Source organism: Schistocerca americana, chromosome 8 (assembly GCF_021461395.2).
Source record: "Schistocerca americana isolate TAMUIC-IGC-003095 chromosome 8, iqSchAmer2.1, whole genome shotgun sequence".
In the NCBI taxonomy this organism is placed as follows: Eukaryota; Metazoa; Arthropoda; class Insecta; order Orthoptera; family Acrididae; genus Schistocerca; species Schistocerca americana.
In genome coordinates this window covers 179,914,299-180,202,656 of record NC_060126.1, presented here as the reverse complement: position 1 = coordinate 180,202,656, position 288,358 = coordinate 179,914,299, and positions in this window count along the sequence as shown.

Below are 288,358 nucleotides of genomic sequence, written 5' to 3'. Positions count from 1 at the left end.
TTCTGACCCACGATTTTTCTGGCACACCCATGTGCCAAAAATATTTCACAGGTATTTAACATATTTGGCACTAAAGTTTCATTCTCATGCAGCTCAATGTTTACAACGTGCTATGTTTTGAACTATGAGTTGTAAAATGATATCATTTGGCAGCTATATCCAGTGTTGCATCTGGCTACCGTCTGTGAACGGTGCTGGGAATAGAGTTAGAAGTAAAAAAAGTAATAAAGTAAAGTGTTATGCAACATGCGGTAGCTTTCCACGCAACTCAGTGTTTATGGCTTCACATCTTTTGTACCATCTGCCGAACAGTGATATATTTTCCTTGGTACATTAAGCAGCACATGTCGATAGCGTCTGTGATATGTGTCACGAATATCTTTAGTAGTAATGAAGTAATACATTAAAATGACATCGTTCATGCCGTAGTTTTACCGCATGAACAGCAGAAATGTAGTAAGCGATAAACTCTTTTCCTTTCATGATTTTGTGGGATTCGTCAGCTAGAAAATTTTCATGAAGGTTTGAAATTATGTGTAAGGTTGGTTGCAAGTCTCTTAAGTGCTGTCATGGTGCAGTACTCCAGTACTGATGGTTCAAATGGCTCTGAGCACTATGGGACTTTAACTTCTGAGGTCATGAGTCCCCTAGAACATAGAACTACTTAAACCTAACTAACCTAAGGACATCACACACATCCATGCACAAGACAGGATTCGAACCTGCGACCGTAGCGGTCGCGCGGTGCCAGACTGTAGCGTGTAGAACAGCTCGGCCACTCCGGCCGGCCAGCAGTACTGAGCTACGGCTATTCGCGCGCTCTGGACTCCTCTGCTTTTTTATCCCCACCCCTCTAACAGACACGTATTTCTTGCCCCCACAGTTATGATTTCCAAATGTTAAGTGATACGTGTATGACGTGTACCCACAGAATATCTGAGCTGTAATTGAGAACGTTTCATGATGATCTCTCCATTGGAAACAGATTCCGGAATAATTCCGATTTCGGATCTTCGAGAGGGGACTGCCAAAAAAGGGAGGTGACCATGAGAAAAATATTGAATAACCAATGAAACAATAACATTCTACGAGTCGAGGCGTTGACTGTCAGAAGCTTGAACGTGGTAGGGAAGCTAGAAGATCTTAAAAGGGAAATGCAAACGCTCAGTCCAAACACAGTGGGTGTCAGTGAGTGAAGTGGAAAGAAGACAAGGATTTATGGTTAGATGAGGATGGTGTAATATCAAGAGTAGCAGAAAATCGTATAACGGGAGTAGGATTCATTATGAATAGGATGGTAGGGTAGATTGTGCGTTACTGTGAACAGTTCAGTGGTAGGGTTGTTCTTGTTAGAATCGACACCAAACCAACACCAACATCGATAGTTCGGGTATATGTGCCGACGTCGCAAGCTGAATATGAAGAGATACAGGCAATATATAAGGATATTGAAAGGGTAATACAGAATGTTGAGGGAGATGAAAATATGATCGTTATGTGGGGCTCGAATGCAGTGGTAGCGGAGGGAGTAGAAGAAAAGATTACAGGAGAATATGGGCTTGGGATAACGAATGGGGGTGGAGAACGACTAATTGAGTTCTGCAGTAAATCTGAAGTAGGAAAAGTGAATATTCTGTTCAAGAATCACGAGATGAGGAGGTATATTTGGAAAAGACAGGGTGATACAGGAAGATTTCAGATATATTATATCATGGTCAGACAGAGATTCAGAAATCAGATACTGGATTGTGAGGCGTACCCAGGAGCAGATATAGACTCAGATCACAATATAGTAGTGATGAAGAGAAGGTTGAAGATTTCAGCCAGGAAGGATCAATATACACTCCTGGAAATGGAAAAAAGAACACATTGACACCGGTGTGTCAGACCCACCATACTTACTCCGGACACTGCGAGAGGGCTGTACAAGCAATGATCACACGCACGGCACAGCGGACACACCAGGAACCGCTGTGTTGGCCGTCGAATGGCGCTAGCTGCGCAGCATTTGTGCACAGCCGCCGTCAGTGTCAGCCAGTTTGCCGTGGCATACGGAGCTCCATCGCAGTCTTTAACACTGGTAGCATGCCGCGACAGCGTGGACGTGAACCGTATGTGCAGTTGACGGACTTTGAGTGAGGGCGTATAGTGGGCATGCGGGAGGCCGGGTGGACGTACCGCCGAATTGCTCAACACGTGGGGCGTGAGGTCTCCACAGTACATCGATGTTGTCGCCAGTGGTCGGCGGAAGGTGCACGTGCCCGTCGACCTGGGACCGGACCGCAGCGACGCACGGATGCACGCCAAGACCGTAGGATCCTACGCAGTGCCGTAGGGGACCGCACCGCCACTTCCCAGCAAATTAGGGACACTGTTGCTCCTGGGGTATCGGCGAGGACCATTCGCAACCGTCTCCATGAAGCTGGGCTTCGGTCCCGCACACCGTTAGGCCATCTTCCGCTCACGCCCCAACATCGTGCAGCCCACCTCCAGTGGTGTCGCGACAGGCGTGAATGGAGGGACGAATGGAGACGTGTCGTCTTCAGCGATGAGAGTCGCTTCTGCCTTGGTGCCAATGATGGTCGTATGCGTGTTTGGCGCCGTGCAGGTGAGCCCCACAATCAGGACTGCATACGACCGAGGCACACAGGGCCAACACCCGGCATCATGGTGTGGGGAGCGATCTCCTACACTGGCCGTACACCACTGGTGATCGTCGAGGGGACACTGAATAGTGCACGGTACATCAAAACCGTCATCGAACACATTGTTCTACCATTCCTAGACCGGCAAGGGAACTTGCTGTTCCAACAGGACAATGCACGTCCGCATGTATCCCGTGCCACCCAACGTGCTCTAGAAGGTGTAAGTCAACTACCCTGGCCAGCAAGATCTCCGGATCTGTCCCCCATTGAGCATGTTTGGGACTGGATGAAGCGTCGTCTCACGCGGTCTGCACGTCCAGCACGAACGCTGGTCCAACTGAGGCGCCAGGTGGAAATGGCATGGCAAGCCGTTCCACAGGACTACATCCAGCATCTCTACGATCGTCTCCATGGGAGAATAGCAGCCTGCATTGCTGCGAAAGGTGGATATACACTGTACTAGTGCCGACATTGTGCATGCTCTGTTGCCTGTGTCTGTGTGCCTGTGGTTCTGTCAGTGTGATCATGTGATGTATCTGACCCCAGGAATGTGTCAATAAAGTTTCCCCTTCCTGGGACAATGAATTCACGGTGTTCTTATTTCAATTTCCAGGAGTGTACAAAGAAGTGGGATATGGAAGTAATAACGTATGACGGGATACGCTTGAAGTTCTTTAACGCTATAGGTATAGCAACAAGGAACAGCTCGGTAATCAGTACAGCTGGAGAGGAATGGATGTTTCTATAAAGGGCAATCGCAGAAGTTGGAAAGAAAAACATACGTACAGTAAAGGTAACTGCGAAGAAAGCATGGGTAACGGAAGAAATACTTCAGTTGATCGATGAAAAAAAGGAAGTACAAAAGTATTCAGGGAAATTCAGGAATACAGAAATACAAGTCGCTGAGAAATGAAACAAATAGGAAGCGCAGGGAAGTTAAGACGAAATGGCTGCATGAAAGATGTGAAGAAATCAAAAAAGAAATTATAGTCGGAAGGACTGACTTAGCATATAAGAAAGTCAAAGCAACCTTCGGAGAAATGAAAACAAGGGTGGTAAAATTAGAGCGTAATGGGAAACCCACTGCTAAATGCAGAGGAGAAAGCGTATAGGTGGAAAGAGTGAGCCGAGGGTCTCTATTAGGGGGATGATTTGTCTTATGTGATAGGCGAAGAAACAGGAGTCGATTTAGGGGATCCACTATTGAAATCAAAATTTATGGGAGCTTTGAAGGACTTAAGAGCAAACAAGGCAGAATGTGTAGTATACACAACACTCCCTCAGAGTTTCTGTAATCATTGGGGAAGTAGCAACAAAACGGCTATGGTGCGTAGAATGTATGAGTTTAGCAACGTATCATGTGACTTTAGAAAAAATAGCCACACAATTCCGAAGACTGCGAGACCTGACAAGTCCGAAAGTTATCGTAGAATCAGTTTAACAGCTCATGCATTCAAGTTGATGACAAGAATATTACACAGAAGAATGGAGAAGAGAATTGATGAGGTGTTAGATGGCGATGAGTTTGTCTTAAGGAAAGGTAAAGGCACAAGAGGGGTAATCATAACGTTGCGTTTGATAACGGAACCAAGACCAAATAAAAATCAAGACACGCTCCTAGGATTTGTCGATTCGGAAAAAAGTTCGACAATGTAAAATGGTGCAAGATGTTCGAAATACTGAGAAAAGTAGGGGTCAGCTATAGGGAGAATGAGTAATATATAACATGTACAGAGTCAAGAGACAATAATAAGAGTGGACGATCAAGAACGATGAGCTCGGATTAATAAAGGTGTAACACAGGGATGTAGTCTTTCGCCCCTACTGTTAAATCTGTATATCGAAGAAGCAATGATTGAGATGAAAGAAGGATTCAGGAATGGATTTAAAATTCAAGGTGAAAAAGATATCAGTGATACAATTCGCTATCCTGAGCGAAAGTGAAAAATAATTACATGATCTGCTGAACGGAATGAATAGTCTAATGAGTAAATGATATAGACTGTGTAAATCGAAGAAAGAGGAAGGTAATGAGAAGTACTAGAAATAGCGAGGAACTTAACGTCAGAATTGATGGTCACGAAATGGATGATGTTAAGGAATTCCGCTACGTAGGCAGCAAAAGAACCAGTGACGAACGTGGCAAGGAGGACATCAAATGCAGGCTAGTAGTGGCATAAAGGGCATTCTTGGTTGAGAGAAGTCTACTAGTGTCAAATTTAGTCCCTAATTTGAGGAGGAAACTTCTGATTTTGTGCGTTTGGAGCACAGCGTTATATGGTAGTGAAGCAGGGACGGTAGGAAAACAGGAACAGAAGAAAATCGAAGCATTTGAGATGTGTAAATGTAGGCTTCCGCTGCCGTTGTCACAGTTAGAAATACCCCCTGAGGAAGGCGCTTTGCAACATTCGCCGAAACGTCGGAATTTTACAGATGACAATGCGGCCTCAAACCCCGGAAAATGTTATTGACATTTGAGTTGTGGCTCTACAGACGATTGTTGAAAATTAGATGGACTGATAGGGTAAGGGATGAGGAGGTTCTACGCAGAATCGCAGAGGAAAATAATATGTGGAAGACAAAGATGAAATGGTTCAAATGGCTCTAAGCACTATGGGACTTAACATCTGTGTCCCTTAGACTTGTAACTACCAATGGCAACACACATCCATGCCCGACGCAGGATTCGAAACTGCCACCGTAGCAGCAGCGCGGTTCCGGAGTGAAGCGCCGAGAACCGCTAGCCCACAGCGGCCTGCTAGACAAATAGGGGACGGAATCGTAGGACATCAGTGACGGTATCAGGGAAGGACTTCCACGGTACTAGAGGGAACTTTAGAGGGCAAAAACTGTAGAGGAAGACAGAGACGGAATACATCCAGCTGACGACTCAACAAAAGAACAAGTATGTATGGATATGGCAGTATGAGCCCATCTGTCAATATGACGATGTCATGTTGCTTGTACTGATTCTGTTACGAAGAGTATCATCGAGCTATTGTATTCTCCCTTGAAACAAGCTGGCACAACTTTTTTTAAATGGTGCTTGATATCGTGGATACTGGCACAGAGCTGGTTCCATACATATTCTCTCGGGACCAGGTCGTGGGAACCTGCGGGCCGCGGGAGTACCTCAACATCACGCATAGTTCGAATAGACGTTCCCATTGGAAAATGGCACCACAGGACTACTGCCTGAGATGTAAAACTTAAGGCCGCAGGATATCACTGTGCCAAGAGAGTTCCTTCCCTCAATCTCAAATCCAGCCTTTAGCTGATGTCATACGCGATGTCTCCCCCCGCCATGATATCAGGGGTAAAATCGCTGTGTTTTAGACGACATTGGAAGAATGTGACCTCTCTCAAGGTAGACGACATATTCGTGGACGATACTCATCGTGCATAGTACAGAACTGCGAGTATTGTCACTGGGCACTATACCAAGGCATTCATCAGCATTGCAATCATTCCGGTCACTACACCATTCCAAACGAAGTTGTTTCCGTTGTGTTGTGTTCGTTCTCGGCCAGGAAATTCACTGACTGGAATAGAACTTGAGACCCGCTTCGAATTGTGCCGCGATGACCAACGAAGACGTGTCTTGAGACGCCCCAGACAGCAGTGGGATACCAAACAAATTGTCGCAGGCTGTTCTGCCGGACACAAGATGTGACGTTCTGTGATGCCATTTCATATCACACGAAAACCCATTTCGTTGTCATCTACAGCACCCTTAAAGACTAGCGGGACGTCGACTATATTCTACACCCCGTTTTGTTACTCTTCAAGGAAAACCACCCTCACCTTACGTTTCAGCAGATAATGCCCGGCCGCGCATGGTAAGAGTTTCTACTGCTAGTCTTCATGCTTGCAAAACCCTACCTTGACCAGCCTCCCTCCCAAAATTGAGAACTTTCGTGCCAAGGATGGAAGCTTTTCGGAAACGGCAATGTATGCAAAATATTCGCATATTACCCCGATTAAAGTATATCGCTCATGGAAATTGGCTCTATCGAAAGCCGGGTCCGAGACAACTCGGTGACAGATGCGAGCGACGGTTGCGGAGTAGGGTACCGTAAAAAGCCATGCAACTGTTTAGCAACTGAAAATGTTCAAATGTGTGTGAATTCCTAAGGAACCAAACTGCTTAGATCATCGGTCCCTAGACTTAAACACAACTTAAACTAACTTAAAGTAACTTAAAGTAACTTATACTACGAACAACACACACACCAATGCCCGAGGGAGCCGGCCGCGGTGGTCTCGCGGTTCTAGGCGCGCAGTCCGGAACCGTGCGACTGCTACGGTCGCAGGTTCGAATCCTGCCTCGGGCATGGATGTGTGTGATGTCCTTAGGTTAGTTAGGTTTAAGTAGTTCTAAGTTCTAGGGGACTGATGACCACAGCTGTTAAGTCCCATAGTGCTCAGAGGCATTTTTTTGCCCGAGGGAAGACTCGAACCTACGGCGGGAGGGGCCGCGCAGTCCGTGACAGGACTCCTCAAACCGCGTGGCCACTCTGCGCGGCGTTTAGCACCTGTTGCTAATCTTTCTGTAGCTCGGTGCCACAGTTATATTGCCTGTAAAGATTGTTTATCCTGTTGTACAATCATGATTTGGCCTTTGGCCATTTTAAGGTACCATACTATTAATCATGGTCAGGCATCTGTAGACTAAGCCATTGTCGATGTATACCAAACTTGGTTGCATAACGCAGGTGGCACAGCGTATATCTGAGAACACAACTAAAAAGTATCTAGCGGAAATGGAACAAACATATCTGACATAAATTCAGTAAGACTGGCTTACAATGATCATCAAAAACAGTAATTACATGCCCAGGTGCCATTACGTGAAACCGCACCACGTATCCGATTGCAGGCAAATATTCTTTTGCCGACGCTGCTGACGAATGTACGAAGTCTCAACCAAAGTCGCTTTGGCAATATGCATCAGTGGGTAATCAGATCGTTCACACAGTGTCATTGCTGGTAAAGGGATCTGAGCCGCGAGTGGCTCGTCTTCGTGCCATCTCTTATTTAATATCCTGCTTTTACCGTTCTGTCACCTAGTTATGCTAATTTCAGTTACTGGTGTCACTGAGTTGATGCCTTGCTTGCCCGTGAGCGGCAGCAGTAGCGCTTATCGATATAGGCCCTGCCGTATTATCTTTTCTGGACTGCTGTTACTTCCTGGTCGACATGCGTCATCCAACGAGTTGGAACGCGCCAGCAGTGGAGGTCGGACCTGGCAGTCGGACAGTTGGGACGCGACAGAAGTTCGGTCGTGTTGGAGCGGCAGTGACGTTCGGATAGCCATGACTCGCCCGACCGTTGCCGGTACACATGGTCGTCTTACCGGACGACGTGTATTTGCTCGCTGATCGTTTATGGGTTGGCGGTGTGTGTTTCAACTTGTGGTTCGTCCTTGTGATGCACAGTCACTTCTTTCAGCATTGGCCACGTCCTTTGTCCAAGTGTTTGTGAAATTGTGTGTAGCCTGTGATGTCGACTGCCCAGTCATTGTAATGTTGTCTCCGCGCTGATGTGTAGCAGTTGGTCAGTTGGCGCAGTCGCGTCGTATTACCAGTGTGCTATGCAGATCCAGGGAGGCGCGGATAGCCATCACTCGCCCGATGATTGCCGACACACGTGATTTGAGTGGGGACGACTTTGGTTGATCGTCGGTAGATCGTCTTGTGGGACGACGTGTATTAGGCCGGCGATCGCTTATGGGTTAGATGTGTGTGCCGATTCTTGATTCGTCCTTGTTAGAACATAGTCACTGCCTTTAGCATCGTCTTGTTCTTCGTGCAAGTGTTCGTGTAACTGTGCGTAGTCTATGTGATTTGACTGACAAGTTAATCTAAAGGTTGTCGGCGTATTGGCTCTGAGTTGGTCGGTTGGCGTGGAGTAGCGAGGAAGGACAGGATAGCCATCACTCGCCCGACGATTGCCGACGCACACGTTTGAGTGGCAACGATCTTGCTTGGCCGTTTGACCTGATTAGACGACGTGTTTTGGGGTCGTCCACAGCTTATGGCTTGTCTGTGATCCGTTATTGTTGTTGTCCCACAGTCTCTGCAGTTAGCATCGTTTGAGTTTTGGTGCAAGTATGGAGCGGACTGATTTTGATCATTTGTCTGTTGACTGTCCGTCGGTTGGGTTGCCGTCGGATTGAAAATGGTTGGCCCGACTACCTCTCTCACCTAAGCTAGCGTTAGCGTTTGAATTCCAGGCCGACCATCGAACATCTGAGGGCCCTTGGGTGTACTGCTTTTTTTATTTCTTCTCGTTGTTTGTACTTGTATGGCTGCTAGCTGATTTTTAAATTAAGGTTGTCTGGCCCGTAAAGCGTAGGATGATTTAGGCTTTCAGCCTAATTTAAAGAACTGTTTTACGCAAGGCCTTTGGTATTTTAAAAAAATATTTAATGTTATGGAGTTTCAAGTGTTGGGCCTTCAGCCAATTTTGAATTTAAGTTGTTTGCTCTTAAAGTGTCTGATTCTTTGGGGCTTCAGCCTAACTAAAGAACTGTTTTAAGATAAGACTTTGCCTTTTAAATTTCGAGTTATGCTTGATTTTAAGGTATTGGCCTTCAGCCGTTTTTAAATTAAAGTGGTCTTGCCCTTAAGGCATTAGATTGTACGGCGCTTTCAGCAGGTTATTAAATTCAAAGATGAGAGCTGTTTATTAAAAAAAAATTTTTTTTGTTGTTGTAATGTTTGATCAAGTAAATAAAGTTGAATGTTCACGTGTAATTGACAGCCACTTATTTTGGCCGCTTTCCACAATTTATACTGTATGTCCTGTCGTGCGGGTTTAGCAGGGCGTTTCAGGGTCCCTGTTCCGAAGCGTTTGTGATGATGTTTTTAGTGAAACCGGAAATTTGTTAAAGTTGTGTCGCTACTTCCACGAACTGTAAATGAGTGTGGGTGATGGATCCCACATTAATTTGCAATGTTGTTTATGATATCAGTGTCCTGACTGTAGCCAATAAATAATTACACAGTAGCAGTGAGTTAGTAATGATTCATATTTACATAGGCAAATGAAGAGTCCTTTATTCTGTTCCAGGATATACAGCTACTTAATTATATGACAGGGGATGTTAAACATTGCAGTTAGCCGAATCAAATTCGATGGTACCATCGGGATGCGATAATGTCGCTGTACAAGGAAAGCTTTGCGAGCCTTAGCGTTATATTAGCGAACGTCAGGACTCGCCAAATAGCACCAACGAAAATACAAAATGCTCTTTACCTTTGGACATACGTTTTCGGCTTTCTTACCACATGAGACAAGTTTCTATACAGACTTGACACTTCGAGAAAACCCAGAACAACGTTTTATTCAAGAACGTCGCCGCCAAAATCTCAGCTGTCATACCTTATTATTCAAACCAAAGTTATGGTAACAGATTCAATGAACGTAGGAAGATTTGTATTGAGTAATTGTTTTGAAATACGAGGGACAGTAAATTCGTAATGCAACACATAGTTTTCTCGGTCAGTATTGGTGGAAAAAAGGCGGAATTTGTTACGGGAGATAGTGAAAAATTCCCGTTTCAACCCATATAGTTTCATGAAGTCCCGGTGAGAGCCGGCGCAAGAGACTGCAAAATTGTATCGATAACGGAGATCCATACCAAGCAGAAAGCTCTCTTTGATTTTCTTTTGGCGGCAAACCAGAGCATCGCAGATATTCATAGGAGCTTGCAGAATGTCTACGGAGGTCTGGCAGTGAACAAAAGCACCGTGAGTCGTTGTCAAAATCGCGTAAACCTGTCCGATGTCCCGCTTGCCGGCCGTCCGAACATAGCTGTGACTAATGCAATGTGCCGACACTCTCATTCGAGATAAACGACGATCTGAATCAAACACCATGCTGCTCAACAGGACGTCTTGGTACTACAAAAACAGACGTCCACCAGTTGGGGTACTCAAAAGTGTGTGGCCGCTAGATTCCTCGCCGCATAATAGAAGGCCATAAACAGCCACGAAGGACCATCTGTGCAGAAATGATTCCGCGTTACGAGGCTAATAGAGAGAGATTTTTTGTCGAAAATCGTCACAGGCAAAGAAATATGGGTCCATCATTTCGAACTGAAAGCGGAAATCCATGGAGTGGTGTGACACCACCGAAGAAAAGGTTCTCAGCCACATTCTCAGACGGCGGAGTCACGGCTAAGACCTTCTGGGACACTGAGAACGCGTTATTTGTGTGACGTCCTCCATCGCGGTGCAACAATTAATTCCGAAGTGCATTGTGCTGCCCTCAAGAACTTGAAAAAGTGAGTTAGTCACCAAAAAAATGCAAACGAACATCTTCTTTTCCATGACAACGCAAGGCAACATTTGAGTAAATGCATCCGAGAGGATCTCACAAAACATATGTAGACTGTTCTTTCTCATTCACCCTATTGCCCGGATCTCGCACCTTCCAACTTCCATCTGTTTGGCCAAATGGAGATGCATTCCGGAGGAAGCGGCAGGTGGATGACGGGAAGATCGCTGATGCAGAAAGACGTTGGCCCCAACGTCGACTGCTACGGTCGCAGGTTCGAATCCTGCCTAGGGCATGTATGTGTGTGATGTCCTTAGGTTAGTTAGGTTTAAGTAGTTCAACGTTCTAGGGGACTGATGACCTCAGATGTTAAGTCCTATACTGCTCAGAGCCATATGAACCAACGTCGACCAGTAGAGTGGTAAGAAGCGGGCATACAGGTTTTCCTAGTAAGGTGGCGTAAGGCCCTCGCATTGGACGTAGATTGTGCTGAAAAATAAGGTTTTTAGCCGAAAGAATGGGGAAGAATAAGATGGGCTGGAATCTTGAACGAAACTAACCTGCTTTCATAAGAAAATGTGTGGCATTACTTACTGAAAGCTCCTCGTTCGTGAGGAATTTCAACACTGGTACAGAAAGCTTATGTGTGTGATCATATTTGTTGTCGATAAAACGCCTATTCCATTTTGATACGGTGTGTACATTGTGACAGATTCACTCAAATTATTTATTGCTTTTTCCTATGATAAATGCGGAAACAACCATCTTTGTAGTCGATGGCGTTGAAGCACATTCCAACATTGGTGTTGAACTTGAAAATGACGTTAAATTCCTAACTGAGTGTTGCCAATGTTTGATCTGAAAAGAGAAGTTTATCCATTAACGCATTCATTCATTGATTTACACATCGTGTTCCGTAAATTACTTAGGGAATGAGATCCATTGCTGATATTGAACGAGTTACGTCACATATTAAGAAACATAAGCAAAGACTCCTGAGATACCTCTGCAGAACACTCTGACAACAAGTTGTGACTATCACCGATCTACTCAAACCAATAATTGTGTTTGGGATCTTGAACGAGTTGCGTTACGTATAAACAGAGAGAAGGAAAGATTGCTGACAGACTTTCGTAAAACACTCTAACAACAAATTGTGACTACCGCTGATCTACTCAAACTAATAATGGTGTCGACTATGTTGAGAAAAAGAAACAGCTACTTTGAATGCAACAGCTGTTCCTCATATACTGCTCAGCTGCCGATTTTATCTAATAGTTCAAACGAAGCTTCTGCGTGACTTTAAATTTAACACTATCATTTGTCTGTACAATTGAAAAATCGGAATGAAAAACTGGTAGCAGAGGCACATGCGCTCTTGTGACAGAGTCCAAATATTGTGACTGAATGCCTAACAAAAACCGTGAAGCACGAGAAAACATGGTTGGTTGTCAATGCAGCACCGTACAGGTACACACGATCGGCAGGTATGGAAATGAGAGTGAGGCTATGGAAAATAGAGTGGCCAGTCTTTTTGGCAGATAGAGCGTCCACCACTGGACATTGGTATAGTCTATGCACAGTTTTGTTACCATTGCTGGTAGATACATAAAGGACGTGAACAGCGTGACATCGCTGTGAAGGATACTATGATGCCACGTACAAGTGCGTGGCTGTGTTATCAGCACCTGAAAGAGTTTGAAAGGGGCCTCTTGGTGGTTGTCCATTTCACCGGCTAGTCATGCACTATCCAGAATTACATGGCAATCGTATGATAGAGTGGCCAGGTAGTGGGTTGCATGGGAACGTGAGGTGAGCTCACTAATCGTCAAAGTTCCGGTCGACCATCTCTGATCACTTGAAGAGAGGGATGCAATTTTGTGCACCAAGGACATCGTGAACACATCACGCCTGCGCCTGCCATCTGAGAGCAAGAAATGGACTCACTGCAACCGTCTGTTATTCCGTATCATTTCTCGGAGACTGTCAACAGTCTGAGTAGGGAATTACTGTTCAACGGGTAGGCTGCCGTTAATGCTACAATAAAAACGCTTGCGTTTGAAGTGGTTCCCTTACCGGAAGCACGGGATGCAGATGGATGGTATCACATTGTGTTCAGTGATGGATTGTGTTCCCTTACAATGTTTTGGAGGAACACAGCAGCTTTACTTCTGGCGTCACAGTGTTTGAAACTATAGTGTTCGACTTCCTATCACGGGCGGTAGTGATAGAGGAAACTCTCACGGCACAATGGTGCGTCACGTGTGACCTCTCATTCGGCAGTGTCGTGGTGCAATTTTCAACAAGACAAAGCACATTACACATGGCGCGTGTTAGGAACTGTCTGTGTGGTGTTGACGTACTGCTGTGGACAGGAATATTCAGAGAGATGTCCTCTCTACAAAATGCGTAGGACCAACTTGGACGTCGACTGAATCCCAGCGCCAGTATCGAGAATATCAAGGGCCAGTTATAACAGTTGTTGGATAGCTTGCCTCTGGAGAGGATATAACATCCTTGCGACACTCTTCATAAGTGCGGCCGCGAGGGATTAGCCGAGCGGTCTGGGCGCTGCAGTCACGGACTGTGCGGCTGGTCCCGGTGGAGGTTTGAGTCCTCCCCCGGGCACGGGTGAGTGTGTTTGTCCTTAGGATAATTTAGGTTAAGTAGTGTGTAAGCTTAGGGACTGAGGACCTTAGCAGATAAGCCCCACAAGATTTCACACACATCTGAAGGTTATTCATAAGGGCATCAGTGCATATATCCTGGCCAGACAGGGTGCGACCCGATATTGATAAGTGGATTCTACTACTTAGTTCTTCGAAAATTTGACTCGGTTATTTGTCACTGCAATCAGATCCCATCCTCTCCCAGTCCGTGGAGTTTCATTTAGTCCCCTCTTTCCCCTCCCTGTGCTTCGAGTCTTTTGTAGACAGTTTAAAAAAACGGTTCAAATGGCTCTGAGCACTATGGGACTTAACATATGAGGTCATCAGTCCCATAGAACTATTTAAACCTGACTAACCTAAGGACATCACACACATCCATGCCCGAGGCAGGATTCGAACCTGCGATCGCAGCAGTCGCGCGGTTTCGTACTGAAACGCCTAGAACCGGTCGGCCACCGTGGCCAGCGACAATTTACATTATAGAAAGAGTTAGTAATGACGAATTCTCCGCCTTTTGTTTTTTTATGTTCCCGAAATTTTCAATATTTAGTCCAATATCGCTTGAGTACCTATTACTAACTTTACCGCTAGAATATAAACCACCATTTATAGTCCAAAAATAGATGCAGAGTGTGTATAGAAATTACTTCAAAATCTATTATTGTGGTTGTGAATTGCTGAGATCGTCACAAATTCACTCTCATTGTTAACAAAAATACCGTTGGGTAGTATATGTGCTGGCATAAAAGCGTAAGAGATGATGGCGTGAAACTCTTGATCGCAAAACGTTGCACGAAAGTCCTGGTTTAAATGCTGACACCCCCTTCTGTGTTTCACTGCGAGAGGAAATGTGGCGTCTGTTCGTCGGATATAATATCTTTACGGTACCCTTCATAAGTAGTGTGAGGAGGGCTATACGAGAGGCGTTCAATGAATTCGAAAGTAAAGTTCTGACTTGGCAGAAAATCGTAAGAAATTTTGGTCTTATGTCAAGGTGGTAGGTGGATCGAAACAAAATGTCTAGACACTCTGTGACCAAAATGGTACTGAAATAGAGGATGACAGACTAAAGGCCGAAATACTAAATGCTTTTTTCCAAAGCTATTTCACAGAGGAAGACTGCACTGTAGTTCCTTCTCTAGATTATCGCACAGATGACAAAATGCTAGATATCGAAATAGACGACAGAGGGATAGAGAAACAATTAAAATCGCTCTAAAGACGAAAGGACATTGGACCTGATGGGATACCAGTTCCATTTTACACAGAGTAAGCGAAGAAACTTGCCCCCATTCTTGCAGCGGTATACCGTAGGTCTCTAGACGTGCGTAGAGTTCCAAAGGATAAGAAAAGGGCACAGGTCATCCCCGTTTTCAAGAAGGGACGTCGAACAGACCTGCAGAACTATAGACCTATATCTCTAACGTCGATCAGTTGTAGAATTTTGGAACACGTATTATGCTCGAGTATAATGACTTTTCTGGAGACTATAAATCTACTCTGTAGGAATCAGCATGGGTTTCGAAAAAGACGATCGTTTGAAACCCAGCTCGGGTTATTCGTCCACGAGACTCAGAGGGCCATAGACACAGGTTCCCAGGTAGATGCCATGTTTCTTGAGGATAAAATCAGAAGCATTAGAGCGCACACAGAGGCATACCGACAATCTTTATTTCCACAAACAATAAGAGACTGCATTACAAGGGAGAACCGATAGAGGTACTGAAGGTACCATCCGCCACATACCGTCAGGTGGCTTGCGCAGTATGGATGTAGATGTAGATGTGGACGTTTAACTTGGTGGCCCCTTACGTGTTATACGAGAAGCAGTCATCGCCTTCTCCCGCCTAACCATCTACGAACACACTGAAAACTAAACGCCATTCGCATTTACCAGAGTTACCTAACAACGACTGATAAATTTGATACACATCAACCACAGTTCGAGACTGAGGATGCCGTAGCACATGAAGATAGAAACATTTACCAGTAGATTATAGACCCTGTCCCTTGGGTCATTAGCCTGCCAGTGACAGACGACTAGTGAAACGTGTAAGACCTGTCGATCTGAAGAGGTAGTACAATAATCGTTAAAACTGATACTTTTATTTGCGAAATTGGTATCCCTACTTCTCATTTATATTCGTATTTTTTAATTATATTATTCCTGTGACCTATAGCGTCCACTACAGTGGACAGCAGTTTTAATGGGCGTGTCTTTGGCGTTCCAAATCATCCCTGAGTGCACGCAATCCACTCCCTGCCGGTGTTATTCTTACATATTTTTTCAGCCTCATTACTGATTAAAAACACCCTATAGCCATTAAAAGATGCCTTTGCAGTGAAAATCATGCGCCACAGGATTAATAAAGGGGACACCACTTTCGCCATATGCCGTGGATTTCTGAAGAGTTTTATAACTCGTATAAGAGAAGGATACGTAACTCCGTTACCATAGTCCTACTGTGTTCTCCGAAGAACCTATGAAAATTTATTTTACTGGACCCGTAAATTAACTGAACGCGCAACGGGAATTAATCTGGAGGCCTCAACACGAGGATGAATTGAACACATTTCATTACACGTCTTTCACACATTCCCTGCGGAGAATCATAGGGGAGATAGGAATTCGGCAGTATATGTAGTGGGGGAGAGGAAAAGTAAATCATTTTCTCTGAAACAGACCTCTTTCGGTGAATACTTATAGGGTCGTTCGCTACTTATATGAACTGGATTCCGGTTGTGATACTGGTTATTATACGCACTCTGTACATTGTGTTAGTAGTTCACGAATGAGGAATCAGAAGTTGTCTTACTTTGCGATATTAATGCCTCGTAGTTTAAATAACGGCCTGGAAGTTTTATTTCCCAAACAGTCACGGACCAGCAACCGTGATGCTAAGGAAACCATTTTTCCCCCAGTTAATTAAAATACCAAATATTACTGTATTTCCCGATTTACGAACCAACACAATCTGGTAGGGTCCAGGCAGCGGCATCTGTCGTCGAATGCTGTCCACGTTAGGAGTAGCGTCATACATCGTGCCTATTGACATCGTAACGGCACTGAACTGATATAAAGTGTGAGTCGCAAGAAGAACAGGTGGCGTCAGACGCCCGAGTGCATGTACACTCCTGGAAATTGAAATAAGAACACCGTGAATTCATTGTCCCAGGAAGGGGAAACTTTATTGACACATTCCTGGGGTCAGATACATCACATGATCACACTGACAGAACCACAGGCACATAGACACAGGCAACAGAGCATGCACAATGTTGGCACTAGTACAGTGTATATCCACCTTTCGCAGCAATGCAGGCTGCTATTCTCCCATGGAGACGATCGTAGAGATGCTGGATGTAGTCCTGTGGAACGGCTTGCCATGCTATTTCCACCTGGCGCCTCAGTTGGACCAGCGTTCGCGCTGGACGTGCAGACCGCGTGAGACGACGCTTCATCCAGTCCCAAACATGCTCAATGGGGGACAGATCCGGAGATCTTGCTGGCCAGGGTAGTTGACTTACACCTTCTAGAGCACGTTGGGTGGCACGGGATACATGCGGACGTGCATTGTCCTGTTGGAACAGCAAGTTCCTTTGCCGGTCTAGGAATGGTAGAACGATGGGTTCGATGACGGTTTGGATGTACCGTGCACTATTCAGTGTCCCCTCGACGATCACCAGTGGTGTACGGCCAGTGTAGGAGATCGCTCCCCACATCATGATGCCGGGTGTTGGCCCTGTGTGCCTCGGTCGTATGCAGTCCTGATTATGGCGCTCACCTGCACGGCGCCAAACACGCATACGACCATCATTGGCACCAAGGCAGAAACGACTCTCATCGCTGAAGACGACACGTCTCCATTCGTCCCTCCATTCACGCCTGTCGCGACACCACTGGAGGCGGGCTGCACGATGTTGGGGCGTGAGCAGAATACGGCCTAACGGTGTGCGGGACCGTAGCCCAGCTTCATGGAGACGGTTGCGAATGGTCCTCGCCGATACCCCAGGAGCAACAGTGTCCCTAATTTGCTGGGAAGTGGCGGTGCGGTCCCCTACGGCACTGCGTAGGATCCTACGGTCTTGGCGTGCATCCGTGCGTCGCTGCGGTCCGGTCCCAGGTCGACGGGCACGTGCACCTTCCGCCGACCACTGGCGACAACATCGATGTACTGTGGAGACCTCACGCCCCACGTGTTGAGCAATTCGGCGGTACGTCCACCCGGCCTCCCGCATGCCCATTATACGCCCTCGCTCAAAGTCCGTCAACTGCACATACGGTTCACGTGCACGCTGTCGCGGCATGCTACCAGTGTTAAAGACTGCGATGGAGCTCCGTATGCCACGGCAAACTGGCTGACACTGACGGCGGCGTTGCACAAATGCTGCGCAGCTAGCGCCATTCGACGGCCGACACCGCGGTTCCTGGTGTGTCCGCTGTGCCGTGCGTGTGATCATTGCTTGTACAGCCCTCTCGCAGTGTCCGGAGCAAGTACGGTGGGTCTGACACACCGGTGTCAATGTGTTCTTTTTTCCATTTCCAGGAGTGTAGTTTCTATGCAATCTGATGGAGGTCACTAGATGACGGATACAGTTTCAGTTGCAGTCAAAATAGTGTAATTTTTATATGCAGATCTCTTTCTTGAATTTTCTATTTGTTTGTTAATTACTACTATAATTGTGCTTTGTTATGAGAATGAATGGAGGTATGAAAGTGAAACAAAGTTTTATGTAAGTTTTTATACTATACTCTTAAGCAACTGGTCTCTTGAGAATTGTTCGAAAGAGAAGTGTGTGTAAGCCATTCGTAGAGGGAAATTCTTAATTGAGCGGGTTTGATGCTGCTCTTTGTTTGGCTGCGATATTTCTCTGTCAATCAGAAATTAGCACATTGACGCGTATTTTGGGGACTAAAAGCTTCTTTTGTGTAAAGAGATGAGTAGAGTTAAGGTTGGAAGAACATAATGATCAGACCTGCGATGAAAATTATTACTATTATCATTTTTGGTACTAAAATGTTTGAGAAGTGCCGTAAAGTGTTAAAGAGATTTCGGTTTGGACGCTATATACTTCAGAACTTTTGGTGACACTTTAAATAGCTAAATTACGGGCGGCGAGTTGCTTACTCTTGAACGTGGACGCTTTGTTACGTGAGACTGAATATAGTAACGTTTAAGCGAGCTATTCTAAAAGAGATAATCCGTTTGTACACTTCCTGTGAAAGATAACTAGTAATTAACGAAAACTGGCTATGGTTATGAATGGCGAGTACATGTGGACGTTTCAGACTTCGTACAGCTTAAAGTAAGACTTCATAGTAACTGGTGTGTGCAAGATTACCGCAATAGAGTGAATTCTTACGCGCATAAATATTTTTATTTAACCATCATTAACCTTCTACCGCCAAAACAATTTTTAGTGCGACTTGTTGTTACGAGGAGTACGGCTGCTTTTTCTACAGATTTTCGCTGCTGAGAACTACATTTCAGTAACCTCAAGGAGGTGTGCGTGTGGGAAGGGATTCACCACAAATCGAATGGAACTTTATTAGCAGCAATAACGCATCGATGCAGATGGTGTATAACGGTTCGGGAAGGATAAAAAGCTGTAGAGAATGATCCGCAGTCGACAAGAAATGTGAAAATGAACACTGTCGAACAGTGAACCAAGGCAGGATATAACAGTACGTGCCAAAGTGGAAAAGGAGATCACTGCACAGAGAGCAATAATTCAACGGTAGGAAGAAGCAGAAGAAGATACTACAGAGGAAGCAGCGTGGAATACGAGACGAAACGACGGATGCAGCGGCAGCCGCTATCTCTACAACTGTAAGGACGGTGTTGGCAGAAGATGGGAGCCTATGAACTGATGTAGCGGGAGGCGGAGGACGGACCCGAAGTTTCAGCGCCAAGACTACAGTAGACAAATCTGTAAGCTTAGTTCATCTGATGTTTTCTTGTATAAAAATGGAAGGGAATGATAATTCTGTAGTTGTGATGGAAGAGAATGTGATCCAGTTTGATGGAAGCGACAGTCAGGCAAGCACTTCAGGCAGAGAAATGATGGGGAAATAGAAATTAATGATGTTTCAGTTCCTAATTTACAACAATCATCTACACTTGTAGGAGAGAAACAGGGGCAAAATGTTTTAACAGACGTAACTATGGAAGAGTGTACCTGGTCTTTCGATAATAGATGGGTGATTTTAGTGATTCGGATTTATTTGACATGACCAGCGTGACGTAAATGAATATGAGACAAGAATGTCAGATGCCAAACTTGATACGTTGTAAGAAAGCAAACTGAACGGGAAAGTGAAAAGAAGTTGTTAGCAGCATTAATGCATAGCATCGATGGAAAAAATAAATATTTAGCTAGGAATCTTAAGCAAGATATTCATTGGAAAACGACCAGCCGTCTGTTATTATTAATGGTTTGGCTGGTGAGCCTCAGCAGCTCAAAGCTGACATTGATACGAATTTAAAAAAAGAAAAAATAGACAGGCTTCTCATCTAATGGAAATGTGGCAAAAATTATTAAAGGCCTTTGACGAAAAGGTGGAAGTCAAAGTTTCTCACGCTGAGGAAAGTTGTAAGAAATCCTCAGAGAGCGTAAGAAAGGAATTAACAGAGACTATACAAAGGGTAGCTAATGCAACCAAGCAAAGAATGGGTCTGATCTAGAAAATGTTCTGAAAGCAGAGCATAAAGTAACTACAGTTCTAGGTGTGTGTAAACGTGAGTACAGAATTTTGAATAGTAAAATCAATGAGGAAAGTGAAAATTGTTTAAAAGCTGTAACAGTTGTGCGTGACCGTATGGAAGAAATAGCAACTGACGCGCATCATTTGGCTAATGAGGAGGGGATGGTAGCAGATGAATAGATGAATTTCATGATCATAACAATGGACTAAGTAAAGTAGAATATAATATACAAGATGGCACTGTGTGGGTCGTAGTCTGACAACTGCTGAAGTAGATCACATCACTAATTAAGTCAAGCAGTATATTGCTCCCTCCAACGTACATCTCGCAAAGAGGCCATGAGGATAAAATCAGAGAGATTAGAGCCCGCGCAGAGGCATACCGACAGTCTTTCTTTCCACGAACAATACGAGACTGGAATATAAGGGAGAACCGATATAGGTACTCAAGGTATCCTCCGCCACACACCGTCAGGTGGCTTGCGGAGTATGGATGTAGATGTAGATGTAGATGTAGGCAGTTCGTACGTTCGTACGTTTTGATCCTGCTGGACATGTGAATTCAAAGAAATTTTGGAATGTGTTACCAAGATTGTGGACCGATAGGCAAATGATCGATTTGATTTCATCGAAATTTACAGGGGAAGCTAGGAAGTGGAGTGTGAACAGTGTGAATGCTGCTGAACGATACAGTACTTTGGAAAAGTTTAAAGATGTATTTTTCAAAGAATATAGGGGTAAACAAAAAGAAGATGCAACTGCAAAACATTTTCCGGGAAAAATTTAATCCCAGAAAGGAGAAACTGAAATGATTTGCTTTGAAGGGGGTTGTTAATTTACCGTATCTCACTAAGAAACTATAGCCAGAGCGGATTATAATATGGGTGAGTTGTTTGGGAGAAGAGACCAAACTGCGAGGTCATCGGTCTCATCGGATTAAGGAAGAAAGGGGAATGAGGTCGGCCGTACCGTTTCAAAGGAACCATTCCGGCATTTGCCTGGAGCGGTTTAGTGAAATCACGGAAAACCTAAATCAGGAGACTGGACGCGGGTTTGAACCTTCGTCCTCCTCAATGCGAGTCCAGTGTGCTAACCACTGCGCCACCTCGCTCGGTCGCAGATCAGTCCTGCAATGCCGTTTGGATGAGGTGTCGATCTCATCGGGTGGTCTTGGTGGTGTGACCTGGCCCACCTTCTCGTGTTCTGTTGCCTTCTGTGAACCATTCAGCACACGCCGTTAGCGCTGCCGAAACACTTCATTCCACAGGAGCAGCAGTTTCCCCGTTGCATGCATCACATTCACTCATGCCAATAATGCGCCCTCTTTCAAATTCACTGATTTGACGGTACGGTTCGCGTATACGTCTCCGACGCATCCTGCACATCTACTGAAGTCACACTGACCCATTAGCTTCGGCATATAGTGACAAGAAGAATAATATACAGAAGAATGGAGAAGAAAATTGAGAATGCGCTAAGTGACGATCAGTTTGGCTTTAGGAAAAGTGCCGGCCGCGGTGGTCTCGCGGTTCTAGGCGCGCAGTCCGGAACCGCGCGACTGGTACGGTCGCAGGTTCGAATCCTGCCTCGGGCATGGATGTGTGTGATGTCCTTAGGTTAGTTAGGTTTAAGTAGTTCTAAGTTCTAGGGGACTGATGACCACAGCTGTTAAGTCCCATAGTGCTCAGAGCCATTTTTTTTTAGGAAAAGTAAAGGGACGAGAGAGGCAATTCTGACGTTACGGCTAATAATGGAAGCAAGGCTAAAGAAAAATCAAGACACTTTCATAGGATTTGTCGACCTGGAAAAAGCGTTCGACAATATAAAGTGGTGCAAGCTGTTCGAGATTCTGAAAAAAGTAGGGGTAAGGTATAGGGAGAGACGGGTCATATACAATATGTACAACAACCAAGAGGGAATAATAAGAGTGGACGATCAAGAACGAAGTGCTCGTATTAAGAAGGGTGTAAGACAAGGCTGTAGCCTTTCGCCCCTGCTCTTCAATCTGTACATCGAGGAAGCAATGATGGAAATAAAAGAAAGGTTCAGGAGTGGAATTAAAATACAAGGTGAAACGATATCAGAGATACGATTCGCTGATGACATTGCTATCCTGAGTGAAAGTGAAGAAGAATTAAATGATCTGCTGAACTAAATGAACAGTCTAATGTGTACACAGTATGGTTTGAGAGTAAATCGGAGAAAGGCGAAGGTAATGAGAAGTAGTAGAAATGAGAACAGCGAGAAACTTAACATCAGGATTCATGGTCACGAAGTCAATGAAGTTAAGGAATTCTGCTACCTAGGCAGTAAAATAACCAATGACGGACGGAGCAAGGAGGACATCAAAAGCAGACTCGCTATGGCAAAAAAGGCATTTCTGGCCAAGAGAAGTCTACTAATATCAAATACCGGTCTTAATTTGAGGAAGAAATTTCTAAGGATGTACGTCTGGAGTGCAGCATTGTATGGTAGTGAAACATGGACTGTGGGAAAACCGGAACAGAAGAGAATCGAAGCATTTGAGATGTGGTGCTATAGACGAATGTTGAAAATTAGGTGGACTGATAAGGTAAGGAATGAGGAGGTTCTACGCAGAATCGGAGAGGAAAGGAATGTGTGGAAAACACTGATAAGGAGAAGGGACAGGATGATAGGACATCTGCTAAGACATGAGGGAATGACTTACATGGTGCTAAAGGGCGCTGTAGAGGGCAAAAACTGTAGAGGAAGACAGAGATTGGAATACGTCAAGCAAATATAATTGAGGACGTAGGTTGCAAGTGCTACTCTGAGATGAAGAGGTTAGCACAGGAAAGGAATTCGTGGCGGGCCGCATCAAACCAGTCAGTAGACTGATGACCAAAAAAAATAGCGACAACTGGAGCCACAGGCACATTTTACCGGTGGGTGGTGTTTCACCGTGATGCCGATGTTCACCTAGAAACCAATGGTCGAAATGGTTCAAATGCTAATCATATCTGCAGAATATATACTGTACATGTCATGCGAATATAAAAGTCCCATCTCCAGTCTTTGAAGGTGTTCTGTTTTTCCTGAGCTTTAGTGTATATTCATTAGAAAAAAAAATGCAGGCACTGAGACGTGCGTGGCTTTCGGCCACTTAAAACTTAAAGATTTAAGCTATTTTTTGAATTTTAGAAAAAATCAACTGTATGCCTTCAGCTTAAAGCCTTATTCTTACAATTTCCCTTTAAGCGAAAACATTGTGGCCTTCTGACATAAAAGATTATGGTAATATATTTTAAAATTTTGAAACTTAATTCTGGCCTTCAGTCGTTGGTATTGCACCTTGTTTCTGTTTGTTCTATCCACTTTTGCCTTGAGGCTTTCAGCCTAGCTGTGATATATATATATATATATATATATATATATATATATATATATATATATATATATATATATATAATTTGCAATTTTAGCTGCGTACCTTCAGTCACTTGAAATTTATCTTTTTGATTTTTAAGATTTCTTGTTTGGAAACCTTCATCTGTGAAAGAATTGGATTTTGAAATTCGTAGTTGTAAAGGTTCGCCTATGTGCCGTTTTCGTTTAAATGTGTTATTAAATTACAATAAATAACAATTTTCAAGTGAAACTGACCGCCACCTAATGTAGCCCTTTCCACAAACCTTATCACCTGTTCTGCCTTGCGGGTTTAGTACGCGTATCAGGCACAATTAGTGATGGTAGATTTGGCTTCATTGTTTTAAACCTCATACACTCAGAATTTTTTTTTTACTTTTTTTTAAAGTCGAACCGTGTCGTGGTTCCTGCCCTAATGCTTGCTGCCTGCACTGCCCTGCAGCTTGATGTAAACCGACCATTATCAGTACGCACTTCCCAGATACACTTCCTAAAAAACTTCACCATCCCTACGAGGTGGGTGACCCTCCTCTTATTTTTAGTAAGTCGAATCATAAGGATAACCTTGGTCTGCCAGTCTAATCTAAAAATCAATCCAATGCCTTGAATAAAGTCATATTCTAGAAACAGTTCCGTACATAATCCCTGAGACACGAATAACCTGACCGAGCGAGGTGGCGAAGTGGTTAGCACACTGGACTCGCATTCGGGAGGACGACGGTTCAAACCCGCGTCCGGCCATGCTGATTTAGGTTTTCCATGATTTCCCTAAATCGCTCCAGGCAAATACTGGGATGGTTCCTTCGAAAGGGCACGGCCATCTTACTTTCCCATCCTTCCCTAATCCGATGGGACCGATGACCTAGCTGTTTGGTCACCTGCTTGAAACAACCCAACCCAATGAATGTCCTCACCGCCCACAAGACCTCAGTTTTATAGTAGGCTCGTATTCAAGTCACACACATGTTCTAGGTTGAGCACCGCATACACATCGAGTAGTGTACGCCTTGTCACCACCTTCTCCTTACTACCAACTCTCGGTAGGACTAGAAATCTTTTTCACATTGCGCCAGCTACCCGCCAGTTTGTTTCTTTCCGAACCGAAATGACGTATCAAATGCCCAGACCGATTGCAGCTGCAACGAACTACTCTGGCTAAAGTATCCCATTTATTAGGTTCAGCATATCTTGCGTTGTGCTCTCAGCCGTGCCGGAGGGATCACTATGAACAGGTCTTCCATTAGTGAATCTGATGCTTTCTACGCTGGTGACTACCTTATCCAAGTCAGCAAAGGTTGGAGTTGTGTCAGAAAATGGTAATCGTGAACAGTTATACGGCGGCATCACTTTTGGGGTGTTGTTTACAACTTTGCCATCCATCGCTTAAGCGTTCTGAGCCAAACTGGTTGTTCGAATTTGTTGTATGTATTCAGCCAATGTCTCATTACGCCCCTACACACAAAATAAATCTTTATCCCTAATTGATAGTCTCACCTATGCAACCATCTCTTGTAATTCTCCCAACGAGCAATGACCATACACGATGGCACTAATCATTTAGCTCAAACAACCCCTAGAATAGGGATACAGAATTCATAAAATTACTGAAAGCTTCATCTTCGGATTATTGCACTGGGTTTCCAAGGTAACAGACAATTTGCCGTTTTCTTGAATATCAGCCAAACTGGTTTGGGTAACTTAGCAATGTGATGCCCTATAACCTCACAAACACTCCCTCTCATCACACTGTTGACCTTACCCGTATTTTCATGTGTGTGTGTGTGTATGTGTGTGTGTGTGTGTGTGTGAGAGAGAGAGAGAGAGAGAGAGAGAGAGAGAGAGAGAGTCCTCTTATTTACTGCCAAACGAAGTAACTCCCCCAAACGAAGTAACTCCCCATTCTAACGCACTCAACAGCATATGTACTTACAAAACATTACTGTGCAATTCATTAATCATGGCGACCTGTTCCTCATTAGTATTAACTACTTTCAGGTCTTGAATACGTTTATTGTAACGGCTCATTTGCACCTGTTGTCGATATATTTGTGTTCGAGATAGATTATAACATTAAGAGAAATGAATATTATGAATATTTCCCTCTACACTCCAGAGAGAGGCAGCGCAATAAACCTGATCACAGATTTTATTGCATATTCGGATTTTGCGCCAAAAATTACTACCTTTTTACTGCAATAATTGTTCTCCATCCGTGTTAGAGGGCACCGTAATAGACAAATAACAGGAGTATCCGTTTTTATAACTATGAGCTGCATTAGATTCCATACTTGATTCACAAATTAAATTTCTTTGTGTTATAATGGTTGATATTTATGTTAGAAATTCACTTTAGCGTTGCATATTTGCTTGTACAGTGCAATATGGTTAGCCGTTTCAATGTTGGGATCATGCCCAACATAGTTTCTAACCAGATAGTGTAACGCTAACCATATTGTACCGTCCAGTAAATTTCTATGATAAACACCTTTAGAATACACAGGTTTACATTTACACTGTAAATGAAATGTAGAATCAAATGCGTCGGTTCTTAACTGAAGAAACAGGCACATTTGATATCCGTCGATTACAGTGCCATCTGCCACGAACAAGAAATAATCTTTTCAGTAAACTGTAAGCATTTTTGGAAGTTTTCATTTGAAAATACAAAGCTGATCCCATCCACACATAAGTGACCTGTTGTAGCGGATACAGATGTCGCCTATACCAATATTAAGTTTTCAGCTAGAACATTTTTTTTTTCGTACGGTGCGTCATTTTCGAGATATTTTGTTATGTCAAGTTAAAAAAAACTGCATACATATGGGTACCATTTATGTTCGACTTCTAACTACTGTACATTAACGGAGTTTATGTCCCAATGTCTGCTATGTCTGTACCGTCTTCCTTCAGACGTCTAATGGAAATGTAAAGTTTACTATCATACCATATTTGTGTCTTACGAACTATTAGTTCCTGTCGGGCGGAGGGGGTTTGCATAATCTGTGGCTAATGAAGAGCGTAGCAGAGAAATTCTCTCACATTCCTGATTCCCGCTATCCATCTGTTTAGTAGAGATGGGTTGGCGAGGCACGACAACTCGAGCGCAGTGAGAATTCCTCGAGGTTCTAGCTTTCAAGCACTTCTCGTGAAGCTCACCAGAAACGGCGCGCTGGCGTGTGTGGGTGCTCGCATGTTGACTGCGAAAACATGCGCGGGAGTTGTTATTTGCGTTACATGCTGACACTAGGTAAATACGCTCGCTGGTCGCAGTGCTTGTAACCCGTGTATTTCAGGTTTCATTAGAATAAAGTTCTGAATCAAATCAATGTGGATACACTAAATCGAAATTCGGGGAGCTGGCAAACTTTACGGACGATAGAGATAACGTTTATTCAACGCTTGCTTTAAAAGTCTCCGTAATGTTTCAAAAAATGCAACTGGCGTGATCAAACATCTGAAATAAAACAATTTATCGAGCAATGAAACACACGTCGACGGATATGGAGACTCACTTTTCTAATAAGGGAGTCAAACGAAATACACAGGTATGTGTATAATACATTCAAATCGTATAATAGATATTTCTGGCCCAAAGACCGAATAGTGCTTGAAGCAGTTCACGACTGGAGGAAAGGTTTGATTTTTAAATCGAACTCTGTGAACATACAATATACCACATACTCAAAACTATCCAATAGCCCGAACAGTATGATATGCAATTTTATTGGCTTAGTTTTCGAGCAAAACTTATGTCCATACAGAAGCACTAATTTAAATGTTATATGTCTCTACTTAGAGAGAAGTAAACGGCACTGTGACGTTGATGCAACACTAGTGGGCATGATATCAGACAATTTTCAGCCGCTTTCAATAGTAGAAGCCACTTGATTTAGATATTTTATTGCACGTTAGGACCCAGAACAATCGACACCAAATGGCGAGAAAGTATTGCGCCACATGACTGGAGAAAATTACGATGAAGAAAAGGACACTGTAAAGTTGGAAGTGATAGACAGACTATCTGTGTTTCTTTAAGGACCGATATTTGGACTTCGCTGAATTGTGAGGCATCTGTGGCTCTAACAGGTCGTTTCAGTAACAGTAACTGGTGCGTGAAAGCTTTAGCTTTCGAGAACTTCCATTTCCTAGAGAAATATAAAGCGCTAAATATTGGTGAGGCGCTACATTATATAGTTTCAAAATGTAAAGTCGAAAACAATGTTGTAACCACCACAACTGATAATGCCAGTAACTTGACGGTAGCCGTACAGCTTATTCACAGTGGCGTCTTTGAAATGTACCAGGTGTGTTGTTTAGCACAACCATCAATTTACCTACGAAATGTTCCTTAAACAGTATCAGTGAGGTATCTACACTACGGGGAACGGCCACAGAAATGATCGGTTATTTTAAAACTAGTAATGTTAATGAAAGACTCCATACCATCCACGACCTACTGAAAAAACGACTGAACTCCTTCTTCTCCCTGAAGGCACACGGGACACTGAGAAATGCGGTGTTTAAAATGAGGCATTGGGGGGGGGGGGGGGAGGGGGGCGGTACCTACTATAAATTTCTATACCGGAATATACGTCGGCACAGAAAAACACACTCCAAACAATGACTTACAATCTGTGGACAACAGAATTAAATGAAAATTCTTCTATGGCACTCTCACTGATCTGAGTTCTTCACATATCGTTCTCTAATTAGCAAATTAATCAAATGACATCCCCAATGACATGACATCTCAAAAACAATGGTATCAGGTTAATATCTACTTGAATTACAGGCCGTACTAAGGGTCATGTTTATTTTCAATCAAAGAGAAGTCTGGATAACCATAAGTACATTGACTCATAGAGTTAACTTGCATACACAGAGTAAAATTAATTATAGTTGGCAATGTGGATGAAGTGGAGAAAAGATTTCCGTGACTTCCCTCTTGATGACGCGAACAGATAACTTAATGTAACAAATTAATACAAAGGTAAATTTGTTGAACCTCATTGGTTGGTGCCCCCCTGAACTTGCAGGTGCAGCTGCTCTCGCTGTTAAAATCTGCTCAACTTTACGCCTGAACGAACTCGTGTGTGAAATCACTCTGCCTCAGCTGCGAGTGTCTCACCTGCACAAGGTACAAGGTAACTGATACAATATGCAGTACACTGTCTCAGAAGTAATCTCGAACGAAATACTGAATGCTCCAGAACCTGCCGAAGCAGGTTCCCGTAGCCTGCGTCTACACTCGATGGCTCTGCTGGCTGAAGTTTCCTTTCTCTACCACGCCCAAGCGCGAAGTCCTTATTGTCTAGCTACCACGTCCATAGTGTCCTCTCCGGACGGCACCCGCAGGCGAAGTGTCCTTCTTCTACATTCGATCCACAAAATTTCGACATTACACCACGTCGAGCAGCCAGAAGAGTATGTTTGGACGCTATTACGGGTGTGGTTCTTCAGCTCTGCGCCGATCACAATTCTGAAGCATCGCTTCTAACATGGCATGGTACGTACCCAATTGCAGGTCGTACCATCCTTAGTTTTTCAGGGCGACGCTGCCCACATCCGACGCTATCCTAAAAATTCTTCTGGCCGACCGTTCATATGGCGGGCGCCACAGGGCTTCCCACACCACTCACTTTTAACAGAATTTTTTCTCGTGAGCCGTCACCAGGCTGAGGGGATAGGACGTGGTGTCGCCGATTCGCTTCAGGAATGCTTGCCCTGCACTCAGATCGTAAAATTTCGCTGGCGACGCCCTGCCGGCGTCCCAGGCCCCATTTGACAAAGTGGCACAACAAAACAGAAAAGCTTCGCATTTTACTGGTCGCCCGAAAATAACCATGCTAATGCAGACCTTCTATTGTGCCAGACGCAACACCTGCTCGTACCCGTCCATCCAGCGAGCTTCTGGTCGTTTTAGCATATCCGGCCGGCGACGTTCCAGTACCTGGGTGCAGTAACGCCGACGCCTTCCACTAGGGGTTTTAAGGCTTTTCTCTCCCTGATGGGGCAAAATACCCCTGTTCGTATCAGGGATCTGCCCAGCAAGCAGTATTATGCTCAGCAAAATGCCTTCATCCATAAGCCACATCAAGAAATCAACATCTGTCAATAACGTTGAAAGTATGCTCCTAATCGTGCAGCACAATTAATTACCAAAATAAATGTTCCCACGATAGTGTCTGATAACCCAATTATGATCTTAAAGTAAAGCGAAAGCAAGTCTAAATGGCATGCAATGTTTCAGTCTCTCACCAGCGATAAATGTTTACGCAGGGAATGTTGCACATAATTCACGAAATGTGACACTGATGTAGCTAACCCACTCTCATTCGACAAGCCCGTTCAGGAATATGCAGGCACGCAAGTACATACACACACACACACACACATCTTCACAGAAATGCTGGAAGCATATAATAAAGAATAATGGTGGGTGCTGTTCATAGAATAATCTGCGAAGAGTTCAGATCCAACAGTAACCATGTAGCCGACTGCTGTGGCCGAGCGGTTCTAGGCGCTTCAATCTGGAACCGCGCTGCTGCTACGGTCGCAGGTTCGAATCCTACCTCGGGCACAGACGAGTGTGATGTCCTTAGGTTAGTTAGGTTTAAGTAGTTCTAAGTCTAGGGGACTGATGACCTCAGATGTTAAGTCCCTTAGTGCTTAGAGCCATTTGAACAATTTAAAGCAGCTACTGAATGCAACGAGTTCATATTCATATTCACGCGACTAACGAGCACAGATTACAAATACTTTTGTACTTGTTTGAGTCCCTGAAGTTGCCTATTCACAAAATAACAAGTAGGTGAACGCATTCAGTTCCCTAACTTTGTAAGTGACAGAGTTGAATCTGCCCACATTCACCGGCATTCATACTCAACAGAACATACTCGTATAACCAAGTATGTCTATCTGACATAATGTGTAAGTGTAAATCTCATTGTCTGAATACAGACAAATCGTATTCACTGGCAAATTTGGTGTGTAGTTAACACATATAACTAGAAAACATGTGTTCGTGAAAAATATTGCAACACGTGACATCATATACAGTATTTCACAGTATTTATGTGATTAATTGTGGTAACGACAACAAGTGTGAAAGAATTACAATCAAATAAATCTAACTATTCCTATCAAGACAAGAAACATGATCATTGTAAACTATTTGGCTTGTGTCAAGACATTCACCTAATCTCAATGCGCTCACAACACTTCTGGACCTTTTTTGATTGACTTGTGAGTCTGAAGTTGTAGTGCAGCTCTGGTGTGGCGTGGTTAGGAGAAGGTGTAAGGGCCTCCTTTCAGGAGTGGCAAGAGCGTAGTGCGCAGGTAATGTTCACCCTAGGTCATGGTGTGGCGGTGTTGGACTGGATGGTCCACACCTTCTTCACTGTATCGACCTAATGTCAGAGCTCCATTGTATGACTCTCGAGATGGGTGAGCTTCATCGGAGGTAAGGATCAATAAGTGTGGCTCCGTGTCGAGCAAGGGAGGAGTGAGTCAGTAGAGTAGCAAAAGTGGTTTGTTGTTGCTATCTTATGTCCAAATAAATGTATTTGGTGTCTTGATCATATCCGTATGTACTGGTAACAGGAAGTGACATTTCTGTAACCAGAAAACAATGGGCCAAATAACCTGTCTGTCCTCAGCTCAGAACCCGTTTCGATAACTCATCAGCCATGACTTAATTCATAGTTGATCCCTATTTGACAGAAAAAGATATTACTATGAACCAAGGAGTGATCATGGCAAGGCGTCATGGTGCTACAGACACCTACTGAGGTCCCAATTCATGAGAAGTGACTACCATTAGCTGCCCTCCAGCCGTAAAGTCGACTCTTTCGGTTCATGCTGTGAACACATGTCTTACTCCAGGAACTCTTCCTTTCTGCTACCGTCAGTTGTCGCCTTCCTTGTTAGGTGAGGCATGTGGCAGCTGTGCACAACCTGCTGCAACAGCTGCTACGCCGCCGCCTGCTGAGAACTGGGGCACCTCTTGGCTGGCCATCGGTTCGCCTCTGCAAGTGTCTGCAGCTGACGTCACTGGGCGTTGCTCTCGTTCGAGGCCACAGTCCTCTTGCACGGACGGGGCCCCCAGTGCCTCGCATAGTGTTGCACTCCTCACGTACCGTGTATGGAAAAATCTGCACCTAACTCAAAAGGGCTATGTTACAACTACGGATTTCCAGTATTCTTTCAGCACTGATGCCCCATGCAAAAGTATTTTTCAAAAGTAATATATTTGCAAATACTACACTATGACCTATGAACATTTAGTAAGATTTTTTCTTCCATTATATTACACCTACGTTGATGTCAGTGGAGTCACGAATGGCGTCGAGCATATTTGTTGCACTAGAGCTCATAAGTCATGCGTCTTGTCCCTCTTCCTCCAGCAGTCAGAGTGCGTGCCACAGACGTACTACCTCTCTATTGACGATCTGTCTCTATTACGCATTTATGATTACCCTTCAACAACTTATAAAACCTTTTAATATTTTTAATATCAAAAACAGTCTTGATCACAATTTATTTATTATGGTGACCGGTTTCGACAACTACTGTGGTCATCTTTACACCAAGGAGTAAGAACCTCCTTCTGGTGGTAAATCATTAGTAGTGACTAGTGGTGATTTACCACCAGAAGGAGGTTCTTACTCATTGGTCTGAAGATGACAATAGTAGTGGCCGAAAACGGGCACCGTAATAAATAAATTGTGATCAAGACTGTATTTGACAGTAAATACATGTAACACATTGACCACGTTCACTCCAACAATGTGTTCGAAAGTGATTCTTTAATATTTAATCATGCTCTTGCAATGGATTAGAGTGTTAAGATAGGTTGGGGGGTTGGGTTGTTTGGGGGAAGAGACCAAACAGCGAGGTCATCGGTCTCATCGGATAAGGGAAGGATGGGGAAGGAAGTCGGCCGTGCCCTTTCAAAGGAACCATCCCAGCATTTGCCTGGACCGATTTAGGGAAATCACGGAAAACCTAAATCAGGATGGCCGGACGCGGGATTGAACCGTCGTCCTCCCGAATGCGAGTCCAGTGTGCTACCACTGCGCCACCTCGCTCGGTAAAGATAGGTACAGGGATGACTAAGCTAAACTCGTTTGTCTGCGGTCGTGTCGAATATACCTGGGCATAATTTTTTTTTAATAAACCACTCTCGTAACAATGTACATTCTGGAGGAATGGACTGGCTATCACTGCTAAATACGTTAAAAAAAGAAAGCAAACAGAAAACCAAATACACCATTAAATAATGGCCCAGCTCTCGGCACTTTTCAAATATTTTTTTTAATCATAATGTTGCTGCTGTTGTAGCACACCTACCCATTCTTGCAGACCCTGTATCTTCGGTTAACGTGCGTTGCCGGTCGCAACATTGTCTGGCTCTCTGCTTTGTCTCTGGAAATTTCAGTCGTCTGTACCGATCGTATTCCTTACGTTTGCTCCTTGCTGAAACTTACGGGTAAACTTTAAAATAATTGTACACGCTCTTCACAACACTGTTTAAGATACTATACACTTTAGTTCCTTGTGATGATCAGCGCGATGTTAGAAAGTTTCCACCTCAGCAAAGTATGTGGTTATTTTTAAATCTGCTGCTTGGCCAATTCCCTCCTTCGCTGTATCTAATCATCATGTGATTGTGACGTTCACACCACGACTAAAGTACGTGAGCCTTTTCACATAATCTGAAATCTAAAGCCTCTTGCAGGTCTGATGACGTGGGAGCTACACAAACGAAAACATGTCACACAAGCGAACAATGACGTCAGGGCTACAGCTACGAAATCTCTAATCGAATGACACATGATCGTACTATGAAGTCGGGGCTACTCCAAGAAAAACGGGATCCGCAGCTGACACAATGTGGTCCATACTCATTCGAGAAGACGCATCTGTCGCGTGGAAGCTAGCGAACTCTAACGAAAAACTCAGAACACGCAGACACACAAACCGGTATTACACATACTACAAACAGAGTATACGCCCTACCCCAGTGAAATAGATGACCAAACCTTTAAATTCATCCACAATTTTTCTTCCAAACTAAAACAAGTTGTTTTCGCAGACGAGATTTACGGCAGTACAGTGATTTCAGTCCAAATAAAGACATACCGATTACAGTAGTTCCTCATTTGTAAATTTCGTTTATCTACTTTCGAACACCAGGATAACATTCACAGAAATACTATTCACTCTGTCAAGTCACATGACTCCTATTATTACCTCAGGGATCCTCAATTAGAAGACCAAAATTTATTACCTACCTAATATTCACTATTACAACTCTACACACTTAATTACTGCAAATCTCAGTTATAATTATTCCATGCAGGATTTTATGTGGCAAATATGGTGAACATCCATTGATTTCTTTGTTCAATCGAATTCAAGAACAAAGGCATTCGGATGGACCGCCCTCCATGCCCATTATAAACGGAGAAAAATTGATTGCATAACTGTTTTTGGTTGTATGATAGACTAAAAGATTTCACCAAAGCTTTTTGTCTCAGACAGAAATTCTGAACGATCACCTTTTTATCGAACCCTTTCTTGCGCTTACTTGAAGCTTCTTGAAATCCGTTTAGAGCCTTCTCGACCATGTTGCGGTGCTGTTGTCACGTTCTCGAATGAGGTCCTTCTGCTGCCGGTTTCACAGTAGAGTCACAGGAGCCTGAGCGATAACTCCGACTCAAATTTCCAATATCCATCACACGTTTCACCGGATTCGACAAGGGATGCGGAGATGATATACATATCGGCTGGATTCTGCGCCTCTGCAGTGTGGCTTTTCACCTGCCGTAACGAAACTGCGGTCCGTTGTTTTGAAATGACCTTGTCCACAGGGCGTGGAGAAAATCTTTGCACAATGCTCGTGAAACTGTCAAACCTGTCGCCTTCTTCTGTGGCTTGAACGTGGTGAACTTAGAGGTGAGTTCTGTGACCACCAGAATGTTGCAGAAGTGTGGAAGGGGGGCGGAGGGCATTAGACCCATAGCCGCTAATTGTTTTAATTTCTCTGGAGCGATCGGAGATAACGGTGCCTGCATGAGTAGTGTGGTGCGTTCGTTCTTCTGGCACTCCTTGCAGATGGACTACATTTGTCTTATTCTTTGTGTTATGATGACGACGAACGAGTTGACTGGTGGCCAATGCTAAATAGAAACATATAAATCACAGCAGGTTTGTCAGTAACGTCGATATGCTGCTGGCTGCATGGTCTAGATCTGCAACGACTAAAATAGTTAGAAGTCGTTGGTAAAAAATAATATATATTGTACTTAACTGGTTATACAGGATTCTTCTTGGCTGCATGCATGTAATTATAAACAGATAGCTATTGAGGCCTCAATTAGGCCATACGTTACTAAGCACCTTGTTAGAAGTTGCTTCCTATTAGCTGAAGGCTATGCTACTTTACTACTTGACGTCCCGAGAAAGAGTGGGCGAGTGCTCGCTAGAAACTCGATACAAGCCGCGGAGCGGCGCTGGTCACGACTCGCGGGTCCAACGATACTAAAGTGCGCGTCATTTATGTTGGCGGCCGAGTTTAGGTTCGTTCTGCGCATCTGACGTCACAAAACACAGTCAGCCAATGAACAGAGAACGACGTTGCCAGATCTCGACTGCAGTGCAGAGCATGGACGTTCAGTCATAAATAAAGTAATAGAACAAAAGCAATGTCTTGATAGCAGACTGTCTTTTATACTGCTTTTTCGCAATAAAGAACAGCGGTAATTGTTTATTTCCTATTGTACTTCGACGAAGCGTGAGTAATTTATAGTTATACCAGCAGTGTTTGTCAGTATTTTGCGTGATGTGTTAAAGACACCTTACGGCACAATGTAGGAAGCCAAGCTGCGATAGCGTAACGGTTAAGGTGTTAGGCTTCTATGCGAAAGGTTCTGAGTTGAAACCTTGTACGAGGTCTAGTATTTTCATTGTTTAAAAACAATATCGAAGTGCCTTACTTCACGAATTATATTCGCTTGAATGCAATTTTTTTTGAAATTTCTAGTGCTTTGTCTCTTCATTAACCCTTTCGCTGCTGCAGACACGTGCTCCCTGTATTCCGTGCTGTGGGCGATTTTGTCATCACTGCACTGCTCGCCTGTGCAGACACATGGTGTTCCCACTGCCTTGACACGCTTATCATTCGATTTCACAAAAACTATTTGGCCCAAAAATTTGATTTTTACACATCTTCCTGACTGATACCTTCCCCCCATAAATGACTTAATTTTGTTTCGATGTTCAACGCAGTTATTACGCAGCATTAAATGCAGTAAACCATTGCACTATATTTTGAAGAGTTTGCAGAGATAGAAGTCCATAGCTTATACTTTCCGTATGGTCGATTTTAGTTGCCACAATGTTGAGAATGAAATGTGGACAAGATATCTAAATTTCATATAAAATTTACTGTATAACAATATCTCATGTAATTTAAGTACCACATAGGTGTCATAGGTAGTATTGAGAAATATTCCATCTTTCGCGACTGTAATAAAAGTTTTATTTACACCGGACGCGTTTGGCTTTATCTTAAAGCACTTCAATCAGTGAAAGGTACGGCACATACACAATGGTACTCATGTTCTCTTTCTTGTTTTTGTTCCACAGTCGCAGTTTTACCAATGGTACTGAAATATATTCCTCTTCTGCAACTGTAATAAGCGACTTATTTAGACCAGACGCGTTTTTCTCTTTTGAAGCATCTTCAGTGAACAGTATTTTGTCTCCTCCATTGCCAAGTCACCTTTCGTAGTTTTGTGCTGCAGTAACACAATATTCAACGTTTGTGTTGGCTGATCAGTGTTTTAGCAAATAAATGATGTTTGTGTGTGCCACACACAAAAATTATATTTGACACAGCTCAGAGCACTTCACTGATAGACGTTATATTCAAGTCCCAATGTTTTTGTAAGTCCAAAGTTTTGTTTAACGTATTTTGTCTACTTCCTTTTGATTGATTGAAGTGCTTTAAAATAAAGCCAAACGTGCTCAGTGTAAATAAAACTTTTGTTACAGTCGCGAAAGACGGAATATTTCTCAATATTACATACGACACCTATGAGGTACTTAAATTAAATGAGATATTGTTATACAGTAAATTTTATATGAAATTTAGGTACCTTGTCTACATTTCATTCTCAACATTGTGGCAACTAAAATCGACCATACGGAAAGTATACTCTATGGACTTTTACCTCTGCAAATTATTTAAAGCTGCATAATAACTGGGTTGAACATTGAAGCAAAATTAAGTCATTTATGGGGGGAAGGTATCAGTCAAGAAGATGTGTAAAAATCTAATTTTTGGGCCAAATAATTTTTGTGGAATCGAATGATAAGAGTGTCAAAGCAGTCGGAACACGATGTGTCTGCACAGGCAAGCAGTGCAGTGACAAAATCGCGCACAACGCGGAATGCAGGGAGCACGTCTTTGTAGCAGCGAAAGGGTTAATGCGGCCGTGGTGGCTTTACTTCATGAACTGCGCGCTTCCCCCTAAACGTAAGCTTGCGAACTATGCTATACTATGGCGCTGCTTCTATTGGCGCGTGTGTCGTGTGCAACTGGCAACGCAGCAATCTCCCGAGTCTGGGCGGGCATGGGCGAGCCGCCAAGATAAAAGAATTGAACTATAATACGGACCGCAGTCGATAGCTGCAACCCCTAACAAGTGTGGTATCGAACGTTGATACCACACTTTTCTCCACGTTACTGAAATGGCACAGCGTGCGTAACTAGAGGTAACATTTCCTACCGCCGAAATGCCGGTAGCAGAGATGTGTGTTCCAGATGACATTGTTTATACATAGTTTCCTCAGAGATACACAAATACTATAGCAAATTACCCGCTTTGCGTTGATGGAAAAGGGTTCCCTCTCAAACAAGTTGTCTAACAGCAGTTTGCATGCGATCTCAAGTTTCATTTGACCTCGAGAAGGATAGGGTCACAATCATGTTCTCGAGTAATATCTTTCATGGTGGACATGATACACCGTACTTCTCAAATGCGACTTTATGCATGCAGAACAAATAGAAGTGGTTTGTTCTGTCTCTTCACTCACCTGTTCCTCCAATCCTAAGGGCGGCTCGGATAATGCATCAGCTACTACATTCGATTTTCTGGGTACATACGCGATGGTGAATCTCTACTCCTGGAAATAGAGGGCCCATCTTGTCAACCTGTTGTTCTTGTTTTTGGTCGTGAGAAGGAACTCGAGTGATTTGTGGTCAGTGAAGAGACATGTTCTTCTCCAAAACAGAAAAACACCTCAACTTCTCGAATCCTTAAACTACCGCCAAGGCCTCTAACTCAGTGACTTAGTAATTGTATTCACATCTGGACAACACTCAAATACTGATTGCAATTGCTTTATATCCCATGTTCTCAGCCTACTCGTAAGGCTGAAAAATCACAACCCCCAGGCCACAGAAATCTTGGCCGCCCACAGTGGCCGAGCGGTTCTAGGCGTTTCAGTCCAGAACCGCGTGACTGCTACGGTCGCAGGTTCGAATCCCGCCTCAGGCATGGATGTGTGTAATGTCCTTAGGTTAGTTAGGTTTAAGTAGTTCTAAGTTAGAGGGGACTGATGACCCCAGATGTTAAGTCCTATAGTGCTCAGAGCCATTTGAATCATTTTGAACAGAAATCTTGTCACAGATTGGGTGTGAAATTATGGGTGCATTTAATAATATGGATTTTAGCGACCAGAATTTCTTCTCAGCAGATTCGCCAAAGACGCAGGGTATTGGTTTTCCAGTCAGCTGCCACAGTCGTGGTGATGCCAAAGTACGGATATTTATAAATTATTCGAAAAAATTATAACTCCAAGGAACTGAGTCGTCCCTTCATTGTTGGTGTTGCAAACTTATCAATACCTTCGAATATCTCAGGATTAGGGTGTATCCCCTCTGCCGAAATCACGAGTATCACTGTTAATATCAGTAAAACACGGTTTGTGGGTTGTAGTGTCAAATTTAAGGAATTGTGATTTACTGATACTAACAGTAACACCATGTTTCTTAAAAGATGGTAGGACGTGACCGAGAACTCTACTGTGATCACTCGAAGAGGCTTTCTCTATCAGGAGGTCGTCCACATATGTTGTGACGTGTGTCCATCCCCTTATTATATGCAACTGACGAAACGTTTAAACCAAACTGAAGACCCAGAAACTGATAGTATCTTCCAAATGCCAGAAGGCAGAAGGGCCATAATTTTCGGCGATCTGGGAAGAGCATGATTTGGCAGAAACTGGAACGCAAAACCGCTGTCGAAAATACTGAGATACCATGAAAATTCTGCAGCACTTCTTCCAGTTTTTTCGGTCTATCCACCTCTTTGTCAACAACAGTATTTATTTGACAAGGGTCCAGTACAAGACGAATGGAGACATCAGCACTTTCGACAACATGGAGTGGACTGTTATAGGTTGATACTGCCAATTCTGTAATCTGCCAGTGTACAAGGATACTTTGTGCCAATAAGTGTGTGGAATAGTATACGGTGATACGAAGAAACTTTTGTGTGGTTGTACTTTGAATGATTAGACAAAGTTTGTAATGGCTCCTGTCATCTGCGAGAACACCTTTGCATTATCAATTAGGATGATTCGCAGTTCTCCTTTTTGTAAGTCCAGGATGTCCCGAATTTCTGGAATTTTCTCTTCTATAACTTCCAACATGCCCATCTGCATTTCTTCCTTTTCCAGTTCGCATGGTTCCCGCCTGTAGTGTCGTTGTGTAATGTCTTCATCTTTTCGGCCGACAAAACTTAACCTCAGACATACCGCCGGATTTTTACGCGAATGGCATGAGCTTCCAATTATTGTGTTTTCCTTATTCTTCTTTAACGTAACTACTCCTAACGTCTAAGATAAATAGTTGTTTGCTTAAAAAGTCAACACTGAAAACCGATTCGATTCCCACATTTGGCACAATTAGGAAGTTTGTTCCCATAGTGTTTCCCTGACACATAAATTGAAGACAGGTCTATAGGTGCACTGCCGTACGTTTTTCAATAACTGCGTATTCCGTTCGTGTCTTATTCATCGAGAGAACCGGCCAAATTTTATTTTCTTTGAATTTCTCATAAGCTCTTTCTGAAAATGGCAGTTATGTGGCTAGCTCTATCCAAAATGTCAGTCGGTTTATCTCCAACCGTCACTTTTAGAATCGGGTGCAAATCCTCAGCTGTGTTGGAGACCGTTTCTTCTAATAACGTCTGACCTGTATCCTCGTATTCTGAAATATTGACTTGGCTCCTTCAGAATGACGTCCGGATGAATTATGAGCTGGATTCGCAGTGACAGCTAGTGAGTAACCTGTCGAGTTACCGTTGCGGTGTTCCACCGTGCGGTTTGGAGGTCATACTTCTGCAATCTCGACCGGCTGTCGACTCACATCCGGTACGCACCAGTCTCTTTCGAGACGCTTCTGGTTGTAGTTTTCCGCAACATTGTTTCACTTGAGCCTCCTATCAGCTGGTCGTCCATCTGCCTTAATTGTGGCCACCTGAATTCTCATTCAGAGAATTGTTTCTTTCATTCCTTCATCTCCTTTTCCGTGGATTATGTGCTTCATACGCGGAATTAAGGTCCATGAGAATACTCTCAAGCGCTTCAGTGTTACCCTCTAATATTTTCTGATAGTGAAATGATTGTTTAACGTAATAGAAACGTATCAGTTCACTGGCACTACGACGTGCATCGAGAAATTGTTTTTTCTCAATGAGTGATTGAAATAATTTCACAGGGCTCATCAAATTCGATGATTTCAAGATTTCACAAGACATTATCTCCTGCTTCATCACTTCCTGTGTCTCTTTAGACTAATAATTACCGAGAAAAACCTTTCCAAATTTCTGGTACATGCAACAATTTGTTGCGATTCAGCGCTTCTCCTCTGCGAGCGAACATTCCTGGAGATAAAGTCTAGTTTGTACTCTACTTGCCAAGACGGTGGCACAGATCGGTCAAACTGATCTATCCAAGTTCTATTTTGTAATGAGTTCCCCGTGTCTAGGTGCGTCTGGAAATATTTAACCGACAAACAATGTTTGTTGAGAGAACCCAACTCTTGTATCGCATTTATTCTTTCACGATTTTCTGAGACACACACTTCTTCTCTACTATGAGAATTCGTATTTTGCACCATGCTGTCGTCACTCATGCCATCACTGTTGTCTCCATAACTGTGAGAACTACATGTCCTCTGTGGGACGCAATTACGCACAAGTGCGGCCTCCATGTTGTTAGTGACCATACGTGGAGCACTGTTACGTATTGAACTGACGTCAGCTGACCCATAAGCCGTCACATCCGAATATACTCCTCTCATTCGTACTTCCTCTTCCGTACGTCCCGGTCGTGCTTTCTCTCCCTCTCGACGTCCACCGCATTGGATTCCAACACTCTTGACACGTCCCTGTTTATCTGATATCTTTGAGAATCTCAGAGTGTTGAGCACTAACGCTCGTTTGCTCTTCCTTTAATTGGGCCATGTTTTCCCGTTCCTGTTCCAACTACTCTATCCTTTTTGAATTATGCTAATTTTGCTTTCCTTCATTTTTCCATTTCTTCATTTTCATGTACAATCTTCTTCCCAAACTCATGGTGAGTCGCTGAATTATTTTCATTTATCACGGCCCACCTGCCTATTTTAGCCTTTCTTTTCGCTATAAGCGCCACCTTTCCTGCGCCATTTCTTGTATTCTAGCTAATCATGCTTCTTTCTTCGCTCCGTTCTCTACAAGTTTCTTGTCGCACGAAATACTCTTTATTTTGGCGATCTCAAACGTGAACTTGTCAATATTTTCTGTCATCGACTCTTTTTCACACTTAGCATTTCTTTTTCCCTCTTCCTGCCTCTTTTCCTCCCCAGCTAACAACAGTTTCAAAACTGTATCTACCTTTCTATAACTGTCTTTATTCACGACCTATGTCGCAGGAAGAGAACTTCGCCCACCGCATCTTTGCTGTGCCGAAACTGATCCATCACTGTCTTCATCGGAAAAATGCCTGATGCGAACTACAGTATCTGCATGCTTCAGAGTCACTACTCCGTCATCGATACTCGAATCCATCTCCCTCACTCTGAATCAGAGTATTCATTACGCCACCCTGATTACTTGACCGTTCCGGTCGTAAATTAATTTCGTCGCCAACCATGTATAAGTTGCTAACAAAAACTTGACCCCTCTCGAGAAAGTCTTTATTTTCACGCCTTTCCCGCTCTGAACGCGTCTGACACCTGGTTGACATTATTTCAGATACATGCAGTAACTAAAATCGTACAGTAACCGCTTGCTAAAGCGCAGAAAATGTCCTAACGTTTCACTAACGCAACAGTCCGCCCCAGTAGCTGAGTGGTCAGCGTGACGGATTGCCGTCCTCTGGGCCCGGGTTCGATTCCCGGCTGGGTCGGAGATTTTCTCCGCTCAGGGACTGGGTGTTGTGTTGTGTTCATCATCATTTCATCCCCATCCGGCGTGCAGGTCGCCCAATGTGGCGCCGCATGTAATAAGACCTGCGATATGGCGGCCGGACCTGCCCCGCGAGGGGCCTCCCGGCCAATGACGCCAAACGCTCATTTCCATTTTCCACTAACGCAACATAAAATATCAGTAACCCATTCAAAATGATCCTAGTTGTTTGCAACGAAGTGAAGACATCAATCAAGGAGTGTCCCAGAAACAACTGACCCAAAATCTTATCAATTAAAACAGAGAAAAAAATCCGCACGTTAATAAATTTCACAGCAATAACTACAATTGACTACAAAATAAATCCCGACGTCTCAAAAGATTTTAAAGCTATAACTCCTGGGCAAGGACCGACATTTTATGAAAAGTGCGGGGTTCGGAACGAGGCACGGAGGACCTACTACAAATTTATATTACAGAATTCACGTGCCCATAGAAAACTATCATCCAGTGGCCTGTAATCTGTGCACAGCGGAATTAAATGCAGACTGTTATATGGCCATGCTCACTGATTGGAGTACTTCACATTCTCTTTTTGTCAAATCAATCAAATGATTTTCCCTAATAACATATCTCAAAAATAATGATATCAGGATACTATCTACTTGAGTTACAAGCTGTACTAAGGATCACGAAAATGTTTACTGCCAATGAAAGAGAAGTCTGGATAGTAGTAAATACATCGATTGAAAAACTATACTAGTACACTGAGCCGTGCTAAAAATTGCTGTTTTGAAGAGCGCGCCGCAGCGCGTAGTGTGAAGCAGTCGCCCTTCGTTTCTGGCGGTGGCGCCGCTGTGGAAATCGCACCTTTGATGTCTCCCTCTGGTGGGAAAGGGGAAAGGTAGCCTGTTCACGTGCATTTAAGGAGCGCTATGAACTCGCCAGTCAGGCTGTCTGGGTCAGTCTCTTGTCCCCAGCTTGCTAGTCTGTTTCTCGTACGCATATGTCAGGCAGTTAGTGTCTGTCTGTCGTTCGGATCAACCTTAAAAGCCGGCAAAATGAGAGTCTTTCCACTTCGCCAATAGCAGAACTCAGCGAGTGGTCGCCCGGTCGGGACTTAGTTCTTGCATCTGGCGCTAGGCCGCCAGCCTGCTCGAGTTTACTCAGGCAATGGTCATTGGCGGTTGGATCGATCGGTTGGTCGGTCGCGCACTGAGACACAAGATGACTTGTTCGTCTTGAGCGGCCGTGCATGTGAGGTCGCCACTTGAGTCCAGTGGGCCGCGGCGTATAGCGAGGGGTAATGAATTCGCGGTCGACACGTGAGCAACAGGAGTCAACCAACGACATCAGTCTGGCGGGTGCGAACTACGACGCCTTGAGACGGGAGATCTGCTCGCCTTCCTGCGTCCGTTGAATCGGCTGGCAGCGGACGGCTCGGGAGAGCGATTTGGGGGTGATACGCCAGGTCTTCTCGAGAAATCGCAGTTTATTAGAAGATAAGTGACTGGTGATATCTTGTTTGATTTACTCTTGTTAAATTCTACTTTTTTTCTTGGTGAGGTCACCAACCGTTTTGCTTTGGGGTTGTCCCACCATTCTTCTCCGTTTACCCACCCGCGGGAAGGTGGTTGTTTATAAATTGGGTGGTCCGTTTTTCGCTTGTGCAGTAGGGGCGGGTTAAAGCAACCTGCGGTTCGGGTTGTTCTGTAATCTTCCTGTCGATCTACCGGACGTTAGTAGCTGTCTCTGTCATGTTTGTCGGATTTGATGTGTTAACGAATTTATTGCTTGGAGTGTAACGGCCTAATACCTTAAATATGTTTTGATCTTTGGAAACTTTGATATTATTGCCTATGATCTTGAGAGGCTGTATCTGTGTACTGTAGAGCATCTTAACTATTGTTTGGCCACCCATGTAAAATTTTATATAAGACTGAACTTCATGGGCTTTTATTTAAATGATACTTTTAGTATATAAAGTTGCCACCCTTCCACCGTAAGACTTTTCTTAGAAGTTAAAATCAAGTTGCACCTTCGGTGGAAAGGTTAATATTTTAATTGTCAGTGTTTTGTACCATTTCCATCCCTCCTACGGGGGGTTGAATAGTTTGTGTGCTTGTATAAATTGTTAAAACTCTTACTTTAAAGTTATCTGGTGTGTTGCAGATTTGCCCCAGTGTAGTCTTTCAGAGGCTGTTGTGAGCGATCGTAACTACGGCCATGTCAAAAGGGAACGGCAAGGTTCTCTGCCCGAAAGCTCATACAGTCAAAACTTGTTTCTTTCTATCTCTGAATAAGTTGTAACTTTGGTATTTAGAGGGTGCTTTCTGATTATAATTTTAAATCTGTTTCTTTTAAAAAAATTCTTTTAGGCACTATTAAAGTGAATAAAATTCCCATATGTTAAAAGGAATTTGGTTATGATTTCATCAGTTACTCCCTGGCAACTACTTCCATGCTTACATAGTGTGATTAAATGTGTTAATGTTCTTGATAAGTCACTACTAAATAAAATATATTCTTAAGAATATTCTTCGAAAATAAATCACGGTTCATACACACCGAGTAAAATTAATTATGGCTAGGACCGAGCGGGGTGGCGCAATGGTTTGCACACTGGATGCGCATTCGTCGGGACAACGGTTCAAACCCGTCTCTGGCCATCCTCATTTAGGTTTTCCGTGATTTCCCTAAATCGTTTCAGGCAAATTCCTGGATGGTTCATTTGAAAGGGCACGGCCAATTTCCTTCACTTCCCTTTCCCAATCATAGCTTGTGCTCCGTCTCTAATACGTTGACGACGGGACGTTAAACACTAACCTCCTCCTCCTCCTAATGATGGCTGGAAAAATAGAGGAAGTGGATAAAGTATATTTGCGACTTCCTCCTTAATGAAACGAATCGATAATGGAGACTAAGAAATTAATACAAAAATGAAAATGGCTGTGCTTCACTAGATAGTGTCCCCTTAAACTTGCAAGTACAATGGCTCTCGCTGTTAAAAACGGCTCAACTTTACGCTGAACGAACTCCTGTGTGAAATTACTTTAAGAGGCAAGGCCTCACTAACAACCAAAATAAGATGCGAGATCGCTAATACAACGCGCAGTGTTTTGTCTCAGAAGTAACGTCGAACAGACAGCTGCCTGTTGCGGAACCTTCCCACGTAGGCTTCCGTAGCCTGCGTCTTTACTGGAGGACTCTGCCGGCCGTGGTCTCCTTTTTATACGATGCCTGCGGGAGTAGTCATTCCTCTCTGGCTACCACGGCCATACTGTCTTCACTGCACTCCACCGATAGGCAAAGTGTCCTTATTCTACGTTCGTTACATAAAATTTCGCCGTTACTCCACGTGGAGCAGAAAAAAATATATTAGAATACGAATGCGAGCTTTGTTGTGGATCCCTTCGCGTATCGAACGCGTTCTAGCATCATAAAAACCTCTTCTGTGCAATTTTGAATCACCTAACGTGGCATAACGCGTATTGATTGTAGGCCGTCCCGTCTGTATTTTTTCTGTGCGACGCTGGCTGGTCGACGCTACGCTAAAAATTTTCCTTGCCGATAGTTCCCACGACGGATGTCACACAGCTCTCCACACCACTCTAACCTGGACTCACTTCTAACAGATTTTTTTCTCGTGAACCGTCGCTCAGCTGAGGAGATGGGATGCGGCCTTGCTGATTCGCCTCAGGAGTAGTCGCCATTTCTCCACACCATAAAGTTTCGCTTGCGATGCTCCGTCGGCGTCCCAGTCTCCGTTTGACAATATCCTTCCAACACAATAGCTTCGCATTGTACTAGCTGCCCGAAAGGCGCCATGCAAATGCAGACCTGCTGTGGCAGACGCAATGCCTGCTCGCACCCCTCCGTAGGCGTGCCCCCTGTAGTGCTAGCTTGTTCGGCCGATGCGTTTCAGTACCTGGTTGCAGAATAGGGGGGTAGCCGCGTTGTCTTAGGCGTCTTGCACGGTTCGCGCCGCTCCCCCCGTCGGAGTTTCGAGTCCTCCGTCGGGCATGGCTGTGTGTGTTGTCCTTGGCGTAAGTTAGTCTAAGATTGAGTAGTGTGTAAGCCTGGGGATCGATGACTTCAGCAGTTTGGTCCCATAGGAACTTACCACAAATTTCCAAATAGCCGCCACCACTAGGTGTTGTAAGTATTTTTCTCCACCTGGTGAGGCAAAATATCTCTGTTAGCCCTACGGTCCTTCCCAGCAAGCGATATTAACTCAGGAAAATGCCTTCATCCCCTAACCAACTCCAGAAAAGAACCATTGTCAGTAACGTTTAAGGTATGTGCCTAACCGTATAGCCGGCCGAAGTGGCCGTGCGGTTAAAGGCGCTGCAGTCTGGAACCGCAAGACCGCTACGGTCGCAGGTTCGAATCCTGCCTCGGGCATGGATATTTGTGATGTCCTTAGGTTAGTTAGGTTTAACTAGTTCTAAGTTCTAGGGGACTAATGACCTCAGCAGTTGAGTCCCATAGTGCTCAGAGCCATTTGAACCTAACCGTATAGCCCAATTAACTGCCAAATTAACTGGTCCAATATTAGCGTCTGTTAACCTGATTACGTTCTTACAGTGAAACGAAAGCAAGTCTAAATGTCGTGCTACGTATCAATTTATACCTGTCATAGCGTCATCGTCTGCCCTGAGGGCTCATGCAAAGCGGTATGGAGATGCGTGTGGTCAGCATATAACTTTCCCAGCTGTTTTACAAGCTTTACAGACCGTGGGGCCGCTACTATTCAGTTAACCAGCTCCTCAGTAGGCATCACGAGGATCAGTGCTCCCTTACCAGTCCCGCCACTGAGGAAAGTTCCTTGGCAGCGCCAAAAATCGAGTCCAGGTCCTTCGTATGGCATCCATCTGACCACGGAGGAAGACAGCTAATGAAAAACCTATGCATAAATTAAATCAGGAAACTCAAATCCGATAGAACAGGAGGCTTTGTTTGCTACAACACCTTTGGAGCAAAAGCAGTGAATGCAGCCGGTTATTTCAGCTTTGTATATAGATGGACAAAACCTCATAGCTGATGGGTAGCGCATTTTGAATGAATGGCTAAGTGCATTCGAGACATCTGAGTTGGTAATACGTGAAATCTCAACGGAAAACTATACCTTTCTTTAAAAATGTGTTCCACTATTCCAGTAATTAGACATATAATCTCAACCGAATGCAAAGTGGGCTACCATCATGACAGTGCACGAGTTGCAGCAACATCTGCATATCTCATTATTAGCTATGCTAGGATAAATAGAAACTGACAGAGTACATGCATCAAGACACAAAGGAGTTAATGATGTTGTCTGCTAGTGGACACTGACTTACACCAATGGGGAAAGTTGAAAATTTGTGACGGTCCGGGAGTTGAAATCGGGGCCTCTGCTTATTTCTCAGATACACTGATCACTGCGCCATCCAGACACAGTAACCATCAAAACTGCATGGACGTGACGCACTCAGGTAGTTCAAATGTGAAAGCGTAACGTTGCGAAGCTGTATGAAATGCAACGAGCGTGTGAGGGCTGTGGAAGGGAAGCCGAATGTTCGACTTTGGTTACTGGAAGAATTATAGGAAAGGGTGTTTCATCTGTAAAGACCGCTTATAGAATGCTAGTGTGACATACTCTTGAGTGTTTCTCGAGTGTTCTGGGATCCACAGAAGGTACTAGAAGTAAAAGGCAGCCTGGGTGGCTGACTAGTGGGATAAGGATATCATGTAGAACAAAGGTGCTTAAAATGTTATTAGGAAGGCAAAGAGTATGTGGTGCGTAAATGGAATAGCTAATTCACAGCATAAAATTAAAACCGTATGGTCAGTTGTGAAGGAAGTGTCTGGGCAGCAGCACAAGGTCGACGATATAAAGTCAGTTCGTAGTAAAAATATTCGCGCACGGCTTTCCGGGCGGGAAGGAGCGCCTGGTCCCCGGCACGAATCCGCCCGGAAGGTCTGTGTCAAGGTTCGGTGAACCGGCCAGTCTGTGGATGGTTTTTAGGCGGATTTCCACCTGCCTCGGCGAATGCGGGCTGGTTCCCCCTTATTCCGCCTCAGTTACACTATGTCGGCGATTGCTGCCCGAACAAGTTCTCCACGTGGGTGTACACCACCATTACTCTACCACGCAAACATAGGGGCTACACTATCTGGTGTTAGACGTTCCCTGGGGGGTCCACCGGGGGCCGAACTGCACAATAACCCTGGGTTCGGTGTGCGGCTGCGGAGGGGTGAAGTGGACTGCCGTAGTCGTCGTGGGGTTTTGGACCACTGCGGCTGCAGCGGGGACAGAGCCTCTCCGTCGTTTCTAGGTCCCCGTTAACATACAATACAATACAATACAAAAATATTTCTGTTACTGATAAAGTATCCGGACACCTGGCTAAAAATGGCTTACAAGTTCGTGGCGCCCTCCATAGGCAATGCTGGATTCAATATGGTGTTGGCCCATCTTTAGCCTTTATGACAGCTTGTCAGCCGATGTGGCCGAGCGGTTGTAGGCTCTTCAGTCTGGAACTATAGGCTCAGGTTCGAACTCTGTCTCGGTACTGGATGTGTGTGATGTCCTTAGGTTAGTTAGGTTTAAGTAGTTCGAAGTTCTGGGGGACTAATGACCTCTGATGTTAAGTCCCATAATGCCCAGAGCCATTTGAACCAATTGATGACAGCTTTCACTTTCGCAGGCATACAGTCAGGCAGGTGCTGGAAAGTTTCTTTGGGAGTTGTAGCCCATTCTTCACGGGGCGCTGTACTGAGGAGAGGTATCGATGTCGGTCGGCGGTTGAAAACATTCCAAACGTGTTCTGTAGGATTCAAGTCAGGACTCTGTGCAGGCAATTATAGAGATGTTATTGTTATGTAACCACTCCGCCACAGGCTGTGTATTATGAACAGGTGCTCGATCGTGTTGAAAGACGCGGTCGCCATCTCCGAATTGCTCTTCAGCAGTGGGAAGCAAGAAGCTGCTTAAAACATCAATGTAGGCCCGTGCTGTGACAGTGCCACGCAAAACCACAAGGGGTGCAAGCCTCCTCCATGAAAAACACGACCACACCATAACGTCACCGCCTCTGAATTTTACTGTTGACACTACAAACGCTGGCAGATGACGTTCACCGGGCATTCGCCATACCCACATCCTACCATCGGCTCGCCACAGTGTACCGTGATTTCTGACTCCATACAACGTTTCTCCACTGTTCAACCGTCCAATGCTTATGCTCCTTACACCAAGCGAGGCTTCGCTTGGCTTTTACCGGCGTAATGTGTTGATTATGAGGAGCTGCTCGACCATGAAATCCAAGTTTTATCGCCTCCCGCCTAACTGTCATAGTACATGCAGTGGATCCTGATTCAGTTTGGAATTCCTGTGTGATGGTCTGGATAGATGTCTGCCTATTACACATTACGACTCTCTTCAACTGTCGGTGGTCTCCGTCAGTTAACAGACGAGGTAGGCCTGAACGCTTTTATGCTGTACGTGTCCCTTCACGTTTCCACTTCACTATCACATCGGAAACTATAGATCTAGGGCTGTTTACGAGTGAGGAGATCTCGCGTACAGGCGTATGGCATAAGTAACACTAAATCACCCGACCACGTTCGAAGTCCGTGAGTTGCGCGGAGAGTCCATTCTGCTCTCTCACGATGTCTAATGCCTACTGAGGTCGCTGATTTGGAGTACCTGGCAGTAGGTGGCAGCACAATGCACCTAATAAGAAAAACGTATGTTTTCAGATGTCCAGCTACTTTTGATCACGTAGTGTATGTACAGTATTTAACAGTCATTTTCTAAGCATTGCTGCTGAGTTAAATAAAAATTTAGTTTCTACACGGAATCATATAACTCTCTTCGTAAGTGCCTTTCCGAGACTGATGTCTGAAACTCTCCTCTGTGATACGGGTAAGAGGGAGATTGAGTCAATAATTAAATCACTGATGACTAAAGGATTCCCATGGATGTGATGGAGTGCATAGCAGAACATTAAAGTACTGTGCTCCTCACGTTAGCCGTTCACATATATTTGTAATTTTTCCTTTAGGAATGGTCAGTTTCCTGAACGATAAAATACTCAGTAGTAAAGACGCTTTATAAAAAAGGCGGAAGAGAAAATGTGAACAATTTTAAAACTGTTCCTATGCCATTTGTGTTTGCTAATGTTATTGAAGAGGCTGTGTATGTAAGGATAATTGATCATTTTATATTGCATAGTTTGCTATCAAATGTACAGTTCATCTTTATAAGTCATTTAACAACTGAAAATGCTATATTCTCTATTCTCTGAGGGTTACTGGATGGGTTAACGCTAGGCAAATTTTTTGATTTAACAAAAGGCATTTCATTGTGTTGAACACAAAATATTGCTCCAGAAGTTGGACCATTACAGATTACGGGGAGTGGCTCATAATTGGTTGACCTCTTAATTTAACAACAGACAGCAGAAGGTCATCATTCAATGTGTTGAGAATAACTATGATGAGGGGTCCGAGTGGGGTACGGTCAAATGGGGGAACCCCTTCGATGAGTGTTGTGGCCACTCCTGTTCCTTATTTATGTAAATGGTATGCCCTATAGTGTATGGGTAAGTCTAAAGTATTTCTCTTTGCTGATGCAACTAGCTTGGTAGTAAAGCAAGCTGTGTGCAACATTGGCTCGGCTTCAAATAGTGCAGTTCATAAGTTCATGGGTTGTAGAAAATAAACAAACGCTAAATCAGAGTAAGACTCAGCTTTTACAGTTTCTAACACACAATTCAACAAAACCCTACATTTTATCTATCTGATAGATAGTAAACTGTCGTGGAAAGTCCACGGTCAAGATCTTGTTCAAAGACTTAGTGCTGCCGTTTTTACTATTCGAACGGTATCTGAAGTGAGTGATCGTTCGACACGAAAATTAGTCTACTTTGCTTATGTCGTATGGTATTATTTTTTAGTGTAACTGTTCCAATTGTAAAAGGATATTTTTGGCTCAGAAACTGGCGGTTCCGGGAATAAGGGGTGTAAGTTCACGAACCTCTTGTCGACCTCTCTTCACACGTCTGGTTATTTTGACATTGGCCTCTCAATGTCAATATACCCTATTGTCATTTCTTGTTAACAATATTAGCTTATTCCCAAGAATAAGCAGCTTTCACTCAATTAATACTCTGCATAAATCCAACCTCCACTCTTACGCAGAAAGATGCGCTGTATACTGCTGCATCTATTTTCAATAAACCTCCACCAGAATTTAAAAATCTTACCAGTAATCCACGCGCTTTGAAACCGAAACTGAAGAGTTTCCTCCAGGTTCACTCCTTCTATTCTGTCAAGGACATTCTTGAAAGATTAAGCTGATTCTTGCAGAGTTGTTGATAATGTTAAGTTAAATTTATGGCTTGACTTTTTTTCAGGTTCACAAACATTTTATTATTATCTGTTATTACTTTTATGTAGTAATTTCGTGTACTGACACATTCCTTGTTCCTCAATTTGGTCCTACGGAACTAGACGTATAAATAAATAAATAAAGTTTGACTGAAAGAAGACATCGAAGCAGTTCAGAGGCGGACTGCTAGATTTGTTATCAGTGGTTCGATCATGGCCCGCAGCAGTGGCCGAGCGGTTCTAGACGCTTCACTTTGGAACTGTGCGAATGCTACGGTCTCAGGTTCGAATCCTGCCTCGGGCATAGATGTGTGTCATGTCCTTACGTTAGTTAGGTTTAAGTAGCTCTAAGTTCCAGGGGACTGATTGTTCAGAGCTATTTGAACCATTATTGAAGTTCTATCATCACGCAAGTGTTGCCCATATCCTTCGGGATCTCACGTGGGAAAACCTGGGGGAATGAAAACTGTGGTGTCACCGCCAGACACCACACTTGCTAGGTGGTAGCTTAAATCGGCCGCGGTCCATTTAGTACATGTCGGACCCGCGTGTCGCCACTGTGTGATCGCAGACCGAGCGCCACCACAAGGCAGGTCTCGAGATACGATATAGCACTCGCCCCAGTTGTACGACGACTTTGCTAGCGACTACACGGACGAAGCCTTTCGCTCATTAGCCGAGAGACAGTTAGAATAGCCTTCAGCTAAGTCCATGGCTACGACCTAGCAAGGCGCCATTAGCCTTACATAGTTTGATAATTATCGTATGAAATGTCTCATCAAGAATGCTGTATTCACAACAAGGATAAATACAAGTTAAGTATTCGAGGAGCTGCATACTTTTCTTATTAGCATTCAATACTTATCCTGTTCCAGAATTCACGCCCATCTGCGTTAGATAGCGTGCATTTCGGCCTCCTCTATCTACAAGGTGTTGGCACATTTGCCAACACATCAAAAACATTCATTTCGAAGAACGCTACTGAGAAAGTTTAGAGAAGCGGTATTTAAAGCTGACTGCAGGGCAGTTCTACTGCCGCCAATACACATTTAGGGTAGTGACCACGAAGATAATATACGATAGACTAGGGTTCATACGGAGTCATATAGGCAATCGTTTTTCCCTCGCTTCGTCTGCGAGTGGAGCAGGAAAAGGAAGGATTAGTTGTGGTAGAGGGTACTCTCCGCCATTCAATGTACGGTGGCTTTCAGAGTGTGTATGTAGATGTAGACTAACACTATTTGGAAGAAACTTACCTAGAACGTATGGAGAATCCTTTAAAGTTCTGGAAGAAAAATTAGAACATTCACCTAGATCTAGCTGGCACGGAAAAGAAATCTCGCAGTACCAGCAGCTTCTGATTCCAGTGAGAGAATATTTTCCAAACCAGGACTTGGAAACAAAAAAAGAAGCGCAACAAATGGCCCATTGGTGGTTAAAATTATTTTCCTAAACAAAATTAGACGGCAGAGCAGTAACTGGAAGTACGAGGGTTGCCAGAAAGTAATGCACCGCATTAATATTTCTTCAACAGTTCTTTATTGAACATAATGAGGATTACACACACGAAAGAATAGTGTTTTGTCTACGCACCCTGTGTTTTTCCCCGTAATCTCTATTCCGTTGTATGGCCTTCCTACAGCGCGATAAAGGGCATGTTTGTCCTGTCGGTACCATTCCTTGTCCTTGTAGTGGAGCCAGTGATTCACTGTGTGAATCACCTCCTCATAGTCCTCAAAGTGTCTTGCACAAATGGCATCCCTTAATGGCCCAAACAAGTGAAATTCGCTGCAACATGTTAGGTGTGACAGCCGACCGCCGCAAATTGTGGAGCTCCGCAGAACAGCCTACTGATGACGTCATTCTCCATGCCCAGCGACTAAATGTACTTCTGTGGACAGCAGATGCTCCAATGACTTTGAACAAGCATTTGTGAATATTCCCCACAGTTTCGTTCTCTGCTGTGAGAAATTCAATGACGGCACGTTGCCTCTAAAGCACATCACCTACAGACGTCTTTTTGAAGCTGTCCAGCAGCTACTCTTTGGGAAGTGACGGAAACTTGGCGAGCTCACTCAGGAGACTTCCAATAATACATACGTAAAGTTTCGCATTCGTATCATTGCTCCCGGCTGAGAGAAAAAATGCGGTGCGTTACTTTCTCGGCAATCCTCGTAAAAAAAAAAAAAAAAAAAAAAATGTTCAAGTGGCTCTGAGCACTATGGGACTTAACATCTGAGGTCATCAGTCCCCTAGAACTTAGAACCACTTAAACCTAACTAACCTAACGACACCACACACATCCATGCACGAGGCAGGATTCGAATCTGCGACCGCAGTGGTCTCGCGGTTCCAGACTGTAGTGCCTAGAACCGCACGGCCACTCCGTCCGGCCACCCTCGTAAAAATGCCTTCTGATCCATCATACTTTTTTTTTCTTCTACAGCACAATGTGGTTATAAAAGTCGTATTACAGCCATATCTACTTGCACAGATGGCGATAGTATCTCGTTCACAAAATATAAAAGGATACTACATTGGCAGACCTGTCATTTGTGTTCAGATGTTTCATGTAAATAGTTTTCCGACGTGATTATGGCCGCACGACGGGAAGTAACAGAGTTTCAATGTGGCCTGGAATTGGAGATAGATGCATGGGACATTTCATTTCGGATATCATAAGGGAAGTCAGTATTCCATGATCCACAGCGTCAAGAGTGTGCTGAGAATACTACATTTCAAGCATTACTTCTCACCACTGAAAACGCAGTGGCTAACGCCCTTTACATAACGACTTAGAGCAGATATGATTAACTCCTCATGGAGCTCCCCCTCCCTGATGATGTCCTCCTCCCCTCCATCTACCCTTCCTACCAACTTTGATCCTCCCTCCCTCTTCCTGTGTCTGTTCCTTTGGGCACCCTCCCTCCCTCCTCCCTTACTCACCACTCCTCCCCCAGGCGACCCCTTCCCTGTCCCTCTACTCCTCCTCCCATCTCCTCAGCCATTGGCATCTTTGTTCTCCCCTCTAAACCCTTTCAACCCCCCCTCACCCTTCTTCCCCTCTTGGCAGGTCCCCGGACTCGCACACGCTACGTGGACTTTCGCACGCTGGAGATCATCGCCATCAGTGTCTCGTGTGTGTGAGGTCGTTTTGTGTTTTTAGTGTCTGCCGTCACGCTTCTATGTTCACTTGTGCTGTCGGATTCATCAGTGTTATGTGCGACGTGTCAACGTGTTTTCAGTGTCGTTATCGTTGAGTGTGAACGGCTCTGTGTTTTTTGTGCATCTGTGACCATTATTTTTTGCCTATGTTCATTCTAATTCTCCATTCTGTGTACTGTTACTGTCAACACTATGGCTGAAGAGCGGCGTAGCATGCCGCTGACACCCTACCTGATTGTTCAGGTATTAAAATAACAATAAAGGAAAAAAAAAAAGATCTCCGAGCGAGGTCTACTCAAGAGGACGTCCTTATCAGGAGAAAGAAAACTGGCATTCTACGGATCGGAGCGTGGAATGTCAGATCCCTTAATCGGACAGGTAGGTTAGAAAATTTAAAAAGGGAAACGGATAGGTTAACGTTAGATATAGTGGGAATTAGTGAAGATCGGTGGCAGGAGGAACAAGACTTTTGGTCAGGCGAATACAGGGTTATAAATACAAATAGGGGTAATGCAGGAGTAGGTTTAGTAATGAATAAAAAATAGGAATGCGGGTAAGCTACTACAAACAGCATAGTGAACGCATTATTGTGACCAAGACAGACACGGCGCCCATGCCTACTACAGTTGTACAAGTTTATATGCCAACTAGCTCTGCAGATGACGAAGAAATTGAAGAAATGTATGATGAAATAAAAGAAATTATTAGGATAGTGAAGGGAGACCAAAATTTATTAGGCATGAGTGACTGGAATTCGGTAGTAGGAAAAGGGAGAGAAGGAAACATAGTAGTTGAATATGGATTGGGGCTAAGAAATGAAAGAGGAAGCCGCCTCGTCGAATTTTGCACAGAGCACAACTTAATCATAGCTAACACTTGGTTCAAGAATCATAAAAGAAGGTTGTATACATGGAAGAAGCCTGGAGATACTGACAGGTTTCAGATAGATTATAAAATAGTAAGACAGAGATTTAGAATTCAGGTATTAAGTTGTAAGACATTTCCAGGGGCAGATGTGGACTCTGACATCAATCTATTGTTTATGAACTGTAGATTAAAACTGAAGAAACTGCAAAAAGGTGGGAACTTAAGGAGATGGGACCTGGATAAACTGACTTAACCAGAGGTTGTACAGAGTTTCAGGGAGAGCATAAGGGAACAATTGATAGCAATGGGGGAAAGAAATACAGTAGAAGAAAAATGGGTAGCTTTGAGGGATGAAGTAGTGAAGGCAGCAGAGGATCAAGTAGGTAAAAAGACGAGGGCTAGTAGAAATCCTTGGGTAACAGATAAAATATTGAATTTAATTAATGAAAGAAGGAAATATAAAAATGCAGTAAACGAAGCAGGCAAAAAGGAATACAAACGTCTCAAAAATGAGATCGACAGGAAGTGTAAAATGGGTAAGCAGGGATGACTAGAGGACAAATGTAAGGATGTAGAGGGTTATATCACTAGGGGTAAGATAGGTATTGCCTACAGGAAAATTAAAGAGACCTTTGGAGAAAATAGGACCACCTTTATGAATATCAAAAGCTCAGATGGAAACCCAGTTCTAAGCAAAGAAGGGAAAGCAGAAAGGTGGAAGGAATTTATAGAGGGCGATGTACTTGAGGACAATATTATGGAAATGGAAGAGGATGTAGACGAAGATGAAATGGGAGATATGATACGGCGTGAAGAGTTTGACAGAGCACTGAAAGACCTGAGTCGAAACAAGTCCCCGGGAGTAGATAACTTTCCATTAGAACCACTGACAACCTTGGGAGAGCCACTCCTGGCAAAACTCTACCATCTGTTGAGCAAGATGAATGAGACAGGCCAAATACCCTCAGACTTCAAGAAGAACATAATAATCCCAATTCCAACGAAAGCAGGTGCTGACAGATGTGAAAATTACCGAACAATCAGTTTAATAAGTCACGGATGCAAAATACTAACGCGAATTCTTTACAGGCGAATGGAAAAACTGGTAGAAACCGACCTCTGGGAAGATCATTTTGGATTCCGTAGACATACTGGAACACGTGAGACAATACTGACCCTACGACGTATCTTAGAAGCTAGATTAAGGAAAGGCAAATCTATGTTTCTATCATTTGTAGACTTAGAGAAAGCTCTTGACAATGTTGACTGGAATACTCTCTTTCAAATTAATGAAATTAATAAAAGTGGCACGGGTAAAATACAGGGAGCGAAAGGCTATTTACTGTTTGTGCAGATACCAGCTGGCAGTTATAAGAGTCGAGGGCATGAAAGGGAAGCAGTGGTTGGGAAGGGATTGAGACAGGGCTGTAGCCTCTCCCCGAAGTTATTCAATCAGTATATTGAGCAAGCAGTAAAGGAAACAAAAGAAAAATTCGGAGTCGGTATTAAAATCCATGGGGAAGAAATAAAAACTTTGAGGTTCGCCGATGACATTGTAATTCTGTCAGAGACAGCAAAAGACATAGAAGAGCAGTTGAACGGAATGGATAGTGTCTTGAATGGAGGATATAAGATGAACATCAACAAAAGCAAAACGAGCATAATGGAATGTAGTCGAACTAAGTCGGGAGATGCTGAGGGTATTAGATTAGGAAATGAGACACTTAAAGTAGTAAAGGAGTTTTGCTATTTCCGGAGCAAAATAACTGATGATGGTCGAAGTAGAGAGGTTATAAAATGTAGACTGGCAATGGCAAGGAAAGCGTTTCTGAAGATGAGAAATTTGTTAACATCGAGTATAGATTTAAGTGTCAGGAAGTCGTTTCTGAAAGTATCTGAATGGAGTGTAGCCATGTATGGAAGTGAAACATGGACGATAAATAGTTTCGACAAGAAGAGAATAGAAGCTTTCGAAATGTGGTGATACAGAAGAATGATGAAGGTTAGATGGGTAGATCACTTAACTAATGAGGAGGTATTGAATAGAATTGGGGAGAAGAGGAATTTGTGGCACAACTTGACTAGAAGAAGGGATCGATTTGTAGGACACGTTCTGAGGCATCAAGGGATCACCAATTTAGCGTCGGAGGGCAGCGTGTGGGGTAAAAATCGTAGAGAGAGACTAAGAGATGAATACACCAAGCAGATTCAGAAGGATGTAGGTTGCAATAGGTACTGGGAGATGGAGAAGTTTGCACAGGATAGAGTAGCATGGAGAGCTGCATCATACCAGTCTCAGGACATCACACATACTAGTTCAGGTGCACTGACAACATGTGGAGCTAAGTCAGTTGGCGCGAAAATACATTTACTAGAGATACTGCCTGTCCACGTAGCAAAGATACTGCACACCAAGAATACAATTTATAAGCTTTATATCGTAAAGTCTTTTCATCTGTCGACATCAAATAGCTTACTAAATAGTGATACGATTGTAATGGGCAGTAGGATAGGATGGGAATATTTATGTATACCATAATAGAAGATAATACACTACTGGTCATTAAAATTGCTACACCAAGAAGAAATGCACATGATAAACGGGTGTTCATTGGACAAAGGTATTATACAAGAACTGACATAAGATACCATTTTCACGGAATTTGAGTGCATAGATCCTGAGAAATCAGTATCCAGAACAACTACCTCTGGCCGTAATTACGGCCCTAATGCGCCAGGCATTGAGTCAAACAGAAGTTGGATGGCGTGTACAGGTACAGCTGCCCATGCAGCTTCAACACGATACCACAGTTCATCAAGAGTAGTGACTGGCATATTGTGACGAGCTAGTTGCTCGGCCACCATTGACTAGATCTGGAGAATTTGCTGGCCAGGGCAGGAGTCGAACATTTTCTGTATCCAGAAAGGCCCCGTACAGGACCTGCAACATGCGGTCGTGCATTATCCTGCTGAAATGTAAGGTTTTGCGGGGTTGGAATGAAGGGTAGAGCCGCGGTTCGTAACGTTCAGTGTTCAAACTGCCGTCAATGCGAACAAGAGGTGACCGAGACGTGTAAGCAATAGCACCCAATACCATCACGTTGGCTGATACGCCAGTATGGAGATGACGAATACATGCTTCCAATGTGCGTTCACCGCGATGTCACCAAACATGGATGCGACCATCATGATGCTGTAAACAGAACCCGGATTCATCCGAAAAAATGAAGTTTTGCCATTCGTGCACCCAGGTTCGTCTTTGAGTACACCATCGCAGGTGCTCCTATCTGTAGGGCAGCGTCAAGGGTAACCACAGCCATGGTCTCCGAGCTGATAGTCCATGCTGCTGCAAACGTCGTCGAACTATTCGTGCAGATTGGTTGTTGTCTTGCAAACGTGCCCATCTGTTGACTCAGGGATCGAGACGTGACTGCACGATCCGTTACAACCATGCGGAAAAGATGCCTTTCATCTCGACTGCTAGTGAAATGAGGCTGTTGGGATCCAGCACGGCGTTCCGTATTACCCTCCTGAACCCATTGATTCCATATCCTGCTAACAGACATTGGATCTCGACCAACGCGAGCAGCAACGTCGCGATAGGCTACAATCCGACCTTCATCAAAGTCGGAAACGTGATGGTACGCATTTCTCCTCCTTACACCAGGCATCACAACAACGTTTCACCAGGCAAAGCCGGCCAACTGCTGTTTGTGTATGAGAAATCGGCTGGATACTTTCCTCACGTCAGCACGTTGTGGGTGTCGCCATCGGCGTCAGCCTCGTGTGAATGCTCTTAAAAGTTAATCATTTGCATATCACAGCATCTTCTTCCTGTCGGTTAAATTTAGCGTCTGTAGCGCGCCATCTTCGTGGTGTAGCAATTTCAATGACCATTACTGTACATGTATTATCTGTTAATAAGCTCTCACATTGACCTGAGTGCTCGTAAATGAGATGAAGGCAGAGCTCCGATATATAAAACTTCGTATGCGTATAGACGTTACGAATATGAATGGCGTAAAACGCTCGCCAACAATCCAATTCACTGTGCAGCACCACAAATTCTGACAAAATATCACAATGCATCCTTCAGCCAGGCTCTATTATAGCAAACAGGACTAAGTAAATACGTATACTATTTCATCGAAATTGTTTAAAAATTTTTCGGTCAGTGTCTAAAATAACTGTACAGTTCTATCAATTAGTGTTGGAGTAGATTGATACAATAAATAACATTCTTAGGATACAATGAAATGTCGAGGCTATATTTCAGTTATAAAACATACAAAAGTAAAATATATTGGAGTATGCTTTTCTTCCCTCGTTATAGTCCATGAACTTTTCTTTACAGTCAAATACACCAGGATTACTGATAAAATTTGTTGCTTATGATTTAAGACAAAACTGGTCAGATACATCACATAGAAATTGGCGATTTTAAAATACATAAAATAAGAGAATAGATACATTGCAAGTGGTAGCGGATATGATATTGCACAGTTACAAATATAATTTTGAAGTACTTACGGTTTCTTTTTTTGGTGTGCACTATCTTTGCTACGTGGACAGGCAGTATCTTTAGTAAATGTGTTTTCGCGCCAAGTGACTTAGCTCCACATATTGTCAGTGCACCTGAACTTGTATGTGTGATGGATTATTAGAACGATGGTAACATCGACATCGACAGTTCAGTATATATTTAACAACATATTACGATGTAATAAGTGTCGTACTCATCAGATCTTGTGGGATTCTCGCAGCCAAAAGGCTGCATTTTGACGACGACGACGTGCTCATGTCAGATAGTTATGTACATTTATCTCCAATTTTTATAATTGAGCTACTTTCTTAATGAAATATTTGCTTAATTATGTATATACATCCTGTGCTTCACTTTTGTATGATGGTGACTTTTGCAGTGTTACCTGAAAATGGCCATAAGGCCAAAATTCCAATAGTAACAATAAATATTTTATTCATTCAACGGCGACTACGATGTCTTTTAAGAAATAGAGCAGATATGTTTGCGCAGAGTTGTCAGTGCTATCAGACAAGCAACACTCTGTGAAATTACAACAGAAATCAATGTGAGACGTACGATGAATGTATCTGTTAGCACAACGTGGCGAAATTTGGTGTTAGTGTGGTATGGCGACGGATACAGGTGTCCTTTTTAACAGTTCGACGTCGTCTGCATATCGGTTGGGCCATAGATGATAGGAAAACTGTGGCCTGGTCGGCCAGGCCCTGATTTCAGTTAGTAAGAGTTGATCGTAGTGAATGTGGTGCAGATTCCATGAATTCATTTATCCTATTTGTCAACAAGGCATCGTGCAAGCTGGTGGTGGCTGCAGCATGGTTTCAGCTGTGTTTACGCAGAATGAACAAATCAAAGACTGGAAGTAGTTACCATCGGGGAATTACAGACCATTTGCTGCCATTCATGTACTTACGGTTCTGAAACGGTGATGGAACTTTTATGGATGAAAATGTGCTATGTAACTGGGCCACGATTGTTAGTGAGTGGTTTGATGAACGTTCTGGAGAATTGGAGCTAATGATTTGGCCTCCCATCGAACATTTATTGGATATAATCGGAGGTCAGTTCGTGCGCAAAGTCTTGCACAGGTACCACTTTTGCTATAGGAGGACGGGAGGAGATTACTGTTTAACGTCCCGTCGACAACGAGGTTATTAGAGACGGAGCACAAGCTCGGATTAGGGAAGGATGGGAAGGAAATCGGCCGTGCCCTTTCTAAGGAACCATCCCGGCATTGGCCTGAACCGATTTAGGGAAATCACGGAAAACCTATATCAGGACGGCCGGACGCGGGATTGAACCGTCGTCCTCCCGAATGCGAGTCCATTGTGCGAACCACTGCGCCACCTCGCTCGGTATTCTTTTGCTATAGAGGCAGCTTGGCTCACTTTTGGCCCTTCCAGTTACTGTACAACGTCAAGCAAAAGGAGGTCCAAACAAGGAGGTCCTACACGATATTACTTTTGTCACCTCAGTGTAAGTAAGTGTATGTACGCAGTTTCTGAGGATAATAGGTTATAGCATATCTCTTTTATTTAAGTATGCATGCACTGATCAGCCAGAACACTATGACGATCTACCTAATAGCCTGTATATCCACCTTTGGTACGGGTAACAGCGACAACCCGTCGTGGCATGGAACAGTAAGGCCTTGGCAGGTCGCTGGAGGGAGTTGGTGAAACACTTGCACACGCAAGTTACCTAATTCTGATGAATTCCGGGCAGGTGGGCGATGAACTATGACGCCAAGTTCAATCACACCCCAGATCGATCGGATTCAGATCTGGCGAGTTGGGGGGCCAGCACATCAGTTGCAGCTTGCCTCTACACTCCTGGAAATGGAAAAAAGAGCACATTGACACCGGTGTGTCAGACCCACCATACTTGCTCCGGACACTGCGAGAGGGCTGTACAAGCAATGATCACACGCACGGCACAGCGGACACACCAGGAACCGCGGTGTTGGCCGTCGAATGGCGCTAGCTGCGCAGCATTTGTGCACCGCCACCGTCAGTGTCAGCCAGTTTGCCGTGGCATAAGGAGCTCCATCGCAGTCTTTAACACTGGTAGCATGCCGCGACAGCGTGGACGTGAACCGTATGTGCAGTTGACGGACTTTGAGCGAGGGCGTATAGTGGGCATGCGGGAGACCGGGTGGACGTACCGCCGAATTGCTCAACACGTGGGGCGTGAGGTCTCCACAGTACATCGATGTTGTCGCCAGTGTTCGGCAGAAGGTGCACGTGCCCGTCGACCTGGGACCGGACCGCAGCGACGCACGTATGCACGCCAAGACCGTAGGATCCTACGCAGTGCCGTAGGGGACCGCACCGCCACTTCCCAGCAAATTAGGGACACTGTTGCTCCTGGGGTATCGGCGAGGACCATTCGCAACCGTCTCCATGAAGCTGGGCTACGTTCCCGCACACCGTTAGGCCGTCTTCCGCTCACGCCCCAACATCGTGCAGCCCGCCTCCAGTGGTGTCGCGACAGGCGTGAATGGAGGGACGAATGGAGACGTGTCGTCTTCAGCGATGAGAGTCGCTTCTGCCTTGGTGCCAATGATGGTCGTATGCGTGTTTGGCGCCGTGCAGGTGAGCGCCACAATGAGGACTGCATACGACCGAGGCACACAGAGCCAACACCCGGCATCATGGTGTGGGGAGCGATCTCCTACACTGGCCGTACACCACTGGTGATCGTCGAGGGGACACTGAATAGTGCACGGTACATCCAAACCGTCATCGAACCCATCGTTCTACCATTCCTAGACCGGCAAGGGAACTTGCTGTTCCAACAGGACAGTGCACGTCCGCATGTATCCCGTGCCACCCAACGTGCTCTAGAAGGTGTAAGTCAACTACCCTGGCCAGCAAGATCTAGGGATCTGTCCCCCATTGAGCATGTTTGGGACTGGATGAAGCGTCGTCTCACGCGGTCTGCACGTCCAGCACGAACGCTGGTCCAACTGAGGCGCCAGGTGGAAATGGCATGGCAAGCCGTTCCACAGGACTACATCCAGCATCTCTACGATCGTCTCCATGGGAGAATAGCAGCCTGCATTGCTGCGAAAGGTGGATATACACTGTACTAGTGCCGACATTGTGCATGCTCCGTTGCCTGTGTCTACGTGCCTGTGGTTCTGTCAGTGTGATCATGTGATGTATCTGACCACAGGAATGTGTCAATAAAGTTTCTCCTTCCTGGGACAATGAATTCACGGTTTTCTTATTTCAATTTCCAGGAGTGTATTTTCCTCGACCAACTCGGTGACATTTTTGGCCTTGTGATATGGCGCATTATCTTATTGAAGAACGCACTACCGTCGTGAAACATGATAGTCATGAAGGATGTGCGTGGTCTGCAACCAGTGTACGATAATCCACGATACTCCTTGGCCATCGTGGTGCCTTGTACAAGCTCCACTGGACAGCATAATGGAGGCGCCTCCAGCTTGTCTCACACTTGCACTCTGTCCAACATTAAAATCTTATGTTAGATCCGCCACAGTTCGCAGCGTGTCCTGTTTCGCCAGTCTGCCCAGCCTACGACGTCCGACGCCACCCAACTAGTCTGGACGTGGTTTCTTTCTTGTTTCGCTACGTGATGAAGACACTCACCACAGCACTCTTCGAACGCCTGACAAATCGTGCAGTTTCCGACATGCTCGTGCCGAGCCCCCGGTCCATCACAATCTCTCAGATAGGCGACACACTTTCCCCATTCTGCACACGGACAGCACGCTCACTGATACTTCTCGCCAGGTGACGCTGCTATCGCTTGGACTGGTTTGTATCGATATTAGGTCGGTGGTCATAATTTCCTAGATGATCAGTGCAATTGGAGATTGTATAAGATTTTTATTGTTCTAAAGTTCTGTTCTAACGTTTCGGATTCCTCTGTGTTTTTAAATAACATTTTTGCAATAATCGTCTTCTGGGAAATAAACTACTACTTAAATAATAATTAACGAAGATTGTACACTTTATACTGAGCCGTGGTAAAATTTACTGTTTTGAAGAGCGCGTAGTGTAAAGCAGTCGCCCTCGGTTTCTAGCGGTGGAGCCGCTGTGGCTATCGCAGCTTTGGTGTCTCCCTCTGGTAAAAATGGGGAAAAGGTAGCCAGTTCACGTGCATTTAAGGGGCGCTATGAGCTCGGCAGTCGGTCATTCGAAGGCAGTTGGTCAGCCAGGGTAGTCTGTCAGTCCCGGAGGGTCTGGTCGGTTGGTCAGGTGGAGTGAGTCTGTCACTCGTCACCGGTTACTGCTATGACTCTCGTTCGCATTTGTGCAACAGTCAGTGTCTGTTTGTCGTCCGCAGTGCTAGTATGTGTCAGGCCGCCAGTCTGCTCGAGTTTGCTCAGGCAGTGGGCATTGGCGGTTGGATCGATCGGTTGGTCGGTCGCGCACTGGGACACAAGATGAATTGTCCGTCTTGAGCGTCGGCGCATGTGAGGTCGCCACGTGAGTCCAGTGGGCCGCGGTGTATAGCGAGGGGTAGTGACTTCGCGGTCGACACGAGAGCAGCAGGAGTCAACCTACCACATCGGTCTGTCCGGTGCGAGCTGCGACGCCGTGAGAGGGGAGATCGGCGCGTTCCTGCGTCGAAGCGGCTGGCAGCGGACGGTTTGGGAGAGCGTTTTGGGGTTCCTGCGCCAGGTCCTCGAAAGATATCGCAGTTTTTAGAAGATAAGTGATTTGTCAGATGTTGTTTCATTTACTTGTGGAATTCTACTTGTTTTCTTGGTCACCCTCTCGTCCCCAGTTTGCTCGTCTGCTCCCCTCCGCATTTGTTGGGCAGTTAGTGTCTGTATGTCTGTCGGTTTGCCATACGTTAATAGCTCGCTCTGTCATGTTTGTCGGATTCGGTGCAAACGAATTTATAGAATTAAGGTAAAGGCCGAATTCCTGAAACACGTTTTTAACTTGCATATCATCTTGAGAGGCGGTATATGTGTAATGTAGAGCATGTTGTACAATTTATGTAAGTCTGAATTTCATGGATTTGATTTAAATAGTCATTTTTATAAAGATGTTACCCATCCATCGTAAGAGCCCTTTTAAAAACAAATTGTACTTTTGGTGGCAAATAATTTCTTAGTGTGAGTGTTTGTACCATTTCCATTCCTATTACGGGGTGCATAATTAATGTGTTTGTGTGAGTTGTTAAAATTTTTAGTTTAAAGTAATCAGGTGTGTTGCAGATTTCACCAGTGTAGTTTTGAGAGGTCGTTGTGAGCGGTTGTGACTACGGCCGTGTTGAAAGGGGGCGGAAGCTTCTCAGCCCGAGGGCTCCTACTGTGAAAAAAGAAAAAAATTTGTTATTCTGGCTCTGAATAATTGTAAATTGATATTAGAGGGTGCTTTCTGATGGTAATCTTAAATCTGTTTTTGAAAAGGCTTTTAGGAATAAAATTCACATTTGTTAAAGGTAATTTTATTTTCGATCAGTTACTTCCTGGCAACTATTTCCACGCTCACCTCGTGTGATTAAATGTGTTAATGTTCTTGGTGAATCGCCAGTAAATAAAGTAAATTCTTTAAGAAAAGATTTTGAAAGTAAAATTTACGGTTCAGATACCATTATGGAAATTAAAATTTGAAATTCCATTTTGTACGTACGGAAACATCGCTTACGCATGTTTCACGCACATTCTGAGACAAATTCTTGAGAGTGGCCGAAAAATTCTTGAGAATTTCTCGTAGTGCCAAGCTTTCCTTCACCGCAATCAAAGCCCATCTCTACTATTTAGGCGGTACACGGACACTCTTATCCTCTTTAAATATCCAACATTGGTTGATTTACTCCATTTATCCTGACAGACCTTACAGGACCAGTATCTTACGGCTGGCCCAACTGCCATATATTCGCTGCGTCTAGTTTCTTGACACGGCAGTAATTTTGGTGATGAATGGCCGTCATGGCCACCCGGTACGCGAAATTACTTCCCGTGAAGCCGCGGCTGGGCGTCTGTGGAGGTCCGGAGGGGCAGTCGCACTCCCACTGCGCTCCTGATTGGGGTCAGCGCCTCTCGCTGCGTGAGGCGCCGCTGTACGTCACTTGAGGGAACGGCGCCGCAGCAGGTAATGTTTTCTATACGTCCGCTACTGCAGTTTCTCGAAAGGTTAGAGGCGGAGACGTACTAAGTCCTTGTAATTTGCTGACACCAACAGAACAAATGCAGTGTAATATGCCATCGATAATAGTAATATTTGAGATGACGTATTGTTTACGTCAGAAAACATTTTTGAAAAAAATTCTCGAAGGACTGATCTTTATATAATACATAAAACTCTTTATGAAGAACGTAATGTACCGGGTGACAATTATTGAATTATATTAATAAAACGTAAATTTGGTACAAACTACGGCTTACACAAATTTTATTCAACATATGAACTACATCTACATCTACATCCATACTCCGCATGCCACCTGACGTTGTGTGGCGGAGGGTCTTTTGAGTACCTCTATCGGTTCTCCCTTCTATTCCAGTCTATTCCAGTCCAGTTTACGTCACTACAGATATTAGGATTTAGGTTATGACACGTTCGATATGCCTTCCATCATTGGCGATGATGTGTCGCAGACGAATAGCGAAATTCTGCGTGACCCGATGAAGTGTCGGAACATCGGTTCTGTCGATGACCTCCTGAATTGCTGTTTTTAGCTCAACAATAGTTTTGGGGTCATTACTGTACACCTTGCCTTCAATATAGCCCACAAAAAGGAGTTGCGAGTCTACAGATCCGGAGAACACGGTGACCAAGCGAAGCCCATGCCAGTGGCCTCTGGGTACCCCAGAGCCAGAATGCCTTCCCCGAAATGCTCCTCCAGGACGGCAAACACTCTCCCTCTTCGGTGGGGTCGAGTTCCATCTTATCTCAACCACATCTTGTCGAAATCAGGGTCACTTTGGACAGTGGGTCTGAAATCATCTTCCAAAACTTTCACGTACCGTTCGGTATTCACCGTGCCATCAAGGAATATCGCACCGATTATTCCGTGACAGGAAATTAAAACTGTAAATGTCTTGTGACTAGGGCCTCCCGTCGGGTAGACCGTTCGCCGGGTGCAAGTCTCTCGATATGATGCCACCTCGGCGTCTTGCGCATCGACGGGGATGAAATGATGATGATTAGGAACAACACCAGTCCCTTAGCGGAAAAAAATCTCCTATCCAGCCGGGAATCGAACCCGGACCTTAAGAATTGATATTCTGTCTTTTTTTTTCATTTTGTTCGATGCGTTTGGTCTGGGCAGACGTCACGAGACATCCGTTCAAGTTAATCGTTGATTCTTTGACTCAGTTTTTTTTTATTACAGAGATCACGCAGCCTTCTGACCGAACACGCTTAGCTACCGAGCCGGCTATCACTGAGTTACCGGGGGCGTATGACTGGAAATTGCCCACCAAAAAATCACCTAGTGAAGGTGAAGAGACTTCTACATCGCGAAATGCGGATTCTCAGTCCCCCAAATACGCCAATTTCGTTTGTTGACGAACATATCCAAATGAAAGTGGGCTCCGTCGCTAAACCTAATCATATGCAGATAAAAATCCGGTTCGTCAATTCAGTGGACAATACGACTGGCGAAATACAACCGCTGTTCCATGGGCCAGGTGACTTAATGGCTGATGGATTTGAATTTTATGTGAGAAGAGGTGCAGGTCTTAACAACAATTGGTCGCAGTATCGCCCGGTTGATTTACACCTGTAGGCAGTTCATGCAATGGATTTATGGCTGGATTTAACGCGTGTCTTCTCGATATTTTCAGGCGTATTCATCCTTTTTCGATGACCGACATTACCAATACCGTCATAACCACCCTCTCTCTCAAATATGCGAATCAAATTCTCGATTGTTAGCAGACTTGGGCCTGTTGACGTTAGCTTGAACTCGGTCCGACCTTCCTTTGAGCCCCAGGCAGGCTGTTATTGTTGGCATAATAAGCCCTCAAAAGCGCTACACGCTTAGACACGCTGTACCGTGACATTTTCATGTGCATATGGCTGACACCAACAAGGCGCGTGCTCGTACTAATTTCCATCATGCATCGTGGCCAGCTGTGCAGTTTCAACGTCCTAACGAAAACCGTTCGGATTTTAGTTCAATAATTGTCATCCTTTATATAGGATGCATGAAACAAAGTATTACATTTCCGCAGAGAACGTAAAACGCCACAATCATCACACTATCAACATACAATACGAGACCAAATACATCAGGATAAAGAACCGCAATAAATACTTTATCGCATTGCTGAGAAGTTATTCGGATGACTAACAGGTGATAAACGACCAAACCTATACAGAGTGAGTCAGGAAATGTACGTGTCTGGAGGGGTGACAGCATTAGTGATCCTGAACATAAAACGTCGGACTAGCATATGTCTTGTTTTTAAGTGTTTTCGAGGAAATTAATGAAATTTATGGGGATCAGAATAAAGAGAAGTTGTGGTAAATGAGACGTGCCACCTAACGTCTACTGCAATGCATTTCGCGGTACTTGTGGACTGTACACTGGTGTAACCGCTGCAATAATGACACGTGAGGTAAACAACGTGCACGCTTGCAAGATTCGTCGCCCCACAATCCGCAAGTAGAGTGCCTGTTGACATGGTCACCAAATACAACACTGCGTAGCCTAATGTCTCTTCGGTTGTATTCGCAGAAGGACATGTGACTGACTCCCATGATTTTCAAACAGCTGTATATCGGATGCCGTTAAGTAAGGAGTATTTATTCATTTGAAGGTTTTTGTTGAGAATCACCAGTACCCTCAAAGAATGTACCTTTCCTCTCTAACTCAACCTGTAAAAACAGCGATCTGCCGAAACTTGATGGAACAAATAACACATTTTAATGACAGTAATAATGGTTCAAATGGCTCTGAACACTATGGGACTTAACATATGAGGTCATCAGTCTCCAAGAACTTAGAACTAGTTACACCTAAGTAACCTAAGGACACCACAAACATCCATGCCCGAGGCAGAATTCGAACCTGCGACCGTAGCGGTTTCACGGTTCCAGACTGATGCGCCTAGAACCGCTCGGCCACCCCAGCAGGCGACAATAATAATAATTAGAGGTGTACGCACACTGTGTAGGAGAGTATCGCACCTTAAGAATAGTGTACCTAGGAACACATGAACTTTCATGGTCTTTGTTTCAATGTACAGGACAATTTTAGAATAACGTGAAGGTATACGCACTAGAGATGGCCATAAGCAGTTTCCAACAATTCATATTGTTTTCGTAGTTGTGAGACGGTTTTTTTTGTGCAGCATTATTAAATATTTCGACGTTTCACATATTTAAGTCGTGTATAACGTATTAAATCTGTTTGGAATATAATGTTAATTCTTCTCTTACAAAATTTCACGGAGTTTAATATTATACATATTTTAGAACTATGTATGTAACCTGTGGACACTTAAGCTGTATTTCGTCGTTTGGCCACTATCTTGAATGCTGAAACGATATAAGGAACTTTACCATGAAACGTGTGATATTTGCAAATGAGATGACTTCCTTTAATCGCTAAAATTTCACCTTCCTTGAAAATGACAATTTGTTTCGTTTGCAATAATTTCTAGTTCAAAATGTATTTAATTAGTAATTGATTTTTAATACTTCTATGTATTTTACTGCCGGTTAATGATTCTTTGTTTGTGGCAGAGTAATATTGCAACAGAACTGACAGAATTTTATCTATTGCTGTGGTTTTAAATTGCAATGTGATATTCGAATTCCTACGTGCAAGGCCATATTATGGTTTGGAACATTTTCTCACATTTGTGAAATATCAGTCAGTTCCTAGATAATGCGAAGTAGAAAATCAAAGATAGTATAACAGTCTATATTAAACTGCGTGAATGTCAAAATCGGCCATAGGTATTTATTGTGTTTTTCCCTGTACGACCTCCACTTTTATACCCTTGAGGCATATATTCAGGTCATATAAAACTAATACTTCATGTGCCACTACGTCCAAAGTGCAAGTGTGCATAAAAACTTCACTCCTCGGTAAAACCATGCGCCAAAAAGTCTAATCTTGCTTGATCAGTAAAGCATCACCAAAATTCGGTCACATAAAAATGTATTGCGGATTTGGACTTTCACTCAGTTTCATAAGATTCAATTATTTGATTGACCTTCACATTATCTGCAAATTCCTTAGCTGCGGTTGCCCGATCTACAGACATCAAAAAAAGTTTTGCATCACCCCGGTTCCCAGAACTTCTGAAGATAGAAGTTGACTGCGGATATTGTGTCACAGACACAGTCCCTTTGACTGTTCAGAGTTGTCACTAAAAACGCCCAAAGATGTAAACAATCACGCGTGGTCAGCGCCTATTAGACGGGGTGGGACAATCTGGACCAACAGCCCCTTGATGGACTTATGGATATTATACCACGAAGAATACAGGCATGCGCAAATGTAAGAGGACGTGCTACTGGGTATTAGAGGTACTGGTGTGTACAGCAACGCTACGGCAGCAGGTTCGAATCCTGGCTCGGTCATGGATGTGTATGATATGCTTAAGTTAGTTAGGTTTAAGTAGTTCTAAGTAATAGGGGACTGATGACCTCAGATGTTAAGTCCCATAGTGCTCAGAGCCATTTGAACCATTTTGTACACCAATCTGGACCACCAATTCTGCAGGACTCGCTGATGGAGGTACAACATCCAATGTGTAATTTTCATTAGCAATAAAAAGGGTGGAGATAATATTTATGTTATCCAAAATTTCTGTACAGGTTCCGGAACTCTCGGAACCGAAGTGATGCAAAATATTTTTTATGTGTCTATGAGTTTATCTGCAATCAATTTCTGTTGTTCGTGGAACAATTCTGCTCACATGCCCGGATAGCCGAGAGTGTCAATGCGCCAGTTCGGAGAGGAGGGGTTACAACAGTTCCAGATTGAATTCGTTCGGGGTATTAAAACCAAAGGTCAGCATGTCTGTCAGGGTTGATGGATTTGTAACTGGTTTTCCATATCGTACTAGGCTAACACTGGGCTGCTGCACAGGTCCAGCATCAGTTCCACAATTCGCCAACATTTAGAAAACTTTCGCACACTCTCACATCAACAACACTACATTCAGACAACTGGGAATGCGTATTCCGTCCTGCGAGGTAACGGGGCAACTTCAAAAATGTGGTCTGGTCACCCCTTAAAACTAACCACGCCATTTCCGTAAATAACCATGCCGACCTCCACAGATTTAGGACAGGCATAAGAAGAAGGTGAAAGTGCTCTGCTCGTCGAGTGAAGGGTAGGTTGGTATCTCGGGGGAGGAGGCGGAGATCCGATTCCTAGTGTTATCGGTGGCGGTGGGAAAGGTGTGCATTTGACAGTTGAAGAATTACTGCTTCCCTTTACCTTCGTGGTAGCGGGTTTGCGTCTTCGTAGTTCTTTTGCCTCGGCTGTGGGCGCTGTACTGCCGATATTTACTTACAGCCAAACACAGGCAAGAAAACGTTGAGCACCCTTGGTCCGGTATGTAAAGGCCAAAAACGGCCATTGGCTTTCCCAAAATCACTTATTCCTTCAGCGAAAATCTGTTTGGCATCTCGCGTATAATTCTGCTTAGTTTTGGACGGTGACGATTGTAACAGGCCTAGAATTCCCTCTGGAATAGAATTCTGTATTAATAAGACTAGCTTGAGCTTTTTAACCTTACTGGCAAGATGAAAACAGAAATTATATTTTTGTGCTCATTGTTAGCAAGGATTGCGCTGTATTCATTCATTTCAAATATTTTTGTTTCTTTTTTTAATTGTGCGCTTTCGTGTAACGTTCAATGTGTTGAAATTTGCAATCGTTTGGCATGGCCTTTTACATTTTAATTTGGAATAATAATAATTTACATTCAAGATTATTGCACCAATGTATGCTAACTTGTATTGTTTAGTTAAATTCGTAATGACCTTGTCTGATACTCTGGGATGCAGTTCGAAGGGACCAAGCCATGCCTGATCTAATCAAGCTGGTAACCTGACGTTAACTGTCTGGTCCCAGTCACAACACTACAACACTGTGGGCTGAAGTCTGCTAACTTCCCTTTAACAGAGTGATTTAGCAGAGGTGATGTTTTAACGGAGAAGAGAAATTTCAGAGGAAGAGAATAAGAGTGCGAACACTTCCAGTTACAATTAAAAAATATTTTTCTCAGGAATTCAGCTATATTCGGAGAGATGTCTTAAAGTGAAGTTTTGTCCGTCGCTGCTTACATTCTATCATTCTAGTATCTCCCGCTTCTGAGTAATACCTTATACTGTGGGAGATAAGTGCTTTGCTAGCGATTCGTTCCGATGATACCATCAAATGTCTGTATCAGCAGAAGAGAAGTGTGTGAAACAATGGTCGTTCCTTCCCATAGACAGAAAACTACTACTTATTCCTCTTTGCGTCTCACGCAACTAAATACTAGGAGACAAGTGAAAAGTGACGCTTGTTCCTATGTGTATTCTGACACACAGACAATCACTTCGCTACTTCTAGAGACAAATTCGATAGAGCTAGTTCTTCGCTAACAAGTAGAAAATTCTATGTATGTGCCGTGGCTGAATGCTTATCGGAAAGTCAGTGCTCCCCGAGAATGTACACAGTTTCTCGTGTTTTACTGCAGCATCGCTGAACTGTCACTTCACAATGACAGTTCCTGACGATTCACCTACTCCATGGTAATGACTGTGGCTCAAACTGTGTGCCAGACTCGCTACTCTTGTACTCTCTTACTCTCTGCTCTAACTTCTTGCTGATAAGACTGTATTGGTCTCTTGTTTAGTAGTCAATTGATTGCTCTCCCAGGATTCTGAAGAAGTATCCCCTACCAGTGTTTCTTTTCTTCGCCTGAAGGTCCTTTTACTGAGGCAAATATTTCCAGAAGCTTCTCGCACTTCCTCGAACAGTCTAGAAGGTCCCTAACTGTTCATACATTTCCCAGTTTTGGCATTGAACAGCTGGGCATGGCTACTTCCATCGCTTACAACATGCTGTCGCCATGTTAGTGACCGTCATTCATGTAGGCATGTAGCCATTAACATGGTCTGTTATTTTAAGAGTTTGGTTTTACTAATGAGAAAATCCCTTGATTCTAGTGGTCTTAACTTTTACGAATGGACATACAGACCGTTGGCGACTTATGTTATGTGGAGAGAGCTTCACTGACTGCTTGCTAACATGAAGATTTTTCGTACTTCTACGGAAGACGGGTTTAATTATATCGAAACCATGGTAAACGTTATTTGAAAACCATTATTTATTGCAACTAGTTGGCTGTCTATTACACCTACTGTTCTGTAACCGTTTCTGTAATGCAGCCATGTTCAAATTATTGACTTTATGAAAGCTATTGTAACGTCTCTTATGATTTTTTGGCAATGTTAACATGCCATTGAGGCAAATAAATATTATTAAAGCCGTTTAATGATTGCTCTGCACCTTCCACTCCCAGATTCAAGCTCTCTACCGTTTCAGTTTGCTAGAACCCTCCCTTCTTTGCAGCAACTACTGTTATTTCAGAAGAAGGCGACGAGGGAGCAAGGAGAGAGGAGGAGGAACTATTGATGAGAGTCGAGGAGCGAGGGACGGGGGAGGAGTGTCGAGGGATGAAGCACAATGGAGGACGGAGCAAGAATGAAGAACGAAGGCTGAAGTGCGAAGAGCAAGATGCGAGGAGCGAGGAATGAGGGGCAAGAAGTGAGAGGATTTTTAGGGATGAGGAAAAAGGGACTATTTTAGGGGAGGACAGACAAAGGAGAATGTAGTAGGGTCGACAAATGAGACATGAGGAACAATGGACGAGAGAGGTGTCGAGGTGTCACAGTTGAGAAGCGAGTGGGACACGGTTGTAGTCCGTCTGCGATGTTATTCAGTCTGTACAATGACCAAGCCTAGAAACAAAGGAGAAATTTGGAGAAGGAAAATTCAGGGAGAAAAAACAAAAAAAAGTGTGGTTTGTCTATTATGTGGCAATTCTGTCACATGCGGGTAAGGATTTGGAAGAGCAGTTGAACGGAACTGATAGTCTTGAAAAGAGATTTCAAGGGAAAAAAACAAGAAAAATAAAACAAGGATTATGCTACGTAGTCTTATTACATCGGGAGATGCTTAGAGGAATTAGACTAGAAAATGACTATAAATAGGTGACGAATTTTCTATTTGGCCAACAAAATAACAGGGTACGGACAATGTAGGGAAGATATGAAATGAAAACTGATAAGAGCAGGAAAGCATTGCCGAAAATGGAGAATTTGTTAACGTTTAATGTTAATTGATATGTTACGAATTCCTTTCTGAAGTTCTTCTCTGGAGTGCAATCATTTACGGGAGTAAAACGCGCATTTAATGGAAGAAGGGAATAGAAAATTCTGTTGTATGGTGCCATAGAAGAGTGCTATATATTATATGGATAAGTCGAATAACAAATGAGGACATATTCAGTTGAATTTTGGTACTAAGAAATTTATGACATAAGTTGACTCGAAAAATTAATCGTTCCATAGCACACATCCTAAGATATAAAGAAGTCATCAGTTTGGTGTTGGAGTGAAATGTGTGGGAGACCAAGAGACGAGTACGGTAAGCTGACCCAAATCGATGTGGGTTCCAGTAGTTACTGGCACGTGAAGAGGCTTGCACAGGATAGAGTAACGTATGGGGCTGCATCAAACAGTCTTCGACGTGAAGAGCATACCAACAACAAGAACGACTAGAACGCATGGAGAAAAAAATCTGGTGTCACACATATGTAAATACGTTACACTCTATTAAAATATCATAGATTATTGCAACTTTCATCAAAGGCATCAAAGTTCATTCTTTCAACCGAAGCCCTCTGTGGACTGTGATGTTGGATACTTGGTCGCAAACAAAAATACTTTTTCAGACCAGTGTGGTTAAAAGTGCTAAAGCGCTAAGTAATAAACATGAATTACAATACTAAAACGCCCAAAAATCAATGCTGCCTGCATAACAACGTGAATTACAATACTAAAACACGTTGAAATCTGTGCTACATTGATACACAACACACACAATCTCCCGCACGCACACACACACACACACACACACACACACACACACACACACACACACACACAGAGAGAGAGAGAGAGAGAGAGAGAGAGAGAGAGAGAGAGAGAGAGAGGGAGACCCACGCAAACATCCACATAAACACTCACAGCGGGCGTGAGGCCGGGGCGTGAGTCGTGCTTGGGTGCTCAGATGGTAAATCACTTGCCCGCGAAAGGCGAAGGTCTCGAGTTGGAGTCTCGGTCCGTCACACAGTTTTAATCTGCCAGGAAGTTTCATATCAGCGCACACTCCGCTGCAGAGGGAAAATCTCATTCTGGAATTACCACGATTCCTAGCGATCACAGTGAGATTGTCGTAATGATGGCTAAACAAACATCATGCAAGCTGACTAGTGGCCTTCAGAAAATGAAACTAAACCACATTTCCACAGCAAAGCCTATCAATGATATACCAGGGTTATTAGTGTTGCAAGATAAAATAATATGACACAAGTTGTAAGTAAAAATGCATATTGTTTTCAGTTAAAGAAACTTACATTGCTACATGCGTCTTAACAGATCTTATCCAGTAGGAGGAAAGGTGAACAGGCAAATAAGGAGTGAAGTGCGTCACACAAACGATGGATATTGCTTTACAACGATAACATTTTCCAAAGTGATTACTTCAGACTTAACGCACTGTTACTGCAAGTCACCTATACAAACGTTTTCCTTCATCACAAATAACATATTTATACTCAGACAATTGTACATGCTCTAAAATAGAATAGTTTTTTTAAAACAAGAATTGAAGGGAGAAAATTACTAACATGCCGTTATATCTGCTACAGCTACTTCCTTACCTAGTAGGTCATGCTGGCATTGTGTGCCGGCAAGCGCTTGCGCGCGTGTGTATGTTGTGTGTGTGTGTGTGTGTGTGTGTGTGTGTGTGTGTGTGTGTGTGTGTGTGTTTGTTTGAGCAAGCGCTCACGCGTGCGCCCGCGTGCAGGTATTCTCTTGAGCCGTCCGCGGTGGCCGAGTGGTTCTAGGCGCTTCAGTCCGGAACCGCGCGACCCGCGGCGGTCGCAGATTCGAATCCTGCCTCGGGCATGGATATGTGTGTTGTCTTTTGGTTAGGTAGGTTCTAAGGGACAGATGGCCTCAGATGTTAAGTCCCATAGAGCTCAGAGCCATTTGACCATTTGAATACTTTGCTGAATTGTCTATTCATTCATTTTCTATTCATTCATTTTCTGTATGCACTTCGTCACTGCATCACTACTTCTGCAGTCGTAGTTAAGTACGTCTAGAGCTACCTGCATCAGAGTATCACAGTAACCTTAACCCAAAATAACAAAGCATAGCTTACAAAGATCCAGAGATAATGTGAAATAGCCACCTCTTTTTAAATTCAATGTATATTCTCTAGATAAATCAAGAAGGTGTATTGAATAGTAGAATGGTTAATTCATACTTCTCGAACAGTCGGCAGTAACACAACCAACATGTGTACCTGGAGTAACCGCAATGTTTAGCTTGTGTGAAACTCCCATGTTGCCTTATTTCGTGACCTATAGGCCCGTATATTTTTCACCTCATCCCCTTTTCTTTGCCGGCCGCGGTGGTCTCGCGGTTCTAGGCGCTCAGTCCGGAACCGCGTGACTGCTACGGTCGCAGGTTCGAATCTTCCCTCGGGCATGGATGTGTGTGGTGTCATTAGGTTAGTTAGGTTTAAGTTGTTCTAAGTTCTATGGGACTGAAGACCATATATGTTAAGTCCCATAGTGCTCAGAGCCAACCCCTTTTCTTTTGCGAGAGTTAGGCTCAATTACAGTTGATGAGGCTAGAGAACTGGTCGGTTCGGAAATGTAATTGACGAACAGAGTGCTGTCCACACAGGCTCACAGCTGCCTTGCGAAATGTCGATCGGCATCATATGGCCCCTCCGAACCGCACCATTGATAGTTTGGCAGGGATATATCCTGTTGACGCCAACCCGTAGCGTTGCTTGCCAAGTTTTTCCAGTGACTATGTTTTCCACGGAGAATCATTTGACGGGGAGCTTGCAGATCGTTCCCAACTGTTCCACATGGAACGTCGTATGCGGCATACTGCCGAAATGCTGGCCTCGTTTATTTATGTGGTTCAATAAACTTACGGTCCGCCGTCTAGATACTACTGCAGATTGCTCGTTATATTAATGACACAATTAACAGTCATTGTTGAAATAACGAAATCATATAAAATTACGACAATCACCAAAAATTCGTAGTTCAAAATTTGATTTGAAAACACAATTAGAGTACGAAGCCACCATTAATTTTCTGTTAATGTTGTCAGCAGCCTGTCATTGCTTAATATAAAAGGCCTCAACTGTAGAGGACAGTGTAGAAATATGACGAAAGACAAGAGAAATGGGGAGAAATATGGGCACGCCCCGTCTGCTACCACCAGGGTTTGTGACCTTGGAAGATGAACCACTTACAGTCAGTGGCTACTTGTCTGTTATTATTTGTAGTTTGCTGCGGCTCTCAGGAACAACTGATACATCTGTATGTTCCATTTAAAATGTGGCTACTAGCTAATACCTTACGTTGTGTATTTGTATAGTGTGTTACTATAAGCTACAATAATCTGAGGATGTTGTGCTTGAACTATCTTCTTCTCATTCGCAGAGAGTCTTCTTACAGATGATGCAGCTTCCAGTCCTTCACAGTAGAATCCGACAGCAAACATTCAACAGTCCATACATTTTGTCAAAATAACCCCTTTATCCTGATATGTTGAATACTCAAAATATCCCCTTTCGTTTTTAACTAGCTCTTGCTCTGAATAAATGGAGTAAGAGCTGGGAGATCTGTTCTCTCAAATAGTTCCTGTTCCTTCACAACCCTTCTCTCTTCAGAAAGACAGAACATTAGATGCTGTAAATAGGTTGTAAGAAAGAAATGGCATGGTAGCTGCTATACTTCCAGTGTTAGATCATCTATCACCTAAATGAATGAGGCAGTAGCCTTACCAAACTGTTCTTCAAAGGCTCTGTTTGCATTTGGTGACTTTGACTGATAAAAGGAAAAACTTGCAAGATATCCAGAAGGGGCTGAACAAACACCATGCTTTATATCTAAATTATATTGATTTCCCCCAGATAAATTGCTTGTAGGAATTTTACCTCCTTCTCCATCATCCTCATCCATGAGAACTTCAGTATCAGGAAGCACTATGAAAATTTCTTTAGTCCGAAGACCATTCGTTGCCTCAAAAATGATGTGTAAGTCATTTGGCACAGTAGGACTAGATTCTGAAGACACCACATAGCCTGGGTGATGAAATGAAAGAGAGAAACAAACGAAATCAGTTGTAGTCTAACAATGAAGAAAGAACTAAATTATTCAACATTTGTGTCAACATGGAGCCACAGGCAGATGAAGGGGTACAAACCTGTTACGTGTCTGTTTTTCGAGCAAATCCTTTACTTTTTTATGTAACACATCACTAAAATCCGGCATGTTATGCAACTGGTAAGTAATAATTATAGGTTAGATCGATGTGATGGACAGCCACGGGTATTTTATGATTGCACGCTGACGTTTATAGTACTTTTTGTTCCAGATAGTCGATTCTTTTTTCCGCGGCCAATTCCACATTGTATCAACAGCATTATTTGTATGATTAAATAATGCACTGCGACAACACACGCCAAGTAAAAATTCTTCTTATATTGCTCACACATACACTGTAAACAATTTCCCTTACAAATAGTATAGCATAGAAAATGGTAGACAAACACGCTCTGTTTAGAAAGTAAATTGTGTATAGTCATACACACACACTCCTACAGCTTAGTTGCCTGGAACAAACTGCCAGCAACTACGTCAAGAGCTTGTGTGAGACACAGAATATCTCTGTGGCACTTGCTCAACCACAGTTACACAGTGACAAGTGGTCAGTGACCTCAGTCTAATCGGTGGAGAATACAGACACAGCGTCGATATAAAGTAGAACACCACAAAAACCTTAGGTATTGGTGAATGGGTGATTTCACAGACACAGTAAACATAAATAATAAAACATGTTTCCTACCTTCGTTCTATAGGAAGAATACATACTCTAGTAATGAGGTTGACGAACTGATTTGCTGTTAGCCCATCATCCACTCACTTCTGCCATTAGCTAATGTTATGTTAAGACTCCGTTCTTATAATGCGTATACATCCCATAGTGATTTAGAAATTTAATTTGCTTGTCACAGACAGAGAAGCATCCAACAGAACAAGACAAAATTTCATCAAGAGATGGTCCGTAGTATTACTGTGAGCACCCCCGTTTAACAGTTTGTGTAATCGATTTCCACGTTAAATCACTAAAATTATAGGCATCCATACCATAGTGTTATAATCCATTTTCACTATTCAAGTCTGGAATCTGTGTACTTTGCCGGAAATCAACCGTACATACATTAATTGTCTATAAGTACCTGATTTAGAACAAGCATCAACTTATCTTAGTATATGCACACATGCGGGGCGAAAACAGGGACACGTTTTAGCGCAGCAATATGATTACATGTACCAGCGGAAAATGGTCTTTGGGGTGATGGTTATTCGTAGCAGTTTCGAGAGCCGCTGGGTACAGACTCAGCATGACGACACGTCTTGTTACACCTCCTAAATACGACTGTACTTTAAACCTATTACACTATTTTGTGTGTGCTACGATGTGGACTCCCCATGGCCTGTGGTAGAGTGCAATCCGTTTTTGCATACGTAGTGTTACCCTACACACCCTAAAACCTAGTATAGGCGGAGATTTACGAAAATATAACCCAAGAGTCTATGAAAATGCGATATTTCACGTAACGTGGAAGACTTCGGCCGTCGATACTTACGTAATCCATGTTTACACTATTAGAAATATACTATAAACAGAAATGGTTAAGCGAGGATACTTCAAAAACCCATCCACGTTATCAATAGCGTATCTGAAGTACATATGAAGCCGCATTTTGCAATGTACTGGAAACCAGTTTCATTTATAAATATTCATTTTCAAGGCTTAAGTATCGGTTGTCTACTTGCTGCCATATCCTTATAATAATAAATCAACTTGCTCGACAGAGATGTAGTATGTTAGCAGCTATGTTTATCATGTAGAGGTGTATTGAGAACTTCAGAAAAAACCGGAATAACGAAGTTCTTTAATGAAGACAGCTGAAATGCAACCATCTAAATGCAGTACTGTATGTAAATTATACAAATGTACTGCAAAATACAGAGGCAGACATACAATGCTCTTTTGGGATGAAATCACTACAATCTAAAAATATCTCCTCCTAAAAAAAAGTTATGGCCCAGTACTGAAAATTCTCAGTTTCATCTAACATTACTATCGGAAACAAGATACCTGAGCAAGTCAGCAGTTTCAGTTACTTAGGCAGTGACGAAAATCTGGACAGCGACAAAGACAAAAATAGAAAACCAACGAATTTCGACATAAATATGGAACTGTAAACATAAACTTAAAGATCAAAGTTATAAAAGCAGAAACGAGATTTTTAAGAACTGTCAAATGTCGCTCAAGAAGGAACCACATATAAATAATGAAATCCGGGTAGAATTGTCAATTTATAATATAAACGAGATCAAAGAATACGGGAAATAATGGAGACACCTGACGCAAATGGAAGAATACAGAATTCCACCCGTTTCAAACAAATACAAACTATCAGGAAGAAGAGATGCACGACGACGGAGACAGAATGGAGTCAGTTATATCAAGTCAGAACAGGCGTCATACCTAAGACTTGAAGGATAGATGAACGAGAAGCGTAAGAAGAAGAATTTGTGTCACTTGGTTGCTATAAGGTATAGCAATGTGGAACATGGAAATGTGGTAAACCAATGTATTTGTTGCCATGCTCTAACTTGTAGTTACCATTGTTTACCACTCTGCATGGAAATAGAAACTATTTAAAAACCATATCCGTGCAGAGACTTAGCTTGCCCGGTACAGTTAAGTGATTCCCAACACTGTGATGAACAGGGAGCTCGGCATTCGCACTTTCATGAAAAGCTATTTTATGAATACATTTTGATTTGCATTGCTAAATTTCTCCAATCTACTAGCTGCTACCTACTTTATGTGTCTCGTAATCCTAGGTTACTGGGGTAAGGTATTATCAAAGTGAATCTTAATGCGTAATTACTTGCATCAAAAGAGTTTTGCATCACCCTGGTCCCCAGAACACCTGAAGACAGACGTTGGCTGTGCATATTGTATCACTGACACGGACTCTTTGACTGTTCAGAGATGTCACTAAACCCGCCCACGGATGTAAACAACCATGCATGAGCAGTGCCTATTAGATGAAGGGGGTCCGACAGCCGATCACTTGCAGTCATTTCACCAGGAAGGAGGTACAGAGCTCGTGTTATCTGTAGATGCCCAGATGGTCAATAGCACGGTTCGATAGCGTCCGCATTGTTACTTTGTACCAGGGAGGGCTCTCAACAATTGTCCAGCCGTCTCGGAGTGAACCAAAGCGATGTTGTTCGGACATTCAGGAGATACAGAGAGACAGGAGCTATATGTGACATGCCTCGCTCAGAGCGCCCAAGGGTTACTACTACAGTGGGAGACCGCTACCTACGGAGGAACTCTGACAGCAACACTACCATCTTGAATAATGCGTTTTGTGCAGCCACAGGTAGTCGTGTTACGACTCAAACTGAGCGCGGTAGGCTGTATGACGGGCAAATTCACTCCCGACGTCCATGGCAAGTTTCATCTTTGCAACCACGACACCACGCAGCGCGGTAAAGATGGTCCCCTACAATATGCCGATTGGACTGCTTAGGATTGGCATCACGTTCTCTTCACCGATGAGTGTCGCATATGTCTCCAACCGTACAATCGTCGTTGACGAGTTTGGAGGCAACATGGTCCGGCTGAAAGTCTAGTTTTTAACTGGATTTTGGGGAAATGTTTTTAATGTGTCAACAGGGTGGCTGGCTCACCCAAGTTTTTTTGTTAGTGGTCAGCCAGACACATTTCCCTGTGCTGTTCTTTTAGGTCTTCTGTGTTTTGTTTTCTCTCTGTTTTAATTTCTTGATTAGCTATCTTGCCTCCGCAATGGTTTTAGTGCATGTGGGAGTGCCAGTGCGATAGAATATTTTGTGTGGTCATTTCGTGTGCATGGAATTGAATCATCCTGGTGTTATATTGAACAACGGTTGTAAGAGTTCTTCTTGTCACTGTGGTGCAACTGTAGCTCAATTTTCTGCTACAGACGCAGTACGATGCGACAGAGCCGTATGCCGAACACGACTGTCTTTCATCTCGGTAGTGTCACGTGGCCGTCCGGGGCTTCCTCTTCCTGTGACCCTACATTCTTGTCACTATCGCTGCCAGCAATCATGTGCAGTTTGCTACACTGCTGCCAAGCTTTTTGCAGTTTCGGGAAGAAACATCCATATTGTCGTAACCCCATTATAGGACCCCTAAAGACATTCTTGACTATGATCAACTCATGGCGTCTAATCTACATCTACAACTACATACATATTCCGCAATCCACCATACGGTGCGTGGCAGAGGGTACCTCGTACCACAACTAGCATCTTCTCTCCCTGTTCCACTCCCAAAAAGAACGAGGGAAAAATGACTTCCTATATGCCTCTGTACGAGTCCTAATCTCTCTTATCTTTTCTTTGTGGTCTTTCCGCGAAATGTAAGTTGGAGGCAGTAAAACTGTACTGCAGTCAGCCTCAAATGCTGGTTTTCTAAATTTCCTCAGTAGCGATTCACGGAAAGAACGCCTCCTTTCCTCTAGAGACTCCCACCCGAGTTCCTGAAGCATTTCCGTAACAATCGCGTCATGATCAAACCTAGCAGTAACAAATCTAGCTGCCCGCCTCTGAATTGCTTCTATGTCCTCCCTCAATCCGACCTGATAGGGATCCCAAACGCTCGAGCAGTACTCCAGAATAGGTCGTATTAGTGTTTTATAAGCGGTCTCCTTTACAGATGAACAACATCTTCCCAAAATTCTACGAATGAACCGAAGACAACTATCCGCCTTCCCCACAACTGCCATTACATGCTTGTCCCACTTCATATCGCTCTGCAATGTTACGCATAAATATTTAATCGACGTGACGGTGTCAAGCGCTACACTACTAATGGAGTATTCAAACATTACGGGATACGTTTTCCAATTTATCTGCATTAATTCATATTTATATACATATTTAGAGTTATCTGCCATTCTTTACACCAATCACAAATCCTGTCAAAGTCATCTTGTATCCTCCTACAGTCACTCAACGACGACACGTTCCCGAACACCACAGCATCATAAGTAACTAACGCTCACGACGGTTAAAGCATGTATTTAAAGCAATACTGATTTGCATCCTCATAGATGCGCTACTAGCGCCACGCTTACGCGACTCGTGATAAATTTGAATAGACATCATCTTTGAGAAATAGAAACACGCTCACCAACTTTTGTTTATGTAGCACCACATCTTCCTGGTGTTGCGATTTTTTTTCGTTCAGCGTAATTTATTAACACATTGTGTACTTCAAAATGCCTTCGATAGCGTAAGATTTCTTCCGCTCTCGTTATTTTGTCCTTTGTGCCTGAAGGGCCGTAATCAGCGGTGTCGCACTAGCGGCGTGGCCAATGGTAGAGGTAGGCGCGCGTCTCCGGCTCGGCAGTAGAGAATCACGAGCCTCGCCCCACACATCCAAAGTGAGTGACTGCGCTTGCGCCGTGTGGCGGGCTGTCCGGCAGATAGCCACGCCGCCGGACATTCATTGAATTACCTGCGATGAATAATGAGCAGCGCGATTTATTGAATCAGCAGCTGATCGGATCGGCTCCATGCGCACTGGCGCGGCCGTGGGAAAGGATAGGAGGGAAAGGCCGGTAGGAGGGGAGCTGTGGGGGCGGGGGGAGGTTTGGGAGGGTGGGAGGGGGGGAAGCCTGCCTGCCGGTGATTTACGATGCGTCGGCCGGTATCGACGCCACCTCGGCGGCGTGTGGGGTGGGCGTGCAAAGTGTTGGCCAGGCCCACGGCCTACGCAATGACGTAGGCGGGAGGCGCCCGTCGGCTGAGAAAGATGGATGTACCCCGTGTGTACGTGCGCGCGGGCTGATTGCGCTTCATCTTGTTTTGAACTGTCGTGTATGTGTGTCACTGCGGGATCGATATTCGCTTTCCCACCCTCCCCATCCTCCAACCCTCACCTACTCCTCCTTGTCATCACTCGCTCCCTACGTACCCCTTTCCATTCATCGCGAGAACCCGTGTGTGGTCACGTATAGCTGGTGTGTGTGTGTGGGTATGCGTGTGTGTGTCCTCTGGGGACAGGGGCTGTGGTCGGATGTGAAGTTATGCAATGCAACTCGGTGCCGCCTGCTGATTTACGATGCAGGCTGGAATGTGGCGGAGGGTGTGAGGCGTGCCGGCTACCCGCCTCGGGTGTCAATAGCTCGCGGCTGACCTGCCCCCAGCGCACACACGCGTGGCACAGTATTCGCCGCCGCTTTCAACGCGTGGCCGGCCTGTGCCCTCCTGCAGCGCAGACAGCAATCGCTTCCAAATCATCGACATCGGGTCGCCATTAAAACGGCATCAGCATGACAAACAGACTGGCTGCCGTTACCTTTCTCTGTCCCTCTCCCTCCATCGATGCGTAAGTGACAAATGACAAAATCTCCATCCAAACGGCACCGTCGCTCTTACATGTAAAAAAGGTTTCTTTACTCGTAACACAGCAAAAATTTGTGTTCTCACGAGTGTATGTAACTATATCCGCGTCTTATTTACGTACCAGACTTATCTAAGAGTGATACAGTTTTCCGTCCATATATTGTATTAAGCTTTTCATCTCTAGTTTGATACGGTCCATAACTACGCTCTCCATATCGACATTCTGAATAGCTACATCTTAACTCTATACATACTTCGCAAGCCACCGTACGTTTAAAGGCAGAGGCTACCTTATACCACTGCTACTCATTTCCGTTCCGGTTCTGCTCCCTAATAGGGAGAGCGCTCAAAAAAATAAAAAGCACTCCGTCGTCAGGCACGAGTGGCCTACCGGGACCATCCGACCGGCGTGTCATCCTCAAGGAGGATGCGGATAGGAGGGGCGTGGTATCAGCACACCGCTCTCCCGGTCGTAATATGGTATTCTTGAGCGAAGCCCCAACTATTCGGTCGAGTAGCTCCTCAATTGGCATCACGAGGCTGAGTACATCCCGAAAAATGGCAACAGCGCATGGCGGCTGGATGGTCACCCATCCAAGCGCCGGCCACGCCCAACAGCGCTTAACTTCGGTGACCTCACGGGAACCGGTGTATCCACAGAGGCAAGGCTCTTGCCGCAATAGGGAGAGGGAAAAGACAATTGCTTAAAAGCCTCCGTGCGAGCCTTAATTGCTCTCGTGTTTTCTTCGTGGTCCTTAAGCTAAATTAACGTTGGGATCGTTCTGCAGTTGGTCTCAGATGTGGCTATTCTAAATTTCTCTCGTGCTGCTCGAACTAACCGGTTAACGAATATAGCTGTACGCCTCTGAACTGATGGAAACTCAAACACTCGAACACTCCTCAAGAATGGGTCGCACTAGCGTTATATACGCCTTCTCCTTTATAGATGAGTTACACTTTCCCAAAATGCTCCCAATATATCAAGGTTGATCATTCGTCTTCCCCACTACCAACCTGACGCGTTCATTAATTTCATACAGTTTTACAACGTTACGCTAAGATGCGAGGGTAATCCCAAAAGTAAGGTCTCCTATTTTTTTATAAGTACATACGTTTATTTCTACAATGGTTTACATCAGTTTACAGCTTGAACATTGAGCTACTTTTCGACAAAATCACTATTTCTGTCGATGCATTTTTGTAGACGCTGTGGCAGTTTTTGTATGCCCATGTCATACCAAGTTGCCACCATGCTGCGAAGAAGGATGTGACTGTGATTGTTCCTTGGTCTCAGGTGTAAAGTGGTATGCCCAGGTTTCGTCAACAGTGACAATTGAGTCCAGAGAGTTGTCCTGTTCGGCTGCAAGGCGGTGAAGAAATGCGCGGGAAGCATCAACTCGTTGCCGCATGTGGTCTCCAGTCAGCATACGTTGCACGCTTCTTGCGCACACCTTCCGGTAGTTCAATGTTTCAGTTAAAATTCTGTGAGTGGTGCTTCGGGAAACCTCAGGAACCAACGCGCAGAGATCATCCAGGGTGATCTGTCGATCTTCACGCCTGCTTTGCTCAATCTTCAACACTGTCTCCTCAGAAATTGACGGTCTCCCGCTCCTTTGCTCGTCGGAAATTTCGGTCCGACCAGCTGCAAACTCTCTACACCACTTACGAACACTTTTGACATCCATGAACGACTCACCATACACTCCCCTCAATTGCCAATGGATTTCAATCGGCACAGTGCCCTTTGCGCGCAAAAACCGAATTACTGCGCGCATTTCGCTTGCCGGTGACATCCAAGGGGAGCTCCATTCTCAACGGCTGCCAAACCAAGACTGAGCGCCTCAGCGCGGCGTGCGCATGTTCACACACAGCGCGCGAAGCACTCTTCATAACAGTGTGACCAACTGCCAAACAAACAGAGTTCAGTACTTATAAAAAAATAGGAAACCTTACTTTTTGGATTATCCTCGTATTTAATCGATGGGACTGTGGCAAGTAGCGCCGTGGTAATGCTGAAATTGAATGTTTTATGAGTGTTTTTCCTACTCATCTCCACTAACATACATTTTCCTACATTTAGAGCAATCTCTCATTCACCACACCAACTAGAAATTATAAGTACTACACCACAGCGAAATTCTCAATCAGCAGTAAACTGCACCTCACTCTGTCAGTCACATCATTTCTGTATAAAGAAAGTAAGGGCGGTCCTACCACACTACCCTGGGGCACTCCCGTGATGCCCTTGTCTCTTATGAATAAAGGACAACGTACCGGGTTCTGTTACTAAAAGGCATACGAGCCACTCACACTTCTTGGAGCTTGCTCCGTACCTTGCACCTTCGTGAGCAATCTGCAGTGGAACACCGTTTGAAACGCTTTCGGAAAATCTAAGGATATGATTTTGTCTGTTACCCTCCATCCATGGTTTGTAGCATATCATGTGACAAAAGGACAAGCTGAGTTTCACACGATCAGTGCTTTCGAAATCCGTGCTGATTTTTAGAAAGACGCTCTTCTGTCTCAAGGAAATTTACTATATTCGAATCCAGAATGTGTTCAGGATTTCAGTAGCAGACCGATGTTAAGTATCACAGGTCCTTTCCTTTACATGAGTCAACTGAGCTTTCTTTCACTCGCTTGGATCTTAACGCTGAGTAAGGGACTAATATCGCAGAGTACTCTACGTAGAACCTACTGGGATTCCATCTGTACTTGGTGACTTACTTGTTTTCAACTGCCTCTCTGTAGCGGGAATGTATATTTCTTTGTGCAGAACGCGGGAGGATAAGCGAAAGTCAAACGACAGTAAGTTTTTACTGGCCCTGCTGCGTGAATGATTTCTTAAAAGTGAAATTTAAAGCTTCAGTTTTCTTTTGCTGGCTTCTGTTACCACCTCAGACTGGCCGACGAGTAGTCGGACAGAGGTGTTCAACATTACTACGTACACGGTTTTACAGACCTGTTTTTAAAACTGCACCCAGGCTGCACACTACTTCCTACTCATAGAAAATGTCTTCTTAACTACACCGCAATAATGAAATCAGTCCTCATCTGTGTAGCAACAAATAATCATGTTTAGAAAGAAAACATCTTGAACGAATAGAGATAGACAGGATCTCCATATTCACGAGACCTGCTCATTAGTAAGTTCTGCAGAAATGATTAGCATTTCAGTCACCTCGGTTCAGCATGTGACCTGCTGCATAATATACGCAGGGTCCACCATGGGCCCTGATGTCTTGTTCCATGCGTGAAGATCTTGACACATATAAGGCGTGAATGCCGCCCTGGGTGTAGCCATCCATGTTGCATCCACCTGGTTCCAAAGTTCATCTATGATGGTTGGCACCGTGTTACAGCGCCGCACCTATCGTTTCACTATATCTCACAAATTTTATTTTGGCGACAAACGTTGTGATTTGGCAGGCCTGCGCAAACGGCTGATATCGTGCGACGCCAAGAAGGCACGTGTTCGTTCAGAAACATATGGTCGTTCATTGTCCTGCCGAAAAATGGCGTCCGGGGTGTTGTACAGCAAGGGTATGGCTACGGGTCGCAGGATGTCATTCTCGTAGGTCACACTCTTCGCAGTGACCTGGGCATGCATCAACTCTGATTTGTGATCGTACACAATGGCCTTGAGTTGGCGCTGTATACCTTGAGCGAATGCAGTCACTGTGATGCCGCTCCCCCTGTCCGCACCGAACCAAAATGCGGCCATCGTTCTCAAAGAAATAGAACCTGAATTCGTCCGAAAACACTATCTGGTTCCATTCCCATTTACAGTCACGTCGTTCCTTACACCATCGCCGTCTAGCATGTTTCTGCACACACGTCAAAAGTAGGTGGAGAAGTGGACGACGTGCACACAACCCATGCCGTAATAAGCGGCGACGAACTGTCACCCCTGGTAGTGAATTATGTGTCCCACTTTTACGCCAGAGCCGAGGAGGACGCAGATCTGTCCTTCAATGCCATTCGGATGAGGCGTCGATTTTCTCGGTGGGTGGTCTGCAGAACATGCAGAACTTACTAATGTACATATTCCATGAATATGAACGTCCTGTCTCTAGTCGATCGACGCGTTCTTTCTTTTCTGGACGTGAATGGTATTCTGCTTTCTCTCTCGACGAACCACAGAGGTACACAACTAGCGTTAGTTGCTCGTCTGTTGTTAATTAGTATTTCACTAACGATAATACAGTCTAAGATGACGAAAACTCGCCACAAGGGTATCTTACGAATGGGACGGAAATCAGTAAACGTCATGTGTGTGTACAGACGAGCAAGTGATTAAAATTTCCCAAAGTTGGATGTTTGTTTCAAGAGAAACGGCTTCCCAAATTGATCAAGTCAATCACGAATTGGTCCACTACTGTCCCTTAGGTAGGAAATTATTGGCATTGATTGATAGAGTTTTCTTATCTCCTACTCAGGGCATCACGCCAAATTCTGTTCAGTTGGCGCATGAGATGGTCAAAATCCGGAGACGGTTGGCGTTCCCTGTTGTAATGCTCCGAACTGTCTTAATTGGGGAGCGATTCGGTGACATAGTAGGCTAGGATCTGGTTTGGCAAGCGTGTAGAAAAGCAGTAAAAACTCTCAATGTGTGTGGAGGGCATTATTTTGATGAAATGAGAGCCCAGAATAGCTTGTCTCTGAGGGCAATCAAACGGGGCGCAGAATATCGTCAACGTACCGGTGTTCTGTAAGACTGGCGTGGATGGCAACCATAAGCGTCCTACCGTGAAAAGTAATGGTAACCCCGACCATCACTTATGTTTATCGGGCCGTATGGCAGTTTGACTTCTTCGAGCACTTTGGTAGTGACGAAGCGATGCAAGCAAAAGTGAGGTTGTGCCTCCATAGAAAACGTCAGACAAACACTCTACAGTGACTGTGTCTATAGAATGGTTCCTCATTGGGAAACATTAGTTGCCAAGTGACAATGCTGAGAAATAAATACGTAGGTATTAAGAAGAAAGGTCTAGGTCGTGAATAACATTTTGTTAATTTGCAAGTTTCTACTTAAAAAACTCAAAGGCACTATTTTTCAGCATTCCCTCAAAGTTGGGATAGCAGGTCCGACAGTCACCGTAAACAGTATTCCACTATTTAATCAGTTTACTTCTTTATCGTCATTTTATTGGGACTAATGGCCCTGCCATTGCCAGCTGAACTACAAAATGTGTGACATCACATAACGATACCACCCCATGGTCGTCTTATGCTGGCAATGGAACTGCAAGTTTTCTTCAGACACCAACAGCAGTCAATCAGGATCTGGTGATTTACTGCAGTGAGTCTCATACTTGTTGACACTCTGCCCGCAGGACTCTTTTTCTTGTTGTATTACAAATTAAGTAAACCTTCTGTATGCTGTGTTAGCCTATTGGCTAATCATTTCTCCTCCTCTCCAGCTTTTAAACAGAAAAACTTGAATAATATTTTACATTTTTATTCTTTATGACTGTATATTTATTTCTCAATGCAGAGGCTCAGGCAAAGAAGATATTTCTCTCAACAAGACCAATTTGTTGGTACCGTCTGTGTTAAACGTTTAATGGTTTTGACGGAATCACAACATCACCTCAGCCTGCGATACTTCATCCCTGTCAAAACGAAGCTCTCGAAGGTACTCTGTGTGTTTAGGAAAGAAATGAAAAATGGATGGAGCTAAGCCACAATGGTACGGAGTATGATCGATGGCTGTAAACCTAAGGCGTCGGATTGTTGCAGATGTCATGGCGCTCGTGTGTGATCTGAGCGTGTTCCACATGTGAACGAACTGCTCTAAATCGACGATTAGACCACGCTGTTACTCAAGCATAGACATAGTTACGTTACGTATTGCCATGTTACAAATTACAACTTAGAGCCCTCTACCGCCAGAGGACTGAAAATGTGTGGACACCAAGAATAAGGCATAATGTTAACGACGATTGTTTTATTTAAAATATTTACCAGTTTTCTCATATAAAATTCGGAGGCATTACGTTTCAGGAAGACCTGGTGTACTCTGTAGCTTTCTTAAACAGACAACAAAGAATCTTTTGCTCTCGAATTTTATCACAAGCTACTTCTGCGCGGTTGTGTTCATCTTGACCCTCGAGCGTATGTGTGCCTGAAATGCAGTCAGTTTAAGTAACGCTTTTGGTATTCTTAATGTTGCACGTCCATCGTGTTATACCATTTTTGGAGTCTGGGAGCGTAACCTTTGTAACGTAGCATTTTCTTCATCATTCTACTCACAGTATCTGAAACAGCGAAGGACATGTTCACTGTGAACTGATTGAAATCAGCCGCTCCGCGGAGGCATGGAGAGGCTACTGTCTGTTAACATTCAGGCTTGTTTGAGAGGCATGGGTCCTGTTACCTGCTAAGCGTACCCTCTTACGGAAGGCATGTGTCCTACGCCCGAACGTAGAGCCAAAGATCGTCAAAAATGGTTCAAATGGTTCTGAGCACTATGGGACTTAACATTTATGGTCATCAGTCCCCTAGAACTTAGAACTACTTAAACCTAAGTAATCTAAGGACAACACACAACACCCAGTCATCACGAGGCAGAGAAAATCCCTGACCCCGCCGGGAATCGAACCCGGGAATATTAGGAATACGTCATTAGAATTCTCAATAAGCCAACTGAAGCCATCAAGCAAGATGTATTAACACTCACCCCTCCAATGTTTGCTGTTTTAAATTAGAACTGTCAAAACTACTGTTCCAAGCTTCTGAACATTGCCTATTGAATGCAAATATCACATAACACTTGAATGGTCATGTTTCATCATATATGACTGTTCTCGAAGCTTCCCGAATGTGAAAAATCATTTATACCAGAACATGTTTCTTGAAGTAAAAAGGTTTCATTCTGGCGTGGTTTGTCCGAAAGCACTCGCTCCACACACAATACAAAGGTTTAGAGCTGTCTCCGAGGTCTTCACTCCTTTATTAAACACAAAGCCAACAACACGCTGCAAATGTTAGACCTTTTTTCTCGTGCAACTATATTTATCATACCTGAACAACGTTCATAAGATTCAGACAAGGTAAAATGAAATCGTAACTGCCTGATAAATAGGAGAACTTCAATTAAGAAAATGACCGCTTATAAATATACCCATAATGTCACATCCCGTTCACGTAGTCGGAGGCATCTGACGTTGCCGGCTGGCAGGTATGAACGACAGCCGCTAGCTCTTGTGGGGCGAGGAAACACTCGAGCTTAAACTGTTATGATCTTACACAGCCACAAGCAATTTGGCGGAAATGTTTCTGGAACATTTTGCTACTGCATGTGTAGTAGACAATAGTCGAATTGTATTTGAAAGTCCATCAGACTGATAACCTTTGCAGATAAGTGATATGCGATTTGAAGGAACGAGGGAATAGTGTGGAGCCGACCCTGCAGCTTCGCGGAACTCAAGGCATACTACCACGCACCACTAGCAGATACATTCATCTCGGGAAGACTGGCAGAATTTTTTCCATACACTTCCGCATCGTACAGTGTTGCTAGATACTGCATATGGACGGACTTAGAATTCTGCGGGGCTGCAGGCCTATGCTGGCAGCCTTGAGTCAACGACTTGGATTTCTTCTATTAGGCAGCCGGCCAGCAGCCAGAATTTATGTCTAATACTATACTTCCTTCACATCACTATGAAATATTCTAAATACCTCCCATTTAAGATGTGACACTGAGTAAGCAAACTACATTGTTTGAACCCAGATTTGACGTTTCGCACATAAACTAGGATTACTCTCTAGCGTCACGTTCCGAGTAATCTTCATTATGAAACATGGACGTAACGAGAAAAGATATACCGCAGCAGTGACATGTTGCCTTAGTGGTAACACTTTCTATTATCTCTGTACTGGTTGACGTATAAGTCGGTTCTGATCTCGCTGGAGAGCCACTGCGGTTTGTATTTGCCTAGTTTTATATAAAATGCATATTTGAACCATCAGCTGTTCTTATTTTAAACGCAAATTCTACCTATTTCGATCTTGGGCCATCTTCACAGATATAGGGTTAAAATAATTTAATCCACCGTATTGAGTTAGTCGTTACTTAAAAAGTGTAGTGCATTCCATGAATTTAAATATATGACACAGGACTTTAAAAGTAAACATCCGAATACTGTACGACTCTGTATACAATTAGTATTCGGATGTTTGCTTTTAAAGTCCTGTGTCATATATTTAAATTCATGGCATGCACTACACATTTTATGTAACGACTAATCCAATATGGTGGCTTCAGTCATTTTAACCCTTCATCCGCGAACATGGTCCAAGACCGAAACCGGTAGAATTTCGGTTTAAAATAAAAGCAGTTGATGATTCGAATATGTATTTTATACATTTCTTAACGGCTGTTGGCAGTTACCTTCAATAAATGTTATTTAGTTTTCTTTATTCGATCTGCAAACGGCCACAACAAAATTCAGTGACTAAATCATACGAGAAGTTCTGCTACATAAGCCATCTCACAACCTGCATTTAACTCGTTGTAGGACTGCGCAGTTGTGTCTGTTTTTACCTTGCAAGCAAGGCTCATAAAAGGCTCCAAGGTAGCGTTATTAACTGCTGTTTATGTGTTGTTTGTCATTTAGGCACCCATCACTCGAGACAAACGTTACGGACGCAATGAGCATACTAAGGTAAATCTGGAGGTGAGAAACGTATTGAATAGCAGAACTACACGCTTTTTCATATCTCTCTTTTCGTATCTGCTTCAGAACAGATACATTTTCTTTGTAAATATACATTTTATTTACTATGTGATATACTTGAATCATTTCGCTGTTGCGATTAAAACAAAGCGGTTTGTTTCATTACATCAAATTTTCGTCATGAAGTAGGTACGAAAAGCTTACGATAAGCTACGTCGTCACTGTGCCGAAATTTTATGGCACTTGAGTTAGAAGCAAACACTCTGCTACACACGGCACCTCCAAAACAGGTACTGATAAAATCTAACAGAAAACTTGTTGCACCACTTTTAGTGAGCTTATGTTCTTCATAACTCCTTCATGGTTTTCAAAATTTGACGGATTACCTGAATTTATATCGCAATGTGTTCCTTTCATTCTGTATATGATTTCTTTTTCATGGAAAACGTATGACATTACAGACCAGAACATACCTCTTCGCAATCGTAGTGTACGTAATTGGTAGAACTGGATAGTGGTTAAGGCGGTAAGTTTCATATCTGCAGGTAGGGGTTCCGAATCCTGTCACTTTCATGAATTTTAGTTGCTGGTAAGACTTATTAGTTCAGGAGGACAACGAGAATTATTTTGTATTCATTATTTGTAAGTCTTACACCTATCTTGCATAACTTTCTTCCTTTATGCACTGTGAATGCTGCCTGGGATTAAAATGAATTACTATCTCTTTTGTGCTTTTGTCGGTACTGGTTTCCTGTCTGCCTGTAATACAAATTAATATGATGCGTTTTTTCGACGTAAAAAAAATTACTTTCTTTTTGATGCCTTCATCGGCATTGACGTCATCTGTCAGTCAGAAAAAAGTTAGCTTCATGTTTTTTTCTGTCTTTTTGATCAAAGCCGTAAAGTAATTCAAAATCAAGAGTTTACTGAGCGACTCAAAAGAGTGAAGTACACAACCTTGTTTTTATGAATAATCTGTTCCACATTTCTAAAAAAATAAAGATACGAAAAAGATAAGAAAACTAAAACGTTCATTTGCATAAAAAAGTCGTCCTTAATAATTTCAGTACTGTGTATGGACACGATACTGAAATGTTTGAGTTGTTAAGGAAAAACTCTTCTACAACTACGTGCGGCCGCCGGGGGATACGAGCAACTAGTTTCCGGATTTTGTTATTCTGTGCCAACTCTTCCGTTGCATCGTGATCTGTTTCGGCCAGCGCTATTTTGGCTACCGGTGCTGATCCTCGCCATCTGATAATATTCTCCACCTCGCGCCATACTTGCTCTATGGGACTGAGGTCAGCACCTTTGGGAGATCCGTCCAGCAGCTCATCATCTCCGGCCATTTGAAGCCAATGGTTTACATAGATCGCTGTGTGGACAGGGGAACTGTCTTATTTGAAGATTATCCACCTCTATAAAATCTCTGGCGAACAGAAGGAAGCAATATTTTCTCCATTATTTCCCAATAGTAACGACTATTTACCAGTTTCCATAGAACGCCACAACCATTTGCTGGCCCTGTATTTTTTCCGGTGTTACTAAAACTTAACGAGAACCATTAAACGTTTCCTTCAAGCACGTGTCTAGCAACAGCAGCAGGATGAAGAATTAATAGTTAGAATGACATTAATAACCGAAGTGTTAGTTAACTTCATACCCCTGAATGGTAGTTCACGAGATAAGAAATTACTTTACATAGCGAAAATTCCAAACAGGCTTCAAATCGAGGTCATGATAGATAAAAGCTTCTTCCCATCGCGCTGATAAGACACTAGCGTAATTTACGAGCAACTAACATTTATAGAGGACGAAATTTTCACACCATGTCTAATTTTTAAGCTAAGCGCTTCATAACTTGCGACAATCTCGAGTATAGCGAATGTGGGCTTCAGTGGTCTGGTGGATTGATCTGCCTCTCTTAGATGTCGCGTATGGGTTCGATTCGCACTTCCGGCAAGTATTTCAAACAGACTCGAACAGATGTGCTTCACTTATTTATTTTGATACTAATCCTCCTACCTCCTCTTCAGCCCATCCTCACGTTCTCCAATATTCCACCTTCTTGTCTGACTTTATTCTCCTTAATATTCTATCCTCTTGAAGCGAAAATATAGGTTAAATTTTTCGATCTTAGATTGAACTAGAAATCTAATATATCTTCTTAACAAAGAGTCCAATGTCCTTGAAACAGAACAAATCAAACACTTCTTCGACTTTTTTTCCTTCATACGGTGGCTTCTGGTGGAATTAGTGTTTTACTGAAAAACCATAACTTTGATGAACAACAAAATAAATTTTTTGTATAAAGTTAATGAAAATGATGTAAAGTGTGTAGCAGTTCTCTTAATTGATGTGCACCAATAAATAATTACCTCTTCTTTACTGTAAAATATATAGTAAGAAAATTTTGAAGCAAGACTTGGTATTTCGGACTGTTTGTAATATTATAGTGAATTCAACTTGAGATTTCGTGTTAACTATTACACTGATATCAACAGTATAATCGTGACATACTGCTTTTGTAGCCAACATCTGTAAACCTTATAATCTATGATGCAGGGTTAGCAGTAATGGTTCTGTGTAGATTGCTTACAGTGTCTTAAAAAGGGGACAGCCTTGTCTCACAGACTGCTTAACCGGGTCTGGTGAACCTAGTTGGCCATTAAGTTTGGTTCTAAAGGAAGTTCCAGCTATACATTTGAGTATGATCGGAACAAAATGATCAATGAACTCCATCCGTTGGATTACGGTTAGCAGAAAGCGGTGGTTGATGCGGTCAGAAGCCTTACGAAAGTGAAAAAAACATGAGACCAACTTTGCAGTTACATAGCCACAATAAATTTATAATTTCGCTACAGTCTCATAATGCATTTGAAATAGATCTCCCTGGAAGAGCATTCATTTGATAAGGGCCAATTACCTCCAGAAGTATAGACTTCATTTTACAGTTATTTACAAGCCGGTCGAAAATTCTTCAGCGTAGTGATACGTAATTTTTGGTAATCAGGACAATCATTCCTTCGCTAAAGCGAGGTGGTATCTGCACGTCACCCAATAATTCGTTGTACATTTTGGTGAACTCCGTTCCTATGGTGTTCAAAAAGCAAGCATAGAATTCTATGGGCAGCCGATTTCTTTGTAGGTGACTCTTTGGTTATAGTATATATTTCTTCATCAGCGATGTTGGCTACAAGGTTGGTCTGGGTTGAATGTAGGATTTTGCCGACTCGGCGTAAAAATCGGTATAATATTGTGGCTTATTGATCATATTCTTGCGTTCATTTGTCGTTGATAGTATGCAGGAACTTTTGTTAACTGTCTTGACCTCCGTGATCATGCGGTATACTAGTGCAGTTTCCGGCATCAGTTCAATCAGAGAACGCTCTTGAATCTTTTTACCCTCTAGAGGTTGTCGAACCAACGCTGTGATTCTTCCTTCGGTTGGTTTTATTCCACAGCTGTTTGCTATTAACGCCATCTGGTCGTCATATAGTTCGGATAGTTTACGACAGCATAAGAAGTGATAGTCCGAAGTGCATTTTCGCCAGTACGCTTTTATGCGACCAAGTCGAACTATTCAGTTTTTTATCTGCTGTTTCACGGTGTGTAGACACCATATCATGCTTGTTGGATATCTGGATTGTGTCCTAAGACATTTTTCCCATGTACTGTTTATCACTTGTTTCATTTTCTGCCTTCTGCAAAAGAGACACATTTATCTGCCATACGCCCCTTTCTAGGTTCAAAACTGGTTCAAATGGCTCTAGCACTATGGGACAACATCTGAGGTCATCAGTCTCCCAGACTTAGAACTACTTAAACGTAACTAACCTAAGGACATCATACATATCAATGTCCGAGGCAGGATTCGAACCTGTGACCCCTTCCTAGGAATGTTTTTTGTTCAGTGTACTGCGTTGTCATATGAAATTCGCAGTGTTTCGAGAAGTCGACGGGCTAAATTTCACAGTCGACTACACTATGGATACAACTTTCTGTTAAGTACGCCTTGTCTAGTCTGCTTCCCGAACTACGAGCTACGTACGTGTATCCTCGTGTGCAGTGGAAGATGGCACTAAGTATTGATTGAATTTAGTCCATTAGTTAACAACAACAACTCCGTGCAAAACCTAAAGATCGGAACTTGATCTTCTTGGCACAATACGCAGTTAAAATCATCAGCCAAAATTATGTTCATTCGAAATTCCGTTATTAATGGGACAAATGCATCCCGGAACGGGCTCCTGCTAGCTCGTTTCTCGCTGAACCTGGAGGTACATAGAGATTAACAAGGAGTAGATCATATATTTTTGCACTTATTCTCGTCCAGGTTCAAGTATAGTTTGTGCTGTACATGGTATGTCGGTTTTGAATAATATCCTCATTCCGCACTCATTGCTGATGTTCAAGATTGCCTCATATCCGTACGCGTCCACTTATTTCTTTGTAACGGCTTCTTGTATCATCGCTATGTCACTGTCGGTGGCCTATAAATAGTTCTTTAGAGACTGCAGCTTCACGTCGGAAACACTCCTGTTTACATTGAGCGAGGCAGTTTTATACGCCTGCTTCATTCAGTGAGACTACTAATCATAGAGTCACCAAACCATGGAATCCCGTTGTCGGGTCCATGGTCGTCCCCACTTTTCAACGGTTCTTCATTTGGAGAGGCCAGTTTGATATGTACTTCTTCATTCGGGTTTGGGATGGTTTTTCCGACGTCTATCCTGTTCGTGCTTTTCGCTTCAACCTGTTTTGAGAATTTTGTCGGTACGTGAGAGTTTTTGCTCCAGTTCTTGAATCTCTCCTGGGCTATGTTTACGTGTCTGCGTTTGGCTGTCACCAACTGCTGTCTGAAGTTGTTTCTCTCAATATTCTTCAGATCTCCTAGTAGGATGGTGTTTCGAGTTAACTTTTCGCTTATGCTCGTATTGGCTGTCGGCTCCAATCAGAGATCGCTTCGCTTTGAGGTTGCTCGTTCAGAATTGGTTCTTGCACAACATAAGCCCCTATAACGGAAGAATTGACCGGTTTTCCATTAACTATCGAGACCTGTTGTACCTACAGCCGTCACGATTATCTTAGGTTTGGGTAGTATCGAATATGTCGTAAAGTGATGGCACTCTGAGTTTCGTCTTCGGTCGTACGGCTTTTCGTGTTCACGTTGGGGCCTTGAATTGGGACTTGTCGGCGGATAGCTACAGCTAAGTCGCTGGCAGCGCAGTCATAGCCGGCGCTGCTGGAGCCTCGCCAGCTGGCAACTGCGCCACTCGCTTCTGTGAACACTCAGGCTGGGAGAGTTGCACGCCGTACACGTCCTCGGATGACCGTCGTATATAACGATGAATCGGTACCAAAGACGCTGACGTACGATGGTACATGGTTGTGCAAATCGACATTCCGTTGTCTCAGTCCGTTTAACACTTGGCATTTGCGTGCATTGGACCACCGTTCGGCAACATTACTGAGGTCTTTCCCCTACGGCCCCATCACTGCACTTACCTGTTCCGCTGGTACTTCGAATAGCAGTTCAAATATCTCGACCGTCCGAATTCCAAATCCTGCAAGAGTTATGGTAACTTCGCCTACGTTTCCGTCACGACCTTTAAGCTTCAGAATTCCACCACAAGACTAAACTACTTTGTAGCATAAGTTAGCGTCCCTCAAATTGACAAAAACAACGCCACTCCTAGAAAAAGATGTATTTGAGAAACATCTCCTAAGTCTTACTTCGAATTTTAAACAATCTTTGATTTCATCCACACACATCCAAAAAAGTTTGGCATCACCCCACTTCCCAGAACTCCTGAAGATAGATCTTGACTGTGCATCTTGTATCACAGACACTGTCCCTCTGACTGTTCAGAGTTGTCACTAAACCCGTCCGAAGATGTAAACAACCACACATGAGCAACGCCTATACGACGGAGGGGGTCCGAGAGTCGATCAGTTCCAGTCATTCCACCAGGAAGGAGGTACACGGCTTGTGTTGTCTTCACTTCAACCCTGCCTAGACTGTCTATACCGCGGTTCGATCGCGTCCGCATTGTTACTTTGTGCCAGGAAGGGCTCTCAACAAGGGAAGTGTCGTCTCGGAGTGAACCAAAGTGATGTTGTTCGGACATGGAAGAGATACAGATGAACTGTCGATGACATGCCTCGCTCAGGTCGCCGAAGGGGTACTACTGCTGTGGATGACCGCTACCTACGGATTATGGTTCGGAGGAACACATAGAGCAACGCCACCATGTTGAATAATGGTTTTTTCACAGCCACAGGTCGTCGTGTTACGACTCAAACTGTGCACAACAGGCTGCAGGATGCCCAACTTCACTCCCGCCGTCCATGGCTAGGACCATCTTTGCAACCACAAAACCATGCAGCACGGTATAGATGCGCCCAACAACATGCCGAATGGACCCCTCAGGATTGCCACCACGTTCTATTCACCGATGAGGGTCGCATATGCCTTCAACCAGACAATCGTCTGTGACGTGTTTGGAGGCATCCTGGTCAGACTGAACGCCTTAGACACAATGGCCAGCGTCCCAGAGATCTCCTGCTAAAAGGATGGACATACAAAAGCACTGCCCAGCGAGTGCAGCAGGGTGGAGGTTCCCTGCTGTTTTGGGGTGGCATTATGTGGGACCGACGGCTATAACACTCGTAACAGGAACGACTTTCACAGGTGTGGGAAAACCATCGAAAGAACAAAAATACTTAGAGTCGTCACAGAACTTCAGAAGCTTAGATATTGTCTCAAAATCCCTTGTTAATAAAAATATTTAATTTCGCCTAAAGCTTGCTGGAATGACGTGTGTGATGGAGTTAGTGAAATCAAATTCTCCTGAATGTGGCAGTGATTTTCAAATGTCGTTCACTGTAATAAAATTCAGTTCACAAGTGTTAAGGACTGTCATCTCTGATGACGCATTTTACAGTATTTTCAGTATCGTGGTGTTGGTTTACTTCTGGATCGGTTTATTCGTGGAAGGGGACAAAACAGCGAGGTCGTCGGTCCCATCCAGTTAGGGAAGGATGAGGAAGGATGTGAGCCCTGCCATTTCGCGGGAACCATCCCGGTATTTACGTGGAACGATTTAGGTAAATCACGGACAACGCAATTTAAGATGTCCGGACTGGATTTTAACCGTCGTCTTCCGAAAGCGAGTCCAGTGTGCTAACCACAGCACCACCTCGCTCGTTTTACATCTGGACTGATTACCTGAAGGAACAGTGTTCTATTATGATCTTCTGATGTATCCATTTTGTATAGTCACATGTCTGTACTCCAAACGAATTCGAAGACAGGCAAGACCGCTACGTTATGCAGGCTGCAAGCAAATCAGTCGAAATGCAATTCATGTCGTTCGGATACTTTTGGGTATGTAGTACATGACTTGGCTGTGCTGTCCTTTGTGGCTAGGTCACCGGTATCCTGCAAGGTGCCGGCCATTGTGGCCGAGTCGTTCTACGTGCTTCAGTCTGGAACCGCTCTACCGATACGGTCGAAGTTTCGAATCCTGCCTCGGGCATGGATGTGTGTGATATCTTTAGGTTAGTTAGATTTAAGTAGTTCTAATTCTAGGGACTGATGATCTCAGATGTTAAGTCCAATTGTGCTCAGAGCCATTTGAACCATTTCGAACCCTCAAGGCACTGATTATGGGCCTGCTGAACCCATCGATTCCGGATTTGGAAGGTGGTCGCGGAATAACGATTAACGATAGCAGAAATATCACAGAAAGATAAACCCGCAGTTTTGATAGGCGGCAATCATTACGTTTTCGAATTACTACACGTACTGATACACACATCTCCTTCTTACACGGGGTATAAACGTACCAGATGTCAACCAATCGACACTGAAATTCGATTTGTGGATTATCAATCTGGTGCATGCATACACAATGAAGCAAGAGTCAGTAGTACCTGTTCTATGCAGTCGTGCCGAAACCCTAATGCTAATGGTTTTTATTTAGGAGCATGTAGTACATTCCATTGTGTTTTGAAATTTGTTGCAAGTTTCTTGCATGGTGCGAAATTTAGAAAAGCACAGCTCTCAGTCGCGAACACAATTAATTTGTAACCTAGGTTTCTGTGTCACAAGGGACGCCTTCTTCGGACAAAATTAAAACTAAATGTTACAGCATAACGTACCAAATAATACGAAAGCTGCGGTCATACCTGACAGGATCAGACAGTCAGAATTAAAATAAAATACAACAGAGGTGCAAGCCACTAGGGGCTGCCAAGCGTTCTCTGCTACAGTCAACACAAAACTGAAACATCATGTGACTTGTGCGCCACAGCAACTTCAAGACAATACCGCCATCTGGTGGCTAATTGATAAAACAAGCTATTTTGTAAACATCTCTTGTAACTGCAGAGAGGGAAATAAATAAACACCTGATCGGTGTACATGAAGTAATTACAATAGTGGGATACTGCATGACATAAAATACAACTAATGAATGACTGGCTGTAGTACGAAAATTCCAGAATAAAAGCATAAAGAAGACATATACGAAATAATCCATTAAATGACATTACTGCTTGCTGTAATAGATACGTTATAAAACCAAAAAAGTTTTTTTAGGTTTCGTATATTAGCCGTAAAAAGTAGAAAGAAAAGGTATCTCTGAATCTGCAAGAAGTAGTTGGTACATCAAAGTGTTAGATGTCGTCAAGCAGCGGCTTATACCATTGAAATAACTTCCTCCGCGCAACTGCACCTGCGCATTGAGAAAAAGTCCGTCATTCGATATTAAACGCTTGAAAACTTCCAGCTCCACCAAAATATCAAGTTTACGCCCTTTTTTTTCAATATGCAAAATTTCCAACTTCTTAACCCCTTTAGGAGAGTGCCCTGTGATTAACAGGTGATCTGCAAAAGAAGAATTAGAGGCACACGAACCGTTTTCCCTCAGAAAATGTTCTTTACAGCGAATTGAATAGGCTCTAACACTCTGCGTGGTGTCTGTTGTTCTATGTCGTGTCTCCCTATCACTTTCGCGCAACGACGCTCTGAGCGTGTTTTTTAGGGAATTGACTAGTTTGAACCTGGGACCTGTTGCTGGTAAGGAGACGCCAGACCACACATGACATGTAGAGTTCAGAAGAGTTCAGTGAGACTAGCGATGATATAACCAAATACTTAATGATTTAAGCGTCAGCTCCACTGCACTCCCTGTAAAAGAATCTTAATACTAACTAAATTTAATGGAAGGGGTTCAAGGCTTTCCTATTTTTAGTTAGCTGGTAAAATAACGTCGAAAAAGCAGTTAAGTTTACCATTGGAAATTTTATTCTACTCACAAAACATTGTCTACAAATTGCACTATTAATAAAAGGAAATGTTTTAATACAGGATGATAAAAACCAACTGCGTTCAACAAAAATGTGAAAGAATATTCCCTGAATGGGTTTCCAAGTTCTACAATGGATCGAAGGATGACCTATGCATATCACATCTTTAATTTAGGTTTAAATTAAGTTTGACAAAAGAGAAAACTATCAAAATGGTCTACAGTGACCCTCAATTATCTTTAATTACTTATCTAACTTGTTGTAAATTACAATGGCTGATGTGGCTTCTCAATAATTATATAACAGAAAAATAATCGCGTTTCAGATTTTAACTTACGTAGCAAATGTGAATACCATGAGATTTAATTGATGATCGACACTAGTATTACGTAAAAAGGGGATGTAACAGATGAGACTTCTGCAGTTCTGAGTGAAGCCTTATGCGCTCAAAAATGTGGCATCGCGTGCGTTCATTACCTTGTCAGTGTTCGTCAGGGGGCGGCGGCCGGCGCAGCTCCATACAGCTCGCCGTCTCGGAAGCAACTCTCTCCTAACTTCTCCTTACTACAATTTACCGGAGTTGGTTTAAAAAAAAACTGTCTGGCTGTGTTTTCATCTGAACCATCAGGGTCTCAATGTTAACCTTAAGCTCCACCTACAAAAATTCCGTCTATCCAATGAGAAACGTTATACTTTTCGTAGTGGGGAAATGTTTTTAAAGTTTGCAACGTAACAGAGACGTGAAAAAGTCTCACGCTAAAACTTGCAGCTGGTGTAGCCCTTTTAGTGTTATCGTATGATCTATACTGTTCTTCTGGAGGGCTCTAGCTTTTGACATGGGCTGGGGGGTGGTCCTGGTGGTTAGCTGGCAACGTGGGTGTCCATCCCTTATCGTAGGGCCTTCTAGCTTAACACGATTCTGCTCTCGGCTTCTGTTCTCGTTTCTGCCCTGGAACTGCGTCTGTCTCACGGTGGGAAGGTATGAGAAGCATTTAGGCATTCTTGTGTTAGTCTGTGGTATTCCATTTGCTCACTCGTTACTCGTATTACTTTGGTTAATTTAATGTCACGATTTATTCGGAGCTATGTGACATACTACTGGATTTGCTTATCATGTCAGGGTTTTCATGGAAGGTGTTGGATTTGCCTGACACCTTATAAGGCACGTCCTGTTTGACCAATATAATAGGCACCGCAAGTGTCAGATGAAATATTGTAGATACCAGAATTCTGCAGAGGCTAGTAGTTGACTTTAAATTATGGACGACATTTTTTCTCAAGTTGCTATTTGTAGAAAAGGCAATATTACATATTTATTTAGTCCGAAGCAACCTTTGAATCTGGTATGACACTGGACCTAAAAATGGAATTGAGAAGAAGTTTTCTTCTGGGGCGCTGATGAAAGAAGCAAGTGTAGTACCTTTCTTGCCAATCTTCTTTCTGAGGATGTCATCTATCAACCGAGCTTCGTAACCGTTATTGACCGCCACAGTTTTAATAACATTAATCTCATTATTAACATTTTCTTTCGAGAGGGGAATAGAAGGTGCTGTGTGAATAGCCGAGAAAAAGAAAGCATTTTTGTGGGAGGCTGGATGCGTAGAAGAAGCTGGAATGATTTGATCAGTTTGAGTCTCTTTACGTAAAATGTTGAAGGAAATTCTGTTTTCAATTAATGACAACGTACGATCGAGGAAATTTAATTGATGATTTTCATTTTCTAGTTCACAAGTGAACTTAATATTATCATGAAGATCATTAAACAGATTGAAAATGTGGTTGATCCCATCGGGAGGACCTTTGTAGACTACTAATATATCGTCAACCTATCTACAGTAGGACAAAATGCCCAGATCTGCATCTGCAAACAACGTAAAGAATTTCACCTCTAACGAACTGATAAAAATATCGGCAAGAATTCCGGCTAGCGGGTTGCCCATGGCTAGGCCGTCATTTTGTTGAAACAGTTGCCCATTGAACTGAAAGTAATTGTACTTAACTACAACGGTGATCAAATTCATGAAATCTGTAAGTTCTTCATCACAGATATCTTTCTTAAACCTACGCAGGCTTTCCTCCACAGTCATAAGGGTTTCTTGGACAGGAACATTGGTGTAAAGGTTTTTTATGTCTCACGAAAACAATCTAGTAGCCTGGTCACAGTCTATACTTTGCAGCACTATTTAAGACAGAATAGCAATGAGTGAGGACAAAAGACTTTTTGAGCCGATCATGTAAAAATCTAGCAAGTTCATGATAAGCACTGTTCTGACTGTTCGAAATCGGATGAATGGGATGGCCTAGCTTATGTATCTTAAACTGCGCTCTTAATTTGGGAGGTTGCGGATTCATACTAATAAGTGATTTTTTGTGAAATGGCTTAAGCAAGAATTTGGCGTTGCTAACAGCTGATCTGACTTCTTTCTGGAGGGAGGCAGTAGGATCGACTCGCAGTTCAGAAATACCATTTTTTTAAAAAAAAAGACATGGTCTTCGAAATATTTTCTTCATGATATGCAATTACTGGTGAAGAGCCCTTATCAGCTTTCGTTATAAGAGCATCATTATCTCTAAGTTTCTTATTAATGTTTCTAATCAAGGCCTTGTCATTACATGAGGCATTAGGAGAAGCAGCATGACATCTACTAAAAATATTTGTTACATCATAAGCAATCCTAGTTTCCACAGCACTATCCATTTTTATGCACTCTGAACCAGTTTTGAGGTCTACAAAGACATTCTGCACCACCTGCTTGTTAGTCAAATCTGGTTCAACATTATACTTAAGCCCTTTTTCTAACAGACTAGTTTCTGCTTCTGTAAAATTAATTTTAGTCTTATTTAAAACTCGGTGATAAAAGACATGGTCACTTTTCTTTAAATTTTTCGGAAGATCTCTCAGGTTGAAAAAGGCAGAAAAGCTTACAGTAAATCATAAAAACACGAACTCGTTTTCCTAGTGGTAAATCGAAATAACTGTGAGTAAACTCGTAACTAGCTTTCATATATGTACTCCCTGACAGTTGTCGACCAATAAATCTGCACGCATTGGCCGTAATATTGCAAAGAAATCGTCTGGACGGATGCAGCGACTCAAATTTGAAGCCTTAATCCGGATTCAATCCGATATTCGGCACGAAAAAACTGCGCGTACTTTTTAATAAAATGGCCCAATTTAATTTTTATTTAATCTCGTCAGATTTATATTTACCACTCTCGGATCGGTCTCCTTTTTTTTTCACTCGCCACGGAGTTGGTTAAATACTAAATCCTCGCCGCTCAATGGTTGCGCGGACAATGCGTCCCGCGGTTATCGAGCAGCGGCTGCCGGCTAAAGCCCCGCGGATCGGCCCGCCGCGGGCTTACACGCCGCCTCCAGCGCAGCCCCAGCGCCTGCTGCATTCCGCTTCATTTTCCGCCGACTTGCCGTCTCAAATAATTTATCTCGTCCCACCGACGGCAGAGCTCTCCTGCGGCTGTGACGCCATGGTGCCCAGTAACATGTCTATGTTCGCATCCGGATTGCCGTAGAGTGCAATGCAGTAGGTGTTTTCCCTTTTCTATCCGTTATAAAGAATCGTTATCAATGTGTGTTCAGCAGCATGAGGCACGATACATATAGATTAAATTTCTCATAATGCAAATATTTGGGTGAAGGTTGTAGAATAGAGGATGTAATGGGTATGAGTGCAGATTTTTTCATATGTGGTACTGTAATCCTTTCAGGCCTATTTTTTTCTGGAGGAAGAAAAATTTTTCTATGTGGGGAAATGCTCTAAAGTGATTTTTTTAATGGTTTTAGATGCCAAATTTATACAAAAATATGTACCCGTATTCAAAACATAATTTGTACAGCTGGCTTCACTTTGTTGGCTGAAATAACTAAAAATGATTTTTTTTTATATTGCAATAAATAGTAAAGTGATCATTCAATAACTAACATGCAGAACAGCAATAACAATACTCAATTATACTGTGGAATACAGCAATCCAACCACATCCATGTATTCTGGTGGTGACGACTGCTGCACATCGCTACATTTACTTACTGATAATTTCACAGTGCTGTCCTTATATTTTTGGTGCATGAGCAAACGGATGATCATTCATAAATGTGTACACCTGGTCTCCATGCGGAAGAATAATTTTGTTGCAGCTAAGACAGTGTAAAAGTTAGTGTACAGAATCGTAACCAGAAGATCCGAAAGGGTTAATATGTTCACACGTTAGTGGGTCCCTTGTTCTTTCTTTTTTTTCTGTACATCAGGCTTCCCACAAACACAACTTTACAACCTAATGTTTTCTGCATGGCTGTACCTGGGCTGCAAAGTGAATGACACCTCTCGGTGCACACTCGCCATTTTTCATACTGATGTCCACACTTCAACACCTGACATGTTGCCCTGGAGAAAAAGCATTAATGGCTTGATCTCCGACCTAACCTAACCCCGTGTACATAGTGGTACTACCTAACCTAGCAACATATGACTTAATAGCTGTAATTATTAATCTACAGAAGAAATATATGCTCTTATACCCATACACCCTGTATACTCCAAAGGCATGTAATTCATTTAATAGTCTTTTACTGCTTCTGTCACTTTCTTTACTAATATTTATTAGCACGATACGTTTCGGCACCATGCCGTCATCATCAGAACTTTTGCAGTTCTCCTTCTTCTTCTTAGCGCCACCCCATTGGAGTGAGGTCCAGTTGGTCTGCTTGTGACATAGCCCTAAGGTATTGGTGGGTTAGTGAATTTCGCGGAAATACTCTCGCCAGCGTCCCAGAACCACCTTGCTGTCGTGGGGCCTCCAACTATTCTTAGCCTTCACACCTGTCGCGTTCTGTATCCTGGCCTGCTCTACACCGTGCTTAGGTGAATCGGCAGATTATTTTGCTCCCATCTTCAGTTGCTACCCAGAAATGTGCCGCTAGGGTAAGGATCTAGTCGAACTGTTTTTCCTCTGCCATGGACTATCTCCTCTGAACGTTCAAGTCCCCCACTATGGTGCGGGTGTATGTAAAGAAATCGTGCGCACGTAAACGGAAGGAGAAAGGTTGTCCTAACAAGCGAACTATTGTTGTGTGCCCTGATTAAACATGATGGGAACAGTTAGCTACTGTAATGAAACAAAGGTTTCGTACTACGTACCTTCGCTGTTCTGACTTCAATCATATATGAACGTCGGATACTTGTTGATATTCGGAGGGAAAGGACAAGAAAAGTTCTCATGAAATAGACAAAACTGAGAAGAAATCCTGTTAACTGACTGCTAATCGCAGAATTGAAATGTTGTTGATGATTGCACCGGAAGATAAGTGAGCAAAGCAAAATAGAGCCCCAAAGAGTAAAATCGAGGTCAACAGGTCATCACACAGTGACTAATTGATCAGTTTAAACCATCTATCATCCCGTTAAAATTTCGTATACTATGGCTGCGACACCTATGCCATTTGCACGAGTGGAGGTTCGGTGAGATGGCAGACCGAATCAGATGCTACTATGGTGTGCCCCGTCCCCTCGCAACGAAGAAGACAATTCTCTGCGCCTGTGAACGACGAAGTCGATCTACTGTAGTTACAGGCGAAGAAGTACTTACTATGGTTCTCAGAGAGGAAGCCTCTCCTAAGGCTCCCAGCGAGGAAGTGCCTGATACATTTCTCTCGTGCTATTCCTCGGCGTGATCCCGCGAAAACTGCCATTCAGCCCAGTCTGAGACCGCATACTTTATTTCACCAATACGAAAACTCCTAACGATTTTTTATTAGGGGGTTCGTCGTCGATTCTTGGGGAAGATTCCGAACGCTCCTCTTTCCAGCGATTTGCGGGTACCGCCATATGGCACACTGCCGTTCCCAAAGTTTCCGAGTTCCGGCCTATAAAACGGTCCTCCAAAAGATTTGCTAACTTCGTCTTCTCAGTGTTTACACGCATGACGTCAGTAGTCCGTCGGTGCTAGACAAGAGACACGCCTGTGGAGGCACTCCTTGGTTACTGGACAAAAACTGCGGTGTACCGCGCGGGAGACACCATACGCGTGGGTGGTCTGTCGTTCGGAGAAACCTCTGTATTCATAATCAAAATATCCACGGGTGTGCTGCCGGTCTATAGTGCCCAACGGGCACAATATTTCGGCGATCATACATGTCGCCATCATCAGGTGAACTGACGGACTGAGCTTCTGTGAACGTGCCGGCACGGAGATCCGTACGTTATGGCTGCTCAGAGGGAACTGGGTTCGGTAGGGGCGGCGGCCGATTTAAATACCCTCCGCCCGCTGCGCGCTCCCTCCGCCGTCCGGGCCCCGCGCCACGGTCGCGCGGTGGAACAGATTGCGACGGCGTCTGAGATGACGTCGGTGTGATGGCTCTGTTCGCCGTGGTCGTCACAACTATACGTTTGCTCGATTTACTCTTGATTAACCCGATCGCTTGTTCCCAAGCCTTGCTAAGATTATAGCCACAGTCACGGTTTATGAGGTCGTCATTGGTGTGAATTTCGATGGCCTCTCTAACAACGCTGTCCCAGTATCTCGACGTCTGTACCAGAATCCTCGTGCGGTCATACTCCATGGCGTGATTTTCCGACAAACAATGTTCAGCGACCGCCGACTTGCTCGGATACATCAGTCGAGTGTGCCTCTGGTGTTCTTGGCATCGATCCTCGACGGTACGCATCGTCTGACCAATATACGACTTGCCACATTGACACGGAATCTGGTACACGCCGGCCTTCCTCAAACCAAGATCATCTTTGGCGCTCCCCACCAGTGCACGAGTTTTATTTGGAGGACAAAAAACAGTTCCGACCCGGTGTTTCTTCAGAATGCGGGCGATTTTCCCCGAGAGTGCGCCTGTGTATGGAATAAATGCAGTGCCTACCTCCTCCATCGTGACTTCATCCATCTCAACAGGTTGTACTGCAGTGGTTGGGCGGAGAGCTCGATGAATCTGCCACTCTGAGTACCCATTTTTTCGAAATACAGTTCTCAGACGTTCCAATTCCTGGGGTAGACTCTCTGCGTCAGAGATAGTGCGCGCCCTATGTACTAGAGTTTTAAGTACCCCATTCTTCTGTGAAGGGTGGTGGCAGCTGTCTGCGTGCAAATACAGATCAGTGTGCGTAGTCTTCCGATACACCTCATGACCTAGGGTGCCGTCAGCCCTTCTCTTGACCAAGACGTCAAGGAAAGGTAATTTACCCTCCGTTTCAGTGTCCATAGTGAATTTGATGTTGGGGTGTATGGAGTTTAGATGTGTAAGGAAGTCAAGGAGTTTATCCATACCATGTGGCCAGATGACGAACGTGTCGTCCACGTAACGGAAAAAGCAAGTAGGTTTCCATACGGATGACGACAGGGCTTCCTCCTCGAAGTTCTCCATGTACAAATTCGCAACCAACGGTGAGAGTGGGCTACCCATGGCGACTCCCTCCGTTTGTTCGTAGTATTCTCCATTAAAAAGAAAATACGTGGAAGTCAAGACATGCCTAAAAAGTTCAGTGGTCTTCTCGTCAAACTTCTGACTAATCAACTCTAGTGACTGTGGCAGGGGTACCCTCGTAAACAAGGAAACGACGTCAAAACTCACCATGATATCTGACTCATCCAACCTGAAGCTATCATGGCGTTTAACAAAATCCACGGAATTACGGATGTGATGAGGGCATTTACCCACATAAGGACTTAATATTCCCGTCAGGTATTTTGCCAACAGATATGTAGGTGCCCTGATGTTGCTGACAATGGGGGGTAATGGTACCCCCTCTTTGTGAACCTTTGGGAGTCCATATAGTCTACGCGGTACCGGACCTTGGGGTAACAATTTCTCAGCGTCACCCTCCGGTAAATCTGCGTCCTTGAGCAGCGCCCTCGTCTTGTTCTCCACCTTCTTTGTAGGGTCAACGCTGATCTTCCGGTATGAATTGTCATTTAGCAGGCTCTGCATCTTATCAGTGTAGTCCTTTAAATCGAGCAAACGTATAGTTGTGACGACCACGGTGGACAGAGCCATCACACAGACGTCATCTCAGACGCCGTCGCAATCTGTTCCACCGCGCGACCGTGGCGCGGGGCGCGAACGGCGGAAGGAGCGCGCCGCGAGCGGAGGGTATTTAAATCGGCCGCCGCCGCGACCGAACCCAGTTCCCTCTGAGCAGCCATAGCGTACGGATCTCCGTGCCGGCACGTTCACAGGAGCTCAGTCCGTCAGTTCACCTGATGATGGCGACATGTATGATCGCCGAAATATTGTGCCCGTTGGACCGGCAGCACACCCGTGGATATTTTGATTATCAAATACGCCGGGAGAAACTCAAGAATCTCTGTATTCATATTCGCTAAGTGCCAAAGACAGGGCGAGTTCGCTGAACTCAGCATGCAATTGCATTCTTTCCCGAGCATGGGTAGTTTTAGTCAATGACGCACGCCGCCCTCTGCCGCTGGGAATCAGATAGCAGGCGGACGCTCATGGGTGACAGGCACTACTGCCCAGTGTACTTCCAGTCAGCTGCTGCGTCTGCCAAGGCGAGCAGAAATTTTAAGGGATATGTTTTCACTGTCTGCTAACTACCAGAATAAATTAAACATATACACTACTGACCATTAAAATTGCTACACCACGAAGATGACGTGCTATAGACGTGAAATTTAACCGACAGGAAGAAGATGCTGTGATACGCAAATGATTAGCTTTTCAGATCATTCATACAAGGTTGGCGCCGGTGGCGACACCTACAGCGTGCTGACATGAGGAAAGTTTCCAGCCGATTTCTCATAGACAAACAGCAGTTGACTGGCGTTGCCTGGTGAAACGATGTTATGATGCCTCATGTAAGGAGGTTCTATCATGTTACGTAATTTGATCTTAGCTTGGCACTAGTGTTTAAGTGTCATTAAGTTACCATTTACTGGTAACCGTTTCCTTTTCCATGCGAGGGGTATTAGTGCCCGGCATCGTTAAGTTTGTAATAGCTCTTTTAACAAGTGTTTCCTTAACGGATTGAAATAGTAAGTTCATAAGGGTATTTTAGTGAAGAATGTTTTAAGTATGGCCATCTTAATGCAATAACTGGTTTGAAGGAGTTTGATGAAATGGCTGTGTGAAGTAACTGATAATTGCTATACTTAAGGTTTCTATAAATGCCTGGCTCATTAAGATTTTTATATCTTTCTCTTAAGGGACTTTTTATTTGAGTACTGAGTACATTGGGTTTCTAACTGTATTTGCAAAGCTTGATCTATTGGTTCGTCCACAATTTGTAATTGTCAAATTCCTTAAACGGCGTAATGTCAATAAGCTGTCTTAATTATAAATTGTCACTACCAACTATGATCCCATCCCGCTTCCACTTTTATGGTATCTAGGATATGGTGGGTAAGTGTGGTACGAATAAGGGAACCCATGTACCATTGGTGGCGTGTCCTTTAAGATTGGCAGGCTGTTCAAAAAACATCAAAATAAAACATTGGCCAGACGTGTTTCACTGTTAAGGATAGAGGTGCTGAACATAGACGTCACACCAAACTCGGTCAGCCAGAAAAGTCTGCTGTGGCTGAACACTGTCTTGACACGGCACACAGCATAAACTACGGAAAGAAAAAGATCCTTTCGTCCGCTTCCACGTACTGGAACCCCATCATTAAAGAAGCAGCCGAAAAACGTTTAAGTAACGACCTGATCAATAGAGACACGGGATTTCAACTCAGCAAGGCATGGGAACCAGCACTGGCGGCGCTAAGCCTTCGACAGCCGCAGTCGAACGAAGCCGATTCAACATGGACGGAGAATCAAAGTCCGCATGTTTCAACTGGGCGCCAACACTCTGACCGCACGCGCGTTGAGCCGCTATTTCCTTCCGCGCTTTTCCCGCGTCGCGAATGAGAAGCCGGTGGCCTGTTAGTACAGCAGAGGGCTCTGGATGTCAAAAATGGTTCAAATGGCTCTGAGCACTATGGGACTCAACTGCTGTGGTCATCAGTCCTCTAGAACTTAGTACTACTTAAACCTAACTAACCTAAGGACATCACCCACATCCATGCCCGAGGCAGGATTCGAACCTGCGACCGTAGCAGTGCTCTGGATGTCCCCGTGCTCTATGATTCTATGATGACGTTATAGCCTTCCCCCTTGGCACCTGCGCTCTTGCAGCGACTCGGCGTATGTATTGGCGAGCTATGCAGCAACACGTCAGTAAGCACCTGAAGATCAGCTGTTTCGTCGAAATATTCTGCAGCTTCCAAAACATTATCCGACGACACGCCCGTGAACCAATGAAGCAGTTATTACGTCTGGAAAGTCTGAAACAGCACATAAGCAAATCTTCTTAACAGCATGTCACAATAACGTGTCTTTAGTTGTCTCTTCGCTGCCTATCTGTGATGCAATCGAGGAAAATATAACATTTCGACGAGTTGTGGTGTGTATGATTATTGACAAGATGAAATCGGTGTATCGATGTATAACTGATACTTGGCTGCAGAGATTTTCGCTCTCTGCTATAGCGACTCCTTGGCTATTAGTTGTTCCATCATAGGTCAATTTATTCTCTTCTCCAACGTCTCCAGCTATTTGTCTTTTCTATCGCGTCTCTTGCAGGCATGCTAAATCTAAATAAGGAGGTCTTGGCATTCTTGCTATTTCGGGTCTACGGCCTGTCAATATCCCAATGTTCCAAGGAGCAATAGTAATGATCTGTTTTTCACTCGCTTGTTTGTCTAACCACGACCTTTGGTTGGTAGCCGAGCTTTCTTCTCACGTAGGCCAGGCGAGACCGTCACGCTTCACCTGTACGGAACGCCCTAGCATTTACCTAAAGTTTAACTTGTTTCGTTGACCCATGAGTTGCGACATGTATGAAGTGGTCTGAGGTTCATTTCGTGTATGTGCCATTGAGATTATGTACTGAAATTCGAACCTGTACAGAAAGATGCATTTATTCCAGTCTATACCTTAAGAGAATTGTATGTTTGAATTATCTCACTGATTTCCTGGAAAGGTTGGCATGTGTCCAGGCTATCGCGAATGGATAAAGAAGACAGGCGACTCCAAATGGACTCGTATGAACATCCTCGTATTTGCATTCATGGAGCAGTACATCGCAACATATTGCTAAATGATAAGCTGGAAAGTCACAAAAGTTCAAAATTTTTTGCAATGTGGAATCGTAGTTTGACAGATACGAGGGTGAGTCAAATGAAAACCTTAAATTTGTAATAACAAATCGAAATTTCGCGCCGTTATCCTGTAAGTTGGTAAGCGTGCTACAAACAGCGTGCAGATGCACACATACCGTCGCAGTATCAGTATAAAGACGGCCGCCCCACTTGCGACTTGCACCAGGGAAGAACAGCGTTCTGTTATTCGGTTTTTGCGTAGTGAAGGTGTGAAACCTATTGAAATTCATCGACGAATGAAGGTTCAGTACGCTGATGCTTGTTTGTCACAGCAGCAAGTCTACGAATGGAGTAGGAAGTTCGCAAATGGTGTGACTTCAGTGGAAGTTGCTCCTCGTCCAGGTCAGGCGCAACGCGTTGCGAATCCACAGAACATTGCAGCAGTTGAAGTCATAATGAAGGAAAACCACCAAATGACACTGAAAGACATTGCAGCATGTTTACACATTAGTCATGGGTCAGCACACCACATTGAGCATGATGTGCTTCAGTTTCACAATGTGTCTGCAAGGTGGGTGCCACGGAAGCTGACTCCTGAAACGAGAAAAACGACATGTTGATACATATGAAGAACTCTTCGGCGCTTTTAACGAGAAGGTGATGGTTTCCTTGCAAGAATCGTTACTGGGGACGAAACCTGGGTTCACTTCCACCAACGGGAAACGAAGAGAGCGAGCAAAGAATGGAGGCGTTCCTCATTGCCAAAACCAAAGAAGTTTCGAACAGAACCATCAGCAGGGAAGGTTATGCTGACTCTCTTCTGGGACAAAAAAGGTGTCATTTTGGAGCATTACATGTCTAGTTGGACCACTGTCTACAGTGCACTATACACAGATCTCCTAAAAAATCATCTGCGGCCTGCAATCAAATCAAAGCGATGTGGATTCCTGTCAGCAGGTGTCCTTTTAAAACATGACAATATAAGGCCCCACACTGCCCGTACAACAACGTTGCAACAATCATAGACCATTTTGAGTGTCTTCCTCATCAACCATACTCACCAGACCTTGCCCCAAGTGATTTCCATATGTTTGGACCACTCAAAGATCCAATTGGAGGAAAGAAGTTTCGTTCTGATAAAGAGGTACGCCACGCGGTGCATAAGTGGTTACGCGGACTACCAAAAGAATGTTTTTCTAAAGAAATTTATGCACTTTGTAAGCACTGAAGGACTTGCATTGAGAGTAGGTGAGGCTATGTTGGAAAATGATACAGTCTTCTACCACTTCTGCACAATAAATAATATGTAAAAAATATTTAAGGTTTTCGTGTGACTCACCCACGTATAAACAGACTTGGTTAATGAAAAATAAAAAATAAATATCTGAAAATACTGACTAAGCTTGAAATATTAATTAATAGTAATTTCAATATGTCCCATGACATACATATGCTTGCATAAAAAACGCTATACTTTTATTGAGTGTGATCTTATATTGCGTGTGATCTTATCACAGTAGATAAGTCTTTGCAACGTAAACAACATAATCTGAAACAGTTACATGATGATCTTCGTTTATTGCTCTGTATTCCAGAAACAAATATCCAGCAGAAATATATGTAAGGACATGAGTGAGATGACTGAAACATAGAACTCACTTAAGGTATACTTGAAAATAAATGAACCTTACCGCACAGGGTTAAATACCAGTACTAAACTTCACAGGCACACGCTATGAACAAACCTCATCGCATTTCGGCTTTCCGTACATGTTTCTGTAAAGCACCTGACGATGGCAGGAAATCAGTAAAAATTAATTCGTAAGCTTATAATAGAGTCGCTGAACTAAACAAATTCTATATAACATGGATGAATGGAAGTAAAGAAAGCAGGTCTACGTTGACTGCGTTGGATACAGTTACACCAGTGTATTAAATAAATATACTTTCATCCTATAGCAACATCACTGTGAAACAAGGACACGAATAGGCGTTTGTATTCCTTATGGGTCAGCCTCGGAATGTCATCTCATTGAATTTCTTGCCTGAAGAGCATTATGTATAAGCAACTATGGCAGTATACTTCTTCCTGTCGCATTCCAGACACGTTCTATGGGTGACAAATCATGAGATCGGCCAGACTAGTCACGGATGTGAACATTAGTAAAGCGTTTGTTATGTGATGTACAACTTGGCGTCAGCATTATTCTGGTGCAATATGCAATTTTGGTAGAATTGCAATAAAGAACATTGGATATACTTTTATCACACTTGCTGCAAATTGGCGTGCATTAACGCTGCCTTCAGCATACAGCGAACCATATGATTCTGCAAATGACTTTATTGTTCAAAAATACAATGCAATGTTCCTTCGGATATGAATGCAAGTCCGAAGAAATAGGCAATGCAGCGACTACGGCCATTATGAAACAAGTGTGTTCGTAGTTGTGAATATGAATAACCATTAACTGTATAATGGAGTGACGAGAATGAAAATTTGTGCCGCACCGCAACTTCAAACCGGAATTCCCGCTCATTGCGAGCGGCCATGTTACCATTAGGCTGTGCACGACTTACTGCCAGACATAAAGTTCCATATATCGTTAATCATATGTGTACAGCCTCTACCACCGAGCGAGGTGGCGCAGTGGTTAGACACTGGACTCGCATTCGGAAGGACGACGGTTCAATCCCGCGTCCGGCCATCCTGATTTAGGTTTTCCGTGATTTCCCTAAATCACCCCAGGCAAATGCCGGGATGGTTCCTCTGAAAGGGCACGGCCGACTTCCTTCCCCATCCTTCCCTATTCCGATGAGACCGATGACCACGCTGTCTGGTCTCCTTCCCCAAACCAACCAACCAACCAGCCTCTACCCGTACAGTCATCATGCCCGCATCTCGTGGTCGTGCGGTAGCGTTCTCGCTTCCCACGCCCGGGTTCCCGGGTTCGATTCCCGGCGGGGTCAGGGATTTTCTCTGCCTCGTGATGGCTGGGTGTTGTGTGCTGTCCTTAGGTTAGTTAGGTTTAAGTAGTTCTAAGTTCTAGGGGACTGATGACCATCGCTGTTAAGTCCCATAGTGCTCAGAGCCAGCCACAGTCATCATGTACACTGAAGTGATAAAGAAACTGCTATAGACATGCGTATTCAAATTCAGAGATATGTAAACAGGCAGGCTACGGCGCTGCCGTCCGCAACGCCTATATAAGACAAGAAGTGTCTGGCACAGTTGTCAGATCGGTTACTGCTGCTACAGTGGTACTTTATCAAGATTTAAGTGAATTTGAACGTGCGGTGGAACACAGCATCTCCGAGGTAGCGATGAAATGGGTTTTCCCGTACGACCATTTCATGAATGTACCGTGAATATCAGGAATCCCGTAGAACAAAAATCTTCGACATCGCTGCTGCCGGGAAAAGATCCTGCAAGAATGGTACCAGCATGACTGACGAGAATCGTTCAACGTGACAGAAGTGCAACCTACCCATAAATTGCTGCAGATCTCAGTTCTGGGCCATCAACAAGTGTCAGCGTGCGAACCATCATCGATATGGGAAATTTCGGAGCCGAAGGCCCACTCGTGTACCCTTGATGACAGCATGACACGAAGCTTTACGCCTAACCTGGGCCCGTCAACGCCGACACTGGACTGTTGATGACTGGCAACGTATTACCTGGTCGGACGAGTCTCGTTTCAAATTGTATCGAGTGGATGGACGTGTATGGGTATGGAGACAACCTCATGAATCCAAGGACCCTGAATCTCAGCAGGGGAGCTGTTGGAGACTCTGTAATTATATAGGGTGTGTGCAGTTGAAGTGATGTGGGACCCCTGATACGTCTAGATAGGCTCTGACAGGTGACATGTACGTAAACATCCTGTCTGATCACCTGCATGCATTTATGTCCAGTGTCCATTGCGGCACACTTGGGCAATTGTAGTAGGACAACGCGCCCGCACACGTCTAGAATTTCTACAGAGTGGGTCCAGGAACACTCTTTTGAGTTTAAACACTTCCGATGGCCACCAAACTCCGAAGACCCAAACATTATTGAACATGTGTGGAATGCCTTGTAACATGCTGTTCAGAACAGATCTCCACTCCCTCGTACTCTTGCGGGTTTATATGGACGGCCCTGGAGGATTCATGGTGTCCTTCCAGAACTACTTCAGACATTAGTCGAGCCCATGCCACATCGTGCTGCGGCACTTCTGCGTGTTCGCGGGGCCATACACGATATTAGGCAGGCTTTCCAGTTTCTTTGGATCTTCAGTGTATATTCACGTACACGTGTGTGATTGAACATCGTAGGCACTGTATGAAACGTCCGCTCTGAAAAATTATGAATGACAGCGCTGGAAAAACTCTTACGTTATTTGATAGAGAAACAGCTGGGTAAAACTGAACGTACTCAGACTTTTCTTTACTTATTCTGTTCATCACTAAACTGACACACAATATTTTTAGCGCAGCATAATCCCTACAAAAGAAGGGCCCTGACTAACAACAACCTATAACTTTCATGAATCAGTTACCTCACAAAAATCTCCGTTACTCGAACTACTGCAACACAGCGAGCGCCAATACTGCCAGCTAAATGAAAGATTCTAACTAGTGAAGGCACTAACTACTGATAATGACAGATAGCAAATGAAAGATTTTGACAGAGAACAAACATTTAGCTTAGAAATGTTCAAAAGTCATCATATATCTATCTGTCAATTCATGATATCCATCTTTACAAATTTCCTTCTTCTGACGGACACACGTCCAGATCGTCCGCTTATAATATACCCTCTCAAAACTCTGGCATCTCTCTCTCTCCACATCCACCACTGCTGGCGGCTCACGTCCTACTGCCCAACGCTACGCGCTGTTCACATCCAACTGCCCAACACTACAAAAACGAATATTCCAACAATGAGTCCAACCAGCCACAGACTGCACACAGCGCAGTCAGCGATTTTCATACAGAGCACTACGTGGCATTACCAACATAGAAACCTAAACAGCCTACTTACAACTGCAAATGGTATTTTTCCTGCGACACCGGGCAAGCGATTTTCAGTTCAAATGTCCTTCCTCTACGGAAATACAAATAAAGAACGTACGAGTGCAGGCTGTAGATACATGGTTGACGACGTATGGAAGTTTGAGTTTGGCTGGTCTAATGGTAGGGCGACCGCTCACGATTAGCGTAGAATCCGGGTTCAAATCCCGGCCCGGCACTTTTTTTCATTGTCGTCATTCCATTGTACAGCTGATGGTTGCCCATATTCATAACTATGAAAGCATTTCGTATGCAGCATATCAGTCTTACTATCGTATTAAACAGCCCCCTTCATCATCCTTTCCAGATATGAGGAGTATGCGTGAATAACCTCTACTCCCTGTCTCGCCATGCATGTCTTTGTTGCCTGTGGTATGATGTCAGAGATTATTTAAGTATGGCAACTGGAGATCTGAACCCAACTTCCGCAAACCTGTTGCTTACCCTCTGCCTCTCTCAGTGGTTGCCATCCGTCCACTCGTCACTGCCATTAGTACAACACTGCGATCTTACTCCTCTAGCCACACTGTTGCCCTGACTCCACCTCATCAGCAATCATTCTGCAGGTGCCGCACACAAGCCAACTGTCTGTGGGATCTGCCCGTATGATGTTCCTGTTTTGGCTACGGTCGCAGGTTCGAATCCTGCCTCGGGCATAGATGTGTGTGATGTCCTTCAGTTAGTTAGGTTTAAGTAGTTCTAAGTTCTAGGGGACTGATGACCTCAGAATTTAGGTCCCATAGTGCTCAGAGCCATTTGAACCGTTGTGTTCCTGTTTTGCTCAAGATGCTACCTTTCTGAACGTCAAAAAGATAGTGATTAGATGGACATGCACGTCTTCTTGGCATACTCCTTCGTGACGTACAAATTAGAAGTACCATTAACGTTTGACACACCCAATAATCATGATGCACATGTACCATTCTTAATCGGTAGGACAGGCACTTTTCTGAGCTGAAAATAAGCCCACACAGGGAGAAATGTTAATCAGTATATCCGACACATGTGGAAATATTGGAATACCAGTTTGGCATGCTGTGGTCAAGGTGCCCGTTGTACACTACTGGCCATTAAAATTGCTACAGCAAAAGGAAATGCAGATGATAAACGGGTATTCATTGGAGAAATATATTATACTAGAACCGACATGTGATTACATTTTCACGCAGTTAGGGTGCACAGATCCTTAGAAATCAATTCCCAGAACTACCACCTCTGGCCGTAATAACGGCCTTGATACGCTTGGGCATCGAGTCAAACAGGGCTTGGATGGCATGTACAGGTACAGCTGCCCATGCAGCTTCAACACGATACCACAGTTCATCAAGAATAGTGACTGACACCTTATGACGAGCCAGTTGTCCGGCCACCATTGACCAGACGTTTTAATTGGTGGGCGATCTGGAGAATGTGCGGGACAGGGCATCAGTCGAACATTTTCTGTATCCAGAAAGGCCCGTACAGGACCTGCAACATTCGGTCGTGCATTATCCTGCTGAAATGTATGGTTTCGCAGGGATCGAATGAAGGGTAGAGCCACGGGTCGTGACACATCTTAAATGTACCGTCCACTGTTCAAAGTGCCGTCAATACGAATAAGAGGTGACCGACATGTGTAACCAATGGCACCCCATACCATCACGCCGGACGATACGCCAAATACAATTCCAATGTGCGTTCACCGCGATGTCACCAAACATGGATGTGCCCAACATGAAGCTGTAAACAGAGCCTGGATTCATCCGAAAAAATGCCATTCATCCACGCAAGTTCGTCGTTGAGTACACCATCGCAGGCGCTCCTGTCTGTGATGCAGCGTTAACGGTAACCGCAGCCATGGTCTCCGAGCCGGTAGTCCGTGCTGCTGCAAACGTCGTTCAAGTGTTCGTGCAGATGGTTGTTGTCTTCCAAACGTCCCCATCTGTTGACTCAGGGATCGAGACGTGGCTGCACGATCCGTTATAGCCATGCGGATAAGATGCCTTTCATCTCGACAGTTAGTGATACGAGGCCGTTGGGATCCAGTACGGCGTTCCGTATTACCCTCCTGAACCCACCGATTCCATATTCTGCTTACAGTCATTGGATCTCGACTAACGCGAGCAGCAATGTCGTGATACGATAAACCGCAATCGCAGTAGGCAACCTTCCGACCTTTATCAAAGTGGAAACGTGATGGGAGGCATTTCTCCTTACACGAGGCATCACAACAACGTTTCACCAGGCAACGCCGGTCAACTTCTGTTTGTGTAAGTGTCGTAACAGCCGTCTGCTTCACGTTTGCTGTGCAGCGAGCTACCTTAATTTAAGTATGAATTGTATTTTTCTTACTTGTCTCTTCTTCTTTCGTATGTTTTTGCTTTTAGGAAACTTTAATTGTCGAGTGCTAGTAATAGTGTTCCATAGATTTCGTGTTTGTTTTGAATACAGTCTGAGAGAGTCCCTTTAGTCAGCCATAGTGGAAGGCTTAAACCAGAGGCTCAGACGATTCTGCGGAGATCTGGGGTGCAAATTTCTACACCTCCGGTATCGGGTGGAGAAATGTAGGGTCCTCCTGAATAGGTCAGGCGTGCACTACACGCCAGAAGCGGCTACAAGGGTAGCGGAGTACGTGTCGAGTGCACATGTGGGTTTTTTAGGTTAGAGAATTTCCTCCCTAGGCCCGACAAGACGCCTCCTGAGACGCGGCAAGGAAGGAGTAGGCAAAATGCAACAGGGAATAACAATATTAATGTGCTAATAGTAAACGGCAGGAGCGTCTACAGAAAGGTCCCAGAACTGCTCTCATTAATAAACGGTCACAACGCCCATATAGTACTAGAGACAGAAAATTGGCTGAAACCAAACGTAAACAGTAATGAAATCCTAAACTCATATTGGAATGTATACCGCAGAGATGGGCTGGACAGTGAAGGGGGAGGCGTGTTTATAGCGGTAAGCAGTGCAATAGTACCGAAGGGAATTGACGGAGATCCGAAATGTGAAATAATTTGGGTGAAGGTCACGGTTAAAGCAGGCTCAGATATGGTAATTGGATGTCTCTATAGGCCCTCTGGCTCAGCAGCTGTTGTGGCTGAGCGCCTGAAGGATAATTTGGAAAATATTTCGAGTAGATTTCCCCCCCCATGTTATAGTTCTGGGTGGAGATTTTAATTGCCCGGATATAGACTGGGAGACTCAAACGTTCATAACTGGTGGCAGGGCCAAGAATCCAGTGAATTTTTTTTAAGTGCTTTATCTGAAAACTACCTTGAGCAGTTAAACAGAGAACCGACTCGTGGCGATAACATATTAGACCTTCTGGTGACAAACAGACCCGAACTATTTGAAACAGTTAACGCAGAACAGGGAATCAGCGATCATAAAGCAATTACTGCATCGATGATTTCAGCCGTAAATAGAAATATTAAAAAAGGTAGGAAGATTTCTCTGTTTAACAAAAGTGACAAAAAGCAGATTACAGAGTACCTGACGGCTTAAAACAAAAGTTTTGTATTAAGTACAGATAGTGTTGAGGATCAGTGGATAAAGTTCAAAACCATTGTACAATATGCGTTAGATGAGTATGTGCCAAGCAAGATCGTAAGAGATATAAAAGAGCCACCGTGGTACAACAACCGAGTTAGAAAACTGCTGCGGAAGCAAAGGGAACTTCACAGCAAATATAAATATAGCCAAAGCCTTGCAGACAAACAAAAATTACGCGAAGCGAAATGTAGTGTGAGGAGGGCTATGCGAGAGGCGTTCAATGAATTCGAAAGTAAAGTTTTATGTACTGACTTGGCAGACACTCTGTGACCAAAATGGTACTGAAACAGAAGATAACAGACTAAAGGCCGAAATACTAAATGTCTTTTTCCGAAGCTGTTTCACAGAGGAAGACTGCACTGTAGTTCCTTCTCTAGATTGTCGCACAGATGACAAAATGGTAGATATCGAAATAGACGAAAGAGGGATAGAGAAACAGTTAAAACCGCTCAAAAGAGGAAAGGCCGCTGGACCTGATGGGATATCAGTTCAATTTTACACAGAGTACGCGAAGTAACTTGCCCCCCTTCTTGCAGCGATGTACCGTAGGTCTCTAGAAGAGCGTAGCGTTCCAAAGGATTGGAAAAGGGCACAGGTCATCCCCGTTTTCAAGAAGGGACGTCGAACAGATGTGCAGAACTATAAACCTATATCTCTAACGTCGATCAGTTGTATAATTTTGCAACACGTATTATGTTCGAGTATAATGAAATTTCATAGAAATCAGCGTGGGTTTCGAAAAAGACGGTCGTGTGAAACCCAGCTCGCGCTATTCATCCACGAGACTCAGAGGGCCATAGACACGGGTTCACAGGTAGATGCCGTGTTTCTTCCACAAGGCGTTCGATACAGTTCCCCCCAATCGTTTAATGAACAAAGTAAGAGCATATGGACTATCAGACCAATTGTGTGATTGGATAGAAGAGTTCCTAGATAACAGAACGCAGCATGTCATTCACAATGGAGAAAAGTCTTCCGAAGTAAGAGTGATTTCAGGTGTGCCGCAGGGGAGTGTCATAGGACCGTTGCTATTCACAATATACATAAATGACCTTGCGGATGACATCGGAAGTTCACTGAGGCTTCTTCCAGATGATGCTGTGGTGTATCGAGAGGTTGTAACAATGGAAAATTGTACTGAAATGCAGGAGGATCTGCAGCGAATTGACGCATGGTGCAGGTAATGGCAATTGAATCTTAATGTAGACAAGTGTAATGTGCTGCGAATACATACAAAGACAGATCCATTCTCATTTAGCTACAAAATAGCAGGTCAGCAACTGGAAGCAGTTAATTCCATAAATTATCTGGGAGTACGCATTAGGAGTGATTTAAAATGGAATGGTCATATAAAGTTGATCGTCGGTAAAGCAGATGCCAGACTGAGATTCATTGGAAGAATCCTAAGGAAATGCAATCCGGAAACAAAGGAAGTAGGTTACAGTACGCTTGTTCGCCCACTGCTTGAATACTGCTCAGCAGTGTGGGATCCGTACCAGATAGGGTTGATAGAAGAGATAGAGAAGATCCAACGGAGTGCAGCGCGCTTCGTTACAGGATCATTTAGTAATCGCGAAAGCGTTACGGAGATGATAGACAAACGCCAGTGGAAGACTTTGCAGGAGAGACGCTCAGTAGCTCGGTACAAGCTTTTGTTAAAGTTTCGAGAACATACCTTCACCGAAGAGTCAAGCAGTATATTGCTTCCTCCTAGGTATATCTCGCGAAGAGACCATGAGGATGAAATCAGAGAGATTAGAGCCCACACAGAAGCATACCGACAATCCTTCTTTCCCCGAACAATACGAGACTGGAATAGAAGGGAGAACCGATAGAGGTACTCAGGGTACCCTCCGCCACGCACCGTCAGATGGCTTGCGGAGTATGTATGTAGATAGATGTAGATCAGTTGGAAACTTTCCTCATCTCAGCACATTGTAGGTGTCGCCACCGGCGCCAACCTCGTGTGAATGTTCTGAATAGCTAATCATTTGCATTCACAGCATCTTCTTCCTTTCGGTTAACTTTCGCGTCTGTAGTACGTCATCTTCGTGGTGTAGCAATTTTAATGGCCAGTAGTGTACTAACAAATGATTCAAAAAAATGGTTCAAATGGCTCTGAGCGCTATGGGACTTAACAGCTGTGGTCATCAGTCCCCTAGAACTTAGAACTACTTAAACCTAACTAACCTAAGGACATCATACACATCCATGCCCGAGGCGGGATTCGAACCTGCGACCGTAGCGTCCACGCGGTTCCAACCTGAAGCGCCTAGAACCGCACGGCCACACCGGAAGGCGGTGTACTAACACTTTCCGATTCCATATTCGCAGTTGCTGTAAAAGTTTACTATTTCGGATATCGTTATATGAACGATAACTTGAAACATGTCTAATTCGCTGAATTGTAATATAGAGAAATGGAGATATGTCGTCAGGATTTGACATGTCTCCATAGACGGAAAGAGAGGAAAAGAATTGGTCGCTTGACAGAAAATATCCTGATGCATGTAGTGTAATGGTCTGCGTCTCCTAGTAGTACTTAAGGGGAAACTCTTGCTTTTCCTTTATCAGATAAACGATACCCGAAAACAAAAGATATGCTACAAACTAGCAAGTGGAACTGTTTAACTCCTATAAATGTCTTTACATATTTCACGTACACACTATGTAGCCGGAAACGAGGCGTGTTTTTTGCGAACAACGGCGATCGCGGTTACTATAAGAAAGTCGCCATTTTGTCTCCATCAGCAGCGGTGGACATAGCTGTAATATCCTTGCAGTGTGACGTCGGAGATTGGAAGAATGCCTATTTCAGAAGAACATATTATTTTCTAACAACGTTACATTCAGAATGAGATTTTCATTCTGCAGCGAAGTGTGCGCTGATATGAAACTTCCTGGCAGATTAAAACTGTGTGCCCGACCGAGACTCGAACTCGGGACCTTTGCCTCTCGCGAGCAAGTGCTCTACCATCTGAGCTACCGAAGCACGACTCACGCCCGGTTCTCACAGCTTTGCTTCTGCCAGTATCTCGTCTCCTACCTTCCAGACTTTACAGAAGCTCTCCTGCGAACCTTGCAGAACTAGCACTCCTGAAAGAAAGGATACTGCGGAGACATGGCTTAGCCTTGGGGATGTTTCCAGAATGAGATTTTCACTCTGCAGCGGAGTGTGCGCTGATATGAAACTTCCTGGCAGATTAAAACTGTGTGCCCGACCGAGACTCGAACTCGGGACCTTTGCCTTTCGCGTGCAGGTGCTCTACCATCTGAGCTACCGAAGCACGACTCACGCCCGGTCCTCACAGCTTTACTTCTGCCTGCATCTCGTCTCCTACCTTGGGACGCCCGGTCCTCACAGCTTTACTTCTGCCAGTATCTCGTCTCCTACCTTCCAAGGTAGGAGACGAGATACTGGCAGAAGTAAAGTGTGAGGACCGGGCGTGAATCGTGCTTCGGTAGCTCAGATGGTAGAGCACCTGCACGCGAAAGGCAAAGGTCCCGAGATCGAGTCTCCGTCGGGCATACAGTTTTAATCTGCCAGGAAGTTTCAACGTTACATTGCTTTGGATGTGATTTGGAAAAGGGACTGAGAGAGGCAAGGAAGATACAAATACGGCCGTTAAAAGGCGGTTGGCAGTAATCAGCATTACAGAATGGTGTGAAGATATAAAAAAGGGTTCATTAAGAAAAACGATACGTTTCACTATCAAGGTTCTGTCACTTGACTAGTGCAGGGTATCGTATGCAGAAGGCAATTTTAGGTGGCGAATTTCGATTCAACAGAGGTGACACAAAATCGATGTAAGCGCGTAAACATTCTGGTAAGGGATGGCATTCAAATTATAACAGTTATGTCACCATAATCATCAAACAGCAAATGCATTGCAATAGGAAAGGTTAATTTTGTAATGGAGGGAGATTGAGGGGTAAGAATTGTGTAGACAGCCCAAAATTTTTCTACAGGAAGCAGGTTCAACTGACTGAAACTTGTAGTATGTATGCAGAGAAGAAACGAGTTTTAAAAGAACAGTATGGCTAGGACAGCTGAATAAAACCAGTTTCGCACTGAATACTACAATATTAACAACTTATCGAAGGCTTTGGAAGCGGTACGTATTATATTACGGTACGCTGTAGTTGCTGAGACTGTCTGAAGCTTCCGAACTGAGGCAGATTGAAGACAGTGTTAATAAAATGAACTGTCTCAGTATAGCAACCAATATAACGTGCCCATATATCTGACAAAGACTGTGTTGCTGAGATAAGCTTCATTCGGACACTGTTTCTGGTTACGGCTTTCTTACTAACAGTCAAAAGTTAGGAAAATATAATTTTGTTATGCATGTACTTAAAACAGCACATATCCAACATAAACCTGTATTCACCCTTAAATCTCTTTCGTGATGGCAAGGGGAAAGCTCTGTTGACATAGCAATTTCACTGTCACTGGTTTTTGCCCAGTCATCTCCTATAAGCAACTTCTTTTTCTTTCCTTTTTAAAGCTTCATTCTACTATGATTTTCCAGTGGTAAATTGCATGAGATTAACCGTTTTTTCCTGTTTTCAGGTACACTGTTAGTAACACATTCACTGTTGGCTACTTCAACTGAAGACAGTGCTCTTTTTACAATAATTGTTGGCAATATATCCTTTAATTTGCTTCATATCAAATGGAAATGAGCTTATGGACTCGTTGGCCGGCGGGCCCCGTCCGGGGAAGCTCAGCCGCCAAGTGCAAGTCTTATGTCGACACCACTGTGGGCTACTTGCGCACCGGTGATGAGGATGAAATGATGATGAGGACAACACAACAACCAGTCCACGAGCGGAGAAAATCTCCAACCTGGCCGGAAATTGTACCCGGGCCCTCTGCACGGGAGGGTTTAAAGTGACCGTGACTAGGTGACAACTTCATGACTCTAGGTCCGCTTATGCAAGCTCATAGATTTCGTATGTGGGAAACAGTATTTATGGAGAGATATTAGATCAACGAGCACCACAGTTTTAAATTTATCTCTCTCTTCGACGTTTTGACGCTGAAGTTAACCATCTTCTCTTTCGCTTTAGCCTTAGAGGACATAGTGTGAATAACAGAATGGTTAGATCTATTGTGAATGTGCACACATAGTGTTCAATCCATTTCTTTCAAATGCAATATTTCAGCGATGCCCTGGCCGACAGGGTGGAGTCGATTGTTTGCATCAGCCAGCACAACGGTGTTTCGTGCGAGTAGTGCCACATCACCTGCGCAGGCTAGGTACTGCAGTGTACGATTAAAAATAGTCACTCTACCCCAATTACTTTTTGTTGTTGCGATTTTTTTCCGTCAGCGTGAAATAAAATTGTAATCGGGATTTTTAAAGGAGCAAGTCCGACGGTATTCATCCAGGAGAAAGTGCGTGTAAACGTTTCCCCATTGTAAAACGGGACCAGCTCGACGCACGTCAGTCGGCGACAAGTCTGCGGTTCCTCCACGCCGGCGAAGCCAGACAGCGCAAAGTGGCGGAGGATAGCCAGACAGGCACGGGCGGACGAGAGGAGAGGCCGCGCTGTGGCAGCTTATCGCAATTGGCTCGGCTGAGCGCTGCGCGTCCGAGCGAGAACTGCACAACGAGCTGCAGCCAGCGCGGCCGCCGATGAATTCAATTTCCCCGCAGCCGTGAGTTATGGCTCGCATCGCTGGCCGAGCGTGGCACGCGCCACGCCTGCAAACACACTCTATCTCCCGCCGGGCTCTCCCACAACCCCTCCCCTCTCTCTCTCTCTCTCTCTCTCTCTCCCTGTCTCTCTCTGTTTCTCTCTCACCCACGCTCCCACCCACCCGCCCACCCACACCCACCCACCCACACACACACACAAATACATACACACACACACACACACACACACACACACACACACACACACAATCAGTGTGCATGCAAACACACAAACACCAGCATGGTGCCGTGTATGCACATTCGGCACACCCCCGCTCGGGCGAAGCTGACGATGGGGGGGAGCAGGGTTGTCGAGGGATTGAGATAGAAAGGCTGTGGGTGAAGAGGCCATTGGCCGCCGTGTGAGCAAACTGGAAATTCGCTGTAAACCGTTACTTCCACTCTCACGCGTCTGCAGCCGTCCCGCAGGAATATGAGGCAATTTCGCCTGTACAGACGGAGCCGCAAGATGAGAAATGGCTGTAAGCGAGCGCATTCATTGACACTATTACGTTCGTTGTTGCTGCCGTCATCATCATCATTATCGTCATCATCATCACCCGCATTAGCCTTAAACTTTGAAGGACTGTCCCGTCATAGCTGTATAGCAATAGCTTGAGTGTTTAGTGGTGTCCTTCAATCTCTGTAGTGAACCACGTCCAGTTATCAGAGAGATATTTTTTTTTTCCTTGTACTCTAATTTAGGGAGACTTAACCATATAGTTAACTCATTTGTACAAATATAAAAAAAGTTATGCGCGCAGGAATAAAAAAGAATAATGAGTTTCATCTATTTTAATGGGATGATCTACTTTACTGTAACTACGCAGCAAAACACTTATGTTGGGTAGATGGAAACGTTCATACGTTTTTACAGTTCTAACAGCAGAAGTTTAAAAATTGTACGAAAAGAAACATTGTCAGAGAAACGCTTGTTTTTATACAGCAATGACGAATCTAAGTTATTTTTAGTATATGACAGTATTGTATATAATTTTCAAACGATTGCGAAACATTTTTATGTTCACAGATCGATGCAGCATGGGACTGTGATCAAACGTTAAGACTGTTCTTTTTCGGACAGTAATTTTGTGTCACGTTATGGTTTGTGTAATGACAACAAGCACAGAGATTGTTTCAGTAACGGTACACTAAACTTAGACCATTTTTAAATAGATGTAATAAGACCATGTAACATCACTGCAGCAATAAAGAATTTTTACTTATGCCCTTAATGATTACAAGTATTGTCAAAGACTATCATTTAAGAAGTTTTTTAAGAGTTAACGAGATCCACACAAGCTTGTAATCACATGACTGTAGATCCCTCTGGCGATAACATTGTCTATGCAAAATGACTATTCTTAGCATCTTCTTTGCTTTCTGCGTATTTCCCACGATTTTTAACAGTTAGCGTACGTATGAGTGCGGAAAGTACACAATATGCTGCTGAACGAGGGCCAGTAAGCTACCTGGTAGTAAAGTTATTGTGGACATGATGTACTGTTAAAGTTATCCTTGTAAGCTGATCGGCATGTGCAAGACTGTATCTGTAACATTCGACATGTGTATATTCTTCAAAGCCTTCCATCTACTCACTGGATATAACCCCGTTCTTGAGTACCTAATCCTTCATAACCACCACCCCTTACCTGACAATCAGAACAATGCTGACCTCTTTGTATCCTGTTTCTCTAATATCTGATCCATTCTTGATGAACCTCATTTTGATTACTCCCTCTTCCCTGCCACCGATGGACATGCTAACACTGCTGTCCTACTCCTGTCTCTCAGCACCAAGTTTTTGCACAACAAACCACAAATAGAATTATATAAACTAACCACAGCACATGGCATACAACGAGTACTTCATAGGAAACGCTACACATCCTCTGCTCATGACTGCATTAACCACCTGGTTTCTCATCACTCTTGCAACCCTTTATACCACTATCGTCTCCGCTTGTTACTATCCTGAGTTGTGGAAAACTACCCAAATCGTACTTTTCGTTAAACCAAAGACACCCCCTACTGACACCACCTCCTACAGCCTTATCTGCCGCACCTCAGTTTCCGGCAAAGCCTCCGAAACGATCCTCTCCTGGCGTATCCAGCAACACTTAAACCATCACTACCTTCTTCTCACTAACCAGTGTGGCTTCTGTCCCATCTTCTTCTGTTCTAACGCCCAGCTCCTGCACCTCACCCACCTCCCATCCACCAACTCAACACTTGTAAATAAGCTATTATGGTCTCCCTCGACCTAAAGAAAGCCTACAACCAAGTACGGCATTTTGGTCTTCTTTTCAAGCTGCAGACTTACGCTCTGCTAGTTAATGCATCCTGCCTCTCTAATGCCCACCCTTTGTCACAACTAACAACACCAACTCTCACACCTTCCATTCCACTGCAGGCGTGCCGGAAGATTCCATCCTTTCTCTTCTCCTCAGTCGCCTCTACACAGGCGATGTGCCAAAAACATCTCCACCAGTCAACTTCCTTCAGTACGCTGATGACATAGCATTCCTCCCTCTCTTTTCTATACTCAACAGTCCTTACAAATATAATTTAATCAGTTTATTTCCTAATGTAGCCAATGGCCCGTCAGGATCAGCCCCTTCAAAACCGAGACAATAATCACAGATGACGCCATCCACACATTCCATCTCCATTACTCCTATCTTATCATTTATTCCCACCCACTCCAGCTAGCAAATACACTAAAATACCCTGGACTAACAATCGTCTGGCAACTAACACACAAACCTCACCTACTAACGATACAATAGAAAACCCACAATAAACAAAAGCTACTAAATCACCAACTTGTCGGACTTGGGTACTGCGCCCGTTCAGTGTCATCCACACTTATAAATCCTTGATCCGTCTCATCCATTGCCATGCAAACGCCGTATACTCCACCTTGCTTTCTGCATCCGTTGCCTTCCCCTGAAAGGAACCCACAATAACTTATCACATACTCACCTCTCCTCACTCACATTCAACATCTCCAGACTGTCTACATCATCCACCAAATCCGCTCCAATAATCCTATTGTTTCACCTCTAATTTCCAATCCTCATATGCTGCCGCGCGTTTACCAACACAACCCATCAACTTGCACCTACACACGTTCCACATGCTCTCCCAAAGAAACTTGTACCATCCCCCTCACAAATCATGAACTTTGCCCCTAGATTACCTATCCTATCAAGTATAGGTCCACTCCACGCAGTGCACATAATCAACGCTTCCTCTTCCTCCCCTCCCCCCATTTCCTTATATCTTATTTTTCCATTGGCCTTTCTTTTCCCATCTCCTTTTCCCAATAACTATTGTTGCCATCAGTTTTCTTCTCAACCCCATCTCCTCTTCTGTCCCAACAAATACTCCTATCCAATCGCTACTATGATCAGTCCTCCGTTCTTATACCAACATATTCCTACCCTCTTCATTGGCCAAACTTTTCCTCATTACCAACTGACTAACTATCCCATGTCAGGTCCTTCCATTTTATAGTGTCAGGAAATTGCTTCTTTTGAATGCCAATGTTCAGCAACATGTTTTAAATGTTTTACATCTGCAGTTTTTTGTTTCATTTTACATTTAATGTTGCTGTTCTTAACTACCAGTGCAAGAAGTGATCTATCATATATCTAAAATGATGCATTTTATTTTTCACCTTTAAAAAGTTTTAAATTCAGTGTAGGTATCTTCATTCTCTGTTTCTCTTTTTTTGTCTTATTTAATTTTTATTGCAAATTGGCTGAAGACCAGGTTGCCTGTATTGCTGACAGCCCACCCCTCTGCACATGCGCGGGATGGGGATATGAAATAATAATAAAGAAACAAATGCGAATGTGTGTTAACGTGTTTGTCGTCACATAGCACGCAACAAATACTTTTAAATTACACACATACATCACCAACATAAATAACTTAAGCAACAACTGTAATACGCAAGCGATAACGTTATCCACCAACATATCTATTTCCCACTAATATACCTCTTCGACTGTCCTCCCCTTGAACAGGACACAGTAAAAAATGCCCTGTTTCATGGCATCGAAAACGTGCCCCAAGCAATCTCTCTTTTTAACGTATTACCTCGGTATTCTTCCGAATCCATGCGGACGTCCAGACAATGACACTCCATAACACCACGCCGTTGGCCTGCGAAACCTAACCCCTCAATTGCGGAAACCAACGCATCTGATTCAAAAATGGTGGAACGTCTTTTAGCGAAGGTAACACGTGAGCGGTCGGCTAGTTTCATATCCTCCAATATAAACTAAAGAGGCAAAGAAACTGGTACAGCTCCTTAATATCGTATAGTTCCGCCGGGAGCACGCAGAGGTGTGGCAGCACCACGTGGAATGGACTCGCCTAATGTCTAAAGTAGTGATGGAGGGAATTCACACCATGAATCCTGAAGGGCTGCCCATAAATCCGTAAGAGTACTAGAGGGTGGAGATCTTTTCTGAACAGCACGTTGCAAGGTATCCCAGATATGCTTGCTAATGTTTGTGTCTGGGGAGATTGACGGCCAGTGGAAGTATTGAAATTCAGAAGAGTGTCCGTGGAGCCACACTGTAACAATTCTGGACGTGTGGCGTGTCGCATTGCCCTGCTGTAATTGCCGAAGTCCGTCGGAATGCACGACGGACATGAATGGATGCAATTGATCAGACACGAAGCTTACGTACGTGTCACCTGTCAGAGTCGCATCTAGAAGTATCGGGAGTCCCATATCACTCCAACTCCACAAGCCACACACCATTACAGAGCCTCCACCAGCTTGAAAAGTCCCCTGTTGTCATGCCGGTTCCATGGATTAATGAGGTTGTCTCCATCCCCGTGCACGTCCATGCGCTCGATAGAATTAAAAGGAGACTCGTCCGACCAGGCAACATGTTTCCTGTCATCAACAGTCCATTGTCGGTATTGACGGACCCAGGCGAGGCGTAAATCTTTGTGTCCTGCAGTTATCAAGTGTACACGATTGAGCCTTCAGCTCCGAAAGTCCATATCGATGACGTTTCGTTGAATGGTTCGCACGCCGACACTTAATGATGTCCCAGCGTTGAAAGTTGCAGCAGTTTGCGGAAGGGTTGCACTTCTGTCTCGCTGAACGATTCACTTCAGTCATCATTGGTCCCGTTCTTGAAGGATCTTTTCCCGGCAGCACCGATGTCGAAGCTGATTCTTGGTATTCACGGTACACTCGTGAAATGATCGTACGGTAAAATCCCCACTTCATTGCTACCGCAGAGATGCTGAGTCCCATCGATCGTCACCGACAACACTACCACATTAAAACTCACTTAATTCTTGATAAGCAGCCATTGCAGCAGCATAAAGGAAATTTGTGGTAAGGCCTTATGGGAAAAATCTGCTGAGGTCATCGGTCCCTAAACTTACGCAGTATTTAATCTAACTGAAACTAACTTACGCTAAGGACAACACACACACACCCATGCACATGGAAGGAGTCGAAACTCCGGCGGTGGTAGCCTTGCGGACCGTGACAAGCCACCTCTGACCGCGCGGCGCAGCGTAAAGCGATATAAAACTGCGGAAGATACTTGTTGTCTTATACAGACTGAGTCACCTAACATTACCGCTGGGTATACTTCGTAAACCACATCAAATACTGACGAATCGATTCCACAGACCGAACGTGAGGAAAGCGGCTAGTGTAATTGGTTAATACAAACCATACAAAAATGCACAGAAGTATGTTTTTTAACACAAACCTACGTTTTTTTAAATGGAACCCCGTTAGTTTTGTTAGCACATCTGAACATATAAACAAATACTTAATCAGTGCCGTTTGTTGCATTGTAAAATGTTAACTACATCCGGAGATATTGTAACCTAAAGTTGACGCTTGAGTACCACTCCTCCGCTGTTCGATCGTTTGTATCGGAGAGCACCGAATTACGTAGGGATCCAAAGGGAACGGTGATGGACCTTAGGTACAGAAGAGGCTGGAACAGCACATTACGTCCACATGCTAACACCTTTTTATTGGTCTTTTTCACTGGCGCACATGTACATTACCGTGAGGGGTGAGGTACACGTACACACGTGGTTTCCATTTTCAATTACGGAGTGGAATAGAATGTGTCCCGACATGTCAGGCCAATAGATGTTCAATGTCGTGGCCATCATTTGCTGCACACAACTGCAATCTCTGGCGTAATGAATGTCGTACACGCCGCAGTATATCTGGTGTAATGTCGCCGCAGGCTGCCACAATACGTTGTTTCGTATTCTCTGGGGTTGTAGGCACATCACGGTGCACATTCTCCTTTAACGTACCCCACAGAAAGAAGTCCAGAGGTGTAAGATCAGGAGAACGGGCTGGCCAATTTATGCGTCCTCCACGTCCTATGAAACGCCCGTCGAACATCCTGTCAAGGGTCAGCCTAGTGTTAATTGCGGAATGTACAGGTGCACCGTCATGCTGATACCACATACGTCGACGCGTTTCCAGTGGGACATTTTCGAGCAACGTTGGCAGATCATTCTGTAGATACGCGATATATGTTGCAGCTGTTTGGGCCCCTGCAATGAAGGGAGGACCAATGAGGTGGTCGTCAATGATTCTGCACCATACATTTACAGTCCACGGTCGCTGCCGCTCTACCTATCTGAGCCAGCGAGGATTGTCCACAGACCAGTAATGCATGTTACGTAGATTCACTGCCCCGTGGTTTGTGAAACCCGATTCATCGGTAAACAGGTAGAACTGCAACGCATTCTCTGTTAATGCCCATTGACAGAATTGCACTCGATGATTAAAGTCATCACCATGTAATTGCTGATGTAGCGACACATGAAACGGGTGAAAGCGGTGACGATGCAGTATGCGTATGACACTACTTTGACTCAGTCCACCTGCTCTCGCAATGTCCCGTGTACTCATGTGTGGGTTCATGGCAACAGCAGCTAACACACCAACTGCACCCGCTTCTCCTGTGACGGGCCTGTTACGGACCCGTTTGTGTGCTACGACCATACCTGTTGCATACAGTTGGCGGTAGATGTTTCGCAATGTGCGGCACGTTGGACGCTCTCCGTCCGGGTACCGTTCTGCTTACGCCCTGCAGGCTTCAGCTGCATTTCGTTGACACTCGCCATAGATGAGTATCATATCCGCCTTTTCGGAGTTCGAATACACCATGGTCACGGTTCCTACAACACTACACTATCACAGACGTCTGGTAACACGGTATACTACAGTTGGTCTGCGTGTGGAGACGAATGCGGAATAACAATAGCAGCAAGCGCTAAATGCGGACACTGCGACAGCTAGACCAAACCACAACAGTGCACTACAGCCACACTCGCAAACACGGTCGTCATCGTAAACATGTCCCTGCAGATGCTGCTCGCCGACCGTGGCCCGTGTTTGTTACAACACGCAACTGGACGTCGGAGGTTTCAAGCGTCAACTTTAGGTTACAATATCTCCGGATGTAATTAACATTTTACAATGCAACAAACGGCACTGATTACTTGTATGTTTATATGTTCAGATGTGCTAACAAAACTAACGTTCCATTTTTAAAAAAACGTAGGTTTGTATTAAAAAACATACTTCCTTGCATTTTTGTATGGTTTGTATTAAACAATTACACTAGCCCCTCTCCTCACGTTCGGTCTGTGGAATCGGTTCGTCAGTATTTGATGTGGTTTACGAAATATATCCAGCGGTAACGTTAGGTGACTCACCCTGTATAGGCGTTGCCGACCGCAGAGCCGTATTCTGCCTGTTTGCATATCTCTGTATTTCAATACGCATGCGTATACCAGTTTCTTTGGCGCTTCGGTGTATTATCAACTATTCCGGTTTCAGTCGGAGATTGCGGACCGAATTTGCTCATAATACCGAGCCAAAGTTTTATTGGTGTCCTGAACCCGCCAAAAGTGCTTCCGTTCGAGTTCATTTTTAATAAGTGGCGAAAACTTAAACTCAATAATACGCTTCCGCAGACGGTCCAAGTTTCGGAAAATATATGGCTAAACATGCCCCATATCAAAGTATGCAATAACTGAAGTGAAATACAATGTGATATCTCCAAAGCGTTAGCATGAAATTCAAACTTAACAGTAAGGGACACAACGGATTCCACCTTGCTGAGATTCTCCAACGAAAGTTGCTTTATATCCTGGAACAAAGAGCGCAATGGGTGAGACAATTTGCCAGAAATACCCCCAGCTGATTGTTGAAGCCAGACTTCTACCTGACCACTGCTTTCAAGCATTACTTGTCCGGATGAAGATTCCTGCGCGGCAGTCGCCGTTCCCAAGTCTTCTAGACAAAAACGGCTAACACTAGCTTACAAATCTCACACCTGCGCATGCATACCCTGGGCCAGTTTACCCTGTTCGGAACTAAGTTTAATCTTCTGAACCTCGCTCAGACGGTTGGCCAGTGAATTAGTTGGGCTTCATCGTATAAACTTGTTTACGGGTGGGTTGATTACGGCAGCAGCCCTATCAGATAGTGCGGCATAGACACCGCGTATGGTGTCAGGGTGAGGATCAACGGACTGTCCAAGGCCGTACGGAAACCGTCCACTAACTCAGTGACACTTCCGTCTGAAGGGAAATTGGTTCGAATGGCCCTGTTCACTATGGGACTTAACTTCTGAGGACATCAGTCCCCTAGAACTTAGAACTACTTAAACCTAACTAACCTAAGTACATCACACACATCCATGCCCGAGGCAGGATTCGAACCTGCGACCGTAGCGGTCGCGCGGTTCCAGACTGAAGCACCTAGAACCGCTCGGCCACTTCGGCCGGCCGTCTGAAGGGAACTGTCGTATCCCGGAATCATAAGCCAAATCATTTTTCTGAAGGAAAGAAAATACCATGACAACAGACGACGCCATGCTTGATAATGCTGTTGCAAATAGGACAGAGTTAATTACATTTATGAATTACAGTAAGCAAATAGAATGAAACAAACAAGAGTGACTAAAAATAATAACCCAGGAAATGGTGAATGATGCAATAGGAAAAATTCTCTATCTTAACCCCGAAACAACGCTCAGGACTACATTGAATTATCACTTTCAAGGGTGTGGCTAAACCAAAATCAAACACGTGAAAGAACTGGGCCATTTTACACTCTTCATTAAAATTAAAAAAAGGACCTCTAAATACACTAAGATAAACAGTTTATGAGATCAGCACCAGTTACAATAAACAGCGATTAAAAGGGGAACAATAGTTGGAATGCTACAACAGTTATAAAATTAAACAGGATTTTTATCAAATTGTAACTTTTATAGACAACCTCATAAACAGTAAACACTTAATGACAAATTACGACCAAATGGTATCATTTAAACCACAGACTGTGCATATTTTAACAGAAGGCACAGCTTGCGAGAGCAGTAATGGGCGCAAATAAATTAAATACAATTTTACATTGCTTTTGACAAGAAAGTTGCACAAATGCCCCCCCGGACCGAGTCAACTTTTAAATAACCAAGAAATGAACGCTCGACGGCCTGAATTATTGCTATTGTTCTAGTCCAGTATCAAGGAAACTTACCCCTAAGCACGAGGTTTAAGACTCGCAGTGCAGGTTATATGCTTACCCTCTTACGAGATTTTTGACACCAAACGCAATAAACAAAACCCAACAGGACGACGACATGACAAGATAAGGAATAACTGAAACAATCTGTATTCATCTAGGTACCGCACCTACGAAATAATGTCAATGTGGCCAAACGGAGAGCGAGGTATCCAAAGCCTCCGACATTAAAAGAGAGAGAGAGAGGGGGGGTGGGGGGCTGTCACATTAAATAAACTACTAAACTAAAGAAATGAGCCGTTTACAAGAGTAGAAGGTTCCTGCAGAAATTGAAAAAACTTGGCGAAGTTGAAAAACATATTATACTATTAAAACAAGGATTACCGAACGAGCATAATGGGGTGCTTAAGCGCTCAGAGTGAGAACAACAGCAGTAACATAAAAGAGTTACTAGATTACACTTACGTAAGTTAGAGAGTGGCAACCTCCACTGACCGCTTAGGCCTTTAGAATGAAAACAGCAGGTACATGAACCCGTTAAAAGATTGCAGTTACGTAAGTTGGAGACCTGCGAGCTCCTTGGATATGATGTTGCAGTCCGGCGTGGCGTGTAGAAGCACAGTTGCGGGGAAACTACGTTCCAAGAGACCCATAAGGCATCATATACCATACTGTCCGCGCTGCTGGAACAGACTGAACGTGCGTGTAAGTCCGGGCCATCATTTCTCAGTCGACACTGCCGCAAAAGTGGTTCAAATGGCTCTAAGCACTATGGGACTTAACATCTGAGGTCATCAGTCCCCTATTTAAACCTAACTAACCTAAGGACATCACACACATCGATGTCCGAGGTAGGATTCGAACCTGCGACCGTAGCGGCAGCGCGGTTCTAGACTGAAGCGACTAGAGGGTAGAGAAAAGAGTATATATAAAATGCGTTTCCTACAAAGTATAGAATAATCTATCACATTTAATACACTTAATATCCTTAACTGTCGAGTTTGGACCGGTAAATTGATTTTAAAAAGCTATTCACGCCTATAAAATTTGCTAAATGGGAACTGACAGCAATTTGACAAACTGGATGGCACTGATATTAGTGAGTAAGGTACCCAAATCCTGTCTAAACCTGATTGACTCGAACGCAGCTAATGGAGAATGAAAGTCAAAGCGTTTTCTTGAATTACGTCAGTATTTAGTCGTGCAGCGATATCACTGTAAGTTGCTATTATATACGAGAACGACTCACACACGCCACCTGGTTGCGTGTCCAACAAGGTCTGTGGCTCCTCTCACTAGTTCAAAATGGTTTAAATGGCTCTGAGCACTATGGGACTTAATTTCTGAGGTCATCAGCCCCTAAAACTTAGAACTACTTAAACCTAACAAACCTGAGGACATCACACACATCCATGCCCGAAGCAGGATTGGAACCTGCGACCGTAGCGGTCGCGCGGTTCCAGAGTGTAGCGCCTAGAACCGCTCGTCCGGTAAAACTACTTGGTTGATCTACTGTTTGCGAATGAGATCTACTGCTTACCCATTGGCCAGATAAGGACAGTGAGCATATCTGTATAAAATTGTAGTTCGGATGAATCAACCGCTCGTGAAGCTTATTAAATTCGACACTCTTCGGACTGACTGACAGATTGACACTTCTGAGACACGCTGGCACATTCACCAATCAGTTATGCCTCTAATGGGTGCAGCTTGGGACATACAGTCCTCACCGGGGAGGACCCAGGCTTGACTGCCCCTCGCTTCTGTCCCCAGAGGAAAATAAGGCCCCACCCTCTACGCTACAGGACGGAGTTTGCTTTCACCATCTAATAACAGCTCTTGTCTCTTCCTCCTTCATCACGCCAGCCAATCGGCTTCCACGTTATTACCTTATCATGCATTGGCTCTCGTGGGTCTGGGATACCGTCTTTAATTAGTAACCTTTACATCATCGGTCCCGGATTCGAAACCCCTATACGTCTAAATTTTGATTAATAACCAGCATTGGCGGCCGAAGGCTTCCGGCATAGGAAGTGCCCCTCATTCTGCTAACGGGCTTGTCAAAGAGGGCGGAAGAGCGGACAGAGCACTCTCTTGCCCTTGCAGCTGGAAACTAGTCCTAATGGCGGAAGGGAAGAATCAGCAATGATCAACGGCATGAGGATGCAGAAGATAACGGAAACCACTGCTTTGAAGACACATAACGTGTATCCACAGGACACGTGGTCTGTAACTGATAAAGTATCATGATGATCTCTGCATTGGAAAATGATTCCGGAATAATTCCCCACTCAGATATCTAGGAGGGGACTGCCGAGGTAGAGGTGTTCATCAGAGAAAGATTGAATAACCAACGGTAGGATAACGTTCTACGAGTTGCGTGGAATGTCAGAAGAATGAACGTGGTAGGGAAGCTATAAAATCTGAAAAGGGAATTGCAAAGGCTCAATCTAGATTTAGTAGGGGTCAGTGAGGTGAAATGGGGAGAAGGATTTCTGGTCAGATGAAGATAGGGAATATCATCAAAATGGTCCAAATGGCTCTGAGCACTATGGGACTTAACTTCTGAGGTCATCAGTCCCCTAGAACGTAGACCTATTTAAACCCAACTAACCTAAGGACATCACACGCATCCATGCCCGAGGAAGGATTCGAAGCTGCGACCGTAGTGGTCGTGCGGTTCCAGACTGTAGCGCCTAGAACCGCTCGGCCACCCCGGCCGGCGGAATATCAACAGCAGCAGAAAATATTATAACGGGAGCGGGATTCGTTATGAACAGGAAGGTAGGGCAGAGAGTGCGTTACTGTGAACAGTTCAGTGACAGGATTGATCTTATCAGAACCGACAAAGATAGTTCAGGTACTCGTGTCGACGTCGATAGCTGCAGATGAAGAGATAGAGAAAGTATATGAGGATATTGAAAGGGTAATACAGTATGTAAAGAGAGATGAAAATTTAATAGCCATGCGGGACTGGAATGCAGTTCTAGAGGAAAGAGTAGAAGAAAATGTTGCAGGGGAATATTGGCTTCGAACAAGGAATGAGAGAGGAGAAAGATTAATTGAGTTTTGTAATAAATTCCAGCTAGTAATAGCGAATACACTGTTCAAGAATCGTAAGAGGGTGATATATAGTTGTAAAAGTCCAGTCGATGCGTGAAGATTTAAGTCAAACAGAGATTGTAAGGCGTACCAAGGAGCAGGCATAGACTCCAATTAGAATGTAGTAGTGATGAAGAGTAGGCTGAAGGTCAAGAGATTAGTCAGGAAGGATCAATATGCAAAGAAGTGGGATACGGAAGTACTAAGGGATGACGAAATGCGCTTGAAGTTCTCTAAGGCCATAGATACAGCTATAAAGAACAGCTCAGTAGGCAGTACAGTTGAAAAGGAATGGACGTCTCTGAAACGACCAATTACAGAAGGTGGAAAGAAAAACATAGGTACAATGAAGGTAACTGCGAAGAAACCATGGGTAGTAGAAGAAATACTTCAGTTGATCGATGAAACATGGAAGTACAAAAATGTTCAGGAAAATTCAGAAATACAGAAATATAAGTTGCTGAGGAATGAAATAAATAAGCAGTGCTGAGAAGCTAAGACGAAATGGCAGCGCGAAGAATGTGACGAGAAACAAATGATTGTTGGAAAGACTGACTCAGCATAATGGAAAGTCAAAACAAGCTTAGTGAAATTAAAAGAAATGGTGGTAACATTCAGATGGAACGGGAATTCCACTGTTAAATGCAGAGGAGAGAGCGGATAGGTGGAAAGTTTACATTGGAGGTATCTCTGAGGGACAATATTTGACTGATGTGGTAGAAGAAGGAGTCGATTTAAAGTAGATAAGGGATCCAGTATTAGAATTAGAGTTTAAGAGAGCTTCGGAGGACATATGAACAACTAAGGCAGAAGGCGTAGACAACATTCTATTTCGAAAACCATTGGGAGAGGTGGCAACAAAACTATTCACGTTGGTGTGTAAAATGTATAAGTCTGATGGTATACCAACTAACTTTCTGAAAAATATCATTCACAAAATTGCATAGACTGCAAGGGCTGACAAATACTAGATTTATCGCACGATCTGCTGAACAGTTCATGTATTTAAGTTGCTGACAAGAGTAATACACAGAAGAATGGAAAACAAAATTGAGGATGTGTTAGATGACGGCCAGTTTTGCTGTAGGGAAGGTAAAGGCACCAGTGAGGCGATTTTTACGTTGCGTTTGATAGCGGGAGCAAGATTAAAGAAAAATTAAGACACATTCATACGATTCGTCGACCTGGTAAAAGCGTTCGACAATATAAAATGGTGCAAGACGTTCGAAATTCTGAGAAAAATGGGGGTAAGCTGTAAGGAGAGACGGATAATATACAGTATGTACAAGAGCCAAGAGGGAAGAATAAGAGTTGACGACAAAGAACCAAGTGCTCTGATTGAAAAGGTTGTAAGTCTAGGACGCAGTCTTTCGCCCGTACTGTTAAATCTGTACATCGAAGAAGAACTGATGGAAATAAGAGAAAGATTCAGGAGTGGAAGTTAAAATTCAAGGTGAAAGAGCAACAACGATACGATTAGCTAATGACATTGGTACCCTGAGTCAAAGTGAAGAAGAATTAAATGATCTGCTGAATGCAAGAAACAGTTTTACGAGTACAGAATATGGAGTGAGTGTAAATCGAAGAAGACGAATGTAATGAGATGTAGCAGAAGTAAGAACAGCGAGAAACATATTATCAGGACTAATGGTCACGAAGTAGATTAAGTTAAGTAATCCTGTTACCTAAGCAGCAAAATAACCAATAACGTACGGAACAGGGAGGACATCAAAATCAGACTAGCACTGGCGAAAAGGGCATTCCTGACCATGAGAAGTCTACTAGTATCAAACGTAGGCCTTAATTCGAGTAAGAAATTTCAGAGTCTGTACGTTTGAAGCACAGCATTGTGTGGTAGTAAAATATGGACTGTGGGGAAACCGGAACGGAAGAGGAACGAAGAATTTGAGATACAGGGCTACAGACGAATGTTGAAAATTAGGTGGACTGATAAGGAATCAGGAAGTTCTTCGCCGAACCGTAGAGGAGAGAAATATATGGAAAACACTGACAAGGAGAAGGGAGAGGATGATAGGACATCTCTTAAGACATAAGGAACCACTTCCATGGTACTAGAGGGAGCTGTAGAGGCCAAAAACTGCAGAGGATTACAAAGAGCGGAATACATCCAGCAAATAACTGAGGACGTAGGTTGCAAGTACTACTCTGAGAGGAAGAGGTTGGCACAGGAGAGCAACTCGTGGCGGGCCGCATCATGAAGCCAGTAGGAATACTGATGACTATATATATGCCTCTAATGTGTGTGCAGCCTGGGACACACAGAGATAGAGTTCTTCCTCACTTGGAGAGGACTCGACTCTGTCCCCAGGGCAAGTAAGGTCCACACTCTAAGCTGTAGGACAGAGCTTACTTTTACCGTCCAATGACAGTTCTTGTCTCTGAAATCAGTATCTTCATCCTACATCACGCCATCCAATCGGCGTCCTCCCTATTGCCTTATCGTGCTTTAGTAAAGATCAGCAATGCCATCCCCATTGTTAATAAGTAAATAATTCTCTCATTTGGTCATGAAATATGCAAACTGATTATACTGTTATTAATTTGTGCAAGTGTCCATTAAAAACCGACCGCTTGCAAATCAGTTCCGGATGATTTGAGTGAGTTGTAGAATAAGAGAGCCGTTGTACTCACAAAAGCTTCGCAATGTCCAAAGTCAGTCTGCCTAGCACGTGACCCCCATGACACCGAAAGAGGGGGATGTTGCCGCCCAAGCACCACCGATCCCAATTCCGCGCAGTAACAGCTCGCTTTCCCAATCGCGACGCCACCACCATTTCTCGTAGATGAACAACGCATTCTATACGCGGGTGCGAACTTATGTTGAGGCAGGCAATCTGTAAAAGGAAAAGGAGCTGACACGGGTCAGATACTGGTCACGTGAAAGTGCTGTAATGCTTCGTGAATCGTCACTACACAGTCATATAGTGGTAGCTTGTGGTGTCGTGTTATAGGTTGGTACCAAAGGGCCTTATTTCTTTGGAGACGATAGCAGCGATGTTGTTACTGAGAATACAAAATGTTCTCCCCACATGCTGTGCCATTTCATAGTACGACAGCTTACCAAACTTTCTGTACATGGAAACACATTCTTCCAACAAGACGGGCCACATATCATATGAGGCAGCGGTCCGTTAACTCGCCTCAGAACATATTTCCTGGTCATTTCATCTCCAAGAACTGGGACGTTCCCTGTCCTCCATGACACCCTGACTTTTCAAAGTGTGACTTCTTCCTTTGGGGTCATATGCTGTCTCAGATCTTCCGGTGTGACACACCACACACCACTTAGGAACTGACGGATCAGATTTGGGAAGATGGAAGAAGATAATTGAATTCAGTGACTATCTTGAAACAGGTGTCTAACTTCCGAAATTGACTTGAAATGTGTGTGAAGGAAAACGGCTGCCACCCAAGTGATGTCATTTTCAAGTAATGGGCATTTTATTTTACAAGCGTTGTAAATTCATTTCGTATATTGCTTTCATATCGCTGTGCGAAAGAATGCCCAAGGTTGACAGTTTACGCTATAGTGTCATCGCCGTCTTAAAACCCTACATGCTGTTGCTACCTCGCCTGGCTGGGGTTAGTGGCACCTTTACCCTACACCGCGGATATCTTTCAAGGTGGGACTGCGTACGTATTGTTGAAGTGAAGAGTGAGTAGCTCCTTGTGCTTCTATAATAGACGTATGTTCCAAATGCTGCCGAACGCACGAGATGTACTTGAGAAGACAGCGCTGGATAACGTCTTATTTTTAAATGCAGGAGTCTCTTCTTCCAAGACAAGGAAGGAGTTGCTGCCACCGGCCGCGGTGGCCGTGCGGTTCTAGCGCTGCAGTCCGGAACCGCGGGGCTGCTACGGTCGCAGGTTCGAATCCTGCCTCGGGCATGGATGTGTGTGATGTCCTTAGGTTAGTTAGGTTTAAGTAGTTCTAAGTTCTAGGGGACTGATGACCTAAGATGTTAAGTCCCATAGTGATCAGAGCCATTTGAGTTGCTGCCTACTAGAAGTCGAATCGCTCTAGTGGCAAAATATTTTCATCGGAGCTTTTCTGGTTCAGTCGCTACAGCAGAAGTCTTTCGAAGACACTACTCACAAATGGTAACAAGATGATTTCACTTTAAGTTTCTGGTTCGCTCTGTTTTACCCGGACTGAGGATAGCTATCACAATAGCATATTTCAATAATCGAAAAATGCACTTTGTTCTGAATATTTGACTGAGAACAGTGGCGATGATCTCATCAGCTTCTCTCGCTAGTTCTCTCAACATTCTGCCAATTATTCCGTAGTGGATTAGTTCTTTGTTCTTCAATAACTCATTGACAATAGAGAAAATATCTTGCTGTGTCGCCGGTGGAAGCTGCTGTTCCTTTTCGTGCTCTTCTGTTGCAGCGAAGTAGACGGAGACTCTGTCCGCTACCTTTGTGGGTGTGTTTTCTATCGCGAAGTTCTTCAGTCGGTGGAATCTTACAAGGGAACCTCCCCATCGCACCCCCCTCAGATTTAGTTATAAGTTGGCACAGTGGATAGGCCTTGAAAAACTGAACACAGATCAATTAAGAAAACAGGAAGAAGTTGTGTGGAACTGTGAAAAAATAAGCAAAATATACAAACTGAGTAGTTCATGAGAACATATTCAACATCAAGGACGATACGATCGCAGCAGCGCCATGGTCTCGTGGTAACGTGAGCAGTTGTGGAATGAAAGGTCCTTCGTTCAAATCTTCCATTGAGTGAAAACTTTTATTATTTATTTTCAGTTTATATGACAAACTCTTATGTTTTCATCACTTTTTTGGGAGTGATTATCACATCCTCAAGAAAACCTAAATCGGGCAAGGTAGAAGAATCGCCAAGTGTACAAGTTAGGTGGGTCGACAACATATTCCTGTCATGTGGTGCACATGCTGTCACCAGTGTCGTATAGAATATATCAGATGTGTTTTCCTGTGGAGGAATCGGTTGACCTATGACCTTGCGATCAAATGTTTTCGGTTCCCATTGGAGAGGCACGTGCTTTCGTCTACTAATCGCACGGTTTTGCGATGCGGTCGCAAAACACAGACACTAAACTTATTACAGTGAACAGAGACGTCAATGACCGAACGGACAGATAATAACTATGCAAAAATAGATAAAGCAGAATTTTCACTCCAGGGAAGACTTGAACCAAGGACCTCTCGTTCTGCAGCTGCTCACGCTACCACGGCGCTCCTGAGCTCACATTGTGCATGATGTTGCCTATGTGGCCCATGGACTACTCAGTTTGTATATTTTGCTTATTTTTTCACAGTTCCACACAACTTCTTCCTGTTTTCTCAATTGATCTGTGTTCAGTTTATCAAGGCCTATCCACTGTGCCAACTTATAACTAAATCTGAGGGGGGTGCGATGGGGAAGTTCCCTTGTTAGCCCTGTAAACATCAGCGAGACAATTTGCTTCGTCGTCTGGCTTGTAAACAGTTCCAGCAGGATTCTAAGCGCTGGAAAGCGTGGTTGTGATCCAGTGGAGTAAGGTGACACGTTCCACGTCTGTGTTCGTATGTACCGTTTCAGAATTCTGAGAAGGCTACCTTTATTTGTCTTCTGAGGAGGGCTGCTCTTTCGTTTAGCCTGTTTAGTTCTTTAGTCATGTCCTGGAAAGACGGTGCTGGGCGTTGTGTCCCTCCGTTTTCTGGACCGGAGAAGACCAATGCTTCCGTAATGTTTGTAGACAGGCGTGCTATAACATGGTTTTAGAAACTGACCAGGGGTTACTTTTTGCATTCAACTTCTGGGTGGTATTTAAGGGGCTCTTCCTTAACGCGAAATATCTCAGATTAGTTAGATTTATATATTAATACCTTCAGCTGCTGACAGGCGTTTATATATATATATCAACGGGGACAGGTGAAAATGTGTGCCCCGACCGACACTCGAACCCGGGATCTTCTGCTTACATGGCCGACGCTCTATCCATCTGAGCCACCGAGGGCACAGAGGATAGTGTGACTGCAGGGACTATCTCGCGCACGCCTCCCGCGAGACCCACATTCTCACCTTGTATATCCACACACTACAATCGTAGTGTCCCACCCCAACACACTCACTACTCGTGGAAGACGTTCTTACCAAGTCCCATAAGAGTTCGGGGAATATGTGTTCATCCGCACAGAAGAGGAAGGTCATGGCCAGTATTGCCAGAACTATATACATATATGTATATTGTGTCTGTTCTTTCCGACATGTCCGGAAGAACAGAACCGTATCCATGTAAGTATCTCAGATTAGTGTTTGGATGTAAGCGCTTTCGTAACGTCAGTAGTGGTGAAGTCGCTAATTCCTCTTATTGCTGAAGTATCAAGGAGATGAGATGTTTATTTGCTGTGGGGACAGATCGTAGGCTGCGCTCACCCACACATTTGAGCGTGTCTTCCGCTTGTGGTGGCCGTTCTCGAGTTCCAGCTCGTGTGTTTGGCGTTCAGGTCGCTAGGCACAAACAGCTCCTCCTAACCCATGACGTGCGTGAGCACGCTATAGATGTTTCATTGGTTGTCGGCACGTATCGATAAAGATGACACCCAGTCCATTGAGCTGCTTCAACTGCGATGGCTCTAGTTTCCATTGTTCGTAGAGGCGAACTGGGAACTCCATCATTTCGGCATTAACTACTACAAAACTTGCAGTTCCACCTCCCGCTATCATCCTGTCCTATCTGTAACCTGTACAGTGCTCTACGTTTGATCTTATTCGAGGTTTGAGTTGAGTGTTCACGACCATACACAGGTCTACATCATGACCCACATAATCCAAATAACTTACTTGCATCTTCAGTCATGCTCCGAGACCAGGCAACACTTGAAGAAAATGACGTCTGCTGTTTCTGAAGTAGGTATCCTGCTTGCAGCTTCCAGTCTTGACCTTGATCAAGGTATCGGCTTCCTCTCATACCTGCAAGTGTAATAAACTTTGGCCTCTAGCTTTATCACTCTGATTATGATCCTGCCAACAACACACCTTAAGGACAGCAGGGGATGTTATAATGATATGTAAATACGAGTCGTGCACAGACCAAAAGACAAAAATATACTGAATAGTACCATCAGACACGCACACAAAAAATCCAATTAAATGATCAGATGGCACTGAAGTGGGAGGAAAACTGAGAGATTCTGCCCAACAATTTTACGACGGCAGCATAACTTTTAGCGTTACTAAGCGGCAGCGTGGATGACTCCGAGGTTCGTTCCGCGGTTTCACTGGCGAGCTATCATCGTAAGATTTATTGATCAAGTTATCTACATCTACATCTACATGATTACTCTGCAATTCACATTTAAGTGCTTGGCAGAGGGTTCATCGAACCACAATCATACTATTTCTCTACCATTGCACCCCAGAACAGCGTGCGGGAAAAACGAACACCTAAACCTTTCTGTTCGAGCTCTGATTTCTCTTATTTTATTTTGATTATCATTTCTACCTATGTAAGTTGGGCTCAACAAAATATTTTCGCATTCGGAAGAGAAAGTTGGTGATTGAAATTTCGTAAATAGACCTCGCCGCAACGAAAAACGTCTTTGCTTTAATGACTTCCATCCCAACTCGCGTATCATATCTGCCACACTTTTTCCCCTATTACGTGATAATACAAAACGATCTGCCCTTTTTTGCACCCTTTCGATGTCCTCCGTCAATCCCACCTGGTAAGGATCCCACACCGCGCAGCAATATTCTAACAGAGGACGAACGAGTGTAGTGTAACCTGTCTCTTTAGTGGACTTGTTGCATCTTCTAAGTGTCCCGCCAATAAAACGCAACCTTTGCCTCGCCTTCCCCACAATATTATCTAAGTGGTCTTTCCAACTGAAGCTGTTCGTATTTTTAACACCCAGGTACTTAGTTGAATTGACAGCCTTGAGAATTGTACTATTTATCGAGCAATCGAATTCCAACGGATTTCTTTTGGAACTCATGTGGATCACCCCACACTTTTCGTTATTTAGCGTCAACTGCCACCTGCCACGCCAAAGAGCAATCTTTTCTAAATCGCTTTGCAACTGATACTGGTCTTCGGATGACCTTACTAGACGGTAAATTACAGAATCATATGTGAACAACCTAAGAGAACTGCTCAGATTATCGCGACGAACTCGCAACAAGATGCTTAAACGATTTGCTCGCTGAAAACCGACAACCCTCCCTAAATATCTGAAGTGACATTCTTCAGATATGCTGCTAAAAGACACTGCCTAAAATGTTGGTCCTTATGATCCGGAGTGGGTTAAATTCTTCTCCTGTGTCCAAAAAGTGACCAACTGAGGCGCGCTGGATGAACTTTGGTTCATAAAGAACGCAATCGATGGATGAAGTGAAAAGGATTTCCTTTAAACGCATTAAATGTTGGTACAGAATGTAGTTTGTGAATCAACCGCGTGCTGTCCGGTTTCCATCTGATATTTACTGCTTGTACATTGTTGATGACATGAATACTTACAGATTATTCACATTTTAGGGAGAATATAGTGAGTAAGGAGACTAATGGCCACAGCCCAATGGTGGCTTAATATTCAGTTGTTCATATAGTTCGCTCCATATAAAACTAACGATGATACTGTATTTAATCAGCCACTCAACCAAAATCTATGAAAGTAGGCTTCTGAGCTAGCAACTGAACCTGAAGTTAGCCAGCTGGAGTGGCCGTGCGGTTCTAGGGGCAACAGTCTGGAACCGCGTGACCGCTACGGTCGCAGGTTCGAATCCTGCCTCGGGCATGGATGTGTGTGATGTCCTTAGGTTAGTTAGGTTTAAGTAGTTCTAAGTTCTAGGGGACTGATGACCTCAGAAGTTAAGTCCCATAGTGCTCAGAGCTATTTTTGAACCTGAAATTAAAAGTTGCTCAACATCTGTATATTCAATGGTTCTTTTCAAATAATCGGAATATGTATTTTTCATTCACATTCATTTTGTACTTCACTATAGCCTTTCAGTCACCAAAATTCTGTTTCTGAAATTCATCTCTCTGAAGTACTATAAAAACAAAGATATTCGTCATGCTTTTAAAACTTCTCCCAATGTAAAGACTTTCCCATATATGTGAGAGCAGCTGATTAGAATTCCCACAGCAGAAACAACTCAAATATTTTCGTAAACACGTCAGACAGAAGCATAATTTAATGAGTATTAATTCTATAATCAATTCAGCTGGCTTCATATTCACCAGAGTTTTACAGTGATAGAACATGTAATTTAAAAGAATTAACTCTTTTCTTAAAATTCAACTTGATTGTAGCGTGGTGAGAAGAGGCTGAATATAATACAAAAATTATTAAAAATAAACATGAACAGTCACAACCGCAAGAAACTTCTTTTTTATGAGGTTAGAGTTTCAGTCTGTTTTAGATCGTCTTCAGACATCACTTTGGAGTGTGAACATGTACAATGAAAAGTCAAAGAAACTGCTACACCTGGTTAATATCGTGTATGGGTCCCCGCTAGCACGCAGAAGTTCCGCAACCCGACGTAACATGGACTCGGCTAATGTCTGAAGCAGTTCCGAAGGTAATTCACATCATGAATCGTGCAGGGCTGTCCATAAATCCGTAAGAGCACGACAGGGTGGAGATCTCCTCTGAACAGCACGTTGCAAGGCATCCCAGGTATGCCCAATAATTTTCATGCCTGGTGAGTCTGGTGGCCAGCGGAAGTGTTTACACTCAGAAGAGTGTTCCTAGCGCCACTCTGTTGCAATTCTGGACGTGTTGGGTGTTGCATTTTCATACTGGAATTGCCCAAGTCCCTCCCATTGCACAATGGTCATGAATGGATGCAGGTGATGAGACAGGATGTTTACGTACGCGTCACCGATCAGAGTCGTATCTAGACGTATGAGGGAGCCCATATCGTTCCAACTACACATGCCCCACACCATTGCAGAGCCTCCAACAGCTTGAACAGTTCCCTGCAGACATGCAGGTTCCATGGATTCATGATGTTGTCTCCATACCCGTACACATTCATCCACTCGGTACAATTTGAAACGAGACTCGTCCGACCGGGCGACATGTTTACAGTCATCTACTGTCCAATGTCGGGATTGATAGGTCCAGGCAAGGCGTAAACGTTTGTGTCGTACAGTCAGCATGGGGACAAGAGTAGGTCTGCGCCTCCGAAGGCCCACATTGATGATGATTCGTTGAATGGTTCGAACGCTGACACTTCCTGATGATCCAGCATTTAAATCTGCAGCTATTTGTGGAAGGGGTGCACTTTTGTAACGTTGATCGATTCTCTTCAGTCGACGTTGGTCCCGGTCTTGCAGGGTCCTTTTCTGGCCGCAGTGATGTCGGACATTTGATGTTTCACCGGATTTCTGATATTTGCGGTACATTCCTGAAATGGTCGTACGGGAAAACCCCCACTTCATCGCTACATCGGAGATGCTGTGTCCCAGCGCTCGTGGACCGACTATAACACCACGTCCAAACTCATTTAAATCTTGATAACCCACCATTGTAGCAGCGGTAACCGATCTAACAATTCCGATAGACATTGTAGTCTTATGTAGGCGTTGCCAACCGCAGCGCCGTATTCTGCCTGTTTATATATCTCTGTATTTGAAGACGCATGCCTGTACCAATCTTTGGTGCGCCAGTTTAACTGAATTAGAGGGATGTAGAGATATATAAAATATGACTTACATAAATAATAATTAATAATATATCCCTGACGGTAAACGGTGGCTCTGAACGGAGCAGTGGCTACGACACCACAAACACTAACCGCCAAGGAGAACAACGCAACTGTTGCTTAAACACGCAATGCTCCGACTATTGCATACCACATTGCATCAGCTATAGCCAATCTGGCACATATGTTGTTAGAATAATGTATATAGAACTTAGAACTACTTAAACGTAACTAACCTAAGGACTTCACACACATCCATGCCCGAGGCCGCATTCGAACCTGCGACCGTAGCAGTCGCGCTGATCCGGACAGAAGCGCCTAGAACCGCTCGGCTACAACGGAGTGCTATATATATATGTGTTTTGAGGACAGCGGTGTCTATGTGTGGGAATTTATTGCAGACTCGTAGACTGTATGGCAGCAAAGATGGATGATAGGCAAGCTAATCGTTCCCATGTAGTTGGCGTGATCATTTCGATATGAGCCATCCAGCAGAAGAGAAAGAGTTGCAACAGTGGCTAGATTTCAGATACCTTCTTGTACGCAGAAATGCAAGCAAGTGATTGCGTATTGCTCGTTAATTGTAGTGCCAGTAAAAATACTGCTTTGCCGATGCGGTTACTTATTATCGAAGCAGCGAGGAGGAGACAATGTGCCCCTTTCACAGAAGCCGATTTCAAGGTAGCAGACAGTGACTAGATATTACCAATTATCAGCATGCCGGTGAGACGACTGTCGCAATAAATGTCAGCTACCGCAGATGACATTAACCAAGAACAAACACGTTAGCAAATAAATTATAGTACCTAAAGCATACAAAAGGGAAAAAAATGATGTTACATCAAAGGATGTATGGCACAAATTCATTGACCCATCGAGATATCCAAAGATATCAAACAATGAGCCTGAGAAAACTGAAGTTTAAAAAACTGTGGACGTAGTTGTTTACAGTCATTCCATAAAACAGGTGTACAGAACGTCAGATGTACGGGAATATAAGTTACAACATTACGATATAATGCATCATGGATCCATCTAAATAGTGACAGACGTAAAATAATTGCATAAGCATTCAAAATTCAAAAGATACTGTGATTGCCTTTGTTTACAGTCACGAAAAATCTGTAAAATAGCAGAAAGTATGAAGTTACAATTATTATCTGGAGAAATAAAAGAGGACTAAATACGAACTGAAGTAAGATAGCGTTCTCTAGTTACCCTAGGGCACAATCATCAAATTGCATGAAGTAAGACACTGGCCACAAACTGGGCCTATTAAGATCGTCTTGAGTAAAAAGTGTAAAAACATAAGAATACATTTGTTTAGAATAAAGTGCACAAAGTTTATGACAGTCATGCGGATATTCCAAAAAAGTAAAAGAATGAATAAAAGAGGGAAACGGAAGAGCAGGAACATTCTATAGTAAGTCTTGAAAACGAACATAGTAGTATTTTTCTTTGAACTCTACTTGATCGTTGAGTACGGATGAGCGTTTATTTTTGTAGTGAGCATAAACTTCTATCTCTTGCAACGTGTTGAGTAACAATCCTTTAGGTGCAGTGTAAAGGATTTTTAATTTCTTCGTTGTAGATCCTTACGAGTGATTGTTATATGTTAGGTATTGGTCAGATACTAATTTATTACAAGCTGTACCTGAAGTATGTGGATTATGTCGAGTAGCGAAGTTTCTACCTGTTTGGTAAATGCACTGTTTGTCACAGTCTTTACATAATACCTTATAAACACCGTATGTTTCAGCCTATTCTGCAAAAGGTTATTGGTGGTAAAGGCTATTGTAAGATTGGCGGTCTTGAACAGTTTATTAATATCGTCAGAAATTAAGCCGGTGTTTGTCATTTCCGTAAATTTGCTGTTGGGAGTAGGCTATTGTCACGTTATTGCAATTTACGAAACAGATAGTCAACTTCAATGGTCTTAAAGCAATTAGCTTTGGCAAATTGCTTTAAAATTTTATTTCTTTTTGGATTGCATCTGGTTCCAGAGGTAATTTAAGCAATCCGTGAATCAGATAAGGAAAAGACTTTTTTGGTATTCAGAAGGTTGACGTGAATGACCATTAATAGTTACATCAGTAGCAGTCGACTTCCTGTAAATGGCAAAACAATGTTTACTGCTCCAATCTGAAACGGTTAAATCTAAAAAGTTAATACTATTGATGTTTTCGTGTTCTACTGTAAAAATAAGATTAGAATGAGCGTTATTTTAAATGTTAATGAGTGCTCCTCGCCGATGGAACCTCCATATAACAACAAAATGTCATCAACATACCTCTTGAAATATACATTTTATTCGTGATCTGTGGATTGTTTATGCAAAAGTGTAAATCTACATGATTAACAAAGATAGCAGCTATGGTACCGCTAATCCGTCTTCTTGGAAACAGATTTTCCCATTGAATTAGAAATATTTGAATGCAAGGAGTATTCTCAAGTAACTCAATGAACTGTGTTTTTCCTCCTGTACTCATTATCTTGTATATAATAGTTGTATTTCGGTATGAGGTCTGAAAATGATCTAAAACTGACCGAAACCGGTAAACTCATAAAAAGAAAGTTTCTTGCGGTGGTGGCTGCTCATGTTTATTTATAACTAATAAGAAAACCGCTGTTCTCCAAGAGAAATGTAGCCCGCTGTCTAACGTGCTGCTTCCCAAGCAGGAAGGCGCGCTGGTCCCCGGCACCAATCCGCGCAGAGGATTAGTGTCGAAGTTCGGTGTGCGAGCCAGCCTGTGGATGGCTTTTAAGGCGGTTTTGCATCTACCTCGGCGAATGCGGACTAGTTTCGCTTATTCTGCCTTAGTGACATCGTGTCGGCGATTGCTGGCCAAACATTGTTTCCACATACGCATACACCATAATTACTGAACCACGCAAACATTTGGGGTTCCACTCATCCGGTTCCCTGGGTTTCCACAGGGTGCCGAACCGCACAGTAACCTTTGGCGTGCAGTAGATTTCGGTATTTTACAAATCGTGGGCAGCACTACAACAAAACCTATTACTTATCATTATCGTAACATGAGGTTTCATTTAATCGTTTCCACTCCCGGATAAAGATGGTTATTCTGTTAAAGAAATCTCCGCCGGGGAATGTGTAGTAACGTGGTCTGTCAAGCAGTGAAAATAGCGCTAAGTTCATGCACAAGAGTGATCTCATACAACTTACCACTACTGTTATTCAAGGTGGCAACACTTTTCCATAAGCAAAATGTACAGATTTTACATGCAATACCACACGCGCACAACACTAATGTATTCTTTCCTGTCAAAAATATTTCATAAAAGGTCTTACGAAATATTTAGGCTTCATACATTAGCAGATAACAATTTTTTATCATGTAAGATGCTGTTTGCAATATATCTAAAAATTATTCGCAATCTAAGTGATGTTTGTTACCTCTGAGTGGCTCCTGGGCCACCAATACACAATTATTATCCCAATTACCGACCATCAAGATTTATGTCTGTTTAAAAATTCAATTTAAAACTGCCGCTGCCGTATTTCATCAACATGGCGACTAACATAAGACACGAATCTGGTTGAGGAATTCTTTCACTATTAACAAATAATATATATTAATTTTTTTCGGTACCTTTACCATATCCATTAACATTTATAAGTAATTTTCAATGTTAATCACTTATTACACAGCATTTTATCAATAAATCACGCTCTAGATCATTAGTCGCTAATGGGTGCGCTCCAATGTAGCTCAACAAAGAAACTTAACATTTATACAGGACGAGAATCACACAAAAATGAATTTTAAACACATGTATTAACTTTCATGACACAGGAACTCTATCTTCAAAAATTATTTAACAACACAATACAATTTTTACAGACCTCAATGCTACAAGACGTCAATCACGCCTGAGCAGTACAATAGTTCGAACAAGAAGAAGGATTATTCTGGAAAAATCATAGATAACAAAAGATGGATACATTCATTATTTTTTTCCATAGGTTTTGTCTTAGATACAGGTTCTCACAGAATATTAAGTTATGTCCCAGACGATAATTATTTATTACTTTAATAAGTATGAAGCCCCTTTTTATTAATATCTCGAGAACGTTCACTCAGATTCCACATACAATGATATATTATTTTCTGTATAAATATATGCGTGGATATTACAAATCCTGGATTCGGTTTAAGGTGGCGTTGCGGTGGGTGGACTGCTTTGTCCTGTTGTGTGGTTGTAAACCACTATGGACTACGGCAGTACGAAGCCTTTCCATCGTTTCTAGCTCCCCGGTTTAATACATACATACATACAAGACAAATGTTCTCAAAACTTCATAATATTAAAAGCTGTGACGCAGGGAATGTTGACAGAGGAAAGTGGCATGGGTTGTGCTAGCTTTAATTCCTGACAATATTTAAATTTGTAACAGACGATCAGAGCCAGAGCGGCCGGCCGGATATGACAGACCATGATATTTGGCTACAGGAATTCTTAAAAACATGGCATGCTGAATACCATTCCTCTGTTCCTTACACTAACCTGACGACCTAGACAGATAATCTGTAAAATTATTTCTCATAGCCCCTGCATTTTGTAATGCCTTGCTTAATAATCCCCATTACTGGTACTCCGATGTTCGGCGCTGGCAGGGGCGAAGCAGCAACCGGCGCAGCACGCAGCCTCTCGCGCTACACCACACTGCGGTCGCCTCGCCGCGCCTACCGACATTATTTTGCCGGTCGGCTGGCGTACGGTCGCCCTCGGCTACTGCGAGTCCCGATAGCACTTTGCGCACGAATAAACCCCGCGCCGCGATACACATATTGCAGAGCTATATCTCTCTGTATTATTTTCGGCTATAAATGTCGTCATTACTCTTTTAACTATAAACGGGCATTTCCATTACGGCACAGAGGCGCACTATAAAAAGGGATTTTTTTTCCGTTCCGGTCCGTGACTGCCGGCTGCGGGACCTGATAATGGTTTTCCACCGGTTTCGCCCTCCTCCAACTCATATACTTCCGATGTTTTATTGGAGCTTTCCGTAGTGAAACCCGTGAAACATGTAAATGTTGAAAGTAAAATTCTAGTCCCCAGTGGGATTTTCATGACCTAGCTAAACTGACAACGTTCCAATAAAATGAGAGAAAACACATTTTTCATAGATCTTTTAATTTTTAGATCGCTCTTAAAATACTAAACAATGGCAGTGCACATCTCTGTCAGTTCGCATGTAACATAATGTTTTGTTTGTTTCGTACCACCCTTACCGATAGTTGTGAACGTAAAATTGACATGTTACCTGTTGCTTTACTTACTACCCTGTACCAAAAGATAAGAAAACCTGGTGTGGTTTATTATCCCACTCATTTATCAAAACGTTCAACAGTGACGGTAGTATGAAATGAAGACTGTATAGAGAGGAAATCTGCTGAGGAGGCATTACGCAAGGACAAAGCAGAATTTTTTTTTTATTTAGCAAACGATCAGCTCAGTTATCTCCTCAGCTTCTTGTCTTTCCAGTATATGAGTAGTTACAATTTTACACAAACTCGATAATCGACGACTATCGTACAAGAGCATATAGAATCACGTAGTTTTCACAGTCACCTGAATGTTCAGTTCCTACTTTCATTTCTGATGCGCAAAAATGTATTTCAGATAAACGACAGTACATGAACTCAGATGTTCTAATATGAAAACTATTTCTCCGTAATACTTTTCTTCTCTATCACAGTTTTTATAGAAAAATGTAATGTGTCGAGAATACCTTCCAAAAGGTAGTTTGATATATACACCACGAAGGATATCTGCAAGGATTATAAAAACAAAACAAATATTTAATAAAGAGAAAAAGACGTATAATTAGACTACATGTATATTATTCGTGTGTTTATAATGGATGTTTGTTTCAGCATGAAACAAAGAAATAACTCTGAAAATGAGCATCGTACAAACAGCTTTAGCTGATGGGAAGTTAATATTCCCAAAGGGGACATCTGTTTGTGTTACAACCCGTCACCCCCTTCAAACCTCCCCACTCCCCCATGGCGGGTCAGCTTTTTATTTTTCAAATGGGATTTATTGCGGATTTCGATTCTACGCTAAAAAATACCTGGGGTTTATCCAAAACAATTTTTACCACTCGTGGTCGATGGCGCTGTAATCGACAAATATCACATGTTCTGGTTATTGAATTTGAGGACTGGCGCACTATATTCTACGCTACCTTTCCAATAAATATGTACTTTTTAGATAAAAACAGTTAATAATTTTTTTAAATTTAATTTCGAAGCTCTTACCCTTAAATATCTGCTTAATAAACTAGGAATAACAACATGGGCGTAATAGTTTTCTGTTTCCTTCACAGTATCTGATTTCGCTTATTCCTCTAGCTCTCCACCATCGCGGTGCTTGATAATGGTGAGTTCCTGAGTTCTCTTGCTCTCCACCATCATTGTAATCCACAACTAATCCTCAAACTGACGAACTTCTATATAGATACATTTGTTAATCCGTCCTTGGTATCCACGTACACTGCTTGAGACCAGACAAGGTGCAATATTTCCTCAAGCATTTATGACTCGTCCTATTACGTTTTGTCGAGTGCTTGGTACTTCTGTATAAGCTTTATCCTTAAGATAAGCCCACAAGAAAAAATCCGTCTCGTAAGGTAGGCTGACCTGGCAAGCTACCTTGCCAGAGCATCTCAGCAAATCCTGCGAACATTGCAATCGCCATTTTGTTTACCGTAGGCTATTGCAGAGATGTGTGCGGGCATTTAAGAGGTTGAAACCCCACGTTCTGTCTCACTACGAGGTGTATATTTTCCAACAGAATCAGTATCTCATCTTGCAATAACTTATGTCTCTCTCCGTTCAACGTGCTTTGCAAAATTAAGGGCCGGAGTTGTTTCTGTCCTATAACAACGCACGAATGTTAACAGACCAAAGACGCTGATAGTCAACTTCACGTAAACTTTGCCGGATTTTCACACTACTTCAACTCATATTATGACGATTAACTTCATCGCCGCTTCCTCCATGCAGGCTTGTTTGTGAGTTATTCCGTCCATGTTTTCGCAGTCATTCGCTGATAACTTTGACGAAAACCATAAAAGATAGCTGTACAGTTGGCTATTGTTACAGTCGATGAAGATCTGGAGTTGCATCCTTTCCCTTAGAAAAACATAGCTGTTTCGACAGTAAATGGTTGTTGCTTTTCTGGTATCAATTTGTTGTCATCTCTTGATGCATTTCGGAATTACGTGGCGATCTTGGCATGTTTTATGGAACACCAGAGCATTCAGTAATTTCAACGTCCTCTTCCTCAACAATTCTATCTTCCGTGTGTGATGATAGGTTTCCTGCCCGTATATGTCACAGACTTAGCTGCGTAGGCTTCCGCTGTCAATATCATGAAGCATAAAATTCTTTCGTGTGTTATGTCGCGTCATTGTATAAAATATTTTGATTATACACTTGAAACGTAGTTTCTACCGTATTTCAATGGCCTTACTCAGGGCAAGACTGGTTTTGGTGGACGGAAGGTGGCTCCATTTATTGCAGACGATCGGTGTCAGTGCATCATACTCTTCTGAAACTTTATTGGCCCTAATATATACGTACGGATTTTCTGTCGAGAAAGCGGTTGTATCAGCGTACTCTGAAAGGAACCTAACTGTTACACAATCTGGACTGGATTCCTTGCGTTTATTAAGTGATTTTAGCCACTCCACTGCACTTAGGATATCGTCTGCAAAGTCACTCATTTTGGTCGTTGTTCCTGATGCGAATTCTGGAACATTTACATTGTCTTCTTCGGTGAAGGAATTTCGGAAAACTGTTTTTAACAATTTCGCTTAACTTGACGCCGTCGTCGGTGTTATTATAGCTATTATTGCAGAGCAAAGGCATTTATTGTATCTTAGCGGTAGTGAATACGTATGACCAGAAACTCTTAGGATTTGCTATCAGATTTCGAGACAGAGTTTCGTTGGGGAAGCTATTAAAATCATCTCGCATTGAAGTCAGCTCTAAGTTTTGAGCATCAGTAAAACATCGCCAATTATCTGTATTTTGTGGCCTCTTGCATTTGGAATGGTTTTCTGCATTGTTTCTGCACCAGCCGTTGCCGGATCCAGTATGTAGGCGACATTTTCGTTATCATCGTGCATCCATATTTTCACTAGATGAAGGTGGGACACAGCTTGTATAATTTTTACTTCGCTAATAGTTTCGACGTTCCGTCAACAGCACCTTCAGGCCCTTACACTTTCGTTATCAGGACACTCGGGGTGACGAGAAGTTTCCTTCAGCGACTAAACAACCTGCATAAGAATACACAGATCACCCACAACAGCGATATAACGTTAAGTTATCATCTTTGGACGTGGATGTATACATAACTGCGGATGGTACTCTGGGACACAAAATGTAGCAGGAGCGAACTAACACACATCGGAACCTTCACACGTAGAGCCATCACCACCCAGCTCAGAAGTATTTAGTTCTGGACACAATGGCGGCCAGTGCTTACCGGACACGTGGCAGTAACAACATCAAAGAAGAACTAAGGGAGCCACACATTTCGTATCAACTGTTAGGACAACAACCGAAGTAAAACAAGAGAAGAGGCCAATGAAGACAGGCTTCCTCGAGTGCCCTTACCACATGCGAAGACTAGGCCACGTCTTCCACCGACGATGTTTGAGACCGATTTTCCACAGAAGCTAAAGGGTCCACAACGTGACTGGCTCCACCAAGTATGTAGTCAACAAACTAAATACTGCATGAGGTTAGGAATTACGTTGTGAGTACGAAGCTGCTTACGTAGGAAAGACAGGGAAACCAGTTAGCACTCGATTAGCGGAACATGAAAGCTATGTGCAACATAATAAATCAGCGATAGCGAAAAGCAACCTTGAATGGGGACAGCCTGCCTTGTTCCAGGAAAGAGTCGTGGACGTGTCATCGCTAAATTCCAGAGGCGTCTGAAGTTGTTAAGCAGCCGGGCAACATCAGTAGAGAGGACGGCTGCAAACTCCCAGCTATTTCTGCACAACGTGTGCCGCGAGCGGTCGCAGGATAGAAGTCTCACCAGGCACGGACACGACAGATTAAACAAACAGAGAAACTATCAATGCCTTTCTGCGCACACCAAAAGGAAAATGTGCCCACCAGAAGCCAAGCGCTGATTTGCAGACTTCCGCGAAGAGACTGTCGAAGAGGTATGCGAATTTTTGTATTTGATTCATCAGATTCCTGTTTGCCACTACTGTCATTTGTCTGACAATATCAGTTTCTCTTTGGTGGTTACCCTACTCCTTCTTTTCTTTACTTTTGTCTGGGAAAAAATCGCTATTACCCTTGAGTGTCACGTAATTACTTTCTTTGAATAATTATTTACTTCCTCTATTTCTGTATTATGCACCATATTCCGCATGACTATAAAAACGACTATTGGTGATGTCATTGATTTGAAACACTCATGTTATAGATAGTACTGCCCCCCCTCCCCCCCCGTTTTATATTTGATTCAGTTTCACTTTTATATTCAATTACAGAGTTCACAGTTTGGAAGAACAGATTGTGTCCTTAGCAGAGCTTATAAGATAAACATGTACAAAACTAAAAAAAAGGATAGTCGAATTAAATCTCTTGAAGATAAAAGGAATGGATTGGGAAATGTGACAGTAAAAGTAACAAATGAGTTTTGCTACTGCAACGCAACCTTCGTACTGCTGGTGGTATACTTAAAGTTCAAACTCCATTGGTATGAAGATTACCGTCGCATGTCATGTCCTAAAGCTCCTGCAAGCTACCCTCTGTAGTAATGGTCTAACAAATTCTTGTAGTTCACGAAATTACAGGCCCCTGCGAGTTACTGCTGGGGTATAAATAATTTTTAGCGGGTGGGTTTAATCAGACTGTAAAAAATTTGAACGCAACGGATAACGCAATATTTTTTTGGAACCACTACAGAAGGGCTTAATAAGGAGCATAGAGCCATTATGTACTTTCATAACCAGCATTCAATTGTGGTACAGACTTTCACCTATTCTTTATGACGAAGGGTATAGGTTAATTGATATTTATTCAATTAATACGCTAAAGAATCGGTAGCAAGTGGTGCAATTAACTATGAATGAGTGTTGCATTGAGAAACAACAGAACGTTACTGTACTGGAGGGAAGAACATTTACCATCATATAGCGGGAAACTTTTTGAGCTGGGGGGAAGAACATTTACCATCACATAGCGGGAAACTTTTGCAAGTCTTAATTCCACCAATGGGTATTAAAATGTGAACTTTTCTGGATACAAGGATTTAACCCGTGTATTTTATGTAACGCGTAACATTGTCAGCAAATCAAATAGTTATGGGGGATACAAGAAACATTAACTAAATATCACATTAATTCTGTTCTACACACGTGGCCAAGTGGCGCTAGCCAACAGAAATGCAAAAAATACGACCACACACAAGATTATTACTTCCCTATCTTACACTCACCCGCTACCGTATGGTTATTCACTCGACTACTATAAATTTTCAGACCGAAACTGCAGTTTATCAATGTGGAGGTGGCACCAACCGACCGCATAGCGTGAAAGCAAGTACACAAAGGGAACACATGAAACATAAATAAAAATCCCCAAAATATTAGTGTAGAAGAAAGACCGCGTTAAAATACATTAAATGAGTGAACTTTTGTTAAAGAGAGAGAAATAATGCGACCGCATGCTTAACGGACATGATGCGTGGTCTGACCAAGGCACGAACTCAAAGGTCTACTGAAATTTGACTAAATTATAAAAATAAATCCCCCTTTGCGGGTTTCGTGTTAATGTGACACCTGATTTCAACATTTCGACCATATTAACGATCAGATTTGAGACATTCTAATAACTTTGTTAACATTACCAAAATCGAGAGCTGAGTGTCCACGTCTGTCCAGCGCCGCTACCTAGGAACAAATGGACCTGCGGACACATCGCTTAACAGTTGTTCTTTCAAAACGTGGTGGAGGGGATGTTTCGCCAACCTGACAGAGCCAATACTCATGCCTTCGCGACCTCACTGATCTGACTTGTACACTATCTTTGCCAAACTTGTTCGAGTTTAGGGCTTGGTGCTATCCTGCCACAGAACCACTCACTCATGCAACGCTACGATCTATGACCAAAGTTTTCTACTACTTCACATAATATCTCATTCATACAGTCGAAAGTCGCATAAGGGAAAGGATGCAAGGAAACGTGAAACACACGAAATAATAAAAAAAAAATCAGTAAATAAATAAACACCGCTTGGTCTATTCTCTTCTGCTTGTTACTCACAGACTTTCTTCTGCAGAGTAAAAACACTCTCGTTATAACTCTCCTGTACCGAAATTTATTAAGAAAAATATGGAAAAGGACAACAAATTCCGTTTCACTATTTGCAGAGCCTTAAGGCTGACAATGGCTGTAATAGAAACGATATAAAATGCACAAAAATTCAGACTGGTTATAAAAGGGAAAAAATTTCTTAAATAGAAGAATTTTGTTATGTAATAGAAATTTAAGTGTCAGAGAGTCCTTTCTGAAGTGGAGTGAAGCTTTTTAAGACACTGAAAAGCAGTTCAGACAAGATAAGAACTGAAGCTTTTGAACTGTGGTGCTGAAACTGAGAGGGCTACATCGAATAACTAATGTGGTGGCACTGAAAAGAATTGGATAAAACAGAAATTTATGACACAGCCTGAATAACAGAGGGATCAGTTGATACGAAACACCTGAGGCATGAAGGAGTAGTCACTTTCATAATGGTTCATATGGCTCTGAGCACTATGAGACTTAACGTCTGAGGTCATCAGTCCCCTAGAGTTTAGAACTACTTAAACCTAACTAACCTAAGGACATTACACATATCCATGTCCGAGGTAGGATTCGAACCTGCGACCGGGGCGGTCGTACGGTTCCAGAATGAAACACCTAGAACCGCACGGCCACACTGGCCGGCTGTTTCATAATGGAGGGAAGTGTGAGGGATAAAAATTTTAGAATGAGACTGACTTGAATACAGCAAATAGTTTCAAATACATGTAGGGAACGGTAGTTATGAGGAAATGAAGAGGCTTACGTGGACAGACAAGCATGGAGAGCTGCTTCAACCGTGTCTTTGTGCGGAAGGCAACAACAACAACAACAACAATAACAACAAGAACTAAAACGTGCAGGGTAAGAACTGACTGGTCTGTATGGAAACACGACGTATCGTTGAGAATCAGCTGCAGTAGACAGTGATCGTTGTTTCCTTTTCAACTGAGTTCTCCTGTTGTATTAGAGTATGTATAGGGGGTAAGACTACAGTTTTACCAGAAATTATGAATATAGATTTAATAGAATGTTCTCCCACCATTGATAGATAAAACACGTACAGTTCAAAAATGGTTCAAACGGCTCTGAGCACTATGGGACTTAACTTCTGAGGTCATCAGTCCAACTTCTGAGGTCATCAGTCCACTAGAACTTAGGACTACTTAAACCTAACTAACCTACGACACCACAAACATCCATGCCCGAGGCAGGATTCGAACCTGTGACCGTAGCGGTCGCGCAGTTCCAGACTGTAGTGCCTAGAACTTCTCGGCCACCCAGGGCGGTCACGTACAGTTTGTCACCGCATGTGTTATGTAGTCTTGATATGAGCAAGAGGTACATGATATCAGATTTCCTTACATACTACGCTCACTTACTGTACATTTTAAAGATCTCAGTAATAAACTGAATCTTTTATCCGTTTTATAGGGACAGCTTTCACCAAATTGTACAACTTGGATCGAGCTGTATATCAAGCTTGCCAAAGCAAGTATAACTTGTTAGCCACACGGGGTAGCCGTGCGGTGTGAGACGTCTTGTCACGGTTTGTGCGGCTCCTCCCGTCGCTGGCTCGTGTCCTCCCTCGGGCATGGGGTGTGTATTGTCCTTAGCGTAAATTAGTTTAAGTTAGATTAAGTAATGCGTGAGCCTAAGGGTCGATGACCTCAGCAGTGATTTATACAATGCATCGCTGGCCCAGGAAATTTTTCCAGACAGGTTAACATATGTAATTGACATCTTTTTCCAAAATATTTCAAAAAAATAATGTGCTCTAGAGTAGTCTCACACTGAAGGCGAAACACTTTATTTAGAACATCATAGTTTGAATTTCAGAAGGGTTACTCAGCTGGGACACATTCACCCACCAGATACTGAAAGGCTTAAATGATAAAATATGACCAGTTGGTACTTCTTTTGATCATTACAAGGCGTTTGACTGCGTAGATCACGTTACTCTCGTAGAGGTGTTGATGGATTTAACCACAGCTGATAATAGTCATAATTGGTAGGCAGAATGCAAAAGGCAGTGTAGAATCATGGAACAATGTTGGAAGAGTAGGAAATTTAGTGACTGTGGAGAAATTACGAAGGGAATCCCACAGTGTTCAGTTTGGGGTCCACTACAATTTCTTATACACATGTGAATGACATTCCACTTAACATTAAACAAACGAAATTGATGCTCTACAATAGAGTCATACCAAAAATTGACATAGCATCTAGCAGAAGACAGTAAATAGTGTAGAATGCCTCAAATTTTTGGTGTACATACCGACGAAAATTTGAGCTGGAATAAGCATATTACTGAGCATCTCAAACAATGAAGTTCACCTACTTTTGCTTTTCGTATAATTATTAACTTCGGAAACAAACGAAACAAGCGCTTGACAGTCTTGTGGAAAGCTCTTGACAGTCTTATGGAAAATTTACTTGGGGAAGCTCATCACATAGAAAGTACTGATTGCAAGAAAGTGAGCAGTAAGAATAATATAAGCTGTTCACCTATGGATGTTGACACTTAAAATTAGCCTTTACAGTACATATATTCGATAATGAAATTCGCCATACATAATCCATTACAATTTGAGAACATCAGTGACATCTATACTTGCAACACTAGAGGGAAAATGACTTTTTCGCCCATTCTTGAAGCTGTCAAGAACTCAGAATGTACTTTAATATTCAGGAACAACTATGATCATTTGCCCAATAACCTAACCTGTCTCACAGGTAGAAAAAGCAAGGTTTTAAATCAAACTTAAAATCATTTCTCCTAAACAACCCATCTACGCATACACAGCCTGACCCTTTCCACATAGTTTCGATAAAAGGTCTTTCAGATGATCCATGAAACGTAGTTAATTAAGTGACTAGGAATCACTACTCAAACTGAACGCATTCTCATCCGAGAAGAGCACGCGGCCCCAAATCTTGGACGGCCCATTCATTATGCTCTTGACATCATCGCAGTCGTTCTCGACGATGTGTGGGTGTGAACGTAACACAACGTACTGGTCGTCGGGAAAAGAGGCCACACTCATGCAGTGGCGATACAACTGTGGAGCGTGAAATCGAGCGTTGACAGGCCTGTTAAATGTGGTTTCAATTGCATCCGCTGTTTGACGTGGGTACCTTCTTGCCTTTTGCGCAATGTAGCGGTCATCTGCTGCTGCAGTTGAACATGGTCTACCTTCTCCTCTCCTCCGTGCAGCAGTGTCTATGGTTCGGAACGCTACCCTAGCATGTAGAAGAATGCTGTGAGCCGTGAGCATTCATTACTCTTCATGTTTCTTCCTGTTTCCGGACGGTTGTTGACCATGAGAAATCATCCAGATGTCACCATGCTATTTTTTAACGATGGGCGCCGCCACAGTTCACAGTGACTGGTCGCTGATTAACACATACACTCTCTTTCCCATTCCTTCTATTGTCCCGCGTCACGCGGGCGACCTCGTCTGGCGCTACAGTCCTACTGCCTTCACCCATGGGACGTGCAGATTTCTGTGCGTGACTTGGAGACCTCTGCCAACATGCTCCCGCACTTTCATATATTTCCAAGGAGTAGTTAATATGTTATGTTGCTTCAGCTATCTCGTCCTTAAGTTTACAGGGCAGTGAATTTCTTCCTGGAGCCTTTCGTGTTTTGCGCAGTTTCGATGATGTCATAAAAGTCTTTTCCCTACACTAGCCATTTGAGCAACACTTAAGAAAGATGGTCTCACATATGATGATGGACAAGTTATCGACCGTCCTCTATCAGTCGAAAAAATTGGTTTAATTTAGAACTAGCCACCAAAGAAAAATGTGCTGTTCTCCATTTATACATTGACATGGATACTCTGGAAATGACACTTAAGTGACTGCAAAGGGTTCATCGAACCACTTTCGGAATAATTCTCTATTATCCCAAACTCGAACAACGCACGGAAAAAAGAACCCCTATATCATTCCGTGCGAGCTCTGATTTCCCTTACTTTGTTATGATGATCGTTTGTCCCTATGTAGGTCGGCGTCAGCCAAGTGTTTTCGCATTCAGCGGAGAAAGTTGGTGATTGAAATTTCGTGAGAACATTCCACCGCTACGAGAAAACGCCTCTGTTATAATGATGTCCACGCGAAATCCTGTATCGTAATTGTAATTCCTAGGTAACTAGTTGAATTTAAGGCCTTTACGATTTACTATTTTATCTTGTAACAGAAGTCTGATAGATTCGTTTCAGCAATCATGCGGATGACATCACACTTTTCAATTGTTTAGCAACCGCATTAACAGTCCTGTTAATAGCGAAACATCATCTCCAAACTTCGTGCACATATGTCAGTAAATGCTGAAGAAATTTGCAGTAGAAATTACCGCTTAACTGGTCTTGAAATAAAATAAGCTTTCAAACCAGCTCCACAGATGTATCCATACTGAATATTTATACTCACGGTGTACTGGTTGATCAGTAACCAGTGAGGGTTTCCTTGACTAATTGTGAGCATTGTGGATGTTTACATCGTCATTAGGTCTGAAACTGCTATCACCAATGCTAAAATGACATCTTAAAGTGCAGATCTGGAATTTGGGACCAGGTCCTGATCAAGATTATTGTCTAGAAATCGTCTGTGTTTAACGCCCGATAAGTACTTAGGTGACACTAACTTGAACGAGAATCACGAAGTACATGCAGCATTCTCAAGACGGTCCCACGGCTCACCCTAGAATCACCTACAGTACTGCGCCGTTACGCACTCTGCCTTAGTTACGCCTGCTTATACTAAAATTATTCACGCGATTACTACTGACGAGAAGAATACCGATATAAATGAAAACCTGGAACTGAATGTTTGCAACAAATTTTTTCATATATGGAAGCTACATTTAGGATCCCTAACTGCTTAAATACAGGTTGTCCACAGTTAAAATTCCAGTTTCAAAACGCTGAAGAGAAAGAATAACTCGACAGTATAACGTCAAACTTGAACAGCATATAATTGTCGGAGAAGAAGAAAACGCCATTTAACAGCAAATAATTTAACAATAATTTTGCCAACATGTAGTGCTGTAAGTTCCTTCTTGTTAGTGGCATCAGCTACGAATAAGATATGAATCGCAGTACGACAGCTGGGGTTTGAGTTGCACATTACAGCATCCGCGCTGTTCATTGTGCATGACTGCGGAAGTCTGGCCGTCAACAGTTGTGGCAGTGTTTGTAAGGTAAGCCTATCCGCCACTGCAAGGTCGTACCACGTCGGATAAAAAAACTGGAATTTTAATGGTCCCGAGACCAAAAACCACATACAAAGTAAATGACGTTGTTTCTAATTGAACGTGTCACTGCAGAAAGGTGTCGAAGCCACTTTTGGGGGGAATTGAGATTTAAGCATTTTCGGTATCTGTGCACACAGACACAAATTTTAAACAGAAATGTGCCTGTTTCAAATCTGATGCGAAAATAAGCTGCACTGCAGAAATGTTCCGAAGTTACTGACTTAGGGTTTTTCCTATTTTCCCAGCGTAAGTTCTAGTATTGCCAAAATATACCAGTTTTTTGCTTTCCCATGCGTGAGCGCTAGTATCACCAAAACATTCACAAAACTGTGAAATGGCGGAAAACGAGGCTGTGCTTGATGTTTATGTTAAGAAAATGAAGAAAGGTGTTGTGGGAAATGAAGCATGTAAAAGAAATGCTGGTAAGTAAGTACCTTCAAGGGGTGTAGCATACATTTCTTACAGTGGAAAGATAATGTCCCACCAAGAAATAGTCTGAAAACGCAAATAAATATTAAGAGCTTTAAATTACTGATTTATCACTCTAAACTGTGGATGCAAAAGTTAGTACATTTCACGAACAACGTATGTTGAGGGTTATCTCTCAAACTGACTAATTTAAAATTAAAAAATAGTTAATGGGGACACATTGTTCAAAAGCCGACTTTTCAGGCTTTTGTATGGTTAGACCTATTTATGTGCCTTTGTTGTTTCTTTTGTAATCATTTTTTACAGACTCCTTGCAGACAAGGTACCAACACCTCTATGCATGCCTATTAGGGTTTGGAACTTCTGCAGAGATGTTGGCGCAAGGTCGTCGTTCTTGTAACTGAGCATTAACAACAGCGCCCGATCCTTCATGGAGAATTTCATGTTGGACGTTTCTAACGCTTACGGCGCCATCTATTGGTGGAATGCTCGTTAACTTTTTTAATTTTGTTTCGGTCCATGACGTTCCCCCCTGTGTCAATAATATGCTGTTCAAATTTGACGTCATTCTTAGCATTGCCTCTCTTTCTAAAACGTTTTCAATCAGGAGCTTATTTATGGACACCCTCTACAAAGTGTCTCATTCGTAGACTCGTCTACTGTTTACTAAATTTATTTTAGCGTCCACTACTTAACTGAGGAATATCGATATAAATCAAAACCTGGAACTGAATGCTTACAACAAATTTCTTCACAGGTAGCGGTTAGTGTTTAACGTCCCGTCGACAACGAGGTCATTAGAGACGGAGCGCAAGCTCAGGTTAGGGAAGGATTGGGAAGGAAATCGGCCGTGCCCTTGCAAAGGAACCATCCCGGCATTTGCCTGAAACGATTTAGGGAAATCACGGAAAACCTAAATCAGGATGGCTGGAGACGGGATTGAACCGTCGTCCTCCTGAATGCGAGTCCAGTGCACAGGTAGCAGCTAGTGCGGAGCTATGTTTTGGTCTACCTGCTTTAATATAATCCGTCTCACTCGTAGCCTTCGCTACTTTATAGCTTATTAATCGTGTGTTACAGTTGTGTCTTCTTGCTGTAACATAATTCATTTTCCATACGTTAAATGTGCCGAATACAGAAAAGAATTAATTTGAGTTTGATGAATCTTTTAGTTTCTATTGAACACCACAAATCGCTGCCACATAACATTCAACAAGATACTTGTAGACAGTGGAGAAAAAATTCATTTTTGCATGATCATGCTATATACAGTAGAGAGAAGAATTTTAAGTAGAGAAACGAAATCTTTTAATGCCAGAAATGCTTTTCATGACAAGAAACTGCCAGTCTAAACTCTTGCTTTGATGCTGTGTCGAGCAATTTAGGAGCAGCTTTTCAATCAGGTTTTCTGATTAACAGAACTGATACAGTATAGCTTTCTCCATTCATAACAGTCATTTGGTGGTGTGTTTATTTTGGTGCAGACAGTATTCCACAAACTGCTATCACAATTCGATTATCGTATAATCTTCAATGATAGATGGAACAGAGGTAGTGGTCTTCTACACTCACTCTAACAACGTTTGGCAAGCCTTCAACGTACGGCTACAGTGATTGCCAACAGGCAGCCGTGCGACATGAGGACAACGTGTCGACGGGTGGGGCACATGCCTCATCCATCGTTGACATCTGCTAACGCAAATTCTATTGGCATTGCTTCTGCTGACCGTTGCCGGATAGCCCGTTACAAAACTGGGTTAACATACTTGCACAGGAACACAATTTGCTCTGTGTGGTACCAGAAGCGTCGAAATCTGGTTCAACAGTCACGTTCCAGTATCATCTCATCGCGTCGATAATAACAGTGTAGATTCATATAGTTAGCTTCTTACGTAACGCACAATGCTACAGCACCGTTACTTATCGAAACATTAATATTGCGAGTCTTACCGAACAGTACTTTCGTTTCCGTTACGGTTATAAATACTTGAGTGATTTAACTAGTCTGATGTGCAACGAAAGCTATAGTTAGTTAGTTACCTGCTTAGTTCCACAGATAATTTAACGACTTTACCGAAATGATGTGGAGTGAGCCAGTTTCCGGGTGTACGTAATATCTACATCTACATCTACATATATACTCCGCTAGCCACCAAGAGGTGTGTGGCGGAGGGCACAATTCGCGCCAAAGTCATATTCTCCCTGCTCTGTTCCACTCGCGGATCGCGTGAGGGAAAAACGACTGTCTGAACGCCTCAGTACTAGCTCTTATTTCCCGTATCTTTGAATGATGATCATTACGCGATTTGAAAGTTGGTGGTAATAATATATGCTCTACATCCTCGGTGAAGATTGGATTTCGGAATTTTGTGGGCAGCCCCTTCTATTTAGCGCGTCGTCTATCTGCAAGTGTGTCCCACTTCAAACTTTCTATGAGATTTGTAACGCTCTCACGATGACTAAATGTACCAGTCAAGAATCTTGCCGCTCTTCTTTCGACCTTCTTAATCTCTTCAATCAGACCCAACTGGTAAGGGACCCATACAGTCGAACTAACGTATTGTAAGCTATTTCCTTTGTTGAAGGACTGCATCGTTTCAGGATTCTACCAATAAACCGCAATCTAGAGTTCGCGTTACCCGTTAATTGTGTAATCTGACCATTCCATTTGAGATCATTTCGAATAGTCACACCCAATTACTTGACTGATGTTACCGCTTCCAAAGACTGATCGTTTATTTTGTACTCATATATTAATGGGGATTTTCGCCTTGTTATACGCAGTAGGTTACACATACTAATATTGGGAGATAACAGCCATTACACCACGCATTTGTTTTCTGCAAATCCTCATTGACTTGTTCACAACTTTCGTGTGATACTCCTTTCCTGTAGACTACAGCATGATCGGCAAACCGTCTAAGGCCGCTGTCCATACCATCAACCAGATCGTTTATGTAAATCGTAAAAAGCATGGTTAGTGTTAACATTAATGAAGACATTATTTTTTAGTCTTAAAATCATTGAAGAGACACTTACGTGCCATCCACGGGTGAACAGTACTTACGATTATTAGCGCCTGCTTTTGTGGAAACAGCATTTCCTCTCTAAAGTCAACGGGCGCAGTTCAGAGCTGCAGTATAGACGCGGAAAGAGACTTTCACTGCACCAGAGGCTTCTAAGATTTCCAAGAATTCCTGCTGACAGCAAGTTTTCAGGTAGCCTTCCAACAAACGTCAGTCCATTCACACAGCTCTCCAAATCGATCTCATAGCATTTGTTCCAGAACCGCATTTCCATTATGTTTCAATCACAATGTAGTTGCCGGCCACGGTGGTCTAGCGGTTCTAGGTGCTCAGTCTGGAGCCGCGCGACTACTACGGCCGCAGGTTCGAATCCTGCCTCGGGCATGGATGTGTGTGATGTCCTTAGGTTAGTTAGGTTTAAGTAGTTCTAAGTTCTAGGGGACTGATGACCACAGATGTTAAGTCCCATAGTGCTCAGAGCCATTTGAACCATTTGAACCACAATGTAGTTACTACTGCAACATTCCGCAGGCACATCGTCCGATATTGGCGTTCGTGCGGTGTTATGTCCGCAAAGTATTTGTTACCTTGATTATCAGCGGATATATTTGCGGATATTTACATTCTAATGGGATTTTGGCGATGTGTAGGTACGGCAATCTGGTATGCTAAAAAGGATTTTTTTTTTCTGAGAAAAGTTGTAGTCATACGTAAAGAAAACAAAAACAACTATATCGTTATACCATCCAGTGCTATTACCTGCAATATACGATGGCGCCGTGAAGAGTAATGCCGTGTTTGTTTTTATGTGATAGCTCTTAAGGAATTTTAAATAAAACAAATGTTATCAACATTCTACAGCTTTACTTTCATGTGTACGTATTTACATCCCAGTACCGCTAAAGGCCTCCGAACTGTAGCGTGCAACGAGCTGGTATTTTAGGTCTCAATATTGGTGCGTCAGAAACAACATTCCGTTTCCGGCATCCGAATTCGAAGGGCTCATCTATACTTGGAGCACCTTCTCCCTCAGCATGAGAATGCCAGGCGACACATGAGCACTGCGACATGTGCAACAATCCGATGACTTGGATTCACTGTCGTCGATCACTCTTGATACAGTCCCGACTTGGCGCTCTCTGATTCTCATCTGTTTCCACCCTGGAGGACTTCACTTTGACAGTGATGAGGTGTAAGCTGAGATGAGGTTGTGGCTTCGTTAACAAAGTCAAATATTCTACAGTGACGGTACCCACCAAATGGTCTCTCACTGGCTGTTCGTCGCCAGGATGACTATGTTGAGAAATATGTAGATATGAAGATTAGAGATGTAGAATGGTAATAACGTTTGCTTCATTTAAAAAAGCTTTAACAGTTTTCACACAAAACAGTCATTACTTTTCAGCACACCCTCGTAGTTAATGCACTGCGATATTTCTTTAGTAACGCATCACATATTCCTATGATTACGATTAACATATCGTGGTTATCGAACGCTCTTGACAACAATGTTAGGTAATTGGCCAATTTCGTGATTTTTCGAACAAACGATTCGTGTCACGATTGCATGCACATCAAAGAATTAGATTTGTTGAGATTTTTATGCTGGCACTAACAATATGCTTTTGGGCGCCACTGGTAATTAATTACTGTGTTATCCACTTTCGAGCAGATAATACGGCAATATTGGGAAATGCGGATATTTAATGTCATAAATCAAATCTGAAAATGTGATGGAATGACGCAAGCTAAACAATTTTGCTGGTGAAACATTGGCCATATTGAGTTGATACGAATCCCCATATAACGTTGCGTGAACAATAAATGCTGCGTTGTGATATTCTCACGCTTTCCAGCGTTCGCAGTTTCCAATTTACTGCACGTCTTCCATATTGATAACACATGCTAGATACGTAAGTAATCGGTATTGAGGCTTATTACAGTTAAAGTAAATAACATTTTTTCTAGATTACTGATAAAATAGGAAATTTGGAGGTTCTCAGCTGAGTACATGAGGAAGAAATATGCGGAAAAGGGTAATAGGACATGTGTAATTCAGCAGGAACAAATTCCATGTTTCTAGACGCAGCTGTAATGGGTACAATCTGCAGGGGAAGGTAGAGTTTGAAATACATCCAACAATATTGAAGCAAGAGTGTAAGAACTAGTACGAGGTGGATGGTGCAGAAGAGGAATAGTTGGCACAGCGCATTGAACCAAGCTGAGGACTGATAGAAATAGAAAACGAAAAACAGATGAAGATAAATTTCCTTTGGTGGCATGTAAGTTGACGATCTCCCAAATATTCCGTGTGCTCGTTCATTTTGCATGGTAAAGTGCAAATTTTTAGCAGTTTAGCTGTTGCGTAATATTCGTTATTTGTATATACAATTATAATATGGTAGAAATTCCCCTAATTCCTGTCTTCAGTTGACTATGTTTTGCTAAATCGGAGGAATCATATTTCAGATTTTTAGTAGTGGTGTCCTCTCAGTGTAACAGAATCAGGACTGAAATTGCTTAGTAGAAAACAGGAAATATATTCTAATTTGCGAATATAAAGAACCTTCGGCTGTATGTTGGGATGACCGGGGTTCGATCACAGATTTTGTTCTTTACGCGAGCGGTCGCCTTAACCACTTCGGTCATCGGAGCGTGAATCACCGTGAGACCCAAACTTCCATACGTCATCGTCAACATGTCGCAACCTGCCCTCGTCAATTACGTATATTCAGTCAAGTAAGGACACATTTATAGAGCGTCGATGGTCCGGTACTGGCGAATAAAAAACGCAATATTAGTGTCAGTTTTATTAAGAAATGTTCCCTCAGACTTGCATGAATGTCTAAAGGAATATTGCATCGAACCTATTAGCAACACTTGCGCTGCTACTTCGTATTTCGTATTCTTCTTTCGTTCTCTACATCCTCAAGAACGTTTTCTACGCATACATCACATGAAGAGTCGATTTTAGTGTTGGACGTGACATTTTTGTAAATGGTTGAATACCATTTATAATATGACGTCTGACAGTTGTTTGGAATTGTAGCTCTTCTCATGAACGCCATAATTCTTTAAAGCTGAGGTATCCCAGCTTGTTCTCTTGCCATCTGATGGGAGTAGCGGAAATTTCTGTATCAAGATGGTAATGTACGTAAGAACACGCCGCGTTCTCTGGTCCATACTTCAGCGCAGTGACCGAGTGTAGATTACGTGACAGAATTACACTAGAGACCGCCATAAGCAGATTCCTCCACTTTCTAGAGTTTTTGTTGCTGTTAGACATGAGGTTCTGTTTTCGCAACACTTTAAATATTTCACTTTCTTCCCATTTAATACATAGATTTAATATATTAAAACTCTTTGGGATATATTGTTAATTCCTCAGGTACAGTTTTAATTATCAGTGAAATGCGATATATTTTTTACAACTGTGGACATTGTACGTAACGTGTACATTGTTATCGTTACCTTGTCATGGTGGTGGGGCTTGCGTGGTTAAATGATCCTGAGAGCTATGACGATTGTAGTTTTGCTACTGGTAGGGGCTCTAAAACCGAATGGATCGAAAGTGGTGTTCAAGACTAAATGGGAGACACCGTCATCCAGACTGCGGCTTGCGCGTGAGGCCAGCTCCCCCACACCATAAAAAACAACTGTTATGAAACACCAAGGAATAGCATCGGATTCGGTATGGACTAACGGGATCAGTGAGCGTATTTATAAGATGAGATTAGCTGGAGAAGACTACATGGACCGAGGAAGATAAAGGAACCTCACTTGCATGGACAAAACCCGTCTACGATTTTTGTGACCAACCTACTATATAAATCCATAGTTAAGCTATACCTCGTTGCTCATGCAACGTATTGGCCCATGAACAGAAATTGGTCTTTTAGCTTGGAACATGTAATACTTGGAAATGAACTGAGTTTCTTTAATGAGTTAATAAAGTCACCTGTCTTGAGAATGGAAATCCGTGTTAGTCTCCAACTGATTCTATTTCGAAACGTATTTACCGCAACTGGTTTCTAATCATGATTCTGTTTAATCTGATTCCACTTACTGATTACAGATGTATAGCAGAGTACAGTAATAGTACAAGAGATAAACCATTAATTATCGTACTGTCGGTATTTTCTCGATTCAACAATGTTAAATTTGAGTCCGTTATTTGTTCCTAGGTATAAGATAATGTTGTAGTTTGGAAAATGTTTTCAAGTAAGGAAGAACCATAGTTTTCCGTACTAGTTTTGCATTTTCAGAAGAAGACTGCAACACGGAAAAAGTGACGGCCATCATTTAAAAATAAAATGAAAATATATCAAGTTTCCATTAAAGAGCTGCCAAAGGCAAAAGTCTGAAAGGAAAGGACAGTACTCTCCCCCTACGGGTGCGATGAATTCAAGACTTCACATGTGTGGGAGCTTCACTCATACACCAAAAGGTAAAGCATTGAAGAGTCACGATAATCCTTTTTAAATTCTCCCAAAGTAATTTTTTAATATAGTCCGTGCTCCTGTGGTGATGTTAGTAGCAGAGTAGCAGAGCTAAGGAACCTATAATAGCAGGACGATGTTTTTAAGATGGCTAATAAATGAATCACTCATGTAATTTGTCGCCTTTCTTAATTACGTTTATTCTCTTTGATTTGATTATTAATTACTTATAATGTGTCTAAACGCATCAAGTATTCAAGAAATTTTAGGAATTACAACGTCGAAAATTTATGGAGCTAGACGACATAATGACGGTCATGTCTGCGTGTGAGTGCATGTGTGTGTGTGTGTGTGTGTGTGTGTGTGTGTGTGTCACGTGTGTATGCGCGTGCACAAGCACTGACGTTTATTTACATCTCAGCTAGCGGAAGAACTTGAAGCTAACACTTGAGTGCACTTATGTTTGTATGTGTAAGTGTGTCTGTCTCCACTTCCCCACGTAATGAGATCTTGCAGTAATGCAGAATTAACATGAAACCTAGCACCGAGTAAATGCCTCTAACGCAACAACAACGCCTCCCTCCACCTCGACGGATATAACTTCCATATCTTCCCCATCCACACCTAAACATCTCTCACCAATCAACCTGGCGATAAAAGTGCAAAAATAGTAAAGGTGATGTAAAATTTCCCTCTGCAAAGTTCGTACACTCTGTTGCTAGACGATGATTCCTATATACACTCCTGGAAATTGAAATAAGAACACCGTGAATTCATTGTCCCAGGAAGGGGAAACTTTATTGACACATTCCTGGGGTCAGATACATCACATGGTCACACTGACAGAACCACAGGCACATAGACACAGGCAACAGAGCATGCACAATGTCGGCACTAGTACAGTGTATATCCACCTTTCGCAGCAATGCAGGATGCTATTCTCCCATGGAGACGATCGTAGAGATGTTGGATGTAGTCCTGTGGAACGGCTTGCCATGCCATTTCCACCTGGCGCCTCAGTTGGACCAGCGTTCGTGCTGGACGTGCAGACCGCGTGAGACGACGCTTCATCCAATCCCAAACATGCTCGATGGGGGACAGATCCGGAGATCTTGCTGGCCAGGGTAGTTGACTTACACCTTCTAGAGCACGTTGGGTGGCACGGGATACATGCGGACGTGCATTGTCCTGTTGGAACAGCAAGTTCCCTTGCCGGTCTAGGAATGGTAGAACGATGGGTTCGATGACGGTTTGGATGTTCCGTGCACTATTCAGTGTCCCCTCGACGATCACCAGTGGTGTACGGCCAGTGTAGGAGATCGCTCCCCACACCATGATGCCGGGTGTTGGCCCTGTGTGCCTCGGTCGTATGCAGTCCTGATTGTGGCGCTCACCTGCACGGCGCCAAACACGCATACGACCATCATTGGCACCAGGGCAGAAGCGACTCTCATCGCTGAAGACGACACGTCTCCATTCGTCCCTCCATTCACGCCTGTCGCGACACCACTGGAGGCGGGCTGCACGATGTTGGGGCGTGAGCGGAAGACGGCCTAACGGTGTGCGGGACCGTAGCCCAGCTTCATGGAGACGGTTGCGAATGGTCCTCGCCGATACCCCAGGAGCAACAGAGTCCCTAATTTGCTGGGAAGTGGCGGTGCGGTCCCCTACGGCACTGCGTAGGATCCTACGGTCTTGGCGTGCACCCGTGCGTCGCTGCGGTCCGGTCCCAGGTCGACGGGCACGTGCACCTTCCGCCGATCACTGGCGACAACATCGATGTACTGTGGAGACCTCACGCCCCACGTGTTGAGCAATTCGGCGGTACGTCCACCCGGCCTCCCGCATGTCCACTATACGCCCTCGCTCAAGGTCCGTCAACTGCACATACGGTTCACGTCCACGCTGTCGCGGCATGCTACCAGTGTTAAAGACTGCGATGGAGCTCCGTATGCCACGGCAAACTGGCTGACACTGACGGCGGCGGTGCACAAATGCTGCGCAGCTAGCGCCATTCGACGGCCAACACCGCGGTTCCTGGTGTGTCCGCTGTGCCGTGCGTGTGATCATTGCTTGTACAGCCCTCTCGCAGTGTCCGGAGCAAGTATGGTGGGTCTGACACACCGGTGTCAATGTGTTCTTTTTTCCATTTCCAGGAGTGTATAATGTGTGAATGATAGTTCACAAGCTGTAAACAATTTTAGCAATCCATTTCTACACGTAGCAGCGAAAGTGGTTCAGCTGAAGTAGCAAGAGAATATATTAAAAATGTCTTCCATAAAATAATGAGTTCTAAAAGTAGGACCCACGTCCGTCATTAACATTAGGATCACACAAACTCTAAAAAACGAGGGATCTTATGACGTTGACGGAATTTCAAACAAATTCTGAGAAGCTGTTCTAACTTAATCAGTAATGTCCTTAGTAAAGGATGTAATGCATCAATGTCACAACGGTTTTTTCCAGACGGGTTAACAAACGCAGCTGTTAGACGTCTTTGTAAGTAGGGTGATAAGTTAAGACTTAAATAATTGTCGTCCTGTTTCCCTACTGACTTTCTTTGCAAAATATTCGAAGACCTAATGTACTCAAGAATAGTCTGACAACGAAGTAGGGACGATTTGTGTAGCGTATTACCGTTTGGATTCCAGATGGGATACTCAACCGGGAATGCTTGGTATACGTTCAACCACCAAATATTTTAAAAGCCTTAAATAATAAAAATATCGCCAGTTGCTATTTTTCGTCATCTTTCCGAGGCATTTCATAGTATACTTTATGGTACACTCTAATAAAAACCTTCATTTGATGGAACTGATAGCTTTACACTCATCTCTTTTCTATTGTACTTAGTAAACATAACCCTCAATAATCGAAGCAATGTTGGAAAGTTAGAAAAAATCTAGTTATGAGTGGAAATCACAAAAGGGAATCCTGCAGAGGTCAATTTTCCGTCCACACACGCCTTTTCCTTTTATATGTGAAATAGTAAACCCAAAAATCCTTTGCATTTGTCAAATATGCATGGAAAATGGATATACATCTTAAACTTCTTCCGCACCCTCTCTCTGCCCATCTCCTCTTCCCCACTTTCTTTGTGCATACTCTGCTCATCCCATCCCTCTCTCTGTGCATCCCCCTCCCTTCCTCCATCTCCTCCTTTCCTTCACTACATCCATTTCCTCCGCAACCTCTCTGTCCTATTACCCATCTCTCTGATCTTGAGCCTTCTTTATTGTTACTACAAACGATACCTAATTGGGAATTGAGGTCGTTGAAGTCGTTTAAAATTAATGTTTTTTTTTGGGCTCAGATCACTAATATTTCGGATATGAGAGTGATCTCTGCAACTGTTGGTTCTGTAGGGATAGGTAGCTTCAGTGGTAATAATTTGTATAGTTTTAAACTAGGAATGGATTGGATATGGGTTCGATTAGGAAGTTTCAGAGGTTTCAGATTCTGTATCAGTATTATAATCATAAGTCGGTAAGCCAAAAAATATACCTTTCCTGTTTTGTCTAAGATCGACAACAAAGAAGCAAACACTACAAATATTGTTGTGTATACAATTTTTGTTTGAAATTATACGAGAAACAATTTTTCAAACGGTTTACATGCTCTGCTATCGCAATTGAAGCTGATTGCAAGAAAGGAAACGAAAAGCTATATTTTCACACAACAGTATTTTTTTTCTTGCAGCAATTTTAGCAGATAACCTGTACATTGTCGTTAACATATATGTAGCTTATTTCAGTCTGACTGATTATTAGTGAAGTAAATCGATTAGCTTTCCGAGACTTTAGTTACAACTTTTCCCCTTTGGATACGTCATATATACCTGTGTATTATATATATTACAAAAGAATGTAGTCTATGTCCACCCGAATGTTCATCAGAATACAGTGTAAAAATTTGAAGTACATCGGTCAAGCCTTTTCGAGGATTTTGAAAACAACATTTCTCTTTGATATATTACATATATTTTTACATATTGTATATTTAAAAAATATACAGCTCATTTCTATCCGAATGTTCGTTAGAGTACAGTGTAAAGCTTTGAAGTGCATCGATCACGTACGTTCTTAAATGTTTCGTTAGAACGTTTAACAACGACTTCTCTTATTACAGTTATAGACGACATTGCAGTTAACATTCAAAACCGTAACTCGCAGTTTTTGCAGTCTATACTACTGTTGTAATAAATATAGTTAGAGGAAAATCCACAGAAGAGCTTATTATTGATGTTATGCATAGAATTATTAATCACCCGCCAGGGTAGCCGAGAATGCTAATGCGTTGCTTCCTGGACTCCGGTAAGCTCGCCATCCACGGATCGAATTCGCCCAGCGCATTAACGACGAGGGCCGGTGTGCTGGCCATCCTGGATGTGGTTTTTAGGCGGTTTTCCACATCCCGCTAGGTGAATACTTGGCTGGTCCCCATGTTCCGCCTCAGTTACACGGCTCGCAGACGTCTGAACACATTCGCACTATTCCATGGATTACCCTCGACACAGACAGTTGGGGTACACTAATTCAATCCCGGGGGGTAATGGGTGGCGGCAGGAAGGGCATCCGGCCACACCTTAAAATTAACATGCCAAATCCGATTAACGATGGCTGACCCTGCCTAACTGTGGGACAAGGCTCAAGCGATAGACATAGAATTATTAACCGGTCCTCTGAAACTGGACTACCTCAAAATTTTCACAAAACACGCTATACTCAGTTCTGTACAACAAATGGAGTCATGTCAACATTTGCTGTAGCGCATGAGCAGGAGTCAGTAAAGATGGCAAAATGCTCCAAATTTCTGGATGTACATACTGATGAAAACTAGAACTGGAAGAAGCATATTACCGAATTTCTCAAACAGTTAAGTTCACCTACTTTTCCTCTTCTATTATTGCTAGTCTCGGAACAAAGGAATCAACCTTCTGACGTATTTAGCATGTTTCCACTCAGTAATGTCTTATGGAATAGCTACCTTCGATAACTCATCATTTGGAGAGGAAATACTGTTTCCACAAAAGCGGGCGGTGATAATCGTAAGTATTGTTCACCCATGGATGGCACGTAAGTGTCTCTTCAAGGAGCTAGGGATTTTAAGTGTCCCGACGGATATGTTTGGTAATGAAATTTGTCGTTGGTAATCCATCACAATTTGAGACGAGTAATGATACCCATACCTTCAACACTATTGGAAAAAATTATCATTACTATCCATATTAAAGTTATCTGTTTCTCAGAAATGGGTTCAGCATACAACATCAAAAATTTTTCAAAATTTTCCTAAACCATAAAATGTGAGACAGCAAAATAAGTTATAATTCCAACCTAAAATCACTTCTCCAGGACAGTTCATTCCCTTAGACGAACTTCTATTTAGGAATCGGTGACTTGTTAAAAAGAAGGAACTAGTTTTTAGGTCTTGTGTCAACAGTATGATACCGAGGAATCTTTCAAATATTTTCTAACACACATTCCTGGCCGCTCGTAGCTGCACAGAATATTCCAGCGGTGAATTTTCTGCTTCCTATGGCCTAGCCGCAGTGGTAACACAGGTTCCTATCAGATCACCGAAGTTAACTCCTGTCGGGCTTGGTTAACGCTTGGATGGGTCACCGTCCAGGTCTACCGACTGCTGTTGCTAAGTGGGGAGCACTCAGCCTTTGCGAGGCTAATTGAGGAGCTACTTGATTGAGAAGTAGCGGCACTGGTAACGAGAAACTGACAATCGCTGGAAGAGTGGTGAGTAGACCACATGCCCGTCCGCATTTGCATCCGGTGACGCTGATGATGACACGGCGGCAGGTCAGTACCGTTTGGCGTTAAAGGCCCGTACGGACGGTGTCTCTTTGTTTGTTTCTGAATTTTCTGCAAATATCCATTAATGATTTACTGTGTTGGGGTGACCAGCTAAAGAGTCCATCTGCATTCACATTGTTGACAGTGCGTCAGTAAGACGAGAAAGTTGGTGAAAATTTCGTGTAAAGAATCATTACGATAATCTGATGAACCTAACTGTAATCAATGACGTAGAAGGTATTGGAGACATGATTAAATTCTAAATACTCGAACCCTATGCATTAGAATATTTATATTACTACAACACATGGAATAACGGAAAAGAAAATAGTTTCATCTAAGAGCTGCGGCTTTTGTTTTCCATCGTCAAGCGTAATTTCAGTATTTCGAGATGCTAATTAAAACCATACCACCGCCTCTCCTCCTGATTCAAAACTTTGGTACAGAGATAATTAATAAAATGTCTTTTAACATTCGTGATTTTGTAATTAGTTTACTACTATCATTTAGCAATCCCTGTTGCTGTAAGTAGATACTATTATTTTAGTGGGTGTTGCTCCACAACTAATGTGCTTTAAGTATCCATCTTATTGATTACAGCACTGAGATGAATCAATGCTATCCGTCAATAATTTATGTAGTGGAGGCTCTCTGTACACATCTACCATATCCCGTAGACTACTACAGCGACAAACGTAGCTCAGACTCTGAATGAGAACTTTTATGTACTTGTGCTATGTACATAACTCACACTGTTAGAAAGATGAGATACTCTGGTGATGGGAGTGACAGGTTGAAGATTGAGAAAGATCATGGAGAATGTGTGTAAAATGAGTAAGAAAAATTGTAATTAAACGTATGTTGAGTAGGAAACAGAAACACTGTGCATTTCAAGTGAAGTGTAAGCATACACACTGAAACGTCCCCTTTGAACAATTATACACGACTGTGCTTATTCGTCCCCTTTGAACAATTATACACGACTGTGCTTAAACTGACACAATATTTTTTAGCGCAACGCAATCTGACTTTCAAAGATCCCTGCAGAAGAATGGCCATGAGTAACATTAAACTATACCTTTCAGAAATCACTTACCTCACAAAAATCTTCATTACTCGAACTACTGCAATACAGCGAGCGCCACTACTGCCAGCTAAATAAAAGATTCAAACTACAGAAGGCACTAACTACTGATAGGGATAGTTAGCAAATGAAAGATATTAATAGAGAACAAACAATGTCTTTACCTTAATAGTCATAATATATATAGCAGTTCATGACAAATTACAAAACTCCGCCATCTCTCTCCCCACATCCACCACTGCTGGCGGCTCACCTCCAACTGCGCAACGCTACGCGCTCTTCGCATCCAGCTGCTGCTGCCCAACACTACAATGGCAGACAACAATGCAAACTAGCCACAGACTGCACACAGCACAGCCAGTGATTCTTACACAGACCGCTACGTAACGTTGCCAATAAGAAAACATAAACAGCCTACTTACATAGCCCCCATGCTGCCAACAAAAATTTTACAAATTGTTTTGGACAGTGGCCAATAATGATTTGATAAAAATTTTTTATAATTACAATAACAAAGATATCAATTGCACACACTTATTGATACAATGTTGGTCAAAAGCCAAAATTTTCTCACAGTCCATAAAGACAGTCCTTATCGTTCATCACAGTAAAATAGCAGTGTTTTTCTCAAAGTTTGAGCAGTAGAAGAAAATGCACACAGAATTAGTGGATTTCCATGCAGTCTTGAGGAAGTAGTGTTGTCCTTCCAACGAAAAGACAGTGCTGACTCTTGACATGGAGACAGGTATTGGTCGACAACAGAGCAAACCCACAGCAGAGTCAGTCGAAATTTTGAAGAGTATTGGTAGGTAGGTCATCACAGAGCAGACCCACTGTAGTTCTGGTAGAGATTACGATATTGGTAGGCCACCAGAGGTGCAGACCCACTGCAGTCCTTGTAGAAATAATGGTACTGGTGAGTCAGCAAAGGTGTAGACCCACTGTAGTCCTTGTAGAGACGACCACCAGCCATCCGTTGCGACTGTGCAGGTGCACAATCACCATCGAAGATTCTTGCGAAGAATATAGCAAGTCCATAACCACCACTTGTGCACTCACAAAGTGTTTGGAATTGTCCTTAGAACCAGCGATGCTGTTATCCAGTCCCTTGCTGAATTATTAACACACGTGCAAACACTATCAGTCTCTACTTCTCACATATTGTCCATATACTATGACCAACAGAAACGTGTGCAGTGAAATGTAACTTAATTTGAAGAACTGGTGTCTATACAATTATAAATTTACAACATGAAAATGCAATTACAAAGGTACAAAATACATCATTAAAGATCATAACAATACAGATAACATTTGTAGTACAGGCTTTACAAAAGAATCGAAATAACATCTACATCAGTGTTACAGGAATTATGACATGAGTACATACATAATAGATCAGAATAACTTTTGAAACATCAACTTCACACATGAGCATTAAAACAAAACAGAATAAATAATGTCTAAACATCTTTACAAAGAAAATAACATATTATAAATGCAAATTATATTTGAGGATAACAGTATTCCTCATCATAGTGAATGTAGCTCAGTACTAGAACAGAAAAAAATTTCTATGAAACAGTACACAGAGACAGGAAGAAAAGAAATTCACAAGGGTACACAAACACATAGCACAATAATACAAAAGGAAAGGACAGGGTTTGTTTTACTGCAGTATTTTGCAAACAAAACTTTCTTTACTTCTTGGAGATCTCCCTTCATTCATCATTATTCCCAAAAGGTCCTATCTATACCTGCTTTCTGTATTCTATTCATATTTCTTTCAAAATAATTATTTCTGATTGTACAATACTCATTTTGACCCAAATCTTTTTCATATAACTTCGCAATGCATTCTTTACCTATTCTCCATAGTCAGTTTTTTTATATAGTCTACCCCTCTTAAGCTAACTTAAAAGTACTGAGCTCAGATGCTAAACTAAGGGACGAGGCAATGCAGCAGCATAAAACAATTAATACAAATAGCAATGACAAAAATATACAAAAGGCAAAGCAAGCTGCATAAATTACAACTAATATAAGGCAATGTGCAGCAAACAATAAAAATAAATCAGTAGTAAAACTGGCTTAACCCAGTAATACAAAGTCAAATTCAGTAACACTATGCCTGGCAAGCAGCAGAAAATGAAATACCTAAACATGACATAGCTCAAGCAGAAAAAATAGTACACTAAAGATAACAATGCAGATAAGGGAAATGTATAATCACATCTTAATGTCTAAGTAATTACAGTGGTGCACCACAAGAAGTTATTCTACCAAAAAAGTTACCAAGTAGTTGAAAAGAAAATTCCGTATGCAATTCCTGTGAAGGGAAATGTCTTTGTGCTCCCCCATTTTTGGGAAATGTATTACAAAATTAGTATTTACTGGATCTGTAGACAGAAAATATTTATATTAGTACATCTATAAAATTTTATTTTAACCAATGCTGCAGTGCAGCTAGAAACTAGATATCAAATGAAATAAGCAACTATGTACAAAGCAAAGCATAAAATAATCATTCAGTAGTCATGAGGCATTTCATAAGTTAGTAGAAATTCTCTCAATTCTCATAGATAGACACTTGTCGTAATCAGGTGTGCAGATGTAAGAATGTTTCCAAGTTATGAGCGTGTCGTATTTGTGATGCTTGCTACAAAGGAATGTCAATAGCGAGGCTAATGGCCTCCCTTTTTTTTCTACCTGTGCCTCTGAAAGGCACACGCTAATGGCTTTTTTTTTTTCAGGCGACTGTCGCCTAGCTGGGTGCCCACGACGCATTACGTGCAGGTGGTCACTTAACTTTCTTATCGAAATATTTACGACACCAGTTTGCACAACAGTGACAGTCTCACATAAAAATTTCACAGGTCGAGAATTTGCATTGCAAATGTGTAGAAACAAAATCCTATGAATATAACAGTGTCCAAAAAATTTTCAATGGCATTGTGATACATTCACACATGTACACACATTTCATAATTCTAAAGTACGATTCTTGGTTTCCGACATCCTTTTCCACAAATCAGAGTCCCTAACCACTACTCAGTATTCCTTACCTCATTATACATATACATATTCGTCGACACTTCTTCAATATTTCATCATAAGAAATACCTAGCATAATCAAATTCCTCATACAGCATCAGTTTATTTATCATAAACATACATCAGCAGCATAATACACATCATCGTCGTAAAAATAACATCATAACACCTCAGTCAAATCTCAAAAACGTCGTAGCTCTCTGCAATAATGTCAAAACCAAAAAAAAATTCTCTGCTCATTTCTATAGTGTCATCTACCTCAAACGTACTTTAAAACCATGCTCCCTTACCAAATGCGACATTCAAAGCTCTCATAGTATCACAATGGTTCCAAAAAAAAAGGAACAGTTCACAAAGTACAGACAAAATACAATTTCATAAGTATGAAATTATCCAACTGTGTAATTGCGTAAACTTGTGTCACTGATGTAGTAAAAAAAAAGTTTGTCTCTCAGTTAAATGATCAGATAGCTGTGTAATTTATGTGTTAGAGAAATATGGTACCGAAGTGTAAAATTGTACAGGCAAATACCATATCAGCTAGGGCTACTTGTGCTTGCCAAACACATGGTACACAAAGTAAGCGTGTACCCCCCTGAGGATTAATGTAATTACACCCTCAGGTGTTACAGATTATTGCAATGGAATAAAATGTATCACGGAAAACTTTCTTTGTAATTCAAAAACCTTTAAAAATAAATGTTTTAAGTATAAAATTAATCACTCAAATACATGTACTGTAGTGCTAGACTGTGCGTCTTGTTGTAAGATAATCTCTGTGGAAGTGTCGTAGTTGTGGTCCTCCGCAACCTAAGTTCTGCAGAAGTCAATGTACTTACCTCATGATAAACAAAAGTGAAATGCTTTGCGTATAAATATCTTAGTTATTACGCTTATCGCCATGATGAAGAAAGTACTGTGCTGTAACGTATTGTTGTGCTACGGAAAAGGCAGTCTCATTGTAGCTATACCACAAAAGTTACTACTAAAACATGTTTTACTTTCCAGAATAACGCAGAAAAACTGTCCAGATATAAAACACAAACACTGCAAAAGCAACATTGTAAATTGTCACTCATTAGTAGCGTCGTGATAAAATCGTGTAGCTGTCACATAAACTAACCTCTGTGTCATCTGGTATCTCTCAGAAAGTACTTTAAATCCAGAATGTATTTTCAAGTAAACCAAAATGTTGTATTAAAATCTCATTAGCAGTACTGGTAAATGTTCTAAGTATGTAAGCCTTATAGTCGTTACATAATCATGCAACTAACAAGCAAGAATGAACACACACAATAACACTGGGTCGTCTCTTCACAATAACAATGCATTCGTAATTTCTGTTTAAAAATGTTCCCTAGGTTCTTGATCGGATATTTAACTTCAAACATTGTTGCATGGTGACAGATTCTAAGTCTGACAATGCGTACTAGAAATGTGAAGTTAAGAGTTTTATGGCAAAGATATAGTTAAAAAGCAGATTATCTTTCAATAAACGGTTTTACATGTGAAATGTGGTGTAAACCTTTACTCTTCCGAGTACGCAGAGTTTCAACTTCAACGCAATTATCATGTGGTATACGTCGGATTCTGTAAGGTCCATTGTAAACTAGAAAGAATTTGTGACTCAAGTGTTTCTTCTTATGTGACAATGAATGAGCTTTAATGAGAACTTTCTGACCAATATACAATTTCTTTGCATTTGCTTTACCGTGTAGTTTTCTTCTTTTGTCTGCTGCAGATTTTATATTTTTTAGAGCCAAATCAATTATGTCTTTGTGTCGAAGTTTACGTGTATTCGGGAAAGGTACAAGCTCTCTGATTCTGTTCGGTGTTTCTTCATTCTTCAGTACAAGAATAGGTGGTGAAGCAGTGGAATCATGAGGCATTTCATTCAGCACATTTTGAAATAATTGTAAATATCTGTCCCAATGCTGATGCTTTCTGTGACAATAAAGTCTGCAAAGCTTATTGATTTCTTTCATAATCCTTTCAGATGGGTTGCAATGTGGTGACTACAATGAAATAAAAACAGGTTTGATTTTATGATTCCGAAGCATGCGTGACCACACAGCAGATCTAAATTGCGGTCCGTTATCTGAAATGATTTTAGCAACGTGGCCAACTTCACGTAAGAAATTTTTAACAAAGGCGTTGGATACAGATCGTCCAGTGGCTTTACGTAACGGAGTGAAAGAAACAAATTTTGAAGTAAGTTCTACAGCGACTAGAGCGTACGAAAATCCATTCGATGTTCTGACAAGGGGTCCCAATAGATCAACTGCAGCAAATTCTTTTAATTTAGAAGGAATGATAGGAAACAACGGAGCACGATGAGAGATAGTAGATGGTTTAGCCTTTTGACAAAGTTTACAAATAGACAGGACTCTTCGAATTCTCTTTTCCATATTGTTAAAATAACAAGTCGTTCGAAGAATATGATAACATTTTCGTGGACCAAGATGTGCGTAGCTGAAATGAATGTACCAAATGGGCTTATTAACAAAATCGTCTGGAATGCAAAGTACCCATAGCTTGTCATCAACAGTGCAGCGTTTGAAGAGTATGTTGTTTCTAACCAGGTAATAATGCCGAATCTGTGTGTGTGTCTTTTCATGCCATTTCCTTTTGATGTCTTTTCAAATCGGATCTTTATCTTGTTCATGAGCAATGTCCTTTAAAGATGTGGTGATGAAGTTTTCAAAGGCGACTTTCTGAATGTAAAGAATACTGAAATTTTTCTCGAGGTGGCCTTCTGTGTTACTTTTCTCAAGCCCAGCCGGTGCGCGTGACAGTGCGTCCGCAACATTGTTCTCCTTCCCGGGAATGTAGACTATTGTGAAGCGGAATTCTTGCAGAAATAACGCCCAACGCTTTAACCTGTCATGATTTAATTTTGAAGACAAAAGAAATTGTAATGCACGATGATCACTGTATACTTTTACGTGCTTACCACAAAGAAAGAAACGGACTTTGTTAAATGCCCAAACGATAGCTAAAGCTTCTAATTCAGTAACGGAATAATTTTTTTCAGATTTTGTTAGCACTCGGCTAGCAAAAGCAATGGTTTTCTGAACAGTAGTGTCATTTTCTGTGGCTTCTTGAAATAAATGGGCACCAAGACCGACTTTAGAAGAATCCGTGCTAAGGCAGAAGTCTTGTGACAGATCTTGATGAGCTAGTATTGGCGCGTTAAGTAGCCATTCTTTCAAAGAATTGAATTCCAACTGTGCTTGTTCGTCCCAGTTCCAAATAGTATTTTTTCCAGTGAGAGAACAAAGTTTTGGTGTAACAAGAATTTCCATATTCAGAAAACGATGGTAAAAATTTACGAGACCTAGAAAACTGCAGACTTGTTTTTTTGTGGATGGAATTGGAATAACTCTGATTGCTTCTAACTTTTCAGGATCCGGCTGAATGCCTTCAGAAGAAATAATATGTCCCAAAAACCTCACCTTTGACCTACCGAATTCAGACTTTTCTGAGTTAACTGTAATTCCAGATTCTGCAAAAATACGTAACAAACTGTTGAGGATGCGATTATGTTGTTCCCATGAAGCTTCTGCTATTAGAATATCGTCCACATATAAGGTGATGTGACGTTTTAAGAACTCAGGTATTATGGAATTTAGCCCGCGAATGAATGCTGCCGAAGAAATGTTCAAACCAAAAGGAAGTTTCCGAAACTGATAACAAACGCCGAAACAAGGGAAAGCTGTGTATTTTCTACATTCTGGATGAAGTTCGATCTGATAAAAGCTGGATCTGAGATCAATGGAAGACAACATTTTTACACCATTAAAATTTTGAAGAAATTCTTCCAACGTTTGCGGCCTTTCTGTTTCAGTAATAATGATAGTATTGATTTGTCTCGAATCTAAGACAAGCCTGATCGATCCATTTTTCTTCTCAACAACATGTGATGGATTGTTGTATGAGCTTACTGCAGGCTCAATAATGCCCTCGTCAAGCATAGATTGTATTTCTGTTCTAACACGGTCCCTATAATGTGCTGGAATTACATATGGTCTAACACAAAATTTAGTATGCTCACAAACACGAAATTGGTATTGAAATCCCTTGATTGTTCCTGTTTTATGAGTAAAAACTGTGGAATGTGCTTGTAAAATCTCAAAAAGGTCCTGCCTATCAGTGTCATTACAATTCTCAATTGTTTGAATTTTATTCTGAATTAACTCATTAATTTCAAATATGCCGTCGATATCATCCCTGTCAGTACTTGCAGAGTGATTGTTAGTGTCTAGTTCCGTAGAAAATTCCGAACTGTTGTCTAACAGAAGGTAAAGCCGATTAATTTCCTCGTCATGGTTTGAGAGCCAATCTTCAAATTTCAAAGCTATTGCCTTACCTTCCTTCTCTAAACTTATTTCCGCATCGTGAAAGTTTAAGACTGCTTTGTATTCATTCAAAAAGTCTACTCCCAATATAATTTCCGTCGACAATAATGGAACAATAAGAAAGTTCATAGAGAAGCTGTGGCTTTGGCAAAGGAATTCTAAATTGGTTTGTTGGCGTACATCTACACTCTTTCCAAAGATTGCACCTTGTAATTTAATCTTACGTAACGGAAGTGTGAGGCAACCGTTCGATTTGTTGCATTTGCTAAAAGCTGTTTCACTAATTACTGAAATGGGACTGCCAGAGTCAAGTACTGCCGTAAATTTTACGTCATTTACAGTAATGTGAATCACACGATATGCAATGTTGTTATGTTTTATGTCGTGTTCCTGGAGTAAGATGTCCCTAATGTCTTCCATTTTTACGTAATTACTAGCTACGGCAGCTGCGTCGTTAGTTTCATACGTACGTTTTGTGGCTGCCAGCGGTATGAGTCATTGCCTATTGTCTCTTTGTTGGCGCGCGTCGTTATTGGGGTTTGGAGACTTAACTTCTACAAATTCACTTTGTCGAGAGGGCCCTGCTCTATTTGAATCACGCCAGTTCTGATGCAATTCAGGTCTGTCGTTACGATCATATCGTCTGTCGTCATGTCGGTAGTTCCTGTAGTTTCTTTCTTCTCGGTTAAGTGGTGGAGAATTTCTTCCTGAATTATCACTGCACGGTGGACCGTTGCGTCTAAAGTTATTCTGTTTCCCGTAGTAATAATTGTTTTGGTTCCCATATTGTCTGTTTCTCTGATTGTCTCTGTGATAGTCATTACCACGGAGAGGTGATCTTTCCCTGTAATTATTATTACTCTGCCAAAGATTGTCATACGGGTGGTGTCTGTTTTGGTCACGATTTGTGTGGTGAGAATAGCCTTGTCGCGTCCAGTTATCGTTTATGTCGTCACGGATGTGACCTGTAGTGATTGTTTTCCTGTTTTTGCATCCCGCGACTGTCTGTGTCAATTTATAATTCTTGTAAGAGTCCCTGAAAAGCTTCAATGTCATCTTTGCAACGTCCTGCCAAAATAATATGTCGTAAATGTTCAGGCAATTTGATTAAGCAAATGCAGATGAGTTCTGAGGGGCTGTATGGGTTTGACAGGTACTGATTCTTGTGCAACATGTCTTCAAAATATTTCGCAAGACTGGAGAATTCAGATTGTTCGAAATGTTTCATCATTATGATGCTATGTTTTACTTGGTCTTGTGTAGCTTGAGACCAATACGCTGAGAGGAAGGCATGATAAAATTCTCCTTCACTGTGACAATCGTGAATGACCGATCGCATTCTTACAGCTGGTTCATTCTCCAACTAGCCACACATAAATTCTAATCTGTGTTCTAACGACCAGTTGGGAGGAAAACAATGAGAGAATTGATGGAGCCATGCTTGTGGATGAATGTCGTTGCCAGAATTCTTAAATGTTTTGAATTTACGTGTAGTAATGAACAGCTTATAGCCAAAATCATCATGTCGGCGAGTCGCATTTCGGTCATTGTTAGGTCGTGTCGGCCGTTCCATCTCAAAATTCGGTGCACATTGCCAATTTCTTTCATAACTTCCGAAATGCCCTGTGTTATTATTTAGTGGCTTTTCCGTATTTCTATGTCCCTCTTCCCGTATTGGGGCGCGAGTGTCCTCTGAAATACGTAATTCTTGTATTACCTGTGTCAGCTGATCTTGTACTTCCCGGATTTCTCTTTGGTGTTGCGCATTTATTTGATTCTGATTTTGTTTGAATTTCCTAATTTGCTCGCACTCTTCTGTGTCATTAAAGACTACCGGTCTTGTGTCATTCAGATCATCATCTACCTTTGTAGATAAGTTAGTGAACTGATCCGAAAGTTCGGCTACTTTCTCCGATAGTGTACTTATTTCCTCAGTGTGTTTTTCTGAACCAAGTTTCAGAGTATTTACTGTGTCCTTTAAATTTTCCAGAGTTTTTGCAAGTTGCGTAACCGAATCGGTAGATGCAACTGACTCAATTTTAGCTTGCAAGGTGTCGTGATTTTCATGAACAATGGTTTGCAGTTCTTTTATGGCTGCTTCGTGATTCTGTAATGCATTTTCATGCCGCGAAAAAATAGGTTGGAAATCCTCACAAATTTGTGTTTTTACGTCATTACAGACTTTTTGACATTTCGATTCGATGTTATGTAACTCAGTAGTTAAGTCTTCACGTGTTTGTTCAAGCGTATGTTCCACTGAGTCTAACTTTTGAAGCTTTTGTTCCATTGCGTCTAACTGTTGCTGCGTTTGTCTCTGGTGTTGTTCCATTGTGTCTAACTTTTGTAGCTTTTGTCCCATTTGTTGCATTAACTTTAATAACAATGCACTGGTGTCTGAAACATGTTCCTCAGTGCTTTTCGGCAGTGAATTTGCACCGGCAACATTGACATTTTGACAAGCAGAAAATGTGTCTTGACTTATTTGAGAAATCGGTGAGGACCGAAAACCTGAATCTGCAGTATTTGCAAGATTGTGTCCTGTCATTCCCGATTCCTGAGGCGAGCTGTTGCCGGCCGATCGATCGATAATGCTTCCCTGTTCACTAATTATTTCACTGTCTACACCATTGTTTGCAGCCCGCTCCATTTCCCTATGCACAATTACCAAATTACTACTTTGAACATCAGTTAATTCATTACTCGGTGGCGCTAACACACTGCTTTCGTCTTCACTGTCATTTCTCAGTTTACTTTGGAGCCTAGTATTACGTTTTTCACAGGCCATTATTGTCACAATATTTCACACGATAACACAGTAAAACACAATTTGATGAGCAACAATAAGAAAACACATTAACATAGCACTGAAAATAATATATCGTTAATTGCTAGCGCAGCTGCGAAATACTTGGTGCAAATCTACATGCGTGCCACAACTGTTTTACTGTACAACAATGAAAAACTACAACTACAAAGGAAATTCTCTCTATAATTACGCGCTAGCAATGAACAAAAGCTACACTAATTACACAAACTACAAGAAAAAATCAGAAGATTCCAGTGAGGTATCCTCGGCTAAGGGTCGACATATGAAACGTCCCCTTTGAACAATTATACACGACTGTGCCTAAACTGACACAATATTTTTTAGCGCAACGCAATCTGACTTTCAAAGATCCCTGCAAAAGAATGGCCCTGAGTAACATTAAACTATACCTTTCAGAAATCACTTACCTCACAAAAATCTTCATTACTCGAACTACTGCAATACAGCGAGCGCCACTACTGCCAGCTAAATAAAAGATGCAAACTACGGGAGGCACTAACTACTGATAGGGATAGTTAGCAAATGAAAGATATTAATAGAGAACAAACAATGTATTTACCTTAATAGTCATAATATATATAGCAGTTCATGACAAATTACAAAACTCCGCCATCTCTCTCCCCACATCCACTACCGCTGGCGGCTCACCTCCAACTGCGCAACGCTACGCGCTGTTCGCATCCAGCTGCTGCTGCCCAACACTACAATGGCAGACAACAATGCACTAGCCACAGACTGCACACAGCACTGCCAGTGATTCTCACACAGACCGCTACGTAACGTTGCCAATAAGAAAACATAAACAGCCTACTTACAACACGACCAAATACTAAAGGCATGTAGGGGAAGGTGGTTTAAAATGGTCACTCTAAGGGAATTGAATTTTCACCAAACTATGGTTACCGACTACACTTTTTGAATATTCATATTAGAAGTTATCAAACCAATTATTTGTGAGTGGAAACGAAAGTAATATACAGAAGCTGTGTGTATATGTATATAGGCTTACGAAGTGACCACTTTCCCTTACCTGGGAGTGGAAGGGAGGGCGGGGGGCGGGGGGGGGGGGGGATGGGAATGTGGTCAGTATCATCGCAGTAGGATCATTTGTGTGTTGTTCTGATTTTCGGACATAATTTCCAGGCACCTTGCTGTGCCACTACCTCAAACAATGCCAAATACCTTGGCCAGATCGTATTCAATCGGATTTTTGTGTACATGTAATAGAACGGAGACGACTTAGAATAATAAAATTTTTTTAGGAGATAGAATGATAGGCAATAGCTTTTTAATATAAAATGGGTTCGAAGTAAATCTGACCTGAAGTACTACGCGTGATTTACCAGGGTAAATAACTTGACCACTTTTCCCGACGAGTAATATGGTCACTTTTCCCGATCACAAACCGTGCCGGCATTAGTAATTCACAGATGAAACTACCAAACAGGATCAAACAACAAGGAACTACATTTGTAGCCCAAAAGACTTCGTTGACACAATGATATCGTAGAAAAGTATTACCGTAAATGTATATGATGTAACAATATTAGTGTAACAGACGACTTAAACTCAGAAAAGCTTTTACTAAAGTATAGCGGAACAGATTTCCTGTGTCAAACTCTCTGTCAACAGTAATGGTGGCCTTATATTCCGGGAAACCGCAGCTCTTGAAAGGTATGATGTTAGGAAGAACGCCGCTCACAGCTGGTAAAATTGCTGTTTATTAAAACACATCCGTCTTCGCGGATTTAGCCCGCTTCATCAGGTGAACCTATGTGGTAAAAAGCAAAGTACAGTGTCACCACTTTTTGCGGATATTAAAATTAGTAAGGGAATGTTTAAAATATATTCACAACACCAAAAGATCATAGGCATACTCATTGCTCCTGGTCAAAAGTTACTTCTCAGAGACTATCGTCAATATTATGGCGAACGAAAGGTAAAGGAGAAGTGTCCCATTCTTTAAATTTTTACTGCATCTAAAAAGAAAGAAAAATATTTCATAGTGAACGGATGCTAAATTATTTTTTCAAAAAAAGAGGCAGGATTGGTGATAAATAATTGTAACTGCTAACACGATTAGTCGCAGCACACGTAAATTACAATTTGGAAAGAGTCAGGTAGCAGTGTCTTAACCAGTATGACGGCAGGGCAGCTCATTGCAGGGCAGGACAAAAGCGGCACGCCCGAACGACAATGAAAGACTAGCTGGCTGGCGGAACGGAAGCTATCCATGTGGACAGAGTGACGTCATACGCTTATGGCTTGGAACTCGGGTCGCTATCTTTACAAGCGAGAATGGTGCGGAATTTTATTGCGTACTAGCACCTAATCATACAAACAATCAAAATCAGCCATAATGCTATAGTGCTTTTATTCCAACTGGCTATTCAACGTTAATTGTACGTTTTCTTTCTTATCTCTAAAAATTTTCTTACTTCTTCCTAATATATTCAAAATATGGATTTTTTTTCTTTTTTGTGAAGTATTTTTAAATTTACTCAAGGAATTGTGATGCTGTACCCCTTTTCGCGTAAGTACGCTGTTAATTCAGAGCGGAGACTATTTGAGTTACGGCGTTCCTGAACTCGTATTGGAAATGACCTACCGGCTTGTCCTACATATTTTTTAGGGCAATCATTGCCATGTAATGCACTATACAACCGCTTCATTATACTTATTCACCACAGCTTTTTCCTTCTGCATGAGTTTCCTGCCTGCATCTGAAAACGGAAAATTCGCTGGAACAATGTTTGTGGATCTCATACGTCTGCCAGTTTTTTTTTGTTTTTTTTTTGTTTTTGCACTCAGATATAGTATTCTACAAAAAATAGAGCGTTCCTTTGTTTGCTTGGCTGGTCTAAGCGTTCTAAAGTCTGCCTCTAATCCGCTATGGGAAGGAAGCTTTATCTTTTTCAATATACTTGTGTTAATTGCGTTAGCAAATTCCGGATCGTGACCACTTGGATACACTAGCTACTGTTTAACCTCGTTTTCAGTCACTTGACGGTATATGGTATATAGCGTATCAATAAGGTTAAGATCGAGAATTTGTTAGCGCAACTAATAGAAGTATATTGAAACAGAGAAATCTTTCTTCCCATAGAGGATTAGAGGCAGATTTTATAACGGTTAGTCCAGTCGAGCAGACAAAGGAACACAGTGTTTTTTTGTAGAAGACCATAACTGGGTGCAATATCCAAAAAACTTGTCAGATGTACGAAATACCCGAGAAACCTGGTATGCATATGAGATCTAAAAACATTATTTCAGCGTATTACACATTTTCAGATCCATGCAGAAAACTCAGGCACAAGGAAAAAGTTGTGGTAAATTAATATAATGAATGTAAGTGAATAATCATTCAAGAGGACTAGATCTGAAAGTAATCACAAAGTTCTTCTAAATTCGAAATCTGTATACGTTCCACGGCTATACGTGTGCCATCGAGCCCTTAGGAATTAGTAGAGGAAAAAATCTTTGTCCTCAAAAAATGGTTCAAATGGCTCTGAGCACTATGGGACTTAACATCTATGGTCATCAGTCCCCTAGAACTTAGAACTACTTAAACCTAACTAACCTAAGAACATCACACACATGCATGTCCGAGGCAGGATTCGAACCTGCGACCGTAGCGGTCACGCGGTTCCAGACTGAAGCGCCTAGAACCGCTCGGTCACACCGGCCGGCCTTTGTCCTCAAGAACGATGCTCTAACCGGTTGTCTCTCGCTGGTCACGGCAGTCCCTCACTGAAGGAAACATCTTTCAAATATCTTTTGACCTGGACATGCATTTCTTTACAAGATTTTGATGCTGTCACAAGAGATTTGGGGCTTTAGAAAGAGATCCTCGAATCCTCGGTTCAAACTCCACGTTAGTTTCTTTTAAAATGATGAGAAGGCTTGCGGTCAATGTGAAAAAATCAAATAAAAAACATTAAAAAAAGTTTTCAGCATCGCACCTGAGGACTAGAAACACACGGTGATCCTGAAGGTCTCGACGGCACAGGTACATCCGTGGAACGTATACGGCTTTCGATGATGGAAGAACTTTGTGAGGATATTTTCAGTTCATATTTCTGTTCAATAAATCGAGAAACAAAAAAAAAATCAGGCAGCAGCCACTAGTAGATTATCAATTCTCTTCGCCAAGTTACCAATGTACTGAAATTTGCCTGACATAAACCAGGATATTCAGAGGATCACTCGTGACAGTTTGAACTCCATCTGAATTTTGTTTTATATTAACTACTTAGTCACCTATATTACATGAAGAAAATTCGTTCGTCTTATGTGCACGGTGTTAACGAACGAAGTATTTCCTTACCGATTATCGTTATTATACATATTTTCGATTATAATAAGGAGTTATTTATTATTTTCAACTAAAATAACACACGTATGTGAAACAGTAAACTAAAGAACAAAAAAGCCATGAATGTAAAACGTAAAACAGTAGTCTGAAACGTGTGACATAAAGAAGTAAAATAAATAATTGGAATAGTAGTGCATGTTTAGATATTTTAATTAGGTGTGTTAGAGATACTCCGATGACACAATGTGTACAGTCTATTTTCCAAAAATGCTATGACAGAAACCAGCTTTATTACACAGAGATCTATGTGCTTTGAAGGATTCTTCAATTCCTGTTGTAACGAAAGTTTTCATTTTTCAAAATTAATTAATGGTGGTGAGGTATTTGGCAAAATTTAAGATTACTAAAAATCATGACTGTACAACTTTCAAGAATATTGATGAAGTATCACTTTTATAAGAGGAAAATTTTTTGTATATCATCGTTTCGGAGATATTGCCTAATGTCTAATTAGAAGTCGGGCTGTGTTTTACCCCTTAAAAGTGAAATTGGGCACAAACAAAATCAAAAGTGTTACACTATATTGTTGCCTCTACATACTCATCAAGTTTCATCATGATCGTTTATTAACAACTGGGAATGTTTTATTGCGAGTGTCTATTCATGTGCAGTATGTACCCTTCAATGGTGTTCTTTACATACCATAATTTTATTTTTTTGATGAAGCCGAAGTGTGTAATTTTCACTACACTGTCACCTGTAACAGCGTTATATGTGTAATGCAACAGTAGGTAAGAATATTCTGTAGAGCTGTTTTGTAGTTATACGTGTTCTGTAAATAAAAACCGCCGTTTTATTTTCTTGACGAAGCCGAAATGTATAAAGATTTTGACTACACTATCACCTGTAACAGCATCGTATGAGTAATGCAACAGTAGATAAGAATATTCTGTAGAGCTGTTTTATAGTTATATGTGTTCTGAAAATATAAAACGGCTTTGCTGCCTGCACTATGTCATTGCTCCCACACGCGTTTCACATTTTACACCTTAAAGCATAATCAGTAGGATCTAGATTGATACAGATTTTATTTTATTTGTGGATTATATAACAGTTTACGTAATGAAAGAGACGTGTTCAAAACACATTTTACCGAAGTTGAATAACTTTGGATTCCATTGATGATTCCTTAAAGTGAGAAGGGCGGTAAGCGTCTGCGAGAAATAAATACAGTGCAAGCAAGAAAAGGCGGTTTTTATTTAGAAAAAGAAATATCTCTGCACCTGCTGCAGAGAATGGCCACGCAAAAAAACTCGTTGTTATATGGCCGTTTTGTGCACTACATTAGTATGGTTAGGAGTGCTTTGTAAATTAGGCTGCCTCTATGCGCTTATATTTTATAGTCTGAAGATGATCATTATCGTCAGACATTAATAACTTGCTTACAAAGAAAGATTATGATCGAAGACTGGAATTAAAATAAAGCAAATGTTTTCCAGGATCGGTGGAAACATTTTCGTGACTATGGCACAACTCATACAGCATAAATGACTTTCTATTTCAAAGATCCTGGCCATTATAACTTCCTAATGTTACTGTGTCTCTCTGCTCACTGACAGCGATGTTTCAAAGTGCTTCGGAAGGGACAGGTGCCAATAACAGAGCGTCACTGTGCAATTCCCGGCACAAATGGGGGTCGCTGCGTGCCATTCTCGGTTAAACTGCTAGTAGGCTTACGGGCTCAATTTTCTGGAAATAGGGAGCTCTCGTTACTAATGTGAATTATGAAAATTATATGACTCGCCCCACTGTGCAAAGCTCTACATCGGCGCAGGCCCCGTTAATTTAGCGCTAATACCAGGAACACTGCCAACACAATCTAGTTCCTTTTTCCTGCGAGCGAACCGCCGCAAAGTCCCTTAGCGGTGGTGTCGTAAAGCTGTTCATGGAAAATTTACTGAGTCCATTTCGTCGAGCCAGAAATAACCCAATTTGTTGTAAATAAGTTTTGTTTTAATCGAAATATACGGCGATCAGCAAAGTGGAGTTGTTTTGCAGGGCGGCAGTTTTCAACCCATGAACGACACACGTAGCACGACTAGGCGAAAGCTGTAACAGATCACGAGCGCTCATTGTCAGATTAATGAGCGTAGCACAGCACAAATTTCCGAGTGTGAGGTTCATTTTCCATTCGCCAACCCGGAAATGTGACTGGCGAGAAAGAAATTAATGCCAATGGTCAAAGGTATGACTACCTGTGAAACAGCAGAAGAGAGCAAATAGCAGGTGCGCCTGTACTAACGGTCTGGCAGTCAGTATTTCCAAGTCATAATTCCCCGTTAGTCGTGTTAGGAATTGATAACAATTTTATGTCAATAATAAATTCTCAGTAAGCAAACATTTTCGTTCTAACATTGCCTTCTCGTATCTTGTCTTCCAGAGACTATTGTCAGCATATGACGTTAAACTGATATCTCAACTAGTGACAATGTTTCTACTGTGGATAAAATACGAATGGATAAAAATGAGTGGGGGTTTACCACATAAGCATACAAAAGTAGAAAAGAAACTTTCTAATTAAATAGTGCAGTAGCTTTAGAAGCATTTTAGACGAAGTCGTGGTTTGTATATAAATACACTGAAGTGCCAAAGACACTGGTATAGGCATGCGTATTCAAATACAAAGATATGTAAACAGGCAGAATACTGCGCTGTGGTCAGCAACGCCTATATAAGACATGTGTCTGTTGCAGTTGTTAGATCGGTTACTGCTGCTACAATGGCAGGTTATCAGAACTGAAGTGAATCTGAACGTGGTGTTATGATCGGCGCACGTGCGATGAGACACAGAGTCTCCGAGATAGCGTTGAAGTGCATTTTCCCGTACGACAATTTCACAAGTGTATCGTGAATATCAGGAATCCGATAAAATATCAAACTGCGTGCGAACCATTCATCGAAACACCATCGATATGTGCTTTCGGAGCCGAAGGCCCACTCGAGTACCGTTCATGACAGCACGACACAAAGCTATATGCCTCGCCCGGGCCCGTCAACATCGACACTGGACTGTTGATGACTTGAAACGCATTGCCTGGTCGGACGAATCTCGTTTCAAATTGTATCGATCAGATGGACTTGCACGGCTATAGAGACAGTCTCATGAATCCATGGATCCTGCATGTCAGCAGGGCATTGTTCAAGCTGATGGAGGCTCTGTAATGGTGCGGGGCGTGAGCAATTGGAACGATATGTGTCCCCTGATACGTCTAGATACGACTCTGCCAATTGTCACGTACGTACACATCTTTTCTGATCATCTGCATCCATTCGTGTCCATTGTGCTTTCAGACGGACGGGCAATTCCAGCAGGACAATGCGACACACCACACGTCCATAATTGCTACGGAGCAGCCACAGGAATACCTTTCAGAGCTTAAACACTTCCGCTGGCCATCAAACTCCCCCGATATGAACATTATTGAGCATATTTCGGAAGTCTTGCAAAGTGCTGTTTAGAAGAGATCTCCAACCCCCTCGTAATCTTACGGATTTATGGACAACCCTGATGGATTCATGGTATTAGTTCCCTCCAGCACTACTTCAGACATTATTCGAGTGCATGCCATGTGATGTTGCGGCACTTCTGGGTACTAGCTAGGATCCTATCCGATATTAGGCACGCTACCAGTTCATTTAGCTCTTCTGTGTATATACTGAAGTAAGCGTTGGCGATCCGGAATGAGTTATATTTGCTTATTGGTTACCAGCGTCTTCGTCTATCAGCAGGCTACAACTGACTATGGCAGTCACAAATGAAAGTGGGATAGAGATTACAATACAGGTAGGTGTTGCATTAGAATTAAATTCATGTTTTAGGAACCGTGGCCCTTCTGTTGTAATATGTAAACAAACACCGTCTGTTACACCACTTTTAATTTACCGACCACGTATTTCAACCTGTCTTGCAGATCAGTTTCATGTATGGCGCCGCAAAGTGCAGTTCGTCAACACTTCTGTAAAACAGTTGACAAACCACAATCTGCGGCGCCCGACCTGAAGATGATCAGCTTTGCAGACTGAAACCAGTAGTTGGTAAATAAATGTTATGACCCAGAAAATTTTTGTTTATTTATCAAATGTTACAGTAGATTCGTCATTGAAAGTTATAAAATAGATATTAAATGAGGAAGGCAGTCGAAGAGGGATGTTGTATTTTAAATTTGATTTACTCTTATCATGTAATTCACTGCTACATGCAAATTTTGGTTTAATGGACGAGAAACCGGAAAGAGGCTTGTTTCTTTAACATTTATCTACTATTCTCACTCATACGATTATTTGTTTTCAGTTTTTGTGGTACTATAACCTTTTTTCTGTGAGTAAGATACCGTATATCACAAGGCACTGTCCCACTGAAAAGTGATAGAACCACCTGAACTGCATTCCACCTTTTTTACATGCAGTCTACATGCCACAATACAGATTGTCTACCCTCTCATAGTTCTATTCGTTTGAGTGTGCGAAATGCTAAACACAAGAGACACACCAGAGGACACTCTGCTGTATGACAGTGCTAATGCGAAGATATTACAAAGATCAGTAAATACGGTGCTAAACCTGAGAAACCCTTTGTGAATTGAGACTTATCACAGTTCATGGCCTTTTTAAAATTTCTACCGACCCAGATGGAAGCAGTTACATCCGTAAAACATTTCGGAGTATATGTACGGAAGAATTTAAAGCGCAACGAACATGCAAAACTACACGCACGTAAGACAGAGATCAAGCTGAATTCATTGCAAGAATTGCACAAAACGTAAATCACCCTCAAAGTATGTAGTCTATGAACTACGTGATTTTTGCTCGTCAGTCTGGGATTCATACCCGATGTGACTGATACAGGAAACGGAGAAGATCAAAAGAAGAGCGACGCATTTTGTAACAATTGGTAGTCACGAAAGCGACGTATTTTTTTTATTTATTTATTTTTTTTGTTCCGTGGGACCAAATTAAGGAGAAGTCTCCATGGTCATGGAACGAGTCAATACATTAAATTATAACACGATAGTAGAAACAGATAAAATGAAATATAAGAAACATATTCAGGCGACAATTCGTAAGTTTAAATAAAGAAAATTAACAATGTAACACTGGAATTTGCTTAATTTTCCAGCTCTTCCAGGAGCTCCTCGACATAATAGGAGTGAGCCATGAGGAAACTCTTCAGCTTAGATTTAAAAGTGTTTGGGCTACTGCTAAGGTTTTTGAGTTCTTGTGGTAGCTTATTGAAAATGGACGCAGCAGAATACTGCACTCCTTTCTGCACAAGAGTCAAGGAAGTGCATTCCACATGTAGATTTGATTTCTGCCTAGTATTAACTGAGTGAAAGCTGCTAACTCTTGGGAATAAGCTAATATTGCTAACAACAAACGACATTAAAGAAAATATATACTGTGAGGTCAACGTCAGAATTCCCAGACTATTGAATAGGGGTCGACAAGAGGTTCTCGAACTTACACCACTCATAGCTCCAACAGCCCGTTTTTGAACCAAAAATACCCTTTTTGAATCAGAGGAATTACCCCCCAAAAAAATACTATATGACATAAGCGTATGAAAATATGCGAAGTGGACTACTTTTCGTGTTGAACTGTCACTTATTTCAGATACTGTTCTAATGATAACTGAAGCAGCATTTAGCTTCTGAACAAGATCTTCAACATGGGCTTTCCACAACAGATTACTATCTATCCGAACGCCTAGGAACTTGAACTGTTCCGTCTCACTTATAATATGCCCATTCTGTCTCATCAAAATATCGGTTCTTGTTGAATTGTGAGTTAGAAACTGTAAAAACTGAGTCTTACTATGATTTAGCATCAAATTATTTTCCACAAGCCACGAACTTATTTCATGAACTACATTATTTGATACTGCTTCCATATTACACACAAGACCCTTCACTACCAAACTGATGTCATCAGCAAACATAAATATTTTTGAATCACCTGTAATACTAGAAGGCATATCATTTATATAAATAAGAAACAGCAGTGGCCTGATCCATGGGGAATGCCCCACTTAACAGTGCCTCATTGGGACTGAACATCACTACCACTCTCAGTATTGTGGAAAATTACCTTCTGCTTTCTGTTCTTAAAGTAAGAGGCGAACCAATTGTAAGCTACTCCCCATACTCCATAATGGTCCAACTTCTGCAGTAATATTTTGTGGGCAACACAGTCAAAAGCCTTCGTTAGATCAAAGAAAACACCTAGCGTTGGCCACCTTTTATTTAATCCGTCCAAAACCTCAAAGAGGAAAGAGAATATAGCATTTTCAGTAGTTAAACCATTTCTAAAACCAAACTGTACATAGGAAAGCAAATTATGTGAATTTAAATGCGCCAGTAACCTTGTATATACAACCCTCTCGATAACTTTAGCAAACACCAATGGCATAGAAATAGGTCTATAATTGTCAACATTATCCTTGTCTCCCTTTTTATAAAGTGGCTTCACTATCGAGTACTTTAATCGGGCAGGAAACCGACCACTCCTAAAGGAAAAGTTGCAGATATGGCTAAGTACTGGGCTAACGTACATAGAACAATACTTCAGTATTCTGCTAGATACCCCGTCACATCCATGAGAGCTCTTGGTATTTAGTGATTTAATTATTAACTCAATCTCCCTCTTGTCAGTATCATGGAGGAACATTTCAGGTAACAGTCTCGGAACACTTTTTTCTACGAGCTCTTTATGCTTCCCTGTTGGGACTAGGTTTCTATTTAGTTCACCTGCTATATTCAGGTACATATATGTGACTTACCAGTAACACGGACATTCCCACTACGCACTGATACTATATCCTCGACCTGTCCCTGCAGACCAGCCACTTCCTTTACGACTGACCATATGGTTTTAATTTTATCCTAAGACTTAGCTATTCTATCTGAATACCACATACTTTTTGCCTTTCCAATAACTTTTTTAAGCACCTTACAATACTGTTTGTAATGAGCTGCAGCATTTATATTTTGACTGTTTGTAACGTTTTGCTATAACTGCCACTTTGGTCTACAGGATATTCTTATTCCTCTAGTCAGCCACCCAGACTGCCTGTTTGTGCTAGTACCCTGTTTTGAACGTTCTAACGGAAAGCACCTTTCAAAGAGCAGGAGAAAAGTCTTGAGGATAGCATTATATTTATCGTCTACTGTATCAGTACTATAAACATCTTGCCACTCTTGTTGCTTGATAACCTCGACAAAGGTCTCTACAGCAACTGGATCAGCTTTCCTAAAAAGTTGATAACTATATTTAACATGTGTTGCAGCACAAAAATCTTTTAGAGTTAAAATTTGTGCATCATGATCTGAAAGTCCATTTACCTTTTTGCTAACAGAATGCCCTTCTAGTAATGAGGAATGACCAAAAATTAAGTCTATGGTTGTTCAACTGTTCCCTTGCACTCTCGTTGGAAAAAATACGGTTTGCATAAGATTATATGAATTAAGGAGGACTACCAGCGTCCTTTTCGTTGCACAATCACTTATTCAATTGATATTGAAGTCACCACATATAACTAACTTTTTGTATTTACTATAAAGTGAAGCAAGAACCTTCTCTAGCTTTAGCAAAAATGTTGTGAAATTGGAGTTGGGGATCTGTAAATAACAACAGTTAGAAATTTGGCTCCACTAAATTTAACCACACCTGCACAACATTCAAACACCTTTTCAGCGCACTACTTTGAAACATCAATTGACTCAAATGGGATACCGTTTTTCACATGCATGGCTACTCGCCCACACCGCAAAGAGCTCCTAGAAAAGCTGCCAGCCAACCTGTATCCCGGTAAAGGAAGCCTCTGAATTATCTCCTTATTTAAGAAGTGTTCAGATATTCCAATAATTCCAGAGTCAACACCTATAAGCAGTTCACTAACTTTATCTCTAATACCTTGTACATTTTGATGAAATATACTAATTCCCTCATTAATCGGATACCTAAGCTTTGTCGAAAGTGGTTTCTTTGTTAGAGAGACTTCCCTTAAGCAGGAATACCTATCTGCTGATTTCAATCTAAAAAAGGTACAGCTTAACACTCACTACTACAGGAATTTTCCCATGAGTGATCCCACCACCCCCACCAATGCTGTCACCTATAAGCTTTGCCAACCTCCCCTTTCCATACCTGTTGAGGTGCAGGCCATGTCTAGTGAAACCCATCCTGCTGATAGACTCCACCGACACCACTGAAATGTGACTCAAGCCTTATGTCATCAGCGCACCCCCAAGTCTCATGTTATTACGCCTGACGTCTGTATCTAGATGAGGCCGATCGTGACGCTGAAACAGTTCCACGAAATGCACATTCGTGTTGCCAGTCTGAGTGGCTATCTTTTCCAGGTCACCATCTATGTCACACTCCCCATCCCTGTCAATACTATTACCAGCCCCACCCACAATCACTACCTGATCCTCTTTAGTAAAATCCCTACATAACCCCCCTATGTTAACAGTCACCTGAGCCAATCCTGCATTAGGCTTCACAATTCAGGTGACCTGGTACTCACTCCCCAACACTTCCTGCAACTGCTGGCCTACACCTCCACCATGAGAACTACCTAACAGCAAAACCTTCTTTTTTCTCTTAGACTGCAACTGTCCTAGCCCCTGTAACTGCTAAGGTCTGCTGCATTACTTCCTACATCTACAGTTACTGGAGATTCCTCTCCACTAGACTCTGACAGTTGGTCATATCTATTGCAAACACCAATAGTAAAACTATATGAAAATCTGCTTCTCCTAGCAGATCTCTTGCCAACAGCCAGCTCCCACTCTCCAGCCCCCTTCTCGCTTCTCATCCTATCTAGCTCCTCCTGTGCGTTTTTCAACTGCACCTGAAAGGCACAGATCTTACGCTTCTGCTGCTCTGTCAACTTACTCTTGCTACATAACCTGCAGTTCCAGGAGAGGATCTCACCAGAATGCCCACTGGCTTCCCCACTGCATTCCCCCCCGTGAAAATACTTCAAACAAGTCTCACACCGCAGTCCACTACTCACGAACCTACGGCAAAGCCCACACTTCTCACTCATGGTAAAATTTTACAGTTATTGAAACAAGAAAACTATTTTATCTAAGTTCCGCTACTACAGTAAGAAGATGTTAAAAAACTGACAACAATAATCACAAACGTGCTCTACAAGGGAAGTAACTACTATTATTGACAGTATTAATCAACAACAAATGAGAATATAACAAAAGACTAACACAGAAAGAAAATCAAACGTCTAATGATATAGTAACGAAACTGAAAGCAGTTCCCAAAAATTTCTTCTGAAATTATTTCATCGGAAAACACTAAGAACACCAGTTGAAGACTCCTAAAGTTCCTAAATAAACCACTATACACAAACAATTAATTAGTATTTAGCTTTCGATGCACCGCTACAGGTGCAACTGGTCAGCGCGGAATGTAAACACAGGTAAGAGGTTAAGTTTCTCGATACGAAACACTCACAAATATCAGGTCACAACACAAGAAAGGCAGAGGTGAATGAAGAAACCACTAATAAGTCACTTATATAGTAAACATTATCACAAAAACCGTAAAAATATATATCTGAAACCCAAAAATATATGAAAACTTAGAGAGAGATCTCACACACAGTCACGCGCTTATGACGTCACACCAAAGATCAAACATGCGAGATTGTACATTAGTAGAAGACTGAACCAGTATATTACTCCCTCCGTGAAACATATCGCCAAAGAGCCATCAAGGTATAAGTAAATATTTCGAGACCATACGAAGGATTACTATCCATCGTTCTTTCTGCTAAGCACTCGCCAATGGAACATGTGGACGTGACGTTGGAGATAAAGCAGCCACTGCCCCATTCAGTATGGTGGTTTGAGGAGTATAGATATATATGTAGGTGAAACCCACCAAGAACCTACATAAACTCTCCATTTATAATTTCCTGCGCTGGTCTTTACAGTACCTTAACCTATGTCTTCGGGTTACGTAACGAGTTAATGGTTCAAATGGCTCTGAGCACTATGGGACTTAACTTCTGAGGTCATCAGTCTCCTAGAACTTAGAACTACTTAAACCTAACTAACCTAAGGACATCACACACATCCATGCCCGAGGCAGGTCGCGCGGTTCCAGACTGTAACGCCTAGAATCGCTCGACCACCGTAACGCAATAAGAAGTGTTCACTAATTTATTGATTTTCCACGAGAAGCTGGACTAATTTTGAAATATAAAAAGGAAAAAGAAGAAGAAACATTGGCAGGGAATATGTGAATGACTTCTAAAACATGCATGATGAGTTTTATACACACATGAAAAAAAGTTTTGGATCACCACGGTTCCCAGAACTCCTGAAGATAAACGTTCACTGTGGATATTGTATCACAGACACAGTCACCAAACCCACCCAAAAATGTAAACAACCTCGCATGGGCAGCGCCTATTAGACGGAGGGTGTGCGACAGCCGATCATTTCCAGTCATTCTACCAGGAAGGAGGTACTCTGCTTGTGTTGTTTGTAGTTCAACCACGCCAAGACAGTGAGCACCGCGGTTCGATCACGTCCGCATTCTTAATTTGTGCCAGGAAGGGCTCTCAACAAGTGTTCGGACATGTAGGAGATACAGAAAGACAGCAACTGTCCATGACATGCCTCGCTAAGGCCGCCCAAGGGTTGCTACTGCATTGGATGACCACGGACTACGGCTCGGAGGAACCCTGACAGCAACGCCTCCATGTTGAATAATGCATTTCGTGCAGCCATAGGACGTCGTGTTACGAATCAAACTGTGCGCAGTAGCCTGCATGATGCGCAACTTCACTCCCGACGCCCATGGCGGGATCCATCTTTGCAACCACGACACCATGTAGCGTGTTGCAGATGGGCAAAACAACATGTCGAATGGACCGCTCAGTATTGGCATCCCATTCTCTTCACCGATGAGTGTCGCATATGCCTTCTGCCAGACAATCGTCGCACAAGTGTTTGAAGGCAACCCGGTCAGGCTGGACGCCTTAGATAAACTATCCACCGAGTGCAGCAAGGTGGAAGTTCCCTGCTGCTTTGGGGTGGCATAACGTGGAGCCGATGTACGCCGGTGGTGGCCATGGAAGGCGCCGTAACGCCTGCACGATACGTGAATGCCATCGTCCGACCGATAGTGCAACCATATCGGCAGCATATTGGCGAGGCATTCGTCTTCATGGACGACACTTCGCACCCCCATCGTGCACATCTTGTGAATGACGTCCTTCAGGATAACGACATCGTTTGACTAGAATCGCCAACATTTTCTCCAGATATGAACCCTAACGAATAGAACTGGGATAGATTGAAAAGGGCTGTTTATGGACTACGTGACCCACCAACCACTCTGACGGATCTACGCCTGATCGCCGGTGAGGTGTGGGGCAATCTGGGCCAACAGTGCCTTGATATACTTGTGGGTAGTATGCCACGACGAATACAAGGCTGCATCAATGCAATAGTACGTGCTACTTGGTATGAGAGGTACCGATGTGTACAGCAATCAGGACCACCATCTCTGCAGGTCTCGTTGTATGGTGGCACAACTTGCAATGTTTATCTTTCAAGAGCAACATAAAGGACGGAAATGATGTTGATGTTGAGTTACTCTTCGTGTTACATGTACTCGGTAGAAATGCATGAATATACGAGAGCTATCCAGAAATTAATACAATTTTTGGTTTATCGTGGTGGTGGGCGGGCCTGCAGCCGCCATGTTAATGACGTAACGTTCCTACCCTCAGTAAACCAGCAGTGGTAGCGCGTGGTCTGTGTCTCCGTTACTTTGCTTTCTTTGCCGTGTTAAAGTGTGCCTTGCAGTAGAAAATCCCGCCACTTGTGAGGTACATTCTGTGGTTAGCTTTTGTTGCCAAAATTCGAAAACCGGTTGACATTCATCGCGACCATTGTGATGTCTACTGTGAGGGAATAATGAGTGAAGGTGATCGAGTCAGTGGTGAATTGATTTTAAAAATGTCCGTACCAACATTCGTCGTGAGTGCCGCACTGGTAAGCCTAGCCTTGTAACTAACGAACCGGTGATGAAAAGTAACGACAAAATTTGTGAAAATCGTCGTTTCACGATTACGGAATTTGCTCAAAATTTTCCCAAATTTCGCCGTGTTTGACGCAAGAAATTGTACTAGTTGCGTTCCACAAAAAACAGACGTGCTGCAACACTGACCTTCCTCGAAGGTAACAAGTAAAATGGTAGGAAAGCTATGGATAGTATCATAACTGGGAACGAGACTTGGGTGCAGCATGTCAGTTGTGAAACAAAAAGGTAGTCGATGGAATGGGGACACAAAAATTCCCACAAGAAAGGAAGGAAGCGTTTGCAAACGCTGTCAGCAAGAAAAATCATCTATACTGTGCTTTAGGACTCTCAGCTAGTGATTCTCGTTGACTTCCTTGAAAGTGGTACAGCAGTGACAACGTTCAGCGTCGGGGAAAACTTAGTGCAAAAATTTTGTTTCTCTCGACAAGGCACGTCCATACGCGGCCAGTCGTACAAGAGAGCTCCTGTGGGGTTTTGTATGGTAGGTGTTTGACCATCCGCCATACAGCCTGGATTTGGCGCCGAGTGACTACCAGCTCTCCCCAGCAATGAAGACACCTCACGTTACACAACGCTTTGATACTGACGCCGAACCGCATGCCGCTATAAACCAGCGGTTGCAATGGCGGGCAGCACATTTCTACAGAGACGGTACTGGAAAACTTATGCCACGATGATAAGTGTCTCATTTTCAGTGACGATTGTGTAGCGAAATAGCTTAAGAGTTCACCTTTAAAATGTATATAATAACAGTTGGTTTTTCGTGTTGTTAATTTTTTACTTCAAATCAATTGTTACTTTCTGGATAGCCCTCGTAATACTCAGCGTAGTAATGCTGCACAAATGTAGCTCAAATCCAGACGTGTTTGTTGGTGTAGCAAGCCTCATGGCATCACACTGCGTAGTTAGTTTTAAATGACCCGGTTTCCTTAGAAAAAAAGTGTTTTTAGATAGTTTGTCTCCATCAGCGAGAAACTGTTGTGAAACTACGAGGGTTGTTTGAAAAGTTCTCGAAACCTTTTTTATTTTTCAATGTAGTCTCATTGTAGATCAATGCACTTGGTCCAAGGATGTCCCTGTGCCTTGATCCCATCTCGAAAATGAATTTCCTCCAGGCTTGCAAAATAGGTGTCAACTCCAGCGATCAATTCTCCGTTTAAAGTGAGTCTTTGTCCACCAAGCAAAATTTTCAGTTTTGGGAAGAGCTAGAAGTCTGACGGAGCCATATCAGGTGAATGAGGCGGGTGTGTCAACAATTCATACCTTAGTTCGTGTAATTTTGCCATGGCGACGGCACGTATGTCCGGGCGCGCGTCAAGAGTCGCGGCACCTATCTTGCAGATAATTTTTTCATTCCTAATTCTTCAGTTAAAATTAACGTGGGCAGCCCACCATGGCAAACATCCATTTATTTAAATATCTTGGTCTACAGGGTGGTCAGAAACTCTCTGAAAAGCTTGTAAAGCAAAGTTAATAATGCTGAGAAACAAGTGTTGAGGAAAAATTCGATAGGTTGTGCCGTTTTCGAGTTAATTAACATTGAGTTAGCCAGTCAGGCCATTGCGCTCCCAAATTCGAGCGGCCGGCCGCAGATGGTGTCGCAAAGCGTGTTATTTGTTTGGTTACCTAGAACCGAACAAGAGAGCGAAGCTAAAACTGGATCGAAGTCGAGCTAGAGCTTGGGCTGTCTGGTGCGCTATCATCCACCCTGTGAGAACAACGGACACTTACTAGTAATCTTATCTGGCGGGCCGCGCAAATTTGCGCTCACAACGGCCTCATTGGCTAACTTCAGTCCTGGTTAATTCGGAAACGGTGAAACGTATTTTTTTTAGCAGTTGTTTTTCAGCACAGCCTATCCCGCAACACACTTTAAAGCTTTATGGGCTATTTCTGAGCGCCCTATATTTGGTAGGTAGGAGAAAGATTACAGTACGTATCTACAATAATAAACTGAACTGGCAATTGATTTCAAAGTCTTTCAGTTCTCTAATAATTCATCTCTGATCGTTTAGTGTTGCCGTTCCGTCGACAACGTTCGTTTCCTGAATCTTAAATAGATTAACTGTTTCCTCAGCATCATTCACCTCCTTAGAAACTAGTGCGGCGCATCTCACAATGCTGCCGTTTCGCATCGCCTCTCCTAGTCTTGTTGTGTGACCTGCTTACAAGATTGGACACCAAGCCCTGGAACAACATCAAATTAACTCCGGGACAAGCCCTCTTTAAAAGTGCTGCCCTGGCTGCCATAAGCCTAACTAAAAGCGCTTGTTCGGATGAGGCGAACGCCGCGAGCGGCGTATGCATGTCAAGTAGAACCAAACAGCCAGCGCATGCAGCCCGCACCATCCCGTGGAAAAATTTTATCATCCAGTGGCCTCATCAGAACACCGGAACGCTCCGCTTCTCCCGATCGTCTCAACCTAGAGACGTGACCCAGATAGCGAAGGACTCTTCTCTGCGCGCGTCTGTCACAAGTGTTCATTAGTGTTCTTTTGACGAATGTCTGTGGCTGTAGAGAGACTAGTTGCCGGAAGGAAGCTGCTCCATTTACTTTCTTGCTGTTGCGTAAGATTCGACTACTGGAGACATCGCCGCCTACACGAAATAACTGACAAACTTGCATGGTGTATCGTAATAAATAACGAAAGCCGATATTGGTGACAGTATATGATAATGGAAGTTACAACATTCCCGTAAACACAGATCTGCAAACAAACCACTTGAGAAGTAAATGTGAATAAATGGTTACGAGATGCCATCGACTTATGTACGAAGTTTTAGTTACTACAAATGCAAACTAAGTGCGCACGCAGTTGCGCTCATACTGAGGTCTCCAAGGATGTCAGCCGTGTTATTTGTATTGGGACCATACTTGCCCTTTGCCGTAAGCTATTGGCGAAAACTGTCGGCAACCCAGCGATCAAGCAGATGAATGTGAAACATTTTGACCTATGTCTCAAAGAAGTCAATTCATAAAACGTCACCTTTTGATAATTTACCTGATGCGGTTTTAGCTTTCCGTTCTTCATTTCGGTAAAAACGGAATCCTTATAGGGTAACTTCGTCATCTATCTGTTCCGACTCCTTTTTGTCAGGAACGGATAGAGGTATGTACTTTAAGTTTATGTCAAGAAATATGGTGGTTTCTTTCAAATACTTTGACACTCGGAAATTCGCTCACTGGAAAGTATAGATGATCTTTCTATACAGGGTGAGCCTATTGCTACTGCCACCCAGAATAACTCCGAAAGTATGATAGGAGCTGAAACGTATGTGGGACAAAAGTTGCATGGGACAACGGGGGAAATAATGTGACGTTGGTTTCTTTGTTTCTAGGTGGGGTCACATTAGAGATATGAAGGTCAACTTTGTTTTTTCAATGGGATGCTATAGTTCGCTACTTATTTTCTGATAGCGGCTATCGAGACGAATCCAGTGATGTGTAAGAACCTCGAAGGTTAAAGCGGCGCATGAACGTCCATTCACAGAAGGTGTTCGAAGTGATGGCCATTGGTATAAATGCAGGGCTGCAATCTTCTTATTAAGGATTGAGTGGTATTTGTGGTGTCACCGCCAGACACCACACTTGCTAGGTGGTAGCCTTTAAATCGGCCGCGGTCCGGTAGTATACGTCGTACCCGCGTGTCGCCACTGTCAGTGATTGCAGACCGAGCGCCGCCACACGGCAGGTCTAGAGAGACGTCCTAGCACTTGCCCCAGTTGTACAGCCGACTTTGCTAGCGATGCTACACTGACAAATACGCTCTCATTTGCCGAGACGATAGTTAGCATAGCCTTCGGCTACGTCATTTGCTACGACCTAGCAAGGCGCAATTACCAGTTTATATTGTGATTGTTATTAACGTATCAACAAGAGCGATGTACACCAATTATGGATTAAAGTTAAGTATTCCAAGATCTTCGTACTTTATTTGCAATTCTCAAGACATTGTCCTGTTCCAGACCTCACGCCAGTCTGCGTGAGCTTAAACGCGTGCCTTTCGGCTACCTCCGAGTGGCTTGGCTGTCTTGCCAAGTCACTACAGTTTTCATTATCACTTCGGCACTTATCGAAGCACATGCTCTGAAAACTCTGTCTCGTATATCTTCAGGTGTAATTGGGACGTCTTTATACGAGGGCTATTCGGAAAGTAAGTTCCGATCGGTCGCGAAATGAAAACCACTGAGGAAATCCAATGAAGCTTTGCCCAGATGTGTTGGGTGGTATCTCTAGTGTGCCCGTCGATCGCGTCACGTCGCTATTTTCTATTCTGAGCGCATAGTAAGAGTGTAAAGATGCCCATAAAATTGTCTCTCCCGTCATTTACGACGGTCTGGTGAGAAATTTTGTCTGAAGCTATGTAGCCCACATACCACAACTGTCATGTGTTTCCTTCTTCAAGATAATTCTCAGCCGCATTCTGCAGTGGCAATGAAGATGCTCCTGCAGTTTTCTCTATGGGAAGTGTTTGATCATCCACAATACAGGCCGTAAACGGCTCCCTCTGGGTTTTATCTATACTCACATGCACCGCCACCAATGAAGACAACGTTTTGGCACAGGCAATGAATTGTACACCAGTGTAGAGAATTGGCAGAAAGCACAGGCGGCTGCCTTATGTGACGAAGGTATTTGAAAGTTGGTACAACCCTATGACAAATGTCTAAGTCGGATCGGCGACTGTGTAGGTATGTAGCTGTAAGGTGTAGCTAACTATTGCAAAGAAAACATTTTTCATTTTCACTGTAACCTCCAGTTCACGGTCGATCGGACCATACTTTCCGAGTAGCCCTCGTAGTAATGTCTTTTACGAATCCCCACAAGAAAAAAATCCAGAGGCGTCAAGCCTAGAGAACAAGCCGGCCATACGCTGATTTCACGGCCTTTTGCGATCTTTGTGAACAGTAACTGTGCAGTCAGGCGGCAGAATGCCGGACGCAAAGGGAGTCGAATACGAATGTAGAATTAACTTCTGTCCAGAAGAAGCTGACAGTGACTCCCATTAATTTTAATGTGAGCAGCGCCTCGTCCGTTATCGATATGGACTCCACTACACCGCTGTCTGGTGAACATCAGATTGAGGAATCCTCGCAAGAAAAGAATCCCTCAAACAAGCCATACCGTGAGGAGAGCATCTTCGGAAATGCAAAAAATTTGTTCAAATGGCTCTGAGCAGTATGGGACTTAACAGCTATGGTCATCAGTCCCCTAGAACTTAGAACTACTTAAACCTAACTAACCTAAGGACAGCACACAACACCCAGTCATCATGAGGCAGAGAAAATCCCTGACCCCGCCGGGAATCGAACCCGGGAACCCGGGCGCTGGAAGCGAGAACGCTACCGCACGACCACGAGCTGCGGACCTCGGAAATGCAGTCGAACCAATCTTACTGGTGGCACAAAATGAAGAAGTAATTATTCGATCCCCGCACGATATGTGACGAAACAAAGGAAAGGGAACGGAGGGGTGTGAGGAACGACCAAGACTCTAAACATAATGAGGTAGTCAATACGGCAAACATACCGAGTGCGGACCTCTCTGCGCGGGGAGAAGTGACGCCAGATAATGATGTACGTCACGCAGTAAGGATAGGGAACAGTCACCGACGATCTCGTCTTCGACATCGCCGACGGCGTGGCCTTCTCCATCTCCCAAAAAATCTCCCAGAAATAAGAAACGATTCGCGCACACCAGGCTGCAGAGAGTCTGGTTCCAGCAATAAGAGACTGACTTTGGCAGATACTCGAAAGCGAAAAAGACACATGACCTTACCGTGGGACAGGGCACTGACGGGTGATGATGACGGGTCAGGGACGGTGGGAGAGAAACTGGTACTCGACATGGACATGACAGGTTGGAATAAAAACACGACTGGGCGGAAGAAGCATAATCTCAGACCGACCAGGCAATGGAAGAAATTGCGGAAGTGGTAACTAAACATGCAGACGGCAAAGCACCAAGTATCTTAGTGAAATGAAATTGGAAACTAAACTGCCTTCACTTGTTTCACTCCCCCAACTGTTTAAATGTCACTGGAACACACGTATGCTGTTACTTCAGCAAACGTCTACAAAATGCAGAAGGTCACGAAGGTGGCTGCTTTAAAAGACTTTTTATATCAATCTGAAATGGACATTGCTCTACCTCAGGAAATTAACATTAAAACCTGATCCTGGATTCAAAGTGTTTTTAAATATTTCCCATGTGGTACTGCAATCCTCGTGAATAATGTGACAACACGAAAGACATTAGTTGTTCAGAATCGGGAAATGCTTAGTTTCCGGATTTGTAGTATTACAGTAATATCTGTTCATGTTCCCTCAGGGAATAATCTTAGAGAACAGAGGGCCACTTTAAAAAAAATTATTTAATGTTTTTACTTAAGAAAAACCTCTGGGAAGTTTTAATTGACTGCAACTGGAACTGTAACTGTGTTAAAAGCCAAATTTCTGCCCCTGCAAGGAACTTGAGAGACTGATTAAAAACATGAGTAGGAAAAATGCGTGGAAATTAATGTACCCTGCGACAGTGAATTGTACTTATTTCAGTGCACAGCAGCAAAACCAGGATCGATAGAATATATGTTAACGGCAACTTAGCTTCCAAACTTCGTGCAATCGAAACGATACCTGTAGTCTTTTCCAATCACTTGGCAGTGAAGTGTAGCATCAGATTAGGTAAACAAAAGAATTTCTAATATCGTCCCAAATGGAAACTAAACATTAGCTCCATCACAGTGATATAAGTAAGCGAATATCCGGTACTTGGCAGGCTTCTCTGTGATTACGTCACAAATTTCAGGATACTGTAGTCTGGTGGACATTATGGGCAAAAAGGAAGCTACGATCTACCTTGATAGGTTATGGAAGAGAAAAAGAAAGGTAGTTGAAAGAAAAAATGGAATTTTAGTACACATGTCTGCGGGAGCTTTACGAACAGCCAGTGCCTCAAGATGTTTTGATAAATATACGGAAGGTTAAATAATGGTTCTAAGCACTATGGGACTTAACATCTGAGGTCATCAGTCCCCTATACTTAGAACTACTTAAACATAACTAACCTAGGGACATAATACACATCCATGCCCGAGACAGGATTCGAACCTGCGACCGTAGCAGTAGCGCAGTTCCGGACTGAAGCGCCTGGAACCGCTCGGCCGCAACGGCCGGAACGGAAGGTTAAAGCTATACTGATATGTCTTAAACGAAGACAGTGGGAGGGCCTGAAGATTAAGTCGCATGTTAAGTCAGTTGTGCAGGAAGAAAACACAGAACTGTTCCATTTGATACAACACGAAAACAACAGAAGAAGGAATTTTATCGAGAGTCTGCGAACAGAAGACAAATGAGTTCTGTCGGAACGCAAGGATATTTTAACTGAGGTACATAGACTTTACCATTATTTTATATGGTGAAGGTCAGTTTGAGCCTTTGTAAGGAAACTGCTGATGAAAAGTGGTCTACTCAATATAATAACCGAAGAATAAAATATGAGCTTAACAACAGAAATGACGTGCGATGACGTTTTTGACTTCATTAAAAGTGCCCCCGTCAAGAAGTCACCAGGTCCCGATGGTTTGCCCATAGAATTTTACGCAACTTTTTGCACATTATAGTTAACGCCTCTGTGGAAGTACTGAACGATGTCCTGAAAGCAGAAACTGTTTCACCAGTGTTCAAAGAAGGTATAACTATGTTGCTTATTAAAGGCAGAGTTAGCGAAACCAAAGTCTTTTCCAAAATGAGACCCATATGTCTTATGAATGCCTATTATAAAATCGCTGCGCGGGCGATGAAAGAAAGAATAGTCTCGCAGAAGATAATCGGATGTCATCAGACATGTCTTCCTGGGCGAAGTATTTTGAAGACAGTGGGTAAGCATCGAGATACTATAGCAATACTCGTATTATCCATGAACCTTGCAAAATCATACCTCCTTTTTATAGATTTTTCGACAGCTTTAGACAGGATCGTTCACCAATATGGCTTTTAGTGATAATTACGTGTACATTTTAAACAATATTCTAAAAGCTATCAAAACGGAAACTTTAATAAAGGGGCACCATACAAAACCAATCGGAATTAAAAATGGCGTTCGACGGGGAAGCACATTATCTATGTTACACTCCTGCAAATTGAAATAAGAACACCGTGAATTCATTGTCCCAGGAAGGGGAAACTTTATTGACACATTCCTGGGGTCAGATACATCACATGACCACACTGACAGAACCCCAGGCAACAGAGCATGCACAATGTCGGCACTAGTACAGTGTATATCCACCTTTCGCAGCAATGCAGGCTGCTATTCTCCCATGGAGAAGATCGTAGAGATGCTGGATGTAGTCCTGTGAAACGGCTTGCCATGCCATTTCCCCTGGCACCTCAGTTGGACCAGCGTTCGTGCTGGACGTGCAGACCGCGTGAGACGACGCTTCATCCAGTCCCAAACATGCTCAATGGGGGACAGATCCGGAGATCTTGCTGGCCAGGGTAGTTGACTTACACCTTCTAGAGCACGTTGGGTGGCACGGGATACATGCGGACGTGCATTGTCCTGTTGGAACAGCAAGTTCCCTTGCCGGTCTAGGAATGGTAGAACGATGGGTTCGATGACGGTTTGGATGTACCGTGCACTATTCAGTGTCCCCTCGACGATCACCAGTGGTGTACGGCCAGTGTAGGAGATCGCTCGCCACACCATGATGCCGAGTGTTGGCCCTGTGTGCCTCGGTCGTATGCAGTCCTGATTGTGGCGCTCACCTGCACGGCGCCAAACACGCATACGATCATCATTGGCACCAAGGCAGAAGCGACTCTCATCGCTGAAGACGACACGTCTCCATTCGTCCCTCCATTCACGCCTGTCGCGACACCACTGGAGGCGGGCTGCACGATGTTGGGGCGCGAGCGGAAGACGGCCCAGCTTAATGGAGACGGTTGCGAATGGTCCTCGCCGATACCCCAGGAGCGACAGTGTCCCTAATTTGCTGGGAAGTGGCGGTGCGGTCCCCTACGGCACTGCGTAGGATCCTACGGTCTTGGCGTGCATCCGTGCGTCGCTGCGGTCCGGTCTCAGGTCGACGGGCACGTGCACCTTCCGCCGACCACTGGCGGCAACATCGATGTACTGTGGAGACCTCACGCCCCACGTGTTGAGCAATTCGGCGGTACGTCCACCCGGCCTCCCGCATGCCCACTATACGCCCTCGCTCAAAGTCCGTCAACTGCACATACGGTTCACGTCCACGCTGTCGCGGTATGCTACCAGTGTTAAAGACTGCGATGGAGCTCCGTATGCCACGGCAAACTGGCTGACACTGACGGCGGCGGTGCACAAATGCTGCGCAGCTAGCGCCATTCGACGGCCAACACCGCGGTTCCTGGTGTGTCCGCTGTGCCGTGCGTGTGATCATTGCTTGTACAGCCCTCTCGCAGTGTCCGGAGCAAGTATGGTGGGTCTGACACACCGGTGTCAATGTGTTCTTTTTTCCATTTCCAGGAGTGTATTTTATATAGTTGTATTACGGTTGCTGTTGTGAATTCTTGATAACGAGCTAGAGGGCATTCAAATATCAGGGACGAGTAGAGTCACGAACACGTACGCCGATGAAGTTGAGAGATGTTATTCGAAGTGAGGATGAAATTAAATATCTCAGGGAAACTGTACCCCTTTATTGAAGTTCGACAGGTGACAAAATAAACGACATGAAGAGTTCATTCTTAAGCTTAACGGTTTTAGCAACATGGAATGGGCGATTTTGGTTGACCATCACACGGCATTATAAGTGACTTTCTACCGAAGTCCACTTCATCCACTTCAAACGGCAACTTTTAATTTGGGGAAAATAGCGAACCACATTCGAGGGGCATTAATGTTAAATCAGACTAGGAATCGTAACATTATGGAAAAATATTAAAGTGCTCAATTGTGTTATTCTGTCCAAAACAGGGTACGTAGGTCAAGTTCTTCCGATTCCCAAGGCAATAGCAAAAAACTTCACAAGTGAAATTTGTTGATACATCTGTCTGAAGCACATCTTCAGGGTGGCTATGACTATCGCTACTTTATGTCTGAAAATGGAGTACTTGGTCTTACTGACAGTTATCGCAAAAATATAGCCTTATTTATTATAAGGACTATTCAACTGATGCCTACCAGAGCCGTATCAAAGCTAAACTCTTAAAGATTCTGAAACCTGAAAGCACGGCACCATCTGTCAACATAAGTTATTTTGAATATGCTGTAGAGGAGAAAAATATAAGAGATAGCAAATAATATGACGAAAGCACTTAGCACAAAAACGACCGCACTAAAATGGGATTTAAGTATCCTAGAAAAAATTGGAAACTGATATGGAGGAGCATCAACAATAAAATACTTTCTGGAGATATTAAAGTGGCTTGGTACCACGTTATTAATAATATAGTTGGCACAAATTACAAGCTATTCTCAGCAGGTTTACGTGTTAAACACCTGTCCAGATTGCAACGCAGTCGATTCTTTAGCTCATCGTATCCTTTGTAAAGGGTATCAGGTTATATGGAATGCAGTGAAGAAACAGGTCGCATTCCTTAAACAAAGCGACAGTAGAGAAATTAGCTCTTCCCAGAAAAAGTTTACTTTCCAGAACAGAAAAATAAAGCCGTATTATGGTTATCGGGAAATTGTGTTAATTATGACATCAACAATAAAGGGAATGATGGCACACTTTGTATAGGGAGAATTCTATGACTTATACAGCTGGAAAGCTCATCACCAAAAATTAGGGAACATGCTACAAATTTGGTTTAAGGAAAAGTGGAATAGCGTAACTGACTAAATTGAAATTCTACGAGACTGTAGACAGCTACGTGCTGAAGTAGGGGATCGCTGCTGAGCTCGTACGCCTTGGGTAACATGATGAAAGTAAGCAGTGCAACTTCGATTCCAGCATCTGCTAAAGCGAAAGGACAAGCAGTTGCTGACAGGAAGCGGAGAAAAGAACACGAAACGCTGACAGTAATGTCTGCAATGTGTCATCCTTGTATAAAAATATTATTCAGCCCATAAATGTATCATCTATTCGTTACCATTAAAATGTATCGGCTTCTGATGCTTTATCAATAAAAGCGATAAACGCCTTTGTTGAAAAGATTTTCAACTTGCTGTATGCTTAAGACAGAGAGAACCTGAGATAAATGCACGTTTAGCAAGCTAAGCGTGGTGCTCAGATACTACGCATCGTTTGCGCAGATAGTTATTTATTTAGTCTCTAATGTTTTTATATCAAACAACGCCTCTCAGCTACCACGATAGACATGTAGGAATTGTCGAGCTCTGTTGTGGCGGCAGAGATGGGGAGACACTGCTGGAGTTTACATAGGCTATCCATAGGCTGCTGAATCATGACGCCATACTACCACTGCATCATACTGCAGGCCATATTTAATTACTACCTGTCGAATAAATTATCAAAAGTGGGTGATAGTTATAACTCTGTCAGAGATTTTAATGTAAGATGCGACAACTCCACCATGTCATTTTTACTTAGATAGGCACCGTTAGATTAAGTGCACAACCATTAACGTCGTTCAGAAAAGGTGGTCACTTACCATCGCCACTCTCCAAGAGCGCCCGTAATATTCTAATCATACAAGTGTTACTTTTATCTGTTTCTGATGGTTACAATATAATTGCTACTGATACTTTAGCAAGGAAAGCGGAAACCACCTGTTGAATGTGAATTAACATTTTCAGTACCGTTAGAGCTCTTACAATTCGACCTGAATTCAGGGATGAAAGGGTCACACACTAAATGGTCCATTCCGCCATCAGAATATTCGTATCGGAGTCATTAAAGTATAATTGCTGGAACATGTGATTGCCGTAAGTAATACTCCATTATGGGATGGATATGACTCGGAGCCGCGCGGGATTAGCCGAGCGGTCTTGGGCGCTGCAGTCATGGACTGTGCGGCTGGTCCCGGTGAAGGTTCGAGTCCTCCCTCGGGCATGGGCGTGTGTGTTTCTCCTTAGGATAATTTAGGTTAAGTGGTGTGTAAGCTTATGGACTGATGACCTTAGCAGTTAAGTCCCATAAGATTTCGCACACATTTGAACATTTGAACATATGACTCGAAAAGCGGCGTTAATTCGACTTTACTTCCATCTCCTGACCACTTACTCTGTGTCTGGAACACACTGATAATGGTGTTCGATCCCTGTCACTTCTGCAAAGGGTTGTGGCAGCTCTCAGTCAGCGCTGAATGGAAACGTACTCAAAAATCTTCACTTCTCTGGGGGGCTACTCTATTTGCCTGCATCTTCCCATCTCGTAATTAGTAACACAACATATGGTGTCCGCAGGTCCGTATATGAATCTGAAGCGGTACTATTGTACGACAGGAAAGATACTGTTGATTTTTGTGACTCTTCCGATCGGGACTATTATAAGCTTCATAATGCTAAAATGTGTATATTGTCTTTTCATGTTAAAACAAGTGCTGTCATGAGAGGAAATATGGAAATATAAGCCTCTCAGAAAATGTATTTCTTTGTTTACTACTATCAAGTACAGAACACCTGCTTCGTTGCTTTTCTGTATTGCGTAAATGTTAATATCACCTCCTCTTTCTACGAGAAGATTCGTTCTTTCTTGGGGTGAAAGGAGAGTGTAAACTGTCAGTGGTTAATTTTCTGACGACTAATGACATGATAAAGGTTCCATTTTCAACCTGACATGCGAATAGGGTTTTACTTTGGCTACTCGAAGAACTTGCAAGTAGTCATGACATCGGCGCACTACATTTAGACCCATGAACATATTGAGTAAAAATGAATTCTAAACTTTCTTTCGCAATAAAATAATGCACACTGATACTTAACACAATTTTTGCTGTCATTTGCTTGTAAATACAAGACACACAGACACAAAAAGACACACACAGATATTATGTGCAATGGCTCAGACAACTAATGTCTGTTCGACAACATATGAAGCAATTCTTATCAGTTATCGTCATATGGGAGAGAATTCTCAGTTTCCTGGCAATGCATGAACTGTGAAAAACATAATGCAAGATGGTGGATTTTTATTACGAAGACCTGGAAAAAGCAACGGTTGGATTTTTATGAGAAAATCGACTGCATGGGTTTTGCTGAAGAATATATTTGTAGTAGCCAACCCAGCCGCTGTCACTGGTTAGCATCTGCCGAAATCGTCGTAATGTTGATTCGACTAAGTACCTCAATTGTATAGTGTGACGTTTTATCTCCCACAACGCGTTTTCTACATTCGTCCACAGGTCACTTGCGTTCGGAACAGATCGATTCTGTGATACAAATGGCTCTGAGCACTATCGGACGTAACTTCTGTGGTCATTAGTCCCCTAGAACTTAGAACTACTTAAACCTAACCAACCTAAGGACATCACACACATCCATGCCCGAGGCAGGATTCGAACCTGCGACCGTAGCGGTCGCGCGGTGCCAGACTGTAGCGCCTAGAACCGCTCGGCCACTCCGGCCGGCTCTGTGATACACAGATGTGCATTTATCTGCCGCCATTTCATGAAAGCCTTACGCAGCGAGTTTAAATTGCCGAATAATTCAGACATATATATTTGCCATTGTAAAAAAACCATCCGCGTATACATAACTTGATTGTATATCGAAACCTATGCTATGAGACACTATTTTAACTTCTGGTGTCAGAGCATAAAACTTTCTCAGTTAAAGCTCTGAAATCTTTTCAGTAAAATTCGCCGACTCCAGTGTTGTGTGTTTCCGTGTTATAAAAGTGAAGTGATATTCAAGAGTGAACTAAGTTTATACGAAAGTAGTCAACGATCCTAACTAAATAATTTTAAACAGATACACTTCTTTAGAGGCAACAGATGAAAACGGTTGTGTGTTTGAGTTTAGTTGAGATTCATGTAATGCAATAATTGAACGACAATTCAGAACTGTAGACATATTTAAATATTTATTTCGGACCTTGCTAAATTTACGCGTTCGCAACACGGTTTAAAAGGCAGCACACGGGCCGAACTCATAGCGCGATGTAAAGTATCTATGTACAAAGAATATGTAACATCATCATATTTAATTAATATGTGTATTAAATGTTTTCATGTATATAATACCATTGTAATATACTTATGTATTGTCTTATTTTATTTTATGTATACTGATTGGAGTGTAAATGATAAATACAATTATTTGGAAGAGAGACCACAAACAGGAATGTAAAAATAAATTTGAACTGGCATTGGATCATCGCGAGCATCAGCGTTAATGTAAGGACATTTGTTCATTATCGTACATTATATAACACATGCAATTTGTGATCAACGCATGTTGCGTTTAAATTTTAAAAACTTCATGCAGTATATGATGCAGCCTTATGAGCAGCTACCATCACATGCCGGCTTGGATATTAAATGATAACTAAGCCAGAGCTGTCAATATCATAGAGATTATACCACAGAGCATATAGACCTGGTATTAGCTACCTACGTGTGTTAATAGTTAGCGTTCTCAATTTCACAAAGTATATTACATCACTCATTGCCTATACTTGATATTAATTATGTATGTATAGGTTATAAGTTTTTATCAGTGTTTATTACCACTGACATTATGAGTAAAGAAATTTTGTTGAAATGGTTAGGCTACAGAAACAGATTAATCCCACTGAACTTATTGATGTTAATGTAGATACGGATGAAGTATCAGAGAGTCAAAGCGAACAAATAGAGCACACTTCAGTGCAATTACTAGGAAATACGTTAGGAATTAATGGCGGAATATTAACATAATTACCAAACGGAAATGAAGTCGTGGATCAGTGTGAAATAACAGAGAATACTCAGACAAAAGTTGCCGATATGACTGAGAGTAGTGTAACAAAGCTGGAGGTGGAACTTCTTACTTTCACAACTCCAACCCCGTGTACTAGTACAACTTAATAAAACTTCTGTTCCAAAGACTTAACGTTTTGGGACAAAAACGTAGGGAAGCTAGTGCTCTAAACGAGCAAAAGCGAAAAGAGGCAGAGATATTAAGGGAACAACATCGAGACCTCAAAGAGCAAGAACGAGAAGGAAAATTTCTATGCTTAACAAATAAAAGGTGTGTTGAGAGAGACATAGATCTAGTAAATAAATTCAGTCAATTCTTGGTTGAACGGGACAAGGCTATTGTTGAACAGTTCAGCAAAGAAATTAATATTTTGAAAAGCACTATTAAACCTCAGGAAGATGTTCCAGTTCGGATTGATACTATGGAAAAGGAAGTTAATAATTTAGATAAGCAGTTTCCGAACTTATCCATTACTGTGGACTCTATACAGCGAAATATGCAAAAAAATATCGAATCGCAAGTTCGTAATGAAGTGGCTCAAGCGTTATGTTTAAAAAACCAGAAATCGAAAGGCCAACAATGTTGTGTAACAACACAAGAAGCATCTGATCCACGCAGTGTATCAAATTCGCCTGCGAGCTATTCAGACACACCTAGGGAATGGAGTTATGGCCACAACTAGGCCGAATTCGGAAACCGACTACACGTGCTATCAGAGGGTTCAGCGCAGGTTATCAACAATAGTAGAGTACAGTTAAACGCATTGATCCATGACGAAAGCCTTATCAAGCACCGCCCATACCATGTATTCAATGAAGACAATAAACGGAATATCCACCCAGTACTTTTCATTCGAAACTTTAAGAGTATACTACCAAAAACATGGACATAACAACAAAAGATACAGCATGTAGTCGCTCGTATTACTGGAGATGCTTGTTCTCTGTGGGCACCTGATGCCTCTGCGACATGCAAGAGTTCTGACGAATTTGAAAAGGAATTTTTAGATCAATTTTTATCTGCGTCTATCCAAGAAAGATTACGGAAAACAGTGTACAGTGCCGAAATGTGTAACTCAAAGACTGGTACGCTAAGGAAATACCTTGAAAAATATACGAATATGGCCCGTCACTGGGATGAGCAGGTAGCACCTAGAGATTTGTTGAGAGTTCTGGATCCAAGACTAGCAGTCACTATACGACAACAATTATCTAATGTCCTGATACTGATATAAAGGAGTTTCCCAACATAATTGACTTGTTAGATTTAGTACAGGAGGATGTAAGAAAATCTACTGAAGGAATTTCCAATGGTAATAATAATAATAATAACGGAAAATCATCATGGAATTGGAACACATTGAATAAGAGCGATAACGGTCCTAGGAAAAATAAATGTAAACACTTCAATAATGGAGGTTACAAAAAAAAATAAAACGAACTAAGAATCAAAGGTACAATACAAAAGTAACAACAGCAATCAAAACCCAACTGTATAGAATAATAATCACGACTGGGTGATAGCGAAAAAGTAAATAACCATTGTATTCGTAAAAGGAGAAACGAAAACGGGAAAAATAGTTCACGTAGGGTGAACCCGAGAAACAGGCAGTCACGGTAAGGATATTTGCAACAACCAGATCCTAGTGGTTGGAATCCACCACCAACATACGGTTCGCATTTACAGCCAATAAATTTTGTGCAAGCTATATCCATACCACAACAGTGGAATCAAGCAGTAACACCATCTCCACTAACTACCAACAAAATGCAAGGATAGTGGAGATGCCACCTGAGCAGGAACTGAATAATCAGAAACCGTCAAACTAGAATCGGACCCTGTGTGCCTTCGACAGGTGACCGTGGATGTAAATGGAGGTAATAGGTTGAAAAATATGAATATGATTAGATACCATAATGGTAGGGACATTTGTGAAGGATTATATGAAGAGTGCACCATTTCAGACAAAGAGAAAAATGAAATAATTCAAGCAAGAATAACTGCAATTATGAGTGATGTGACCACCACTATACTTCTTCATACCGGAGTGAGTATGTCAGTTATGAATATGCAGTTCTATAAAAGGGGCTCGCAGGATATAAAACTACCGATTTTGCCCGTTTCAAACTGAAAAGATGTTGGTGCACTGGGACAGAAGCCCAAACAATCTCGATACAGACTCAAGCCGAGATTCAAATGGAAATTGGAGCCATAGCGTACATATTACTTTCAGTAGAGAATCTTTTGGTACCGGTCTTACTAGGACTAGATTGTATGCGGGAGAAGGAGGCGATAATAGACCTCGCCCGTGAGACCTTCACCTTTATATATCGTCAGGAGCAGATGACTACGGAGCTCATCCATGAATTTGATGCAGCCCATTCGCCAATAAGGAATTCAATTTTTTCCATCGGTGTTCAGAAACTGCTCATGCTGGAGTATGAACAAAATGCAATTCTGTGATACCCATCAGGATAATGATGCACTCAATTCCAAGACTGTGACACTATCAAGGAGAAGGTAAATGAAGCAACATACGTTGAGGAATTTCAAGCTAAACAATTGACAGAGTTATTATCTAAATACCCTGCAGTATTTACACATAAGCCTGGTATCGTGAAAGGATATGTCTATGATATGCAGGTATATCCACATAAGACCTATTGTCGAGCATCTTACTCGGTCCCCTAGACAAAAAAAAGGAGAGGTCATGAAAAAGATAAGAAAGATGGGGAGCTGGGGGTATAAATGAGACATCCAATTCCCCTTATAGTAGTCCTTTGATAGCAATAAGTAAAGCAGATAAAAGTATTACATTGGTTGTTGATGCACGCGACATTAACAAAATGATCGTGTCTGTGCGAACAAAACCCCAAAATTTAGTCTAGCAAATCCAGAAGTTTTATGGCAATAGATACTTAAGCTCTTGAGATCTGAGATCGTCATTCTGGCAAATTGTGTTGTGAAAGCAATACAGACAATATACAGCATTTGTATTTGGAGGGCGAAGTTATCAATTTGGTGTCCTTCCCTTCAGTTTAAATATAAGCGCCGGAGTTTTTACTGCGGCACTTGACAATGTGCTGGGGCCACAATGCTCGATCGAGTCACAGTGTACGTTGATGATCTCTTACTAGCAACAGAGGCGTGGAATGAGCACATTAATCTATTGCAAGATGTTCTAACTAAATTTGCCAAAAGAAGAGTCACAGTAAATTTAAAGAAATCAAATTTTGCTCGAAAGGAGGTTTAATTTCTAGGACATATTATTTCACCTTAGGGTATCAAACCAGATCCCACTAAGATGGCACCAATTGCTAACATTCCTTATCCCAATACTAAGCATCAATTAAAGAATTTCTACATCGTTTCAACATTTTTTGTACTGGATTTTATTACTTATGCTCGATTAGGAAAAACTTACGCCTTGTTTGTTTTCTACTCCTTGTACGTTATATAAATATGTATGTCTTTAAATGAGTAGTTCAATGGTTAGATAACTTTGGAACGCATGCACGTGATGAGCATAAGTTGCGCGTGGTCTACGTATTTTCTAAGTTACTGACTTTGGCTCAGCTTGAGTAAGATCTAGAGTACCATTTGGTTACAGATTGTCTCAAGAGAGTTTCTTACTAAAGTATTCAGAACTCATTTAAGAGTGAAATGCCTACCATGGAAATTTGTCCCATACTTTCAATAAGTAATGTTACCTGCATGAACGATGATGAATGTAATAAGAGTATATACGTATAGAAGGGACTATGTACTGTTATCAATACAGGTCCGATCTGATCTGATGACTATTAATGTAGAGGATCAACATAATTAATGTTAATTTGTATGTGATTCTTGTCAATACCTTTTGACATAAGGCACAAAATATAATCAAATAACATGGTCGCTAATTATGTTATAACAAAACGCAACTCATGTAGCTGTTGTGAGATATGTAAAACCACCGTCAGTAAATTGGACAGTGAGTCATGTCTAAGTAAAAGCTGTGTACAGAAGGTGAAATAGACAAATGACAAACTGTGGATTTTTTAAACAAACAATATCATAACTTTCAAAATGGTTTTATTGACGCTCATAGAGTGAAATGATATTAGTTGTCACGATAAAAAACGTTGATTTCAGTTAACAACTTAAAACAGTATAAAGTGACAGACCTTTAGTGGTGCAGTCACGTCTATGCTATGTAAGATATTTTCAATGAGATTATACGTGCAGTGGCGCACCAACAATGTGTGCTGCGTCGCTGTCTCCTTTGCGTCATGCAGGAATGTTTATAAACAGTGCTGATGAAAACAAAGTATCACGATGGACACCACAAAAACTAACCGGTGCTGTATCATTTACAAAATATTGTAAATAAATAGCGGATCGCTACATTGCAATGATTCCAGGACATATACTGAGTTGTATATCGAGTGAATCTGTGCATGTGAAAGCGAACCAAGATCTAACCGTTCTTTTGCAGAACAACACCGATGTAGAACATGTATACTAACACTAAATTTCGACTTTTTTTAACCCTTGCTGAATGACCAGGAAACGGGAGGCGACAATCCTGACCCGATCCAGTGCAGCATCTGGTCCAGCCCGACCTGTCGACGTTCTCAACACTCGACATGGTGGAAGACCTTCTCACCATCGGCACGACGACCGACCATTTTAATGACTTATGTCAGACACGCCCGCATCTCGTGGTCGTGCGGTAGCGTTCTCGCTTCCCACGCCCGGGTTCCCGGGTTCGATTCCCGGCGGGGTCAGGGATTTTCTCTGCCTCGTGATGGCTGGGTGTTGTGTGCTGTCCTTAGGTTAGTTAGGTTTAAGTAGTTCTAAGTTCTAGGGGACTGATGACCATAGATGTTAAGTCCCATAGTGCTCAGAGCCATTTTTTATGTCAGACAAAAACTTTTAAAATATTGTTGTAGAAATGAGTTCCTATGAACTAGTCACAGAAAGTTTCATAAGAAATAACCATATAATTGTAATATGAACTTATTTCAACAAATGTTAGTTAATACCACAAAACTCAGAAAGTAAGTGGTAATGGGCGTCCTGAAACCCCTTGGACGGTTTTATTCCCGATTTTCCGTATCCAGCGAACCCGAATGGGGAGGGGGGGGGGGGGGAGAAGTAATCTGGGAAGTCTCCACCTCTATTTCCAAGGCATCTATGCTTCGTTTGTGACATTAAATTTCAACTTGACACCTCTATTCATTCATATGAAAAAGGGGTCCTGACTGACAGAAGGGCAACAAAGTTATCCGATAACTTTTCCTTTTCTTTACGATTGTGTTGTGTCGGCTATTGATGGAGTCAGCTTAGAGACAAACAAGACAGAGGGAAGTTGCGATGGCCAGTGGCAGAAATCCAAACGGATCTGTTCACTGAACTAATTTGTTGGACGCTTTATCTCTAAAAAGGAAAGAAGCATCACTTGATTCTCATTATGAGGTAGTTTGCTATGCCTCCTGTGTCGTATACAAGTGATTACTTATACACACTATAGCTACTAGCAGATCGCAATTTATCGTCTCCCTGTTACTCAGCACTGATGCCCTCGAAGTCGGCGACCTAAGACCGAAGGGCGGATGATGAAGTCAGCGTGGACGGGAAGAGCTGGTCTGTGTCTTCCTGGAGGTGTGGCGCTGCCTCCTTATTCCATTGGCGTGTGGTTCAGCGCCTTCTATAGTTGAATTCTTTTATCTTGGCGGCTCGCGCATGCCCGCCTAGACGCGGGAGATTGCTGCGTTGCCAGTTGCACACGACGCACGCGCCAAGAGAAGCAGCGCCATAGTATAGCATAGTTCGCAAGCTTACGTTTAGGGGGGAGCGCGCAGTTCGTGAAGTAAAGCCATCACGGCCGCATTAACCCTTTCGCTGCTACAAAGACGTGCTCCCTGCATTCCGCGCTGTGGGCGATTTTGTCACTGCACTGCTCGCCTGTGCAGACACATTGTGTTCCGACTGCTTTGACACTCTTTATCATTCGATTCCACAAAAACTATTTGGCTCAAAAATTAGATTTTTACACATCTTCTTGACTGATACCTTCCCCCCATAAATGATTTAATTTTGTTTCGATGTTCAACGCAGTTATTATGCAGCATTAAATATTGTAAACCTTTGCACGAAATTTTGAAGAGTTTGCAGAGGTAAAGTCCATAGAGTATACTTTCCGGATGGTCGATTTTAGTTGCCACAATGTTGAGAATGAAATGTGGACAAGATACCTATATATTTCATTTAGTTTAAGTACCACATAAGTGTCGTATGTAATATTGAGAAATATTCCACCTTTCGCGACTGTAACAAAAGTTTTACTTACACTGGGCACGTTTGGCTTTATTTTAAAGCACTTCAGTCAATCAAAAGGAAGTAGACAAAATACATTAAACAAAACTGTGGACTTACAAAAACATTAGGACTTGAATATACCGTCTGTCAGTGAAGTGCTCAGAGCTATGTCAAATATAATTTTGTGTGTGGCACACACAAACAGCATTTATTTGCTAAAACACTGATGAGCCAACACAAACGTTGAATATTGTGCTACCCCAGCACAAAACTATGAAAGGTGGCTTGGCAATGGAGGACACAAAATACAGTCCTCTTATGATGCTTCAAAAGAGAGAAACGCGTCTGGTCTAAATAAGTCGCTTATTACAGTTGCAGAAGAGGGATATATTTCAATACCATTGGTAAAACTGCGACTGTGGAACAAAAAAAAAGAAATAGAACATGAATACCATTGTGTATGTGCCATACCTTTCACCGATGGAAGTGCTTTAAAATAAAGCCAAACGCGCCGTGTGTAAATAAAACTTTTATTACAGTCGCGAAAGACGGAATATTTCTCAATATTACATACGACACCTATGTGGTACTTAAATTAAATGAGATATTGTTATACAGTAAATATTATATGAAATTTTGGTATCTTGCCCACATTTCATTCTCAACATTGTGGCAACTAAATTCGACCATACGGAAAGTATACGCTATGGACTTTTACCTCTGCAAACTCTTCAAAATTTCGTGCAATGGTTTACTACATTTAATGCTGCACATCAAAACAAAATTAAGTCATTTATGGGGGGAAGGTATCAGGCAAGAAGACGTGTAAAAATCAAATATTTTGGCCAAATAGTTTTTGTGAAATCGAATGATAAGTGTGTCAAAGCAGTGGGAACACCATGTGTCTGCACAGGCGAGAAGTGCAGTGATGACAAAATCGCGCACAGCGCGGAATGCGGGGAGCACGTGTCTGCAGCAGCGAAAAAGTTAATGAAGAGGCAAAGCACTAGAAATTTCATTCAAACGAATAAAATTCGTGAAGTAAGGCACTCCAATATTGTTTTTAAATAAAGAAAATATTAAGCACTGCATGAGGTTTGAACTCATAACCTTTTTACTTGGCAGCCCAACAGCTTAACCGTTCCGCTACCTCAGCTAATCGGAAAGTGTAACTCCATAAGGACTCTAACAGCTCACGCAACTACTTATAAACACTGTTGGTATGCCTATGAATTACTCACGCTTCGTCGAAGTACAATAGGAAATAAACAATTACCACTGTTCTTTATTGCGAAAAAGCAGTTCGTGAGATCGAAACAAACACCTTTCCTTGCTATCGCCTGAATTAGGAGTCTTATTGCTTGTTTGGTTTAATTAATTAATAGAATATGAAGCAATTGGTATATAGAATGCTTTTTCCAAACTTTCTGTAAAAGAAAGTCTGCTATCAAGACATTGCTTTTGTTCTATTACTTTATTTATGACTAAACGTTTCTAAAACTGAAGACTCTCGTCCGTGCTCTGCACTGCTGTCGAGATCTGGCGACGTCGTTCTCTGTTCATTGGCTGACTGTGTTTTGTGACGTCAGATGCGCAGAACGAACCTAAACTCGGCCGCCAAAATACACTCCTGGAAATTGAAATAAGAACACCGTGAATTCATTGTCCCAGGAAGGGGAAACTTTATTGACACATTCCTGGGGTCAGATACATCACATGATCACACTGACAGAACCACAGGCACATAGACACAGGCAACAGAGCATGCACAATGTCGGCACTAGTACAGTGAATATCCACTTTTTGCAGCAATGCAGGCTGCTATTCTCCCATGGAGACGATCGTAGAGATGCTGGATGTAGTCCTGTGGAACGGCTTGCCATGCCATTTCCACCTGGCGCCTCAGTTGGACCAGCGTTCGTGCTGGACGTGCAGACCGCGTGAGACGACGCTTCATCCAGTCCCAAACATGCTCAATGGGGGACAGATCCGGAGATCTTGTTGGCCAGGGTAGTTGACTTACACCTTCTAGAGCACGTTGGGTGGCACGGGATACATGCGGACGTGCATTGTCCTGTTGGAACAGCAAGTTCCCTTGCCGGTCTAGGAATGGTAGAACGATGGGTTCGATGACGGTTTGGATGTACCGTGCACTATTCAGTGTCCCCTCGACGATCACCAGTGGTGTACGGCCAGTGTAGGAGATCGCTCCCCACACCATGATGCCGGGTGTTGGCCCTGTGTGCCTCGGTCGTATGCAGTCCTGATTGTGGCGCTCACCTGCACGGCACCAAACACGCATACGACCATCATTGGCACCAAGGCAGAAGCGACTCTCATCGCTGAAGACGACACGTCTCAATTCGTCCCTCCATTCACACCTGTCGCGACACCACTGGAGGCGGGCTGCACGATGTTGGGGCGTGAGCGGAAGACGGCCTAACGGTGTGCGGGACCGTAGCCCAGCTTCATGGAGACGGTTGCGAATGGTCCTCGCCGATACCCCAGGAGCAACAGTGTCCCTAATTTGCTGGGAAGTGGCGGTGCGGTCCCCTACGGCACTGCGTAGGATCCCACGGTCTTGGCGTGCATCCGTGCGTCGCTGCGGTCCGGTCCCAGGTCGACGGGCACGTGCACCTTCCGCCGACCACTGGCGACAACATCGATGTACTGTGGAGACCTCACGCCCCACGTGTTGAGCAATTCGGCGGTACGTCCACCCGGCCTCCCGCATGCCCACTATACGCCCCCGCCCAAAGTCCGTCAACTGCACATACTGTTCACGTCCACGCTGTCGCGGCATGCTACCAGTGTTAAAGACTGCGATGGAGCTCCGTATGCCACGGCAAACTGGCTGACACTGATGGCGGCGGTGCACAAATGCTGCGCAGCTAGCGCCATTCGACGGCCAACACCGCGGTTCTCGGTGTGTCCGCTGTGCCGTGCATGTGATCATTGCTTGTACAGCCCTCTCGCAGTGTCCGGAGCAAGTATGGTGGGTCTGACACACCGGTGTCAATGTATTCTTTTTTCCATTTCCAGGAGTGTATATGACGCGCACTTTAGTTGGCCTTCGCGGCGCTGCACTGGTCGGTGTGCCGTCGATTATTTAGGACTGCACAGACTGAGGTACGGAATCCTGAAAACACCAATTCACTTTTCATCCAATGCATTGCAACAGATAAAAGGAATATTATGATATTCGAAACGACCGGGTAATGTGTCAAACTATCACGCAATAATTAAGATCAGGCTGCAAGAGCACAAGGCGTAGTGTAAAAGATGGTTTTCAATTTTCTTGGCAAAGCATCAGCAGCAATTACATTGTAACCATTACGAGTAGATGACAGTAACAATTCTATGATCAGTATAGTATGGGTGTCATGGAATGTGGTGGTGGTAGGAGGTCACGTGTTCTAAGCAACATTAGTGTTTGTGCTATTAATCTAACGCTACTTACCCGAGTAGGTATGGTGCCGCTTCGCATCTTATAATCAACATCTCTGATTAATGTCATCCTGACCTGCTAGTTAGCTTACACTATCCTCTGATGTGTGACTATAAACATCTGCTCTGATATGCTGTCTTATGTTAACCTCAAGAACAAGCAACTAATGGAACCAAAAACTCGTAACATTACAAGGGAAGCACCACTCAACCCGCTCAATCTAAAATATGTAACAGCTATCTTATTTGCACCAAGCATGAACAGAGTTCATTCTGGGCACGGTAAATGGTGCTCATACAATGTCCATATTCATAAAGTGCCAAAACTCCACCTTTTTTAAATTCCTTGAGCTGTGACATTTCGCAAGTAAGGAACTACCGACCAGGTAGAAGGTTACGAAGTGCGATACAAGGTGGAGAGTACTTCCTTCGCCTCAGACATTCAAATTCGCTCCCGATTACATGCTTTGAGAAAAAGGAATTAATAAATGAGTATTGCTTAGAGTCTCTTGTATGTGTACTATGTCTTCAAAAATCTTACGTAGTAATAATAATGAGACTGCATCACAGATAAAAAGTAAATTTTAAATTCACGTTGTAATCCAGGTAACGTTGCTCCGGCTATCGCATTTTAGTCAACTGTGTTACCTCACGTATTACACATGAGGAGTCTGGAGCAGCATTTCATACAGGTGCTAAGGTCGTGTAACACTGCTTTCCCCCAAAACTTACCAAGGTTAGAGCAAAGTCTACAAAGAAGCCATGGATTACTCGAGGAATAGGGGTATCTTGTAAAACAAAAAGAAAACTGTATCTGTCAATCCGAAACATTTCCAATGTTGATGCTATAGCACATTATAAGAAATACTGCAAAATATTAAAGACTGTAATACGGATGTCAAAGCAAATATATTACAAGGAAAAGATAGTCATATCAGATAACAAAATAAAGACAATATGGGATATAGTGAAGGAGGAGACCGGTAGAACCAGACATGAAGAGGAACAAATAGCATTAAGAGTAAATGATGCATTGGTGACAGATGTGTATAGTGTTGCAGAACTTTTTAACAAACATTTTATAACTGTTACTGAAAAGATGGGGTTGTCAGGTTCGGTAGATGCTGCTATGGATTACCTTAGACCAGACATTTCAAGTAACTTCCATAATATGAATTTGACCCTCACTACCCCAACAGAAATAATGTCCATCATAAAATCTTTAAAATCAAAAACATCTAGTGGGTATGATGAAATATCAACAAAGTTAATTAAAGAATGTGATTCTGAGCTAAGTAACATATTAAGCTATCTGTGTAACCAGTCGTTTATCAGTGGAATATTTCCCGAATGGCTGAAATATGCTGAAGTTAAGCCACTGTTTAAGAAGGGAGATAAAGAAATAGCATCAAATTTCCGTCCAATTTCACTGTTGCCAGCATTCTCAAAAATTTTCGAAAAAGTTATGTACAGTCGTCTTTATAACCATCTTATCTCAAATAACATACTGTCAAAGTCACAGTTTGGATTTCTAAAAGGTTCTGATATTGAGAAGGCCATCTACACTTACAGCGAAAATGTACTTAATTCATTAGACAAAAAATTGCAGGCAACTGGTATATTTTGTGATCTGTCAAAGGCATTTGACTGTGTAAATCACAATATCCTTTTAAGTAAACTAGAATATTATAGTGTAACAGGAAATGCTGCAAAATGGTTCAAATCTTATGTCTCTGGCAGGAAACAAAGGGTGTTATTAGGAAAGAGACATGTATCAAGCTATCAGGCATCATCCAACTGGGAACTAATTACATGTGGGGTCCCACAAGGTTCCATTTTGGGGCCCTTACTTTTTCTTGTGTATATCAATGACCTTTCATCAGTAACATTACCAGATGCCAAGTTTGTTTTGCTTGCTGATGATACAAACATTGCAATAAATGGCAAATCAAGTGTAGTCTTAGAAAGATCAGCCAATAAAATATTTGTAGACATTAATCACTGGTTCCTAGCCAATTCTTTGTCACTAAACTTTGAAAAAACACACTACATGCAGTTCAGAACTTGTAAGGGGTGTCCCAAGAGTATATATCTAACATATGATGACAAGAAGATAGAAGAAGTGGACGGTGTTAAATTCTTGGGATTACAGCTTGATAATAAATTCAACTGGGAGGAGCACACCACAGAACTGCTGAAGCGTCTTAACAAATCTCTGTTTGCAATGCGAATTTTGTCAGACATAGGGGATATAAAAATGAAAAAGCTGGCATACTATGCTTACTTTCATTCCATAATGTCATATGGGATTATTTTCTGGGGTAATTCATCAAGCCAAGCTAAAGTTTTCCGGGCACAAAAACGTGCAGTAAGAATTATATGTGGTGTGAACTCAAGAACATCCTGCAGAAGCCTGTTTAGGGAACTAGGGATACTAACTACAGCTTCCCAATATATTTATTCCTTAATGAAATTTGTCATTAAAAATATATCACTTTTTCAAACCAACAGCTCAATTCATGGAATCAATACTAGAAATAAGAATAATCTTCACAAGGATTTAAAGTCACTTAGTCTTGTACAAAAAGGTGTGCATTATTCAGGAACACACATTTTCAATAACTTGCCAGCAGCCATAAAAAGCTTAACAACCAATGAAATTCAGTTTAAGAGAAGCCTAAAGGATTTATTGGTGGCCAACTCCTTCTACTCCATTGATGAATTTCTGAGGAAAACCAACTGATTTGTATATAAGTACAACATAACTTCTGCACAATTTCAGTGCAGTAATGTGTTCACTGAAAATTTGTGTGTGTGTGTGTGTGTGTGTGTGTAAGTATAATCTAACTTCTGCACCATTTCAGTGCAGTAATGTGTTCATTGTAAATAAGTATTACAGTAGTTGTATTACATGTTTCTTACCTTATAAATAAATATAAAACTTTTTTATTTTAAATTCAGTGCAATAGTATTTGTAAAATGACTCTTAGTGTTCATTAAAAAATGACGATCATTCCACTTGGGACCTGTGGAATGGTACATTAGCTTATTTGTTTTAGTTTAAATATTTGTCATGTATTGTTGTTTTTCTGACATGTTCCACATCCTGGAGGACCTCCTCACTACGGATCAATTGGAATGAAAGTAAATCTAATCTAATCTAATCTAACAGGTAAAGCAATAAGTCTGCAACGACTTATTATTGGTTTCTATTACTGCAGCTTCCTTAAATTTTAATTCGTAATAGACAAAGAATTGCTAGTTTAGGAGGACAATGTCAACTGTAGCGTTCAAAGCAGTAATAGTATTTTAAATATTTTTTTTGGGTATGAATTTCAGTAGTTGTTGGAGGAAAACAAGACAAACAGTTAGCCCTGGTTTTCTTATTACAAATACAAGTCAGTTTGAGGATAAACTCAGCCTTCGGCTGTTATCGTTTTGTATTTTTAGTAATACCGTACCTTTAGATGTTAAATATACTTTCAAGTAATGATTTCCTCAGCTACAGTTACGCAACGTGTGACACCTCTTAGGCAAACTGTAACGCAGTGCTTTTAGACGAAATGATCTACCTGGCATTCATTATACAGTGGTTGTTTTTAAATCTTTACATCCCTGGACAATAAACTTTCCTTCCTCGGTAAATTTGTGAACGTCCCTGCTTAAGATTTTTGAGATCAAACTAAATTACTTCACCTAAGACAGCTTTAAAGGAAATCTTTTAACAACAATAAATAGCGGTTTTTGAAGCCATTACTCTCCGCATTTTGCCGCATTTCATGTATACAAGGGAAAACGTGTACTAACCGGAAAACTAATGTTCCAGAGGGAAAGAAGGCATGAAATTATCCTGTCATGTTGGGGGGTTATGTGAAACGAACTATGAAGATGGCAGCATGGACACAATGTTGACGTCGGTATGACGTAGGACTACCTGGTGCCTGAAATGATGCAGAGCTAGCTTAGGTCAGGAATTTATAGAAATGGAAGCCACGGTACTATTAAATTCTGGAATTCGTATACACTGCTCGGACACGGAATTGCTGTTGTACTGTAATTATAGACCCCAGTACGTCAACTGCGTATTTTCCGGTGAGAGAGAGTAAGCAGTCTTTGCTAAGTCATTTTACTGGAATTGGTGTCCCACGGACTTAGAACTTCTGTTTGGCTACTAAATGTAAGGCCTCTAAGTGAGATGTGAGTCTTGCAACATCGAAGTATTCTTCAATATTGTTGAATTACATACCGCAGTTAGAATAATTCATTGAAAATGTGAACTTGTACTACGTAGCATGCGTCTACTCCATCGGAAAACAATTCCCCTTCTGCAGTATTTTCTTCCTCGCACTACTTGGTGACGTTGACCAAGTCATCTGAAAGAATAATAATGACATTTAACGGAAGACACTAACATCCTCAGGCTTTGGAAATTTTGTTTACCGTCAGTTGTCGCATTTTACAGGAGTCTTGGCTAAGCGCAAGTATAAGGGGCGTTCAAAAAGAAACAAGCTGGAGGCGTGATAACAGAAACCAGTACCTATATGTTACAAATATTGACCCTGGCTGTTGAGACACTTGTCCCACTGTGACACAAGGCGGTGAATGGCTGTCTCATAAAATTCCCGATGCTGCGATGTTAGCCTGTTCCGGACGTCCAGCTGGACGTTGACGTTCGTGGTGAATCGTTGGCACTTCAGAGCCTTTTTAAGGGGACCAAAAATGGCGTAATCACAGGCTGAGAGGTCCAGATTGTATGGAGGGTGGCCGAGAACTTCCCATTTGAAATTCTGCAGGAGTACCGCAATTGGGTTGGCCATATGAGTCCTTGCGTTGTCGTGGAGCAGAATGACTCCACGGATGAGACTGCCTGGTCGTTTTGATTTGATCACTTGGCGAAGGGTGGTCAAGGTTTGCGAGTGACGCTGGACGTTCACTGTTGACCCGTGCTGCAGGCAGTGAAAGAGAAGGAGCCATCTTGGCCAAAGAAGAACGTCAGCATAACCTTTCCTGCACTCGTGTGGATGGCCTAGGATATTTTTTGGTGGTGGTGACTCTGGATGCTTCCACTGGAGACTTTGCCATTTTGATTTTTGTTCGAAGTGATGACATTATGACTCATCTCCAGCCATCACTCCTGCCAGGAACGCATTCCCTTCCCGAGCATAGCGCTGCAGATGAGCAAGACAGTGGGCCATTCGACATGCTTCCTGGCATGGTTAAAGACTATGGGGCACCCACTGGGCGCACACTTTGCGCAATTTCAGTCGTTTCTTCACGATGATGTGAACACTTCCGAGCCGGCCGGTGTGGCCGAGCGGCTCTAGGCGCTTCAGTCTGGAACCGCGAGACCGCTGCGGTCGCAGGTTCGAATCCTGCCTCGGGCATGGATGTGTGTGATGTCCTTAGGTTATTTAGGTTTAAGTAGTTCTACGTTCTAGGGGACTGATGACCTCAGAAGTTAAGTCCCATAGTGCTCAGAGCCATTTGAACCATTTTTGAACACTTCCGACTCTCAACCCGATCATGACGGCTATGGCTTTCACTGTCATTCGGTGGTCCTAAGTAATGAGTGCATCCACCAGCTAGACGATATCATCAGTAATGCATTACGGTGCTCCAGACCGTGCATCATCGGCTAACGACACCCGTCCTTCCCTGAAGCGCTTGTGACACACCTTGACCCTTGCAAAGGGACATACAGCGTTCGCCGTACACTTGTGACATTCGTCGATGAATGTCTGTGGTGTGCGTACTGCAAGACCTTCGGTACACACATCATCAGATTATTTGACTTGTCGCTCTAACGAAGTAGACGAGTGTCAGCAATATGTCTCGTGGTCTTATCGTGGCGTGTTTATCTTCTGCCGTTAGGTCAGACGATAGAAATGCCACTTGCACGCTTAGAGTAGCAGATTGACGGTGACCAACTTTAAACAGAACTTGATTAATTTTCACACACATTTATTAAAATAATAAAAATTATAGACATTACGTAACTTGATTCTGGATCCTGTTTACAATTGACAATCTGAAGTTCCTTTGGTCTTGGCACGTTAATCTTATTCTCACATATCTCTGATACTTGACAATGTGTCTATACATTTCTCTTCATCGATATGTACACTAATATGATAATCTTATTAGGCGCAGACTGAAACTTGACTATAGACTGGTACAGACTAAGGCAGACTGACTAATCGGAGGTCTGTACACTCATTATAATAGCCGGCCGGGGTGGCCGAGCGGTTATAGACGCTACAGTCTGGAACCGCGCGACCGCTACGGTCGCAGGTTCGAATCCTGCCTCGGGCATGGATGTGTGTGATTTCCTTAGGCTAGTTAGGTTTAAGTAGTTCTAAGTTCTAGGGGACTGATGAACTCAGATGAGTCCCATAGTGCTCAGAGCCATTTGAACCATTTTTTTCATTATAATACCTCTAGCGTTCAGGTATCACTGCGCGAGTGTGATCCACGAGGAGAAAAGGTTCTACGTTAGCAGCAATCTCATTGGCTGCATTACATATTAGTACACGGATCGGCGGAAGCAGAATTTAGTCCGTCTCTAAGACAGCACCATCTCGTAGTGTGGAGACGGACCAGCGCTGCGCCTGCGCTGTTGTGCTTAGCGGGGCGCGCTCTAGTGGGAAAGTTGTGTACACGCTGACTACGCGGAACTATGTACACAACAATGTCCCTTCCTCCTACTCCGTCCGCTGTCTTAAAACGAACAAAACCTCTTTGCCCTTCTTTTGAGCATCCATGTCACTGTTTACAATGCGACTGGCAGTGTTGGACGATTGATGCATGCTGCTGGTAGCTCTGTATAGTCACGTGACGTGCACGCGTGCTCTCTAGCGACGGGCTGTGAAATTCCACGCTCTGGTCGGAACCACGACTCGTTACACACTTCAAGATATTACCCTCCTGTCACCGGTTTGCCCATCCCAGACTCTGGCTCGTTTGTTTTTGAACGCCCCTTATAAATGAAGTAATGCAACGGAATTGTTGTTGTGAAGCTACGCCTTTACGAGATCCTGTAGTTTTAAAGTAACCTACGAATAATTGGAGATGTCAGATATTAACATGAAAATTATTCCCTACATATGGAAACAACTGAATAACTATTTGCTGTGTCTACCTGCCACAGACCGTCGCAACCTTTTGCTGACAACTAAATATTTACTTGTTTCGGGGCTACTGCTGCCAAAAATGACCAACAAGCGTTCAATGGTTTCTTCGGACGCGCAGCAGAATGAAGAAGTTAATAGCGATAATGGCAGCAATAACTGAAGTGTTTGGTAACTTCATACGCAGTGCAATGGTAATTCTTTATTTAAGAAATTTCTTGAAATAGTGAAACTCTCAAACTGGCTTCTAATCCAGCCTATGGTGGCTAAAATGGTCTCTACATCAACGTAGGTGAGACTAGTATAACTTTCGCGTCAAAAGCCTATTGATATAACTGGTCAACAGTTATTTTGTTGTCAAGTAATTGATAGTGAATTTAGGGTAACTTTATGGCCCTGAATTCGAATATGTCACTCGTATTGCTAGATTTATTATGGTAACATACAATATGTAGATAAACCACCAAACAAAAATTCAAAATATTAACTGAAATACATTGTGTACACAGTCAAATGAAAATGAGAAAAAACATATTAAATGGTTCACAAAGATGAAGTTTCATTGTTGATTCAGTGTGTAATAGAAGAAGAAACGAAAAAACATACAGTCTTCTAAAAACATTACAATTGGCATATTGAAAATCTCCACCTGTGTGATATTCTCTTGTGTTACTTGTCAGGACAGTCACGCTCAGGATTTCAGCATTAGTCTGCCATAATGTGCTTGTCCCATCTACCTTGATATCGTTTTCCCATCAGCTGAAAATCTTGATGGAATCTTTCACCTTGGTCCCCGCTGTAGTCGTCAAGATTGTCCGAAAATCTATGAAGATGGCTGTCGAGGTAGTGAATCTTAATGCTCATATTAACTCTAAAGCTTTTGAAGTTTCTGATCATGTTTTGCACCAGTTCCTCATAATTATGTCCTTTGTGATTACCCAAGAAATTCCCGACAGCGGAGACAGGCAGATGCCTCGACGCAATTCATAACTTTAATGAATTACAAATCATCTATTAGCTTCCGAATTTGGGACCATCAAATATATCACCTTTCAAGTTTTCATTACTGAGTACAGGGAATGATTTGCATGTATATTTGAAATAGGCACTAATTTTATCCACTGCTTTCACAAATTACTTCATTAGACCAAGCTTGGTATGAAGTGGTAGAAGAATGATTTTGCTCTGTTAACTAATGGTTCTTTTAGAATATTAGCTGCTCCTACACCAAAGCTGTTCATGGCCATGACACTTTTCCCTAGAGATTATGCTTTACTCTGCCGTCCCACATGCAAATAAAAGAAAGGAATTTTGTGTATCCACTTTGCTGTCCAAGAAAAAAGTTAACCATTTTCAAATCAACACAGACAGGCCATTAGTGTTGACAATAACGAAGTTTCTGGAAAACCATTTGGATATTTCCGTATTCGTCATGAGGTTTCGTCGAGTGACCAGTTGGAATGGATGCATAGCAGTTACCATTCTGCAACAACATACGTTTTAGGGTTCTGGTTGAGCAACGACAAAAAGCCTCCAGTCGTGAAGTTCAGATTTTGGTAGGCCCACTATTAGTAAACAACCAGAGATGTCCTTACAGTAAACAAGTGCATCATCATAACTCAAGTATGGAAGAAGATCTTTTTCTCTTGTCTGATAAACTGAGATTTTAGTTCCTAGTTGTAGACAATTCTTCTTATTTAGTCTAGATACCATGAGTTGAGAAGACTGTTTAGAAAAATCGAGGTCTCTTATCAAATCGTTAAGTTCTTCGTGACTGAAGAGCTGATGTCTTGTGGAACTTCCTTCGTATTCAGTTTCAAGTCCCGCAAATCATCACATCTGAAGGAAGTAGTTTTCGGAGAGTGGTGAACACTGGTACAGCAATTTCATCGCTATACGGCACAGGTTGCTTTGCAGATTCTTACTGGGTATTTCATCGCTATACGGAAGAGGTTACTTTGCAGATTCTTACTGGGTTTCTTCCCACTTACGCCGACCAGAGTAGCCGCGCTTGTCTAGGTGCTACAGTCTGGAGCCGAGCGACCGCTACGGTCTCAGGCTCGAATCCTGCCTCGGGCATGGATGAGTGTGATGTCCTTAGGTTGGTTAGGTTTAATTAGTTCTAAGTTCTAGGCGACCGATGACATCAGAAGTTAAGTCGCATAGTGCTCAGAGCCATTTGAATCATTCTGTTTTGTTCCCACTTACGTTTTTTGTAGCAGTTGAAACCTTTTACATTGTCAATGCAAAAATAGCATTCGCATTGTTTGGCTCTCACCACACCATTGAGACTCCAAAGTTTAAACGCCTTCGTTTACCATTGGTCTACAGTCGTGAAGACCGGACACAGCTTTTGCAAACTTTATGACGAGCTCAATATTTATCTATGAAAAGAATAAAATAAAATAAAAATTATGATTGCAAAAATACTTTATTATAAATATGATAAGGTGAAACTGAGAAAACAAAGTATATTACAGTGTGATCCATAACCTACATTTAACTAACAATAATGCAGTTACTAGTCGTAACATACCTTTTTCTGGTTACAATGAGCAAGAAATGCTTCACTAACAAAAACTTTCAACAACTATTACATAAATTACGTCCTCTCATATGCTCTTTCCTCGGTCGACTGCCGCTCTGAGCACAAACAAGAGGGTGGGGGACCCTGACCTTCAATGCAGCAGTGTGACCAACCGACTCTTCTTGAAATTCTGAGACACCAGAGTGTGTCTCAAATTGCTACCACCTTCTCCTCTATAACGTGTAACATATAATATACTATATTTGTAAATACGTAATCACATAATATGAAATGGATAGGCATACAGAATTATGGAATCCACAACCGATACACTGATAATTTAACGATTAAATGCTATGCGTCAGTGATAGCCTGTACCTAAGAAACTAGAGCCCATTGGGGAAATCTGTTTGCAGATTCAGATTCAGCATGTCAGATATATCCAGAACACGCTCAAATAACCCTGACAACAAGAAAATTTTTTTTTTTTTGGAACTGTGTAGTTAATAAGGTAATAGAGAAATTAACTGATACGTCGTGGTATGGGAAAACTTAACCAAAACGTAAGGTAAGCAGAGCTCAAAGGCTGCAGGGAGTGAAAGCGTAGATCCAAATGAGGTTACAGTTTTAAACACAATTTAATTTTATTAGACATTAAAAAACACTTTTTCACTGGTACATATATATATCACAAAACACAATAAAATTTTTTAAACTCCAGGCCTAAAGGGCCGCTGAACATTCGCAACTGTAATGTCAGAATGACAATTTTAAGATTGAACATAAGGCGATAATCACGATCTGAAGGACCCAACATCTTTGATTAATTATTGACCAATGCAATAACTTACTGAAAGGTATGACTTTAACCATTCGGCCAGAAGGGCCAATCAAATATAACCACAAATGCTGTTTTGATAATGCTACAAGAATGCAAAATCAACAGTGAATTTACTTCGTCCAAAGGAGCAGTAGAGGCCAAAATACAAATTCATATACCACAGGTTTTTTTAATGAAACAAGCTAACAAGAAAAAATTAATAACCAAAAAGGGGTAGTGACGTCGCCACTCGGCCTGAAGGGCCTGAATACCAGTAATAATAAATATTTGAGAATGGTTGATGTTAGTGAGTTAGAACTTAAAACCAGCCCGTGCTCCTCACCACTAGGAAAAATTTACAATCATCTGTGCTAGGACTGCCTGCTTTAGCAATATGGCACAGACCAGCAGAACAACTAGAAACTTCACCAACGTGGCGAATCGTCCACATAGGGCATGACAGCAACTCTCTATAACACATAAAATAAAAATTACTAAACACTGAAACACATGGTTCAAAATATAACACCTATCTAGGCAGGAACTGTTAATGACGCCCACTGGCCCTCGTAAATCCTCGACTTAGTAAATGTGACGGCCAATACTAAATAATAATACCACTCAACAAATTGTAAAATGCAAGATCGTTATTGCACTTGGGTTAGAATAAAATTTGAACCACAGATAATATTTTAGGTTCAGTTATTAAGGCACAGAGAGTTAACACTCTTTTCTAGTGATAGATAAACTTCACATTATAACAGCAGATCGCTGAATCGGGATTTCGGGCACGCCTGAGCCTACTAAAATTGCGAAACACCATGGGACATGACCTTAGAGCAAAACACACCCGACGACACCGGCAGAAATTGAGTGAGACACATCAGGTCAAGAAATTCTCACCGTTAGTCCAGAAGGAAGACAAGCATTCGGCGACAGCTTGCAACCAGCACCAACTCGAGTTATGTCAATCGCCCCAGTTCCGCCATAGCAAAGCGGACACACCTCGTCAACAGTTGCCACGCCGAGCTTCTGTATCACACAGCCCGTCCAGAACGACTGCCGCCGTTCCGAGTACACACGCTCGTAGCAATCACGTGCGTTCACAGGAAGTTATACCACCTTTCCCGCAACATTGCGCTGCCACACAACCGGAAACTAAACTCCCCGTCTCACTCCGGCAGCAGCACTCGATACTCTCGTTGTCAGCGGGTCTCTCCACAGAACGCAAGGCCCTCCGAAATTTAAAAGCAAACGGACCAATCGCGGCAGAGCGAAGCCAAGGCCCCGGAAGACGACTCACCACACATAGGCAAAGATGAAGATCATACGGTTCATAAATATTTCCCACGCTGTGTAATTTGTAAGCTAAGTGCGTTGAACACAATCATGATTGTAGAAAGTGTGGGTGTTAGTGGATTGTGGATTCATCCTAGTTCTTTTAGCTGCTATCTTTGGGTTCGATTCCCACCTACGTCATATATTATAAACACACACGAACAGATCTCCTTTACCCCTGGTAATGCTAAGTGGAAAACATCAAGTTTCACTGCAGTTCATAATCCGGATTATAAGCATCCCATCCCTTCGCTACCAATTGGGGCAGAGCGGGTTTCGGTTGGGCAATATCAGAGGTGGATGTTGCGGCAAACAAAAAACTCTTTCGCCAGTGAACTTTGTTACACCACAGACCTGTGTCACTTAAGGTCACAGGGCTCTTATCTTAATTGAACTTGAGATGTTGAAAATTTTGATGCTGAGCTGGGAATAGATTTCGCATCTCTTCTTTCGTGGTATCTTATTCACACAAACTCCTATAGGTCTCCAAGGAAGACACATACGTTCTAGGCGACTCAGTCTGGAACCACGTGACCGCTACGGTCGCAGGTTCGAATCCTGCCTCGGGCATGGATGCGTGTGATGTCCTTAGGTTAGTTAGGTTTTACTAGTTCTAGGAGACTGATGACCTCAGAAGTTAAGTCCCATAGCGCTCAGAGCCATTTGAACCATTTGAACATACGTGGTTTCTGATCCAAATCCAGCACAAAAATATTATGGTTTCATTTCATCCCCTAGCATGTGCACTCGGAACTGGTAGTAACAAACAATTTTCATTATTAATGTCCCTTCATGTGTTGTCAACAATCACAGCACTTATGTCACACTGGGCAGTAAACAACAGCGGTAGGTACTGGGTTCGATTCTCGGTCAGGCAAAATAGTTTGTCCTCATTTCAAATTCAAACATCTCGCTGCTGGTGAAAAAACTTCGATATCTGACATCTGGTTTTACTTGGTTAACAATTACTTGCTGTGTTCGAGTCCCATCACAAAACTTTACATCATAGAACATTCTTTTAAACATGTGCAAACTCTGTTATCTGAAATTCTATTAAAAGGTAAGGGTCTTGACATGATTCTAAACAGGTTTGCTGACTGATGCTGGTGATATTTCGTGACTCTTGATGCCTAACCACCGATGACAAACTGTGCAGTGATCATGTTTCAGTCAGATATGAAATCTTTGCTCAGTTACAATTGTTATGGTTGTTTGGTTTCAACCCAAATACAAAACAAAGAAGTACATTATGTCGTTCAAACTTCAGACATGTGCACAAATAATTGCTCAGTCATGAGGACAGAGAAGTTACTGGTGGTATGACGTTAATTTTGAGGTTTCGACAGAGCGCTTGCCGCTGTTAATCGCCTTAGTTTTAACTGGTTAGTTCAACACACAGCATATGACGTACCACTTGTATAACTTTTCGCAAGTGTGGGGAAGCCTTTTAAAGATCAAAAATACTTTCAATTGTCTCAAAACTTTAGGAATCCAGATATTTTCTGAAAATATCTTGATCGTAAAAATATTTAATTTTGCCTAAAGGTTGCTGGAATGACATACGACTTAGAGTTAGTTAACGCAAATTCTAATGAATGTGGTAGTGATTTTGAAACGTCACTTGCTGTAATAAAATTGAGTTTACAAGCTTTAAGGACTGTCTCAACGTTAATGACGCGCTTCCTGGTATTTGCAACATCGTGGTGTTGATTGCTATCTGGACTCATTACCTTAAAACCAGTGTTCTTTAGTGATGTCTTGTGACATTCAGGTTCTGTAGTCAAATGACTGTACTGCAAAATAGATTGGAGCAGTGGTCGTCAAACTTTTTCGCTCATGGGCCAAAACTATCAATATGGTGTGGCACCTTGGGCCGCAGATTTCCAGGTCTTTTTATCAACTAGCTATAGTGAAGAAGCGAGAGATTTACTACTGACTTTCTAGCACTTATCGTTAAAGTCGATACTATTCGGACCACTACATGTAGAATGTTCACTGTTTCACATTTTTGCCACCCTCAATGACCCGTATTTTGTAAACATGTAATTGGCCGACGAAAAGTTGCTGCGTTGTCTTTGTTAACAGATGGTTAATAACAGCAAATGGACTTATACTTATAATATACTTAAATGTATTATGTAACATGAGACACGATCACAACTGTTTTCTACATGTTTTGAAAATAATTTTTCTTCAACTCACTTGACTGAACTACAACAGCCTTAATTGTATCTCATACTAGATGAGGTACTTGGCGTTGGCTAGATATGTATTTATACCAATCTTATGTCATTTTGTCTCGTCCTTCCCTCACTCTCTACCATCCATCTCGACTTTCCCCTTACTGAACATCTCTTCACCCATCAATTTGTCCATTTCGCACTCCCCCAGTATTTGTCCATGTCCTCCTCTCCCATCTCCCTCCACATTACCATCCTCCGCCCCAATAAAACTTTGCCTTTGCGTACCCCACAATATTTCTTTACAGATTGAAAATAATATGTGTATCAGTGTGGCTGAAATCGATCCGAGGGCTTAGGAGAAGTGGAGGATAAGCACACACACACACACACACACACACATACATATATATATATATATATATATATATATATATATATATATATATATATATATACTCCTGGAAATGGAAAAAAGAACACATTGACACCGGTGTGTCAGACCCACCATACTTGCTCCGGACACTGCGAGAGGGCTGTACAAGCAATGATCACACGCACGGCACAGCGGACACACCAGGAACCGCGGTGCTGGCCGTCGAATGGCGCTAGCTGCGCAGCATTTGTGAACCGCCGCCGTCAGTGTCAGCCAGTTTGCCGTGGCATACGGAGCTCCATCGCAGTCTTTAACACTGGTAGCATGCCGCGACAGCGTGGACGTGAACCGTATGTGCAGTTGACGGACTTTGAGCGAAGGCGTATAGTGGGCATAAGGGAGGCCGGGTGGACGTACCGCCGAATTGCTCAACACGTGGGGCGTGAGGTCTCCACAGTACATCGATGTTGTCGCCAGTGGTCGGCGGAAGGTGCACGTGCCCGTCGACCTGGGACCGGACCGCAGCGACGCACGGATGCACGCCAAGACCGTAGGATCCTACGCAGTGCCGTAGGGGACCGCACCGCCACTTCCCAGCAAATTAGAGACACTGTTGCTCCTGGGGTATCGGCGAGGACCATTCGCAACCGTCTCCATGAAGCTGGGCTACGGTCCCGCACACCGTTAGGCCGTCTTCCGCTCACGCCCCAACATCGTGCAGCCCGCCTCCAGTGGTGTCGCGACAGGCGTGAATGGAGGGACGAATGGAGACGTGTCGTCTTCAGCGATGAGAGTCGCTTCTGCCTTGGTGCCAATGATGGTCGTATGCGTGTTTGGCGCCGTGCAGGTGAGCGCCACAATCAGGACTGCATACGACCGAGGCACACAGGGCCAACAACCGGCATCATGGTGTGGGGAGCGATCTCCTACACTGGCCGTTCACCACTGGTGATCGTCGAGGGGACACTGAATAGTGCACGGTACATCCAAACCGTCATCGAACCCATCGTTCTACCATTCCTAGACCGGCAAGGGAACTTGCTGTTCCAACAGGACAATGCACGTCCGCATGTATCCCGTGCCACCCAACGTGCTCTAGAAGGTGTAAGTCAACTACCCTGGCCAGCAAGATCTCCGGATCTGTCCCCCATTGAGCATGTTTGGGACTGGATGAAGCGTCGTCTCACGCGGTCTGCACGTCCAGCACGAACGCTGGTCCAACTGAGGCGCCAGGTGGAAATGGCATGACAAGCCGTTCCACAGGACTACATCCAGCATCTCTACGATCGTCTCCATGGGAGAATAGCAGCCTGCATTGCTGCGAAAGGTGGATATACACTGTACTAGTGCCGACATTGTGCATGCTCTGTTGCCTGTGTCTATGTGCCTGTGGTTCTGTCAGTGTGATCATGTGATGTATCTGACCCCAGGAATGTGTCAATAAAGTTTCCCCTTCCTGGGACAATGAATTCACGGTGTTCTTATTTCAATTTCCAGGAGTGTATATATAAGAGCTAATGACAAATTATTTCTTTTAACAAATATGTACTGCATATGACCGGCTCTATAATACGTATTCATGAATCCAACGCACTTTCATTTAAGATTGATACAATAGCAGATAATTCGTATGAGGCACACGCACCCATTTGTTATCAACACTTGGAAACAAATAAGAAAAAATTTCCATTATTACATCCCCTCCCACCGCAACGACAAATCTGTCTGCTCCAGTACCAAGTGGCATCTCTAAAGGTGAATGAATAACTTTACTCACACGTACTTACAATTCTTCGAGTATATTTTTCATTTGACGAAGGAGACAGTAACAGCCGACAGCTGCAAACCACTTATTCTTTACCGGTTCAGATGGTGCAAATGGTTCTAAGCACTGTGGGACTTAACATCTGAGGTCATCAGTCTCCTAGACTTAGAACTACTTAAACATAAGGACATCGCACACATCCATGCCCGAGGCAGGTTTCGAACCTGCGACCGTAGCAGCAGCGCGGCTACGGACTATAACCGTTCGGCCACAGCCGCCGGCTATATTCTTTACCGTATTTGGGAATATATCATTGACCGTTCTTCAGAAACTGTAAACATTAGCACCTGTTAAAATGAAATAGCACTTTCGGAAACAAACCACTCGCAACTGTCGAATGTATGTCACCCCTTCGCCAAATAACATTGCTATGTAGTAGCTGACAACTATCAGCGATATTTATGACATTGAAATTCTGCAATACAGGGAAAAAGATTTTTAAATACCCGTCCGCTAGTTTGACAACTATTAGATTACGACGGATATATTCATAGGAGACATACAGGTAGTTCTGTCACGTTGTCAACAATTACATTTTTAGTCAGTCTTCACAGGAGTCGAGTGTTGAGACCGACTGGAACAATCGTTGTGGTAGCATGAGTCAATGATGACATGTGCCATTCACAGACTTTCACAGAATGACTGTCACCATGTTTACGAGTGTTTAAAAACTGCATAAAATGCTGCTGATCAAATTTCAATAAACTGGAAAAAAGTATACAGTGCATCTGACTAATTCATTCCAGTCTAATTATCTCTGTAAATATTAAATTCACATGACGTGCATAATCTTACAATATTCATGTAGCTAGGTAGGAGCGTATGAAGGATGAAGGGAAGGAAGGGAATCATTAGCAATTTTGAGCCACTAGCAAAAACAAATCTCGAATTAGTGTATCACGTTCCTGAAATTTATTTTAAAGAACTTTCACGCAAGCTAAGATAGATGTGTTATTTAAATATTATATGACGTCATTCAAATGGCCTCAAAAACTTTATTATAAGTGCATTGATCTCAAACTTTAAAAAAATGTAGAAATAAATTAGAAATTAAAAAAATAGGAAAAGGACAGATGCACTGCACATGCAACAGGCTATATTAGAAAGCTGCAGGCCCCTTATTGAATCTGGTTATTATTTATTATAATTGGAAAACAAACATAAATATAAATCTATAATTTTTAATTAATGTGACTTGTGACGTTGAACTTTTTTGGCTATATCGTCTATATCTGCGTCGTTTGGGGTGCATGCCACCTTCATTGCGACTTCTAAATGACTGGACAACCGATTACGATATATATTTTTCAGGTACTTCATTTTTGAAAATGAAGCTTCACAAATGTAAGTTGAAGGAAATAGTGTTAAAATTAACTGTGCACAGTCTCGTAACTTTTTATAATTGTTAGGCACACATTTCCAAAATTCAGTGTACTGCTGTGTTTAATAATGTTCTATAAACAGAGCTTTAAGCTGTGTGTTATGCTGAAGTTCGATTATTTCATTTAGCAAATTAGTTTTAGGAAATCCAAATTGGCAGAATAATTTCAGATCATCATGTCCAACACGCCAAGGGTTCTCTACTAGAATGAAACAACTTCGAATATTTCTAACACCTACAAATCTGTTTTTTATTTCTTCCACATAGGCTTTTGAATATTCTTTCATGTTTTGGTAAATAGTTTTGGCGATAATTAAGCCTGATCGGAGCATAGCAACAGTTGCAAAATTAGACAGATCTTTTACTTCGAGTTCATTTACATATAGTTGCAGTTTAGCTTCAAATGCAAATATTTTGTTAGTGATTTGCCCAATTATCTTGTTTGGTCCTTGTAATTCCAAGTTAAGTGTGTTGAATTTTTGTTATATCGGTCAAAAAACCTGTAAGTAGCCACCATTCATCATCATCAAGTTCAGGATAATTTTTGCCACTTTGTTGTAAGAATAAAATAATTTCAGATTTCAAATTGACAAACCGTTCCATCACTTTTCCTTTGCTTAGCCATTTGACACCAGTATATAGAACATCACTGTAACAAGCTTGCAGTTCCTGCAGAAGTTTTTTAAATCTTTGGTGATTAAATCCACAGGGACGAATGAAGTTTATAACGCTTATAACCGTTTGCATAACATATTTCAATTTGGTATTTGAAAATCGATATGCCACACTTTCTTGATGCAGCAAGCAGTGAATGGAGAGTGAATTTCACAAATTGCATTCCTTCTTAATCAGTGCTATCAAACCATTGTTGACGCCCCGTCATTGACAGACAACCATCTGTACATACCGATATAAATTTTCTTATAGATAAGTCATTTTTTTTTTTACAAATTCTTTAACTGTATCCACAAAATCACATCCTTTTGCGTGACCAGTCATGGTTACAATTGCTAAAAAAATCTTCCTCTATTACGCCATCATTTGTGGAGTAGCACACAAATACTGAAAACGGAGCGATCGAAGCTAAATTTGTACTGGAATCACATGCAAGGCTGAAGTATTTGCATAATTTGACTTTATTAATTACTGCCTCAAACATATATATTGAAGTATCTTCTATACGACGTCGATAGGTAAATTCTGAAAGTGTGGGCTTATTTATTTCGGCTGATATTTGTTTACTACTGGAGAAATTTTGAAACAGTCATCATACATTGCTTCACCAATTCAGCATCAGTAAAAGCTTTCATATTTTTTGCCAGAATATTACATACTTGGTATGAAGCTCTTGTGATAGCCTCACTTTGCCCAACTGCTGCTAATATAATGTTTTGTTGACGACGAATGGTAGATTTTAGATGAGCTATTGTTTCCTTTCTTTCATTTGAATTCAATGGTAAATCTACTGTAAATGAATTGTGCTTACTTGTGTAGTGGCGAAATAAATTGTATTTCAGTCCCACAATCGTATCCCAGCATATTAAGCAAGTAGCAGTACCTTCTTTGTGTCCACTTATAAACCAAAACTCTTCTTCCCATATTTATTGGATACTTATTGTCTCTTTACATATTTTCCTTTTGGTCACTGTTCTTGAGTGTACATCAGATATAATTTATTCCACTACTAATTACATCACCAAATATGAGCACAAATACACTCAATACGCGACGAACGCTCAGGGCACCGAAACTTAGTTCACGACTGACACACTGACACGACAAAGCTAACAATGAGGCGGCGGCGGGCTTGTCCCGCCGCCGACAAACGAGCAGCCGTGGGCACGCGGCGCGTTCGATGCACGGCTCACATTGTTGGCTAGCACGCCGCCCACGCCTTTAGTGTTGCGGAACACCGGCAAGTGGCGAGTTAAATAAAAGTGGTAGTTGGTTTTCAGTTACCTAATTACTTCCCAGACTTTAATCATAATTCTACGCTGTTTCCGTAGACAAAACACCGCTACGACAGACAAGTAATAACTAATGCTATCCGTGCGAAGCCGAGGACGGTCGCGGGCCGCACGAAAACATGATCTGGGCCGCACGCGCCCCGCGGGCCGCAGTTTGACAACCAGTGGGTTAGAGGAACTGCAAGACAGTTACGTCATGTGGGCTGCATGCAAATCAGGCGAAACGCATTTAGGTCGTTCGGATACTTTTGAGTATGATATTACGTGCTTTGAGGGGTGATAACACTAGCGTCTCTGGAGAAAAATTTCATATCGACATATCCCATATTCTGAATTGTTTCCAAGTCAATACACAGTCAATATCATTTTTGTACGTTTCTGTCGAATGATCTGAAAACCGCACCGTCCACCGAAAACTTGTTGCAGAACAACATTAAATTAAATTTCCTACAGTAAATTGCAATTAATTTTTTCTCTAGGCCTAAAGGATTGCTGGAAGAGAGCGCGAGAATACTGAAAATCTCGTGCTACACGTACTCGCTGTAGTCTAGGCAGTCTCAGTAGGACATTTGGGTTACGTTTCCCGACTTGATAGCCCACAAGTATGCTGCATAAAATCGTTCTTTTCAGCTTCCTCTATACTAGTCCTGTACATAGTAACCAATGCCAATGTCTGCATGATGTTGTTCTTGTTCTTATTGCGGTTTTCAAACTAAAGACTGGTCTGATGCAGCACTTCGTGCTTGTCCATCCGGTACAATCGTCTTAGTCTCCAAATAAGTACTGCAACCCACATCTTTCGGAATCTGCCTACTGTATTCATCTTTTGGTCTCCCTTTACAATTTTTACCTCGGACACTTCCCTCCAACGCTAAATTGCTGTGCCCTTGATGTCTCAGAACGTGTCCTATCAACCGATCACTTCTTTTCGTCAAGTTGTGTCACAGATTTCTTATCTACCCCATTCTATTCAGTACTTCCTCACTAGTTACATAATCTACCCATGCAGTCTTCAACATTCTTCCGTAGCACAACATTTCAAAAGCTTCTATTCTCATCTCGTCTAAGCTATTTAACGGCCATGTTTCACTTCCATACGTAGCTACAATGAAGACAAATATCTTCCTAGCATTTATGCCTTTATTCACTGTTAACACTTTCTCTGCTTCAGAAACGCTTTTCTTACCATTGCCAGTCTACATTTTATATCCTCTCTACTTCGACCGTTATTAGATATTTTACGGCCCAAATAGAAAACTTATCTACTACATCCCACTTTTTTCTGATCTTATTCGCTCAGATTCATCTTATTTAATTCGACGACAATCTATTACCTTCGTTTTTCTTTTGTTAATGTTCATCTTATATCCTCCTTTCAATACTCTGTGCATTCTGTTGAACTGCTTTTCCAAGATCTTTGGTGCCTCTGATAGAAATACAGTGTCATTGTCAAAGGTCATTTTTTTTTTATTTCTTCTCCCTGAATTTTAATTCCTTCCCAAAATTATTGTTTGGTTTCCTTTACTGTTTGCTCAGTGTATAGAATCAAGGACATCAGGGTAGACTATAACTCTGTCTCACTCTCTTCTCAACCACTGCTTTCCTCTCGTGGCCCCAGTCCCTTATAACTACCGTCTGATCTGAATAGTACAGAAAATAAACAACTATGCACATCAAATGTGTTCCGTCTTATTAATCGTTCTAAATAAGGCTTATGTCTACATGAAGATATTTTCTTCAGAATCATAAGTTCTATCATCTGTCAAAGTATGTACGTTTTCTCCTGACGCACTCTGTACATTTTCAACACTTCCTTGATGTCTTCATTCTTCACTGTGTCCATTCTTATGGTCTTGTTACGAAATCCCCAGTACATCATTTACGTTATAGAGTTTTGTTCTTTCGTTTCCTTTGTCTGTGCCCACAGTTCTTCATGAAGCTCTGTCCACAATGTCGTGGGTCCATTTGTGCATGATGCAGAGGGCATAGTGCCTTTGAGACGACTGCAGTGAAAGGACAATCAACAGGAAGGCATCACCTTCAGCATCAACGAGAACTTTCACAACACATTAGAACGGGAATGAATTCCCACGAAGAAAGAAGTGGTGTAGCACTGTATTGTTATTACTGTATGCGTGTGGACCACACTGTACCAAGGGACGTTTTCAGTGTTATCGTGGCTTTACGTTGTGTTCAAATTATTTTTCTTCTTTCAGATTGGCAGTTTTCTGCTCGTCAGACCAATTTCGATAGGTATTCTTGACTTTTTCTGTCAGATCAGTTGTATAGTCGTGCATTTCCTGCCTACATTTGTTTAGTGTCCAGTTTAATAAGTTGTGTTATTGCTACTTCCTTCCCATCTCCTCTCACAGCTTCGATCGATTTTACAGTTTCAATATTAACTTTTTTCCGACTTCCATTCGATATTATTTTAATATGAGTGTATTATTTTACTCTACGTTTTGCGGCACCAGAGTAAGTGTATCTATACTCGATGTTAACAAATTTCTCTTCTTCAGAAACCCTTTCCCTGGCATTACCAGTCTACATTTTATATCCTCTCTACTTCGACCTTCATCAGTTATTTTTCTCCGCAAATAGCAAAAATGCTTTATTACTTTATGTGTCTCATTTCCTAATCTAATTCCCTCAGCATCACCCGACTTAATTCGACTGCATTCCATTATCCTCGTTTTGCTTTTGTTAAAGTTCATCTTACATCCTCCTTCCAGGACAATGTCCATTGTGTTCAGCTGCTCTACCAAGTCCTTTGCTGTCTCTGACATCATCATACCAAGTATGTAATATTCTGGCAAAAAATATGAAAGCTTTCACTGATGCTGAATTAGTGAAGCAATGTATGATTTAGTTATTTATTTATGATTTATTTATTTTTTTCCTAGTCCGTTTGTTTCTTCCTCTATATAATTTTGATCTACATTGCCCGTGATAACATTTCTTTCTCGATTTTGGACTTTTTAACCTTTTCATTTTCTGTTTACAGCGAACCATGGAGACACTTTAGATTGATGGATGCGTTGTTGTAGATACACTACTTTATAATTTAAAGCATCTGTTTAGTACAGAATACACTTCTATTTGAGCCCATATCAGCGAAATTTGATTTTATGTTTCCCAAATGGAAAGTCTAGCAAAGATCTAAATAATAGTGGCATTTGAATGAAGTAATAAATGAAAAAACATCGTCATGATTATTACCGACTACCGGTTTCAGTGTGCACAGCACATCATCTAGGGTTCTAGTTGGAAAATGAAAAAGAGGCAATAGTATACGGTGTTTATAAGATTACGTGTGACGCCTCTCAAAAGAACTACATTGAGCAGACGGGTTGAACTTTTAAAACTAGCTTTAATGAACATACGCTTACACGAAGTAAAATTACGTTAGGTAGACATTTATCAGCACATAAACATGAAATCACTAGTACTGGCAATAACATGGTGATTTTGCATAGAACGAACAAAGGACATAATCTTCACGTGCTTCAAGGACTTGAAATTTATATCGTCAAAAGAAAAGAATCTGTAAGAATCTTAGCTAACAAAATTCATTTTCCAGAATTTAAAATTTGCAATGATGTTTTCCAGTAAGGGCGCAATGTCTGATGTTCCTCCTCGTTCCAGAAACATAATTAGAATGTTGAACTATCGTGTCACATAGGTGTGACCACCTGCCCAAAACCTGAATAGCTACATTTTGGAGTGCGGACAGCTGCGACACGGCGAGGAAGAGACTAAGTCAGATACTCTAAGGTACCGACAGGGATGTGGGGAAGTGGCGACTCCAATGACGTGGATAGTTGGGCTACGTTTTATGTCAAGAACTACCCTCTCGAGATGGTCCTACAATGACATGGATCGTTGCACTACGTCCCATGGCGAGAACATCCCTATTGAGATCGTCGCAAAAATTCTCGTTTTAAGTACATGGAGTCTCGTGGCCAGGGTAGTACAAAAACTCAAACAGTTACCCTTCGAACCACCCACGTATACTAAGAGGGGTGTGACACTTTGCTTTATGGTCGTGGTAGATGCCACAATGGCGAGAAAAACCTGCATGTAGAGGTGGTCATGGTTCCAATAGATGGATAGCCTACATATTTGTGTTGAACCACTGTGCTTTCCAGAATGACAACGTCAGTCAGGGAATGCTTCGAAGATATTCCCGATACCTTAACACCCACTCCTCTGGCCCGGTCCTTCCGATTGCAGAGCATTTGGTTCCAGACGTTTCACGCCGTAGACGCCAATGGCCGTCAGTCTGATGGAGCGATTCTTCTGGAAAGACAACCTGTTGCCACTTAGTGGCGTCCGATTTTGGTACTGTCGTGCAAATTCCAACCTTGGTCGCCGATGAACATCCGACATTATGGATTCATTAAACAGGCGGAGGTGAGGTGACTGAAGTCATAGGATAGCGACATGTACATACACAGAGAGCGGTAGTATCGCGTACACAAGGTATAAAAGAGCAGTGCGTTAACGAAGCTGTCATTGGTACTCAAGTGATTCACGTGAAAAAGTGTCCGACATGATTATGGCAGCACGACTTGAATCAACAGACGTTGAACACGGAATGATAGTTGGAGCTAGTCGCATGGGAGATCCATTTCGGAAATCGTTAGGGAATTCAATATTCCGAGGTCCTGAGTGTGAAGAGCGTGCCGAGAATACCAAAGTTCAGTCATTACCTCTCACCACGGACCACACAGTGGCCGACGGCAGCTGTGTTCTCTGTTAGTGTAGAGTTGTCACTACTAACAGACAGGCAACACTGCGGAAATAATCGTAGAAAGCAATGTGGAACACAAAACGAGCATCACGACAGGGAGTTAAATTTGGCGTTGGTGGGCTACGACAGCAGAGGACCGACACGATTGCTGACTGCACAATACAGCCTACATCGCATCTTCTAGGTTCGTGATCATATCGGTTGTATCAAAGACGACCGAAAAATGATGGCCGAATTTTAGGTGGTAGACTGTAAATCTACTTATGAGATATTGTCTCACTTATCATACTCTGGTTTTATATTCAACTATGAGTCTAGACTGCAATTCTAGAGGTGTAAAGTTTTACTAAGGCCTAAAAGATTATTCTTTTAATTATAACTTTGCAGGTTATTAGTTTAATTAACTTAAGTCCTTAGTATAGTGAGATTAAGGTTGATGTTGAAATCAATCATATTGTGGAAACTATTACGGTTAAAGGAAGAATAATTCTTCATTTTTGAGTATTGATCAGGAATTTTCGGTATAACGAGACGAGTCCAGATTTTAGTTGGTGAGGGCTGATAGTAGGGTTTGAGTGTGGGGCAGACCTATGTAGCAATGACCACAAGATGTCAACAACGCACTGTACAAGCTGGTGATGGCTTCTCAATGGCTTGGTACGTGTTTACATGGAATGAATTTGGTCCCCTGGTCCACTTGAACCGATAAGTAAATGGAAATTGTTATCTTCGGCCACTTGGAGGTCATTTGGACTTCATGTTCCCAAAAAAGGATGGAATTTTTATGTGCTATTCATTGGGCCACAGTTGTTCGCGACTGGTTCGAATAACATTGAGGACAGTTCAGACGAATGATTTCATCACCCACATCGCTCGCCCCGAATCCTATCGCACATTTATGTGATATAATTGAAAGGTCAGCTCGTGCACAAAATCTTGCACCAACAAAACTTCTGCAATTATTAACGGGTTTAGAGGCAGCGAGAGGCAGAATTTCAGCAGGGGACTTCCAATGACTTGTTGAGTCTATGACACGTCGAGTTTGATGCACTGCGCCGGGCAAAGGGAGGTCCGACGTTGTATTAGGATGTATCCCAGATCTTTTGCCACCGCTTTGTAATTTCTAATGGTTTGGCATCGTTTTTCATATTCTACTTGACCGGAGATGATCTGCAGCAGAGACTGAAACCGGTAATCGGTACTAAAGCAAGTGCTTCAGACGGTATTCGTTTATTTATTGCAACAGAAGGGAATACGCTTCATTCGACATTGCATCAGTTATGTTTCCAGAGAAGGACAGTGGCGTGGCTGAAGTATAATTACACTACTGGCCATTAAAATTGCTACACCACGAAGATGGCGTGCTACAGACGTGAAATTTAACCGACAGGAAGAAGATGCTGTGATATGCAAGTGATTAGCTTTCCAGAGCATTCACGCAAGGTTGGCGCCGGTGGTGACACCTACAACGTGCTGACATGAGGAAAGTTTCCAACCGATTTCTCATACGCAAACAGCAGTTGACCGGCGTTGTATGGTGAAACGTTGTTGTGATGCCTCGTGTAAGGAGGAGAAATACGTACCATCACGCTTCCGACTTTGATAAAAGTCCGATTGTAGCCTATCGCGATTGCGGTTTACCGTACCGCGACGTTGCTGCTCGCGTTGGTCGAGATCCAATGACTGTTAGCAAAATACGGAATCGGTGGGTTCAGGAGGGTAATACGGAACGCCGTGCTGGATCCCAACGGCCTCGTATCACTAGCATCGAGATGACAGGCATCTTATCCGCATGGCTGTAACGGATCGTGCAGCCACGTTTCGATATCTGAGTCAACAGATGGGGACGTTTGCAAGTTGCAAGACAACAAAAAATCTGCACGAATAGTTCGACGACGTTTACACCAGCATGGACTAGCAGCTCGGAAATCATGGCTGCGGTTACCCGTGACGCTGCATCACAGACAGGAGCGCCTGCGATGGTGTACTCAACGACGAACCTGGGTGCACGAATGGCAAAAAGTCATTTTTTCGGACGAATCCAGGTTCTGTTTACAGCATCATATGGTCGCATCCGTGTTTGGCGACATCGCGGTGAACGCACATTGGAAGCGTGTATTCGTCATCGCCATACTGGAGTATCAGTTGGCGTGATGGTATGGGGTGCAATTGGTTACATGTCTCGGTCACCTCTTGTTCGCATTGAAAGCAGTCTGAACAGTGGACGTTACGTTTCAGATGTGTTACGACCCATGGATCTACCCTTCATTCGATCCCTGCGAAACCCTACACTTCAGCAGGATAATGCACGACCGCCTTTCTGAATAAAGTTCGACTGCTGCTCTGAGCAGCACATTCTCCAGATCTCTCACCCATTGAAGACGTCTGGTCAACAGTGGCCGAACAACTGGCTCGTCACAATACGCCAGTAACTACTCTTGATGAACTGTGGTATCGTTTTGAAGCTGCATGGGCAGCTGTGCCTGTACACGGCATCCAAGCTCTGTTTGACTCAATGCCAGGGCGTATCAAGGCCGTTATAATGGCCAGAGGTGGTTGTTCAGGGTATTGATTTCTCAGGATCTCTGCACCCAAATTGTGTGAAAATGTAATCACATGTCAGTTCTAGTGTAATATATTTGTCCAATGAATACCCGTTTATTATCTGCATTTATTCTTGGTATAGCAATTTTAATGGCCAGTAGTGTAATATAGGCTTTCGAATGAAAGGCAGTATAGCCTGATAACTCGAAGCCAGATGATGGTGGCGCCACCACAGCGACCCCGTCGCTGTTGTCTGGGAAGATGCCGAACGGAGCGTCGGCCGAGGCCAGCGGGAGCTGCGGCGACCCGCCTGTAACCTCTGGCCGGAGCGTCTCGTCTCGTCAGAATGCAGGCAGGGGTGCGCCGGCCCTTGGAAGCTGGAGCTATCCAATTACTCGCCTTGGCAAACTGGCGCCGGCGCGCGGACCAACTTGGCCGACATTGTTGGGCGAGCGAGAGGGCGCCGATAGGCCGGCAGCGGCAGGCAGCGGGCTGTACTTGGTGTTAATTAGCCGGCCCGGCCCGCACTGCGAGTTATAACTAACGGCCGCCGCCAGCGTACACACGCCCCCGCATCCCCCGCACCCCGGCCCCCTTCCCGGACATGGCTCCAACTTGCCGCGTGTTGTTATAATCAGCCGACTTGTTAAGCCGGCCGAAGTATGCCGGCCGCCGCCGCGTGACTTAATAAAAGGCTTGCACGGCTTGGCGGACGCAGAATGTGGTGGCCGCAGGTACGTTCCGGGTAAGCAACCCTGTTTGAACTGTGACGTAGGGGTGGTGAATTCTCCGAGGAGTAGAAGCTGGTAGTGACGTGAACGTCGACCCAGTCTCGTGCCTCAAAGGCTGTTTCAAGAGCGACAATAAATATTTTAGGTGGTTCTAACGGCCTAGAATTGCACTTACTGACCAGTAAGAATGACAGCAGGGAAGCATGGAAAACCATCACTTAAGTGATGGTCATACAAACAAACGTGTCATCACATAAGTATTTCTTTTTAGTGTGGGCCTATACAGATGTGAGTCTAGGATGGTAAGAAAAGAGGAGAGAAGACGGCTAGGCTCCTTGGAGATTTGGAACTACATTAACGTGTTGAAGATCAGCTGGAGAGATTGAATTATCAATCAAGAGATGCTGAGGAGATTATGAAACCAGATATCTTTGGATGCTCATGCAAACAAGAAGAGGGACACTAACTGCTAACCACCGAAGAATGATGAACTCGGTCGTTGAGTATTTTCTTTTCCATTGCAATGGCTCTTTGTATTTGAAAGTTTTCTTACAATTTTGGGAGCATTTAATTGTGATTAATCACTCTGATAATTGTCTTGTCACATACCACGTTGGATGTTTCATATCCGTGATTGATCAGGTGTTGGGCGAAGGTACAATGGCTACATCTTATTTCCAACTTCCTATACGTTCTTTACATCTGGTTTTGAAGTTCCTGATTGTCATCCCCAGATTTACTGATTTACATTCTTGGCACTCTAGCTGTTATATGCCTGCTTCTTGGTATTTATCTGTTTTGTTTGTTGTTTGTAAATGAGACTGAACTGTGTTTCTTGTTATGTAAGCTGTGTGTAATCACTGTTTCTTTAGCATATTTAACATTTTGTGTGTTATTTTGTGTTTTTATGTAAGGGTACATCATTTTTTCTGTTATTCATGTTATGAGTGTTATTGTTTTATATTTCCATGTGTGCTGTAGTGTCTGTGAGGTTATTTGGTATTTGTAGTTATGTCTGTGGCTGTTGGCTTTCTGAAGAAGTGAAATGTGTGTGGCAATAAGCAAACTGTCTTAAATTAGGTGGATAGACTGTACATACTTCCACGAATTTAAAGCAACAAAGCAACTAAGGGAAAGACGGAATACAGAAGAAATGGCGAACATATTTCCAATTTATTAGAACGATACAAAATTTACAGTGGCCCCATTTTTCCACTGTCACTTTGTTCCTTAATACGCTTGGTCCATTATTTCAGAAGATTTACAGTAGCCTCAGAGAAGAAGTTTTTCGTTGAGCAGCATGTTTAGCCTTTTAATCATAGCAGCAAAAGTGAACGAAACGAATGGAATGGGGCGAGATCAAATCTGTTTGCATGGTGCTCAAACACATAGAAATGCATGTTCTGATCGCTTATAAGGTTGCTGCAGAAGAAATTTGACCTCGGCATTTGTTTCGAACTGTAGTAGGCTTATTCAGCTAGTTGCGAAGAATATCAGCGTAGGTTTGACAGTGTAATGTAGCCCCTTTTCTATTTAATATTCCAAGGTAGTACATTGTAGGTCGCAAAACATTGTGAACGTGCTTTCCTTGGAGAGGGTTTATTCTGGAATTTCTTTTTACCTCGGGGTGTGCGTTGTTTCCACTCCGTGCTATGGCGTTTGATCTCTGGTTGCAAGTAATGAACATACGTTTCATCTCCAGTGATAATTCGTTTCAAAACCGCTTCACAGTCATTAGCATGACGGTCCAGATTTTCATTCGATTTCACTTGTATTATGCATTGTGTTTTTTGGGACCTAGTCTGCACAGAACCTACGAAATTTAATCCTGTTACGGATGATGTCTTACACATTACATGACTACATTTGATCTGTCATTTTATCAACAATCATCGCCTGGTTCCAGGTCACCTACTTGATCATTGATGGCACCGGTGGAGCATGTGACTGGACGACCAGCTCTTTCCACGGTCTTCACTATTACTTCACTGCTTTCTGATCTTTTAATCCAAAATGAATCTAAACCATTGACCCCGTGTTGTGCTGAAACTCTTCCAGAGATTAAAACTCATTGTAGACCTATGAACACGCAAAGGAAAGAGAACAGTTTACAGAACACCGTCCGTCATTGATTCAAAAGGTGAGCAGCACAGTTGGCGTACTTCACAAGACTGAACTGATGTCACAAAACCGAATTCTTTCACAAGGGGAGGTAACGATGCTCTCTAGCGGCCAGTGGGAGCTTATCCCGTATTGCCAATCTAAAGACGATTAGAACGAAAGATCAGAAACTTATCGACGTACTCTCGTACCAGGACTATCCAGAAAATATCCTCCGTAAAGTAACAAATAATTTTGAAATCATGTTCTTCCACTGGTGGCAAGACTTTCAGAAACGACATCTTATCTGAAACAACATCTCTCTCCATGGCTACCTGGTTTCTTATTTGTACGCCCTGTTCCGAGCTTATCCTATCACAGGGCACAAACATGAATTTGTTATGGTTTGTCTTCACATCACTGAAGTAGCGGAATTTATACACTTACAAGTAACATGTATGATACACAAAGACGCAGCATAATCCTGACACTTCCCTGCCGTGAAATAATACAGAACTTGTATGTGTTTTACACATATATCGTAAGGCAGAATTTGAAGGTTAATTATTGCACAACCCTGTCATTTTATCCCACTGCGACGCAGAAGATCGATATTTGGCTGAATGATCCACTGCACGAAATTTCAAATAGTTTGTAATGAAAAATAGGAGTATCTATGATTTTGCATCTGGTACATATTACACAATATGTTACTGCATTTGAAATTCACCTAATAGATTGAATATTTCTTTAGAGTTGATTGGAGCTCTTTATCTGTCAACAATCTTGAGAAAATTTATTTGACGTATCTTACTCATTGGATCGCACCGCGCCAGTGACAAAGCCAGATTAAAATATCTACAACATTCCTCATATTGCATAAACGGCTCATGATATCAAAATGAGATTTTGGCAAATGATAGCACACAAGGAGAAGGGAATTCTGCCGTATGGTTACCATGCACTACTTCGTTATCTAGGTTGCTATTCCACTAACTATAGACTTTTCCGATGAAGGTATGTAATTTTTAAGGGTCCTCGATAGCTGGTGAAACGAGATAAGCTATGTGTTTTAGAAACATAAGTGAAGTCATTACACGTTCATTTTGTACCAAGGATGTGTTTTTTCATAAGATGCTGACCTTACTTTTCCTCAGTTCTATCGCAGTTGGATCTGCACAACGCGTGAGTGTAAACTCCGCTGTTTTGGCAAAAGACGCAAATTTTAACGTGGCAACAAGAGAAATGTGCATTATTTACTTAAAATACGCCACTCATGACTCTTCTATGAACGTTGCAAGTGGTTAACAGACAGGCGAAAATTAACCGCCGCCTTTTCGGCAGAATTCTTTTTAGATACTAAACAGAGATCAGGAGACAGACCTTTTTGAATGGTCACCATGCAAGTGTAAGCATGGAGGAGCCTCGCTTAATATTTACGAAAAGAATGATGCAGGCTTGAGTTTAGAACGGCATTCCCCTCCAGCAATCGGCAATTCCTCTATAGCGCTCTGAGCGATCCCCCACCACTCTGCCCACGCTTCCCCAGCCGACAGTGTATATAGCGCTCATGGCATTTTGCGCGCGCTATACCCATGGACCAGGCGATGCTTTAAACAGCAAGATGTCGACACACGCGAAAGAGGAACAGAGCTCAGAAGTCCACTTGAAACGAAACGAGGGTTAATGATGTCACATTGGCACCAAAATTCTGCTCATTCTGCTCAATGCCACCATGGACGTGACACGCGATGGGGTTGTCTTCCTGCCTCCCCCCCCCCCCCCAGCACCCTTGCCCTTCTCTTGATGCCTTTGCGATGGAGGTCACAACTGTGATACACAACACTGAAATCACACGGTTCTTAGAGGTAGTCAGTAAAAACATTTCGACGCACTCCTGCTCAGAATCGAAATGAAGAGGCCTCCATAGGTGGCCTAGAAGGCGTCCGTGAAATCACTTCTCTTGCTGGGGCGTCCATTCACACACATTTTCCAGTGTGATGTGTAATATTTGACATTGCTAACAGCCGCGCGGGGTAGTCGTGAGGTCTAGGGCGTCTCGTCACGGTTCGCGCAGCCCCCGCCGTCGGAGGTTCGAGTCCTCCCTCGAGCATGGGTGTGTGTGTTGTCCTCAGTGTAAGTTAGTTTAAGTTTGACTAAGTAGTTCGTAAGCCCAGGGATCGATGACCTCAGCAGTTTGGTCCAATAGTCCTTACCACAAATTTCCAAATTTATACTAACACCCCGTGCGTGGCTCGTGTCCGTGCCATGTTTTACTTAACATCCGGTTTTTGCCGTACTGCCACACGGCGGCAGCAGCGCTTATCAATATAAGCGCTGTCGTATTATCTTTGCTGGTCTCCCATCCCCGCCCGCTGCCGCGCCTGTATTCCCACGTCCCGCCCGGTCTCCATCTCTCCACCCTCCTTACTCTCTCCCAAGGTGGCTTCCGCCAGCTCCCCCTCCCTGATGATGTCCTCCTCCCCTCCATCTACCCCTCCTATCAACTTTGACCCTGCCCCACCACCCACTTCCGGTGTCCTTTCCTTTAGGCACCCTCCCTCCCTCCCTTCTCTTCCCTTCCCTCCCCTTCTCTTTCCTTTTCCCCCGTCCCCTCCCTCCACCACTCTTACCCCCGGGCTTCCCCTCCCCCTTCCTCCCTCCCCCCTTTCTCCCCTGCCCGTGGCATCTCTGCTCTCTCCTCTCCCTCTCCCACTCCCCTTCCTCCTCCTCCTCTCTTGGCAGGTCCCCGGACTCGCACACGCATAGTGAACATTCGCGCGCCGGAGATCATCGCCGTCAGTGTCTAGTGTGTGTGCTTCGTTTTGTGTTTCGTGCAGTTACAACTCCGCTGTTCACATGTGCCGTCGCAGCTGTCCGTGTTTTGTGCGCCGTGTCAACAAGTGTTAGTGTTTTTTCGTCCAACGTGAACGGCTTCTTGTTTTTTGTTTTTTTGTAACTACTTTCTTTGCCCGCCATTTTTTGTATTTTCTGTGTCACCTATCTCATATTATTGTACCCTATACGGCTGAAGAGCGGCGTATTAAGCTGCTGCCAGCCCGCCTTGTATGAGATGCTGAAAATTACAATAAAGGAAAAAAAAATATCTTTGCTGGAGTACTATTACTTCCCGGTCGTCGTGTGTCGACCGGTCAGTTGCAACGTGCTAGCAGTTTGTGCAGACCTGGCAATGTTTGAGCTGGCACGCGGCACAAGTTCAGTCGGAGTGCGCCAGCAGTGAGGTCCGGACCGCCATTACTCGCCCGACGGTTGCCGACACACTTGATTGGAGTGGCGACGACTTTGGTTCATCGTCGGTCGGTCGCCTTGCCGGACGACGTGTATTTGGCCGGCGATCGCTTATGGGTTGGCTGTGTGTGCCGACTCGTGATTCGTCCCTGTTATTGTACAGTCACAGCCGTTAGCATTGTCTGGTTCTTCGTACAAGTGTTCGTGAAACTGTGTGTAGTTTGGGTGATTTTGATGAACAAGTTATTTTAAATGTTGTCGGCGTACTGGCTCTGAGGAGGCGGTCGGTTGGCGTGGAGCAGCGAGGAATTCTCGGCGGCGCGTAGTTTGGTCGGGACCCGCTGGCGGTCTCTACGTGGTATCGGAGCGTGTGGCGCTGTTCCCATTGCTACGAGGTCCGTGGTTCACCGAACCTGTGCATAAAAGCTGAGTTTTGATTTAACCCCCAGAAAGTCAAGACTGCTCACACTGTGTCGTTCGGAGGTCGTTGTCGGCTGTTGGGATATTACAGCGAGCAACCACGTGGTTTTCAAGTTGGAAAATTCTAGCCACCCTCCGGTGGAGTTTCACTGTATTTAGTTATTTGAATTGAAGTGCACCAGCCAATATATTCTACGTTGTTCCGTTGAAGCCCCTGTTGTGCCCTGGTCGGGTGGGTCCACTGACTGTCGGTCGGTTGGGTTGTCGTCGGATCGTGAATTGTTGGCCCGACTGCCTACTCACTAAGCGAGCGTTAGTGTTTGAATTACAGGCCGACCCTCGAACAACTGGGCGCCCTTGTGTGTACTGCCCTAATTTTTTAAAAATTTGTTCTTGTTTGTACTTGCATGGCTCCTACCCGGATGGTGTTTTAAATTAGAGCTGTTTTACTCTTAAGGCCTACAGCCGAGTTTACTCCTTCACGTAAGCCTTTTGGCATTTTGAAAACTTTTTTGAATTTTTAAGTCGTCGGCGTTCAGGCGATTTGAATTTAACTTGTTTACTTCAACCTATAGAATTTTTAAGTCTTCGGCCTTTAGCCGGTTTCAGTGTCAGTTGTTTGTTCTTAAGGCCGTCACCCTAAATTAAAGTACTGTTTCACGCAAGGAGTTTGGTATTCAAAAAAAATTATTTTTTGGAGTTTTCAGTGTTCGGCCTTCAGCCAATTTGAATTTAACTTCTTTACTTCAGCCTAACTAAGGAATTGTTTTAAGATAAGGATAGCCTTTTAAATTTCTGATTACGCTTATTGGCCTTCAGCAGTTTTTAAATTGAAGTGGGTTCCAGCCGGTAATTAAGTCCCAAAGATTAAAGCTGTTTGTTTAAAATTTTTTTTGGCCTGTTGTAAAGTTTGATCAAATAATAAAGTTGTATGTTCGACTGTAACTACCAGCCCCTTAGTTTGGCCCCTTTCCGCAATTTATTCTATCTGTGCTGTCCTGCGGGTTAAGCAGGAGATTTCAGGACGATTCACCGTTCTCTATGGACATTATTACTCAGGAATCCCATTGAATGACATCTGATTACTTTGGAATATAGCAAGAGAGCACCTGGTGTTCTGGTGTACAGGGTGGAACCTGCAGACACTGTTGATAACTATTCGATGAAGTCCAAACATGATCCAAAGGAGCAAAGGTTGTTATACCTTTTCAGCCCCCATCTTCCACTCCCTCCTGTAGCATGATCATGTGGGAGTGTGTCATTGATATGTGTGTTGATACAACGAAAAGGGACTCCTCTAAGTTCCCACAGTTTAGATACACTCTCTGTTTCCACCACATACCTCTGTTGAGCACTTTAATTAATGTCACTCTACAAAGACATGCACTCACAGATGACTATACGCTGGCAGAGTGGGAGACACTTTCGACACCCCCACAGATTTCGCATCTAGGCAGAAGGCACTAATGTAGGATTTTATCGACACTCAGCTGAGGCTGTGTCGACCGGATTGCCTATCCCACTGGCAGATAGTCACTGGTGAGTGCATGCCTTCGTATAGGGCCATTTCTCAGATGTCATCAAAGGTACACATGTGGCAGCGAGGATGTGGCTGATATGGAGTGGACTTAGTGGAATCATTTTATCGACATACATGTCAACGTCAGTCTACCACAAGATCATGCTACAGAAGGCGGTGAAGTAGTAGGGCTGGAACATGCATAAACACACTTTCCTGCTTCTGATTACGCTGCAGTTCGGTCGAAAGGCTTGGAACAGTTCCTAGTAATTTCACTCTGCAAAACAGAGCAAGAATTACAATTCTGCTACGTTTCAAAGGGATCAGACCTCGTTCATTGTGGTTGCAGTTCCGAAAGGTTCTTAGAGAAGGGTAAATCGTCCCACAGCTACCAACAGAGCTAAGTCTACAAAGGAAGACTGTTCTTCACGTCGCACTACAAGCAGTCGTTTACGACAGCGAAATGTGAGTAAATGAAAACTCCAAGAGAAGGGGTGGTTTCATTGATGGCCTTCATGTCACATCCATAGGCCTTTTTGTGTTTCCGAAATGTTTTCCTCGGCCCATTAGAATATAGCGTCACTTCATCCCTGCGGCTCGCAGTGCTGACGAAAGAGACGGAGCGAGATGTGGGTATCATGGTGGGAAGTGACAACCTTCCCATCTTCTGTCATGTCCGCGGGAGCGTTGAGCAGAACTGCGGCAAAATTTCGTGCCAATGTCGCATCATTAACCCACCTTACATATCCTTCTGCGTTCTGGCCTTCCCCCCCTACCTCCTCCCTCCCCCCTCGCCCCTTCATGTGACAACACCTGGAAGTTTGTAATGTTGCCGAGCCAGAGAGTGTTGTCGCAGCGCAACACGCTTTTGCACCATTACAGAGGGATATGGTAGGCATCTTCGAGCCAGATATCGATTTCTTGGTCCAATGGAACAAAACGACGTGGTTTCAAAGGAATGACCCCTTCGTTGTTTTTAGCAATGTAATATGCCACAGTTCATGATGTATATGAAGCCAGCGGATTCAGTTCCTTAAATATAACCCATGTTAAACAGATAACGTTTGTCTTTTTCCATGATAATAAACTTCTTCTGATATGGGCGGAACTTTGTCCTCACACAACTGGAATTTTAAATTAATTATTTTTTATTTTTCCACTTTATGTTTATAAAGTACACAAAATAACACCTAAACTGCTGTTAAGAAATACTTTGATTTCCTCTACCTGTTGTATTCATTAAACTTCATCAGTTAGCAACTGATATACCAAAGGCTATGTTACGAACACCATCAGAAATGGACGACGTTATACCAGGAACCACCAGTCCAATACATGTCAAAAACTGAGGAGTTGATGATCACATAATAGCTATTAAATGTTAAAAGTTTGATTCCATTCTGTACTGACGACCATTATCATCTTAATTACGATCTGTGATCCCCAGGGGCATGAATACACACTTGTTCATTTTGTGGCAGGCCGGTAAACAGCCTTTCAATGTTGTTCTAAAACATATGTCTTGTCATATCACCAAGATAACTTCCCGGGTGGAGTTATAAAGTGTATGCTTTGCCCATGCTCTGTGGATGACAAATCAAGAGATTGGGCAAGCCAGTGGAGCCCCTGCACATTTCTCAAGACGTTTGTGGCGTGAAACGCAGATTAAGTGTTGTGTACTACTTCACACGCAATGGTAAGAAGAGGTGGACTACAGACTGGTGCAGCAGTTGTCGAAGTAAGCAAGCTGGACAACAGCAGAAATGATTAACGAACACGTGAATTCAGTAACCATAAGATGTACTTAACTTGTAGTTTTCTTTAAGCGTTCCGAGGAAACTTTACAAAAGAACAAACATCAATAAAGAAGCAACTAAAACTCGTCCATGGCCCCGACGTGTTGAGACCTCTAACCGGAACGTTCCAGTAGCATTAGTCATCCATGATAGCCATCATGTACTCACTCCTTTCTTCATGTATGGCAGTAGATTTTTTTCTGTACTGAAAGTACTGAGTATAAGCTCGCTTAAGGATTAAACTGTAATCATCTCGCACACTCAGATACCGGAGTATCAGGTTGGCAGTGGTTGGTCAAACTGCTCATGGTCTTAAACTAAGCATTTCTGTGAGTGGGTTTCATCCTGCAAGACTGAAGCCTGCTACCAGAGAATCCTCATTAGTCTGCAGGCTATCATGGTCGTCGTCTCTGAAGGTAAAACCTTCTGGACTGTTAGGCCTTGTTCTGTTTCTTCTACGCGGTCGAGGTTTCAATGCTGAGATGTTCTTGGGGATCTTGTGGTGTCCACCGTTCAGTGCACACGGACAGAGACCAGTCTTACAGAGGATTCCCTCACTTGTGCTGGAAGAGTGGAATTATTGGGTAAAATTGCGGTGGCTTCAATAAGTAATCAGTGGATAGAAAGGATAAACATTGTTGCTGAGAAGAGTTATTGGTTAAGAGTTTTCATGCTGCTATTGGTCCGCTACGGTCAGAGCAAGAACGGTGAGGTTTCCCAAAAAATTTGTTTTTGTTGTAATTTAGTTGTCTTTGGCTTAGGGCAGCAAAGATCATGTATCCCATTTAGGGCAGCAAAGATCATATAGCCCACGGTAGTTACATGAGTGTCAAGTTAACCTTAGTACAATTTTCACAACATAACCATAATAAGTGTGTGAAGTACGAAGATAGGTTCGCAGTATAAACTAAAACATATCATTACGACTCAGGTTTCGAATCGGGCCTGTTTCGTAAGAGATTTCACAACATTTTTGCTAAAGCTAGAGGAGGTTCTTGGTTCACTTTATAGGAAATACAAAAAGTTAGTTATATTGGTGACTTCAACATTAATTGCATAAGTGATTGTGCAAGGAAAAGGATGCTGGTAGACCTCATTAATTCATATAATCTTATGCAAACCGTATTGTTTCCAACGAGAGTGCAAGGGAGCAGTAGAACAACCATAGACAACATTTTTGTTCATTCCTCATTACTAGAAGGGCATTCTGTTAGCAAAAAGGTAAATGGACTTTCAGATCGTGATGCACAAATTTTAACTCTAACAGATTTTTGTGCTGCAACACATGTTAAATATAGTTATCAACTGTTTAGGAAAACTGATCCAGTTGCTGTAGAGACCATTGTAAACCTTATCAAGGAACAAGAGTGGCAAGATGTTTATAGCGCTGATACAGTAGATGATAAGTATAATGCTTTTCTCAAGACTTTTCTCGTGCTCTTTGAAAGTTGCTTTCCGTTAGAACATTCAAAACAGGGTACTAGCACAAATAGGTAGCCCGGGTGGCTGACTGGAGGGATAAGAATATCTTGTAAAACAAAGTGGCAATTATATCAAAACGTTAGAAACAGGCCAAATCTAAATGCTGCAGCCCATTACAAACAGTATTTTAAGGTGCTTAAAAATGTTATTAGTAAGGCAAAAAGTATGTGGCACGCAGATTGAATAGCTAAGTCTCAGTATAAAATTAAAACGATATGGTCAGTCGTAAAGGAAGTGGCTGGTTTGCAGAGACAGGTCGAAGATATAGAATCAGTGCGTAGTGGGAATGTCCGTGTTACTGATAAGTCGCATATATGTACAGTATTTAATAATCACTTTCTGAATATAGCAGGTGAACTATATAGAAATCTAGTCCCAACAGGGAATCACATAGCGCTCTCAGAAAAAAGTGTTCCGAGACTGTTACCTGAAATGCCCCTCCATGATACTGACAAGAGGGAGATTGAGTTAATAATCAAATCAATAAAGACCAAGAACTCACATGAATATGACGGGGTATCTAACAGAATACTGAAGTATTGTTCTATGTATGTTAGCCCAGTACTTAGGCATATCTGTAACTTTTCCTTTAGGAGTGGTCGGTTTCCTGACCGATTAAAGTACTCGGTAGTGAAGCCCCTTTATAAAAAGGGAGACAGGGATAATGTTGACAATTTTAGACCTATTTCTATGCCATCGGTGTTTGCTAAAGTTATCGAGAAGGTTGTATATACAAGGTTATTGGAACATTTAAATTCACATAATTTGCTGTCAAATGTACAGTTTGGTTTTAGAAATGATTTATGTGGTGTCACCGCCAGACACCACACTTGCTAGGTGGTAGCCTTTAAATCGGCCGCGGTCCGTTAGTATACGTCGGACCCGCGTGACGCCACTATCAGTGATTGCAGACCGAGCGCCGCCACACGGCAGGTCCAGAGAGACTTCCTAGCACTCGCCCCAGTTGTACAACCGACTTTGCTAGCAATGGTTCAATGACAAAGTACGCTCTCATTTGCCGAGACGATAGTTAGCATAGCCTTCAGCTACGTCATTTGCTACGACCTAGCAAGGCGCCCTTACCAGTTACTATTGATACTGTGAATAATGTACAGTAAAGAGCGACGCTCATCATTAATGGATTAAAGTTAAGTATTTCACCAGCTACGTCCGTTTTTCTAAATTCTAATTTCCTTGTCCTGTTACAGACCTCACGCCAGCCTGCGTGAGCTAAAACGCGTGCCTTTCGGCTTCCTCTAGCAACCCGGTGTTCGCTCTCCTGCCAACCCACAACAGCTTAACAACTGAAAATGCTATATTCTCTTTTCTCTGTGAGGTTTTGGACGGATTAAATAAAAGATTGCGAACGCTAGGTGTTTTCTTTGATTTAACGAAGGCTTTAGACTGTGTTGACCACAAAATATTACTGCAGAAGTTGGACCATTATGGAGTAAGGGGAGTAGCTTACAATTGGTTCGCCTCTTAGGTTAAGAACAGAAAGCAGAAGGTAATTCTCGGCAATATTGAGAGTGGTAGTGATGCTCAATCCCAATGGAGCACTGTTAAGTGGGGCATTCCCCAAGGATCGGTGCTGGGGCCACTGCTAAATGAAATGCCTTCTAGTATTACAGGTGATTCAAAAATATTTCTGTTTGCTGATGACACCAGCTTGGTAGTGAAGGATCTTGTGTGTAATATTGAAACGATATCAAATAATGTAGTTCATGAAATAAGTTCGTGGCTTGTGGAAAATAATTTGACGCTAAATCACAATAAGACTCAGTTTTTACAGTTTCTAACTCACAATTCAACGAGAACCGATATTTTGATGAGACAGAATGGGCATATTATAAGCGAGACGGAACAGTTCAAGTTCCTAGGCGTTCGGATAGATAGTAAGCTGTTGTGGAAAGCCCATGTCCAGGATTTTGTTCAGAAACTAAATGCAGCTTTATTTACCATGAGAACAGGATCTGAAATAAGTGACAGTTCAACACGAAAAGTAGTCTACCTCGCATATTTTCATTCGCTTATGTCGTATGGTATTATTTTTGGGGTAATTCTTCTGATTCAAAAAGGGTATTTTTGGCTCAAAAACGGGCTGTTCGAGCTATATGTGGTGTAAGCTGGAGAACTTCTTGTCGACCCCTATTCAATAGTTTGGGAAATTTGACATTGCCCTCACAGTATATATTTTCTTTAATGTCGTTTGTTGTTAGCAATATAAGCCTATTCCCAAGAGTTACCAGCTTTCACTCAGTTAATACTAGGCAGAACTCAAATCTGCATGTGGAATGCACTTCCTTGACTCTTGTGCAGAAAGGAGTGCATTATTCTGCTGCATCCGTTTTCAATAAGCTACCACAAGAACTCAAAAATCTTAGCAGTAGCCCAAACTCTCTTAAGTCTAAACTGAAGATTTTCCTCATGGCTCACTTCTTCTATTCTGTCGAGGAGCTCCTGGAAGAGCTGAAAAATTAAGCAAATTCCAGTGTTACATTGTTGATTTTCTTTATTTAAACTTACGACTTGTCACCTGAATATGTTTCTTATATTTCATTTTATCTGTTTCTCCTATCGTGTTATAATTTCATGTATTGACTCGTTCCATGACCATGGAGACTTCTACTTAATTTGGTCCCACGGAACAATAAAAAAAAAAAAAGATCGACATCTGCAGCGACTTATAACTGAAAGCTGGGGAATGGCGTAGTTTTAAAAGATCTTCTCCCAAAGAGAAAACACAAACAGACGTCCTAGTTTTATAAACGGTCTGATCCCATGGGAAGACAGGATCCATACAACTTATCGGTCATAGCTGGATAACAGCGTCTTTTAAAGACATCGCCAGCAAGTAATAACTATACTTAAACTGGTGAAGTAAAGCAGCTACCCCTGTACGAAGGGGTAGCCCCTCGCAACCGAACTTTTATATAAGAGCGCCCCTGCTGCCGATTACTTGGTAAACGACATTATGACGTGGTCCATCGCTACCGCCGTTGTGTCCTGATGACAGTGTCTAGAAGCGTTGATTTTCTAACGGTATAGGTGGACGGGATAACAGCCGCATTCAAACCTCTAGTGGACGACAGAGGACACGTCTTCTAAGCCTCACCGAGGTGTTAAATGGCCGAGAAGATACGTTCTGTTGTATGACCGATAGGTGGCAGCCTTTATGGTGTTGTGACACACGCCATTAACAATTCCAAGTCGTGAAAAACATTTTTCTGACCATAAAGTTGAAATCCGCATACAGTATTGGTGATGGGTGGAAATTTCCTTCCATAATACTCCTTTTAGCGAGGAGGCCAACAGCTTCTTTATGTAGCAAAGAAATAAAGATTATCCGCAAAGGTGACTTCTCGGACTTTTTTTATTTTGGCTATGGGTTACGAGGACCATGCAAGCCAACAACGGTTATAAAGTTACAAAGAAACGGAAATGCATAAAAGCATAATGGAACAAAATTACGAAGCTGGCATACAAACACACACTTAAAGTAAAATAAAAGCGCAATTAGACAAACATCGGACAGCAGGTGGTAGTGACAACAACGACATTGTAGCAGAATTACAAACAGCAGTATACAATAACATTATGATAAACATGCATATGCTACTAATGTAAAATACAAAAGATGAAAGGGCTTCCGTAAAACATACAATATGTACAACAATAGCTGAAGAACAAAACTGGAAATAACATCATATAACAATATGAGAAATGTAGCATACAGACAGACGTGCTCAAATTAAAAGAAAAACCCAAAATGACAAACACAGTACAACCAACGGAGTACGAAAATATAATGTACAAATATAGTCTGTAAAGCAAATTCAAACACAAAATTGCACATCCGATTACGAAGGGGGGTGATGCCACTTAAAATGAGGAGCTCGGCAACTCATAAATCAAAACTGAATGCCGATGGTTTTCAAATTGTCTGAGAGCAAGTTATATTTAGCAGAACTGTGAAGTAAAATAGGAACACTGGTGGAGAGGGGGTAGCGTCTTGCAACCAATTTCTTATACAAGAGTGATTGTGTAGTTGTGTACCTGAACACTGTAACACGATGGGGCTGATATCCGCTGCCGCCGTTGAGTAATTATTACAGTGTCCAGAAGTGTTACTCTTCAATCGATACACGTGCGAGGAGTAACGTGTCCTAGCTTCGTGCGAATGATTGAAACCACATGACGTCTACGAAGTTACACTGAGGCTAATCATCGTCGAGAAGAGACGCTCGGTTGTATCGCCGCCAGATGGCCGCCCCTAAAGTGCTGAGAGACATACTATTCACACTTCCAAGAGCTCTAAGCAACCTTCCTTATAGTCGATATGAGATTCGTGTACGGAATCTGCGTTGGGCGTAACTGTACTTCTAGAACACTCCTTTTGGTAAGGCGGTCAGTAATTTCATTATGGAGAATACCATGATGTCGTTTAATCCATAGTAATTGGACGGCAATGCTCAAGGTCTGCGAATCTCTTACGGGGGCCAATTTTCTGTTTATAAAACGTGGGATGTTGCCATTTCCGCAGCATACACTGGTGTCCGTGACTATCAGGACTAACTTGAATTTCCGGATACACATAATGAATGACTTCGCTGATGACAAGTAACTTAGCAGCGTAGATAGATATTCAGGCGAAAATGCAAGCGTTTGGTAGGCACCACTAGAAGAGCTAAGAAAGACGCATCCCACACCAGCCTTAGATTTAGAAACGTGCGTATAGACTTGAATATACTGCTGCCATTGTATGCTGAGAGGATGTTCTCAGTCGCGAGTGATATTTGTCTTCGGTCGGAAATCGTATGGCACACATGCTCCAGAGGCTGGGGTGAAGAATAAACGAAAAACGAAAACGAGTGGAAAGAGATGGTGCCGTTTCTCGTAGCTGCGAACTAGTAAAGGCGTTCTGTTAATTGCTACTCTGTGAAGTACCTGTGTAAGTCTCCGCGATTCAACCACCACCATAAGAGAGGCACAATCCGATATCGAAGATCGACTGAGCCGCGTGGGGTAGCCGCGCGGTTTTCGGCGTCTTGTCACGTTCCGTGCGGCTCCCCCCGTTGGAGGTTCGAGTCCTCCCTCGGGCATGGGTGTGTGTGTGTCGTCCTTAGCGTAAGTTAGTTTAAGTTCGATAAAATAGTGTGTAAGCTTAGGGACCGATGACCTCAGCAATTTGGTCCCATAAGACCATCCCACAAAATTTCCAAGAGCTCGACTGAGAAGAAAAATGCCAGACAACATTTGCCGTCTTATAGACAGCGGCATTACGAATGCTTCCCACGACTAGGAGGACACTGGTGGGCGTTGATTTTATGGGTCCAAGGCCAAGATGAATCATTCTATAATGAATGAATTCGAGCTTGCACAAGGTTGACTGCGCTGCAGTGACGTAGACAGCACTGTAATAATCTGAAACAGAACGGATCAAAACCTTGTACAGCATAATCCGTTCCTCTCCCCACTACACTCGGGCAAGCATACGCAAGATGTATACTATGTTGTCCACCTTATTGATGAAGTACGCAGCGTGCCGCGTACATGTTAGTTTGCTATCGAAGTAGACACCAAGAAACTTAGCATGTGACCGAATAGGAAATCTATACGGGCCCAGCTGAAGTTCATACAAGAAATTGTTGTGTCGTTTCCTCATGAATATCACAACTGATTTTGAACTCCCAAGCGGCCAACATTTCACGTGCACCGGGAAGCTATAGGCGTGTCACCCAAAAGCACGGCGAATGAGTGTATAGACAGACGTCATCCGCATACTGAAGAACTTTAACTGTGGGGCTGAACAAAGTCTCTAGATCCGCAACATACGGGGCATATAGAAAGGGACTCAGTATCGCTCCCTGCGGGAGACCACGAGACACTATGCGGGCACCATACAACACACTGTCCTGATCGCGGATATGTACGGTACAGCAACCAAGCAAACTGCATGTAATCAGTAAAATCACCAGCGTGAGACGCTGAAGTAGAAATTTGTCGGTAAATTCGTGTGTCAGGACGTTGTCGTACTCCGCAAAACACTCGTTAGTGAAGAACGTGTTTTCAGTGTCCATCGCAAGCGAGGTAATATTACCATAAGTACTTTTGCCATTACGGAAGCCGTTTTGCGTCCGCGGGAACAAGTTTTCATGTTCCAGTCACCAGTCTACGCGAAGCTTGAGGAAACGTTTGAATATATTACACACGCAGAACGACAGTGCAGCCGAGAGATACGATGTCGCTTGATCGGGGTCTTTCTAAGGCTTCAGTACGGGCACCAACATCTGAGGCCTCCAGATGCCATTGAAGATGTTCACAAGAACACGTTTGGAATCGTCAGAAAAATGTAGATTCATATGGAACCATGGAGTGGATCTGGTCATAGCTGGGCGATATATCTGATGAGGGAATAGTATGGTTAAACCGTCTCGCAGATTGGCAGCGGCACTTACTGCCACGAGATCGAAGGGTTTTGGCACGGCAGATGGAGGTGTGACAATCTCGACGAACTCGTCTATCCTGATCTGCAGCCTCTTTGGAGGTACCGGTTTCCGTTTGAAAGAGTTCACCATCGACCAAACACGTCCAACAAGAGTGTGCACAGGTAGTTGTTCGCAGTACCTACTCCGCTGTTCTTTCTTGCCGGCCTTGAGAAAGCGCTTAGCGGACACATCCATAAGTTTGTAGTCAACATAGTTCTCCCACGTGGTACGCTGTTTAAGATGACTGCTAGCCAGTGATGTGTGCGCCATTCGACGCGAATATTCTGGGTCGCATCAGGGAACCGGAGATAGACTGGTGCCAGCCATTGTCCTTTTCTGTGGGATAGAATGCAGTGCTGCGATATCGATGTAATTTATAAACATAATGCACCTTGCTCGCGGGGCGACAAGATGAGGAATGATGATGGCTGGTCATCTATTAGTGCGCCATACGATCACCAGTCTAGCTGCATAACGATTTACGAGATGGCCTATGGGCTGTGACAGACATTTACGTGAAAGCCGGTATAAAAGAGCTTAGTGGTTATAGAATGGGAACCAGTACCAACGTAGAAAATAAAGAAAGTATGACCTAACACAGAGTCAAATCGATGGCTGTGGGTCTTTGTCCAGTTAATGAAAGTAACGTAGATAATCTATTATTGAGGAGGATAAGACTGAAAAATCGAGATCTCAAGGATCCCGTCACCCAATCAGCCGTAATAGGCACAGCCCCACAGTCCCTTATGCGCGTCAAAACCCCAGAAAATAAGAATATCGGTTGCAACTGCCGAACCAAAACGTACCGCTCTTCAAGGTGAATATAAGACCTTGGGTGACTGTAAATAGCCACGATGCTTTGGCGACCGATTGAAATAGACAGCCTAACTGCTATCGCTTGAAAGCTGACAATAGCTTCTTGGGATATCTTTACTAGAGTGTGATACAAGCCATTATTAACGAAGAGGGTGACACCTCATCCACCATCGTCTCAGCGATAAACCTTGTATCCTTGGAAGCACACAACGGCACCCGGTTGAAACCACGTCTCTGAAATGGGAGCCAACGCCTATTTACCGCATCCAAAGTTCTTGTTGATCCGCAATCGCAGATCGTCCATTCCATTTGATTATCCTAAAGCTCGCCACTACTAGGTGTAAGTAGGGTCGTTCCAGGTGACTATGTCTTCGTGTCTTCTAAGAGGCGCATCATAAACGAGATAATCTTTTCGATAACATATGCATTGTCGTTACAAAGTGGTGGTGGCTGTTGACTGTACTGAGGAGGATATTGGTCGATTGGTAGCAGGGGTTCGAACTGATGATGAGACACACAATATTCGCCACCAGTGTCTGAGAATCTCTGTCGCCTAGGACCAGACATGACAGCCGATGCTTCTGCCAACTGGAAGTGATGTTGATAATGATCGGCACATTGAGGGAGAGGGCCTAACTGGGGCGACACCGGCGACGGCGTTGATCGCGTAGAAGAATATTGTAAAGCGACTATTGGTTGCAGGGAATTACTTGCAGGTAGAGGGGGGAAATCCAGCGTATTTTGATGACTATGAGGCTATGGGCTACCAATTTCCCTCTCCAACACGGCGTAGGACTTTGCCCGTCGTAGCTCTTGCCGATGGAGAAAGGTCGCCCATGATTTTTCTGCTACTGGGTGTGAATCAGAACAGTTTGAGCACCTCGGGAACGGCGCCCTACACAAACCCGCTCGGAGTGGACCACCACATTTGCTGCAATGAGTACGACTTCTACATTGGCTTGCCCAGCGATGAAAACGCCTGCAATTTCTACATTGAATAACTGCAGCGACGCACGATTCCACTGGACTATGCGACCCCACAACAACAATTGTGAGTGCAGAGTTTGGGAGCGAAACGACCAGACAGACCGGAATGGGCCCTGTTTGTTCAAGATGTAAATGATGTTTCTTAGTGTATCATTTGATATATGCGACAGGATATATGCACTACATTGCGTCAACGATCTCCTTGTCTGTCAGGCTGATGCAACATCACGAATAATGGCACACCTATGGAGCAGGATGTTGGGGCTATAGACATTAAACTTACGATGTTTGAAAACAGGGACTTCTGTCAAAGCGTTGACAGCAGCAACAGTTTTCACTTCTATCTTCGCTCTGTTACTGCCTGGCCGTCTAATGTAAAAAATGTCATGCTTGAGACGAGAGTTATAGTAAAATAATAACGTGCCTAGCGACATAGGGTGGTGTTCCCCAACGTTCATATCCAAACTCTTCACAATGACAATGTAGGAGCCAGCATCTGATCGACTCTACCGGTTGTTGACATTACGACCGTAGCAGTGGGTGTCAAAGGTTAACTAGAAGGTGGATCCCAACCGAGTAACTCTACAGCCGTTTATTAAGGCGGCCACATTCCTGCTGATGACTTGCAGTTGTACCGGCGTCAGGTGCCAAGCTGGAAGGTTCGCTGGGATGGCTGTTTACTAACTTGATTGCAACTGTTGTTCAAATGGTTCAAATGGCACTGAGCACTATGGGACTCAACTTCTGAGGTCATCAGTCCCCTTGAACTTAGAACTACTTAAACCTAACTAAGGACATCACACACATCCATGCCCGACGCAGAATTCGAACCTGCGATGCAACTGTTGTTGCTGAGGGTGATACTGCTAGAGTTGTTGTAGTTTTAGCTTCAATAGTTGAAACTGCTGCTGTTGAGCCAGTTGTTGCTGCTGAAACAGAAGTTGCAGCTGATGGTGGTGCTCAAGTTACCGTTCGGGTTGATGTTGAAGCTGTTTTTGTTATTGTTGTTGTTGGAGAAGCTGTGTATCAGGTAGTGGTTATTCACGTTGTTGTATCTCACCATCGGAGAGTCGGACATCGATGGCAACGGAACATATGTCGGTGCGTGTTGATGGCGGATTACTAGTGCCGACTGTATGAACTGACCCCTATCAGGGAGATCGGCCATTTCACGGTGAACTATATAGAACTACCGTCGCGAACGTGTGACGAAGAGAACACCCGCAATACGGTGTACGCTACATTGCACGTCAACGACTCTCCTCCAAACACGACGATGTGAGTAGGGAAATACCACTAATAACGCGAAGAGTACGAAGCACCACAGTCGTTCGTGAAACGTAAACAAGTCACTGCCATCCGGAGCGCACTGGCGATAACGTGCGAACGCCGCGATAGGCGGAAGTGAACTCATGTTGGTCGTTGTTTGTACTGTAACCACGCCGCGGCTGCGAAGTCACTTCCTTGATGACGGGGAGCTACGAAGGCAGATACGTATAACCGTCCATTGTATTGAAGTTACACGCTTCTTTCGAAATTTCATTCGCTTCTTGGACTTTTATTGTTATTGACATCAGTGTCAACGCCACAGTTTTCATTATGTTCCCCTATCGCATATTTCACACTTTGGTTTAGCCGCCTGTGGCATTCGTGTTCCTTCGTATGTTCTTTAACATTTCTTTCCGTTTCACCTATATGCTTTTTGCCGCGGCAGCACGTGATTTCATAGGCGCCCTCAGTATGGAAGTAATCAGATGCAACTTTTTGCATCGCAAAAAATTCTCTTGAAGGAAGAATTATGAATACCATTTTTCGCAGAAATGACGTGAGGCTGTGACAAAGCGTGTATAGTCTGGACGAGGAAGCTGTTAAAGAACGCATAAAGGAACACGAACGTCACTCGCGGCTAATACAGAGTGCAAAATCTTCGGTAGCGGAATATCACGAGAACTGTTGCCTGGACATTGATGTCAGTAACGTATGCGTGCTGGCTAAAGAAGCCAAATTTCATAGAAGAAAAGTTTGAAAAGCGGTTGAAATTTCAGAGATTGCATATAATTTCAATAAAGAGGATGGATGTGGGCGTCCATATTCTACATCTACATCACATGCGCGACATTGTGACGTCATCTGTTCTATTTGGGTGTCCGTATGTTCTTTTTGCAAAGCTTTGGGGATCAACTCACGTGACTGTCTACATCTACATCTACATCTACATCCATACTCCGCAAGCCACCTGACGGTGTGTGGCGGAGGGTACCTTGAGTACCTCTATCGGTTCTCCCTTCTATTCCAGTCTCGTACAGTTCGTGGAAAGAAGGGTTGTCCGTATGCCTCTGTGTGGGCTCTAATCTCTCTCATTTTATCCTCATGGTCTCTTCGCGAGATATACCTAGGAGGGAGCAATATACTGCTTGATTCCTCGGTGAAGGTATGTTCTCGAAACTTCAACAAATGCCCGTACCGAGCTACTGAGCGTCTCTCCTGCAGAGTCTTCCACTGGAGTTTGTCTATCGTCTCCGGAACGCTTTCGCGATTACTAAATGATCCTGTAACGAAGCGTACTGCTCTCCCTTAGATCTTATCTCTTCTATTAACCCTATCTGGTACGGATCCCTCACTGGTGAGCAATATTCAAGCAGTGGGCGAACAAGTGTACTGTAACCTACTTCCTTTGTTTTCGGATTGCATTTCCTTAGGATTCTTCCAATGAATCTCAGTCTGGCATCTGCTTTCCTGACGATCAACTTTATATGATCATTCCATTTCAAATCACTTCTAATGCGCACTCCCAGATAATTTATGGAATTAACTGCTTCCAGTTACTGACCTGCTATTTTGTAGCTAAATGATAAGGGATCTTTCTTTCTGTGTATTCGCAGCACATTACACTTGTCTACATTGAGATTCAATTGTCATTCCCTGTACCATGCGTCAATTCGCTGCAGATCCTCTTGCATTTCAGTACAATTTTCCATTGTTACAACCTCTCGATATACCACAGCATCATCCGCAAAAAGCCCCAGTGAACTTACCGATGTCATCCACAAGGTCATTTATGTACATTGTGAATAGCAACGGTCCTACGACTTTCCCCTGCGGCACACCTGAAATCATTCTTATTTCGGAAGACTTCTCTCCATTGAGAATAACAAGCTGGGTTCTGTTATCTAGGAACTCTTCAATCCAATCACACAATTGGTCTTATAGTCCATATGCTCTTACTTTGTTCATTAAACGACTGTAGGGAACTGTATCGAACGCCTTGCGGAAGTCAAGAGACACAGCATCTACCTGGGAACCCGTGTCTATGGCCCCCTGAGACTCGTGCACGAATAGCGCGAGCTGGGTTTCACACGATCGTCTTTTTCGAAACCCATGCTGATTCCTACAGAGTAGATTTCTAGTCTCCAGAAAAGTTATTATACTCGATCATAATACGTGTTCAAAAATTCTACAACTGATCGACGTTATAGATCTATAGTTGTGCACATCTGTTCGACGTCCCTTCTTGAAAACGGGGATGACCTGTGTCCTTTTCCAATCCTTTGGAACGCTACGCTCTTCTAGAGACCTACAGTACACCACTGCAAGAAGGGGGGCAAGTTCCTTCGCGTACTCTGTGTAAAATCGAACGGGCATCCCATCAGGTCCAGCGGCCTTTCCATTTTTGAGCGATTTTAATTGTTTCTCTATCCTTCTGTTGTCTATTTCGATATCTACCATTTATCATCTGTGCGACTATCTAGAGAAGAAGCTACAGTGCAGTCTTCCTCTGTGAAACAGCTTTGGAAAAAGACACTTAGTATTCCGGCCTTTAGTCTGTCATCCTCTGTTTCAGTACCATTTTGGTCACAGAGTATCTGGACATTTTGTTTTGATCCACCTACCGCTTTGACATATGACCAAAATTTCTTAGGATTTTGTGCCAAGTCAGTACATAGGACTTTGCTTTCGAATTCATTGAATACTTCTCGCATAGCCCTCCTCACACTACATTTCGCTTCGCGTAATTATTGTTTGTCTGCAAGGCTTTGGCTATATTTATGTTTTCTGTGAAGCTCCCTTTGCTTCCGCCGCAGTTTTCTAAGATGGTTGTTGTAGCACGGTGGCTCTTTTCCATCTCTTACGATCTTGCTTGGCACATACTCATCTAATGCATATTGTACGATGGTTTTGAACTTTGTCCACTGATCCTCAACACTATCTGTACTTGAGACAAAACTTTTCTGTTGAGCCGTCAAGTACTCTCAAATCTGCTTTTTGTCACTTTTGCTAAACAGAAAAACTTCCTACCTTTTTAAATATTTCTATTTGCGGCCGAAATCATCGATGCAGTAACCGCTTTATGATCGCTGATTCCCTGTTCTGCGTTAACTGTTTCAAATAGTTCGGGACTGTTTGTCACCAAAAGGTCTAATATGTTATCGCCACGAGTCGGTTGTCTGTTTAACTACTCAAGGTAGTATTCAGATAAAGCACTTAAAAAAATTTCACTGGATTCTTTGTCCCTGCCACCCGTTATGAACGTTTGAGTCTCCCAGTCTATATCCGGCAAATTAAAATCTCCACCCAGAACTGTAACATATTCGTGGCTCCCCTGCACCCTGGAAGTGAATACGCGTCAGCGGTGTGCGAGCAATACAAACATCGACCAGGAGGCTACCACTAACACTCCACATATGTTAATCTGCCTGTTTGCCTCCCATGCAATGATGTTGGCCCACCAAACGCAGCAGAAAGAATTAACAAATTACTCTACTCGGGATGACGAAGACTCAAGAATAGTAGCCAGAAGAATCCCACTTTTTCGCCATTAGTGCAGGACTACTTCACTTACTATTCAACGATGTTGGCCCACCAATGGCTTCCGGAGGAATTTTACTCATTAATCGAACTTCTCTAGGATAAGAGAGAGAAACTCACCCTTTATAAGAGAACGAGACAGTAGACTCTACCACAGCGGACATTACAAGATCCTGAATAAGATCTCAGCAAAGTGGTCGAAACATCGATCGTATAGAAGTATCGCGTGGCTTGATAACCCAAAAGGTTTTAACTTCAGCTTCAATCCTATATCAGTTTGTGTGACAATTTGTTTAGTACCTGTAATTATTGCTTTAAATTTCTTCGAGTCTACAGGAAGAACTCAGCGTCGGCGATCTTGGGCCTAGTAAGGCACAACTTTCTTCGTTTTTCGCTTGCCGAGAAATCCAATTTAGAGTCGTCGGAGGCCGCGCGGTTGTCGCTGGTTAGCCTGTCCTCCTCGTCGCGGCGTCGTGTCCAATTTACAAAGAGCACTTCGCGACGCCTCCAGGTCGCCATCGTGGGAATTAAAGGTTGGCGCCGCTCGCTGATTGCATTCCAGCGCCGCTTCGAGACAATAGCGTCAACGCAAACAAGAGACAGGCACACAGCGTTGTCACAGGTAAGTGTATTTCACTGGACTTAGAAATGTAGCCGTCTCTGCCACGGAAGCGTGAAGTCTGACTAACTTCAATTTATTATCTCCTTCTTTCACGCCCCCGACTTCAAAAAAAATTTTAAGAGCACTGAAGGACCTAGGCCCAAACAAGGCACCGAGAGTTGGCAAAATCACTTCAAAATTATTAAGATCCTTGACAGAGCCAGCAATGACAACTTTGTATCACAGACATATGTTTCTCAGAACTGTTTCGCAGCTACGCAAGTGACACTACAGGCACACTGTTAAGTGCTGATGTGGGTGTTGTACCCTACTGGTGAGTGGACGTGTCCAGGTCGCCAACTAACAACAGAATTTCATTAACACAACGCATCAAGCATGTTCTTAGAATGGCAGCTGCAGAACTACCCAATAGCGCTACTAAAAGATCGTCAGAATCTGACAGGAGATTGACACACCAACAGTACCTGTTTCTTAGAAGTCTCGAGTGGTTTATGCTAGCTGTGGTCCGTGAGTTTACTGTGAAACTTCTTTGTGTCTGTCCACTGAAATAACTGAGTATCTGAAACTTCTTAGTGTTTACTTGAACTGCTGAGTGAAACTTCTGCTACTGTCTCGTTACTTATTTTTATCATTTTAACACTGACCGACGGAATTTTCCCTGACAGTGACAACTCAAACTTAACCTATTTATTTACTACCCACAATATACAAGCCGGACCCAGTCTGACACCGAGCGAGGTGGTGCAGTGGTTAGACACTGGACTCGCATTCGGGAGGACATCGGTTCAATCCCGCGTCCGGCCATCCTGATTTGGGTTTTCCGTGATTTCGCTAAATCGCTCCAGGCAAATGCCGGGATGGTTCCTTTCAAAGGGCACGGCCGACTTCCTTCCCTAATCCGATGAGACCGATGACCTCGCTGTCTGGTCTCCTTCCCCAAACAACCAACCAACCCAGTCTGACGGCTCTACAATGACAACATGACTTCAAATTATTAACTCGAAAGAATGGCCCTGAATTGGAAGAAATCCTAAAAATTACCCACACGTTTTCATAAGCCACTTACCTCACAGAAAATCTTCATAACACCAACTACAGCAATTACGTCAAGCAGCAGCTACCGCCAGCTAAGTAAAGAGATTCTAACTACTATAGGTTCTAACTACTAGGAGGAATATGGTTATCAAAAGAAGAATTTTGTTAAAGGGCGAACAATGCATTTAGCAGATTTTATCTTACTCATGTGATATCCAGTTCCCAAAATTATATATTCCTCAATAATTCCATTATCCAAACATTACAAACTACATCCATTATCATCATTTTACAATGGATGTCCTACCAACTCTGAGTCTCCCCGAAGGACACATGTCCAAATCGTCCCCTCGCTAACTACTAACTGCTAGACCGTCCTACCACAGAGTCTCCTACTGAGGGCGAAGAACGCTGTCAGCGATATTAATTACAGTCTACATCGCTGCCAACATACAAACATATAAACAGACTACTGACAACTGGTCCTTTGTAATGGATGTAGCCCGTATCTTATGCACTCGCGATGACTGGACGCGGCGTGCACGGCACAAGGTTCACCTGAAGAGTCACAAATGTCTCCATCATAACGTTCAGAGAGCACTGTGTGGTTGGCGAATGGAAATTTGGATAAAGGGCCACATGGAGTTCGGCGTTAAGTCCAAAGTACCGGGAACTGTGAACATTCGATGAACACTCGTTGTCGCTTCCAGAGAGCGTCGAGAAGGCACCCTATAAAGGAATCCGGCAAAAGAATGCCGAAAAAGCTCGCTAGTGGCACGTGACTTCCGGAGGAGAAATAGTACTTCTACCACGGCAGCTGCTGTGGTGTAACTTCTCCCGTTGTATTGGTGGCATATGGGATGAGCGGCAACCCGTTATATATTGTTCTTTTGTTGGTGGCTGAGCCATAGGCAAAAGGCGAGGTTACAGAACACATGAAGTAACAATTCAATTTTTTTATTTCTCCCCGCAACCGTACACACTTTTCGCAACATCGTCATCACGATTCCAAATGCTTTCTTACGAGTCTCTTTTGACCAATGAAAAATCGATGCCACAGTAGTGCCCGAATGGAAGGCATTTGACCACGGAGTGGCATGATAAAAAGCTACAACATATTCACCAATAAACTATTATGGCGTTTTCACGTGGTGCGCTGGTGCATTGT